At 43.8% G+C, this 261,448-nt stretch overlaps 2 protein-coding genes across 7 annotated transcripts; one reads left to right on the top strand and one right to left on the bottom strand.

The window, feature by feature from the left end:
- The first annotated feature begins 21,056 nt into the window (after positions 1–21,056).
- On the top strand, positions 21,057–225,455 carry PDZD2 (PDZ domain containing 2). Of its 6 annotated transcripts, none has more exons than XM_032675773.1 (25): positions 21,057–21,137; positions 86,484–87,311; positions 155,763–156,165; positions 169,062–169,204; positions 169,868–170,000; positions 171,972–172,139; positions 184,796–184,907; positions 186,886–187,034; positions 187,811–187,930; positions 190,455–190,569; positions 192,268–192,341; positions 192,507–192,732; positions 193,785–193,902; positions 196,412–196,544; positions 199,378–199,459; positions 200,414–200,517; positions 201,270–201,420; positions 202,566–203,356; positions 204,515–204,659; positions 206,734–210,301; positions 210,952–211,069; positions 215,150–215,251; positions 217,591–217,861; positions 219,751–219,885; positions 221,341–225,455. In XM_032675773.1, exons 2-25 carry the CDS (start codon positions 86,833–86,835, stop codon positions 221,505–221,507), a joined length of 8,007 nt encoding a protein of 2,668 aa, XP_032531664.1. In that variant the 5' UTR covers positions 21,057–21,137; positions 86,484–86,832; the 3' UTR covers positions 221,508–225,455. The 6 variants fall into 6 exon arrangements, with proteins under 6 accessions (XP_032531664.1, XP_032531661.1, XP_032531665.1 ...); XM_032675770.1 differs by having other exon boundaries at positions 201,267–201,420; XM_032675772.1 differs by lacking the exon at positions 21,057–21,137 and adding an exon at positions 24,639–24,690 and having other exon boundaries at positions 201,267–201,420.
- An 8,262-nt stretch (positions 225,456–233,717) lies between these two features.
- On the bottom strand, positions 233,718–234,223 carry PMAIP1 (phorbol-12-myristate-13-acetate-induced protein 1). The gene is given in 2 exon segments (XM_032675580.1): positions 233,718–233,864; positions 234,149–234,223. Coding segments are annotated over 2 exon segments (222 nt in total).
- Positions 234,224–261,448: the final 27,225 nt, after the last annotated feature.

Here is a 261,448-nt window from a genome sequence, read left to right as displayed (position 1 = left end):
ATGGGGCGGGGATGTTTCCAGTTTCAGAGAAGTATGAATTTCTTGAAAAAGGAACTTGTTTATTTTATAGCAATGCTTAATACATATAACAGCCTAATAACTTGTTGTGTAAGGAAAGACTGGATGTGGCACTTGATGCCGTGGACTAGTTGACAGGGTGTTGTTTGATCATAGGTTGGACTCGATGATCTAAGAGGTCTTTTCCAACCTAATTGATTATGTGATTCTGTAAAATGAGATGCTGCCAGGTGCTTTGTAAGTATCAAATATGAAGTAATTTCAGGTACGTGCAAGGGGCAGCTGCCTTGGATCGGAGTGAGAGAGGGTCTTTGGATGGGGAAGAAGCATGGTCAGAGCTGCTGCCCATGTTCATCTCTGAATAACATCTGGAGTTTCCTCTCAAAGGGTCTTGTTTTCTCCTGCTTACTGAGCAGCAGCATGAAGCCTGTGGAAAGTAAGAAATGCCTTCTGACCCAGGAGGAGAAACCTGTGGGAACACAGGAAAACCTGGCTCCTAGAAGAGCAGAAAATAATAGGAAAAGAAATGCTGATAAATAGTAGCCTTTGGGTCTCTCCCCTGCCCCCACATTTCTGTGCTTCCAAACAATTTGCTGCTTCAGCTGAGGGAGCTGGAGGTGTTTATCCTGGAGAAGAGAAGGCTCAGGGGAGACCTTATCATTCTCTACAACCACCTGAAATGAGTTTGCAGCCTTGTGGGCATCAGTCTCTTCTCCCAGGGAACTAGTGACGAGAGGAAATGGCCTTAAGCTGTGCCAGGGGAGGTTCAGGTGGGATATCAGGAAGAATTTCTTCACTGAAAGGATGATGAAGCATTGGAATGGATTGCCCAGGGATGTGATGGAGTCACCTCCTCTGGAAGTGTTCAAGAACCAACGGAATGTGGCACTTGGTGCTATGGCTTAGGTGACATGGTGATGTTCAGTCAAAGGTTGGACTTGATGAACTTGGAAGTCTTTTCCAACCTAAATGATTCTATGAGTCTGTAATTCTGGAATGTTCCCCCTCTTTTTTTTTATTAATTTATTTTTTTCTCTCAGTTTTACTGTCAATTCGAGCTTGACTCTCCATTGCCTTGTCCTCAGGGTCGCTTTCCCCTCTGGTTTGATTCCCTGACAGTGCCTCAAGGAACCTCCCCTTTGTCAGCAAACGGGTTTGTCAATACAACCTGCCTTGATGGCTGGACTGAAGCAGCTGGCTGCCTCCTGCAGCTCACAACACGTGATTTGTTAAGGTCAACAAAACCTGTTCATTTACCTTGAAATGAAACTGCTCTTTGCCTACTTCAAAAGCAAGTTATTGTCCATACAGTGGGGAGAACTTGCAGCTGAAGATCGTGATTTTTCCAGTTCTCTAAGTACATCTTATGCCTGAGCCAGTGCTTCAAGGACTTGCTTTCTCTCAAGCTTTTCCTACAGTGAGAGCTTTATAAAGAAGAGTAATTTTCCCTTTTGGGCTCTCTGCTTGTTGAAAGAGTTGAGTTTGTGTTGCAGGTCAAAAAAGCATCTTCTCTATTTGGTTATTATTTTTACAGAGCTGTAGACACACAAATTATTTGGCAGGTTTCTTGTATTGAATTTGATTAAAAAGGACAAGTGGGAGAAGAAAGAGGCATCGATACACTTACAATGTGATCACATAAGCCATTTTCCTATCAAAATGGACCAAAATATTTTTGTCTTTCTATTTGCTTGACTACCAATACATTATTCAATTCATTCACATCTAGCACATCTGATGTTGGCTCAGAAAGGATTTGCCATCATCTGATGCTCTAGTCCTTCAGGACTATGTGGAGTCACATGGCACATACAGGATGGACAGGGGGATCAGTCCCAGTCAGCATGGATTTAGGAGGAGTGGGTCCTGCCTGACCAACCTGATCTTCTCTAGAGTGACCAGGTGACCCGCCTCGTGGATGAGGGGGGGCTGTGGATGTGTCCACTTGGACTTCAGCAAAGCCTTTGACACCGTCTCCCACAGCATACTCCTGGAAAAGCTGCAGCCCACGGCTTGGACAGGGGCACTCTGTGCTGGGTTAGGAACTGGCTGGAGGGCTGTGCCCAGAGAGTGGTGGGGAATGGTGCTGCATCCAGTTGGGATCTGGTCACTGGTGGTGTCCCCCAGGGATCAGTGTTGGACCCAGTCCTGTTTAACATCTTTATTGATGATCTGGATGAGGGGGTTGAGTCCACCATTAGCAAATTTGTGGATGACACCAAACTGGGGTGGGGGGGGGAGAATGTCAATTTGCTGGAGGGTAGGAGGGCTCTGCAGAGCTGGATAGATGGGCTAAATCCAACAGTAGGAGGTTCAACAAGGCCAAGGGCCAGGTCCTGCAGTTTGGCCACGACAACCCCCTGCAGCGCTACAGGCTGGGGACAGAGTGGCTGGAGAGCAGCCAGGCAGAAAGGGATGTGGGGGTTTTGGTTGACAGGAAGCTGAACATGAGCCAGAGTGTGCCCAGGTGGACAAGAAGGCCAATGGCATCCTGGCCTGGATCAGGAACAGTGTGGCCAACAGGACCAGGGAAGTGATTCTTCCCCTGTATCAGCACTGGTGAGGCCACACCTCGAGTGCTGTGTCCAGCTCTGGGACCCTCAATTTAGGAAGGATGTTGAGGTGCTGGAGCGCATCCAAAGAAGGGTAATGAGACTGGTGAAGGGACTGGAGCACAAGTCCTATGAGGAGAGGCTGAGGGAGCTGGGGTTGTTCAGCCTGGAGAAAAGGAGGCTCAGGAGGGACCTTATCACTCTCTACGACTACCTGAAAGGAGGTTGTAGTCAAGTGGGGGTCGGTCTCTACTCCCAGGCAACCAGCAGGAGGACAAGAAGCCATAGTGTTAAGCTGTTTCAAAGGAGGTTCAGATTGGACATTAGGAAGAAGTTCTACATAGAAAGAGTGATTGGGCATTGGAATGGGCTGGCCAGGGAAGTGTTAAGAGTCACCATTGCTGGAGGTGATGGTGATTTAAGGAAAGACTGGATGTGGCACTTAATGCTCTGGTCCAGCTGACAAGGTGGTGTGCAGTCATAGGTTGGATTTGATGATCTCAGAAGTCTTTTCCACCCTAGTTGATTCTGTGATTCTGTGATTTATATTCTGTTGCCCCTTCCTTTTTCACATTTATTCAAATCTTGGATTTTTTTTTTCTCCCTTTGAAGTTAGGTGTTAGGAGAAGACTTTGGTGGTTGTAAAGTGCAATGACAGGCAGTTTATAAGCTTTCTTTGCCATGTCAGGGCGTCTTTATAGGTTCTCTTTCTTTTCTGACTGTTCAAATGAAGCCAAATCATGTCTCAACCAGCTTTTAAAAGGCTGCTCTGATTCCTTAAGCTCTTGAGGGCCTCGGACTTCTCAGACTTCTGAAAACAAGATTTAGCTAAAAAAGGGTTTACAGTGCTGAACAGACCACTAAAAATCTCAAACCTCATGTTTTCAGAGGACTTGCAGAAGAAATTTATCAAAGCCAGATCATTTCTCCAAACAGCAATCTCATGGTAACCCACCTCAGCAGGGGCAGTGAGCAGAGTCCTTTGCGGAGAAGTCACACTGGTGCCTGAACAAAAATTGGTACAAGGCAGCTTCCTGTCCTGGAAAGGTCTGGGATTCCTCAGGCCACTGTTTTCTCAATGAAGATCTTGTATGGATACAAGCTTCATTACTCTTCACCTACAGTGAAATCGAAGTTGGCCATGGACCAGAGGCCGGGGACATTTGGTGCCTCTCAGGTGATCTGGGAGCTGGTCTCTGTCCAGGCTGACCATGAGTCTCACAGACTGTGAGAGAGAGTCTGACAGACCTGAGCATCTTCCCCAAGAGGCCGTTCTCCCAGTGGTCGCCACTCTGTGTGTGCCAGGGAGACCTTTGGAGTCAAAGATTTTCCTCTGGGCACAGCAGAGGAGGTGGAGAAGCTGTGTAGTGAGAGGTCTGTGCCCACCAGTCAATATGCTGCAGATGTGTCTGGGGCTGTGCCTGTGCCTGCGTGGGAGGGGAATAGCAGCTGCTCACAGAGGTTCCAGTCATCCAGGAAAACACCACATCATGTGGGTGAGCGGTTGTGCCTGAAACGAGGGAGTGCGTGTGACCTTCCTTAAGCTGGAGTACGTACAAATAAAACAGGCCTGAAACAAAATGCAATTATAAACACATTTGGAATAACAACTGAAGTCTGTTTTTTGGATATGTTGCAAACAGGAAATGGAGCTTAAATTCACTGCATTAATAGGTGCCTTGCTGCAAGGATGTTGCCTGATGTTCGGCTCTAGCTATTGAGAGCTTCCTTCTGAGATCCAGCTGAAGATTTGCACACATTTTAATATACCCAAATCTGAGACGCTGAGCCAAAGACATCAGAATCCCTTCTGTACGAGCAGCACTGATATGCAGAGAAATGTGCACACAGCATTTAAAGACTTTTGAACCAACTTCTTACATTGTCTTTTAAGAGGAAACAAAGTTGCATTTTGATTGTACTGAAGCAACTTTTTTTTTTTTTTTTTTTTAGTTCTTTCTTCTGTGTGGAATGGACAGGACCTGCTCCCAGGATCACATATGGCTGACAGTCAGCACAAGGGTTAAGGATTTGTGAGCCATGAACAGCAGAAATGTCTGGCACATTTTCAATTTCTCTGCATGGCGATAGAAGAGGCAGCCTTAACTGAAGTGTAGCTTCAGAACGTAATTGCTTAGGAGAAAACTAGAGGTACGAGCAGGTTGGTGACTTCCTGCTCTTAGTGTGCTTTGCAGGTTATGTTCATCAGAACGGAGATCAGAAACCCTGTGGGGCTGCAGTAATGAATGAGGTTTGATTCTCCTTCGTCCTTAGTTCTTTGGTTGTACAGTCGAATGAGTCCCAGCTCTCCCATGTCAGTGTCTCTGAGCTTCTCAGGGCTTTGCAGATTTGCCACTTGCCTGTTTCAGATCTGCAGCCAATTGCCAAAGCTGCTGTGGGAGCTTCTCTGCTCCCAGGCTCTTCCCTTCTCCAAGGCTAGGAGCCTCATGCCCATAGGCTTCCCACACTCAGCACTGGAGATCCAGTGGGTTCACAACGCAGCGTCACGTATGTCGTTCCCAGATGATGCAGCACACAGTGAACACTGTGGGTCCACTAGGGAATGAGGAAGACAACCAAGTGAAATGAGAGATGAGAAAATGCTGATGTACTCTTCTATGTCTGAACCAGGGCTTGTTGTGTGCCCCAGCAGCGAGCTTCAGGGACTGCTCAGAGAGGCTGGATGTACATAGGTCCATATGGCTGGATGGGATTCACCCCAAGGAGCTGAGAGGGATATTCAGCTAGGAATAATCATGGTGACTCAGAGAAGTGCTTGGGAACTGGGCCAGTGTTGTGCCTGTCTTTGAGATGGAGAAGAGGGTACAGTCAGCCTTGTTTCAGGTCTTGGGGAGGTGCAGGAAGCACAGCCTCCTGATTCCACTCCAAACATGTAACAGGGCAGGAATGTACTAGGGAATGGTCAAAGATTCATCAAGTGCAAACTTGGCCAATAAAGTGACCAATAAAACTGCCTTCTCTGATGAAATGCCTGGCCATGGGGGTTGAAGGGGAGTAACAGTGCATGTATGTCTACTGGGCTTCAGGAAGGCTTTCAACACCGTGTCTACAGAATTTTTGGAAAGGAGCTGTGGGAGGTCTTATCAACATCAACAGTACCATGTCACATATAGTTTCAGGTCTCCTGGTTCAGAAAGGATGTTGAGGAAGTAGGGTCCAGCAAAGGGTGGTCAGGATTGTCCTGAGCCTGTGGGGCATGAGGTAGAAAAGTAGAAGAGGTAGAAAGAGCTGGGACTCTTTAATCTGGGGAAGACAAGGGCCTCAGGAAGAGAAAAAGGCTAATATCACTTCAGAAATGAACAGTCAGAGCACCTACCCTAACAACCCACAACTACGTGGTGGGGGAGTTACAAAAATAACAGGGACCAATTCATCTCAGTAGAAGCAGATAATATAGTAGTGAGTGATAGCATCAAACTGCACTTTTGAAGTTCCAATTTGAATGTCAGGAAAATTTCTTCACTAGGAGGGTGCTACAGCCCAGAACAGACTAACCAGAGACGTTGTGGTGTCTTCATCCTTGGAGGTCTTATACTCTGGTCTAGACAAAGCCACAGCTGACCGGATCCAGTGTTGGCAAAAGCCCCACTCCAAGTGGGAGGTTGGGCTGGATGACCTCCAAAGGTCCTTCTCAGCTAATATTCCTGTAATCCTGTGATCAGTTTCATTGCTCTGACTGTGACTGCTAAGTTGGATACTCCAAGCTTCCTGCACAACAGGCTGGTCAAATAGCAGAGGGAGGGACTGGGAAATGGAGGGTGGTCTGCTCTTGTTTTCTTTGAGCAGCAGAAATGCAGTCCTCACAATGTTATTTGGCTTTGTCCTGAGTGCCCCCAGTGCCCCAAAATTTTACATGTGCCAGAAACATTACTCAATTCTTTCATGGGACTGAATTTAAATGCAGATTTTTGATGTCTAATGTGACAGATAAACTGGAGGTATTGCCAACCAAACTGCCAGAATCAACACTTCTTTTGCAAGATGACTACAACGTCAGGCAGATAATGCACCAAGGAGTCTCATCCAGGCAGCAAACCCCAAGGAAGGCACTAGACCCACCTGTATCGTGGCATGAGGGATGTGTGGAGCAGGAGAAATTCTGCAGCTCTGCCTAGTACTGTCAGAGTAGCGTGAGCTGAGAAGTTTTTTGAGCTTTTTCAAAGTCCTGCAAGTCCATGGGTGTTATTTATAAAGTTATTTCCCTACTTCAAACATTAAGGAGAAGATCCTTATTGTGGATACTTCTGTTAAACAGAACCTGTCACATTTTTCAAAAACAGAGTAACATACCTGCACTAGTGAAATACCTGTTTTTCCTAATTAATGCACATCCATATTTATGAAGGAATGTCAAGGAACTTAGTGATGCAGCATGAACCTGTATTCCCTGCAGGGATCTCTCCTACTGTACTGGTCTGCACACAAAGAGACTCTCTCATTTACACCATAGTGTTCATCATAAGTTCTTCTTGTCTCCTGTTTTGCAATTCAAAATCATTTAAGTCCAATAAACAAATTGCCACCTTCGCCCAACTTGCCCTAGGAAGAGAAAAAGAGTAATATAACTTCAGAAATGAACAGCCAGAGCACCTACCCTGACAAACTGTCTTTTGTTATTTCGTCATAAGGAAAAACATCAGCCCGTATCCTTTACACAGAATCAACAACAACAAAAAAGACTTAAAAAGCTAGCTCAGCTGCAATTCCAGTTTGCTAAAGAGTTGTACTCATATCATAAATTGTGGTAATTGTTTTTTAATTAAATTAAGTGTGCACATATCTATATAATTAAAAAGCATGTAGGCGTTCCAGATTTCTTTAGACACTACCCACCACTTTGAGTTTTATTATCTGTCTGCTTTAAGGCACAGGGGACGTGAACCAACCTTTCTGAAGAGCATTAAAATCTTTGGAAAAAGAAAGGGGAAGTTTTAAAGCAGGTGTTCCGTGTTATCAGAAAGAATGGTTTACTGCTGCCAATCAAAACTGGGTCTCTGGGTACACAGTGGGATGCACCAGAGACAGGATGGAGCAGAAAGGAAGGGACAGAGCTGTGAACTGAACTCACTGAAAGCACAGCCTGACCCCAGTGCCCAGGGAAATCAATGGCCCTGCAAGCATTTGTTGCCTTTGGAAGACAGTTTGTTCTGTATAGGTGATTGTAAGAATGTTACATCAGTGCAATTCTTATTCTTGTTGCCTTTGTTTTTAAGCAATTGTAAAAATGTTATATTGGTTCAGTTCTTGTCCTTGTTGCATTTGTTTATGTGGATGCAAGGTCTCTAGCTTTTATCACAGGACAAACCATCTGTGTGTCAGTGAGCACCTCACATTTAAGTTGCTGAGTTCTGTAATGTATGAACTGGACTTCTTAAGTTTCTATGTAAAATGAGCCTTACTTAGGTACCTCTTACTTCTAGGACTGAAGGGACAATTCTTAGTCTCTCACTCATGTTTTATCTAAATGAGTCATTTTGCTTTCTTGTTAGTTTTCCTTCATGACCTCTTATATTGCATGGTTCCTAAAAAAAAAAAAAAAAAAAAAAAAACCAAAAAAACCCCAAAAAACCAGCAAAATGCATAGTATTCCATGCAAGTCAAGTATTCCAAGTTGCAAAGAGTCACTGAGATATTTCTATATATCTACGTCTTCACTTTGCTCGCTCTGAGGTGGCCAAGTTTCTCCTTGAAGCTGCAGGAACTTGTGCAGTGGTGACTTTGAAGGTAAGGAGAGATTGACAGTAAATCTAGTCCCATCTCCTGACCAAAAGCTGTATCTGTTTCCCACTGTGCATCATGGGTTTTGGCTAAGTCAGATTTTCTGGTAAGACATCATACCAAGGATAACAAGAGACTTACACTTCTTTTTCATGCTTCACTAACATGATTTGGATAAGGTTATCATGGTGCTGATACTGTGCAAATGCCCTAAATTTCTAAGTTTAGTATCCTGCTTGCAACTTCCAGACGTTATATTGTGATATTTCCCCTATGAAGATGCATTGACATTGTAATTAAGTCACCTCACAACTTCTTCAAAGACAGACTGAACTGCTTAAACTCCTTAAGGGCATGTCAGTACAGAAGAGCATGCACATTCTTCTGGCACAATTATACCAGTAAAATAAAGTGCTAGGCACCAACAGAACTCCTCACAAGGGCACTGTTGTTTTGAGGTAGAAGTAGGTTTTCTTTTTCTTTTCTTTTAAACTTCTTCCAAAGGGACCTTGGAAGCTCTCCCAGTACTCTCTCCTGCCTAGAGGAGGATTTGGATCTGGATGAGGAGCACCTGAGCCTTTGCAGTAGTTCACCCCAACTACCACATGTAAATCTGGAGATGCCCTGGGCCTGTGACCCTCTTGGATGTGGGACATGAGCTTTCACAAGGGCTAATGAGAGCCCATGAGAGTCCGTGTCACTTATCCTTCTAGAAGAGCCCAGCACCCTGGGCTCAGAGACCTGCTGAGAACCCACTTCGCCCTCATAGCTCATGAGACTCATGGGTTGAACTGACAGAACACTTTTACAATCACTTACACAGAAGAGTCATTTTTGTTTTAAAACTCAAGGATAGTTGCCTCAGAGGTTGGTTGATTTTTTTGGTAGGGTTTTTTTTTCATAAGTTAAGAGCAACCTGAATATAAAGGCATGAAAGTTCACTGGAGCCTGTTTCAGCCTGTAAGTGGGTCACAAGACACTGAAGCGTTGAGTGAAATAACACCCACACAAATCAAATAAAAGAGTAGCTAACCTGTATTTAAAAAGAATAATCTTTCTGAATGCCTTAGTCATAGATGTCTTAGCCATGAAATATTCAAGACACCAAGCACTTAGTGGAGAAACGGCCGCAGAGGATGCCTCCAAACCTAGGTACAAAATTATCAGGCTGACATTAGTAGTTAAATCACCTCTCCTCAATGCTCCAGGGACCTGGGATGCATGCGATTTCCATCAGAAATAATGAAATTCAGGAGTATGAACCTTGGAAGTGGTGTTTAGTGAGAGCTTTAGGGGAGAAAATCTTACCAAAATATCCCACACAGAAGTTGGCCTTAAAAAAAAAACCAACAGAAAACACAACAATCAACAAACAAAAAAGCCCAAACAAACCCGTACACAAACACAAAAAACCTGAAGAACAAGGGAGCAGGTAACACTGCGTGAAGCCCCACATGGTGACCAGCTGACATTGCTGAAAGACAGATGCTGCTGTGGGGAGCGCTGCTAAGCTGAGCAGAATTATGATCTAAATAGCTCTGAGAGCCTGCTCGGAGGTTTTATCTTTGCTGCTGGTAATTACAGCACAGGCCCAACCAGCACCACGGTTTGTCTGTAATTACCATGGAAGGTTTACGCATTCTGGTGGCTGGGTCTGACTGCTGGGAGGCTGCAGGCAGGCAGACAGCCGCGGGTGTGCGAGGCTGAGCAGCACTGGAAGGACAGGGATTTGTCTCTGGAGCATGTCTGAGTGCAGGAGTAGGGCATAAATGAGGAGGCTCGCTGGGAAGGAAGAGGCGGCAGGTGCTGAGCACCATCCAGAATGCCTGGAAGGATGAGCTAATACTCCTAACAGACCCTTCAGACTTCTCCCTGCTGGGAATGGCAACTGGGAAACTCTTGGGGTGTGTGGCCCAGCCTTTCACCCTTTTCTTATGCTGCTCCTCTCATGGGTGTGCCCTGCAGATGCCTGTGGTCTCCCCATCGGTATTTTCCCCAACCACGCAGCTGCTGGGTTGGGGCTTCCCTATGTTACTGCTCTTAGTTTTGACCAGCAGAGATCAAACTGTGCCGCAGAGGTCAATCTCTGCCTCTGGTGTGAGGTCCCCTGCCTGTGCAGCCTGGCTTTACCTTAGCAGACCTGCTGAGTCCCTGTTTACCCGTCCGGAGCGGGATGAAGGATAACAGCAAGTGGGATGTGAATCAGAGCAGTGAGTCACTCGGTTTTAACTTACCTCTGCTTCTCTGCTGGGAAACAGAGATAACTGGAGATAATGCAGTTACTCTCCAGCTCTGGGCTTGCCCTGTCATCATCCTATGCTTCCATGGTGAAAGAGAAGAGAGAAGAGCGCTGTACCTGGACATATCTACGGATCTCTGGGTGTTTGACAGAAGGCAATCATGTCCTCCCATTAGCATTACTTCTGATTTTTTATTTTTTTAATTGACAGTAAAAACCAGAATGGAATAACTTCATAGTGAAAATGGTAACAATTCATAAGGCAGCAGGAATATAAGGTTATTTGCACCTATCATAATGTTCTATGTGCAATGTCCTGGCAACAGAAGTGGACCTTCCTCAGAGAGATGGTTACCCACTAAATATTTGAGCCTAAGCTTCAATGTGCCCTCATGCAGCAGCCCATGAGCAAACCAAGGATAAGGGCCCCTCAGTTGCACCATCTAATACAACCCCCCCTCCCACTGATGGTATAAAGGGACAGGGTACAGACTGGCTAAAAAGGAGGATATATCCAAAATTTGGGACACCGAAGGGAAATCCAACACCACATCACAGAAATGTTTTCTGTATTTGTCAAATTAGCCTCATGTTTGGCATCAGATTATGGTCAATGCTTTCATGGTCCCGAAAAGGACAAAGGATGGGTGACTGTGGAAGTGCAATTAGGGGGGCTTTTCTCATCAAGCTGTGGTTCAGCTGGGTTTGAATGATGATGAGAGCACAAAATACCTTTATTGCCCATTAATACAGAGCCTGAAATCTGTGGGAAGTCCACTTTACCAGCTGAAAACCCACTTTATGAAGAAAACTAAAACTCTTGACCTTGAAATAGCTTCCAAATTCTAAAAGCAGCACATCTAGCTGCCTGTTACAGACATTAATCACTGCCGTATTTTTCACAGCATGTAAAATTTAAGTAATAGAATCACTGTCCCCATTGCCATACTTGCAACTAAAAGCTGATAAATAGAAGCACTGACCTCAGCTGGTCGATTTAACCCGATGAGTCATGGTCTTAGGGCCACATATGCTTCCTCTGCTAATATTCTTGTTCCTATTTATTTTTTTAAAGTGTGCTGGCATGCTGTGTACCACAGAATAGCTTCTCTAATGGGCAGTTCCAGAAATAGAAATATCCCACTGGTTTGCTCTCCTTTGTCAGGGTTTCACAGTCCCCACTTAGTCTACACAGAGCCACAGCAGCTCAAAGAGATGCCGGGAGAAATGGAGGATGAGTGAGGCTGTCGAACAGTGAATTCCCCTTGAAGTTCTCTGTCTGAGAAGCACCCTGCTATATTCTTGATTTTTGCATTACAGGGAGCTAAGCTGTAGAGAAAGATGAATCAGATGCAGGCTCCTCCACCTCACCTGCTCTGGGTAGACACGTACCTGCCACAACAGGGTCTGCCCACAGCAATAGCTTTGGTGTTGCTCTGAATGAGATTTTTCCTCTGAAAAAGGCTTGCTTTTCATCCCAGCTGAACAAGAGTACTGAATCACAGTTAGTTTGGTGTTTCAGTCGGGGGGGTGGTCCACAGCAGATTCCTTGCCTTGGACTGGGCTCTCACAGGGCTAGGCACTGTTCAGAAATACAGAGTGGAAAAGCTTCAATCTCCCAGGCAGACATTGTTTGTAACTTAATAACTTTGAAAATTAATATTCACGTGTATAATATTTAATGACAGGATGTGGCACTTATTCTAGAGTTCTGTTGGCATAGTGGTGTCTGTCAGAGGTTGGACTCGGTGATCTTGGAGGTCTTCTCCAACCTTAAAGATTCCATGATTCTATGAATGAATGCCAGCTGCCCTCACCACGATATTTGTGTTGATCTGAGCTGGTGAATCCTGGTCTTGGGGCCATGTGTGCTTTCTCCACCATCATTCAGATGGGTACAGGCAGGAGTGACTGTACAGGGAACGGATGAGATGAGACTGGGCAGAGATGTGTGCTCAGCAGCCCTGGTCACACAGATGTCCCACAGCAGACAGCATGGATGCCAGGGTAAGAAGGGATCTGAAGGAGGACTATGGCACTTTGCAGACTGGGCTGGGCTGTGGAGCATCATGGGAAGAAATACCAAAGTGATTAATGGAAGATGTCAGATGTAGGTCTACTGTAATCTGGCACTATCAGAAACAGCATTTGCCCAGTGACCTTCCACCAACCCTGTCATTACAACCTTAAAAAGATGGCAATTTTCAAAAGTTCTATCTGTACCCAGACATGGTCCACAGTCCAGTGGCTTCCATGCAGGCAGGAACCTGTCTGGCTTGGAAGATAAAGACTTGGCAGACTACAGGCTGTCACACAAGACCCCAGAAGCCGTGACTTTCACAGCCTGTAAGTGCTCCCGCGCAAACCTAGTCCCTTGCAATAAGGACGTGATGGGGACTCTCTGCTGGCCTCCAGGTGGGAGCCTGTGAGAGGCAGGTGCCTCCTGTGCCTCTGCCCCATCCCCCGCTTGTGGAGTGGGTACCTGGGATGTAATCTGGGAGGGTACATTGCTGTATTGCCTTTTCCTCTCCTGTGGGCAGATCTGTAGTGCTGCAGCTCCCTGAAGGAGTGGAGCAAGCAGTGGGCTTGCACCTGGGTGCCCCTGCAACACTTTGGCACTAGGTAATCGTTCAGATTGCAAATTGGCAATGAAACTTCAAAAAGAAAAAGAAATAAAGTGAGGCAAAAGCCTTTGGCTGCCTGGATAAAAGCCACTTGTACCACACAAGCGTCACTCAGATGCCCTTGTTGCTCAAGGTGTTTATGACACTTAGACTTTTTTGCTCCAAACAAATTAACTTAAAATAAGACTCGGCCATACATTAAACCTGACAGATTCGTGATAGGGAGAAGGCTTGTTTATTTCCCACTCTCAGAAAGAAGCAGCTATTGTGCTGATTCACTTCCATGTGTGAGTTCATCAGGCTGGAGAGCCTAATGGGCTGCAGATTCTGGCCCACAGCTGGACCTTTCTCTCTTCAGGCATGTCTCCACTTCTTCCCTCTTTAGATGGTAGTTCTCTGCCTTCAGTGACTCTTTAATGTCACTGAAATTGAATTTATATGGGGGATATTTAGCAATATTACATTAGTATTTGACATTTCATCTCTTGGAAATTTTCGATGATGTTATTTGCAAGGACATTTTTCATCGCTCTAAATTGCAATCCTTCAAGAGCAGTGTAGCAGTTTAATTTTCTAGGTCTGTCTCTTTGTCTCTCCCTTTTTATGAGGATTTCTGGTGATTTATTTGATTCACAGGTCCTTTGGATTTTTTATGCTTGTTACAACACACCTGTGTCTCAACGACACAGAAAAACGTTGATTTGAAGTAACAGCTCTGGCTTGCAGTGCTTTGGATATGATACAAAAATAGAACTGTGTAGAAAACCTATTTTATTAGCTTTCTCAGAATTCTAGACCTCAGGTAGTTCAAGCTGAATAACAACATGTTTTACCTAAAAAAGGAAACCAGATATTGGTTGCTTGAAATGGCCACTGAAGGAAGATCTGGGAGCACTTATGAGAGACTTATGGTGCTTCACAAGTCTTTATATCACATAAAGGACTATAAAATTCAAGCGTGCAGCTTTTTCCAGTAGTGAGTTTATACTTTGCAATTCTTGAATCTCTCCTTTCTTTTCTCTTTTTTTTTCTGTCTTTAATGATTAACTACAAGAAACACAAAAGGAAACATTACAGTGCAAAAGCCTCAATGAAAATATGTTCAGAAGAGGCTGCTATGGCTGTGCAATGGGAGTCTGATAAAGAAACTGCAGCTCAGGCAGTTAGTGGTAGGCTTGTGATTTTGGCTGGGGTTTTTTTATTTTCCCAGAAAACTCTTGTGATGAAGGATTTCTAACTGTAACAAAGTACAGTTTGGGGAGAAATCTGTAGGAACAAAAATAAAAAAGGATGCTGCATATACTACAGTGTTAAAAACTGACAGACTAAACTAAGAAGTCTCTCCTGAATATCAAATTTCTGTACACAAGATTACAGAGATCTTCATGATCCAAAAAGACATTCTGACAGTTCACTTAATTTCTACCTTGCCCTCATTGAACAAGATGATTTTGCCTTTCTTCAGCACTTCACATCTAAGATCCCAAATGCCACGGACAGCACCTGCCATATGGGCCCTGGATAGATGAAGATGTATTTTTTTGTCCTTATTTGACATGGTAGAATATGAAGACATTGAGTTATAGAGAACTCAAAAACCTGTCGAGAAAGAGCTGCCTTTGGAAATGGTACATCCCTTTCAGAGCTGCTTGAATTTCCAGAAAAATCACTGCTCTTATGAGAAAAAGGTTTAAAATATCTCTTCCTTTCTTATTTTTTCCAAGTTTAGAAATACAGTTACTGGCAGATGGTGCTCAGCATTCATTCAAACAGTACTGAAATATTAGGAATTTCTATCCATGTGTCCAGGCACACACAGACACAGATGCACACAGAGACAATTCTAGGCAGAGTTTTAACGTGATTTTCAAATCAAAGCATACTTCAAGGCAGATGTCAGACCAGATTCAAGCTAAATTTGTAGGCTGAGCTCATCAGATGGGTAGTACTGTCTGACTACAAAGGATTATAATGATGAACATGTGTGACAACCGTTTTATTGAACAACGAGTAGATTGTTTAAGGGATTTGTCTGCAGCAAGTACTTCCCAGTCCTGTGAGGAAAGGACATCAGGCTGGTTGTCTGTGTTATGAAATCAGGCTGATCCCCTTGGTTCTGGTGGACGGTGACGTGGCCATGTAGGGCAAAGCATGGTGCTTTGGGGGGAAAGCAGGAGCACTGCCAGTACCCAGGAGAAGGGTAGTGCTGGCAGCTGGCTAGCCTTGGGGCAGTGTGTCTCCAAAACTTGGCTAATCTCTTAAAACACTTCTGTTTGCACAGCCCCTGATTAATGTGATATTGACGAGGCACTGCCTCTGCTATTTGTGCATTAAGGATATGGACATTCCCTGGCAACAAATTGCTTTGGCAATGTTTAAGAAGAACTTGGTATCTATTGCACAGTTATTTGATAACTCCTGCGTGCTGGTTCTGTGCAAGGAAGGGCTCAATCAGTGCTTTTCTTATCATCCTGTCCAGGCAGCACACACTCAACTATTGTAAATAAAACATTCTGGTTTCTCCAATAGGTATGAGGAGATACGGATTTCTGTGCAAAGATGAAGTTCAAATTGAAGAAGGTGCTTTTGAAATGGTGGATGACTCTATATGCCACCACATATTTAACAATGAAATCTAATAAATTCTAAGACACACAGAGGCACTGCTGTAGACAAAGGGAGGAACTGATTACCAAATAATAGAAATCAAAGAAAAAAACCCATAGCATCAGAGCAGACTTGATAAACACTGCACCATAAAAAGAGGAGGATGACTAATTTGCTAAAGAAATTGGCAGAAAATCTTCTCTTGATGGGAAGCTCTAAGATGATAATTAGTGACTGATTTATTTTAACTTTAGATTTTTGTATCTATTTCTTTGGTCTCTGCAAACAATGTCTACAGTCAAGTTCTACGGGTGGGTGAATTTGTCCTCTGATATCTTATACCACTGAAATCAAAACAAGTGTTCATCTTAGAACTACATGGAAGAGTCTCTTTAGAGAGCTGTGTCTTGCGTATAGCAAAGTAATCTTAGCCTTTTACCCTCAGGAGCCTGGAAAATGAATATTTCTATGAAGATTTGTAGTTGAGTGTTTGAATCTGAGGCTGACTCTTACTACTGACTTTGGTTTGCTATAGTATTTATACAGAGTGCATGTCTGAGACTTTTTCAGCAAACGAATAATTCAACGTGTGGTATCCACAAACAATGTATAATAAATGTATCTAAGTGTATATTTTCTCACTTTAAAGTTTAGATCTTGTTGATAATGGCATTTTTGCTCCCTGCCTTTACCCCTCCACCGTGTATGTTGGAGGCAGTTATGCTTCCATGTTTCATGCTAATTTAAACTAAATACTTCTTAAGGGTTGCCCACTTTTGTGCTCTGGGGGAAACCCATTGCATCTGGGGAACTTTACATCCTAGTTATTCTTGCCGTTAGTCTATGAAAATTCAGGAGCAGAGACATAAATGGAGAGAAATCCCTGCTGATGGATTCACAGCTCTTAGCTTGCTTTCCCCCCCCTTGCTGCAAAGATGTTAGTAGGCTTTCAGAAAGGATTAAAAAAAATATTGTATCAGAATCATTGTTTTTTCATTATTGTTGCTCCCATTTGTAGCTGATGGTCCAAATTAAAGCTGGAACAAAGTGGAGTGTCACTATTACAAATGGCACAAGGCTTTGCAGAGCCAAACTGTGACGGTGGCTCTGAGCCTGGCGTGACTGTTCACTTTCCGTGCATGGCTCTATCCGACTTCCAAGATTTCTCTTTTTCAGCCCTTTTAGTCTCATATTTACTGCAGCACATTAATGGAGGAGACATATGTAATGTGTTCCCTCTCTTGGGCTTTGCTTATGCAAAGAAAATCACTGTCACTGCCACTGCAGTGGAAGCAGCATGGATGCACTCTTTCAAAGTAAGACAGCGTCCTGGAAAAATTGCTCTGCTTTTGAAGTAATTATTTCCAAATAAAATTGGAACACTGTGCCCACCTGAGGACCATGATAACTCTAGGTTATTACTGTAATCATGCCGGTTAATTTTTCCATGCAGAATAGTTCATTTTAGCCTCCTTGTGAATGGAATTTATAATAGCACAGCCAGTAGTAGCTTGTCCTTGGTCTATTTTATACCAGCCACGTTCATGGGGGAGCCTGTGTAAAGGACAGATATGTGAAGAGAGAGAAGATTATTATATAATAATAAAGATGAAGGGTCCCACTTTTGTTCCGTAAATACAGGAAAGCACAAGTCTTGCTAGTGGAGTTCACAATTTGTCAGGACTCACGCTGCGTTTTTTAAATCACAGCCTGAAATTTGGAAGCTGCTGGGGGGAAGTCATAATTCAGGTTAATCAGCCCCTGATACGTACTGCCCCACTTTTTGCTGTCAGTGGTGGCAGCATTATGTACACCCTACCTGGATATAAAGATGTTGTGCTTTTTCATTTATTCTTTCTTTTGTACCTACCACTAGACAGTCTGTCCCCTAAACTAGACCCAAGCACCATCAAATCAGCTACAGAAACACTTCAGAAAAATGTGAAACCCCCTCCATTTGGGAATTTCAGGGAGATCTGAGGGCAGGTCACAGCTCAGCAAATCTGCCTGGATTGCTGGATGCTGTCCAGCCATCCCCAGAGCTTGGCAGAAGATGAACACTGCCAGGGTGGCACGGGTCAGGGCAGAAAATCCTGCTTGTGCTTGGAAAATGTGACAAAATTACAGATTGTTGGAGATGGCATTGGGATAAAACATTGTTAGGGTGACAAAAAAATGCTGTGTAGCAACTCTGAAAGTACTCCATGTTTCTGAAAATATGCTACTGAAGTTCTGTCCCACTGGTACAGCCATACAAGGTTGTATGTTCTCGGGAGTATTTGAATCTCAAAAGCTGAATATTACTCCATTGGCCTAATCTGATTGTTCTTTCTGCTTCCTTGTTTCTCCCTTTTTCTTTGGGCTCCAGTACCTCTTCCAGGTTCCTCTGGGGTCCAAATAACTGCTTCAGTTTCAGCATCCTTCCCTTATCTAAAGCAAAATAAAATGATATTGTGGGCACTGTCTGGGAGGTGAAGTATGAAAGACACTAGGGGTTACATTTAATCTCAGCTCTCTGAGAAAAACATGGACTAGTACTGATGCTATCAATATCTGACCAGGTTGCAAAATACGAGTTCTGAAATTCCTATATATCAGTTTTGGAGAGATCCATACTCACGAAACCCCATTTAATTAGGATTTTGATGCTCATATTCAATAAGAGGTGCATAACCTTCAGGAAGAGCAGTAGAAAAATAGTATTTTTCAGATGTGTAAGAGGAGAATGTAAAATATTGCCAGCAGCTTTCAGAATTACTGATTCTGGTTGTAGATAAAGCTGACCTTTCCACAGACATCTGCAGAATAAACCCAACACGTATAGCACAGTATCTTTTCCACTTTTTGGCCTGAAATCAGAAGATATAAGCAGTGATTTATTTACATTACAAAACCGAATGCCAACAGCTGCCTATGAAAGCACTTAGTAAAAGACATTGTTTATGAGCATCAGCTTTGACTCCATTGCATAATCCTGCCAGAGGCCAAATGCTCTGCAGCAGGAGCACCCAGCCTTCAGCACTTTATATTGTTATCTTGCAATTGATGCAGAAAATGGGGAAAATGATCATGACTGACTTCAGAGAGATTTAAGTGATACTGTTATGTGAAAGGCAAGAAGGCTAAAGGAGTCCCTTTCTATGCTGCCTCTGTGTTGGTGTAACCCCTGAAATGAACAGAATTGCTCTGATTTGAATAAGAAGTAGTTCATGCATAATCTGCTCCCTTGCCTTAGCAATGAGCTGAACAAATAGGCTGGACTTATGGACCTTTTAAAATTAAGATAATGGATAATCAGAAGTTAGTGCATGTATATTTTGGTGATTCTGATAAGCTGCTGCTGCTGGGGTTAATCATCACATTTGCGTGGCTATTGTATATTATTTCCTGCCAGAACTGATCACAAGGGACAACCTGAAACAAGGACTCAGAACTCCAGGCTGCTATTCCGAGGTGCTGTGGGCCCTCTGAGGATTTTTCGTGCCCCACTGGGAGATAATCACAGTTTTGAACTGGGGAGTCAAAGGGTGTAATCCTCAGAGTTTCTTCTGCTTCACCCCATCATCCATCTTGCTGCTGTGAGCCAGCACCGTTTCCAGCGAGCTACCTGGGAGCACACAGAAATGATTTGCAAGCGTGGCTGTTCTCATGTGGATAAATAATGAACAGAGCATTGTTCAAAGACAGGTTTCTAGAAACAGGGGGAAAAAAAGTCATGGAGGGAGGCTGAGTGAGTCTGATATTGCAGTGCTTTTGGAGGGGTCTTGAGTGGTGGCAGAACTTCATGCACCTCGAAATCTTTTTTCACTGACATTTCATTGAATCATGTGCTGGATTAACCCTGCAGTGAACCACCTGAGGGGCTCACTCTTGTGTGAAGATGCAGGGGAAAACCAGGATGGGATTTGGTCCTCCTGGGTGGTGCAAGTTGACAGTGACCTGGCAAGGTGTCAACGTGTTTGCCAGCAGCATTGCTAGAAAAAAACTCAGCTAGCTGGGAGCTGCTCTCTCTGCTGTCCCAGTTGTTGTTACTTGCTCCATGTGCCTGGGATTTCCTCACTGGAACAAGGCCACTGTCAGGAATCACACACCTGTTTTTATGTACCTCACCCCAGAGTTCATCACTGTGAAAGGAGTTTTGTGTGGGTTTTTTTTCTTTTCCTCATTGCATGCTATGGCCTGGCCAAACACCACTGCAAACCTTCCTGCTCTGCATAGAGGGTGGTCCAGGGTGTGCTCTGCAGTGCTATTTTGTTTGTGTGGAAGTGTTCTGCATCCACAGAACAATTCAGCTTAGCTAACATCATCCTTCCCCTGCTGAAGAGTCCTAAGGCACTGCCTGGTACCTCGTGCCGAGCCTGTCACTACAACAAGTGCCTCTAGACAACCCTCGGCTCTAAACGCTGAGCTTGATTTAGTTATCAGCCCAGACATTGCCATCATGAGCAATCATCTTCAAAGGAGTGATAGGCAGAGCATCTGGGCCAAATTGTAACGTGATTACCTGACAGAGCTTTTAATAAAGACAATACTTTGGAGACACTTTGGTTGATCTGAATTCTTTTTTTTCTTTTTTTTTTTTTCTTTTTTTTTTTTTTTTTAGATTTAATTTTAGAACAGCACTGCTGGAAACACACTCCTTAAGCCTTGTGTAGGGGCATGAGTCAGGAAGGGGCTCTGGTTTGAAAGAAAACAGAGTCACTGATGATTCCCTTTTCCAGTGCCTGGGAAAAGTGAACCTGAAAAAGCAACTAAACATTTCTGAATGCACTTTCATTTTAATCATCTTAAGTTTCTCTTAAAAAAAAAAACTTCTAAAAAAAATTAGAAAGGATTGGTTTAGCTCTATTCAGAAAAAAAAAGGTAATTCACTGTTCGTTTAAATCATCTTTGGAACTAGCACTGCCTGCTGAGTGAGAACAGAAGATAAAAGCGATACAAACAAAACGTTTAAAGGACTTTAAATAAAACTCGATGTGCCCGAAAACATTAATACCCTGGCAGCGAACAACGCCTGCTCCTCGGGGGCTGCAGCTTTCAGGTAAACTCTTCCATCGCCGGCCGGCCCCCGCAGCACGGTCCCTGACCTCCCCCGGCTCTCCGCAGCCCCTGGAGCGCCGGGGCGCTGCCGGTGGGTCCCGCGGAGGGTGGGGAACCCCGCCCGGCACCGCCCCGCCGAGGGCCGCCCGCCCGCCCCTCGCGGGATCCCCGCGCCGCCCGCCCCGTCGGGGCCGCCCCCGCCGCTCCCGGGCCGGGCCGGGCGCACCAGGCGGCGGAGCAGCGGCGCGGGGCCGGGGCCGCCTGCCCCGGGGACGCCGAGCAGGTGTCGGGGCGCCGTGGCCCCCCGAGCCCGCCGAGGTGAGTGGGGAGCGCGGGGCTGCGGGCGGGGGCTGCGGGCGGCCGGGGCTGCCCCGCTGTGCGGCTCCGCTCCCGCGGGCACGGCGGGGCTGCGAGGGGCTGGGATCTGCGCTCGCCCCGCTGCGCTCTCCCCGCGCTGCCGCAGCGGGACGCGAGGGCTCCTTTTCCTGGCGGTCGGTGTGGTCATCCCCCCGACCCCGTCCACCGTCGGCTCCGGGGCTTCGTTCCCCGGCGGTCGGTGAGGTGCAGCCGCGTCCCCGTTGCCGGAGATGTGGCATCTCTCCCGGGGATCGTGGGTGCCTCCCCCAGTACGCTGCGGGCTCCATCTGCTGCGAGTGGGCAGAGTGCACCTCCCCACTCTGGTGCTGGGGCACTTCACCTCAACCAGAGTTGTTTGTGAGCGGCAACAATCCCCCCCCTCCATGTGTCGGTGGGGTGCCTCCACCGTGATCCCTGGGGCTCCATCCCTAGGGCGCCTGAGGGTGGCATTCCCTCTGCAGAGGGTCGGGGGGATGTGTACCCCATCATCGTGGGGGCTCCATTCCCAGGAGGCTGCTGAGTTGCAAGAGTCCCTGCCCAGGGGCCATTGGGGTCCATCCCTTTGTAGGTCAATGGGGCAAGTGTTGGTGGGGTCCATCCCGCAAAGGTTGGTGGGGTTTCATTCCTCTGGGGGTCAGTGGAGCATATCCCCTGATTTGGGGGTGCTTGTAGGGTGTCTGCCCAGCCCTTGCTCTGCTGATCCCAGTGTGCCTGCCTGCAGGGCAAGGGGCATGCTGTGACACTGCGTGCTATCACCCTGTCATGCCGTGACACTGCCTGTTACTGTCTTGCAGTGCAGCAGGGCCCGGGGATATGAGGAGAGGGGTTGCAGTTGCAGAAAAAACAGCAACCACCCCCCTTCGCTATATGCAGCGGTTTAATAAAATCAGACAGCATGAAGCATGTGACTGATTCCCCCCCTGATCATCAGAAGGTAGTTCTCTGTGTCATTAAATACTCCTGTCCGCACAAAGCAGGCTGTGATATATGCAGTGTTGTAAGCCCGGGAGCAGTTGTGGATGAGATGTGTAATTGGAAAACATCAGGAGCTGACCTCAAACTCCAAAATTAACTGTGCTGTCTCTCCTTCGGGTGGCCTGGGGTACTCTTTTAAACCTGTCTCGGTCTGTAACTATCTGTCCATTACACGTGGCTGCAGGAAGCTCTGATGCCCCTTTGAAGGTGCCATAAAGCTGTAAATGTGCCTAATATAACCCATCCCGTTAACCTCAGTGCTTTCCCTCAGTATCCTGTTAATGAAGGCTCGTGAATTTCTCTCAACGGGCTGTCAGATCTTCTCTGCTTCTGGCTGGAGAGAGCTTGGCGAGGCTGTGTGAGAGGAGACTTCCCAGAACTTCCCAGAAGGATCGACACAAGGGGTTGTTGTGCTCTGGCCAATGCAGTGGTAACGGGTTCAGGCACTGTCCCTGCATCAGCATCTTGATTTTAGGGCACTCCCAGGGCAGGGGAAACATCAAAGTCTTGGGCTTCACTTTGCTCCTGGCAAAGGGACAGCCGGAATGCTTGTGAGCAGGCCATCTTACCAGAATGCTCAACCACTTTGGTCTGTGTTCTTCTGCCTTCATCTTGAGGCAAACTGCAATACCTGTACACCCTCTGCAACTCTCAATTTCATGTCCAGGATGCATGTCCTTGCAAATATTGTGCTAATCCCTTGAGATGACTCACTAACTTTGCCTTTTTTAGAGTGTCTTCTACCTCTCTTGCATGGGTTTTTGCACTGGACAAATTATCTTCTGAGCAGCCAAAGCTCATAGTGCATGGAAGAATAGCCTGCAATATTACTGAGTTAATAATTTTCTGAAAAACAAAATGCCTGAATGCAAATAGAATGGAAAACATGTCTTTGAAGTATTTTTTTCTTTAAAATTATCCAGTGCCTAGCCTGGAGGAAACCTATTTTTTAAACTTTTATTAAACTCACTAGTATTTTACAGAAGTGGGAAGTTATTTTATTGTTTCTCCTTTTTGTTTAAAAGTCTTTCAGTTTTCATGACATGAGGTCTTTTCTGTGTTACCTTTTAAATGTTGACAGGGGATTGCTAGTCTAAGAAACTTTATGTGTGAGTAGATGTTTAGTCTGGTTTACCAGCTCCTGAGCTGACAAAGGCAGCTGCCAGCAGCTCTGCCCGGGGCACAGCAGAGCTGAGTCCAGCCAGGGATGCTCAGGAGTCCCAGGGCACTGATTATCTCAATTGAGTTGAAGTAGGGAGAGAAGGTCAAAATCCATGTGGTATTGTAATGGATTTCCTAGGCATGCAGAGAGCAGCAGCTATCTTGTATGGCAGGTATCTACTGCAGGGGCTGTTTGGCAATGCTGGTGACATCAAACCTCTGTGTTGTAAGAGCCAAATTTAAAAGGTGTTGCATGCCTTCATGATATTGCCGTAGGTGTTTTGCTAGCTTTTCAGTAGCTTTATGAAATAAGAAACATCTCTGGGCGGGAGTCTGTCTGGGTGCGAGAGCGCACACTGGGTGTTGGGACGTAGGAAAGGCTTTAATGTAAGGTCCACCTGCCTTAGCTCATCTGCACAAGGGTTGAGAAATGCTTCCTGCCTTTAAAATCCGAGCCATGACATCCAAGTCTGCAAAAAAACCCCTTTTTTTCTTTTGTTTGTTACTAACTATAGTTCTTGTACACAGCACACTTTGTCTCCTGAAAGGGCAGTTGAAATGCCCTAAATGAAAAGCTGTGGGTTTTGCCTGAGTAATACATGAGAAAGTCTTACAATGCAAGCACATTTCTTAATTGTGTCTGAATGTTGTTATTAAAATTAACTTCGCTGTATTTGTACATGTTTCTATACTAGGTAGATAATATTTCTGAATGCTATTATTGTCTTCAATATAGGACTTGTTCTCTTGCTGGGTTTCCTGCAGGTGTTAGTAGGTGCTCTGTGTAACATTCTTACCTTAAATGGGTTCAAACCATTAATAAAATCCATTAGACAAATGCAGAATTAAAAAAAAAAAAAAGTAAAAAATATGGTTTTACTGGGCAATGTTAAGTCAGGAAATACAGAGGCTGATGCTCCAACAGCAATATTAACTTGGCTGCAATACACATCCTGTAAGCTCTTTTATGACATACATCTCATAATGTAAACAGGAATAAGCATGTAGATTAATGTATGCAGAGAAGGAGTAGAAAAGAGTATTTTTCTGAGTCTGGCCCCCTTGTCCCTGTGTCAGCTGGCTCTTGCACAGAGCCTGGGAAAGCCTGGCACTGCCTTACACTGCTGGGCAGTGTGTCCAGCACTGACTCGGCTGCACCCGATTGCTGATGGAGTAAAAATAACTGCAGTGAATGAGTAATTTGGGTTTCGTTTCTGTCAAAACAATACCAGAGTAATGAAGTTTGTTTTGCTCCTTAAGGTCTGTGAGCTGTAGGATGTATGATCCTTAAGTGTTCCCTCTTGCATTATTCCCCACTGGCGTGCCTGGCCCTGCTGAGGCTGCTGTGGTTGTAATGAAGTGCAGTGGCTTTGCTTTGGTGAGTCTCAGCTTTCTACTTGTATTACCCACGTGTTACAGTAACAGCTCTCCCGGCTAATTTTAACTAGATCATGTACAAAAGTGATTACATGCTTATTGTATTTTAACACAGATCTGCAATGGACCAAGCACTATTGCTCTTTGTATTATGTTGTCTTAATTAAAAACTGTGTTATTAATATTTCAGTAAATTGATAAATTTCGCCTGAAGGTCTAATAGTCTAATCTGACCTTCGCCATGTCACAAGACATTATATCTCACCCAGTTACCACTGTTCTGAGCTGGAGATTTGCATGCGATGTGGTGTCGTCTAGGGCAGAGTCTGTGGTCCTTCAGCATCAGCTTCCAGCAATGACAAAGGTGGTCTGGGTGAATAAAATTAATTTATGGGTACTCTCCAGGAGAAAATAATTATCCTTTTCTGCCTAAAAAGGGCTCCTAATCTGGTATCAGCACACTGATATTGCTGCCTTGCTGTGACATTGTAAAGCTCTGCAAGGGAAGTGGGAGCAGCTCTAATTCTGCAACCTAATACTTCTCCTCTTATACCTGCCTAATTGCAATGGCTCCTCTTTGGTGCAGCCTCCCAAAGATGCTGCTAGAGCATTGTTGTAATCCACAGCATTGTGCTTTAATTTAATTACTGTTTGATTTGGCCAGCATTTTATTCACTTTCTCTGCAGTGTTAGTTTGCAGAGGGGTTTACTACCTGGCTGGGTTACAGCACTTATTGTGTGCACTTAACCTCAATTTCTCTTTAAGTGGAATTGTATTAAAATAATTTGACAAAACTTTGAAAAAACAATAGGGCTGCTTTTGATAATTGACTTACTCCCCCCTCCCCCTGTAAATAACTGTTTTTATTAAAATTATCATGATTCAGAGAGTCAGAATGGTTCAAATCAAACAGAGTGTCTGGATCCCACTGGGTTTTGGTTTTGGTCATTTTTGCTTTGTGAGAAGTGAAGGTAAGGCACCGCTTTGGGGTCCCACTACGGTGAGCGACCAGCTGTCCTCTGTCAGCTCTCAGAAGTGGAATGGTACCTGTCAGGATTTGTGCTGGGGGAGTTGTTAGAAAGAACAGCATTGAAAAATGAGAAAAGCATAGAAAATGGTCTCTAACTACATTAAAGACTTGTGAAACTTCTGCTGTTCTGCAAAAAAACCCTGTAATTTTGCACAGTGGAGCCATCCTCCCTGACTCAGACTGGGAGAAAGACCTATTCAATGTTACATTTTAATCATATACAACACAAAGACTTTTGCTGTGCTGTTTAAAATCCAGCTTTCTTTCAGGCTGTGTTCTGCCGGGATGTTTTCATCCAAAACGGACTGCTGAGGCTGACAGGAACAGTCTGAAAAAGCAGCTCTAACCTTCCTTCCTGACACTTCAATAGTGACACCCACTGTGGGAAACTAGGGCATAAATGCATTAACACTTGTCACTGGGAAGAAAATCCTCTCCATGATGGGCACCAGAAGAGAGTGATTCTTAGATTCATGATACAAATTGGTTCATTATTTATTTCAATCAAAGTCTGTAGGTGCTCCTACAATGAAAAATTAAAGTGCTCTTTGCAGAATACTTGTGAGCTGACACTCTGCCAACCCCAAAGTCTTCCTGACCTACAAAATGAAAGAGAGCTTTGATGCTCGCTGCACTCTTCACAAAGTCTCAGACAAACAGGCTTTGCCCAGAATTTTGACAGAGGCAGGACCTACTGAAACAGATGCCAAACCCACTTTGTTCACTGTCGCCTTCCAGGGGAAACATCCTGTTGTTGCCTCTTGGCGTTACAGATCTGTACGAGGGCAGCCCAGCTGCTTGGTCTTCTGTAAATACTTCGGACTTCAGTAGGTATCCCCTTACCAGTGCCACCATCCTGTTGCATGTTGTCTAAGTTTAGCAATGCTCTCATCTTCCCAGATGGGTAAAAGACAGCTTGTTCCCTGCTGGAGCAGGGTTTTCCCACTCCTCCAGCTGTATGCAAATGCAACACTTCTATAAATCAGTAATTGTGAAGGAACTAAAGGAACACACTGCTGCTTCTCTCTCTGCTCCCAAGGCAAAAGTGGTTGCCCAGCAGTGTGGGGAAAGTCTAGCTTTAAAACTGAGCAGTGTATTTTACTAAATGTGCTGGTCTTAGAATCATAGAATGGTCTGGGTTAGAAGGAACCTTAAAGACCATCTACTGCTGTGTACAGGGACATCTTTCACCAGACCAGGTTGCTCACAGCTCCATCCAACCTGGTCTTAAACATGGCTTCCCTGGGCAACCTGTTCCAGTGCCATGCCACCCTAATGGTAAATATTTTTTTCTAATATCTAATCTAAACCTACCCTCATTCAGTTTGAAGCCACTTCCCCATGTCCTGTCATTACATGCCCTTGTAGAAAGTCTCTCTCCATCTTTTTTGCAGGCTCCCTTCAGGTACTGAAAAGCTGAAAAAAAAGGTCAGCCTGAAGCCTTCTCTTCTCCAGGCTCAACAATCTCAATTCTGTCAGCCTTTCCTCATAGGAGAGGTTCTCCATTCCTCTAATCAACTTGGTGGCCTCCTCTCGACTTGCTCCAACAGGTCCATGTCCTCCCTGTGCTGGGAACCCCAGAGTTAGATGCAGTGGCCCAGGTGGGGTCTCACCAGAGTAGAGCTGAGAGGCAGAATCCCCTCCCTCACCTGCTGCCCACCCTGCTTTGGATGCAGCCAGGACAGGATTGGTTTCTGGGCTGTGAGTGCACATGGCTGGGTCATGTCCAGCCTCTCACCCACCAGCACACCCAAGTCCTTCTCAGCAGGGCTGCTCTTGATCTGTTCATCCCCCAGCCTGTGTTGGTACCAGGGGTTGCCCTGACCCAAGTGCAGCACCTTGCACTTGGTCTTGTTAAACCTCGTGAGATTCCCATGGGTCCACTTCCTGAGCTTGTCCAGGTCCCTTTGGATGGCATCCTGTCCTTCAGGTGTGTCAACAGCACCACTCAGCTTGGTGTCATCTGCAAATTTGCTGAGGCTGCACTCGATTCCTTTATCTGTGTCATTAATGAAGATATTAAATAACACTGATCCCAATATGGACACCACTTCTCACTGAGGTCCCTTGGGACTCTGAGCCGTTGACCACCCCCCTCTCAATGCAATCTTCCCACCAGTTTCTTGTCCATCTAACAGTCCACTCATCAAATCCATCTCCCTCCAGTCTAGAGAGGATGTTGTGGGATACCATGTCAAAGGCTTTACAGAAGTCCAGATAAATGACACCTGTAACCCTTCCCTTGTCCATTGATGCAGTCACCCCATTATAGAAGGCCACTGGGTTGGTCTGGCAGGTCTTGTCCCTGCTGAAGCCGTGCTGGTTCTCTCAAATCACCTCCCTGTTCTCTATGTGCCTTAGCACATCTTCTAGGCGGATCTGTTCCATGATCTTTCCAGGACCAGAGGTGATGCTGACAGGTCAGTAGTTCCCAGGGTCCTCCTTTCTTCTGGTCCCCTTTTGCACTCACCTGGGACTTCTCCTGCTGCCATGACTTTTCAAATACCGTGGAGAGTGACTTGGCAACTACATCAGCCAGGACTGTGCGATGCATCTCATGGGGTTCCATAGACTTATGTCTTTTTAAGTTCCTCAGGTGGTCATGAACCTGATCTTCTCTTACAGAGGGAAGGACTTTGCTCCTCCGGTTCCCATCCTGCTCTTCATTTACTTGAGAGGTGTGGGAAGAGAGGTTGCCATTGAAAACTGATGACCAAGATCTGTTGGGGTGTTTATTTCTCAGTACAACCGAAGATCAAAAAGAAACTTCAAAATGGCATGGGTTTTGAGAGAGCTTCTGTCCAAAGTCTGTACCAAAGCACAAGCCCCAAAGACTTTCCTTACTTGATGCCACTCTAACACTCTGATGCACGTGGTGCAGCTCCTTCATGTCCCCTGTGCTGGGGGAGGAGGGTGGGTGGGACCTGTGACAGCCGCCTCTGCTTGTTGTAGTGCCTGGCTCTCAACTCATCAGCTTTAATCAGGGCTGGCAGGAGCTCTGATGGCAACTGACCTCATGTCAAAGACTAAAGTCCCTGTCTCATCTGAACTCAGCTCCCTTCAGGAAGGATTTCAGATGACAAGTGGGACAGGTATTAAACATTAACCAGCTGTTCATCTTTAAAATACTAATCCTGGCTCTTAGCTGTTTTCCTAGGGTTTGAAGGACTTGAGACTTTCATGAGTGATGAATATCTCTCTCGTGGTCATCCCAGATCTGCAGTGCCAGTTTCCAGCTTTCAGGCCCTCCTCACAGGTGTCTCTGCTAGGAACATGCTCACTTTGTTTATCTGGGAATACAAATATGTGGGTGGGCTCACTTCAGGCCACTTTTCAGTTTGCCTCCCAGGCTGCCAGCAGCATAGATCATATTCCCCTTCCCTTAATAATCTTTATTCTTCTGTACCACTGAGCAATCTTCCTCCATATGGGTTGTATTTGGATCTGCCACTTCTTGGGATGAGGAGCTGAGTAGAGAAATGTCTTTGTTGCTATGATGGTGCTTGGGCTGTGAGGTGACATGTGGCACGTCATATTCTAGCAGGAATCCATCTCCCCTGTCTTACGGAGTAACAGGCATCGTCCTATTTCTCTTCTGAATAAAACTACAAGCGTTTCTGTATGGGAAATCTGTCCCATAGCTCAGCTGTAAAAAAATAAATGCAGCAAACAAACTGCACCAACAAAGTGGCACTATTCCAAAACGCAGTTATTGCGGCTGGTGCACGGTCACTGCTGTGAGGTGTGGGGCTGTGGGGAGCAGGGTGTGATGGGCTTGTCTTGGCCTGCAGCCTTGTCTTTCAGGCCATGTCCACGTGCTTATCAAAGGATTTAAACCTCTATGCAGTGAGTAGTCTGAAGTGGGGTGAATCACAGCTCCTGGATATGTAGGGGGGAAAGGGCCTGCTGGGTCACCTAGCCCTCTGCTTTGCTTTCAGAAGGATCCTTCCTAATTAAAGCACAACTGGTGATTGCAAAACGTCTTATTTGGGTGGTTTAATAAATTGCCATCCTCTCTGTGAGACATGAAAGTGTATCTACTAATGTGGCTGTAAATGTCTCAGCTGTGAGGTTGTTATTTACTGCACTATTGTAATGCAAATGTTTGTGGTTATGTTTGCATTGATCACACAGACAGTGCACACATTTTATTTCTTGGGGTATTTAGGCTTGCTTTTTTCTCCTTTCTGCTGTATCTGTTCTGTTACACACTATATAATAGAAATTGCTTGAAGTGTAATTGCCTGTCACTCAAGTGCCATTTTACAATATAGGGTTATATCAATCAGAAGATTCTTCCTCTTCCAATTAATTTTGATTTTTGGGGGTAGATAGCAGTGTTTGTCTGGAGAATATGCCACTAAATCATTTGGTATTTTATACATTTATTTACTTGTAAATGTATTTAATGTGAAAGGTAATGGCCTGTAGTTACAGCTGCAGAAGAGACCACTCACTGTCAGAGCCTTGTGGTTGGTCGTCATGCTCCCAGCATGGATGCAGCCTGAGTGCTCCAGTCTGATGGATGTGCAGTCACTGGTTGTATACTGCCAAGGAGGTGGCAACTGCCCTCTTTTTAGTGTGTGTCCTGGGGCATGAGGTAGGAAAAGGTTTAGTCATCACAGTTGCAAGTTTCCCAGATGAACTATTTTTTGAAGCTTATTTGTCAGTCTGAAGCCCTGTATGTCCTGCATGATTCTTTCACGGATGTGGGCAAGCATCAAAAATGGTAGCTGAGCTTTTAAACTGGAAAACTGTTTAGAATTGATATTTCTTGCTTTGAGTAGTCCTCTAATAGACTGACTTTTCAGTGTGTACAGAGACTGGAAAAATAGAGTCTGTGAATAGGAAGCCTTGCCTTGAAACAGACTGCTTTGTGATTAACGATTATGCCTGTAGCCTTTTAATACCTTGTATAGATGAGATGATAGCCCAGAGGTAATCTCTCTGATGGGATGCAGGGAGCATTGGTTGGAAGGTTTGATATGGCATCTTTTACTGTCTCTCTTCAGTGTTCATTGGTGATAATCCTACCTTGGGGCGGGGATGGCCTTGAATTTGATGGAGCTTGGATTAGATGCCAACTGATTTAGGCCTCTAATCTATAATGAGTAAGCTATTAGATTGAGTCCTTTAAGTACACAAAGAAATATATAAAAAAATTAGGAGACTTTTGAGCTTTGTGTACTATTAGTCAAGACAGTGGACATTACTTTAGCCATGGGCTCATACTCATAGAGATCTGCCTGGATCCATTGGTTTTTGTTGTGGGTAGGTAGGAGGGAGCTGTTTTAAAAACTACTTAAGTTGCTAAGACTGATTACTTTATTATTTTTTTATTTTTAATGACTGAGTCTGTCAAAATTGAACTTGAGCTCTTCTGTGAAAGACCTAATATTTGCCTTAAAACCACCTGGCTTCATTTTGGTCTGTAATTGCCTGGAGTTTGCCTGGCTGCATGGACTGCCAAAAGTGGTTGGTATGTCATTGTGTACAGCCTGGGTGTCAGTGTGTGCGCACAGTGTGTTAAGAGTCAACATCCCTTATTTGTTGGGGAAAAAAAAGAGAAGATCCACTGGGGCCCGTTTCTGCTAGAGCCAGAGAAAACCTGGAACAAAATCCCGTGTCTTTTATAGTTATCGTTTTCTTTCAGCTCCCACTTCCATTCATTTTATGAAGCTGCTGGCACTGCAGGGGCAGTTTGCTCTTCCTCCACTGCGCTCAGAAACTTTCTGTTTGCTGGGAGGTGCAGCTGTACCCTGCATTTGGCAGTTTGCATTGAGGAGCAAGCTACAATTTCAGTTTAAATGAACACTGTTTCTCTTAAATAAGAGCTTGTTTAAATAAAATCAGGTTAAAAACCAACTAAGAGTCTTTATGGAAGAGCTTACATGGCCTGGCAGGGCTGTGCATGAGCTTGGCAGCATTTCGGAGCAGTGACCCATTACAAGGGCATCCCTGTCTCCTTCTCGAAGCTGCCCAGAAAAGAACAGGTTCTCAGTTTCCCTTAAATCTGGCTGAATTTTGAAAGGAGAGTGAGAAAAGTGTTCTAGCTTGTGTTGATGCAAAATGAATGTAGATTTTTTCAGGGTCCTGTTTGTTTCAGTCGAGGGTGTGTAGGGATAGTCATATCTGGTGCGTTGGGAAAGACTTATAAAAACATTCAGGACAATAAAGAGCAGCTTATTCTGGCTGCTGGCATGCTTTCTTCTGTCTACCTGGTGGGTCAGGTACAAGCTGCAGCTCAATCCAGGCCAATGTCTGAAGTGATGTTCTAGGGGACTTGTGTATCCATGGGAAATGGGCACAAGCCTGGAAGAATGAACCCTCTCCCTATGCTAACAGTCCTCTTGCTGCTTATTGCTCTGCATTGCAGGAACCCAAATTACTATCCAAATATGTGTTCTACCTGCCTCTTAGTTTTCCTGATCACTTTAGTATTTGTAATCCTCCCTTTACATTCCTGTTGCTATGAAGAAAGGCAAAACAGGCAGGAGACACTGATTGTGTGCTTGAGAAACAATGAAATGTTGTTGGAAATGCTGCCAAAACTTGAAGAGGAAAGGGAAAGGATGAATCTGGGGGGTGAGGGGGAAATATTTTCTGTTATTTACATTGCGTGTATTAGCAATGGATGGAAAATTATTTCAGACAAAGCTGTGAATTTTGTTTGTCCTCCTAAAAACACTCCATTTTTTTTTTTTTAAAGCTTCCCTGTGAGTATTATGGCCAACCTCATTTCACAGCTTGATCTATTCATCTCAGTTAAATGCAATGGACAAAATCTACACAAAACAACTGCTTAACATTATAAGCAGCTTGCATAAACATCAATTATTAAGGTCACGAGAGCTCCCAGAAACCAGCTGAAATGAGTGCACTGTTGCATTTCTTTTTTCAAAACATCCATTAATTAATAAGGGGCTTAGTGCCCAGACTGTTTCTCCCTGCCTGCCTCCATCAGATTTTGCTTTCATCAAGTGGAGGGGAAAGTGTCACTTCTCTCTCTTCCTCCTCCCTTTTCTTTGGCTGGAGCACAGAAAGGTGCCAGACTTCATCCTTCATAAGCCCATCATTCACAGCTGTGATATCCTAAAATGCTCAGGCGGGTTGTGTTGGGGGTGTCACAACAGCAGCGCACCCTCTGGAAAGGCCAGGGGCTTCATTTCATGCCTGGACTGCCTGCGTGCCTGCCACAATAGGAGCAGGAGTCTGAAGTCAAGCTGCCAGGAGCTAGAGAGTAGTCACACTGACGTATTTGGGCAGTGCAGTGAGGGCAGGGTGCTCACAGGAGAAGCGTGGAAGACAAGAAGACAATGAGGGGAATGTAGTAGTGTCTAGAGGTCCCATCCGCCCTCTGGAAGCACCACAACCCCTCGGTTTGTGTGGGCGTGGGCATCATGTCAGACGTTGGTCCCCTCCACAAGACAGGGGTATAGGCAAGCACATGGTGGGCATGGAGGCCTCGGACATCAGAGCTGTAGGAGTGTTTGGTGGGAGCTCCTCTCTAGCCCTTTCCAGCACAGGAAGGAATTGCAGAGGTTTGATTGAGAAATGGGCTACTGTGATTGAGGGGCTGAGCCCTGCTTATATGCAAAGTGTAGGTGCGTATAAATATATGTCAAGGTTCACAGTGGGAAATGTTGCAGCAAGGAGTTGAAGAAGGAAAAAACAGGAATAGAACAATATTCATTTTTTAAGTGAATTAATTCAGTTGTGGTGCTAGATGTAGAGGGGCCAAATCAGACTAACTGTGAGGAGGGAGGAGGCCGTGGCAACCAAATAGGAGATGAGGAGAACTGTGATGGTGGGTGCTGCCAGTGTGGGTGGTGGGGGAAGGCTGAATCTCACTGAGCTTACACAGGACAAAGTAGCTCAGATGAGAGAGCTTGCTCATGGGACTCTATGTTTAGGAGAGAGGATACCTTCAGAGATGGTCCTAAAATGTCAAAAAGGCAAGAAGCAAACTCATGTAAAAGAGGATTGAGCCTTGGTATCCTGTAGATTGCAAATGGCCTGAGATTTTCTTGCCTGGTTTGTACTTGAAAGTAAACCCTCTAAGACAGACTTCTCTGTATTTGTCAGGAGTCAGTGTGGAGAAGATGGGCATGAAGGCTGATGGTTTGCAACTCTGTTGTCTGGGATCATGGCATCTGCAAAAGGAACTCAGATGGCTAGGATCTGGGTTATTGAGCCCCAGAAAAACAAACTCATCACTTTTGGCCTTGCTGGGTTTAAGCGAGCATCATCAGACGATTGAGGGAGGGGATTGTCCCGCTCTGCTCTGCACGGGGGCTGCCTCACCTTGAATATTGTGGCAGTTTTGGGCACCATAATATAAGAAAGATGTTAAACTCAGAGAGCATCCAAAGGAGGGCAGCAAAGATGGTGAAGGGCCTTGAGGGGAAGCTGTGTGAGGAGCGGCTGAGGGCACTTGATCTGTTCAGCCTGGAGAAGAGGAGACTGAAGGGAGACCTCATCCCACTCTACAATGTCCTCATGAGGGGAAGAGGAGGGGCAAGCACTGATCTCTTCTCTGTGGTGACCAGTGACAGCACTCAAGGGAATGGCCTGAGGTTGTGTCAGGGTAGGTTTAGGTTGGATATTAGGAAAAGATTCTTCATGCAGAGGATGGCTGGGCACTGGAACTGACTACCCAGGACAGTGGTCACAGCACCAAGCCTGACAGAGTTCAAGAAGTGTTTGGATGATACTCTCAGGCACATGATATGACTCTTGGGGATGGTGCACGGTTAAGGGCTGGACTTTGATGATCCTTGTGTGTCCCTTCCAACTCAGCATATTCTGTAATTCTGTGATTCTGTGACTGCATTTCTCTTAGTGCCTCTAGTGAAACATAACGCAAATACCAAGACATCAAATGTGGTCTTTTATTAAAAATCTTCCCAGGTACCAGACCTGCTCTTTATCTGTGGGGAATCTAATTTCTGCAGCCACTAGAGAAACAGTTCAAGGAGATACAAATGTTAAAGCCATTATTCAAATATTTCTGATCTGGGGCCAGTACCTACTTTTAACTTATCAACATCAAAGAGGTTCTTCAGGAGGAGTTTGGAGGGAGAACCTGCCTCCACCATGCTGCGAGTTAGGACACAAAGGCCAAGGTGTAAACCTTCACCCCATAGGATAATGCTTATGGGGGATGCCTTGCTAAAAAGCAAAAAAAAAGTTTGTCCCATGCTTTATTCCAGCATGGGTTTTTAAAATTACTCATCAGAGGTTGCTTTTGATATATAATAAAAAAACTCTAAGCAACAAAGGGGCTTTAAAAAAAGCAAAGACTTGACATATTTGTTAATACTCAGGGTAACAATGCATTAATTTTAAGGCATACTTTTTAGGTTTGGGGTTTTTTTTAAAATGAAATGAGGACACTAATTAAAATTAATCCATTTATAAATCTTTCCACATCCAATTTTAAAGTGTAAATAAAACATTTGCCTTGTCTGTCTCTTTTCTCATGATAAGATAATACAGACCATGTAACTTTTAACTCTTTCAGGTATTAAGCAGATAAAGCTATCTTAAGTTATTTACTAAAAGATACAAAAATTGGTTGCACAGTCGAGATAGCTTTTAAAGAGCAAGAAAGATGGCAGTGGGAATGTTGGGAGTGCCTCAAAATGGGCTTTAATGCTTGCCTTTGGGATCTGCAAACCTCAGGAGTTTCTCGACCCGGCTGCGTCCCTGTCCTCCATTCCCACCCCTTTCATGAAAATGAGCTGTCTGTTGGCTGCCTTCCTTGATATGCATTTTTCAGTGTGTGATAATTTGCACTATAAAATACACATGGATGAATTTACTTCAGTTTTGCTCCCACAGTCAGTCAGGATTTGAATTGATGAGTTTGGAAAAAGAGAGGTGGTAGACTACTCCACAAATATGACATATTTGATTAATTTATGTGATTGAAAAGAAAAAGAAAACAGGGGGGGCTTATGGCAAAGAAACTCTGCAGTTTTAGTTCTGTGACATGTGAGACTGCAGTGTTGTCAATGCTGAAGGTATTATTCTGTGCCTTGTTTAAGAAGGAAGCTAAACACGACCTTGGGTCTGTGATGGTTGGTAGCTCCTCAATGTATGCTAATTAGTAAAGACTGTGAGAAAAGTAGTACAGCTGCTGAGGGAACTATATATTCTGATTTTTTAATGTGTTCCAGATATCGTCAATTGTGCCTACAGACCTTTGGTGCAGTTATGGCTGTGTCAAGGGTGCCCGTGTCTGTGCAGTCATCTACCACAGCAAAGCACTTGCATGTAGAGTGCTGGCAAAACTGCTAAACCCACCCCCCAAACAGCCATGTGTAGGTGATATTTTAAACTCTGACGTAAGCTGTGTGTCTCTGCTCCATCTCAGGCCATGCCAAAGCAAAGAGATAGCACGGGGCAGGTCTGTTGTGTGTGAGGATGCTCCCCTCTGCTTTCATATGCAGATATTTAATAAAACAACTATGCATCCCTGCTTCTTGTCATTCCTATCCCTGGGAAGTTTCACGTCCGCTGCTATCTTCTATCAGTTTCCCGCGCTTTGGTCTTGATGTCTGTTCTTCATAAACCTTCCAGCCTGAAATCTGCCCAGCACTGACTCCACCCTGGTTCCCAGCCCTCTTTGCCAGGAGTAAAGCTCAGCTGCTGCAGACAAAGTGAGGGTAGGAGGAGAAAAATTGCCAATTCTCAGAACAAAATGTCCAAACCGAAGTTGTACTGGCTTGGAAAGGAGTGTCTTGCTATGGCTGTCCTGCAGATACAAATGGACAACAAGTAGCTATTTGGTGAATTAGCAGGTTGAGAGTCTAGATAGTTCTTTCCAGCAGTGTTTGTACTCTAAATATTTATCCACAGTGCACAGGAGCATTGTTCCACCTTTCCCAGAGAAGTCATGCCCAGGTAGGAGGTTTGATGCCTCTTTTATCCCAAGGCTAAATGGGATTTAGCTTCACGATAGCAAGTTTGCAGCTCTTAAACTGAGTTGCTGAGACCTACTGTTTTAAGCTGTGCTTCTGGTAATCAGTCTCCTTTTGTGAAAACATAAAGACACAGATGTTGCAATTGCAGGAGTTAAGGCTTTGTTTGGTGTTTGCTCGAGGTATTCTTTCTCCGTGGGTGCAACCATGGGAAGTGGGGGAGTGCAGGAGGACATGGCTGGGCACTCGCCCTCCACCTCCCGAGAAAATGAGGGGATTTCTCATTGCAGAAAGCAACTTTTGCATGGAGCTACGATGGGATTTTTGCCCTGTGTGCTCAGTTTTCTATTTTACAGTGCTGTGCAAAATGACTTCTTTGCTTCCAACTACAGATTCAGAACTGCTAACCACCCACTGTACAGCTGCTAATGCACAGATTATCTCCACAGCCAACAGCTTTAAGTAATCAAACAGAGATAATTTTACCTCTGTGACCCAACAAATAAACACCAGAATCAAGAAAAATCCTTTCACCACACAATCCTACCCAGGCTTTCAAGGACGGATTAAGGACTCTCATCAAAGCCTGCAAAGGTGTCAAGGTCACCAGGTTTGTCCCATCTTAGATCAATGGTGTGGGGTGCTCTCAGGAGGGTCATGATGCTCTGTAACCTGATGAGACCATCTCTTGCTGCTGCTGCTGCAAAAGAAATCAAGTGAGTAGAGTATACTCTGAAAGTTGTGTATGCAGTCCTGCTTGCACAGGAAAAATTGTGGCTTGGACTGGCGTTTGTTAATGACATCAGCCTTTAACTTTCTGTTCTTTGGAAGAACAGACATTTCTCACAGCTATCAGAGGTTTAGCACCATTAAGGAAACACAACTGTTACATATTGTAACATTGCATCTGTGGCTTCTTTCTCACTGATCTCCACCAGCGTTGAGAAAGAGAAAAAATTCTAGCCCTAAAGTCGTATCAGAAAACATTTTTATGCTTTAAAAGTCTGTTTCTCATTGCTTTTATTTCCCAGATCAGCTCATTGTGGCTGTGACTACTGTCTTAGAAATGAAGTCTCAGCTTGCTTTTTTTTTTTTTTTTTTTTTTTTTTGGTGTTAGTAAATTCTAGCTGCTCAGAGCTTCTCTCATTTTCCCTGCCCTTTCCCCCTTTGTTCTAGTCAACTCATTTCCTTATTCCTGCTATTAAGGATACTTAGCATGTTGTCATTGAGAAACAGCACTCATTTCTTCATGGAAAGAAGCTGCTTAATGTTTCATGTGTTACAGTGAATAATTAAATAAAGAAAAATATCTAAGCCTACAAAAACTAGCTGGCAGCTGAAAGGAAGAAAGCATTTGCAGTCTGCTGGGGAAAAGTAACACTCCTGGCCTGGTGTCTTAAAAGTACAAGGGGAAGGTTGAAAAATGAATATGTCTGACATGACATTCAAAAAATCTGGATTTTTCAACTTTCCGTGCATTTATAGCATTAATCTTTAATTGTCGTATTCTTGAGCGACTGGCTGTGAGATCAGAGCTGAAATTGGTGGGGCTGAGGAAAACCAGGCTGGTAAGTGGAATGAAATGTCTGCAGGGACCACGACCTTGTGAACTGTCAGGGATGGAAAGGCTGTCAGCACTCAGGGAGCTTGGCAGCCTGATGGCGTATGGCATGAGCGGTCTTCATGTAAATAAGGGGTTTTATTGGCCTTCATAGTGCTTTTCACCCTTTCTGGGCTGTATGGTCATTGCCCCTTTTCTTTTGATTTTATAATAAATCTTAAAACACAGCTGCTGGGCTCTGTGAAAGTGAGATGAAAAACTGGGGAAATGGGGCTTCTGTACTGAGAGGTGGGAGAGGGGTGACTGCTCCCAAATGATCTAAATGGACCATGGAATGTTCTACCTTTTCAAATAAAACCAGAACTGAGCTGTAATTTTGCAGTGACCTTTGCAGTTTTACAAAATGAGATCAGACACTTGCCATCCTCATGGCAGAGGGAGCATCGTTCAGGGCCGAGTTACAAATGGGGATCTGCACTGAGTATCTTTTTTTTTTCTTTCCTGCCCCCCATCTGCTTTTTCCCCTCACTGTACATATAATCTCAAAAGGATAACGTGCTTTAGCAGAATTTGCTGAGACCAGAGACCGATGGAAGCTTATGCAGAGCAGTAGCTCCCTGTGCCATTGCACATCCCTTTGAATTTGGTTAGTGTTAGTCCCATTAGGTGGGGTAGGATCCTTTGCATTCTCCTTTTTCTACCCTATATGCTGAGATGTGGAGGCTGGATCACATAATTTGTATTTGCATCTTCCAATTACCTTTTGCATTTTCCTTTCTGTCTGTGATCTGCAGCTCTGGCTGCAGTGGGGACACAGTGAGCAGGACTGCAGTGATGGCCTTGTACCACTGTGAGGACTGTTGATGTGGATCTGGCGTGCTTGACACACACCAGAGTGACTGATCTAACAACCAGAGAACACCTCACAGCCCTCCAGCCTTCACGTGCTCTGCTGCTCTGCCAGCGTGACTGGCCTGACCTCTGCTCAGAGTGAGAGATTGGGTCCAATTCAACTTGAAGCAAAGTGGCGTGAGGCTTAGGGAGCTATTGCAGCATCCCAGAGAGTATCCAAAATTAAGAGAAAGGGGACTTCTTTTGGTTCCAAAAAGACTGTTAGAAATTCCTGTTGAGGGTTGGGCTGCAACAGTGCTGTTAACTCTTCTGCTGGCTCATCTATGTACTGCTGAACTAGTGGACATTTAGATCATGTCCAAACATTCTTCCCTTTACGTTGACAGAATCTGCACTGAATGGCTCATATTTGATAAGACGAGAAACAGTTTGAGAGGAAACATGGTTTTTGATTACTGCCTCTTGCACCTCATCTGTGGTAGCTCACCAGTTTTGATTGGCTGTATGGCGGAAAGGATAGTGCCATTTTAAATGTACTGCTTATACCACTGGCTTAGACTTTTCCTGTAGACTTGATTCAGGTACATAACCACACACCTACTTTGAATTGCATGAATATTGCTGAAATTAGCGACACTTTTCCTGTGGTGGTTCATTTAGGATGCATGGTTGCAGCTGACCCAATTCCTGCTGAAGTAAGTGAAAGAATTTCCCAGTATTCTGATAAAGCCAGGTCAGGTCCTAAATCCAATTAACCCCTTGTGTTGTCTGCTTACCACAATACTATAGTTTGGGAGTGGTACAAATTCTGGTATGCACTGCACTGATCAGAATTCTTTCCATAGGTTGTACCAAAGGAGGAGCTCTCCTCAGTCCCAAATTCTCTGTAGTTTATCTTCTGATGTTCTCTGTTACTATCTGATTTCTCCCCTGCCTTGACCACTCTTGATATCATTTAGCAGAATCTGCATTTTCTCTGTGCATGAGTAACAAGTAAAAGGAGTCACTGCACTCAGTGAGAGGGCAACAGCAGCCAGACCTGGAAATCCAGTAACCCTGGTCCCACTGACCTGAGGATTAAACCCTGCTCACTGAAACATGAGCCCAGGCTGCCAAATTGCCCGTGATAAGCTTTAAGGGAATAAAACCATGCCTGCATCTATTTCTTTTGCAGCGACTTTTTAGCTGGAGGCTCATAAATAGCTGCAGCAATGTGAATAGAGAGCCCCCACAAGAGACCTGGAAGGCGCTCAGCTGTGTTACAGGGTCCTATTCTTGGGGTTTTGTTTGTTTGTCATCTGGATTAAAGGGATTAAAGACTTAACCTTTGTACAGCCTTTCAAATAATAACATGTTTGTGCTCATACTGCATGTCAGGGAAATGTTTCCCCCCACTCCTGATTTCATGATACAAGTGAAGATCTGACAGTGGTCAGGCTTATGTAAAGTTTTGTCTTGTGCTTTGAACACCAACAAATTTAGCTTAGTGCTCCTGTTCTTCTCCATCTTGTGGTGTTGGTGGGCCCAGGGCAGGGTACCTGCTTCAGACCTTCATCCCAAGGACTGGGAGCTGTCATGTTGGTGGGGGGCTGCAGTCTGAGCTGCCAGATCCTTGTCCAGCCGCCACCCCTCTGGGCTGTGTTTTTTGTAGTCAGAAATAAAATTTGTGCTGCCAGATGGGGCCCTGCTGCATGTCAGTCTGTCACATGCCAGCTGGCTGTGGCCGTTCCTCACCTCCTGCTCTGGAGTGGCTTTTTTGAGCAGGTTTCAGAGGTTTGTAGTTTATACTGTAGCCCTTTGCATGACTGGCAGTGGCTTTTTTGGGATTCTTTTGGGATTCTTTTGGGATTCTTCTGGGATCATGCCAACAGTGACTAAAATTTCCGAAAGCATCCAAGTGATCTGACAAATTTATTGACGTGTGCAAAAACAAACTAAGCAGGACTCAAGAACTGTCTTTACTTTTGAAAATTTTTTTATCTAACCCCTTTGCATATTCCACATGTTATTAAGGGAAGACCCAAGGCCTCCTTTGGGACCAGCTGGTCCCAGCTGCAGGTATATCATGTGTAAGCATGGCCAGGACTTGCTCTCCTCAGCGTGGTGCAACACCTGCATGGTCTGGGGGATGCCCAAGAGACAGTCAGGTGGGTGTAGAGGTGTGGGTGGCCCAGCCTTGAAGACTTTGTCCTTGGAGTTGTTCCCTATAAATAGTGCTGAACCAGGAGACCTTGTATGTGGGGATGGGAGGTTTTGGGGTTATATTTCTTGGGACTGGGATTTCCTGGGGATGAGAGTTCGTGGGGATGGGAGTTCTTGGGGTTGAAGTGTGCGAGGAAAAGGCTCACCTCTGGCAGTTTGATCTCTGGCAGGGAAGATGACCCCCATGATTGCCTACCTGGCTAAAAGCAGTCCACCAAAGGATGCACATTTTTGTGAGCATTGTTTTCAGAGCGTCAGCAGTGCCATAGGACTCTAGTGGATGCAAGTGTTGGCATGGCACTTTGTAAAGAGTTGGTGGAAAAAATAAATAAAAATCATTTTGGTTCTTTCTGTTCACAATGGACTGGATATAACAAAGATAATATGATTTTATCATTTGGATCAGGTAATAGCTTTACCATCTGTACTATCATCACATTCAGTAACTTGCCCCCTCCTTCAAACTACAGCTCTTTTCTAGGTAGAGCAGCCAATGTAAGTAGTAGTTTTAAATCTACAAGACACAGAAAACCCATGGACCTACAAATCTATAACCAAGAGGCTGTAAGATCCATGCTCAGGACCTGAGTAACAACTGCTTTCCCTCCAAAGACAGCACATGCAGTGTCAGCCTCTAACAAAGGTTATTACCATCAAGGACTTTCCTCTGGGGAAATAGTTTAAAAAGAGCTGCCTGAATATTGCCTAAAAATGTACTTGAAAGAGAATACTGAATCAAAGTGATGTAACAACAGGAGTATTTACTTTTCTGCTTGACCCCAGAATAGAGAAGTCACAAAGAGTTAACCATTCTCTGCATTTTAGAGGGGATTTTATCTTGCAAGAAATTTACCCTACCCTACTTAAATTTAGAAGATGTCAGTCCCCTTGTATCTCCTGCACACCAAAGGGAATGCAGACTGAGCTTGAGCAATAATATCTTAAATTTGCCAACAGTTTTCCGCTGCAATAAATATCTCTTGCAACATAACACTGAAATCTGTGGATTGCAAGCCTGTGCTTTCTGGCGTATAATATACTTCATCCACTCCACCAAATGCCCATAAGGAAATTGTAAGTGAAATCAAACCACAATATATGAGAGTGAACTTGCACAGACAGTTGATTTAGGACACAAGCACCTCATTCTGGCTCTTTACTCTACAATTTTCAAAAGCAATTCACAGCAAGTACGTAATAGTCAAACAAGTTGGGTTGGACATTAGGCTTTGTGGTGGGTGATACGAAGAAATAAATGGAAATGTGGTTACAAATTTGAAACTTTATCTTTGGAAACTCTGTATAGCATTTCTGAGAGCTCCACTTGACCTACAATTGCTGGGTAGAGGCAGTAAAAATGATGTAAAGGCAGTCAAAGTGAATTAATTTAAAAAGTCTAAGTGAATATTAATAGGACCTGCTATATCCAACAATTTACAAGCGTGTCTGGCATTTATAGATGAACTCTGCTGTTTGTTACATATTACATTAAAGAAGAATCCTGAACCAACATATCAAAATGTCAAACTAACACAACATTTTCCTTTGATCTCCTTTTTTGTTAAAATGAATTATTGATAGCCTTTTTCATGGCTGGCAGGAGAGATTTCTGATTTTTATTTGCGTACTAGATCAAATCTCCTGTTCCTTCTGCAGGCAGAGCTCTTTACAACAATATCTAGATATAATATGTGCAATTACAGAGCTCAGATTCTTTCTCGCAGGGAATGTTCTCCCCACCCATCCTGTGCTGCTGTGATTTCTTAAGCTGATATTTTCATTGGAAGTCTTTAAACAAATGTATAGCCCACCCTGGAGCCAGTGGTCAGGACAAGAGAGCAATGGTTTTGTGTGGGCCCACAGACCACACTGGTGGGTGTGCAGCTCTGTAGAGGGATCTGAGCTGTTTTACCCCAGATCTGTGGAGAAAAACCTGCCTGTCTGTTCAGTGATGTGGCTTGGGAGGGTGTTTTCCAGAGCAAGGTCATATTTATGCTAGGTTTCAGAAAGCCCAGGTGGGGAGGCGGGGTGGATAGTTCTTGAAGTTTTGGTAGCATGGGGGGATAATGAGGTCTCTATTATCCATCATCACCCGGTTTAGACACCAGCAAAGCCTTGGTCCCAGTAAGAGCTCTCAGCTGCTCCAAGTTTCATGGTTTGCAAAACTTTCTTTTCAAACGTCATCCCAGTTATGGTTCTGGCACTCATGTTTCCTAAGGGTCCACCTCACTCCTGGAACTTGGCAGCCCCCAAATCCATTTGCTATGCTCTACCTACCAACATAGAAGTGGTTTTGGCTTGTTTTATTTTAAGGTCAGAAGTCTCTGTCAGAGAAATGAAGAAAACAAACCTTCCTCCTTGTGGTGTCCATTTTATTGTGTTTAGCATTTTTAATTGCATCCAAAAGATGCTGCTTGAATTTGGCAACCCTTGGGACTCTTCCTCCAGTGTCTCTGGGTTTACTAAGGCACAAAGAAGGATGGTGCAAACCATAGCCACAAGGCTCATGAAGGGTTTTAGATTTGCATGGGTTTAAATTGTTTTGCTCGATTTAAATGAGAATAAATCGACTGGAAGCGTGGAACGGAGGACAGAGGGACACACTTATCTTCTTATACTCCCCTATCCCCAAATGTGTTTCTGTTGCTTGTATCCCATTACAGATTTGAGAAAACCAGCTCCCGCCCTGCGATTGTGGAAGGGGGGACCAGCAGTCCTTGTCTTTCTGTGCCTCTGAGGAGATGTGGAGCCTCTGAGTGCCTTTCCCTGCCTTCTGCTGTCTCTCAGCCAGCAGGTCTGCTCTCTTCCTTCATGCTTTAATCAGGTTTTTTCTCTCCGTTCTGCTGACCCACTTTAGGCTCTTTGAAGGCACGGCGGAGCTCCCCGGCGGCTGCAGCTCTGCCTTCGGGGGACGTGGACGGGCGGAGGAGCTGAGCAGGCGAAACGGCAGCAGCACTCGACCCATGGGAGAAGGGTGGTTTTGGAGGCACAGGTCCCCTTGGTTTGCTCCCCTGGGCACCTCTGGGGACATGTTTTTCTCTCTTAACTGCTGCGTAGGGTGTGTTGTTGTTTTTGGTCTTCTGTTTTTAAAGTCCTTTTTTTTTAAAGGAGGTTTCATTTCAAGGCTGCTGGAGCAGTCTGCAGTGGGGTTGCAGACACGCGTGCTCACGCTTCGTGCCTTAATAGCACCTGACATAACCTGGTCATAGGCACAAGGAAGGCACAGATCATCCATCCCCCACTGCTCCTCTGTCCCCGCTCTCATCCCCTGTATGTAGGGCATCTTATATCTCAGCAGCATCCCCTGCCTGAATCACTTCAGGAGCCTGTGGAGAGCTCTCTCCACCTTCCCATCTCATCCTGGAGTCTCAGTTTCATGTTCAGATGCTGAATTTGGGGTGAGCATGCCCCTTCCTCTGTGTATGGGCAGGGATGCCGGCTTTGCTCTGGCTGCACAGGGATGATTGCAGCTCTGCAGTAATAATTATGTGAGCCTGGCTGAGGAATGATGGTAGGGGAGAGGATCCGCGTGGTGGGATGACTCACGGGTGGGATGACGCAAGTCTGGGGCCTGACTTTCTCTTTGCAGGCTGCAGAAACTTCTCTCCAAAAGGCTAGGTCAGGGAATGATTTACCACTGGGTGCCAGTCTCCATTCTCTCTGCTTGGCACTGGCCCCACTTCTCACTGCAAAGGTCTCCAGAAAAAGCATGAGACCACTTGTTTTCACTGGTTTTGTTGGTATTTGGTGGTTTCCTGCCTGGCTGAAGGATCTCAGGTAATGTAGGAGGAAACTAAGGGCCTGTCCTCATGAGATGCTGTTCATGGTGAATTCCTTGACAGGTGGCCTTTGGGAACTTTTATTACAAATTGATTTTATTTCCCTCTGTGTCCCAATAACCAGGAAGAGTAATTTCAGTTTACATTCAAATTTACTTTAACCTGGATGAATCTTCCTGTGTAGACATGCTATGGAGTGTCAGAGGATCTGCTTCTGTATAAAGCTGGTCTGCTGCTGCGGCAGCAAAGCTGCCTTTGACTGACCCTTGCTAACCCTTCAGCACAGGAGAGAGCAGCTTATGTTTCATGGCCATACTTATGACTTTTATATGGTTGGTAAATTCAATCATGTGGGCAGGAGGTCACCCATATGGGGACTCTCTGCAGCTGCCCTTCTGATAGCACTCGTGGTCTTAGCGTTCTGATGCTGTTGCTTGATTTGTGGTCATGATGCAGAGACTGTTCAAAGCCCATCCCCCTTTCTCCTAGCACTCAACCCTGTAAGGAAGGGCACAGAAAGATGGAATTATGGATCTGCCTGATGGTTGGCAGGTAGAAACCAGCTTGTTCCAACCTGGGGCATTTCCCATATATGTGCTTTGCTGTTCAGGCTCTGTGTATGGACATCTGCATGCAGGTTCTGCTGTGTAGGAGATGCCATCCCTGTGTATTAAAGCAAAAAGTGCTTCAGTATCTGTTCTACAAATGATATAATTTTTATGTCATAAATAGCCTCTATTTTTGCCTATCCCTTGTCTCCTCGTACTTCTTCATGAGAGTGTATTCTTAGCACTGAACCTCCTTCTTCTAAATCCCATTGCTGGTTTCCTCATGTAGATTTGTTATTTACTGAACAAAACAGGGAACTTCTGAAGATTAGTGTTAATTGTATTTAGAGTGAAAGTAGGTAATGGCTCTGGAAGTTTTCCCACAGGGTTATTTTGGTCCTGGCTCTTTGGAGCAGAGCTGCTGATGGGGCTGGGCTGTGCTAGGGTGCCTGGTGGTTTGTGATGCACACACAGGCTCTGCAGCAGACCCCTGGCTTCATCTTTCTCTTGAGATCATGCCAGGATTTAAGCTCTGCAATGAAAGAAAGTGTAAAAACCCTTCTCCCACACACATGGTAGTAATACTTTATGTATATTTATAGAAAGGGCTGGTATTTTTTCTTGTTGGTATTAAATTATTGTAAGAAGGATAGAAGTGTTACTAAAATGCAGTTCTTCGTCTCCTCAGAGCATTTCTTCTCTGCTGTCTAATAACTCTGTGTGATGCTGGTGTTGGATGGTCATTTTTGGATCATCGTATTCCTGTGGGCTAGGCACAGGTCTTGGAAACCCCTCTGCATCATCATGCTGCTCCACTCAAGGGATTCTCAGTGGTATTTGTGTGTTTCTCGGGCACCAGTTTGAGAGTCGTGTGGGGCTAAGATGGACATCAGAGGTAAGACATTACATTGCTTTTGGACTGATCCTGGTTGGACTCCAGCAGAGCCAAGCCCTGAGACTAGGTGTTTTGCACTGCCTCCACAGCAGGAAGAAAATAGTAGGAGCAGCTCAGCACTTACACCAGTAATATAGTGCTTTAATCTTCAGTAATTTCTCCAGGAATTAGCTGTGTATATTTTTTTTTTCCCTGTGCAGTAGCTGACTTCTTGGAGGCAGGTGCTAGATTTCTTGCAGGGCGTGTTTTCTGTGGTTTGAATAATTTAATCAGTATACAAGTGTATAGGCTTGGGATCGTCTGACCAAAAATAAATGCTGTCAGAGCTTGTGCTCTTGCATTCAGTGCATAAAACCTGGCAGTGTTTCAGGGAGTTCAGGTAGCCTTCAAATTTATGTCTAGAAAAATCTGATCAATTGTTCCTTGAAAAAGGCATCTTTTTCTCTAGTGGCTCAAATATATGCATTCATACATTTAATATAGGCACCAGAACTGAAATTAATCCAGTTTGCAGTTCCTACAGTGACAGAATATCTGGATTACTTGGTACCAGGTTGCCCCAAGATGGCACTCTGCGTGCATGTCATGCTAAAATAATAGTATGGTTCCAAAGGACCGTCTTTAGTATCTAAACACTGCATACTTCTCCTTGTGGGGAGGTAGAGAAGCTGTAAGCCTGACAGGTGTGCAGCAAGTACTGTCACACTGCCTTTGAGTGATGGTCTGTGAGGGCATCAGGTGACATCAGAGGTGACACAGGCAGGAGGCTCATTGCTGAAATGATTGGTGACCAAAACACGACCTGATATGTTTTTATCCTTTTACATGCTTTTTCTGTATTGATAAGGTGGTATAATTGCCAGATAGTCATAATATGTCACATAATTGTTTTGCTATTCCTTTATCTCCTCACATGCAGGGTATCCTCCTTTGACAGGGAAGGGAGTTTCACCCTAAGCAAAATCTAACTGCTGAGGAAGCAGCGTTTCCAAGGGGTAGGTCCAAAATAATAAAATAACTTCCTGTGTTAGTGGAAAAAAATGCAGAAATACTCAAAACAAAAGTGATAGGATAGAAGGGTAAAGATGGTACCTTAATTTTATGTTACAGATCATAGAATCATAGATTGGGTTGTAAGAGACCTTAAAGATCATCTTATTCCAACCCATGGGCAGGGACACCTTTTCCTAGACCAGGTTGCTCAGAGCCCCATCCAACCTAACCTTGAACACTTCCAGGGAGGGGGCACCCACAACCTCTTTGGGCAACCTGTACCAGTGACACAGCACCCTCACAGTCAAGAATTTTTCCCTATTATCTAATCCAAACCTACTCTCTTTCAGTTTGAAGCCATTCCCCCTTGTCCTGTCACTCCACGCCCTTGAAAAATCTGATCTTTCAATCTTTCTTGTAGGTTCCCTTCAGGTACTGAAAGGCCTCAATTACTCACTCCAAAGCTTCTCTTCTCCAGGCTGAACAATCTCAATTGTCTTAGACTTTCCTCGTAGGAGAGGTGCTCTATCCCTCTAATCAATTTGGTGGCTTCTTCTGAACTCACTCCAATGGGTCCATGTCCTTCCTGTGCCGATGACTCCAGAGCTGGATACAGTGCTACAGGTGGGGTCTTACCAGAGTAGAGTAGAGGGGCAGAATCCCCTCCCTTGACCTGCTGCTGACCCTGCTTTGGATGCAGCCCAGGATGCCTTCAGCTACATTTTGGAAATTTTTAAGCTTAAGGGAATTAGCCAAATGTATATTTTAATGATTAGAAGATTGTCAAATACGTGTTTAACTTCATTCCGTGTCTAAGTTGCATGTGAGGGGCTTTTTTTTTCTTCTTGCAGAGTAATCCTTATGATTCTGCTTTAATGGTTTTTCTTGTCTATCTGAAAAACTGGGAAAGAAAATTTTAAAAAAATTAAAGTTTTCTCCTTATTTACTTCCTCTGTAACTGTCATTTATAAATCTTTAATGATGTACATGCTTTGAATGAACCCTATATTTTTAAATGATTTGTAAAAAGAAAAAAGCCTTTCACATTCTTGCGTTGTATTTTTGTAATAACTTTTCTCAGCCTATGACTGAAAATTTGTCTCCATTTTGGAACTTTCTGTAATGGAATGAGATAAAATCTAATTCTGCACTTCACATACTCCATGGGCCAAATAGATCCTTCACTTAGTTCCATTAAGTGGGTTTTGCAGAGAAAGGAGTAATTTACAGGCAGCACTTGGCCCCAAACCCTCTTTGAAGTGACTGGCAAATTAGATAGACACGGGCACGTGGAACTAGGTCCTATGGCAGCCTCCTTCATATGGGTGGAAGATGAAACCCTGAATGGCAGGATGTTTTCTGGAGAAGGAGGGATGTTAGTCAGAGGTGCTGCTGCCCTGCTGGATTCTCTCAGGGTGCTCACCCACCTCTGCCTTTGCGTGTCACCCGGAGGACGCTGGCTGCGCTGATGCAGACACTGATTGCACTGTTCCACATCTTTGACAGCATGCATTAACCTGGAATCTGATGTGGCATGACAAGACACCAAGTTCTGCTCTGGCAGTGGGACTGTTCATGTGCAGTGCAGTCTGCTGGAGTCTCCCAGGACGTTTGAGTCGTATCCGTGTGTAATGGCCTTGTGCAGTTAAGTAGAGCACACTGTCTGAGATGAAAATCAAGTCCAAGAACAGGCTTGTTTTCCTCCCTTCCCTTTCCCTCCACCACTGCCGCTTGCACCACTGCAGTGGAATGTCTTCCTGCTTCTCCATGGCTCCCCAAAACACACAAGCCCTCCTTCCTGTGTGGTGTAACTAATCTGGCTTGCTGACTGGGATCTGCCGGGGCCTTTAAAGTGATGCCAGCTACTATGTACTAAATGTAGCATGGCAGCGTTTCAGAGTGAAGCTAAAAATCCAAATCCAATAAGCAAAGAAATAACCATAAAGATGAAGCCCTGGTTTCTATTCTGCCCATCAGCTTGCTGCCTGATGGGACAGCTTTGGACTAAAAGTTGGCGGTGGACTATATGTTAGAAGTACGAAGACCTCTTTTTTTCCCCTTTAAGCTCAAATCTATGAATAGATGCATTTTTTTTTTAATCTTATAGGAAAATCACATTATTTTCAGGGATGAGCTTTCAGGCAGTTTGGATTCCTTTTTCTCTCTGTTGGGATTAGCAAACAGCAGCAAAACTCACACTTCTCTTCCTAAATCCCCATTCAAAACAGAAGGGAAGTTACCCAAGCTCAGGTTTTGTTCTTTTGGGATTTAACTGAAAGAGAGTTTCAGTGTGGGGGTTGTGATCCTGTAAGGTGCTGGCTTTCATGAAAATTAGCAGAACGATTTTGTGAAAAATATTTGCATTTCAAGCGAATGTAGATTAGTAAGACTTTTATGGTGAAAAAGACTGTTATGGTTTTGTGAGGAAAACAGGTTAAATGATTTCTCGTTTAGTTTGTGGAGAGAAGAGGACTTTTCAAAAAAAAGCAAAAGAACCCCCAAAACACAGCTACTGAACATCATGTGGGGGAACATGATGTGCCAAAAAAAAAAAAGATATGGGGTAAACCATCCACAGTGCTGGAATGGGTACCATAAGTAGTGAAATGCTTGCTTTTGTGGAAGAATGGAATGGGTGCTGGAAGCTCTGTAGTTTCTGAAATGACAGAGTGATGTTTTCTTCTGCCAGGGCATCCCGAGGGGAAACTGTTATTACAAGGTTTCACCAGGCCAATTTTCATTTTATTTTATTTTTATTGAACAAAAAAAAATAAGGAAATTCACCAGTGTAAGGAGGATTAAGAGTGGATAATCCATTTTTGTGACTCATTCTGATAAGAAAAAAGCTCATCAACTCCCTGTAGCCTTGCATCTGAAGACAGTTGCTGACAGATTGCACAAAATATGTCCCTGCATTTTTAGGACCTCAAGACAGCATCTTGCAAGCAGATAAAACCAAATAAAACCTGACAAACCGTCTTTGTACCGGAGAGATGAGAAGAAAAATGTGGATAGTTTCTGTTGGAGGATTTGAATGTGAAGCTATGGGGAAGGACATTGAGTTATAACTTTAACTCCTTAAATGTTCTCTTAAGCATGAAGGATCTCAGTTAATCAAAGCTATTGCATAACTGCTGCTGGGGAGTGAGAAGTTTATTTTTAATTACACTGCCTTACATAATTGTTACATGATGACAGAGGCAGCATGATGAAATGATAGAGATTTAAGTATACTTTTTAATACAGTGAAATTAAAAAGTGAAGTGTTGATGCATTTATTCATCCCTACCTTGTACCTGGGTCTGTTTCATGGTTTCTGCTTCAGCACGGAGTTTTTTAGGATAGTATCATTTTATTCTGTACTTGTACAGCCCACAGCTGTGACAATGACTTCTTGAATGTGGTGTTCATCAAGATAATAAATAGACTTGTTCATTTTCAGCTTCTCCTTTGATCTTGGAATGTTTTGGCCAGCAGACCGCTACACGTGCAGCTATAATTTATCATAGTTGTGGAAAAACCATTTAAGCTGGATGATTTCTTAAGTAATTTATTTAACTATGGTTATAAAACTGTATTTTCTGCCTTAATACAATGAAATGCTTGCTTTAAAAGCTGAGCATGCAACAGAACAATTAAGTATGTTGTTTTAAATTTGAGAGAGCATCTACAGAAATGTTGCTAACAAAAAAGAGAAAGTGAAATGGATGTGAACTAAATTTTCGCTTTAATGTACATAAAAGAGAAACTTCTTTTCTGTCTCACTTAAAATATCTCTTGTGAAATACTCCCTTCTCTCCTTACTTTGAAGTCTCTGTGTGTCTACTCGGTGTTTGCCAGCACTGGAGTGGTGTCAGGATGGGGCCATTACTTGCCCCACTGCTGCACACTCGGGGCCGGGGGCTGCTGGTGGTGGCTGGGCTTCGCTCCAGTCCTCAGCTCCATCACTCAGCCCCTGGAGGGGGACACACTGGGCCTCTGATGGCTGAAATGGTGTGTCCTAAAGTGTGATGTTCAATTTACCTAACAAAAATACTCGTTGGGGGAAGCCGCCACCAGCTGATCAGGCCTAACAGAAAACCAGATAGGAAAACAGCAGCTCATATAGAGGTCCTAGTTTGACCCTTGTTAGACTGAAAAGGCTTGTTTCTAGCCACGAGCAAACTACTGCCCCTTTACTTTTGCTTTGACAAGCACCTTTTCTACGAAAGGACTGATGATGATTGTTGTTGAGGTGGCCTATACTGTGAAGGGTTTTAAGCTAAATGATGCTGGACACTGTAATAGCTCCAAGGAAATCTGGTGTGAGACTCCTCCGCCTTGTGGCATCAGTCTGCCCTTCCTCCTCTCCAAATTCTGTAATTTCTGGAAGCATCCGAGTTACAGAGGAAAAGCTGGAATTCATTTACAAGTTGACTTAATGTGGCTTTCATCAGAAACTTACAGCTATTGAGTATTTCTGACAAAGTCTTGTTAGAGGTTTAGAGCTTGCTTTGTGAGTGTGTTTATTAATTAAAGTCTGCCTCTCTTTCATGGCTTTGACTATTACTTTTTAACTGGAAGCCATCACAAAGGATTTAATTGTAGTGATTTTTTAATTATTTTGTCTTATAAGTATTAGCAAATGCCTATGAAATTGAATGAATGTAAAAATTAACATCAGATCCTCTCAATAAGAGGGAATTAATGCAATGAAGATCTGCAATATCAGGTTGTATCTGTGAAGTCAGATATGCAGAGATTCCTGTCTGAGGTACATAAAATCATGAATTTTTAGAGAACGACAAGATTGTCTGTTGGTGATGTTACATATGAACATGCTTTTGTCCTGTTTTTTGATGGGGTGGTTAACACTCAGTGGTACCGTGTGCCTGGTGTTAACATGTCTGTATGGACAGCAGACTTGTGCACCGACCTTCCTTTTCATGCTTGTCCATGTGTTTTCAACTGCAATCTAAGTAATAAGAAGAAAAAATCCAGTAATTTGAATGTTCATTTGTGAGCTTCTTATGTAAGTCTGTGCTTCTTATATCCTTTTGAAGGACTTAATTAAATCCTTTTCAGATAGCCAGAAAAAGTAGGACAGGAAGGTAGGGTGTCAGGTAACCCTCCAAACCACCAGCCTCATTTCCCACATCCAGGGTAGGTACTGGGAACCCTTGATTGGGATTAAGATGACGTTATGACTTTGAATGCTACAATCCTGCGTCTTTGTTTTGTAAAGGAGTGTACTGTAGTAACAAGGCTGTCTTGTGTACTGCTTATCTTCATTTTTTTAAAATGTATTACAGGGAAGTTTGTGTCAATTGTAAAATTGAAAGAGGAGACTTAATGGAGAGGCACTGGGGCCAGCAAGAGTGTTGGTGTTGAGAGTAGGACTTGATGGGTGAAACGGTTCAGCTCCGCATCCTCAAACTTTGGAAACAGGCAACAAGAGGAAGGGGCACAGAGGAGCTGCAGCAGGTGGCAAATAACCCCGTCCAGCGGCCCACCCCAGGAATATGTAACAGTGTGCATCAGATATATGATGTTAGATGCAGCATTTAGGCATTACAGGATAGGGATGCAATAAAAGACTGCAAAGAGCAAATAGCCCTGACAAACCTTGTTAGTTGGCCAGTGCACCAGAACCATCGCCTCCTCAAAGGCACTTTAGCTTTCTTTTCCTCTTTGTGAATTAGTAGACTTTTCCCAGAAGCAAAAAAAGAATAGGTCTCTATTTTAAACACCAGCTTACTGGGCTCAGCCCTGAAAATTAAAATCTGTCTGCGACTGGGACTTGTTGGCTTCTGCTCTGCAGTTCTCTGGGGGAGAACTGCTCACTCTCACAGCTGGTTTCCCTGGGGTTTAGCTGAAAATCCACTGCTGCTGTAGCCTTGAGTCTGTGTGCATCCCACGGGTGGGTAGCATTTGGTGTCCTGCTTTGTGCTTTGCCTTGCTGGCATTTCACATGGGAGGTTTGCAAGTTTTAGATCAATTAGAAACCAAGACAAAGTAGAACTCAGGTTCATTTGAGAGTCTTTTTGGGTTTTTTGAGAGTGATCATTTGTTTTTCTAACTCAGGAGTTTCCTCCCCCCATAAATGTAACCAGAAAGGAGGCGGCATCACTTGGCAAAGGAACATTTAGGTTAAGTTTCGTTTTGCCGGAAGTGTTTTTCCTTAGTTGTTAAAAACATATTGAGGTTTTTGACAGCACAATGTGGTGTCCAGCCCTTGTGTGGGTGGCAGGGAACACTTTGTAGGGGGGGTACCAGATGTTTTCATCTGCCTTAGGGAATATCTTAGAAAATACTCAATGTTTTGTTGTGATCTGCTGCTGTACAATCTGCAGAAACTTAAGTGGATCCCAAACATACATTCTGCCTGTGGACAGAGCCAGTGCTCTTGTACATCAGGAGCTCAGTAGGAAGCCAGAAGATCTGTCTTTATTTGGAGATCCAGCTGAGTCTCTGAATCATCATCTCCAGTTTATCGATACTGCAAGTTATTTGAATTTGATGTGGGTCTGTAACCAGGGTAATTGCACTTGTGGTCACTGGTGGGGCTGGCTGTCATGTTTCACTCAGGGATTTTTTTGCCTCTGATGGCATTATGGGAATGGTTGTCTCTGGATGAAAGATATGATCCCTGCTTGCTGGGTGATTGGAAGTGTCTGCTTTGCAGAGCACAAACTTTTCTTCCACTGATGTTTGTTTTACCCATGCCTAGCATAGTATAGACGGGTATTGAGTGGAACTCCATGAATATCTGTTTTCCTGCACTGTGCTTAGAGGTCAGTATAGAAAAAAATATGTCTGTGTTCTTAATGAGGACACAGCATTCCATAGGAGCACTCTCAGCTGTTGTGGGGATTTGTGTCTGTTTTCTGCTGGGTATCTGTTTTTGCTCCACAGAGATGTGTGGACCAGAAAGTCAACAAAATGTTGGTCCAGAGGGATACTGGGAGTTGTGAAATCCAACAGTCCATCCTGGATATTTAGACCATCCCTGATGGATGGATCCTAGCTTACTTAGCCTGTTCTTTCCAAAACCTGAGGTGAGAACCTCTTTTGCTAGCTTGTTCCACTGTCCTGTCCTTGCAGCTTTTTTCTAATGTGTAGCCTAAATATTCCTTGCTGGCAATTAAGCTGATTAATTTTTGGGTTACTCTCAGTGGACATGTAGTACAATTGACTGCTGTCCTTTTTATAACCTTACATGGCTTTGAAGAGCGTTACTGTGTTCAGACCTCTCTTTCTGAGAATATTTTTATTTGAGTCTTTCCTCAGAGGGACACCCACCCTTGCAGTAAAATATCCAAAGTCTGGAATCGCCTAGTAGGTTGTCTGGGAAGCTTTCTTACTGTATACAGTGGAGGTGATTCATGGAAAAATGCTGGTTATAATCTGTGATGGCTATCTTTATTTCTAAGAAATTTCTTTCTGAACCTCTTTATAGAGATGACTTTACCAGATATGAGTACACATGTAAGCAAAAAAAAAGTCTTCTCTGAGACAAAACATTGCTGAAGATCCTTTCCATACAACAGCAATTTAAGTTCTTCTTTCTTCCTGTCAAAATATAAAATGGAAAGATTCAGAGAATCATGGACATTTTTTCTCCCTTCTTACATTAAAAACCTACTGTAAAAATTGTGTATCTTCCAGAATACCACAAGGCAACTTTGTAAATGTGGGGGCAACCAGAGCTGGAGTTGCTCTGTGGATTTGAATGACTCCAGACTATTTCCTTGCAGCTGAATATTTGACTGTGTAGGAGGGTTTTCTAGTTACTCTCTCTTAAAAGCAATGAAAAAACAGTGGGGAAGAAAACACAAAGTAAATTACACTTCCAAATTTATTCAACAGATCACAGCTTCCATACCATGCATACAGATTATATCACTAATATTTCCCACAAAGAAAGGAGGTAGTGCCGCAGACCTGCAATTAATACTTCACTTCAGCAAAATATTATGATGTAGCTGTCCCGATTCTCCATATGTACAAATTCAGCATATTCCAGGCATTATTTTGCACTCTGCCTTAGTTTCTTGGGAGAAGTGTTGCAGAGGAAACTGGTACTTAGTTTATAAAAAGCGCAGTCGGTGCCACATGGAGGGATTTTTGTGCTGTGTGATGTGGTGTGGCATGTCCTCTCTTCAGATTATAGACAGTCAAAGTTAATTGCAAGTGTGATGCCAGCTTGGTGGCTGCCTGGCCTGGCTTTTTGATCAGTTTCCCATGCTACACTCTCCAAAGTTTGGGCTGCTGGTGTATAAAACATGGGATGGGCATCTGCCCTCCTGGGCTGCTGTTCTTGCTTCCCATGGAGGGAGCCTGGACACTGGTGTGGAAGGATGTTCCAGTCCCTCGTGGGTGCCTCGACATCACACAAGGGTACAGCCTGGATTTACTCCTCCAGCCAAGACAGATATAAGTGTTTCGGGTATAACAAAGCGAAGCCTAACCTAAGGATGTGCATCTGCAGAAGGCAGAAAATTGTTTGGGTTTTTTTTTTTTTTTCAATCACTTTTCTGCAAAATATTTTTAAGTGCTTTGTTTCAGACAATAAATAAATTGTTGACAAAAAGCTAATAGGCACTGCCTGGGCTTGGTACTGCCTGGGCTTGACACAAGTGCCTGGGAGAGCAACACAGTTGGTATAATAGCTTATATGCAGAAAATAATATATCTGCATCCGAGACAAAGTGCTTTGTATATTAGGATCTCAGTGCTTTGTATATTAGGATTTCTGCTGCACAGAGATGCTGAGAGAAAGCTTCATAACAGCTGGGGCGCTCACAGAAAGCGTCTGTTAAATATAAGGGCTGATCTCGGGATAATAAAACCAGAAAACCCTCAATATCTACCAAGGGGCACTTAGTGCATCTGCTTGGCTTGGCATTCCCCCTTCTTTAGAAATGTGAAATTGTACTTTAAAAATCAGGGTTTTGTTTGGTCTTTTTTTTTCCTTTTTACCTCTACCTGTTAGCATTACCATCATATTAGGGATGCCACCAAGTGCAGATGGTCATCAAACAACCATCACGTTCCTTTCTGTGCAGCAGTGCACCTTCCTGTGTGTCGGACCCCAAGGGGGATGTTTCATATTCGTGCAGCTCATTTAGGAAAGTATTTGGAATTTGCAGACCTACTGGGTCTCTTTTCTCTCCCATAGTAACCACCAGTTTTTGCTTGGCGCAAATGACTGACTTTCATAAGAAGACACATTTTTTATGGAGAAATAACTGGTAAAAAACCCCAGAGCTGCTGTGCATTTAGAGACAAGATGTGCCTTAACTAAATCATTACTTCTAGAAAAGTTGTTCAGTCAAGCTGGCACCCAGCTGCCTTTACCCTGGCCAGCAATAGTCTCCTACCAAACCACAGGACTCTGTCTGGAATTTGTTTTCTTAAGAAGTAATCCTTGCAAATCCTCATCTCAAATTGCAATTTTCTCTTTCTCTAGTTTCTCTGATTTTGCTAAATCCAGGTATCCTTGATATCCCTTGCCTGTTATATCTTCCCTGTGCCTCAGCCAATTCCCTACGCTCTAATCTTTAATCCTGAGGTTTTTTTCTTTAGCCTGTGGTTTTGCATTAGTTAATCTGTGTTTTGCACATGCCTGGTTTATCTTGCAACAGAATTTTAATTTGGATCTAGAGTGAGCATATTGTTGCTTCTGCCGAATGAGCACAGATGCTCTGTAAGTTGGCAGTCTGAGAGAGGATAGCTCTTGTGTGCTCCTCTCTGGCACCCAGAGTGATCTGGGTTGCCCACTGATGGTCACTTTCACCACTAGTGCAGAGCCACCTCTGCAGCTCTTCTTGTTGGCACAGGGGACATGCTGTTAGAAATGCAGCAGTGACTATGGGGAATTACAGAATGGTGCAATTTGGGACAGTTCAGAAATTCTCCTAAAATTTTGCTGGGAAGTTGGATTGAACTTGGCACAGAAAAGCACCCGACAGGGGCTTTGCCCAGTGCAGCTGAGTAATCCTCAAGATGTTTCCTTCATTTGTGTGTTGATATATAGTATTTTCGGCCAGTGTCCAGGCAGCTCACCAAATTCTGTTAACAGTGTGATCCTAAGGGGATTAGCTAATGACTTTCCATACAGATTGGGTAATGACTTTTTGGAAAGTGAGAGCTCAGCAGAAAACAATCCTGGCAATTACTGTCTGCTCATGTCAATACTCCAAGTGCTGCAGAGCAGCTACATGAATAAAATGGCTTAACTTCTCAAATTAATTCTGTGTCTGTCTCACTAACCTCTCTACAGAGTCTCCTACTCTTGTCTGATTCAGGAATATCTTTTGCACTCCAGACTCTTTGGGGGTGAGAGTGGTTATAACCTCCCTGAACAGATTCTTGGTCTGTGTGCTGCGAGAGCCTGGGTCCTGTTGGCATTTCAGGTGCAGTCTCACAATGCAGCCCAGCCCTGCAGTGGCTGCTGACACATTTGTGTCCTGCCCAGGCTGGGCAGATCTGTCTGCTCCTTTGCACCAGGAGTGATACTCAGTATGCTACTGAAAACAGCCAAAAAGCTTTTCTGGCTTTGGAGGTCTGAGTTTCTGCCCTGTGCAGCTTGTCCTGGGGCTGGGCAGGCAGCACTACTGGCTGGGAGGTGGCTTGCCTGCTGGACAGGTGGAGGTGTATTCCCCAGCCATGCTCTTCACTCAGCTGAAGCCTCTCTGCCCTGCAGACATGGGCTGTGAGATGGAGGGTGATGCTGTCAGGCAGGTTAGGAAGGAGGAACAGAGATGGAAGGTTCAGGGGGCAAACTCAGCCTTGTTCTCCTGCCGCCTTCTAAACTCCTGCTATCAAGAGTGCAATCCAGTGCCCAGGATTGGTGGGATGCTGCTGGAGGGGGTGCAGAGCAACCCAGCTTTTGTGATGGGTGAGTGAGGATGCTGACATGATTAAATTCACCTTTTTTGGGCCTTTCATTTCTCTAAAGGAAAATCTCATAGTGCCCAAATCCAGGAAAACATGGGATTTTGGACACCCAGATATAGTATTACTGGTAATGCAAATGGTTTTAAAATGTATGATCAAGACAGGAAGTTTAAGCAGAGCCCTGAATGAAGGGCTGGAAACAAGGGGAGAAACAGTTGCATATGTAAACCCTTACAGTTCAGAACAGGTCAGCTAAAGGGCAAGTTTCCAACCAGGATTCTGATATCTCTTCCAAAAAGGTGGAGCATAACCTCACGTTGACCCTTAGGGGGTATGCAAAGGAGAGCACTTATGCTACAAGAACAACTCAAAAGAAAAACAAAAATATACCCAAGAAGAGACTTGAACCCTACCAACACAGGGCTTTGTACCCTTGTGGAGGCAAGAAAGGGTGTGCAGCACAAGCTTCCTGGCATTTGCAATAATTTTTACTTTTTCTAAGCATTCGCTTTGTCAACAAGACAATAGTTAAAAGATATGTTAGCAGCTGCATCTGCAACTGCATGCTTCAGCCATTGTTATGCATAATTACTCAGTGTTTTATCAATTCTGTTGTATTCCCAGTAGTCTGGTTTCAGAGCCAAAGCACATCATTGAGATGTCAGCTTGGGTCCCATCAGAGGCACTGAAACTTGGCTGACTAACTGCTTTGTGCTGTTTGTTTTACCCCCGTTGCCTGATGCTTGATGTAAAAACCAAGTAAACCCATCCAACCTGTAAATGAGATAGCAAAGTTCGTAACAATAGTGGCCTGCTTAAACAGTTTGCCTTCTGATGTACTGAGTTTATGACATACATCTTTAGCAAATAGTTAGGAAGAGGAAAAATTGCAGATATGCAGTGTATTGGAGCTAAATCTGGATGCTTCACTCTCTCCCCAGCTACTGTTAGACTTAGTCTTAAGCAGTGTTGGTAAGGTTGGTTATAAAGAGCAGCTGAATATTGAAAGTGTTGGGTACATCGTGATGGCGAGCTTAGAGAACCACGTGATTAAGAATAAACTCTTCTTATGCTTATTTTTACAGATCATTGCAGAGTTATTCATGCTATGTTCAGGTGTGTTCTTCAACTGGGAGTAAGCTCACCTCTCCCACAGCTGCTTGCATCCTCCTTCCCAGTGTCACTGACTCCCTTCCTTGCAGAGGATAACCCCTATCTCAGGTTTCAAGGGAAATTTGTTCAGTGAAATGCCACTATATTTCTTCTTTATTTTGGCAGCTATTTATCTTTCCACTCATCTTCACCTGCAGTACAGAAGTCAGGAGTTTTTTATGAAAACTATTTCTTTCTCCTCCTCCTCAAAAAAAAAAAAAGTGGCAGGTCTTTCTCTGGAGACCAAAATTGCATGTTTCGAGCATGCAAACCCGGGAGATTATAATGCAAGCTGATTTTCAACCTTTGAGTGTAACAGCCAGCTGTTGGTCACAATAAAGTGCTATTGTGTCCCCTCATTGTCACCGTCATCTCCAGTGATGGTGCCAAGTGCATCCCCTCACACCCTGCCTCGGAGTGGGGGGACACCCCTTCCGACTGCCTCCAGAAGCAAGTCCCCACCACTGTCACTTGTCTTCCCGTGGCCCTGGCTGAGCAGAGATGCCTCACAGGCTGCCCCTTTCACTGTGCTCCTTGTCAATCAGCTGCTTTTGTCCTCTGCTGGTCAGTGTTGTGTGTGTGACTCCAGCTGTTTGAGTTTCATGCCTCTCACATTTTTTCACAGGCTGAATCATCACCACTGCTCCCGAGCACTCCTGCACCTTCAGCATCTTGAATCTTCGTCTAAATCTTGCTACTTGGGCCAATTTCTGCTGTTTTCCTTAGTTGTCCTGATTTTGCAGATTATAAATTTAAATGAAGAGGGCTCTGATTTTCTACTCTCCGCTGCTCCCGGGCCCTTGTTGCATAGTAAGCGACCAGCTGACAAACACTGCGTGTAACATCATGCATATTCCTGCTGACATTGCTGACAGCAGAGCTCATGCATAAAGAAAATTATGCCATAAAGCATAGGTAACTCTGCGGACTTCTGCTCTATTTAATGCCCAAGTCAGAATATTGGTCAAAGCTTCTCTAAGAACGAGAGATGACATTTCCCCATCTGCTCATGCGAGGGGAGGAGTTTGTTCTTTAAAAAGCAGAATAATTGTTAGAAGACAAATGAGCAGGCCAAAAGGCAATATGCTCCACAAGTAATTGCTCCTGAGTTGCAAATGTGTTCAGTGAATAGGGGCTGTGTAGCAACGCTGTTGGGAACATGTGTGAAAGCTTTTTAATGCTGCTGGCAAAGCAGAATGGTGCGTCTTTCTGACCACAAAGTAAAACAAGAGAAGGATTTCATAATAATCTTAAAATAAGGAGTAACAATAAAGCATTTTTCCTTCTTTTCTAGCCTATATTCTTCTGAACCATTCCCCTTTGTTAAACCAGAGACCCAAGGATGTGATCTACAGGTATCTTGGTCTTGTTCTATGTAGCTACCTTTCTGCTGTTCTTTGGCAAATCATACAATTGTAGAACAGTTTGAGTTGGAAGAGATCTTTAAAGGTCATCTAGTTCCAACCTCCCTGCCATGGGCAGGGACATTTTCAACTAGATAACGTTGCTCAGAGCCCCCATCTGACCTTGAATGTTTCCAGGGATGGGGCCTCTACCACCTCCCTGGACAACCTGTGCCAGCGTTTCACCACTCTCATCATAAAAAATTTATTTCTTATATCTGGTCTGTATCTACACACTTTTAGTTTAAAATCTCTACTGCTCATCCTATCACAACAGGCCCTACTAAAAAGTCTGCCCCCATCTTTCCTACAAGTCCCCCTTTACTGAAAGGCCACACAATTAGTTCTCCCTGGCGTCCTGTCTTCTTCAGGCTGAACAATCTCAACCCTCTCAGCCTGTCCTCCATCCCTCTCATCATCTTCCTTGTCCTCCTCTGGATTCACTCCAACAGCTCCATGTCTTTCCTGTGTTGGGGAACTCCAGAGGTGGATGCAGTGCTCCAGGTGGGGTCTCTTGAGGGCGCAGTAGAGGGGCAGAATTACTTCCCTGGGCTTTCTGGCTACGCTGCTTTGGGTGCAGCCCAGGATGCAGTTGGCTTTCTGGGCTGTGAGTGCACATTGCCAAGTCCTCTCCAGTTTTTTGTCCACCAGCACCCCCAAGTCCTTCTCAGCAGGGCTGCTCTCAATTCGTTCATACCCCAGCCTGTGTTGGTACTGGAGGTTGCCCCTGTACTTCATCTTGCTAAACCTCATGATGATCCCAAGGGCCCACTTCTTGAGCTTGTCCAGGTCCCTCTGGATGGCATCCTGGCCCTCAGGTGTGGCAACCACACCTCTCAGTTTGGTGTCACCTGTAAACATGCTGAAGGGGCACTTGATCCCACTGTCCCTGTTGTTGATGAAGCTATTAAAAGGTGCTGGTCCCAGTACAGACCCCTGAAGGACTCCACTCATCACTGATCTCCATTTCAACATTGAGCTGTTTATCCATTGCAAGATGTGACTCTGTGGCAAGAGCTGACCCTCAGTTTGCTAAACCACCCTTCTGCATTCGGACTGGAGGATCTGCAGGCACATCATCAGTCAGTATCAGCACTTTCTGGCCACATGATAAGACTGTTTACCCTCCTTTCCATGTAAGGCCTCTCCCGCTTTGAGGACACGATCACCCAAGTGGACAGAATTATGATGGTTCTTTCAGTGTTGAAGGTTCTCTTTTATACTCTGCCTCAGTGTTTGGTGCAGCAGGGACCTGCAGCCCAGGTTTTGCCCTTACCTGCCTTGCAGAGCCATGCATGCCAAACATCAGAAGTGTCTGATATGAAGCAGAAGTTGTTAATGGGAACCATTGAAAAGGTAGGTGGCCAGGGTGTAATCCCCCTCCCTGTGAGGGCTTTGGCGTCAGTGTAGCAAATATGTCATATTGCCTCCTGATATGCCCTATTAACTATGTTTCTAGGAGAAACATGGGCAATTTTCTTGCTGACTTTGTTAACTAAGTCTAAACTAAGTTTCCCGTTGCTCAGCTTACACTAAAAGCATTTGAGATAGAACAATGTGGGGTGGTTGGGTCATATATTTACATATGAATGAAAAAACCACATGCACAAACATTTTTAGCATTTTACTTTAGCAAAGACAGACAAAACTCCTTATTTTTTTTAAATTCAAATCTGTGTTTGAGTTTTCGTGTGTTTGTTACACATTTCTGGGTTAGTGGTGTAAGTGAAAAATCCTTTGTTTCTCTACCTTTGCTGTCACTTGACTAGTTTGTTTAAATTTGGTAATGCATGATGATAACTCTGTGGCTAATCTGGGTGTTTCAGCTGCCTTAGACCACATACAGTGTCAAACCTACATTCCGAGCAATCTGCTGTGTCATCTGAAGAATCTTAATCTTTTTACCTGAAGGTGCTGAACGTGATTTAGTGGGATGATCTGGGCTGTGTGTCCTGTATCCCTGTCCACTTATGCAGGTTTGTGTGTTTCGTAACATCATGTGCCGCTGGTTATGCAAAGCAGTTGTCAGTCAACCATCTGTGACCACATCTTTCCATCGCTCAGCGCCCAAAGCAGATTCTTTCCAGAGGTTTGTTTGAAGAAGGACACATGTATGAAGATGGTGGTAACAGCAGTATTTAATATTTCCCAGTATGTAATGGCACTTTGTGCCAAGCTGTTTCAAATGCACTCACTAGTAGAACGGATTGCAACCTGTTAGATCTGCAGAAGGGTTATACTAGCGAGTGGGGATTATTAATGCAATGCACTGGGTCCTCCGGGTATGCAGGCACCTGGCAGCGGTGCCTTTTTCAGCAGCAAATGTTCAAAGCAGGAATTTAAAACATTCCAGCATGGTGCTTCCTTCTGGGCAGAAGATATCTGTACCGACCTGCCTCTGTGCATCTATTGACTGCTGTTTGTGCTGTCGAAATGCCAGCTGGCTCCGGGCACCCGCGCTCAGTCCCGCGCCGTGAATGAACAAGCACTGTTCGGTTGGATCCCATAAATAGCTTTTGTTCATTCATTGAAAATACAGTCATTATAAACACACTACTTTAATAACTGTATTTAATTAATGGTGGGTTAGTAAACGATGCGTGGAGAGGAGGTTAAAATGTACTAAAGGCTGTTGCTGTGTAGCTCTTAATTGAATTAAGTGTGTATTAAACTGGGCCTCTTCCCTGACCCTGGAGAAACAAGCTGGATGCACTGGAGCGTATGGATGCTATTGATTTCAGGAAGTTCTGGTTAAAGGCAGTACAAAAATGCTCTGTGGCCAAAGTCCAGATTCTTCTGCATATATAACAAGGCCAAGGCAGTGTTAGCACAAAAAGATAGGGAACATGGTGTTTACTTAAGGAATTCATATACCTGTAATTATTATCACAAGTCCTTTCCCAAGCAGTGCTACTAAAAAAAAAAAATTGTCCTACACTCACTTAGCCTTATTTTAGAATCATTGGCTTTTTTTATAGCTTTTGATAGGAGAATAGGTTGTCCTGTATCTGTATATATACATATATATATATATACACACACACACATATATGTATGTATGTATGTATATATACATATATATGTGTATGTACATGCTTAGACATAGTGTCAAAACTTTGTTTTTGAATTAGCTGCCTGAGGTTGTTTTTTCATACTACTTTTAGAATACAGACTAAAATCTTCCCATCCCCAAAATCCACCTATATACCGAAAGAAAGATGTTCTGAAGAAAAATCTGAAGGAAAATGTCAGCAGTCTGGGTTTTGGCTTTTTTTTCAGCAGTCTGTGTCCAGCAAGACCATTCATAGCAAAAAGGAAAAACAGTCTTCAGGGAAGGTTTGTAAGAGAGGAGAATGAAGGCAGGAGCTGCCATGTGCTAGGCATGGAATCCTCGTGGCCTGTTAGAAACTCATTTCATGTTTGAAATGAGTTTATGTAAAACTTGTGTTCTTAGCACAGGAAAGTCATGTGCACAGGTGGAGTGAAGGTTGTCTCTGCTTGCAAATGAGAAAATTAAGGAGAAGCTGCTATTGAGTTTGCTGGAAGCTTTGGATAAACACTACTGTTCAACGTAATGGAGTAATTTTTTTTTAAGCTTTTGGAATAAAAGCTTCTAATGGACTTTTTAAGGTATTTTGAAGGTCAGCATTAAATACTGCAAATGGACCTTCTCATGTTTTATGAGTATGGGTTCCCACTGTGTTCATGTGCTCTCTTCCTGCAGAGTCCTTCTAATGTTTTTTTATCTTTGCAGCTACAACCTTTACAAGTAGTTCCCTTCAGCTTGATTTTTATCCACATGGAAAACCAGGAGTTGGCTTTGGATTTTACTTTTTTTTCCTGAGGATGCACAACTTTTGTGCTCAGGAAAAAGCAGTTTGCATGAACTCCATGGGTAAACAGCCCAAACAAAAATTTTGCAGAGAAAGAACTTGCTGGTATTTGTTTTGTAGATGAGCAGCTTTGAGGCATGAAGTCTTATCAGAGATGTTGGATAACTGAATCCCAAAATGCAGACAGCTTGTACCTGAGAGTTTTTCTCCTATTGCATAGATTGCACAATCAAAAATAAGATGAGCATTACGAAAAAGCTGGGAAGCTCTTATTGACCATTTGACTAAGCCCTCAGTTATAGCATTTTGTCAAAAAAGCAGTGTTTTCCTTCAAGTTCTTAGAAAAATTCTGTTTGAACTTAAAAAGGCAGATAGTGTGGAGAATTTTTCTCCCGTGTTTGTTAAAAACATTTTTTCTAGTTTTACACAAAAGTAGGTCACACTAGGGTGCACTGTTTCTTTTTGTGTCTAACAGACAAAAATGTGATCACAGAAGTATGTTCTAATAAAGTAATTAACAGGGAGATTTGTAAAAATATTTGATGAATGTCAGGCTTCCAGGAAAACAGGCAGTTTTGGAAAGGACCAGACTTTTAAGAGATTCAGTTAACTGTAAGAATATTCGAAAATCTTGAAGTGAAAGAAAAAAGAAACCCAAAAAGTAGTTTACAAAAATATGTAAAGAAATTTAGTGGGTTTTGAGGTCTGACAAAATTCAGGAAGCAGTGGAAGAAGTGTTTAGTGACAACTTCTGAAAAAAGGTAAGGCAACAGGATATAAAGATCATTAGTCTTGGGGATGTTTGTGCCCTCTGGGTGCAAAGAGTCCTGATCGTGCTTGCACTGGGGTGAAGGGTGAAGTTTCAACCCATGTGAAGGCTCTGTGAGTTCTTGGAGCTTTGCATGCCTGGACCTTGGTATGACACCTGTGCAAGGAGATCTGTTGTTCTCTGCAAGCCTTTGTGCAGGACCCACGTACTGGTTTTGTGGACAAAACAGCTGCTTTAAATGTCAGTGCTAAGGCTTGTGACACTGTGGCACAGTAACACACTTCTGTTTGGTTTTGTGCTGTGAGTATTTTGCCTCTGGTGTTTTCCTGAGAGACATGTGCCTGGTGAGAACTAGAGCAAGCTAAAACTGCTAAATCTTGCCTGCACGGTAATGTTAATGTCTTTCATGGACTCTTGAATTAATACTATTGCTCTCCCACAACATAATTTAGTTGAATATAAGTTGCCTCAAAGAAATCCTGCTGGTGTTGCTGCTTGTTACCCTATGACATTTGGGTTAAAATAGCAGGAAAAAAAGGGTGGCTTAGCTTTGTTGTCTGATACTGTTAGGAGTGAGTTGCTCTTTCCTGCTTCAGAGAGCTTCTCACAGCTGTTGAGAGAAGTACTTAGCCCCAAAATGCAAGACTTGTATCCCCCAGGGCTGGTGGAGAAGAGGTTGTGAATAATTTCACTTGAAGTCAAGGTGGTGCTTGGTGGAGCAGGAAATTAGGAGTGCTATTTTTAAATGCTGAAGAACTTATTAAAAAGCAGTAATAGTTTTCATTAGACAAAGAGCTTTGAGTTTGGGAGGCTCGTAATTTGAGGTAGCATCATTCATTGAGTAAGTGTTTTTTGAAGAGTGCCAAGTAAATCTGCCTTTCTGGAAGGGTTGGTGACTATCAGGAGAATTAAGTAAGGGATGCAAAGCTTAGTGACATAAATCTTGGCTTGCCAAGTATGCCTCTCTAAATTGGCAGCTGGTGTTGCCACACATTAGCATTTAGAATAAAATAAAAATGACAAATTTGTCTAATGTGAGAATAAAACTAACACAGAAATTCTGCTCATTCTGTATCTTTTGGTCCTCTCTCTCCTTTGCTCTGTGCCTGTGATTTTCCCAGAATCTGAAAGAGGAGAAAGATCCTGTTCCCTTCCCTTCTAATGCCAAATGCAAAATGGCCCATGGACACAGGCTTGTAGCAAAGGAGGGATAATTCAGACACCAGAGAAGAAAACTCTGGATTCACTGGCTGAAGTGACCTAGAGGCTGGAGAATCCACACCAGTAGAGACTGTCTGTAGGAATCTGCAGGGATGTGCCATCTATGTTCAACCCTATTTCAAGCAGGGAGATTGAGCAGAGGCCCATTGAGGTACCTTCCAAACTAGGTTAGTATGCTTTCTGTGACAGAAAAAGGGCAGTCAGCCTTTGAAGATGGTCATACTAGGTTAAAATCAAGAAAGCAGAAGTCTTACCTTCCTTTGTCCTTGCCCAAGACAGAAAAGCATGTTAATGCAAAGAATATTTGACATTAAAAAATTATGTACAACCAGAGCAGAATAAGGTCCAGATCCCCATGGCTGCAAAAAGTCGCTTTGATTTTTTTCCAGACCTTTGGGTTTCTTAGCAGCAAGTTCTCTGCCTAAGGGCTCTTCAGAGAATGGGTAGTCTAAAGCTGGCAGGTCTTGAGATTTGTTTTGTATTTTTCTGCTGAATGTAAGTCCAAGAAGACATGTAGTAATCATGATAACACATTTACAGCTGTACTGGAACTCCCTGACCCCAAACAAGTCATAAGCCTCAAAAAGTAACTGTTTTCCATGATGTTAAAATAGCATTTATTCTTCAGGTTTGTAAGACGTTATAGTTCACTAACATGTGGACAAAAGCTCCCTATTTGGTCCTTCAGGAAGATTTTTCTATTTATTATTGCCCAAGATATCTCTCATCTCCAAAACAGAAATGACTTTTGAGTACTTATGCTCTTCAGCACCTGGTTGTGCATGTTTGCACAGAAATGAAAATGAGAGGTTTCCTTGCACTGTTCAGTTGCTCTCATTCAACAAGTGATATAAATGTAAGTAAAACTAAAGAAGATTTGATTTTTTTTTTTACTCGTTATTCAATGGAAAGCTGATTAGTGAGACCTTGAAACCTAATATCCCCAACAGACAGTTCACAGCACTGCTCGAAACCCGGTTTGTTGCAGGCAATAAAAATTAGAGGTGACTGGAGAGCAAGCCATTATATTATGTTTGGAGGGGAAATTCAGGCTCAGGCACACAGTGGAGTTTGTACTGGGTAACAGTTCACAGAGGTCAGCAGAGCTGTGATAGCTGGGGCTCAGTGATTACCTTTGACAACCAGCGAGGGGTCAAGACCAGGCTATTGAAGGGCTCCTGTCCTGCTCACTGCCAGGGAATAGTCCTGTGCCTTCCCTTTCTCAAGCAGTAATGCTTTCATGGCCGGCTCTCCAGCCTGGCTGTGTGCACCCACCAGCCCTCCATCCCCCAAAGCAGTGGAAAGGATCCCACCACAGATCAGTTACTGACTATATCCTTGGGATGAGAGAGCATGTGAGGACACCGTGCATTCCCAAAGATGCAGCAGGGAGCTTGCTCAGCCGTGATGACCTTCTTGGGCTCTGAATTTTTTTTGTAGCTAGACTGTCAGATTTTGAATTTCTACTTTCTCACCATTCTCATGATAATAAATGTTTTGTGTAGCTTCCAAGAAAAAAAAAATTGCTTTTCAGTGCCAGATGAGATTTGCTTCTACTCTAGTGACTTGCAAAGTAAGTCTGAAGTTTGCTGAGGCTGCCTATGGTTTTTAGAAACTTTTAACATGAGGGGTTTGGTTTCTAAATGCCCTTTGAGGGGGTTGAAAATCCTGCCTTCAGCCTCCAGAACCACTGCTGTGGCTCAGACTTGTGGAGCTCTTCAGGCATGGAAAGTGGAGCAGGATGAGTTTTGATTGCAGCCTCCCAAAGTAATGGTGGTAGGAAGAAAGGGTGGAAGAGAGGAGGGGTGGGGGAAGATATCTGGTTACTGTTAGGCAGGCTGGAGGAAGATAGCAAAACACATCTCTGTGCGCATGGTCCTGCTCTTGATTCACTGCATGCCAGCTGAAAAGGACAGACTGGCTGGATTTCTGTCTGCTCTCAAAGGAATCTCTGCTCTGCAAGGCCTTTACTACCCTGAATGTAAAGATTATCATTACAGCTCACACTCCCAAGGTGTCTGAGGCAGAGGCAGACTGGTGACCAGTCGCTTGATCTTCATTAAGGTGCATTTCAGTGATTCTGCCTGAACGTACTGAAGCTGCTTTGTAGTCCCTTGTTTGTTGTCCTGAGCACCCTAGTTGAGGACTGAGGGAAGGAGTTTGCACTCCTGTAACTCAGTGTTGCCCTGAGGGGCTGCCTTAGGGCCCAAGGGGGTGAGATGGTGTCCTAATGAGCTGCAACCACATGAATAATGAGGCAAAACCTAAATCTTGCTCATCTCCTTTCATCTTAAAAATAAGAACTGCAACATAATTTATCTGAGCATTTTATTTTTAGCATTTTTTTCAGCATTTTAATCCCTGTTCTTCTCCAGGTGTTGTACTACTGCTTTGGAAACTGCTCTGCTTTATTTTTATCCCTCTCATATGACAGTCCAGAAAGCTTGCTTGCATCCTCTTTTTTTTTTTCTTCTTAAATCAAATTAATTTTTAACTAAATATTAGCAGTTTCAAGATGCAAATGCAAAAATATGGTGTTCGAATGCAGGGGGAGAAGTTATGAGCAACTTGCCTATCCCAGGAGAACTGCAAGGTTGAAAACCTCAGGGATCAGTAGCTGAGATGGGTTAAACAAGCACTTAATTCTTTTCTTTAAAAACTACTGTTACCTAGTGTATCAAGCCTATTCAAAATAAAGTAATCTTGGTAGATTGTGATTTTAAGAAATCCCATTTTATTTCTGCTACTTTCCTTAATGTATTCCTGTTACAGTTTGCACTTGCAGGTTTTCTGTAGAAGCGGGGTAAAATTTCCATCTGTGTGTTTTGTCAGTGGAGGATAGAGAGTCTATAAATTAGATATTCCATGCGGGGAAGCCTGCAGTGGCAATTCCTGTGGGATATTGCTCCTCACAAGAGGCAACATCTCCTGTTCTGTCCTGGCTCCTGCAATGCAGGTTGAGCTTTTTCCACTGGAGCAAGGACTGGCAGGATGAGGATGTGTGGTCACCAGCCTCTTCTTCAAGAACAGTATCAGACATCCAGACTCTTAGGCTTTTTAAGGCTGAAGGGAGGAAAAAAAGCAAAAGAAAAGAAAATATTTGGAGTTTTCGTAGAAAAGTTCTCTGGAACTTTCAGAGCTCTACAGGGGTTTAAACATGGTTTTCCAGTGAATATATCTCTTTAAAATACTGGGTTTTCCCAGTGGATGAGAATTCAAATTTTTTACCAACTCCACTTTATTGTATTTTCAAGGTTTTCCATTTTGAGGCTGGGCATCTGGCTTCAGTTTTCCTTTCATGAAAAAAGCACTGGGACATTTAAATAATTCAAGGGAGAAATTATATGCGCTCAGCAAACAGATGTAAAAAAAAAAAAAAAGAAAGAAGCTTAAAATCTAGGCCTCCAAAGTCACTTCCATGTATTTCCTTTTTAAAGAATGTATTTTTAATCAGCTTTTAGAAACAAAGTGCCATGCTGACATATACGTACTTACCCAGTGTTTCATCATGGGACAGAACAAAGAAAGTGAAACCAAAGTTACAAACTATTGTGCTATAATATGTGAAATAAATGCTATGATACCAAATCGGTTCACCTGACAAAGCCCAGAGTTACAAGACTGTTGTTGTGTTATTTTTCAGATGATGTGAAGATAATTGAATGAGTTTCCATGCTTTTCAACAAAAGAAGTTCATACAAGGGCTCTGGTGGCTCCAGTAAAAAAGTAGAATTCCCTTCTCCAGGCAATAAGATAACTGTTCTAATTGTAATTTGTAATTATAATTTCTGATTTGTCTTTTTTAGTCTCATTCAGCACATTTTCCTGTGAAGTTGTTTCAGGGACTAAGTTTGGACTGTGGCGTGTCTCTGCCTCTCTCTGTGCAGCACAGCTGTAGGATGGCTCCTGCCCTGGGTATCCTCTAAGTTGTCAGACAAAATATGAAGTAACACAGTAATCTGAAGGGAGCCTTGAATGTTGTAGTAGAATTAGTGGAAGAAAAGTGGGTGAAGACAGACAGAAGAGAACCTTGCCCTCCTGAGGTTGGTGTTGTACAGGTCAGCCCAACCCATTTAGAGGCTGCTGATAAAGCTGCTGTTGCCACATGGTTTTGTGGTGCCGCCACGTCATTAGTTTGAGTTTGGGGTGTTTCAGTCCTGATCTAGTGCCTGGGTGGAGCTCTGAGATAGGCTGATCTCTGGCAGCTGCAGGTTTGCTTGAGGCACCTGGGAGAGCAGGGACGGTGGAGGGTCTTCAGGGTGCTCTCGCCTCTCCCCTTTGGGGAAATACCTCCATACACCACTAGGATTTGAGCCAGTTTAGGAAGATCTTTGAAGATGATCGAATAATTCAGTGAGGGTCAGAGGCTGCTACTTTCCAGTGGTACCTCTGAGGGTGGATCAGGTCTCGTGGAGCAAATCATCTTCTGCCACCCACTGCCATCAGTGTGATTGTTTCTGAGTTTGTCACCTGTCCTTTTAATTTTGGTGGAGAGGATGGCTTAGGGTTTATGGGGTCTTTTTAACGTTGTGTGTGACACTCTGTTCCTCCTCTACCCACCCTGCCCACAGTGGACCATGCTAGCAGCTATTGCAAAAGAGATGCTATTTAATCAGGTGCATGCTTGCTTGTTGCAGAACAGGGGAATGTGGGACTAGCAAAGCAGGGAGGGGTGGACCTGCTCTGTCTGGCGCTGGGTGGAAAGAACAACCCTTTGTCATGCTCTGGCTTTTCTGGGTTGTCAATGCTTACTCCTCTTGAGCTTTCCTACTTGTGAAGAGCGGTTCTTACTGCAATTTCAGAGTGTTTCCTTCTCTCTGTTGTTTTTCTTGTTGGCTCTGGGTCTTCCCTGCCTGTGGGTTGCTCACAGTAAAAGACTAGTCATCACTAAAACCATTTTTTTTTTGCTTATATACACAGAGCAGTGATATGGCTATCAAATCCCCCTCTTTGGCAGCATCTTAGAATCTCACTTGGGATGCTGTGGTGACTTTGAAGCTGAAAGTGTTTAAGAAAAGGGTTTTCAAATACTGAGAGGTGGGTTGAATTTTCTAGTGCCGAAATACATGTTGAATATTGGTCTTTGGGAATATTCTGGTGACAGCGTGCACATATTTCAGCTCCTGATCCCAAGAATGTTTCTAAGCACATGATAAAACAGATGCATCGTAAGTCTGTTGATATGAGCAATATTACATAATTGCTTAAGTGTTTGAAGGATTAGTATTTTAGGTTTCAATATTTGGATTTTTGCCTATGCTGCACTTGTTTTTTTCTTAAAAAAAAAAAAACACCAAAAAAAGTGTATTTAATTTATAATATTTGAGTCCAACATTGCAGTAGCACTATATTTAGCTTTAAAAAGTCTGTTTGGTTTAAATGAGGCTGATTTTGAAACTCGAGCTTCATGGTTGAAGATTAGGGGGAAAAACAGGGGTGTGTGGTTGCTCTGTTTTGTGTCTTTTTCTTTTAGTAATTGTATCCTGTTGAGAATGATTACGATGAGAGCTTATGTGGGAGAGTCGGCTTGTTGCATGTTCTTAAATCTTTGGCACGTCTGTGAAAGCCTGCCTGGCTTCTTTTAAATACAATCTGCAGTTGCACACATCTGAACAACATAATACATGAAAGTGCATATGATGTTTCTCCAAGTCCAGTGTGGGGTTAATATACCAATATTGCATGGAATGGTAAAGATTATTATGTGAGTTTGCTCTGAATGGACTTGCTCTTTGTTCTTCCAACCCAGTAAGAACATTGACTGAGAAACCTGAATATTTAAAATGCCTGAAGGCAAGACTTTGCTCTCCAGGCTTTGCTCCTTGTCTTTGCAGAGATGATAACTGCATAAAAGCAAATGATTAGGTAAAGCATCAAGTCATTATTTATAGACCATAACATTTATTTATGTATTTTTAATAGGGGCTCAATTCAACACTGAAGTCTTTTAAAGCACAAAAGAGATATGCAAGAATGACCATGACAGCAACCTCTGTGCTTCAAACCTTTTCCCCAGGGTGTATGAAATTTTAGTGAGATTGTATGTAGTGTGAGAGAGTAGAAAATGAGTCTCCTGACCAATACACAGTGGTAACAGGTCCCTAAAGAGGGAAGTCGATGTCTGCACTGTGTGTATCTGTTGCTGTATCTGGACTCTGCTAAAGCTTGTGTGGAGGCTTCCAGGAAGGCAAGCATCTCCTGAAGTTCCCCTGAGGGCACAGGCTCTACTGGTTGGATGTAGGTCCTACAGTTCTGGCAGAAAATACTTCATAATTACCAAAAACATGGAAAACCCCCTTACATTCTAAGAAGTTGAATTTGCTCTATCTCTAGCTGCACTCTCTCTTCCTTTTTCTTAACAGATAATTTTCAGTCAGTCAAAAAATACTTTTTGAGAGGAACTGGACTAAAGACTGCAGTGTTCAGTTATTTCTGGAACCAGAGGACCATCCTGGTCTTGATTGTGTGAAACCTCAGAAACAGCTGTAAAATTCAGCTGCCTCCAAAAGCACGATCACACGTTGCCTGAGGAAGTTCAGAAGAAGCTTGGGAGGCTTCCAAATCCATGCTCTGAAAGGTCTGGCTGCAGAAAGAAATTGTTCCTGTGGTCAGTATTAGGGCCAGTCGTGTTTAATATCTTTATTAATGATCTGGACAAGGGGATTGAGTGCACCCTCAGTAAGTTCACAGATGACACCCAGCTGGCTGGGAATATTGATCTGCTGGAGGTTCTGCAGAGGGATCTGGACAGGCTGGATCGATGGACTGAGGCCAACTCTGTCACATTCAACAGTGTGAAGTTCTGGGTCCTGCACTTGGGTCACAACAACCTGCAGCACTCTAGGCCTGGGGCAGAGTGGCTGGAAAGCTGCTCAGTGGCTGAACATGAGCCAGAATGTGCTCAGGTGGCCAATAAGGCCAATGGCATCCTGGCTTGTATCAGCAATGGTGTGGCCAGCAGAACCAGGGCAGTGACCATCCCCCTGTACCAGGCAATGGTGAGGCTGCACTTCGAGCCTTGTGTGCAGTTCTGGCCCCCTCACAAGGACACTGAGGTGCTGGAGTAAGTCCAGAGAAGGACAAAGGAGGTGGGAAATGGTCTGGAGAGCAAGACATATGAGGAGCAGTTGCAAGAGCTGGTATTGTTTAGCCTTGAGAAGAGAAGGCTCATGGGGGGGCCTTATCACTCTCTATAACCCCCGAAAGAAGATTGTAGTCAGTTAGGGGGTGGCCTCTTCTCTCACGTAACAAGCGACAGGACAAGAGGAAATAGCGTCAATATATGCCGGGGGAGGTCAGGTTGGTCATCAAGAAGAATTCTTCACTGAAGAGGTGGTTAAGCATTGGAATAGGCTGCTCAGGGAGGTGGTGGAGTCACCATCCCTGGAAGTGTTTAACAAATAACTGGACGTGGCATTTGGTGCTATGGTTTAGTTGACATGGTGGTGTTCGGTTAAAGGTTGGACTCTATGACCTTGGAGATCTTTTCCAACCTGAATGATTCTGTGATTCTATGATTCTATAAAAGAAATGGATGCTGTGGTCAGCATCAGCAGCATCTTGTCTCTGAGAGGTGACAGCTCATTGCTTCCAGCGAGTTTCTACCAACAGGGTTAACCTTCAATTTGGGAGAGAAAAATTCAGTCTGGCATGTGTGCTTTGGGAGGCTGCAGTAGTTCAGCTGGAGGTTAAGAGGACAGAGGCAGCAATGACAGGGTTATGGTTCAGTGGTTTGTGTCCTTCAGAGGTCACAGATGAGCCCTTTTTGCCACAAAAACCTCTGCATTGACTTGAGAGCAGGAATAGGAACTAAACTAAAACTGCAGAGTGCAGAGACTGACCCTCCATCTGTGGAAATCCCGCTATTGGGTGCAGTTGAAGCGATGTCCTGATTTCGGAGATGCACTCCCTAAGGAGATGATGAGAGCTGGCTTCATGTGTACTCTTGCCTGTCAGGGCTGTGTGTAGGAGAGCTGAGGTCTGCTGATGTGTCCAAGTGCTTCACACGGGTAGACTGATCCTTCATGGAGAAAGAGTGAGGTGTAACTATGCAGTATTGAAGGCAAACACAGTTATGGCCTCCAGGTAGATATTGGTGGTAGAGATGTAAACTGTTGTCTGAACATCCTTAAGTTTTTCTCCTCCCAGCTCACTGGGAGGTGAAAGAGAACATTGGTGATGATGAGTCAGTGAGCAGTGTTACGGGATCTGGCAAAGCTGAGACGGGAAGGATCTTCCTTGAAAGTCCCTTCCTAAGCTCTACTTGGCACAGTTGCTTGGGAGCACTAACAGTAGGCTGTTAATTATTTCCAATGCTCAGATCAGATTGGAGATGATTAATGGATTTTGGGAATAGTGATATGGAAATATGTTTTGTTAAATCTGGCAATAATAGTAATAATTTTGGTGGCCTTAATTCAAACTTAAGAGAAAATAGAAAACAGTTCTTTTTTTTTTTTAATTTTATTTTATTTTGGCCTTTCCAGTAACACAATGAAATCACATCAGTTCATCTTCCAAGTTTATTCAGTTTTAGGGTTTTAAGCTGTATGTTTTCTTGGTGCTTATCAAAACTTAATTTAAACAATTGGTTAGGGGCATTTGTTTGTTTAATATAGAGTCACAGTATTAGAACATCAGATGTTTGTGGTTTGCTTGTAATACTATATTCATGACTCCTGCAGACAATGCAGTCCAAATTTAACACGTTATTTACATTTTCTTGGTTTATGAATAATTATTGCAGAGATCTTTCCCACAGGAAGATCTTGAGAAGAGTGGAAGCATTTAAAAATAATTGCAGATCTACAAAGCCTTTTTTTGTCCCTAATTTTATATAAGTTGTTTTCAGAAAGAACTGGAGTGTGGAGTCATTTTCTATAGGAGTGTTCAAAATGTTACATGAAAACTCATTGCTTCAGGAAGCCTTGCAATCAAGAAATTTGGGTTGTGGCTACAAAGGTCTAGGTAAATGAGTACTTATTTCAAGGTCATACAGAAGTAGGTGACATTAGTGAGGATTGGATTACTTTTTATGTGCCTAAATGTAAGTTTGAACTCACTTATATGTCTGTAGTTTTGACTAGTTTTCTGTGTGCATATATGTGTGAGAGAGAGCTGTGCTATTTTCAAACATGGAAAAGGGATGTTTCTTGGAATCTGCATACTTAAAATTAGATTTCCGTTGTGGTTACACAACTGTAAAGTAAATCCAGAAAAGCATTACTGACTTTAATTATGTTACTCCAGATTTTTGCTCCCATAAATTATGCCAGAAATAAATTCTGAATACTCTGAAAATTCACAATGGTGCTTCCCAGCACCGGCTCTGAACTGTTCAGCAACTGGAAGAGATCCAAAGGATGATTAGGCATGGTGGTGTACAGAGGATGCTGAATAATTGCAGAATTGGACAGGCACCATTCTTCAAGAAACTCTTTAAATACAGTTCTTCCATTGTTGAACAAGCTTGCAATAACTCAGTTCTTGAAGCAAGCATTTTCTGCTCTGCTATTAAATTAAATAGTCTTGAAGGGCTTATAGGTAGATACGTATTTTTGACTATCTGACAGCTATAGAACTTTGCTTTTGTACAGTCTGGGACACTACATCATGTGAGAATTGGGTGATTTTAAGTCTTGTCTGAAATAAGTTGCTTCATTCTGGTTTGAATGAATGCAAAAGGGCAAGGCTAACTTCCTTCAATATGTAAAGTACATTCAGCACAAGAGACTATAGGAAAGATTTAAAAATTAATTTAGAAATTACAAAGCCTTCCCATTTTCCCACCTGACCTGGACCTGGAGAAGAGGCTGGCTGCTGGAGAGAGTTTGTGTAAAAAGAGGGTGACGACGAAAGAGAATAATTTGATCATACTAAAGGGCTTCTGTATCAGTATCAGAAAGAGTTTTAGATTTGATCCTCTCATTAATAATGGATGGCCAGACGGATGCTTCTTCCCCTGCTGTCTCTCTTTAATTCATCTGAATGATGGTAGAAAATACAGCCCAGCCGTTTGAGCCAGGCTGTCTCTCCAGTTTAAAAGCTCACTGTGTCTGTCCCTGAATGTCCTCTTGCAGCACAGCAGTTTTGGCAGGTTGAAAAGTGCACTTGGGAGGTTTCCTTACCAAGCTCAGCAGTTCAAACAACCTAGCTGTTGTTTAGTGCACAGAAGACCTAAACCCATAAAAGTTGCATCATCTCAGCCCTGGCTTGGAATTTTATTACCATCTGCAACACAACTGGCTTTGGCTTTCCCTGCTTTCAGACCAGGGCTGCCTGTATGATTGCTCGCCATCCCAAAACTACATCACACTTGCTGTCCCCAGAGGACACCAGCCTCTGGACAACACAGGCAAGACTGCAGTGACATGCAGTGAGGGACGGGCTTGTGCTGCCTGACCTGGGCGTGGTGGCTGAAGCCTTTGGTCAACACAATGCTTTGGAGTTTTACTGTTACATGCTGACATATAGCAAAATGTTTTTCCAGCTTTCACCCATTCATCTTTTTAGTAATATCATTAAAACTCCACCATGTTCCTGTCCAGTGTAACCACTTTCTCAGATATCACAATCCTTGATTTCTGGTATAATTTCACAAAATACATTTTGGAAATATGTCTCTTTATATGACCTTGCTTATGTTGTATGGACATAGAAATAAAGAGGAAGGAGGACGCGGATGGCTTCAGGGCTCTAGGAGTAATAAGCAGCTTCTACCAAGGGGCACTGGTTGTTTTTGTGAGAACTGAGGCTCCTTGCAACCAGTGCTGCTAACAAGGACACACCCTATGGCCTTGGAGGTAATACTGGTGCTGGAAGCCCCTGTAGACTTTACAGTGGTGTCAAAGCCGCTGAGTCTGGACTGACAGCAATCTGGTGTTGCAGTTCTTGTCACCTTGTGCTCAGATGATCTCGATCAAGGGTAGAAGGAATTAGGGGAGCCTTGCTCTCTTCCCATCCTTGGTTGGGACATGGATCCCTGTGTGGTGCCTGATAAGGGGGGCATGTATGGTGCTTAAAAAATTTTCCAGTGGTCTTGTGGCTACAGGAAAGCTTCACATGAGGCTGTATGGGATGCATACCTTTTGGTACTTCCATTCCCTCTGTATAAAAATGGGCACAATCCCATTTCCTTAATGCAAAATTTTGCTAATTACCAGCATTTTGGATACTATGAGAGCAGCTGGAAATAAATGACTCCTGTAGAGGGTAATTTGGTGGTAAGATTTTCAAAACAAATCCAAGTATATGGCTAGGTTTTTATCTAACTGTTCTGCCTCCTTTTATAGTGTAATGTTTCCTGCAAAAATTCTGTGTTTCTACATTTGGCTGTTTGAGTGTCCTCTTGGTGAACTGTTCTTTGTTCTCAGGACTTGTTGGCCTGATATTGCAAATGTCCTGGCAGTTACTAGGTTTGATTTAGGAAGTCTAGATGTTTCCACAGGTCTTTTGATCTTTAATATAGTCGACATAAATACTTCAAAATCAAAGCAGTTAAGAAAGCATTCCAGGGAACCCTTCTGCAAGACTTGATATAGAGTTTTTCTGTGCCCAGTTTGCCTGGTTAACTGGTTTAAATCAGATTCTATCTGATCAAATTCAGATACCTCTGTTCTACATAGCCACATATTTTTCAGGCAATGGAGCAGAAAGTGGACTTGAAAGATGTCATGCATCTAGTCTGAAAATAAAGATCTACAGCAGGTCAGATAACCATTTCCTCCTAAGAGTGACTATTCCTCTCCTTTGGCCAGAAATGGAGCCCATGGTGACAAGGTCAGGATCCTCATGATGAGGATTCAGCTGATGTTAAGTAACGGAAATCCCAGTTTTCATGTCCCTGTATTCTTGTTGGTTACTTATGTGGAGGTCAAACCTGAGGCTGTAGTTTGACTGTGCAGTAAATCCAGCTTTAGGGCTCCTATGGCTGGATGAAAAGCACTGAGGCCATGAAATGTAAAATGCTGACTGCTATAAAACTCACTGTCAATTCAAATTTGTTCAAAATCTTCCAAAGCCTCCCAGAGCCAGATTTAAATTTTTATTGCCAGGTCAAGTATCAGCAGTCTTCCTATGGCTGGCATAAAGCTGACCTGTAAATGTGCACTCTGGCTAATTCAGCAGAAGCATAACTGTGTGCCCAGAACTGATTTGTACCACTGGGTAATCCAGAATAAAACGGGTTTCCTACTTTCCTGAAGGATTTCAGACCTCGGAGCATTACAGCAAAACCATCTTTCAGCAATGGTGTGTCCTTTAATGAAAAAACTGCAATTCAGTTCCAAGGTGTATTTTTTCCCATTGTTACTTTTTTTGTTATTAGTTTCTGACTAAGAAGTAGAAGAAATGAAAGCTACACTTGAATAGCAATTAGTAAATGAATGTCTTTTGCTGGTGGTGCATTTATTTCTCTGGTGCTGAAATGCCCAGATGATGTTAGGAAAACAAGTACGATGCCTACATCTATATATAAAAAAGATTAACTGTATATGTCAAACATAACCTTTAAAGCAATTATAAAGTGATCTCACTCAGGGGATGAAAAGAATTTTTGAAATAACTGTATGTGTTTTTCTGGAGGTTTAGGCTAGGCTGAAAATGCCAAAGGCTTTATCCTGGAGGATTTTGTCTTGGCTGTTTGCACAAATCACCTTTTAAAAATCGGTAATGGGACATTTTAATAACCCTCTCTATTTCCTTTCCCCCCTATGAGAAAGTATTATTGAAGCTCTTTACATCATCCCTTTGAGGACAATATAGGAACAAAAAGCTCAGCTTGTCAGAAAAAAGAAAAAAAAGTTTATTGCTTATGCAGTGAATATCCAGATATGCTTTTTGACAGTTCCAGCCTAACTTATTGAAAGAAAATACTCTTATTCTTCCTTAAAGGGATAGCTCTATGAGGAGTGGTTGAGGTCTCTTGGTCTCCTCAGCCTACAGAAGAGGAGGCTGAGGGGAGACCTCATTGCAGTTACAACTTCCTTGTGAGGGGGAGAAGAGAAGCAGACACTGGTCTTTTCTCTGTGGTGACCAGTGACAGAATCCGAGGGAATGGCCTGAAGTTGTGTCAGGGGAGGTTTAGGTTGGATATTAGATTAGAAAAAGGTTCTTCCCCCAGAGGGTGGTTGGGCACTGGAAGAGGCTCCCCAGGGAAGTGATCACAGCACCAAGCCTGAGGTGTTTGGGTGATACTTTCAGGCACAGGATGTGACTCTTGGAGGTGGTCCTGCGCAGCACCAGGAGCTGGACTCGATGATTCTTGTGGATCCCTTCCAACTCAGCATATTCTGTGATTCTGTGATAAGCAATCATTTAAGACAGCTTTTTTGCTTCCTTAAGAAAACCTAAAAGAAGCAGCCTCTCTTTACCTACAGCACCTATGTTTAACTTGGTATTTTGAACTGAAAGGCTGGAGATGAAGACAGTAAGTGTGTTACTTTCTGAGCCATAACTAAAAACTTTCACTGAGGAAGGGAGAAGAAGATAGCCAGTTTATTTACGTGGGTGATATTTCAGTCTTTGAGCGAAAAAAGGGCAAGGTAAAAGCTGATTTTTCTGGCTGTAAATACTCCAGGGATGAAGGTAAGAAGAGCTGATAACCACCAAGAAGAGCAGAGAGCTGTAGCAGTTACATGTCTGTGGGTATAAAATGATTTCAGGAATACATTTAAGCTGGAACACAGACCATTTCCAACTATGTGGTGTGCTGGGACAGCTTTCCAGCAGAGTAACAGAGATGTAAATCTTCCTTACTTCTAGTTAAAATTTGATGAGTTTTATTGAGTAGAGTGTGAAAAAGTTGCTGTGGTATCTGGGGTCCAGTTTTGATGGTGCCCAGCAGGATCTTTGGCTGGTAGCAGCTGCTCTGCTCAATGGGTGATGGTGGCACATCTTTGGACAGAGGCAGGCACCTGGGCTGGGCAGGCTGCAGCCGAGCAAAGTGGCTTGTTGTTTTGTGGTTGGACAGGAAGGAGTGGTAATTGGCTGTTGGCATTGATGGGTGAGAGGGGACCTAATTTTTTTTGAAGGTTTTTGCATCAGCTTCTTTTCAATCCTCCGAGAGCATCTGGCCCAAAAGCTTCACTTTGTGCAAAGGACAGTGCCTGTCTCGTGACGTGAGTCGGCTCTGGGTACAATCCAGGGCTCCTGCAGCAGTTGAGAGTAAACCTGAGCCCTTAAACCAATACTCAGCATTGTGAGAGTCTTTCTGAAGTGATATCCCATGAAGGGTGATCCCCTTTGTGGGTCCTCCTCAAACTGAGTGGTCACTCTGTCTCTGCACCATCATGACCCTACTACTTGAACAGGACTAATACTTTCTATATTGCACTCAGTATATTAATTGAGATTTCCCACCCCAGAATCTTCCCAGATGAGATGTTCAGTACCTGTAAACATGCTATCCACAGAATCTTAGTTCACTTACTTTATCCTTGAAAAAAAAATCTCAATGGACCACACTTACTGAGATATAGGTAATCTGGCAGATTTAATCACCAGAGAGTGTGAACCAGCAGTCTCAGAAGGATTCAGAGCAACCAGAACAAAATCTCTTTGGAGGAAAGTTGTCGCCAGGAACAGGGACTCCTGTTCCCAGGACAAGGGACTTTGGGCCTACTGGGCTACCTATTCCCAGTTCTACCTTGGTTTACTGCAGGCAATTCTAGGCAATGCCAGGGTGGGCATAAAGTTAGAGTATTTTGTACAGAGGTCTTGTACTTGATGCAAGGCAGTGAGGTGGTTTGGCAGGTCTGTCACCTACAGAAAGTAGCAAGGTGGTGATGACTCCGTTAAAATTTTCTCACCTGTGTCTTGAATCTATTTTGGTGGAAATCAAGAGTAAAAATAAATTTCTTCTTAGAGTTTTCCATTTTTATCAGGCAGATCTATTTTTTCCCTTGATGAACAGCTTGTCACCTTTCTATTTTCTGCTTCTGTTGGCACTGGACACCTGAGCTGCTCTTCTCACCAGTGCAGAGGTGTTCAGCTCAGCGCTGCGCTGTCTGTTTCTTCTGGGAGGAGTATTTCCTATTTATGCTTGTCTGGAGTCATTTTTCCAAAGCCAGAAGGTTTTGTTTGAGAAAATCAAATCCCTTGAAAGTACTGTATAATTATCTACATGATTAATTTAAGTGTCTGCCATGGCTCTGCAGTGAGCTCGGGGGCGTAGACAGGCAACCCGCGGCGTATCAACGCCTGCAGCTTTTCCTGTGGGGAGCAGGAATGTGGTTTTGAAGGCTGCCTGCCCCCGGCAGCGTGGAGGGGGCTGTCATCCGCTATCTCCAGAGGGATATGTGTGCGTGGAGGGGAAGAGCCCTCCAGCAATGTTGCTAAATGAATGATGGATGAGTTTTGCATGGAATGCAGATGCCTTTGAACGCTTCAACCAGCCAACTGCAGGATTGAAGCTGAAGTCAACATCAGGTTGTGCCCTTGGCCAATGTTGAGAGGAGATTTGGAGACTCTGGAGTTAGAGCTTTCAGCTGCTTTCAAGGAGCCCCAAGTTCTCCAGGCTGGAGACTGGGGCAGTGCTTTTGGTCTGGGGATAGTTTGAAAAGGACAGCCCGTAACACGTCCACCCAATATCAAAATTGATAACCAGCTGAGAGCAAAACTCCTTAAATTATTAGGTGAATAAAGGCCTCAAAAGATGATCTGGTCTGATCTTCTCTGGAGCTTAAATGGTTTTGAACCCTATGTGGTTACTGAGAACTATACTGATGTTTGCTGTTGAAGCAATGATAAGGATGTCATTGTCATAACTTAGTGGATGTTACCCATTAAATGACCACTCACTGTGCTCTTGCTAAGATGATGCTGAAGGAAAAAAGTAAGAGGGATTGAAATGGAGAGATCTACTCTCTCCCACAGCCCAAGAGAGATTGGCTCTAGTCATTGCTCGTGGCAGATATTTGTCACTACCATGAGTGATGGAGACTCCAGCCACTCTAGACAGTGTTCTGCAGTGCTTTGATATTCTTTATCCTTATGTTACCTAACCACTAACCTAAACCTATCTTGATATGGTTTGCACCCATTACTCCACCATGGGCAAGCGGAACAGACTGTTTTTCTCCTCCTGGTCACTGTAGGGCATTTTAAAGTACATGAGGACCTTTAACTTGTGCTCTCACCCCCCACCTGCAAAATGCCTTCTCTGTTTTGGACTAGCAGGCCCTAATTTCTTGAGTATTTCCTACTAAGTCACACTTTCAAGACTGGCAGTCATATCAGAGCTCTGCTCCAACTGGGCAGTTTTGCTGCTGAGACCTTCCCAGTCCTGCGTGAAGCTACAGAGATATTTCACATGCCTTGTAGACTTTGTCCCTGTTGATACATCCTTGGACAATGACCCTTTTATTTCCCCAACAGCAAGACTATTGATGGGAATGATTCCCTAGAAACTCTGGAAGTGTTCAAGGCCAGGCTGGATGGGACTCCTAGCAACCTGGTCTAGTGAAAGGTTTCCCTGCCCATGGCAGTGTGGTTGGAACTGGATTCCCTTCTAACCCAAGCCATTCTGTGATTCTATAGTTCTGTGAAACTCCACATCTTTCCCCAGAGACTTGCCACCTATCTAAGCCAACCTATCTAAGTGTGGTTTTCCTTTTGTAGTACTCTGCTTTTATCCTTGCTGAACTTTATCCTAATTTTTAGAGAATGTTTTTCTGATTTTTCCCAAGATATTTTAGATGCTAATCTCGTTCTCCAGTGTGTCTGCAGACACTCCCAGCTTCGTGTAATCTGCAGATTTAATACGTGTACTCTCTTTCCTTGTCCAGGTCACTAATGAATGTGCTGAGCAGAACTAGATCCAGCAGAGTTCCACTCACAGTGTCCTTCTGTTTTCACAGAATGTCATTAATAACTACTCCCTGGGTATGGATTTATGGTAGCCTCATTTAATCATGTTTCCTTAGTTTGTTTATGAGAAAGTTGTTTGAGACAGTGACAAAAGCTATAATAAAGCCCAGATAAATTACATCCAACAACTTTTCGATTATGAAATTAATTTGATTTTATATTACTTTTTTCTTGTCTCTCCTGTATCCACTTCTTTTATTTTTGTTCTCTTCTACATACATGCAGACTGTTTCTTTGTTTGACTTAGAGTTTTTAAAATGGTTGAAGATAGACTACTGAGTGATGTAGCATTCTTCTGCTGCTTCTCTTTCTACCCTTAAAGACAGACATTGCACTTGTCATTGTCCTTCCTTCTGGCACCTTACCTGCCTGAGTTCTCACAAGTGACCATCAGGGAGGTATCTGAGACGGTTTCAGCTGATTTTGTAGGGAATTTAAAAGGTGGTTTGTCCTACTCTGCTGGACAGAAAATACTTGACTTGGACAGAGGACGGATCTCACCCTGGATCAGGCCGAGAAAAGGATATTATACCTCTGTACTGATATTGTGTCGCATTGTATACTAATCCCCTGTACATAGGTGGCAATTTTAACAAGGACTGAAGCAAAAAGCGAACCAGTGTTGCCTTTTTCAGTGTCATTTTTCAATAACTTCCTCTCTGAGCAACACTTTTCCAGACTGTCTTTGTGGTATTAATATGCATATAAAGAGTAATTTTTTTTTCTTTTTTCATCTTCTGCAAGTTTCATTTCATTTTTATGCCCTGATGTTTCTATTATTTTTGCCTATGTGTTCACACTATGTTTTTTAACTCCTGCTCGGTAACCTTTTAGTGTTCTTTCTTCTTGTCTTTGAGGAAAATGAAAAGCTCGTGATGCTGCCAAGTCTTCTGATCCTTCTGCATTGAGATGCTATTGTGCCTGTGCCTTTTAAGCACAAAATATTGTTTCTTCGAGAAACTACAGCTCACCTTGATTTCTTTTTCCTTTAAACTCTTCTGCATGAATTCTTACCTAGTAGGGTTTTTTAATGAACTGAAGCCAATAATTTCTGTTTTGCTGTCCCTGATCTCTTGATTTTACAGGCATTCTTACATGAGTTTCTTTCCACCTTCTTGCCCCCAACATATCCCTGTCTGGAGGCACTTCCCTCCTTGACCTATCTGTTACGTGAGAATGTTGTTCTGAAGGCACCAGGAGCCTCTGTCTCATACTGCTCTCCCTTCCTAGCAGATATCTCATGATTGTACTCTCCCATTGCCATAGAGTCAGTTGTATCAGGCTCTTTGTTTAGGGTTTGTTTTGTTTGTGTTTTTTCACTTTTATTATTAACCAGATGATTTAGCAGTTCTTCCTCCCTCTGTGTTCTGGACCTCAGAGCAAGTATATAGATCATCCTCAGTATGTCAGGAGTGCCTCTGTGTTTTCTTTTTTGGTTCATATATAAGCCATGCATCTTTAGATCAGTATTCCAGATCGAGGTCTTACTGCAGCAAGTTCCAATTATGTCAGTTAAATCATCACTTTTGTCTTAAATTAAATCTGAGATCTTAAATAAGACCTAAGTTCTGTGTTAAAAAATATATTCACCAGTGTTGCATTAAATGTCTAAGATGCACAGAGGATTTAAAGCTATTTCATGGTCAGTCTGTGTCTCTATTATCACTTCTTCTTTTTAGACCTGTGCTAACTCAGAAGTGCCTCTCACTAGGCAGTGGGCCATTTCCTCCATTCCCAAGCTGATGCCCATCCTTTTTGAGCTGTTGGTGTAGCATCACCCTGCTGATGAAGATGATGGTGTCCTCCTAGGAGGACCAAATGTGGCCCTGATCTGTTGCCCTTCCCTGAGCTTTCTTGGGGTTACTCCTGTCCGTCTAAGTAGTGCCAGAAATTTGGATACAGTTTCTGGGCAGCAAAATTTTGCAAGAGTCTCCTTTTACACTCATGTTCTTGGGGTTACAAGCTCCTTCTACAGCTCTTCTGCCAGAGCCAAGCCTTGCGTACACATCTGCAAGAGCAGGCCTGAAGGCTGCAAGCTCAAAGCTGCTGCTTTCTCCTGCCTTCCTGGTACACAGCTCACTGAGCAGCGATCACTGCTAGAAAATAAATCCCTGAAAGAATCCAGTCAACCAGACTTGACTCGCGTCAGGGTTTTTTCTTGTTTCATAGATCCTAATGATCATGAAAAAAAACCCCTTTCTCACCCTCTTGCTTGCTAACCCCCAGCTCTCACTGCTTCCTGGTTGTTTGTGTGCCTCACTCTCAGAAGTGCAGGAAATTGGGGAGTTCACCTGCCCAACTCTTGTCCCAGGAGACTGGGTAGTCACCTCCCTTAGATGCTTTATGGGGTTGATTCAGTCTGCTGTAAGCCACTGCTGCCAGTAAGAGGAGGGAGCCCATTGATGTCCTCACCCTTCATGTGTGCTGCTGCCCATCCCTCCTGCAGCTTGGTGGGGAGGTAAGTCAGAGACTTGACCAGTTTAAGAGTATCTCAGTCCAAAATCACCGGCATGGAGGAGGCAGAGCTGCCTCCAGCAGGGGCATCAACCACGTTCAGTCACTGGTGAGACTGAAGTGTTGCACTTTGCCCTTTCAGCAGTCCTTGGAATGGGTTTGGCTGGAGTGTCTCCTCTGCTTCGTTAAGAGCCCTGGAGCTGTGGCAGGAGCGTCCGCTCGGCTCTCCAATTCCCATTTTACCGGGAAGGTCAGGAGCTAATGGTGACCTTTTATTCCCTTGTTGAGGAGAGCAGCTGGTGCCCTCAAGTGGCAAATCGCAGAAGGAGAGCGGCCCGGCCGGCGAGCCGGCGTTGGGGTGCTGGGCTGGGGCTGTTGAACGCCTGCAGTGGTTTTGGCACTTCTAACCATGCTGTTTTCCTCTTGCAGGACAAGACGGTGTGGTGATCGCGGCAGGAAGGACACTTTGTTCCCAGCGGAGTGGGGACCCCGACGGCAGGCATACCGGGACAGCCAGAGACACTCCCCATTGCTTCATCCACTAACAGCCAGTCTGTAGGGCTGGCTGTGCTGTGTACACCAAACATCCTGCCTTGACTGTGCTTTTGGTCAGTCAGAACCCCCTCTCCAAAAAATCTCCCTAAGATTAGATGGAGTTTGCTTTGGATCTGCAGCCCCACTCCAGCATGTCCCCAGGGGCTGCAGGGGGCCACGGCAGACGACCAGGGAGCCGACTGAGGCCGGAGCTGATGCCGTGAGGGGATGCACGGGGACAGCGATGCCCATCACACAGGACAACGCAGGGGTCTTCCTCCCCCTCCTGTGCCAGTGGCTGCAGAACAGCCGTCGGGAGGGGGCCGAGGGAGCCGAGCAGCAGCTCTGCCGCTCGGCTGTCCAGAAGCTGAGTGAGTACATCCAGCTCAACTTCTCTGTGGATGAGAGCACACTGCAGCCAGGGAGCTGTGGGACTCTGGATACAGAGATCTGCACCATGTACCTGGCCCAGGAGATGCGAAAAAACGAGGTTCTAGGTTTGAGCTTTGGGAACATCCCTGCTCTGGGGGACTACGGGGAGAAGCGTCGGGTAGGAAAGAAGAGGAAGGGGCACAAGGGGCCTGTGCTTGATGTTGGGTGCATCTGGGTGACGGACTTGAAGAAAAACAGCCCGGCCGGGAAGTGCGGGAGAGTGCGCCTGAAAGATGAGATCCTCTCTCTGAACGGCCAGCTGATGGTCGGTGTGGATGTCACTGGAGCAAGGTAAGGGAGGAAAAGCAGCCACCAGCAGCTGTCTCTTGTAGCACATGCTGCAAGTCATCAGCTGGTGCTGATGAAAGTCCAAGAGCAGATGTTTTGGCCTCTGCTTTCCAGCCCCTGAGAGAGCTCTGGGTTCATTCTTAAGGTCTGCAGAAAATAAGTAACGAGAGCAAATCGATAATTAGTTTACATGTGCTACTCACACTTCCACTGGAAAATTTTCAGAGGTCATTGTGTCAAAAAATAGTACGTCGTAAGCATCAGAGGGGCTCCACTAAAACAGGAGTCTTCCCGAGTTTGTATAAAACTGTTTCCTTAAGTAAAAATGAACACAGATGCAGCAGCTCTGAAAGATATTTTTACAGGTGCTTCTTATTTTTGTTGAAACATTTGAGTTGAGGGAAGCTTTTTTGACAGCTAAATGTTGTCTGAGACTTTTTCAAAGCAAGACATTTTTGTGTTTTCCACATTGGAACAACTTAATTTTAATAAATTCCCTTTGATTTTAATGCATTTGCTCTCTTCTGTTTCCTGTCCCAGAAAATTTGAAACCTTTAAGACTTCAAATCAGACATGAAGGTTTTTGCAATGATATAGATTACTTTTGTGGTGTTTTTTTAATTCAGCTACTCCATGCTGTAAATTTGTTATTGTCCCAGTCTTGCTCTTTGTGGGCTGGCAGACTTTCTCACATTTCTCTTTGCAAAGGCAAAACCCTTTCTCTGCTAATGATGTGGATGCAAATGTTCATTCATACCTGAGGTTGCAATATACCTGAGAGCATGAAATCTTCCCCCTCTTGCCAAAGTGGGTTTATCTTGGGAATGGACAGTTTTGGAAACCAAGTGCTAGTGGAGTGCTCCCAACAGGCAGTGGATGTGGCAGGAGTTAGGGGTAACTATCACTCCCAGTTCTGCCATGTGACTGAAGAAAAGCAGTGAGTCCTCAATCTGTGGGCACTAGGCAGCTCAACCCATCTGTGATTTTATAGGTGTGGAAAAAACCCCTCCGTAATTCCTGACCTGTCATTCAGTGAATGTATAAATATTGCTACTGGGGTGGTATCAGTCAGTGGGTGCCTCCAAATTCAAGAGGGTTTGTGGCAGAAAGCAGTTAGTTTGCTGTTTCCCCTTTGCCAAATGTCACTGTTCCTAAATCCAAGGAATCCAATACAGTGCATAAGAGCAGCACAACACGTGAAGGAGCGGGCTGTGGGTATTACTCATCTGTCTCTCCTTGCTAGGAAAGCTGGATCTGACTTCTTTAAAGACAAGTTATTTATTTAAATTCCACCTGATTTCCATGTAAACAGCAGAAACAGGTTGATTATTGCCGAACTTATTTATTTTTTTTTTTCTTTCTTTTGATTTAGAGAATCATTATGTGGTAATAAAATCATCAAAGCTCTTTGCTTAACAGGGTATTATTACATTAGAGAGGAATAATGTAGGTGGTGTCATTTTTTGTGATGTTAGTGATTTAGGGAAAATTACTGCTCTCTTCAGACTTAGAAAATTGTGTGTGTCTATCAAACACAATTGCAGGGAAATGAGCTGTATTGGAGTATGGAATAAAGGTTAGTCAAAACTCTGTCTATTTATTTATCTTCTGTCTATACAACTCTATCTCTAAACCACATGGGTTATGTTCCCCCAGACAACAACTTCCTATGTATATTGGAACTACTCTACTCTTTTTGGCTCTTACTCATTTACTGGAGGGAGACTCAGTATTTCCGCAGATGACAGATGAATCCTTCATTTCTTGAGCATAACTGAATGGGGCTACATTGAGCAAGTCCTGGGAGAATTGCAAAAGAATTATTTTGTCATGAATATCATTCAGTTTGAAATATTTCATTATGAATTTCATCAAGCATAGCTGCAGTGCTTGGACACAGCTACCATATACATCTGATCTTAAAAGTCAGCGCTAAATACGTTTCCAAAGTCAAACTATTTTTAAAGAAAGCAGAGTAAGATGCATTACCAGTGTTGACAGTGTGGTAGAAACATGAGATAGGATTATAATTTTGTCATTGAGAAAACCCAACCACTGCTTTAAAATACCATATTTCTCATTGCCAAAAATGACCAAACATTGCCATGTGTGGGAATACAGTCAGAGAACAGGAGGACTTCTTTTTAACCCACAAACTGGAGCTGCTTCCCAAAAATGAACTGAGAAATGTTTTGACAGCCGTACCTTTGCACAGTGTTTCTTAGTCTCTCCTCTTCAGCCAGTGTCCTGGGCAGAGTTGCTAGGACTCCTGAGCACAAGATATGGCATGCCAAATGTCAGGAAAACCAGTTTATTCTCAAAGATGCTGAGAAAGTCCTTCAGGAATCAGGTCTGCAATGGAGAGGGAGTTTCAACTGACACTGCTAAAGGTGAAGCTTTTACTTTACCTGAAGTTGATGGTTTTCAGCAGAGCCAAGGTCTTTCCTGAATGCTTCCTGCTACTGCATATTACATGTACATGCTCCAGGATAGCTGAAACTATGATGGTAATGTTCTGTTCCTCCTAACAGGTCAGTGGTATTAGTAGTTGTGTGGTATGTGGATGTTCTAAACACAGTACTGCTTCTCTGTATGTGCTCACAGCTGATTACAGAGCACAATTCTGAATGTCTAACAAAATCACAGGTGTCAAAATGTGCATAGCACTTTGTGCTGCTTTCTGTGGCAGTCAATAACAGTCCTGGGTTCTGCTAGATGAAATCTTGAGGTTCTTTGTCAGAAAAGTTCTTGCTGGTGCTGGAAACACAACATGCTGTCCCTGGCTGTAATTAGAGACAAATTCTGCTGTGAACAGCGGTCTTCAGGAGGATGATCTTCTTCTTTATCCACTTGGGAGCCCTGCACACAAGGAGCAGATCTGTGCCTGCAGAGCAGTACAACTGCTGTGGCAGTGGGAGCAGAGCACAGGGACCTTTCCTGTGTCTGAGAAGCACTGCTCAAAAATCTGACAGTGTGGTTGGAAAACTTGTTTCAGCAGAGCACTCCTTTCAAGGCACTTTTTTACTGAGATCCCCCTTCCTCAGAAGTTTGAATGGTAGGATTTTTTAAAATAGATTGCTTTGCTCCTCCAATAGAAGTGTTTTCTTGTTGGGAAGAACATTCTTCCTCTCCAGATGTTGTCACTATTTTATATTCAAGTGCAGTGCTCCAGTTTTGCATTTTCCATGGGACGCTGCTTCCTGCCCTGCTGTGGTGAGACACTGTCACTGCCTCAGGAGGCTGGATGTCCTTGCCATGGCTACTTTGTTCCTGCACTGGCAGCCGTGCTTGTCTCTGGAGCATTGACAAGATTTTGTTGCATCCTGTTATTCAGCAGCGTGTTCAAAATGCTTCCATGTGCCCTGAATGGCTTGTGGAGATAACATGTATGGGAACAAGGATCAGTGCATCAGCGGGGGCCCTCAGGTTAAGTTTTGGATAATGAACCCACTTTTTAGTAGGGTCAGGTCTTAAGGTGTGTTATGGTGGAAGGGGAGGATTTCAGGTTTCTGTGCCTCTGATGGGATTGTGTTTCTCTTGAAATTTTGGGGGATTTAATTTCTGCTTGGCGGTGCAATCTCCTTTATACATAATTTTTATTATGGAAAAATCACCCCAAGAAAACTATCTGGGGTCATCGCAGAAAGCTTTGTCTCACTGCACCCCACCTCTCAGGCATGTCAGGTTGCATGGATTGATTGCTCTGTTTTACTGTTTCCTCACCTCCTTCCTAAATTTAGCAAATGTGCTGCCAACACAAAGTGCTGCTCAGTGTAAGCAGCTGCCTTGCTTGGTGTTAGTAGGGCCTTGATTATGTTCATAAGAAAATATTTTTGTTTTATTAGGAAAACAAATGGAAATTTATCCTGTCCCTTTGCCCTTGGCCAAGGGGCAAACTTGCCTGTGGGAGCTCCTTGTTAAAATATTAACAGCACTGACTACACAGAGAAAAACAAATACAGTGGTCCTGGAGACTGTAGCCTCCAAACACGAGCTCAGGGAATAGATTTCTCATAACTGACCTAAAAAATGCCCCCAACCTGTTGTGGTATTGAATTAATTTCCTTTTTTATGTCATATTACCAATCTTCATGCTGCTAAGTGATGGATCAGGGCACAGAGGCTGAGACCTGGGGCTTGTTATCACGGGCAAGGATGAGAAGCCTATGCTGACGTGCCCTCCAAGCTGCCTGGTGTGTGAGTCCTGAGGATGGAAAACAAGCAGCACGCAGGGATTTTGGCAGAGGGTATTCTCCTCCAGTTGAGCTGCTGTGAGCTGGGATACAGCGAATGTGTGCTCAACCTGTGCAAAATGAGAGAAAGCCTATGGATGTCTAATGTTTCCCAGGCACAGCCCAAGTCTTTCTGTGCTTCTGAAATCTGGCTGCTGTATTTTACACTGATAATGGATATAAATACCTCTCCTTGATTTTGGATATAAATTCCTCTGCCTTTCCCCCTCCCCCACCCTCAAAATATTGCAGGACTAAGAAACTAAGAAGGAGTTGTTTTTCTTCCCTTCTTTTATGTCTCCCAGAAAGGTATGAGCAGACTTAGCCACACGTGTTGAGAAATAAATTGCTCTGAAGAAATGAGCTTTATTCCAAATCCTCTCTTAAGAGCCAAAGTCTTAAGCAGAAGGTCACTAATCCCAAGATTCAGCAGAGATCATTTAGCTTGTTTGTCCTCTTTGCTTTGCTAATCTGAGCGTGTGTTCGCTCGGTTTCCCCTCCTCACCCTCCTGTTCGTGCCGTTCCTCTCCATCTCTCCATGCCAAGCCCAGCACCTGCAGAAGCAAAACTCATTCCCTTGTAGCCAGTCATTTGCAGCATTCCACCACTACAGCTGCCTCCTCAACAGACTTCCCAAACCCCTCATCCCCCTCAGATTTGCATCTCATTTATCTTCTTGCTTAGCACAGTTTCATCTAACACCTAAATGATGGAAAGACTTCCACTAATTTAAACAGCTCATGTCCCATATGTGTTTGTGTGTTTGTGCCAAAATTTTGGGAATAATATGCTTGCCACTGCCTTGTGTGCACTACTGCCACTGAGCAACAGAGCTGTCCTCTCTTGGTAGGAAGCATGATCCCCAGGAGCATACATGTATAAGTAGGCAACATCCCCAGGGTCATCTGCTGAAATTGCTCCCAGTCCCGTCTCCGCACGCTTGCTTTTCAGAGGGATTGCATCAGGCTTGGGCAGAGAGGTTGGTGGTGTTGCCTTAGGAGATGTAAAATTTCCAGAGGGTATAAGAGAGTTGTCCTGCACTTTTTTTTTTTTTTGTGCTTTGGTTTTGTTCTATTGAGCTGTGAGTGCTCTGATTAGAAGGCTGTACCTTGCTGCTGAATGTGTGGCTGTGCATCTACATTTAATTTGCTGTTCTGACCACATGTAATTACAAGAGAACCAGCCCAGTGCTTGGGAGGGAGCTCTGCCCTCCCCACTCATCCACTGTGGGAACATCTTGTTTTGGTGAATCAGCCTTGTGACTTGTCATTTACCCTGATACCAAAGTGCCAGCAAGATCCCTTTTCCATCCTGAGTGGGATTTTCAGCCTCACACACAGCAAGCATCCCATGCTCTCAGGTCATCTGGAAGCACAGTCAGGATGCAGCAGAACATGGCTAATTGGCAAACTGCTGGAATGTGCAGAATAGATTCACTTTTTTCTATTGCCCAGCCAACGAACAGGTGAGGCCTTCAGCTACAGCAGCAATTTTCACCACCTCTCCAACATTGCATTTGCTAGCACAGAACAGTGTTTTAGCCATCAATAATTAAAAATACAGATGTTCAAAAACATAAGCAAGGAACATTTCATGCCCCTTATTCTTACTCCTTCTATAATGCTTGTGCCCTTACACACCAATTTGCAGTGTGCAGTCATTCACAGCATCTCTTCTAATCTGTAAATGTAAATTTCTCTTCATATTCTGGGAGTCCAAAGTTTTGCACAAAGAAAGCTGTGGGCTAAAGACTGATTTCTGTGAGATAGAAGCTCTGAGCGATGCAAGAGGAGGAGGCAACTGGAGCCAGGTTACTGAGAGGTTGTAACTTCCAGCCTGTACTGACTGATGTGCTATGAGTTCCAGAAAGGCACAGCTTCTCCAGTCCTTATTGAAATGGTTTTTTTTCTCATAGGATTGGGCTAAGCGAGCAGCATTCTTCCCCTTCTCAGATGGGTTTTGGGGCTGCTCTGCAAGCAGGCCTTGATCATATCTTCTTGCCACCTCATGTACCTTTGGGTGTGATGGTTGCTGTCCTGGACATGTACTAGAACTGAACTGTGACCCTCCAAAGCTAAAAGCATGAACAGTGATGGCAGCTTAAAACCCAGTTATCCTCTGTCACTGGAAATCAGGCCTGGATTGGGAAGGACAGGAGCAGGGAGGCTTGAAAGATGATGAACAGGAGACAGTTCCACAGGCAGAGGCTCACCAACAACCTCAGAGAGATGATTTGTCAGCATGAACCTGCCATCTACAGACATAAGTGACAGGATAAATATAAGAAATGTAGGTATGATCAGGAAAGAGGCAGGTGTGTAACTACAGAGACAGCTGCTGCAGTGGATGGCTTTGGGGATGGGCTTTTTTTTAACGTGGAAAACTCATTGCTTATTTTAGGTGATGTGACGCCTCCAACTCTAAGCAGTATCACATGCTCCTTGAAACATTTTTCTGTCTCCTTTTTATCAGATGTGGGCTAAGAGGGGAAGGGTGTATGTATCAATTGCAGACTGTGCAGCATCACTCACTGTTCTTGCTGCTTTCTCTGGGTAAAGTTTATGATGCTCAGTAAGATCAACTGGGCCTCAAATGGGAAACACTTTTAACAGACCAGTACCAGTGAAAAGATAAGTTGTCAGGCATTGCCACAAAGTTTGGGGCTGTTCAGGAAGACTGCTACCTGCCAAGGCAGGACAAGAGTAGGGCAAATGTGATTATTACCAGCAAACTTCACTCTAGAGCATCCAAGTTTCAGGAAGCCCAGCCACACTGAAGCCTCTTTAACAAGACTGTGAGAAACTAGAGGTGGAAAATGGATTCAGGCTTTTTCAAAATAAAACCAAATAGTTGGAATGTGACTGAAGGAGATTATTCTGTTGATGCCTAGGACTCTTTTCTGTTGTTTAAAAAGGTGGCAAGGTCTCTTTTTTCCCCTTCTCCATAGTAAGTATTATAGATAACCAGATGATCTTCTAAAAAAAACCAGCAACAACTGGCAAAACAAATAATTGATTAATAATGCAATTACTTTGACTGTGTTTCCTAGTCCATTACGTGATCACTAGAATGGGTTCAGGCTAGCAGAGTAACTATTTGATGTAACAAAAGTCAGTGAAGTCCTTCTTCTCATCCTCGTACATTTTGATCAGTGTCTCTTTGTGCTGCTCTAATTGAAGAATTACTAAGTGCTTGACAATTTTTCATAGCCTGGGTTATTTTTATTCCAGTAGTGAAGAGAAAAACATAGACATGGTAACCAGTAAACTTCGTGTTACCATATATCTGAATACAGAGCCCAGATGAGGAAAATAAACTGGAGGTTGGGGAGTTCCTTCTTGAAAACTTGTAGATGACAAATGGACCCAAACCAGTGCGTGATGTTCTCACTGAAAATCGTTTCTAACAAACACTAATTGTTCTGCTGAAAACAACATTCCATGTTTTCATCTGCAGTAGGGTTGTACTAAAACAGATTTTTCTCGGTTTCCTCTAGAGGGCAATGTCATATAAATATTTTAAGCAATTTTTGGGTTCTGTCAACCGGGAATTTAGCCTGTCTTATCTAAGAATTTTTAAGACAGCAGTGAAAAGTGTTTCTTTACGTGCTTTTAGAATGTGTATATACATAATATAGTCTGTTTCTTAGGCTTGTTCAGAGCAGTATCTAATCCCTTTAAGGAGAACAGAAATGAATTTTGGGCAGATTTGCCTATGCAGGAATGCAGAGAGGAAACTGCTGCTGAAGACCTGACTCCCTTCTCTACCTGTGCAACTTCAAGGACTTCCAGTGGCTACTCCTTATGTAACAATTGTAAAAAAGATATAATCCAGTCCTCTAAGAATGAAGTTACCATTTGATATAGTTTGTGTTGGTACCTGGAACTTCAGAGCAGAGGATAACTCTAAATACCAAGTCTGAGTGGTTCATAGGACCTAGGAAACAGAAGCATATGTGTTATTATTTATTTCCCTAAAAATTTATGTGTTCCCAAGTTTGTTAACCATATTGCTTGTTTGATGGCTGTTAGTAACAATGCAATTTTCAAATTAATTGTCCACATAAACAGCTGCTAAAATTATTATGAATCAAAGGTGGCCACTCTGGATCTTAATTTAACTTAAAGGATATTTTCAGTCACTGTAGTATAGAAATGGCAAATATAGACAAAGGCTGTTTTATTTTCCTTAAAGCTCAGGTGTGTAATTTGAAACATATTTCCATGGGCATAAACTTCTTTGTTTTTTGCTTGTATCATTACCTTCCTCCCTTCTCCCAAGCTGACATTACCAAAAGGGAAATTTGCTCTTGACATTCCAACATGAAAATGGCTTTAGGAAAATCCTTTTAGAATTTAGTCTCCTTTCCCCTCCTGGTGGTCACTAGTTCTTTGGAGAATCATTATAATGGCCTTATTGGATTAACTTCCAAATCTCATACATTTACTAAATTTGTGGGTTATAATTCTTTGTAAAATATTTTTTCCAAAGAAATAGTGGGCAATCTGCAGTTGCCAGGGTCTCTAAATGAATAAACCTGTTTGTTTGTTTTTCCCCAAACAGGAAAAGCAATTATTTTAAGTAAAACACTTATTCCCAAAAGTGCTCTATTTGAAAACAATGGCCTGTGAATAAAAAAGGCAATAGTTGCATTGGCTTCAAAGACAGCAGACATTAGGCAGCAAAGCAAGATTTACCCTCTTCTTTTGAGTAACAGCATCTCTAAGAAAAATCTGAGGACACAGCTTTTCTGCAGCTTTTACAAGCTTAAATAGGTGATAATTGCTTTTTAATTACTGCTGCTGGCCAGGAAGGACTTTTTCCTAAACTATGTCTTAACAGAAATATGATAAGCAGTTGGTACATTTTAAATTCCTGAGAAAAATTTTTAGAGAAACTAGTGGAAACTAATTATTCATAGTTTCATTTCTCATGCTGCATCAGAAGCTTCGTGCTTGAACCATATATTCATCACCGCCTTGGTTTAGGGCTTGTGTTTGGATCTCACTGTTTCTAAATTAGCTATCAGCTTAATGCTTAATCATGGGGATTATTCTTTGCCTTTGGCTGGAAGCAGCTATGTTTGGGGCTGTAGGTGTGTGGGGAGGTTGATTCACCCTGATCCAGGATCTCTGTACGTGGGTAGCCCAGGGAATCTCATGCTTGCCTGGCTGCAGGTCCTGAAGGAACCACCAAGGTTCACCATTTTGTCTCCTCCTGCTCGCTCTGTCTTCCTTCCTTGCTGGTGAGTGGTCTGCAGTGCAGCTTTCTTGCTGCTATGGCCAAGGCCTCTGACAATTCCATAACACTGTGGGTTTCGGTGGAATTGCTTCCCACTTCCCTGCAATTTGCCTTCCAAATTTCCTCCTGCCACTCCATATCTGTCCCAGCAATACACAAAATAGTCTTCTCTCTGATCTGTTTTTCTATCATGGCCTGCATTTGGAAAGTAAGCAGTATATACAGCAGAGCAGAAAATTATTTAGTAATCTAGCCAGTTTCATCAGGATGAACTGTGTGGTTAAAATAAATCGGATTTCAAGAATTCAGCAGTTATGCTGTGGAGAAAGAAATAATAGTTTAAAAAAGTGTACAGATGCCAAATGGATTAGAACTTAATGGCTGGTGTGTAGAATTCAAAATCAACAAGGATTTACTACAAGGCTCTGCTTTAAATATATAAATGGACTCTCAATAGTGGATGAGAAAGGCAGAATTTTAGTGCTTTATGAGAATGATTTTGTGACTCAAATGTGTTCTCCGATGACCTGAGATTCAAATTAGAAACCATGGAAATGAATTTAAGGGGCATCGTCATTAAAAAAAAAAAAAAAGTCATTCAAGTTAGTAGAGAAGTAAACATCTTTCTTGAGAGAGGTAGATTTAAGAGCTTCAAAACAAAAGAGGTGAACAACAAGAGGGTAGAAAAAATTTAAGATGGAAGAAGGACTTAGAAATTCATTAATTCTGGCTTGCTGAATAATAATAATCATAAATGTTTTGTCTAATATGTAATTAAATTAGATATCATTATCTGTTAAAACTGTTCAGCCTGCTCTAATAACCAAGGAAACCAATCCTGAGTCCAGGTGTTAGCTCCCACACTCCCTAAGGTTTTCCTGGCCTCGGGGATATTCTCTCATTTAATGACAGTATCAATAATAGTATTAAAGAATAGGAGAAGGCGTATTCTCCTCTTTTATATAATCTTCAACATGCACAGCAGCACACCTGGGACCCACTGCCCATGTCCTACATTAGAGGAGTCATGCGTGACTTGGCAAAGCCAAGATCTCTAGATTAAAAAATGTCAGGTACCATGCTATATACCGAGTCATAAGCTGCTGCAAGAATCTAGCATGAGCCCAATGTAAAGAACTAGTTTAAATTCCATGTAAAGTTTTGAGTCCCTCACATTTTAGTGGCATTTACTACTTCCTTGTAGCTCATGCTGTTCTCTGCAGCAAGCCCATGCTGGTTCCATCTTTACCTTCCATTTCTCTTCTGCATGCTTCTATTTTAAATCATTGATGTGTAAGTTATTTTTGCATAAACTGTGTATGACTTAGCGCTATGTGTCTGCCTCCTGTCAGGGTCTTACAGCCTAATGGATAGCACGTGTGGACTTAAAAAGTGTTGGGTCCTGGTCAAGCCTTTTCCCCACACTGTGAACAAGTCATGGCCCCGGTGACAGGGAGGTGATGACAGCAGCTCTCATTTCTGCAGGTGCTTGAGATCTCGGGGGGAAAAGCACTTTATTAAATGCTGTGTTTTATGGTGGAGTATTTCTTTCCAGGTACTTGCCTGTCTGTTGGAGGGTTATAAAGACAGAGCAGCTTCATAAGGGCTAAAATTCTTTGAAATACCTGTTTCTGCAGAAGTACATTTGAGCAATACAAATAAGCCCTAGCTTAGGAGATACCTGCTTGGTTATGAATTTAGCTATTATCCAGTCTTCCTAAGTGTCTCCAAGAGGCGTCAGTGTACACAAGTGAGACTTTACCTGTGGAGTTTTCCTAGAATAATGACGGAATGGAAAGATTGAATTCTGTTTTTCTGAGCCCTTGAAGCCAAAAGCCTGTCCTTTTCTGCGCCTAGTGCTAGCTTTGTGGAAAAAAAAAAAAAAGAAAAATAATACAGCCTTGTTTTTGTCATGGTGCTCTAGCCAACACACAGCTGAAGTCTGATGTCTGATTTCCAGATACAGTATTTGAGATTTGTTGTGAAGTGAGAAGATCCAAAGCCAAGCCTGCTGGAGCTGCCAGTTTTCTGGCCGGAGTGCTTGCTCTAGTTTATAAAGCTTTGCATATTATACCCTCACTGTGTTGTCTTTTAGAGCTGAAAGAATGCAAAAGTCTAGCAGGGCAGCTTTGGAGAAGGGAAAATGGGGCTTTATTGGGGAAAATGTGATGAAATGGCTTCCTATTCAACACAACTCTTATTTGGTGAGAACTTCCTTGCAAGTACAAACAGACTTATTGGGAAACTGAGGAGGAATCAGTATCAAAGATAAGCATGTGAGAAAAAGAAAAACAGGATGAAATATAACCATATAATTCATTTCATGGCTGCCTGGACACATATTGGGAACAGTCTGGTAATGCTGGGGGCATCCCCCTACCCCAGCCCCCAAACATTACCTTCTCTCATGCTCACTTCACACATGTCCCCCTTGTTCTATGGTCCCCAGTTTGCCAGTCATGGATCCCAGGGGCAGTGTGCAGGAGTGGTGTAGCAGTTCCAGGTGCACACACAGGGAGGAGGTTTGTGCTGCTGTTCATGATGTCCAGGGCATTCTGTTTCTGCAGCTCAGTTCCCGAGGAACTGAGGACTAACTTGGTGCAGGGAATGGGACCAAAAAGTGAACATGAGGTCGGGCTGAGAGTTTCCATCTTGGTCACATTTTGCTACCTGCTCTTTCAGTGGCATTCATCAAAGTCGCCTGAAAATTGCGTCCTGGAGAAATAGCTCGATTGAATATTTAAGTTTTAAACTTAGCATTGCTCTTATTTTTCCCCAGGTCACCTGCAGATTAGAACTTTTAACCTTTAGATTGTGCCAATTGATCAAATGTTCCTGTGTGGTCATTAAAGTTTGATTTTTTTTTCCCTTTCAATTGATAGCAAAATCTGCTCCTGACTTGTGAGGAAGGCTTGAGACCTTACCAAATGAAAGCGTGAAACCACGGAAGAGCATTTGCTGCCCACACAACATACTTCTCTTTAAGTACAATCTAAAGGCAAATTATTTTTCATCCCTTGTTAAATGGATATATAATCACTGAAAGGGAAGGAAGTGTCTCCCAAATGTTAGGAGATAGAGGAGCAGTTCCTCATTTTCATATGGGTAAGCATTATGGCAGGGCAAATTGATTAACTAAAAAGGTGACTCTAGGTTTATGTAAAAGGCGAAATGGGCCTGCAGGATGCTCAGATATGATCAGCTACCACAGACTGGTCCAAAAGAAAACATTACACCTCAAAGAAATTAACACTAAGCTAAGGAAAAATCATAAATCTTCAATCCAACAAGATAAAGAAATAGCCTAGGGAAAAAATTCAAACCAGATCAGAAATTCAAGAAAGATTCTGCCCATGGAGCTCATAGGCACTGTGTCTGAGATCTGCAATCAGTACCAGATGCTACTGATGTGGTGTGGAGCCTGTAACAAAGACATGCTGGACCCATTCAGCCCAAGCAGGAAGCCTTGCAGATTAAATTTGTATTAGTTGGAGCCTGTAGATTGCTTTAGCAAGCAAAATTGAGCCTGGGTGTTAAGATGATCTGGATCAAGAAATCCAAATTAGGTTTCCTCCTTAAAGAGGAACGAGCACATTTTGGCACCACTTTTTCATAACGGTTTCAGAAAGAAAATATTTGGAAACAGATGCAGAAAGTTTCTGTATATTAAATCCAGTCTGTGAAATAAAACTACTCTCTCTGACTGCACAAAACAGTCAGAAGATTCCTGGAACAAAATCCTGCCTAAATTTCATGTATGTTTTAAGGAAGACTCTTGAAACATTAATAAGTGGCGAGTGGATGGCACATTCTGACATGTGCTGGGAAGTATGCACAGCTGAAATGCAGGATGGTTTGCAATGTTTAAAAAGCAAACAAGATGTGGGCTTCCACTTTGAATATCATAAGGATCACAGCATATTACATTAATGGAGGCTATTCTAGCATGGAATGAGAGCCACATTTGGAACAATCTCTGTAGCTCTGGTTTAAGACACTGGGGAGAGTAATATAAAATGACTCCAGGGTGGAGCACAGGTTGCTGGAGGGAGCAGCCACTGTTGTAACCTACATTATTTTGTAGTTAAAGAGAAGGGAAAAATGTTGCTTTGGTAGGAAATCCTAGTGAGCAGGCACATATGGGCAGTGAATTTCCCAAGGGGGAGTTAACCCCTGAACTGAAAGCTTGTGTAGCCCTATGTGCTGTACAAGTCCCACTAGCTGGCAGTGCAAGTGGTGCCTCGGCATCCCACTGGGTGTTTGCAGAGGGGTAAAACACTCTGTTCCTTTGGCTGCTCTGAAAATGCACCACACCAGACCTCGTGTTACTCCCGGGGGGAGGTGTGTTTGAGTGTTGGTGTGCTCCCGGCAGCCTTCCTCAGCCAGAGGGGTGGGCCTTGCCAGCATCATTGTGCAGTTGAGGTCATGGTTGGGGCTACGAACTGGCACCAGCCTTCCTCTCCCTGGCCCTTCCATCTCTCATCTTTACCTTATGCTTAATCTCCCTTGTGCTTTTTCTGGGATGTGTGGTCACATTCCATTTTGCGTCCTGGCTAAATCACTTCCAAATACTGCAAGTGGGAGAAGGTAGGGAGAGCACCTGGAGGCACCATCCTGGAGTAGATTGACAGCAGCATCTTGATGGGTTCGCTGATCTCTTGTCCAAATTAATTTTCTCTGGTAGTTTTGGATATCCCAGCATGAGACCTGGACAGTCGCAGGTGTGCAGAACCCTCCCAACCTGCAGCAGTGCCTTGCCGCCTCCAGCTTGGGGTTGGCAGGTCTGATGTAGATTTTTCCCCTAACTTTTGACCCTTTGGGTTTGTAATGAGATGTACATCGTGTGCTGTGTGTACAGAGTCTTGCTGCTGGAAGATTCAGACTGCTGTTCTCGCGCAAAGAAAACAAGCCCCGCTGATAGCTGCATTCCCCTAGGCTGCTGAGCACCCCGTGCAACATTTTACACTCAGCAGAGCTTAGCGGAGTTAAAAATAGTTCTTGTTGTCAAAATATTTCTTGGTAGTAAAAATGTCCTTAGGATACTTTGTGAAATGGTAACCTTTGGACCAACCGGGGTAAGGAAAAATCAGAACATGGTTTTTAACGCCACAAAAAAAAAAAAAAGTTCGTCTTAATTGTGCAATATGGGAGAAAGGTTAAGAGCAGAGAAAACTGGCATCACCTTGGGGAGGGAAAGAATGGAATTTAAACAGAGATCTAAGGGTGAGTACATAATGTAAGATATTATATCTTCTTTAAGTATTTTTTCCTTCAGTGCTTGAAATTTTATCTGGGAGAAAATGTCTGACTCAGTGTAGTGCATGAAGGTCTTGCTGGGAGTCTTTGAATTCAAGGAAGGGTAAAACCTGGCCTTTCACTTTTAATTTGACTTTAAAGGGTAATTAAAATTCTAAATTTGGCTCCCAAGTTATAATTTCTAAAAACAAGCTTAGATAAGTGTTTCCACCCCAGGAAAAAAACACCCTCAGAGATAAAGGATTGCTTTGAGCAAACGCATGTTCCTGTGTGGAGTCTCAGACCTGGGTCATACACTGTAAATAAGTGAATGTATTAAGTGAACAGAAATTTAAGTTAACAGAGGGCATTACTGAGAGAAATGCATACAATAAATAGGGAGTGAGTTGTGAAAGATGGCTTGATGATTTTTTCATTTTAATAACTGTAGCTGGAGTTAAATGTATCAGATAAGGCAAATTGCTTTAAGGCTGTGTGATTTCTGGCTTATTACTCTCTGTTTTATTTCAGCAATACTAGTACATTTCCTTATACCTGTTTTCTACTCTTTAGTCTGGAGATACTGCTTTGTATTTTGAAGTTAAATACAATATACTTAATGCCATGTAAATCTCCGCTGTTGGGTACTATATGATATCATATTATTCTGGTACTACACACTTAACCTGAATTAGAGAACTGCTGGTGAGAAGGCTTTATCCCCTATAGATTTGTAGTAACCTCTAAATAAATTCTATGAGGACATAAAGAAAATAATTACAAAGTGAAGTCAAAGCTGTATAATGTAGATACATTGCATCATAGTTTGGAGTTTCATGGAATATTCTCTGAAAGTGAGTATTTTTTCACGTATTATAATTGACTTTTAAAATTATCAGCTTATAAATAAACTGTAATGCGTAAAATCAGCTCTAATATGATTGCTTACTAAATATAAATATTTCACAAACAGCTCTCTGCCCAAAGAGCTCAGCCTCTGGCTAATGGGCATATTTGGAAGATAGTATTCCAGAAAAGGGCTTGTGGGAGAGACTTATCAATACAATCAGTCTTACTTCACCCCTCTGAAAGGAAACCCCCAAGCAGAAGGAGAAGAAAAACAGTCTACTGGAGATTAGTGATCTTATACATTTTAAATAACAATTGGTCTTAATGTAGAAGTCTCAGTGTCAGCTCTCTGGGACAAAGCCCCTATGTCCCTGTTTTCATTAGAAACTACTGACTGTATTTTGAGTGCTATTTAAATAATAATTATCAATAAGGGAACAGAATAATAACATTGAGAGATTCAATTTCCCAACAGCTCTCTCAATACAGTCTTCCATGGATTGCTTTTCCTATTTTATCTACGAAATCCTGCCTTCTGTAGTAGAAAACATCTAAAAGCTTGCTGACACACAGAGACAAGACATCATAATACCTCCCAAAAATCATTGAAAAAACATCTCATTTCCTACTATTTGTATGATAAGAGGAGTAAGTGAGTGTTTACAAATAATTCTAGTAGAGGTCTCGTAAAGGCCTGTCTGCCTGCAATTTGCATATAAAACTCCACTAAAGATGAAGGACTGGGGTGTTTTCAGCCAAACTTGGGGCTGCTTGGAATTTTTTTGGTCGCTGGAATTTTTCTGTACACCCCATGAACTTGCAGTCAGCAGGAAAGGATGAGAGTGTAACTCCCAGCTGAGCCCTGGGTGGCTCTGGGGGCACGCTGGATGTGGGCTGTGGTATTCAGCTCTCCAGGGCTTTTTATGGTTGCTGTGTGTTGGAGCTATTAAACTGGCATTTTTTTTTAAACGGAACCCCTACATTTGTTATGCTTGTGTGCAGAAGAAATGGTAAGGGAAAGGTTTTCCCTGAGGCAGCCATCTCATAGTGTAAGAGCATATGGTGCAGAAATGGGGCTTTCTGGAGGAGGTGATTGTGGGGACTTGGGGAACTCAGTGGCCTGAATGCACCGAATCATCCGAGTGAACTGTGAGATCCTCGTGGAGGTCAGGGAAGGGATCTTTGTATTTTACACTGGCATGGCTGGGAGCAGAGTGTGGCCTTTGCAGTCCTTGGCTCTGCCTTGGCGCTCTGGACTCCTATGCAGTGTTAACCCTCTTTTGTGTCATTTCTGTGGTTTCTAGCTGAGTTCTGAACTTTGCTGTTTTCTTTTAGGAAATAAAAAGGGAACATTGTATTGTTGTCCTGGGTTATATGCGGTCCTGGATGCTTATTGTGTTTTTAGAAGAATTTCATTTAAAAGTGCATATTCATTTTGCTGCCCACCAGATCCACAAAAGCCTTGGGTCTTGGGAACATGTACCATATAATTGACTTTATCTGTGTGTTTTGTGTGTCAGGGATGTCAGGCATCCGGTGCCTGGGACACAGCAGTGTTGGGAGAATGTAAATGTCTGTGTCTGTTGTAAAGAACAAATGTTTCTGGTGCTTCCAGCTTCTGAAGGCAATGCTTGAGATAAGGCTTAAATATGGTGCAGTTTAAGGTACTTAGGAATAGACCTAACACTTTCTCAGTTGCTTCCTCAAAGTGTTAACTTCTAATAACTCACACATTAGTGAAACTGATTTCAGTGACATTTAGTTTGTATGAATGTGGCTCTGAGATGATTTGTATTAGTTGTTTTTCTGAGTGTGAATCAAGAACTTGTTTGTGCAAGACAATGATAAGGAAAGAACCAAAAATAATGGCAGTCCTAAAAATGCCATGTAGCACTGTCCCTGTGTCATGGCATGGGATCCAACAGCAACCTTCACTAGCTAAGCACTGAACTGGCTTTTTCTGCATCCTTCTTTTGACATTCTAATTTTCCTAATTTTTCATTTTGTACTCCTGAAATTCAAGCTAGAAAGGAACTTGATGCCCAACTCTGTGGGGCAGAAGAGGATGATCTGTGCTAAGCAGTTCTCCTTGCATATGTATGAAGCCAATTTTCTTTAGACAGATTTCTTTAGATAAATCAATGCTTTATCTTTAAAACCCTGTATGACTCAAATCCTGTTTTGGCTTATAGCACAACAGATTACTTTGAAATGCACAGCTGCATGTGTGTGCGTAAAATATGTAAATGCTACCAATATTTTTTAAAATAAAAAGCTAAAAAGATTTAGGGCCCAATCCCCCAAAATTTCAGTGGAATGTTGGCTCCAAAACAGACCTAGAAAAGCCCTGCAGAACTGTCACCAAGCTGGGAGGTACTTAACAGTTTTGGACTTTACTGATGCCCAAGAGCCTGTTCCTGTGCTCTCATCCAGGACACTTTGGTCTTGCCCGAGCCAGAGCAGCTCATCTGTCTCCTTGTCCCATGGGGACTCTGCATGCCATTTCCCTCTCTGCTGTGCCTCCTCAGGCCAGCTGGGAGGAGAAACCCTCTTCTCACTCCCTATTCTGCCAAGATTTTACCAGGCAGGATTTTGCATTTTACTTTGCATTTGGATAGGAAATTGGGTCATGTTTTGTGGCCTATAGGATAAACATTTCCTGGATCCTTCTGGACTTTTAGTATGATAGGAGATTGTGCAGAATAACTGCTGTGGTCTCTTTTCTGTTTATGAATGTAGTCTAAATAGTTAGGGAGACCAAAGGAGGCATCCCAGGGTGTGATTCCTGATCCAAAACTCTTTTGTATTATTATAATAACCAGGTCGCGGGCAAAACAAAACAGTTTTAGGGCAGGGACTCAGGAAAACCTCTCCTCCCACATGAGTATCCTGAAGTTTGGATTCTGATTTGCACAGAGGAATACATTTAAAGAAGAGGTATTGGAGAGGGCTGAGGCAGGAGTTGTCTGGAAGCTCCTTATTTTCCTAGGAAAATAATGCTGGTGCACATTTCCCTCTTCTTGAGCAGAAGCTGTGGAATTTGCTGTCTGTATGCTGGATGAACTTCCCGGCCCCTCTGCTGCTCAGAGGACGGATGCAGCCATCACACCCTCCTCTCACTGTGCTCAAAATCTGATCTCTGCTTTTTAAATGAAGGGGCTTATGAGTTTTTTTTCTCAGGAGATGTCAGGCCATGAATCATGGTGGGAAGGGAGGCATTTCCTGGTTAGCAGTGTTGAGCCCCAGAAAGAGGCACATCCCAAGGATTGAAAGCTTCCCTTTGGGGAAGCTCTAGGTATGTTAACTATTGGTGTGTTCCATTTTGGCACTTAATTAACTGCCTGTGCTCCCTGGGAGCTAAGGCACTGACATCAGGCTATGCATTTTGCTCTAAGGAACAAAGTTCAGAGACTCTTCTGTCTCCTTCTGAACTCGTGGAAGGCTAAAAATCACGTTGAAAGTCCTGAAAAACAGGAGGGACAGTTGTTTCTGTGCAGGATTGTACTACGTGTGGGAGCCGGGACTGCTGTGAGCAAACCTAAGCTGTTAAAAAGATGGCTTGAATACAGCATGGGACTCAGCAGAGGAATTTAATCCCTGTCCATCTTGATTACAGCCTGATCTGCTCACTCCTTGTCACTCCTTGGGCAAATATAGTTCTCTCTCTCTCTCTCTTTTTTTTTTTTTTTTTAACAGTTCCAGCAGTGGGTTTTCTCCTTCTATATGGCCAAAACTTCTGTCGCCAGAAGATGGCTGTGACCGCAGCTGTATAGTTTAGATGGCAGAATGCAATGTTGGATATAACCTGGCTGCTGTTAGGTCTGCTGGGAACCGGCTGCCACACACCTGGAAAATGGCCGTGGGATGTTAAATGACAGCCTGAGATAAAGACACTTGGCTTTGGCACATCAGGCCAGGCTCCGGAAAAGGGAAAAAGGGAACAAGCTCCTGGGAGTTGTTCGGAGGCAGCAGTTGGGGATTTCAATTTAGATGCCCCGAGTGGGAAACATTTTCACGTGCGAGGCGGGGGGGGGAGGGGGGACCATAAGGAGGACGGCTCTCAACAGGAGCCTGGTTTGGGTGGAGCAAGTGTGCCGAAGGGAAAAGCACCGTGTCCGGACCGGGTCCCGCTGGAAAGCGACCTGTGAAGGTGCCCGAAGGCAGCGCAAAGGCTGCCTAGCGCATCCCCCCGGTAGGGACGGCTCCGGGAAGGGTGGGCGCCGGGGACGCGGGGCCGGGTCTGGCACCTGGCAGCGGGCGGGAGGGGCATCCCTGTATCCCCCCCACGCCCGGCGGAGTGCGCCGGGGTCAGCGCTCCCACCTGCGCGGCGGGGCGGGCCGGGGCGGGGCGGCGTTCGGGCCCTGCGTGGCCGCTGCAGCCGCGCCCCGCGCCCGGGAGGCGGCGGCGCCGCCGCCGAAGGTGCCTCCCCGCCGGCAGCAGCGACAGCGGGAGCGGTGGCGGCGGCGGCAGCAGTGGCAGCAGCAGCCACAGCCACCGCCACAGCCACCGGCACAGGCACGGCCGCCGCCACAGCCACCGCCGCCGGCGCGCACCGGCTCCGCGGCACGGCGCCGGCAGGTGATGGAGCGGATGAGCGGGGAGCGGGCTGCGGGAAGCGGGCTGCGGGGGGCGGGCGGCGGGGATCAGCCGGCTGCTGCGGGGAGGCTGATCCGGCGGGAGACGAGGCGGAGAGATGCGCGGAGCCGCAAGTTGATTCGGGTGGGGGGGCACCGGGCGGGCGGCGGGAGCCCCGCGGGATCCGCGCTCGCCCGGTGCAGGACGTCCCCCAGCCCCGGGGCTAGGGTCTCCGGGCTCGCGGCTGGGCAGAAACTTCAGCCGGGGTCTGGCAGGAGGGTGCGCGTTCCCGTGGGGACGAGGCTCGGTTCAAAACCACTGAACAGTTCGTTTGGGGGAAACCTTTACAACTCCAGGCACAAAATGCTTTCCTGTAGGACACACGAGCACCAGATTTTTAAAATGAAAGCGCTGCCGAAAGGCTTGCAAGAGGAGCTTCGCTTGGCAAGCCTGCGTACGCTTTTAATAAGGAAAATATACTGTCTTCCAATTGGATGCAAAAAATAGAGCTGAATTATTACTTCCTAAATCTATCATGATTCCTGGCTTTCAGTTAGGAGAGCTTTCGGGGGCCATAGTGCCGCAGCCATCATGTTCCCTAAATATCTCCTAATCCCCAAGCAAACAAAAGTCTGTTGGTGTTTAGTGGGTTTGGTGCATGTAGGGCATAGCCGTACTTCATTCTTAATTCATAGCTACTTTATGTTGGTACAGATTCATTGCTTCTGCTCAGCCCAGCATTTTGGCAGAGTCCTCTCTTGCAGCGGAACTGGGGGACCTTCTGAATGAAGCTAACAAGTAAAATATGCTTTGAAATGGAGTGCAGATGGAAAGCCTCTTAAGTATTGTGTTGCACAGCAGTGCACTCTCTGTGTGTGCCATTCGGCTCACAAAACTTTGGGTTTTTTGAATGCGTTCACAATCTGAGCTGGACCCCGTGCTGTTCAGAAATATCATGCATTAATGTCTGGAAGAACAGCAGTTCTGATGATAAAGGTTAATTCATCTCTCTCCTGACAGTACTTTTGATGCCTGACACCTCTGGTCAGCGCATTGCTTAGAAATGTGTATGTGTCCTAAGTTTTTAATTTCAAGATATTAAATTGTTGAATAAGAAGAGTAACTGGTATTTGCTGGCTCAGGTGGGTGGTGTGTCAACTTTTCTAGAGCTGTTTTGTGAGTTATGCAGCTCTCCCCTGCATCCTACAGCATCACTGTGGATTGCTGTTTCATATTGACTGATAGTAACACCCTTGACAACCGAAAGTGAGGTTCTCTATCTGTGCATCTCACCTTTTCTTCACAGTAGGGAGTGTCCCTTTGGCTCCATCTCCTGGCTCAAAAAGAGGATCCCCCTTAATTGAGAAGGTATGGAGAGATGGGGAGCCTCTGGATGGTATTGGTAAAAAGTGGGTGGAAAGGGTAATGAAGGCTTTTTCTTCATCTTGAACTATGTGATCTTGGGATCTGTAACACCAGGGGTACCCTCACTCTAGTTGGAAGCTGGGAATTAGGTCCTCACTTTTATTTCATGTGAAGAAAGCAGGTCTCTTATGTTATTACTTCTTATATCTTGGAAGGATTTTTGACTTAGTGACTAAATATTATTGTGGTATTTAGAAAATAATAATTTAGTATTTCATTCCTCGCATGGATCTGCTGGAAGGGTTAGTCATCTCTCCTGATACATCTCTGTGTGTGATCTTTTGGTGGAAATGTGTTAATGATATATCCTTTATGTCATGATTTTTCTGCATGGTCAGGAAAGTGTGTTACCTGCAAATTATGAATCCACTTGAAATAGAAAACCTGTGGCACTGTGGAAGGATCTTGCTGTGATTTAGCAGATGTATGACTATGCATGGACTTTGGATGTGAGCAGAGGGAATCATACTCTGCAAGTGCAGTGGGATGGCAGGATCTTTCCTTTGTGGAGGATCTTTTGCGTGCCCTGTCTTTCCTGGAGAACAACTTTCTTCAAGTGTCAAAGACAGGAGGAAAAGAGCCTTAACCAGACTCTAGAATCAGGGTACGTGTCCTACCTGTCATGGGCAGACTTCTGTATCTACTCACTGTACCCCAAACTGAAAGGGGAAGGTGACAGGCTGTTCTGTCATTGATGTTTGGTCCCTGAGGGGTTGGTGGGGGTAGCAAAGCAATAAGCTACAACTCTGAAATTGTGAAGATCTGTTTTGTTTCTATATGGATGTCCTGTGTATTCCAGCAAGTGCCAGACAGTATGTCACTATGTGCCTACGTATATCAGTGCCGTTTAGTCCTTCACTGTTATTGCTTAAAGTATGATAAATTATGTGGTCTTGGGATAAGGACTGACAAAGATAGCATGATGTGGTGTGGGTGCTACCTATGTTTTTTTATTTGTGTGGCACTCTCAAAGTGTATATAACCCTACTTATGGACAGTTTTCTTCTGCCCTGGTGCATACCTCTGTTTGCATGCCGGGGCATTCTTCCTATCACATGCAGTCTAGCAGGCAGCAGAGGGAATCAGAGAAGGGGACTGGTGGGTTGTGGTGGCTCAGGGCTTCTCTCTGGTCGTCCAGAACCCCTGCCTTGAGGCTGAACATTGGCAACACTCTGAAATTATGTTTTGTCCACCAAGTGCACTGCAAGGGGAGAAAAAAAGATGTTTCTCAGATTTGCTCAGTATATCTTTTAAAGTCTGTGCCTAGCTTTTTACCATGCCTTGTGCCTGATAGGACTACAGAGCCACCACCACCAGCCTCCGAGGCTGAGCTGAATTATTTTCTGAATTATGTATCACCAAGAGACACATCAGCTCAAGAGATTCCAGCTGCAGAACGTGTGTGTGCAGAGTGTCTTGTTCAGATGTTATTTCCTTAATAAAATTGCTTGTTTGGCATGAAGAATTGTTGGCTGGTTTGGGCGTTAGGATTTTCCCCCTCCCTTCTTCTAGCCCTGGGATATGACAGTCAAGTTGCCTTCTCTCTGGCTGGTCTTGTAAGTTAATTTTAAGGTCCACAGTCCTGATAGAGCTGTGACTGCAGGGAACTTGAGGTGGTAGCCTGTTTGACATGTGTGGGTAGAAATGGATGCTGTTGTGGGTACTGTGTTTCCTGAAGGACTAAAGAAAGGCAGCAGCCCCTGAGGAATTCTTCAAGGGGGAGCTGCCTACAGCCAGCTTCATGAAAATACTGGCTATAAGGACCCAAGTGCAGTATGAGTTACCTGAATACGCCCTGACTTTACACACAAACTCAGACGTGCGCTTTCATTCCCTGTAGGCTGACACCCCTTTCTTCAGGCTTGTCACTTTTCTTCTTCCCTGTTCCTCCTTCTCCTCCTCCAGTCCTTGCCCTGTGGTAGCTGTAGCTCCAGTGGAGAGATTGGGTTTGCAGCAGAGCCTGCACTGCCTGTGAGAGGGTTCACAACTTGTGAAGCAGGATTTGGTACCTCTGCTCTACCTGATGAACAAGAAATGTTTTGCTTGGCATAGGAATGCTGTCACTCGTGGAGTAGTTGCACTCTCTGTTTTGCTAGGCTAAACATTTGTAACAGCCTGAGACTGCTAATGAGGAATAATACATTCAGCTAAAATACACAGTGGAATTCTGTTGTTGTAGGCCAAAATGTAGTAAACGAGTGAGAGCTTAGTCTAGGATTCAGGGAAAATGTTGCCTTTTCTGCAGAGTGCTCTGTGGATATTGATAGTGATCAGTGGTTGAAGTCACATGGGGCAAAACCTAGCACAGGTCCTCGCTCATTTTCCAGAGTTCTTGGGAGCTGAGGTGTTTAGAAATACTTTGATTTGAGGACAGAACCTCAGCCCACCCGATGTCTCAGAGGTCCATCTCCAGGACTTGTGGTTGTTGGGAAGGTGGTTGCAGCACTCTGTGTTGTCTCAGTGCAGGGCCAGCTCAGGTCAAGTAGATCCCTAAAGCATTAGGATAAAATGGCTCTGCTTCTTCTAGACCTGCATGGGATGCAGCATGGCTGTGTTTGCTTAGCCCTGTGCTGGAGTGACCTGGCCCAGGTGTGTTGGCTTTGGGGCGTGTCATACCCATGTCATGTTTTGTTATTTCATATACAGCTCTCCTCTTGAGAGTGGGTGATGGACTAAATCTAATGTTATGTAAATCTAATGTAAATCTGAAACACAAGTTGAACACTGCAAGGGGAAGGCTATTGGTGTAGCTGCCATCGTTGCTTTCTGGATGTTTAGATTCACATTGGCATAGTTCACTTGGTTTGTCCCACAGCATCTCCAGCACTTTCTACAGCATTGAGAAGCTCTTGGCTCCAGATGAATTCTGCCAAAGCTTAAGATTTGCAGTAATTTGCAGAATTTGACCTTTTGACTCAAGAAACGGGTGTGGCTTCCAAGTACTACTGTGAGTATGTACAAAATAGTCAGGGAATGTATTTGCAAATCTCTGCAGTTTCTGGTGAGCTGGGAGAGCAGCAAGGGCACTGTTGATGTTTTTGACGCAGGAGTTGCAGAAAGGAGCAGGAATCTCACCCTACTGAACAGGAAGGAAGCTAGTTTTCAAGTTCTTGCCTGTAATCCAGGATGGTCAAGAATGCCTTGGTGGGGTCAGACTTCTGTGCTGCTTGTTCACAGGTCATCTTGCAGTCCAGCTAACAATACCAGGCAAAAGACCTTTGTCCTGTGTCTTTGAACACTGACCTTCCTCTTTTGGGGCAGGATATTTTGTGATGTGGGTTGACCCACTTATAGCTGTGGTGCTCTTCTAGGTCAAAGCTGAAAGAGCAGAGAGGAGGAGGATGTAGCCACCAAAGCAAAAAGTTATTGAGATCCTTAAACACGCTGACATGTAGGAAACAGGTTTTAAAAGACCTGTTTAAAATATGAATGAGCGTGAGATGTAAATTACTTGCTAAGAGGCCAACTTCCAGAGACAGGATAACCATAGGGGACTGCTTGGCTTGTACTGTATATTCGTCTGATTGGCTGAACTTCCCTGGCTCTTCTCCAGATGTTTTAATGTGAAAATATTTATTGAAAGTGATGTCTTGATTCCGTGGGTCTTGACCAGTGACCTCAGGATAAGCGGGACATGCTGAGCTGATACTCAGGCCTTCTTCGGATTGAGTACAAAACAGATTTGTTTGTAGACTGCCTGGCATCTCCAGTGTAAATTCTCCATTGCTTGGTTGATGATGAGCCAACTGATAAGAAATTGGGGAAAGTTGCTTTCTTCAGCAAAGGGAAGTTACTTCCTGTGTATCTCCTGGGAAGAGGGCTGTGGAGGATGTAGAAATGCTTCCTGCATGAAGTCACCTCAGCTCTTCTATGTTGTTGATGAAATAAAGGTGAAAAATGTTAAATGCTTTTGATAGGCACCACTTGCCTAACAAGACCCAAAAGTGATGCAAGACTTAAAACTGTGCTGCCCTGCTGAATTCCCCATACTGGCACCTGAATAGCAGAGTAGGGAGTAAAGAGTGAGAAAGGGCTTGCGGATGGGATACTTCTCTGGGATGGTGGACACATCTGTGAGAGGACTCAAAGGAAAAACTCTGAAAAGTACCTACTAGCAGTGGAAGTAAGCTGAGGTATGTAGGTTGTGTCTTGCAGACAAAGCACGTGTGTGTCCGTGCAGCAGCATCTTCTGCCTGCTTGAGGTATTGCTGGGCTCTTCCAAGGGAGCTCAGAAGTTATGGGGCTTCAAAGGGAAACCTCCTTTCAGGGTCCTTACTCTCCAGCTGGACTTAAATGAAACTGTTTGTGGTTTACACCAATCTGTAAGAATGTGGCTGCTCTCTCCTAGCTGTGGGCTCAGTTTTAAACTTTGGATAGACAGTGTCTCATCTGTTCTCATGTCCAGCTGCTACAATCCTTTTAAAGTGTTGCTTTCATTTAAAAAGCATGAAGCGCCTTCCACTGCAGCTTTTAAAGCAGAAGTTTAGACCAGCCAAGATGGTTTCTGAAGTTACCCTCCAGGGAAGAAACTTCTAAAGAAGCCGCCACTCAGCCATGGCGCTTGAGCAGCCTTCTAGAAACAGCTGTTGGGAATGCAGAAAGCTGAACTTTTTATGGCTGAAAAGTTAGTTTTGCCATTAAAACTAACATTTAAGAGAGTCTATCTGCCTGCAAAGTGCAGCAGCTGCCTTGAGCAGCCAGGGCCCTTCTGGAGGAACAGGGAAAAATAATTTTATATTGTCTTCCATAAGCTCAGCTGCCCTTTAAAAACAACACAAAATTGGCCAAAGACAGTTGTTTGTGTTGCAGGTGAATTGCAAGAGAGCACTTGGGGGACGTGGGAACACACACTGAGAGTTTTAAGGAGACTTTGTAGAACTGCTTATAATTTAATTTGGATCTCAAAAACTTCAATATTAGAGCAGTTTCTACTCTGCAATCCTGTTGCTTAGCAAAGCCTCCTGATAGTGCTCAGTTAAGAGTAGGAAATTCTTGTCTTTGGTATTGCAATGACAACTTTCCAAATGCAACCTAATGAAGGAAATGTCTGATGTACCAGCCCCAAAGCTGCAGCACAGTGAAAGCAACAGATTGTGTCCAAGGAGTAGAGGGAAATTGGTAATTTCTGTTTCTATAAACTATGTCGTTGACTAATGACTCATTTTCTTCTCGTGGATAGAGAGTTTAAATCTTACCTCGTGACCTAAAAATACTGTATGTTTTGTTGTAAGGTTTGAAGATTGAGTGTAACAACCACAAAAAATGTACAAATGAAGCCCCTCTGTGGGCAAAATACTTGGTTGGACTTAAGAAAAGAAACCTGAAATGAGCTTGTAATTCTGTTTGTGGCTTTTCTAGATGTAAGGTGACAGTGGGATGGTAAATTCACAGAAGAAAAGCTCATGGGGGTAATTCTCCTTCTTTGCACACCTCCTGTGGCAGTAGCAGTAGTTTGTGGTACTTAATTTGGAGTCTAGTTTCTACCTATCCTGCTACACAGACATTTTAAGCCTTTGCTGTTGAGATGGTACAGAAAGCATAAACATCCACAGGTCTCTGCTGCAACATCTGGACATGGTATTTGTATATAAATATTTGAGCAAGATGTTTTTGTGTTGTGTGGATTTCAAGGCCCCTCCCGCCTAATCCTGTTTCTTATGCAGCACTCTGGCACTCCCCTCACGCTCACACAACCGTCTGCAGAAACACTGTCTGGAAGGGTCATGTCAAAAGCATCAGTCATGGGTTTTTATAGTGATTGACATTAATTAGCCTCTATGTTTTCCTTCCTTCACCCTCGTCCCCTTTTTAACTTCATGTTTTTCATTTGAAACAGAGATTAATTTGGACTAGCAAGATTGTCAACTGCCCTCGTTTGAACCTGCCTGCACTGTTAATTTTGTTGGGCGGCGTTGGGGAGTAGTGGGGGAGTTCAGCCATGACAGTGAATTGCTTGCTATCATAGTGATGGTTTCTAAAGCCTTCAGCCACAAACCTTCTCCTTTCCTTTAAAACTGTTTCTCTTCTAACCCCAGTTGTTTTGTGTGACCTGCCATGCTTTTCACCAGCTTCCTTTCATTGTCTTCCTTTGACTTGATTTGGGCATAACCTTAAGTTTTGTGGAAAAAGTCACGCCCTTTTCACTGTGTAGTGATTTAGGAAGCCAAAGTAGCTTTTACTGTGTCAGTAACGTGAGTCTGAACTCTCTATGCACTAAACCACCATGGCCTTCTGGTGACAGCAGACGACCTGGTGGCAGGTGAGGGAAAGTGTCGGGTTCTAGGGTAGCAGTGAAGCTCCTGCACCTTGGCTGGCAGGCTCATTGGGCTGTATATGGTGAGGAGGTATGTTATCAGGACCAACTTTGGATGTCCTGCATGGTTGGTCATGTTTTTGGCTGTCTCAGACAACTATGCTGTAGATTTTCATGTACTTAACAGTTGGCCTCCTGCCTAATTTTTTTTTTTTTTTTGAAGCTTTGCTCAAACAGTATTATGTTGGTGGATGTAAGTCTCCTTTCAAGTTCTAGCCTAAGCCTCTTTATAGGTGGTTTGTACTTCTCTGTCTTTCCTTTTTCCCTCCAAAGAGAGCCTTCGTTTTGCTCCAGTAGCAAAGCCAATGTCTCTTTGTCTCATGGGAGAGGTCATCCTGCTGACCTTTTCTTGCACTATTCCAGTGTCACTTAACCTTCTTGAACTCAATAACCTGAAATTGCACGTTGTTCCAGCTGAGACCTTACTACTGTCTTGCATATTTTCCCATTCCTCACTGAGACCTTGGGCAACATCAAGCTTTTTTACCCTCTTGCCATGAGCCACTAAACCACCAATGGCTTTCTCTTTCTGTATCACTTCCAACTGTTGAGCTACCAAGCTGCAGAACATATTTCTTAAATCCCAAAGTGCATGTCTGCACTTGGCTTTATGACAAGCTGAACCTCCTCTCAGTTGTTTTAGTCCCTGAATGTTCTGAGTACACTTCTGCCCATTCTCTGAGTTGACAGACTTTTCCCAGCTATCTGTTGTCTGCAGATTTCATTCGCAGTCCCCTATTTTCTCTATCAAGGGAATTAGTGGAATTGCTGGATAAGAGTGTCCCAAGGCAGCTCCTTTAGGAAATCTGTTTATAGTTTGTCTTTCTCACCAGAATTTCAACATCTGCACAAGCTGCTCTTCTTCTGGGTTTTGCGGGGTGGAGCTTGGTTTGGCTTTAACATCAACCCTAAACAGTAAACAGGATGGCTTGTGGAGCTGGGCTGGTGGGGGATCCACACGCAGGCAGGCACTGCATGTGCAGGGTGTTGGTGACAGGCATACTTGTGTCAGAGCCATGATGTTAAATGTTTCCTCTTGGACAGTGAAAAATGGCTTTGTGTTCTGGTCTGTTATTATCAACGCTTAACAGTTCCTGGAGAAGGTTTTTTTTAATCTGAGAAAAGAAAATTAGGGGAAAAATAATAAATACATGAAACTAATGATTTGAATGTATAGTGGGGATGGCATTTTTAATTTATACTCTTATTAACTGTAGGAATGACCAGAGCTGAAAATACCAATTGTGTCAGCTCTGAGCATTACTGAAATAGTATTGTCACTGTATCACTTGCTTATTTGATTGTGTTATCTGGCAGAAATCATCTTGAAAACCTTAATCTGTGTCTTCTTTTATGGCTAGTGCCAAAAGACCAGAATAGATCATCATCCAAGCCCAGTTCCAGTTGAGAGAGGATTACTGTGGTCTCCCAGAGCTTTGAGCGAGCAGCATAGCCCTTTCTAAAAACAGCAAATACACCAAGTGGGTCATTATAAAAGAAAAAAAGGGCTAGATTTTGAAACATACGTTGTATATACCTGAAATGGCCGATAATCTTAATTATTAATGAAGAACACGACAGAGCTAGGGTGTTAGCTTTATACATTTCATGAACATGTGTATCAGATAGAGAAGGCTGTACTGGCACAACATTCAAAAAAATCAGTATTTGTGGAAGGTAAAGTACTACAATTCCACTGTTAACTGCTGTATTTCCTTTGTTCAGTAGTTTTAAAGCTCACCTGGAGAATTCTAGCAGGTAGAAGGAGCAAACAAGCCATTCCTGATAGCTTGGAGGGAGATCTGAAACTCTGAGGCATCTGTGAGATGTTCAGCTGAGTCTGGACTATGCTAGTTTGAAAATAAACAGCATTTGCTGTCCAGCTACAAAAATCCACGTGTGACAAGTTGCTCTCTATGTTTGTACTTGAAGAGACAATTTAGAGTTTTGTCCTTGTATTAATATCTGAAGAAGGAGTCTGTACTCAACTCATCTTTTTCTATTAAAAGAATCATCTAAAGGTAGGATTTCTATTTTTTTTCAATACCTGACATCTGCTGCTGTTCTGCACATATTTGCTCATCAGAATGCCAGTGCTGGGTTCACAGAATCTTTGTTAAAGTCATGGAAAAGCCACATGATTAGGTCATTAGTATTTAGTCATTTGTGTATCAGTTGTTCAGTATATGGTTTTCTTTTTTTTTGGAGGTGGGGGGGCTCTTGAAGCCATAGAGGCTGATCCCTTTAAGTTGCATGGCAGAGGGTTTCTATCACTTAGTTAAAAAAAAATTTCTGCTTGAAGTGCAATTCTTTTCCAAAAAGGTATGGGAAGCCCCAGTTCTCAACAAGGGTTATTTAAGGGAATGTTTGTACTTTGGGTGGCCAGTGTAAAAGGCTTTGAGCCACAGCCTTAGATCTGCTGAACCATGAAACATGTGCTAAAAATCCTTCCCAAAGAGTCAGCCAGTTTTTGTTCTGCCACCTGGATGCAGCTGGAGTGTAAGTGGCAATGGGAAGAGGAAAGGCTGGGTGGGAGTGAATGCAGCCATCCGTGTGAGTCTTCTGGCGCTGTCCTCACATTTGGTTCTGGTGCTTTCTCCGATCTCTTGGAGCAGATTTTCGAGACCTCACTACCACAGCTGTGGTGTTGTGTGGGTTGCATAGTTGCATACCAGCCCAGGAATGTTAAACGGAGTTATAATGGATTCTTATTGTCACCTCATGATTTAAAACAAACTCTCTAACATGTGGTTGTGACTTGTGTGTTGTCACTTTACAGCACTTGCAATTTCAAAACAGATGACTGAAATCACAGTGGTTTTTAAGAGCACACTTGCTTTCTCCCTGAGGTCTTCCTCCCAGTGACATGGTTCCCTTCTTGGTACCTCCAGTCCAGTGGGGACCCAGCCAGCCTGTCTGGGCATGCAGTGCCTCTGTTCCCCAGAGTCTCTGCTACAGAGCTGCTGCTCAAGAATCAACTATTTCAAATATTTACAGTGCTGCAGATGAGTTTCCCGTGTCATCAGTCAGAGCTCAGTGAGGTTCCTGGTCTTGTTGCAGCACATGGGGAGGAGACAGCAAAGCTGAAGATGAGCAGCAGAAACGATGAGTTTGTCTTATTGTGCGAAGATTTATAGTGTTTGCTGTCTTGTATCTTAGACTCATTTAAAGTGTCCACTTAGGCACAGCTTGTTGATATAAAGCATGCCAAATCTCCATTGCTGAATCTACAGGCGAGACACAAGGCCAAAGTCCTGTCTTAGCTACCATATAGGATTTTCCTTTAATAAGCATAGTGAAGCAATGGTTTATTGGGACTTTGGGGCCAGATCCTCTCCTAGAATAAATAAAGCTAAGCTCATTTACAGCAATTGAGCATTAATCTCTATAAGGCTTTTCCAAAGATGTATTACAGTGAACATAACAAGGAAGAGAGCTCATTATTTTCCAGGAGAAGTGACAGATGAGAGTGCATTTCCACTCCACAATTATCATCATTTTCTTTTTAATCACATAACTGCAAACATCTAGTGGCCACCGCCATGGCAGTATTTGTGAATGGAAGCTGGATGCATTCAAAACAGCATGAGTCCGGCAGTTTTCCTTTCTTGCAGTATATCTTGCCAAATACCTAATTTTCAAAGATTAGAGTCTTGGAGCGCGGAGCTGAGGATATGATTGGCTGGAGGACATTCACGGCTCAGTAATGAAACACTGATGTATAAAATGGTAATTGATCCCTGGAGCACCACGAGCGCTGAGCCAGATCCCATTATGTGCGGGTTCCGGCGTGGCAACAGAAACTATACAAATGTTGGCACAGAGGGTTAAATGTGAGATTAACTAACCGTGCTCTGCAGAGATGGTACTAAAATGAAATACACCGTTCAAAACTTTGGGGGTGGTTCACTGCAGAAGTAGTTTTCCATGCAGTTCTAACCTCGACACGTTTGTTTCACAGATGAAGCTAGAGGTGCTTTCTTCAGAAAGGACTGCTGCAATTTGCTGCTAAGTTCGAGCCTGACCAGTCACAAAAAAGTCACTTTGGAAGCTAATGGAGTTTTTTATGCACCTATGGCTGTTATGTGTTATTTGTGCAGAGACCCTTTTAAGCATTTTGCTTTCTGAGGAAAACTTTTTTTTTCTGTGTCAAAAAGGCTGTTGCAGCACTTCAGTTCCAAAATAAAAATAATCCCCACCCTGCTGCTGTTTTTAGACATTTGCCTTTGTCCTGTTTGACTCGTCTCTCCATGAAGTTCTAACAGAACTGGTTCTGTGTGGGTAGTTAAGCAAGCAAGACATAGCAGTTGTGATGATGGATTTTGTGCCCCTGGGTACACTGGGAGGCTGTGCTGGAACTCTTCTGTGGTTCCTGATCTTCCTGGAATAATGGTGATTCTCTTGTCCCCATGGGCTGCTATAATTGCAGGTTTGGGGCTTCCCATGTTTGTTGCCTTGCTTGGAGACTATCCAGGATTCTTTCTGCTGCACCGAGGGTCTAAGGGTCACTTGAAAGACTCTTCTTTCTTTTGTGTCTGTGTAGGGATAGCACCTGTGTGATTTACATGGAGGCATCTCAACTCTGCATGTCTTACTCCTAGTGCAGACGCTGTATGAGAGAGTGCTTGCTGCAGGCTGGACCTTACCCTACCTCTGCCCTGTTCCCCATCTGGTGTGTGAGATCTGTTGGTGCGTACAGAATATTTCTTCAGCTCTTCCAAGGTAATAAAAATCACGAGGGTGGGTGGGACAAACATCTTTCCTCCATCAAAAGCTTGATGTTGAAGCTGAAGCTCTCGAAGTTGAAGCTAGGGTGATAGCCAGCCTCTGGTGCAGGAGGAAGCAGTGTGCCTGGGGCAATTACCTGATCTTTCCTGTGCTAATTCTCTGTGCTACTCTGGACAAAACAAAACAGAGCAAAACTCTCTTTGCCTGCAGCGTGTTTGATTGAAAGCAGTCTCCTTGTAATGGTAATTTTGGAAAATGTGCAGGTAAATTGTTCTCTGTTTAGGGGAGTAAAACTGTTCGATTTCCAGAGTCCTAGAGACATCAGTCCTGCTCCCTGCCAGCCAGGATCACATTATAGCCAGTTGGGTGGTAGAAATTCCTGATGGATGAAGTGACAGACCATTTTCCAAGTTGTTGGATAGCCTCCGAGATGGATTGCAGGATGATCTTTTCTTGATTTCTTTCAACAATTGCCTATTGTGACTGAAAACAATTGCTCAGTTCTTCATTTTAACCATGGCAGAACTGTAAATTAGGTTACTTGCTTGTTTTCTGTGGTTTGTGGTTTGTTTTTTTTTTGATTGGGTTTTGGTTTTGTTTTTGTTTTCCCCTGCATTGCTGAATCTTAAATCTGGTGGAAGTTGGTAATTCTGCCTCCTCTGTGGTTGATCTCTGCAACAGGCTCCCCAGGGGAAGTGGTCATGGTGCCATGCCTCTCAGAGTTCAAGGGGCAACTGGGCAATGCTCTTAGTCATATGGTTTAGTTAAAACTAAAGTAGTTCTGTGAGGAGCAGGACTCAATGATCCATACGGCTCCCTTCCAGCTTGAGGTGTTGTGTGATTCTTTGTGCACTTTAACTTGTGCTTCTAGGAGTTTGCACGTACTTGTAGATATCTTGTGAAATTAATTACAGGGTAGTGTTGCTGGGGACTGCCTGTCTGTGCAGCATTTAACACAACCCACAAGTACAGCATCTTGAGCTCAAACTGTTTCAGGGAGGAGCAGTTAAGTGCTGCTGCATGAGTTTCACAGTGGTCTTGAGTGTCACTTACATGGTTTTAGCCTAAACTTTCATGGAAGTGAGTGGTTTAATTATGCTGGAAGTACTGCTGGTGTCCTGCAAAGCTGTTCAGTCATTCCTGTGTATGAGTACAGTAAGAAGCACAATTGTTAGGGTGGGTGCAATGGATCTTCAGTTAACTGGTGTGCCTTCCGTGATCCTGAAAGCCCATGTGGAAAGCAGGTTACATGATGCCACAAGTTAAAATCCCAATTTTGCAGACTGGTGAAGATGCAGAAGGGCACCTGGGGGAGTTGGTAGAGCTCTCCCAGTTTTCCAGGCTGCCAGAGTTGAGAGAGCACTCTGTTAAAAAATGCAAGTGGCAAGAAATGTTTATTTCTGTTCAATTCTTAATCTGTGTTTTTCACTACAGCTGTTGACTGTGGGGTTTTGCATTACTTGATTTGGACCTGGGTTAGCCACAATGAGAGTCTCACTGGCTCTCCCTTTCCTGTTCTGCCTCACTGTGATGTGCTGTTGGCGTTATAAACATCCCAGGATGATGTTTAAATCCAAATAAACAGAGTTGCCATAGCAATTAAAAGAAAACTGGAGAAGCGCTTTTATTGTTCTTACACGATGCCATGTTCATAGAAACTTCAACTATGGGTGGGATAATATAATTTTTTTTTAGAAGAAACAATGAAATTAGAGTTTGGTGGATAACCACCTAGTGGTGATGAAGTGCAGTTGTTGCACCTCGTACTTGGACCCTTTTGGTACCTCGCAGCCTCCCAGAGCTCTGGGTGCACTGGGCACAGCAGGCTCAGAGGTTTCCTTGTGCATTTATTTTGGGTATTTTTTCCACTCCAGACTGTGCCACTCACTGCGATTTGTGGTGGGTCACTTTTAGTCTGCTCAGTAAAATGAGCAAAGGGTTGCTGTTTTCTTCTCCTGACAGCACCGTGGCCATCACCAGCTGACAGATGCTCATGAAGTTAGGTCAGTGGTGCTCCACTGCCAGATGATTGTAGTTAAAAAAATATTTATGACTGGCTAGAACTTTTTTTTTTTCATTCTTTGGGTATTGATTGATTGGCTTTTAGCTGAAGCCAGTACATATTTTTGACAGATGAAAACCAGATTTTTTTGAGCATTCTTCTTGTGTCTGTTTGCTTTAAGAATGCTTTTAATATTTGGCTCAAAGGAATTTAATTTTTTTTTTCCTTCAGAAGATGATCATTTTATAGCATGTTGAACATTAAAGTTAATACAGGTATTCAAAATGTATGAATGGTTTTTTGTATATACATTTTTTACACAAAAATACCTTGCATGCCAGCAATGCCATCAGCTCGTTCTCTCCCCTTACTTTGTTCTCAGGTCATTTCAGTTCTTTAATCTTTTACAGATGTACCTTCTTACAGGCAGGATTGTAAATCTGTTGTTTGTAATACAGTTCTATTTTCTTGAACATATCTCAGCAAAAGCACATTCAATATAAACTGTGAAAATGCAAAGTATAATAAGCAATTAATGTCAACTGTTTTAGTGAAGACATCATAGAAATAAGGTATGTGTATATTTTAGAATGTCTCTTAGAATTTGAACATGGGCTAACGGCTGAAAGTATTGGAAGGATTTAAATATGAAGGAGAGAAATATTGAATATGCAAAAAATTGGGGAAAGTGCAAAATAAAAAATGATATGGTGACCATCATCCCCATTAGTAGCGTATCTCTATAAGGACTATCAGGGGCCTAAAGCGGAAGTCACTTGATGAAATTTGTTGTGTGGTAGGCAAAAGGTCAGGCTAGATAATTGCAGTGATCTCTTCTGGCCTTAAAACCTTGAATTGAGTAGCACCAGTCATGTTTCCAGCCAGTATAGGATGCAAAATGTGGAAAGTCCTTATTCTGAAGAGTTTGCAATACAAACAAGATAGATATAGAATAAACAGGATGTGCCAGAGAACTCCAGAGAGGAAATGGCTAGGATGTCATTGTTTGTGAAAATGTCATCTGTGAGAAAGCACTGGAGATTTATAACTTCTGGGCATCATGCAAGAAATGAGTGGAGAGGAGGACTTTGAATGGGTGAAATAATGCATAGAAGGAAAAGTGAAGAAAAGCGTTTTATACACTGAGAGAAGAGGGGAATGGAAAAAGACCACAGGACTGGGCCAGTTGCTCCTGGCGGGTGGGAGAAAAATGAAAAAAAGCTACTTGAACCTTAAATAGGGTTGGCTCAATCTGGGCTTTCAGGACAAGGCTGCTGAGTGAGAGTTTTGCCTAAGAAGGTATCTGTGGTCCTGTGGTGTCTGGTAACCAGGCTGGTGATGATGCTGAGCTTTGATCTGCTCCTCCATTCAACACGAGTCCTGCAGGAGTGAGTACAGATCATGCAGGTACAGCTATCCTCTTATCTGTTAGTAAAGGGAAAAGATGGAAGGGCTGGCTGACTGTGTGCCCTGGAAGTGAAAGGGGGTTAGCGACTATGTTTTTTTTTATCTATTTTGAGCCTGAGCATCTGAGGTTGTGGCCTCAAACCTAGGCTGTGGCAACCAACTCTAGGAAATCCCCATTCAAAGCAGTTACATCTTAATCCATTTTAATATTAAGCATGTAAACTGAGGAAAATGCATGACCTCTTCTAAGTGATTAAAGGTCTGCTGTGACAGCAGCTGAGTACAAGCAGTGCATTTGCTGCAGCATGCCTTCTGTCTCTTGACAGCATGTGCTGTTACTGGTATGTGTGGATACATACCAGCTCTGAAGATGCAGTCACAGATTTGTGGGCAAAGATTAGACCCATGTGCATGACCAGGTGTGAACCTGACAGGGATCACCTGGAACCTCTGGACAGAATTATTGTCTGAATAATAAAGACCATTACAGTCTATGTTCTGTTTAATATATCTTCAGGGATTCTGCATGATAGATTCTTTTTTCTGTGTGCATTGAAAGCATTTTAAAAACCGTTTAAATATAATCCATATTAATTTCACTGTGTGGATGCCTTTTAAAAAAGCACTGAGAACAGAGAGAGGAGACTTTGGGAGCATGCCATTTGCTGCCTTCCATCAGATGCCAAAAATTTGCTAGCAGATGAGGCTTTTGGATATTTTCTTGTCTGTCAGGGGTTCAGAGCAGTTTTGGTGCAGGATGTGATATTCCTCTGGGTGCTGTAAATCCTTTACATTTGCAGGGGGGTGGATCACTTTAACTGGGAGAGATGAGTGGTAACACAGGCATGCCCCTCACTGCTTTCTGCTCTTGGAAGACATTGCATGCTGGGTGTGACTTGCAGGGATGGCCAGGATTGGGTACCTGTGAGCTCTGTGACCATGACAGGAGGCTGGTGAGAGCTCGGTGGGTGATGACCAGAGGAAAATTTTCAGGCAACATAAGAGCAAGGATGTTGGGCCACTTGGCAAATACTAATTAGAAAGCACTCAAAAAATGCGTGTGCGTGCGTGTGTGTGTGTGTGTGTGTGTGTGCGTGCATGCACGCACGCACAGGTGGTCAAGGTTTAGGTAAACAGCTCCTGAGGGTGGTCTGTGAGGTCTGCTTAGCAGTTGCTGATTGAGGTGAATCATTAGGATCAAAAATCATTTGATCTGTGCTGTAACATTTTGGCTGCTCTCCTTTCGTGCTGCAGCATGTCCGAAGAAGGACAGTGGAGCTCATGAAGGGTCTGCTGCACAAGTCCTGGGAGGAGCAGTTGAGGGAGATGGGGATGTTTAGCCTGGAAAAAATGAGGCTCTGAGGGGACCTTGTCTCTCCTTACAACAACCTGAAAGGAGGTTGTAACCAGGTGGGGACTAGTCTCTTCTCTCAAGTAATAGGTGATAGGACAAGAAGACACAGTCTCAAGCTGTGCCAGAGAAGGTATAGAGTGGGTATTAGGAAAACAATTCTTCTCTGAAAGGGTTGTCAAGTGTTGGAACAGGCTGCCCATGGATGTGGTGAACTCACCATCCTGGAGGTATTTAATAGACGTGTAGATGTGGCACTTGGGGATATGGTGTAGTGTTGGGCTTGGCAGCAGGGTTAATGGTTGGACTCCGTGATCTTAGAGGTCTTTTTCAACTTAATTGATTCTATATTGGCACCATGAGAGGAATGTTATCCACATAATATTTATTTGGTTCTTGGCCTGTACCAAAATTGATTGAAGTCCAGCCATTATTAATCATAAGTACTACATTATTATCCTAGATCTTTTTTTCATCCATTCAGAGAAATGGAATACTGCATTATTCATTTTTTCCCTGCATTACGTGGCTGTCTGGTATCTGCTGATCTTTTGAAGACCTGCACTCTGAAAGACCTCACGGCTGAAGTGCTAACTTGGCCTTAATCCATCATTTTGAATCAAAGTCCCATTATGTTGCTCACTTGTTTGAGGGATGGAACCTGTGTTTCTGTGAAACCTGGGCTAAGCACACTGTGTGGATGCTGCTGCCAGCAAAAGCGATGGGGGATCCCCTCATCCCCCAGCTGCCAGCTGCTTGGCAGAAGAAGCTGAAGTCAGGGAGTAAGCTAAAGTGGAGCCTAAATTGCCCTAAAAGCACTGGAGAGGACTGTTGGCCTGGTTATGGCTCCATAGCTAAAGGGAGAGTGTTTGTCTTTTTTTTGGCAAGGCAAAAGTGCCATGAAACAGGTCAGATCAATCCATCTGCTTTTGCTAGAAAAGCAAAATTAAAATGAAGCTCGTTATCTGCACGGTTTATATATTTAGGAGCTGCGTTAATTATCCTCATTAGCTTAGTTTCTTGGGAGAAATGCTCTTGATCTTACCCCAGTGTGCCAGAAATACAATCTGGAACGAGTCTGTGAAAATAAATAACACATTGATATGGTTCATGCATTGACTTCTGAGTACACTGCTTGGGCAGCGTCTGTCACTGTGCTCATTCCCGCCTTGCCTTGTTGGGACCCTTCAGATTATCTTTCTTGGACTTCAGCTGGTAGAAGCTGCCATTTATCAAGGCAGTCCACGTGGTTAAGAGGTATTGCTCTCTGATAATACTCGGTGCAGCTTACACTTGTCAGACACTGGAATCTATTTACTGAATTCTTTTCAGACAAGTCGTTTTTGGCACTTTGCAAAGTTTCCTTCCATGTGTCCTCACTGGCTGAATGCTAATTTATTCAGGAAGGCTCAGCTCCAAATGCACGAGACAGTATTTTCAATGTTTCCTACTGTCTGGACAGTATTGCGTTTGGAGAATTCATTACTCCTCTCTCCTTTGTGTCCTTAATTTCCTTTGCTAAATGTGTGATGATGGGACACAGACAGTTTATATACTTACATTAAATGACATTGTATTGTAATGGGAAAATGGATCTCCACTCATAGCCTCTCCATAGGGAAACACTCGATAAGCTCATTGTATCAATACAATAAATTCACTCAAAGTGCCTTTGACAAATGACATCTCTGAATTTTCTAGTCTTTAGTGATTCCTCTAGCCCGGAGGATACAATGAATTAGCTGATCTAAGCTGAATTGTCTTAAATATCCTGATTATTTCTGATGTCTGAACCAGTAGTGGAAAGCAGTGGAAAACTGTAAGGAGAAAGGGATAGAAATTACAGGGTATGCAAAAAGAGAGATTGTCAGGTCTGAAGGGCGGTTGTTTCCATTTAGCCTGACCTTGTGTATAAAAAGTAGCTGTAGACTTTCTTGAGTGATGTTTGAAATATTGTAATCGCTTAGTCCAAGCTCTGGGGTGGGATATTTCTCTCCCTTAGTTCAAATTCCATAAGCAGCTCACATATCCATCAGCACTGCAGTACTGAATTGTTCATGGCGGATTAACAAGCTGCAGAAATTAGACCAAGGAAATGCTTTTGATCTCCTTTACAATCTAGGAAATGAGGCATGGTGTCCCCTGCTCCCCTTCCCCTGGGAACTGCTTAGTTTGAGCAAGAGTCCCATTAAAACATGTGTAAGCACCAAAAAGTGCTTATGTGCTCCCCCAGCAGAGCTCTGTCCTGTCCTAGCACCAGGCACGCTCTACATTGTGACTTGCCCATATGGCCTGGATTCAGTCTGTGCTTTCCAGGGCTTCTCAACCACTTTGCAGCAGCACGTGCTTGATGCCAGTGCCCCCGTGGCTGGGTCAGGAAGCTTGGTGCTGATCTCATGCCTGGACATGCTGTAGTAATTCATGAACTGCATGTTCTTAGTCCTAATTCCCTGCAGGTCTGATCAGTGAGGTGATCTCTGGGTGTGCCGATCAGTCATGCATGTATGCACAACAGGGGCTGTGTACAGGTGAGCTCTTGTGGCCACTCTTTAATTATAAAAAAAAAAAAGAAAAGAAATCGTTAGAGGAGGTCACACCTGGCTTGCTTTGTTGGGGTTGGGGCTCTGGGATTGGGGCACTTGCTCATGGACAATTAAATGGGAGGATATTGTTAAAGCTTTAATCCAAATGTTTTTTGATTTTTTTTTTTTTTTTTTTTTTTTTTTTAATGAGAGGAAAACTAGTTGCATCCTATTAATTAGCTCTTGGTGGTTTTGTTGCATCATGCCTTGTCAGCCAACATTTGAGACCTTTGCAAAGACAAGATCTTATTTCTTGGGAATTGGATCATTGCGATCAGTTAGAGAAGGGAGCAAAACACAGCTTTTGAATTTAAGGAACTCATCCAGAGATGTCTTGTTTTTCACTGGGCAATGTCTTAGCAAAGTATTGTGTTACTAAATCTGTCTTTTGGGTTTGGTAATCCTTGTGAGATCCTACTAGTCAACCAGTTTTGAGTTTGAAGAAAAACAGGCAATTAAGTGGGGAGGCATCAGTTTCACCTGCCTACCACGAAGAGCCAGTTGATGTCCTCCCAGTAAATTACAGCTTTTGGGAGGCAGTGATTCATCTCTGCAAGCAGCACAACAAGTGGGAGAGCAGTTGTTTGGCAAAAGCAGTGTTCAGGCCTCTTAGCACACTTACTATTTTCCTGTAGAAACTTGGGAACGGATTAGCACATGGTGTTTTTTTCCTGAAGCCTCCAGAGAACGCTTTCAGAGGGAAACAGGAATGTCGTGTTTCTCCTCCCTTTCCCTTGGTTGTGGCCATGCTTTCTCACCCTGCCCTTGTGCTGATGCCAGTGTTGGTGTGGGCGTAAGGCCAAACAGGTCAAGGGAGCAGTGCCATTGAAAACAAACCCTTCATGCAACACTCCCATATTGGTTTTTCATACAATAGCCCAGACTGGAAGGGACTTTGAGAGGTCATCTGGTCCAGCCTTTCATGGGTATAGGAGTCTAGGTGAGCTTATCGAGAACCCTACCATGTTCACATGTTGAAAACCTCTAGCAATATGGACTCTCCCATATCTCAGTGGAGGCTGCAGTTTTTAATTGCATCACGTTCCTGGTTTGCTGATGGAGCAGCTATGTGTGCCCTGGTCATGGTGCGTGGATAGGAGTGCAAAAGCATTGATTCAGGTTGTCCTAATCTCACTTCTGCTCTCAGCTCTGCCACGGATTTGCCGTGTGGCCTCAAGCAGTCACTATAATCCCATCACAGGTTTCTCCATGGCACAACAGGGCTAATGCTAGTGACCTGTGTGGAGCACAGGGATGCATCCAGCTTTAGGTAATCCAGTTTAGCATGTGGACTAATAAGGGCTGAGAGCCAAGCCCAGTTTGTTGGTGAAATGTTTGTTTCTATCTCCTCATCACTCTGGGTCTGTGGAGGAGCCCACATCTGTATGGGGTGTACACTCATGTCACTTCCCAGTGCAGGAACTGATGAAACCTGGAGCAGCCTGAGCTGTCAGTTACATCCCTATAGGGAACCCAAGGCATGGGATTGTTTGAATGGTGTCCACTGATGAGAGGAACGTCATAGAAACCCTACATGACCGTGAAAGTGTGGCCATTGTGAAAATAGACACAACAAATTGGATTACACTTAAGAGGAAGGTACTCTTATTCACTGCTGGGTGATGACCAAAGAGAATTTTGGCCTGTGAATATCATGATGTGATTTATTAGTAATCACTTCCATAGTGTATTTCATCTATAGATCTAAAGTGGCAATTAGTATGAAGGCACGAAAGTAGTGTTCATATTTTATTGAGGCACAAAAACCTCAAATGACCTGCTGCAGGGCATTTCATGCGTCAGTGGTAGGGGCTGGGCATGGTGTCTGCTTTGAGGAGGATAGTTTTTCTATGATTGGTTTGTGATGCCAGTTCTGTATGTGATTTGGTTAATAATTGTAAATGTGACTTGAAATTTTACAGAGTTTTTCGGCGATGATGGGTCGGAGCGTTGCCAGGACTTGCTGACAGTAGAGGCTAATTCATACTAATCTGTAGTCTTGGTGTGGTTTAATTCAATTCATCTCGAGTAACATGTTTCTCCTTTTAAATTCCAGTGCTCCTTTCCATTGCTTTATTTAACAAATAGATACCCGTGTGTTTTAATGGGAAATACAAAAACCCCTTCAAGCCTTAAGAGCTCTGTAGGTGTCCTATCTGCTGCTAGTCTGCTGCTTTCTTAAAGCTGAAGCTGGTTTTCCTCCTTGTCCAATTAAGCCAGATAATTAAATCTCTCTTTTTTAGTCATAGCCTGCCTTTCTAATCCTGTAACTGAGCTTAGTCTGCCAGAGGAAGTCCTCTACATTTCTCAACGCAGCAGATCCCTAGTAAACATGGCATTAAATCCAATCCCATGCTGCTTCCCTGTATTCATCTGTCTTTTCTTGACCTGGTACTTTTATGCTGTGTGTTTCCTCTGCTAATGGTTATTTTATTTAAATGCCAGATGCACTGTGATTATACTCTTAGCTCAAAGTATAGGGAGGGTTTTTTTTAACTGTTAGATTTAGTTACATGTACTTGATATTTAGAGTACAAGCACAAAGGTGTTTTGACTGAAGCTGCCTAGACCCAATTTGACAATCAAATAAAAACCTGGAGGTTTCAGCACCATCTCTTCAGCAATACTAATTGCTTCCTCACTTCTGTATTCATTGCGTGTCCTTTGTTTGATGGTGGAAGCTTTTAAATCAGCCATTGCATCTTTACCTGAAGGACGCTTTGCAGTTGCTAAGTGTAGGTGTAGGAGATGACGTGACAAGGAGCCAAGTTAAAGAACTTGAAGTCCTCTGGGGCTTTACATGGTGATACTTAATGACTTTGATACACCAAACAAAATTTGAAAGCACTACAAATAATGCTTCACTTCACAGGAAAAGAAATGACAGACATCTCTTCCCATTGGAATGTTGGCCTTGAACTCTGACACAAAAATGGGGAAGAGTGAGGCCTTGTGAACTGTTTCTTTCACTGTACCTGTAGTATTTCCTTATGGAAGCTGCTTTTGGAACTACATTCTAATAGTTCTTTACTGGTTTAATTGTCAACTGATTTTACTCTGTGAGAGGGGCAAAGATGTACACAAGAGACTAGTTAAATGGAGATGTGCAAAAAACTCTCAATGCAATGTTTGAATTGCTTTCTGACACTTGAAAATGAAGACTCAGATTCTGTAATTTCCTCTCAGGTCAAACTGAGGCCATGTTGGTAGGATTTTTCCATATCTGTATGTACGACAGTGCTGTCAGGAGAGCATGTGTTTCGAGCAGCAGTGATTCTTTGTCTTGTGTTGCGTTGTTAGGTGTAACCTCAGGCATTTATGTTGTTCCCAGAGCATTTAGAGACCTCATCTGGAGCTGTTATTACCTGTGTTGGGAAGAGGCTGTGGTAGATGTATGAATCCTCACAGGGTTCTCCCTCACACAGGAGGACCTGTCTGTGGGCGGGTATTGCTCGTCAGTAATGCTGGATCTGTGCATGCCTTGATCACCTTGCACTTCATTTGATGCAGATCAGGCACAGACATCTGTTAGGCCAGCCAGTGTACTTGATTTGCACTGGATTCATACCTCGTGCAGAAGGACAGGTGATACCTGACATCATGACCATATGACTACCAGCCTATAGCTAACCCTTCAGATTTTGTGATTTTTCTTAGAGAGCAGGATATTAACCTGGCAGGAGCTGCAATAACTTGGCCCTTTGCATAGTGTGGTTGGCACAGTTTTATGCCCATTTTATGGGACCTAAGACTAGATTTCCTTTCTTACTAAACAGAGTAAGTTATGCTGTGGCCAAATCCATACACTTGTGTTTGGAGTGTACAAAGCCAGCTTGGACACTTCAGCCTGCAATACGTGTGCATCCAAGATCTCTGTATCGTAATGTTCCCAGCTCCCATTTGTGTCATTGGGAGCCTTTTTGCCACATCAGTGTGACAATGGCTGTGATGTACAGGGTTTGTGTAAGTCTATTAGGTCTCATTGATTACTGTCTCTTCTGAAGACAGATTATTAATTAGCACAGCAAATTGCTGGAGAAAGGGTGTGTGTAGGGAGTGGTGCTGGTGCTGTCTCTTCTGACGTCTGGAGGAGAGCCAACAGGGCATGCAGCTGTCTGCCATGTAGTTAAGAATGAGGTTGGATCAGCGGTGCAGAGAGAGACTCCCTGTCTAGCAAAGGAAAAAATTCAGAGTTTAGAACAAGAAGTACAAATAAAGCAGAAAAATACCCCAGTTTTTGGGTTGTTGTTCCAAATGGGCAGTGCTGTTAAAGTAAGATTTGGCTCCCACGTTATGTGTATTGGGAGAGAGCTTTCAAACAACTGCCTCAGTATCTCATGCCGTTCCTTTCCAGAATTTTATTTTTTTTTTTTCCAAAGGAATGCTTTCTTTTCCCTCTCTGCTTATTAACTGTTTTCTGTGAGGAAAAACCTCAGTGCAAATCAGTAGCTCAAAAAAAATCTTTGCCAAACTGTAATTTTAAGGGTTTGGATGCTGGGGATTAGTTTTTGCTTCCCACCTAAGGTGATTTCAGGGCTTTTGCAGGCTGGGGGTACAGGTTGGAAGTATTATGGTCCGGCAGTCAGGGTTAGGGTGATGCCTGGTTATTCAGGGATGCAGGGAAGAATGTATCTGGGAGAGTCTTGTCTGGATGTGTACCACTGCAGTTGTGCAGTACAGCTGTACCAGGTGCTGTCTAGAAATGACACTGCAGTGACGGGGGATTATTTGGGTTATAGAAGTGAAAATTTCTGGGGCTAGAATGTACCGTGAAGGAGGGAGTAGACAGGGAACTCCACGGAGGCTTTTTTCTTCCCTGTGTTTTCTGCAAGAAAAAAGCAGACCTGAAGCATAGCTGCGACTAATGGGATCCTGAGCTGAACTTTGCAGCTTTCCCCTGTGATCTCAGCAGACTGACCGAAGCTCTGCTCTCTGAGCTGCCTGATTTCAGGGTGTGTCATTGATTTGTTCTGGATGGTGGCAATTCTTCTGAATTCACTGCAGTTTTAAAAAAAGGAGGGGGTTTGTGTTTTTCATCCGTTGCAAAATTGTGTTAACTGCATTGTCACTGAATTAAAAATAATGCGTATCCCTGATTTTTGCTGAGGAGAAGACTAATCCAACTTTATTCAGGCACTGCTAACTTCCTCTGCTTTTATTCCCCCACAAAAAATCCTTGAGTTCTGATTTCACAGAATTAGAGGTAAAATTTAGTTCTAATTTTAGAGCTAAAGTTCTACCATTTTAGTTATACAGGCACCATTCATATCATGCTACAAAGAAAATGCAAGAATTTGAGTGTGCGGCTGGAGTTACTAAACGTTTGCCGTTGTGGATAAAATTGGAAGGAGGAGGAAAGCCTGGCTGAGCCAGAGGATGATCAAAACTCCAAAAGGTCTCAGAAGCCAGTGTGCCTGGGAGGGTTTAAAAATGGGACACTGATGTCAAGACACTTTGGTGCTTTCAGATGTGCCATCCCCTGAGTTCAGAAGACCCTGGAGCCACAGATGAGTGGTGTGGGTTGGGAGTAGTTTATAACTGCAAATTGTCACTTAATTTTTCTTGTTGTTATTGTCATGCAATTAAAGTCATAGCCATTGAGCTACAAGATGAGGGTTTTTGATTGGATTTTGGGGTCTGTAATCACTGCTGTGATGTTGCTGCCTGGAGGCAAGGACTTACAAACTGATCTTTCCAATAGCAGGATTATAGCTGAGGAGGGAGTGCTGGGTTTAAAGAAAGAAAAGTTTAAAGCTGTCATATAGTGGTTTCCACTCAGATGAAAAAGCAGAAGATTATAAAGCTTTTGTAAAAAAAAAGAAAAAAACCACTATTGTTAGAGGACTGACAATGGAAAAATCACTCTCAGGGAAAAAAAGCTCTTGGGACTTGCATTCTGAAAGAATGGTTCCCCACAAGTAGGGGGTGAAGTGAGCTCCTGAAAGGCATGGCAGGCAGCTCTCCAGGCTGTGCATCTCTGTAATTTTGCTCCTTAGAGAGGTTTTCTCTTAACTGGTGGCTGAGTTGCTGTGGTGTGGGGCTGCTTTCAGCCGTGTAGACCCTCTGGTCTGAGTCTGGGACTGGGGACTTCATACACTTTATGGGTTGTTTGTTTTGTCATTACTTGTATTTTGGACCCCCACACTTCAAGTAAAAAGGTCTCTCCTTCTAACCTTGTCAAGGCTTGCAGGTATTTTTTGCAGATGGAGGGGAGGTCAGGCTGCCTCTGGATGTGTGCTTGGGACAGGGGACTTGACTGGGATGGAGAAGTGAGAAAATGAGATGAAGAATATGGAAATTCAGAGGCATTTGAAGAATGAGGGGAAATAACTTCCTTCTTTCCATATTCCCTTGATGCTGCCTTAATCCATTGGGTCAGGAAGGAACTCAAATGTTCATTTCAGACCTTTCATGTGCTGTAAAGTTAGGCCAAGTAGCTAGGGCACTCAGGTAACTGAGATGTGGAAACCCAGATTTGTTTCCTTGCTCTTTGTGTGATTTACCCAGGATTATTTGGAGCCCAATTTTCAAAAGATCAATGGTACTGCAGTGTCTGAAGATTTTTCACTGTTTCCTCCCTTGGGTCTCTGTGCGGAGTAGCCTGTGTTTGACTTGGATCAAAACATGGAGCAGTGTCACAGACTTCAATACTCATTGATAATATCACTGATGTATTTAGTCATGGTAATTGTAAAACATCTCCATTTTGTGATTAAATTTGATTTCTGTACGTGGTAATATTTTAAAATACCACCTTCATGAAAACACCTTTCAGGAGCATGTGTGCCTCAACTGGAAAGGGTAATGACTATAAGTACTAATTGTTACAGAAGGAAATGTTTTTTCACTAATTAGCAGAAATGGGTTAAATGAGGTAAAGCTGGGTCACACTACTGCATAGCATGTGCAAGGCCAAGCTATAACCCTTGGCATAAAACACAGACATGTGCACATTTGGTTTTGAGATGCAAAACTAGAAGTTGAATGCTGATTGAATTACTGAAGCATTGTGAAAACCTATGGAAAGACTATGTGGAAGGAAGGCAGCATGGCTCAAGGACCAAAGCTGACTGGCATGGGTGGGTGTTGGTATTCCTTGAAAAAGCTGGAGTTGCCAAAAGTCTGCAGAGGCTGTGCTGAATGTGGCTGGGGGACCAGGTCATTGTGGGAGTCCTGCCCAGCTGACAGCCACAGGGACCTGCAGGATGCTCTTTGAGCTCATGTGGGCCAGGTAATTGTGCAGGCTGCTAAAATCCTTGAGGCTACAGGAATGGTTCAGCCGATACCTCCCTTCATGGTGTTGGCAAGGAAGCAGCAACACTGACCCAAGCAAACCCGAACACTGCCGTTTGCTTCTGACCAGGGATCACTGCTGCGCAGTTGCCTGTGGTTCTTTTCCTTTGTATTTGGCTTTTAAAATTCAAATGCTTTGGCCAGAAACGTTATAGCACAAGTCTGTGTCTCTGAGGACATTAGTCTCCTAGTGTTGAGACACTTGGCAGAAGCACAGAATATCTGAATGTGGAGTAACTTGCTTTTTCATTTTGTAAACCCTTATGTAAACACATTGTTTGGATCACTGGGAGTCGATTGTTTAACTTTTCTCTCTACAGTTTGAACAACAACAACAACAAAAGCCCAAAAGCAGAAAGAAACAAAACACTGCTTATTTTCTTGGTGTGCCTCTGTAACACTTTCCAAATGTAAAAGCCTCTTAAGATATGGAAAAGGAACAGTACTATTTATACTGCCTTTATGAAAAGACTGATCAAAGGAGCACAACTGTGCTTGGCTTTATTTAGCGTTGATGACTGCATTAAGGTCAGGGTGCTTATTATTTCAATGAATTCAAAAATTGTGGGCTCTGCAAAGCATAAAGCTGGCTAAGGCTCTGGTGTGTGCTCGATTTATATTGTATTATGTGCTGCGCTATCACAACATGTTTTGTACTCTGATGGCTGCATTTCTTTGTCAGTCATTTGGAAAGTCTACTTTGTGTTTGAGGCTTGGTTTGTTGTTTTTTTTTTTTAACCTTGCTGAAAGGTGTGGAGAATTGGGAAGGTTTAATCTTGCTGGGAATCCCTGAGTTTTGCTTCATGGGAGAGAGCTAACCCTAGCTGTGTTCAGCTGAGCAGCCAATACTCTGAGGGCACAGGTGGAAAGGGGTTAAAAGACATTCATGTGCCCTGACTCATCCTGCCCAGCTGCTGTGGTCAAGCAGCTTTTCTTGGCTGCAAGCAAGGCTGTGAGGAGGCCAAGCAGAAACAGGCATACAGAAGAGTCCCAACAGATGAGATGAGGGGAGTTTTGGCTGATGCCCATACAGGCATGATACCTCATACCAAAATGTTTTGATGTTCTGTACAGATATGGGATAGCGTGGGGTCAGTGCCCCCCCCCCCCCCCCCCCCCCCCCCCCCCCCCCTTTTTGGGAGAAGAGGAAGATGCAGCAAGAGTGCTCAGATGGATAATTTAAAGGGTTAATATTAAAATGGTGATATGCCAACAAACTGCACAGCTGATTAAAGCTTTAGGGGGTGGATCAGATCAGATCCCAGACCAGAAATCTCACTAAAAAGCTTTTCACAGCTTTTTATGAGAGCTATTGTCTCTTTTTCTGCATACACGGTAGGGACAAGGCTTTTGTTCTGTCCTGTGGGCAGAGGCTGTGGCTGTGAGCGGGCAGCACGGGCCGGCTCTGAATATCGCTGGCGTGGGACAGCAGCCTTTTGGCATGGCATAGTTCAGCATTTTGTTGTTGGGTTTTCTTTTGTAACTGCTGGTCACGTTGGTGGTGAAAGCAATTCAGCTTTTAATGCAGACAAAAGCAATTCTTATGTGCTAGGCAAGTTTGAAATAGTTGGGTTTTCCCACGTTCTCTGGACTTTAGAGGTTGGCTGTGATCCCCCTCTTCTTCCCCCCCATGGTCACATTTCTTACTTTATGAATCAGGTATTGTTTTTATTACCTTCATTTGGTTACCAGGGTGGGTCTCTCTCTTTTTTTTTTTCCTTTCCTTTAACTGTCTTTTGCCTAGTTGTAGTTTGACCTTACCACCTGCTTGGCAGTAAAGATGATGTGTGAGCCTGAAAATAAAAGGGGATTGATTCTTTCCTAGTCTGCTCTTGTACAGGCAGGTTTTAGGCAGCAGCAGGCATGGTGGGTCTCCTGCCTGCAGTCTGTGTTTGCTGCTTTGCAGAGCTCTCCTGCCATTGGATTTGGGGAGGTCAGAGCATGGTTGATCCACAGCCTACCTTCTGTAGCCCTGCTCAGAGATCTGGAGATGCTTAAGAGCTTCTCGTCCAAACACTGAGAACTTTGATCTGAGTAAAACTGGCAGATACTCCAGTAACAACACTTCATGTAGCATGTGGGATCTGGGGGTTTTCCCGGTGATCACTTGGGAGCAGAGCAGGTGGTCAGGACCCTGGCAGAAATGCAGATGTTCCTACATTTTTTGTGTCACATCTTTGCATCTGTCCATCTCTGCACATCTTTGAGGCCAGAGCTCTTCACAGTGCCATACTCAGACCTTGCCTGCCCTCCTGTGAGGGGACTAAAGGTCATCCTTGGGTGCTGGGAGGTGCAGGTTCTGCTCCAGGTGCTCCTCAGAGGGTGTTGAAGATGGAAGATGGAGCTGAATTTCAGGGGTGCAGGCTGTGCATGATCTTGGCTGCTGCAGAGTGGGGCTCATCCAGAAGCTGGGCTTGCCTTCAGTGTCTCTAGGGGGGCATTCACAGCAAGTGCCTGGAGAGGCTCTGGTTTTCCAGCTGTATACTTGCACTACTTTGGTGTAAGAGATTAATACACTATTGATCCTGTGAAGTCATGATTTATTTCACATTGAACTCATTAAGTGCTCTGTCATGCATGTTTTTGACCAGTAGTGAGCAAACTCTGCGATGTGGGTGCCAAGGATGTGTTAGCAGATGTTGAGTAGTGTGTAAAAGGGTACGGTGGGCTGAGTGAGGAGACACTTGCCAGCTCCTGACTTACACTCAGTTTCCACTGCAGGCTTCACTGCTTATTTGGGGATGAAATGCAGGGTTTCCTTGGCACATGAGTCTGCAGGGGTGGTTGACCCTTCTTGGAGGTGTCATTAATGATATAGAGCAAGTGTTCAACTGCAGTAATCATTTCCTTAGGTTAAGGACCTCATTTTTGAATCCTTTGTAACAGCATCAGTAAAGGTACAAAATAAAGTAATAAACTTGAGTATATCATAAAGTCAGTAAATCTAGTAGGGATTTAGGGTCTGCCCTCCTTTCATTGAGTTTGACTAATGATGATTATATATGAGTTTGAACTGCCAAGTCTGGACTTGTATCCAGACTGCTACTTCAAGCCTCATGTCCTGGCTTTTAGCTTCTGGTCCAGATCCAGTACATTAGGATTAATATATGTATATTGGCAAGGGTAAATAGACCTTAAAATATGGTAGATATTAGTGAGATATTGGTGTGCTCTCTTAACAGCTCTGTTTCATACATATGTACGGAGGTCTTGATTTTTAGATAAAATTTAATAAACTGGTGGAAGTAACAAGCTTTTATGTGCAGCAAAGGGCTTTTGTGACCCATTTTGGAGAGAGCTGGAAGTTTATATTGGGCAGTACTGCCTTCCTATCCAAAGAACTGACTTAGGAAGGTACAGAAGGAAGATAAGAAGAATGTATTAACTAAGTTAAAACATGAAAGTGAAATGGCACAAAATATATAAATAAGTTCGGTGTGATAGCTGTTTTCTCTGTAGGAGTTCAGCTATTAGGTAAGTCAGATGACTGTTGCTTTGCTGAAGGTAAATCTCTCTAGGTGGTAAATTGTCCTCAGTCACTCCAGGGTTTATGTCTTCTTTTTTTTATTTCTCAGATGGTGAAAGTAATCCCTCTTGCAAACTGAATTTTGCCTGTGGCAACTCCTCTAAGGCATCGGCTTTGAGCATGGTCCAAAGCTCATTAAATCAAACAGTATTGATCAAACAGTTGCCTTCATGCTTTGGCTTTGTGTTCTTCTTACTTGAACAAGGAGCTGCCTTGAACCCCGACATCTGCTGATGTATTTAGAATTAGAGAGGGAAAGAAGAACTTGTGCTTCTCTTCTCTTGCAAAAAAAGTGAAAATGTTGGGGGGATTGAGGAGAAAAACATCTGGAGAGGAGGGCTAACCTCTAAACTGGGAGGTAGGTTAGGATTTTCAAGGGCCAGGAACATCTGGAGAGCTGACAGCATCTTCCTCTGCTGTTTGCCAGCATATTTCTATAGGGTCCTTGCCAAAAATGTCCCCAAAGTGAGGGACTTCAGTCATAGTCACTACAAGAAGGACTTTGTGAGTACAGTGCTGCCCCTTGTCCCCTCTTGCTTTCTGGCGTCACAGGCAGCTTAGGTCAGCTCTGTTGTCAGGAACCTGTGGTGTCTTGCATGAAAAATGCAGTAACAGCAGTAGCAGGGTGATTCTGCTTGGTCAAACGAAACACGAGTTTGCAAACAGCATGATGAGATGGCAGATCCAGTACTGGCTCAGTCCCACCAAGATGGTAAAGGGCTTTGTGTTCTACTGCATGGAATATATGTGTTTTATGTATGTTAAAGATAGGTGCAAAATCCAATAGGATAAAACAGATTTAAGCAAACTTGTGGAGTCTGATAACCATTTTGATAACTATAATGGTTTGGATAACAATTTTATTGGGTTTTTAAGTATCCTATAACTTCTATTAATACATATATTGTTATTCTGCATTAAATGCCAAGTCCTCTAGTATTTATAGATTTAACAAGTATTTTGTTTAGCAACCAGACCCCAGACTTCAGCCTGGCACCCAAACTGATAGCTAACCAAAACCAGTTGCCCAGCATAAGGCAAAATTTTTGTATGTGTGTGTTTCTGTGTTCTATCAGTGTGAGAGCAAATATCCCAGCCAAAGAAAAATGTTTCATGGGAGAGCAACTGCTACAATATTTCAGAGTAGAGGCTGTAGCAGGCTAATTTTAAGATTTTGCATGTAAAAGATGAAGCTGTTAATAGTGCCTTGGCATCAAGATAGCACCAAAGAAAAAAGAAGATAGTCAACAGGTGCCCATCCTGTGGTTTTGGTATTTATTTGGTTTGGTTTTTAATACATCAGTCCTAATGCATAATGAGGGTGGTGTCATCATTGTCATGGAAACAGAGCATGATGGTGATTAAGATGGATTTGGGTCTTTTGTTTCTGGGGTGCATGTAGTTGCTGAAGTGTCTCTTCTTGTGCAGTTTGCTGAGATTCTCTGCTGTGTGTGACTTCCACGAGCAAAGCAAGTGAAGACCATGTGTTCTGGTGTTTCTCATCTGAGTAAATGTCAGCAAATAGCATCCACAAATTGACTTTATCATTGAACACAAGGGCCTCGGGGTGGTGGTGGTGATGTTGGATATTTCTGTCTTCAGAGAAGCTGATGTTATGCTGAATTGCTCTAATTTTGGCTGGGGTTGGGGAGAGGGGGCCAGTTCTGTGGTGGTGGACCCAAAACCTCCTTGCTGCAGTAGCTTGGTATTCGGTGAGAAGTAAATGGAAGCTGGAAGTCCCTGGGGCAGTTGTTCCTGTGCTGGGTGTCAGGGCTGGGGGATCCTGTCCTGGCTGGGGGGGAGGAGAATCTTGTGTCTCCTACTGAAATGTCTCTGAAAAAAAGACTCTGTGCACTTCTTGGCAAAGCTTTTCGAAGGGCTCTGAAGGAGCAGACGTGGCTCTGAGCCATCACTGTGCTTTGGGAAGGAAGTCCCAGTCTCAGGGCAGGCAGCAAAATGCCCATTGACTTTTGCGGAGGGTGACGGTTTGTCAGTAATTTACTGCTAGAGATGGGGGTGGATGAGGACAGCCTTAGGGCTGCTGTAGGGTTGCAGTGGCTTTTTTGGGAGGATTGAAAATAGCACTGCATTAAAGTGCCCGTGGCAGAGTTGCTTGGCATACACATGTACAGTCTCAGCTTTGCATGTGGGCTGTCTTAATGCCCTTCTGTCTTGCTAAAGGAGCAGAAATGTCCTGCCACAGCGATGTGATCCAGTCCCCTGCTTGTCCAACAAAGAAATTCTTGTTGCTAAACAAGAGGCTTTCTTAAGAAATATATAGATGCTGAGAGTCTGAATTTATGCTTCTCTCCATGGAATGAGTCACTGCACTAGTTTTTAATAGAACCCCTCTCTTTATGTGGCTGCTGCTCAGATTAAACTCTCATCGAGTGTGTGAAATGAAGTTCAGTAGTTGGTTGTGCTCTGCTGCTGTTCTGACACTTGCAGAGAGTTGCTGTTTAAAGTCTGCTTCTGGCTTTTTCTGTGCAGATAGTAAATACATTACGAGGCATCCTCCTTTTAGATTACGCTGATGGCCTGCGCATGTTGCTACTTGATATTTTTAAGCAAACATCGAATACCTGCTGTCTTGTTGGTTGTGTTTCATTTAATTGAATTCAGTCTTATGTGAGAACATGCTGACAAGTCCAATCAATACAGTCAGTGAAAGTGTAGCAAGAGGAGGGGAAGGAAATCAGCTATATGACGTTATAAGCTAATAACGAAGTAGTTGTAATGATTTGTAATGGTAATTTTTAGTTCCCCCTGTCCTCCTGTCAGGACTTGCTTGCCATCCCCCCCTCCCCCCCCATAGCTGCTGCCAGGTTCTGCCCTGAAAGTCAGAATTATGATTTGTAACACCTTTGGAGCAAGGGGTGGCAATTCCCTTGGGGAGGGAAGTGAGCTGGAACAGCTGGTGGAAGAGCCGAGTGCTGTGGGTGGGGCAGGTGGTGGAGGAGGAGGAGAGGAAGGGGGACTGGAGTTGTAGGGAGTGGTGGCGGTGGTGAGTCCTCAGATGCATACCTGCTGGTCTCTGCTGTAAGTAAACTTGCATGTAAAGCAGATAAATGGAAGTCAAAAGGGGAAAGGAAATTTCTTTTCCTGTGATGCTGTTGACTTTGACTTTTTTTTCTCTTTTAAGTAGCAAAGGCTTATCTGCCAAATAAACCCGCTCTGTAAGAAGCAGGGATGGGCAGGAACTCTTGGAATTAAAATTTGAGTCTTGCAGTCTGCTTCTCCGGGCTTTGCATATCTTGTGGGGTTTTGTAAACTTTGTTTTGCTTGACAGCCTGTCTGCATCTATGAGGAAGGGTTTGCCTCTGGCTAGTGTGCTCTTTGCATTAAATTGAGTAATCTCCACTCCTCTGTCCTGTAAAAGTTGAACTGGAACAACTCTATGCCTCGTCTGTAGTACAGCAACTATTTTTTTACCTTCTTTTTTTTTTTATTGCAGCTTTTGTTTTTGTTTTCAGTGTCTTTTCTTGTGTCTATCTTCCATCCCCTTGTGCTATCTGTTACTGTTGAATATTCAAAGTCTTGATCTGCACATGGGCTAAAAATCATTATTGCTTTGAACTTACAAATGAATTAAGTGAATTCCCACATCCACCGCAGGAAAGGAAAATATTCAGTTTGAAATATAATTTGGAACCTATAGGAAAATGCATCTGATGAAGTTTGTGCTAATTCTATAGCTTCAGTACCAAAGCACCAGCTCTGTTATCATCAAGAGTATTGAGTGTAAGCTCTATATTTTAATAGTAACTGTGTATGGCTAATTAGTTTGAAGGCTCTTTGAAGAAGCCGATGTATTGACTAAATAAGCTCTTATTTTTCAAAGCAACTAAAGGGACTCTTAATTTACAGAGCAGATAGTTGTAAAACTGCCTTCAGTTTGCATACTAGGAGCCAGTGTGAAGTCTGAGTGTGCTTGGAGTCAAGTTCACTCCAATGCCGTCTGCCAGGGTTGGTCTTAGTGTGCTTAAGGGAGGCTTCTGGGTCTTTGGCACAGTAGTGCAGCATAAATTTGTGCCACTGGGCTTGACGTGTCCAGGAGGAGGATGTCATGTAATGAATGCCTGTGCGCCATTGAAATCAGTGGCAGCATTACCAGTCTCCTCTCTGTTTGCAGGCGGGTTGAATCCAATAATGAAGAGCAGCTTTGAGTTTCTAACCAGATGACATGGCTAATCCTAAAGCATGTATAAAGCGGCCATAGTTATTAGGAGATTTGTGGCTTTGAAAGTTCGGATTCCCTTAGTGCAGTTTGTTAATGGCAAGGATTTGTGGTAAGTGAATAATAGATGAAAGTCATCAAAAGGCTTACAGGGGATTTCTTGTGACGTGTTGCTGGTCTGTCTCATGCCAGGACTGGAGATTTCTGTGTGGATTCTGAAGTCTAAAAAAGAAAAAAAAAAAAAGGAGGACAATCGTTCCCTGTTTTGCATCACTCTGGGAAATCAAGTTGATGGTGTGATGTATTGGGAATTACAGTGCAGAGTGATGTATGCTTAATTCCCCTGGCTCTGGCTTTCTCATGTGCTGGCAGCACCCTGACAGCAAACAGACTCTTCGTAGCACCAGGCTCTGGCAGCTGGAGGGGAAGGGATGCCCATGGCCATCGTTTCTTTTGCACTGTGCCAGGTGAGCAGGGCCAGTGCTGCACCTCCTCACCATCTGGCACAGCTCTTCATTTGGCTCCTAGGGGTATTTTCACCTGCAATGCTTCTGGTACCACAGCACCAAACAATTCCTGCAAGCCAGGAGCTGCCAGGCAGCAACTCCCGTGGGCTCTGCAGTTCTGAGTGACGCATCTCCTGTGGGACAGTCCCCTACTTAAGCAGGAGGGGGTCCCAGTGTTTGTGCCAGGGACTCCTCTCAAACAGGGTGGTGTGCAGTGATGTCTGCCCTTACCTGCTTCTGTGGTAATAGATTTGGTCCTGATTGGTCACTGGGCTGAAGTACCTGCGTCACCTTTTGGGTGGCAGCATCAGTCCCTGCTCAGAGGCAGGATCAAGGCTGCAATCAGCTCCTTCCTGAGTCCACAAGGAGCAGAAATTGATGAATGACCCTCCCTGTTGTCATGGTGTGATGGAGGTGTGAGGCTGAAAAAAGTTAGGCAGAAAAGTTGTGCGGTGATATCCTGATGTGGGATGGAGGGTGAGAGATCGTGATCTGCATTTTTTTTTTTTTAATTTAAAAGAAAAGTATATATTTAACTCTGCTGTTGTGTCCCAAGTTGGACTGCACCTGTGTTATGTTTGGCAACATCTAATGAAACTACAACTTGGGGCAAATACTGATGAATTTTGGCTGCAGCAGCAGCTGGGGGAGGATGATTTGGTTATGTGAATAGATGCAGAAGGCAGAATCCCGTCTGTTCTCCTGACGGTTAAAATAATGTTTGCTTTCAGGGATGCTGCTGGGAACTGTCCCAAGGCAGTTTCTGGGATTGCAGTCCCCATCGTGGCCTGTCAGAGGGGTGCTTGTGTGTTTTGTAGCTGGCAGAGTGGTTAAAACAGTCTGCAAAATCTGTATTAAATCCAGAATGTTCACTGTGTGCAAAGCATTTGTTGGGAAGTTGAAATCATCTGCAAGCTTTAATCCATGGGTCCTCCGAGGAGGGCATGTCTGTCTTGTTTGTGTTGCAAAACCGAGTGAAAGTTAGGAAATGTTTATGACTGCTGCCATGTGTGTTCCTTAATTCTTCTCCCTTTTGGCCTTATTCAAACTTACTGTGGTAAAAACAGAAAGTGAGGTTGTAATTAGAAGCTGGTTTATAATGTGAGCATCCACGGAAAGAGGCAAACTCACAACAGACAGACAGGCACATGTATATCTGGCATTGCCCAATTCCTGCCTTTGCAGGCTGTTTTGTTGCAGAGTCCTGGCTGTAGTTCCTGAAATTACTTGAGTGTTGGGTTCTGAGGGTGTACAGTGTCAGTAGAGGTGTCATCCTAGGGGCAGTTGTCACCCAAGCAGCAATGATTATCTTCACCTGGGTTGGTGACAGCCTCAGTGAGTTGCCCTTGTTTTGCTGGTGATCTGCTTCCTCCTGAGAATTGTGAGCATCCATCAGGGAAGTGCCTGAATTCAAGGCTCGCACTTGCCTGGGGAAGAGTAACTTCAGCCCATCACCAGGGAGCTCAGATGGGAAATGTTTGTTCTCATTGAGAATTGTAAAACTGAATGAGCACCAGCAGAGTTTGCTTGTTTTAGAGAGGATGAGTCCTTTGTTCTGGCCAAAACGACAGGAATATCAAAGATGTATTTAGACGCTGGGAGAGAGGAAGGTTTTGGTGTGACTGACGGAAACTGTTGAGCAAGAGATGGTGCTTTGTGCAGGGTTATTATGGTTAGAAACCTGTCACAGCATGCAAGGGAAGCATGGTTCAGCAAGCCCATAGTCAGAGCCGAAAGCAGTTCATCCCCGGGATTTACTGTATGCGCAGCCCGTCCTCACCGCAGAGAACAAAACAGCAATGTTAAATAGCTAAATAAACCTCCTGTCCCCGCGGGCCATGGCCTTCAAAAGGCAAAATTATCCTCTGTGAGAGTGGGTGCAAGTGAAAAGAGACGCTGATGGCCTCACAGGGAGGGCTGAGTCTGGGGCAGCCTGTGAGCAGAGTTTTGGGTGACGGTGTTGCCTGGGCCTGTTGAGGGTCTCATCACTTGTGGAAAATTCACTCCTTTTTCCTTCTTCCTCAGGCCTTCCAGCCTGGAATCCATCCTGAAGTCACAGAAAGTAATGTGGGGATGCATTTGTAGGAATTCAGGCTCTTTTTCCCCCTGTATTTAAGGTTTTTTGCAGTGTTGTCAGATCATGCTTTCAGACTTTTCTCCTGCTCTGACAGAGGGTTAGCTTTTCTATTCTGCTGTTAGCTGAGAGGTAAATTTCTCATCTCAAATACATGTTTCTGGTCTATTGAGCTTCATGGTCAAATCAGAAGATCTGAGGATGCTGAGTAATAAGCATTACTCCCCCCAGAAAGGAAGAAGCAGCTGGTGGAAGTAGCTGCCGTATTCAGTATTAGGAAGAATCCTGGAAAATGTTTAAAACTGAGCGGTCTTCTGAAGGCAAGTAGCCCTTGCTGCTGGAATTGGCCCTCTCAAATAAATCTGAGAGCCATGAATTTGTTCTTTCCCTATCTGCCCCCCAGCAGTTGCAGAGTTATTTGAAGCCTGGCCTCTCTCTGTTAATAGGGCTCCTCTCAGGAGCTCAAGTAAGCCTGCAAAAGCATTGGAAATAAGTCTCTTCTAACCCAGCATACTGCTTCCTGCTGTAAAATAGACTTGATTAAATTTTCTGGCTCTCATTTTCATCGCTTGCAGACATCCAAACCTTCACTTCTCAGTGGAAAGAGGTATATTGGGAATTGCAACTAATGTTAAAACGTAAAGAATGTGATTTGCCAAAACAATGTTGCAGAGATTATTATTTTGTTTTGTTTAGTGGTTGTTTTTTTTTAATTCCCCCCCATTTAAAATACAATAAATTGTAAAACTTTGCTGCTGGAGTAAGAGCTGTTTAAGTGAGATGTGTTCGTTCTCCTCCCGTTTGGGCATTTGTGATAATTTCTGCATAGGGAAAAATAAGCAGTTTTATCACCCAAAGGGGTGATCTTGCTGCCCAGGAACAGCCTGTACCTGCCACTAGCACTACCCTGTGCTGCTGTACCAGCACTGTCTAGGGGCAGATCCAGCCCCCGAGGGCTTGCAGCCCTCCTACCATTAAGCTTGGCATCAGGGGGTCATCACATTTACAAGGGCAATTTTTGTGGTACCTTCCATGGCTGCTGTGTCTGTCATTGAAAAATCCTGGATTATGGTAAAGAATATCTCCCATGCTGAACTTCTCGTTCAATTTTGAGTACAAACCATTTCTCTCCGGTTAAATCTACTCTTGGCTGTCACTGCTGCCTGGTGTGATATGAAACCAGGGGCAGAATTAGATAAAAGATTCGCAGGGAGGAAGAGGAAAGAATGTGAGCTGGATACTTAGAAAAAAGTTGTTTTAAAGGGGTGATCCTAAAATAGCCTAGAGGAAAGGCAGAGAGCCCTGGAAATAGGGTGGTGAGGTGTGAAACATGTGACGAGATTTGAGTACTCAGGGCAAAGTGGCAGCAGCATTACACATTGAATGTACTTTGTACATGGGTCACACACATGGATGTCCTTTGACCTTCTTCCTTCGTGCAAGGCGCATGTGCTTTCCAGTTAGGTGATATATTTTGGACAAACCTCTCAGGCACGTGGTGAAATTCTTGGGGTTGTCTCTGCAGGGCCAGGAGTTGCCCTCAGGGATCCTTGTTAGTCCCTTGCAGCTCAGGATGTTCTATTTCATGCTTTGCAAATGTGAACTCGTTTGAGCTTCCCAGTATGGAGTGAGTCTTGTACTTGGGAGGAACACTGTGGAGAAAAAAAGTTGCTACCATGCAAATCTGGAGACTTCGGAAAGATAGCACTCAATGCAAATCTGTAATAAACTAAAACCTTTATTTTGATTTATTCTCTCAGTTTGAAAGTCAAAGCTCCAGCCCCTCTTCGTTCAGATTTGAGATTTGTTGCCCAATCCTGAAGTGCCATTTTAAAAAAAGCCAAACATCTGAACTAATGATAACAAGCTGGATCTCTGCAATTACCAGCAGCAGTGAAAACACTTTGAGCACTGCTCTGTAACTTACAACAACTACTGCAAAAAGTAATCAGGAATTTATTTGTATTCCTCTGTGTGTGCTGGGCATGCCCATAAGCAAATCTTGTCTGGCTGAGTCCTTGTACTTCTTGTGAGGCAGAAAATCATGTGTGGATGAAACAGGTGATAGCACTGGTCTTTGCAAACTTGCTTCATATCAATACACTGGCAAATACTCTTTAAGGGCATGGGGCAGTTACCCCGTGTCTGCATTAGGAAGACATGCAAAGGGGAGGATGAAACTGTTGAGGCGAGACTTGACCTCCACACTGGTTATTTTGGGGTTTACTTTGGATTATCTCTAGTGCATTTCCAGGGACCAAATCTGATGGACATTCAGCTGGAGCATATGGCACAGCAACCAGAGTGCATTGTGTGTGCTCCTGGCACACACCTGCCATTTGATTGTCTTTAAGAAGAACCCAGTGGGAGCTTGGAGACTGCTAAAGCGTGCAAACCAAAACACCATAATAGGGAAAATGAAATGTGTTTCAGAGCTGTGCTCTTGATTTGTGTTACAGTGGTAACCTAGATCCTGTTGATGGCAGCCCTTCATCATGGGGGTGTTGGGAGGGATAGTGGCTAGCACGCTCCCTGGAGATTGAACATTCCTCTTCGTCTGCAGTTCTTGGGCATTTTTGCCCCTCTGTCCATCCTTCAGTAACAAGGCTGTAAGATAACTGCTCCATGCTGCGTCAGAGTCCAGTACATCCTTGCTTGAGGAGGGCAGGCAAACCCAATTCAAGATATTTTTCAAAATATATTTGCTAAAAATGCAGTAACGGGAAAGCTGCTCTGTTGTTCACCGTGGTGGTGTTCACAGATGGACATGTGTTACTCATTTGCCCCTGTGTGGCAGCTGAATTACTGTGAGGCATCAGCAACCGAGTCGTCTGAGGAAAGGCTTGTCCACCTCTGGGCTTCATGAGGAAGAGAAATCGACACCTTCTTTTGAAAAAGCTTAGAAGAAGTGTAAAACTTGACCTGCCTCTAAGTCCTCAGTAAGACAGCAATTGGGAATGAGGAGCAGTTGCATAGAGCAGCAAACAAAAGAGCTTCTGCTTGTATCACTTGGAGCTTCAGGAGAATGAGTGTCTTCTGAAGAGCAGGAGGTCATTGTGGTGGGAGAAACTGCATCTGAACAGCAGGAACACAGTATGGGTCAAGGGATATCTGCATGTGCTGATGCCCAGGTGTGACTTGATACCATTTTGGCCGGTTGCAGTAAAAATAGAAAGTGTTTATAATTTTGAAACTGGTAACTAGTAATTTGAAATTGTTTAGTTTTCTTGTAACTGGATATGATGTTTGTGAGCGTGGCCATGTTGCCAGCTGAATGTCCATTTGCAGCAGAGCTATGAACTAACAAATTGTAATATTCAGTGCTGGGATGGTTTGACTGGATTAGACCACTTCTGTTTGTGCACTCTACTGCTAACCAAGGAACGAATAGAATTTGTCTCCTTAACACCTGTCTGTCTCTAGGACCCAAACCCAAAAAGCACCATGTGCCTCTGCCTACTGGGACTTGCAGATGCAGTTGTGGGAGTTGCATGTTTAGTAAGATCAAGTCTATTGTAAAACTCAAGTCCAAGATCTCTGCAGTCAAAATGCAGCGTTACTGCTCTGTCCTCCTAGCACAGCCAATACATCAGCAAATCTCAAAGGATTTTATGATGACTGCAGTTGCAAAACCTGTTGGGTTTAGGATGTCTGTCAGAGTTTGGGGGGGTCCTTAGGTGTGGAGAAGCTGTGCAGCTCCTCAAGTCATCCTCTTCAGATGTTTGTTCTGGGAGGAGAGAGGAATCAGTGCGGCCACTCATATCCTTCATCCATGTGCAGTGTGTTTTGGAGGTCCCTGCTCTACTGGTTGCTCTGTCAAAGCCCTGGACATGTTTCTGAAGCATCTCAACAATACGCAGGGCAGAAATATGTGGGGTTTGTGCTGTGGCAGCATAATGGAAATGATCCAGCCTGTCTTCTTTCCACACCTGTGATGGGGATGTGATTCAGCTGGGCTTTGTTGTCTGCGGAAAGGGTGCCTATCCTTTGGGTTTTAGAAAGAGGGGATACGAATGCCATTCAGCCAAAACCAGACAGTACTTCTGTCTGCGCCATGTGTGCAACTCGCTTCCCTGAGGCTTCAGCCACACACGTCTCTCAGCCCTGCATAGGTGGGGACTGTTGGTGGGAATGGAAACATGGTGCCTTGCCTGCCATCAGTCTTCTCCTGTCCCTGCCTCTGCACTACTGTGACCAGATCAGAGCACTGGGCTGTGTTTAAAATACCCACCTTGAGGTCTGAGTTGTTGAAAGTTTGCTGTGGCTGGGTTAGTTTAAAGCTGGATCAGTTCCCTAACTGGGTTCGTTTGTACTGCTGTCCCTATGACTGTGCCAGCACCTGAGCAGGCAGGATATGGAGTGGGAGGAAAGCTGTGGTGATGTTTGGTGTAGGCCGATCCCAGGTGTAAGGTAATTGTGAAACTCCAATACTTAAAGCAAGTGGCTTCACCACCTCAGACCTTGCAGCAACTCTTTGGGATGCCATTTTGTTGGCCCTATTTTTTTAATGGAAAGACTTGCCTGGGGTGCTATCAGGGATTTGTAGCACAGGAAGGGGAAAGGAATTCAGTCTCCCCAAATTCAAAGCCACATCATTGCATTGACGCCAGGTAGAGTGAGGTGTCTCACCAGGCTTTGTCATGGTCCTGTGTTGAAAGGCTAAGCTGAATGCCATCTTAGAGCAAAAGCTGCAGGCAGGCCAGGGAGTCCATGAAAGCACAGCAGTAATCCTTCCTCTCCTCCCTTTTTGCCACTCCTAAAGAGTTCAGGATTTCACAGTTGGCAAAGAGGTCTTGCCCAAGGCCTCCTGCCAGGCTTCCTAAATATACCTTGAAATTCAACTTTCGGAGTTGTTTTTCCTTCAGAATTTCAGTAAGTCTAGTTGCATTCCTTGCTATAAATTTAATAGTGAAAAATATGCCGTGGTCAAAAATACAGGATTCAGAGTTTTCTTTTCCAGAAATCCACCAGTTTGGCTATCCCAAGAAAAACCTAGTATGGCATAGAGAGCCACAGCCCCTGTGAGACTTGTGGAGTTGCTGCTTAACCTTGGCTATGAGCTGAAGGCTGTCTCGTCCTCGAAAGGCGGATGGGAGCACCTCTTGTGTACCCTGGGCTGATTGAATGCACTCTCTGGGTGTTACTACCCTCTCAACATTGTGACTGACTTTTCCTTTGCCCTTTCTGCCTTTCCTCTTGTGTATTAAGGGAGTCACAGGACACTGTGTCCCTTGTGTGTGCCATTGCCTGCAGAGCCTGGGGCAGGAAGAGGCCTTGTTGGTGATGAGATATTGGATCAGGCTCATTCCTGGTGTGCTGCAGCTCTGTGCCCACAGAGTATGTTGAAGTAGCAGCCAGATTTACCGACACCATTGCTTTCTGCTAAGATAAATTTTGGCTGGAGAGTTTAGTCTGCTTGGAGGACTAGGATGAGAGTCCTCATCCTAGAGGAGGTCGATGAGAGAGCTGGTCATGGGTGTCCCTGCAGCCCTGAGGAAGTGGAACCTCTTGCAAGCTCAGATGGAGCTCCCCAGCTCGGTGTTTTCCTTTGCCTGCGTTGAGGCAGACTTGACTCCTGCCTGAAGACATGGCAATCTGTGGAAAGTACCCCTTGGTGCTTGCCAAAATCTGTGCTCAGTGGGGTGGGTGTTCTTGCACAGTGACGGCAGTGAGGTGAGGGTTTCATGAGGATCATTTGATCAGTCACGATCTCTTAGTCATTAATTTGCCCTGCCTTACCTGGGAAGCAAGTTAGCTCGTTTGCCAGTGTCATGGAGAAATGGTTTGTTAAGTTTAGCTTTTAAAATCCCCCTTGAGGCTGGAGGTTTCAGCTCTGCAAGGATCAGCACTGCCCTTCATCTTTCCAGCCTAAAGAAGATTGAGTTTCAAGACATTTTACCATGCCAAAGTCTTTCAGAGAAGAGCATGAAAATTAGTGGTCTGTCTATCCTATGAAGGACATTACAGGTCCCCGGGGGGAGGTAGGCGGGGGCTCTGAAAGTGGTCGTCTCGACTGAGGTTTCTACTCCGTGCCTTGGTGAGCTGCACCACTTGGCTGGCTGGCAAGATGTCAGTGATGCTCTGTGTGTATCATCCAAAGCACTTTCTGATCTATCAGGATGAAGGGTTCTGGAGAAATGCTAAATAGTGTTATTAGTGTAAAATGAACATACTTCGATATTTCTGACCCTAAAGTGGATCCAGATGCTTTCTTATGGCTGCTGGATCTGCTTTGGTTTTTCCATGGCTCAGTGTGGCTGTCTGCATTTGTTCAGCTGAGATAGGATGTCACAGAGAGCTTGTCACAGCATGCTCTTGTCAAGTCTGTAAACCTTTACCTTTATACATGCATACACTCAAATATATATATATATCTGTATAAGAATGAAAAAATTACTTAGTCTAAGACACCATTTCTGAGTCTGACACTTCACACACTTGCCAAGGAACTTGGAATAAACTCAGTGAATTTATCAGCTTTTATGATCACAGCAGTCAGTTCAGCTGTGTAGGGGAGAAATGGGATTTGGATGAATAACTCAAAATAGTCTCCGAAGGAAGTGAACGTGTCCCTCTCTTTATAGCTCTGATACAAAAAGGGTATTAAACACCCCTTGATATCAGCCACCAGTTGCATTTTTCAACCTGTGGTTGAGCTTTGCAAGAGGTAACTTTACGTCTCTGTTTCAAGTATAAAACAATTTCCCCCTGGTTTTAAGGATTATTAACATTTTCATGGTTTCTCTCCTACAGAGAAGAACAAGTCTTCCCCACTGCTTAAGGGTTACATTTTATATGGGCTGGGGTTTTACCAGCACTGGTGCCAGGGTGAGATCAAAGTAGTAGGAGCAGCCGGGTGGTCTTTCCTTCTGAGCACACCAGTGGGAAGTGTTTCCAAGCCAGTATTTCAGTGATTTTTTTTTTTTTTTAGACCCTGATTGGGGAGATGATGCCGTAGTGTCTGAAGGGACTCCTAGCTGTGCCACGGAGACTTGACATTACCTTACACTTTCTGGCAAATACAGAAAGTGTGGATGAGTGTTTTGCTGGTAAAATCTTTTGCTTTGGTAACTGATACTAATAGATGTATAATGAGCTGATAAAATCTCGTGCGTTCTTAAAATCGGTGATAATAGGATTTGTTATGTGTTGTGATTTGGTGGCAGTTGGAGTAGCTGCCCAAGGTTTCTTAGCTGGTGTGTGAGATCCAAGGCTTTCACCAAACCCTACTGCATACCCTGCAAACCAAAGTGGGAAATAGTGTGTTTTAGAGTTTTAGTTTTCAATAAATTTGGATCAGTCAAAGCTGAATTAGGGTTATATTTGCTCTAGGCACCTTCTCTGTCCAAGCTGAAGTCCACATTCAAACTAAAAGGTAGCCGGGAGGTTGGAGCTGATTCCCCACATCTGTGCTGAGAGCTGCTGCGTGTGCTCGTCAGCTCTGATCCTGCCCTGCCTGAGACACTGTTGGTGTATTGATTGCAAAAATCTCTGTGAGTGCTCTACAGGGACCAAGTCTAAAAAGAGACTTGTCTGCATTACACACATAAACCCCTTGAGAAGGGGGATTTGGGGTCTTGTCTATCTTTTTGCAGTTTTCTGCCGTCCAGAGACTGTATAATTACATTTTATCGAATCCATCCTACTGCTCCTTTCTGGCATGGGATACTCCCAAACTAATAGAAAGCAATAAAAAACTTGAAGGTTCTCACTCATTTAATACAACTTTACCTGTCTTTAGGCCAGTGTTGAGAGCTTGCTATGCTTCCCTGGGTTTTTTTGTCTGCTTACTTAAACAAGAAAGAAATGGCAAAGAAAAATGAAGCCAGCTAAGTAGGTGGCATGTACGTAGCTGGCTCAGGCTCCTTGGTTATCAGTCCTATCTTGGGAGGGCAATACAATAAATGACCACAGATTCTTGGTATATTATTTTCCTATCTTGTCTCCTATCTTGTCATATGACTGTAGTGTTGTATCAGTGCTGGTTTTCCTGGTCTTTGGTTCAAAACAGACTCTTGAGATAATGATGCCACGTACTGCATCGTTGGTCCCAGCAGGACTTACCCTGTCTGGAAATACCTGACATGATCTGGTGTATGCAATGACTTGCTGCCATGCGAAGGTAATCGCTCACTGACCCAGAGAGGACTTTTCCCCCCCCCCCCCCCCATGGAAACTTATTGTGTGCTTTGAACTGCTGAAAAATACTCAAGATGACATAAACCCATGAGTTACTACAGGCTGCATGCCTGGAACATGCAGGCCATCTCAACATATGGAGTAAATCAGCATGGCTTCGCTGACTTCAGCGCAGCTGCATCTATTTCTGCTCGCTGTAACCCTGCTCCAGACTGGAGGGATGGTTGTGTGTGAAGAGTTGATAGGAAAAAAACCCTTCCTTCTCTCTTCCCTTTTCATAGCTTTACACTTTATGATCGGAATAAATGTACCACAAGTGGATGTGATACAGTAAATTATTTTTGCCTCTCTAGGAGTACTTTATTTGGCCATACGGTAAGTTGCCTCTTGTTCCCCTTGCTTCCGAAATCAAGTAGTTGATTAATGCATGCACTTGGTTACTGGCAGTAAAAAATACGTCAGTGGTTAGTTCAGAGATTGGTGTTTCAAAAACCCCACATACGTGCACCTGCACAGAAACTAGTCAGGCAGACCTGACTCTGCATAAAGACAGAGTGGGCAGCACCCATGTAAGCCACAGGACTGGAGAAGAGGAGCTGCTTTCCTGTTTCCATGTGCCAGGAGAAGCAGTGCTATCAGGGCTTCTGTGTGATGGATCAGAGTGCAGTGGTATTGCTGCAAGCAAAAGTCATGAATTTTAATCAACTTTACTGGCTGCCCTGAAATTTGAGTTGAAAGATAAATGTGAAAAACAGGCAGCTCATATTGTTTCTGGAACAGAACTACCCCTTTTCCTGGTGATTAAAAGAATATTTCTTTTAACTTGATAATCAAAAATACTTCCGTCTTAGTTCTGGATTTTTTTTTTTTGGCTAACCCTTTAGGTCCTGCCAGCCTCATGTGTCTCTCTCCTGGAGCCAAGTGTCACCTCGTGGCCACCCAGACAGCTGACCTTGGCTGCCGAGACTTCTTAACTGGAGGGGCTTTTTGGCTGTCTGCTTTCAGCCATTTTGAAAAAGGTGGTTTTAGGGCTTTACTTAAGTAGTCTTAATGTCTGGGGGGAAAAAAAAAATAAAAAAAGAAGAATTGCCTGGTGAAAACTGAATGGACTGTCCAGAGAGCTGGAGTTCGGTTTATATTCATTGGGGAACTTCGGCACATGCTTGTCCTTCCCTTCTGTTGCTCCAGGGCTGCTTTTAAGGTTATTTAGTTGCAGTGTTCATTTGGACATCGGTCTGTTTAATTAAATGTAAGTGATTTGAGTGCTGATGTTGTCTGTAGGGGACATGGAAGCTTAGGGAAGAAGTGGAGTGAAAATATCAACTCTTGTCCCTGGACAGAACACACACCCATTGTTTTATTTCCAGCCACTGCCAGGCTGGTCTGAATTACTTTAGTAGTTGAGAGTGCTTTCCTTGCTCCTCCATGCAGGAGTTTGCTTCAGGGGTTATCATAGCTGCTTTTCCTGTTTTGCCATTAAGTCACCTCTGTGCAGGATTAAGTTTGAAAGGCTTTATTTGAGGCCAAACAACTTTTAAGAAAGGGAAGAGAAAAATTAGTCTACAAGCAGCAGGGAGGGGAAAATCTTGGTAGCAGACTCTTGAGTTGTTCCTCCTCTCTCAAGCACAAGTGCTGTGTTATTTTCTCTTAGAATCTTCTGTGGTGCAACTCCCCACCTAATTTCTCATCTCTGAAATCTGTAGGTTCAGCAACTGCTCTGTATCAGTGGAGAGTTCATTGCAACTGCAGCTTATTTGATGCAGAGGCTTATTTGATGCACTGGGAAATTCCTCCTGCCTTCACTAGTGAGAAAGGCAATATATTTTGGAGGCCTAAATTAGTGTGAAAGGGCACATACAAACCTGCTAAGTACAAATTCCAGCTTGTTTGTACTCTCAGTTGGTTACACCCTTGGCTCAGAACCCAAATATTTCAAGAATTTGGGTTGAGGTATATCCTTTCCCAAAAGAGGCATGAAGTTAGATTCCCCTTTTGCATCAATGGGTGCAGTTTCTGTAAGGTCACAAACGGTTTGCTTGAAGCAGAAATGTTAGTTCCTTCAAGGCACATCCAGAAACTTCAGGAGGGGAGATGATGCTTTGCTCTGGTGCCTGGGGGCTGCTCCTTGAACAGCTGAGATGATTTGGCCCTTGCTTTGACTGGAATATGCTTGCTATGAAGGAAACTCACCTGATTTCCTTTTTAGCAGCTGGGATGCCTTGTTACCATGTTTTGCTGTACTGGGGCCATTGGTGCTACGCCTGCTTACCCCAGTGGCTGATTTTTCATTTTCCCTGAAGCCTTCAAGCATTTATGTATGCTGAAGCAGATTAGTTTCACTAAGGAGGTTTATTTCAGATGCAAATGCTCTATGAGCTGCTGCACAAATGAAGCCTGCCTGATTTTCAGTTTTTTAAAAAATATTTATTTATTTTAATACTCCACTGGAAACCCTTTCAGTTTTGCTTACTTCACCTTTTCATGTTGCTGTGGTGCAGGTACGGAGGTCAAGGTGGTAGGAACATGTTTGGTGGCATTTACCAGCTGTCGTGTTATGCCACAGTGGGATCAGCCCAGGTGGCTGGTAGGGCTGTTGTTATTCCTGATAGTATTCCAGGAGTTCTCCTCCAGTACTGAAGAAAGAGAGCATTTGCCAATGTTTCAGGGTATGATATCCACACATCAGGCAGTCAGCTGCCTGAACATCCCAGGGTACGGAATGTTGGCGTGACAGGATGCGGGATGTGGGCACTGTGGGGCGAGTAGTTGGTAATCCTTGCACATCCCTTTCCTCGCAGTTACCTGGCTGAGCAGTGCTGGAATGGCGGCTTCGTCTACCTGATCATGTTGCGCCGCATCAAGCGCAAGGCCCCTCTTCCTCCCTCCAACGGCAACAACAGCAACAGCTGCGACCCCAAAGCCAAGCCCAGCCCTGAGCCCAGTGACAGAGCTGCTCAGAATGGGAAAAGGACCAGGAAGTTTGGGGTCATCACCAGAACGCCGGGCAGCAAGGAGAGCAAGGAGAAGCTGGGCTCGGAGCATGGGAACGGGCATTGCACCCCGATGGAGGTGGAGGTTGCTCAGCCAGAGACCTCTGAAGCAGAAAGCAATGGGGAAGAGCAGCTCCAAAGCACTGGGGCACCCTACCGGTGCCGGCTGTCGGATGGTGGCATGCCAGACATTGGAGACCAGTCTGCCCAGGTATGTTTGCATTGGTTTTTCTAGAGAAGGAAGAGCAGCAGGCATGCAAGTGAATTAAGTGGATTTCCCAGGCAATTTCCGTTGTTTCAGTGCTCTGTCCTTGGGCTGAGCCTCCAGGGGACAAGACAAGCTGTCATGGCACTAAGTTTTGGGATGTGGTCCAAAGCAGGGGGACAGGAGGATTGAAGAGTTAAATAGTAATTGTCGGAACCTCTGTCATACTCCATCTGTGATGGAGGGGAAGGTTCTTATATCTCTGACCTCTCATGGTTGGCCTCAGGATTTCTTTTGTTGAGACAACTGGTGACCCTATGACACTGGGGCAGGAGATGTCAGTGGAAGATGGTAATTTTGTCCTTTGGGGCTTCATGTTTAGCTCTGCCTGGACTTGATGTCACCTTATAGCTCATGTTAACACTGGAATTGAAGCTTCCCTTTTTGATGCACTAGACCACATTGCATGTATTTATGCTACGAAACTTGTTTGGCCAGTGTTTGGGAACCACATGGAACTACTTGCGGATTTTTCTCAGAGTTGATGAGATAGCTGATTTGTTAATGTTTGGGACAACAGTGGGATTGGGGCTTTCATTGCTTCTCTCTTTGTCCTAATGGAGATCTTAGGGTTTGTTGCCTGCCTAGAATTGCAGCGTTGCTGGATAAAGAAAAATAACCCAAGCCTTGATCGGGTTTCAGTATGCATCTATCACCAGAAGCGCCGTCTGCCAGTCTTTCCAGAGGCACTGATAGTATAAACAGATGAACGTTGCTTTGTTGGGCTTGGGGCTGGCTGCAGCAGCTGGTTTTGGTTTTAAGACTTCAAAGCTGGTAACAAAGCAGTATGAGTGGACATCTCATCACTAAATTCTGTTGAGAAAAGCTTGAGTTTAAACGTGTCCTCTGAATTAGTGCTCCTCAGCACTGCTGCAGGGTGGTGGTGATGGTGGTTGTGAACTCAGAGTAATTTAATTTGAAGTACGTTGTAGGAGCTAAAAGCAATTAAAAAAACCTCTGGTTTTAAAGAACCATAATTGGAAAAAGTTGCTCTTCACATCAGTGAGACACTTTGGATTTTATGGTGCAACAGAAAGGGTAGGGTGTTTGTGTACTGTTCTAGCAAGCTTTGTAATTGTAGTCTTTCTAAAAGAAAACATTAAGAGCTTAAAAATAAATAAATGAATCATTTGGTATTTTGAAAGCTCTGGTCCATATAAAAACTTCTTGAATCTGTTCTGAAGATGTCTAATTAGACACATGTTATAAATGAAGATGATCAGATTTTTTTTTGAAGTGGAAAGCCAAAAATATATATATGTAAAAAAAACCCTCTTGATCCAGAGCCATCTCATGCTAGTGTTACCTTGATGTTTTGAGTCATTTTGGTCTGAGAAGTAAATTGTTAAATTCAGAACATATATGTATCAATGTGCGCAATAAATACATTTTTAATGCAAAACATATACAAGAGGGCTTTGTAAAATGTAAAAACATAGTTGAGGCACTGGAAAAATTTAAAAGCTATAATCTATTCAGCTGTGGTGTATTGGTTATGGAGCCTGTTGGGAGGCACAGTCATTTAGTAAAATTGCTTCTGTCTTTTTTTAAATTCCCTCTCCCCCCCCTTTAATATTTTGCTTAGAAATATGACCTCTGTCTCTGTCAGTACTAATTACATTTTCCTGACATCTGAATAAGGAGAAATGTGAATAGCTGGAGCCTGAATAGCATGCCTTGATCATCCTTTGCTTTTTAAAGACCAGAGGGCCTTATAGAATCCTATCACTTTAGTATCTGTGGGGTTACTGCTATCAGAGTAATGAGTGGCTTAAATCAGTTTCTTAATAAGGATTCAATAGGGACAGTGAATAAAATTTTAAAAATTATTTGTGTCCTGTTTAAAAAAAAAAAAAAAAAAGGCAGGGAATAAAGACACTTGGGAGCCTCAAATCTCACTTCCAGCTCTATTTTCAAAGCGTGACCTGGCACTCAGGCACGTGAGATCCAGTCGTGTCAGGAGCCTTTTGAAAAAGGCATCCAGGATGTCGTGTCAGAAGTTGCAGCCTCCTTCCAGGCTTCAAAGCGTGAGCCAAAGCTCTCATAGCCGCAGGATGAGTTATCTCCTCCCGTGCGGGGACAGGGTGCATTGGCAGGGCACCCTCTCCGTGGGGAAGGCAGCTCCGTCCCCAATGCCTGCCCCACGCTCCCCATCTCCTCCACACATTGACTAATTGAATATCCAGGGCTGTCAGCCCTGTGCCTTTGGGGAGCACTATATTCACTTTGAGGGGAGGAGAGACAGCCTGTGGCAGACTGGAGGTCGGCTGCAGGTGGGAGGAAAGGTTTCAAGAAGCTGCTCAGTGACCAGTATGGATGTGGGAGGACCTGGCTGGTCCTTCCCACTGCTCATTTCCCCTTTCCCACCTCAGGAGGCAGATGGGAGCATTGCTGAAACCGGAATATGAAGTCCAGGAAAATACCTTTTCTTCTCCCTGTAGAAAGTTATTATGAAGTTGTTGTAACCAAAACAGGGGTGAAGAGGTTGAGTTGAATCTGCATGTCTTCAGCCACTGCTGTGCTGATCCCAGCAGGTAGCTCATGGCCAGTGCCTAGGGGATGTTGTGCTGGAAGTGCTTTTGAGGCATCCATGTGTCATTTCAGTGCCCTTCACTTTCAGGGTACCTCTCCCACAAGTGAAACACCTCCCACAAGTGTGGGGTTGTTCTCCCATTTTCTCCATACATGCTGCTCACAACAGCAATGCTGGATTGTGAAATGATAGGCAAGATGAATACTGTTTGTCAAGTGAGCCTGCCAGGAGATTCCTGTGTTACTGGTTTGTGTGCATGTGCCAGTCCCCTTCTTCAGGCTTGCTTTCATCTCTCAGATCTTGATCTGTCTCTCCTGTGCACTTGGCATTTGCTATCACTGTGTATAAACAAATCTGTCAGGCTGTTTGCTGGTATGTAACCTTCAGTAAATACTGTACCTGTCAATTAGCAGGCAGCATTTAATGTTTATAGTTGGTTTACTTATGCTGAAATATTTTTAGGATGAACCTAAATGCCTTTCAAAAATATGGGGATTCAAAGCAGCAAAGCTGTATCTGCCTGGCAGGAAGATCTCTGAAGTCTGGAAACCAGACTTTGGAGAGGACCCAGGCTGGCAGCAGTGAGAGTCAGGGGCAGTGATTTAAGATCAGGCAGTCTCTGAGCTGGAGTAATGATCCCTCACATTCTGGGAAGACTGGAGAGCTTAAACACAGAAATCAAAGTTTACTTCTTTTATTCAGTGGCCTGAGACAGGTCGTAGTTTTGCAGGCTGATAATTATATAGGCACATATGGAAGAGGAGTATGGGAAGAGACTGCTGGAGTCGACTAAAAAATGATAAATAAAAGGAAACTGTGAGTTTTCCTCACAATAGAGCAGTCCTGTGGTTTCACTGTGTTTACTGGTAGGACAGAATCCCTCAGTTTTGTTCTCAATTTCTCTGTCACGGTGTTTTTGGAAGATCTGTGGACTGCTTCTGTTGCTGTTCAGCCCAGAGGTGGCCAGATACAGCTGGTATGGACAGGGATCAGAAGTAGGACTGAGGTTTGCAAGGACCAGACTTAGGAGTGTGAAGGGCAGGAGTCTCGTTGTCAAAGGGGACTTGAACTGATCCAGGTCTGGCTGGCACTATGAGGGGCTTTCATTAATGAAGCCAGACACAGCTTGGCTGAAGATGAGATGTACCAGAGCAGATTGGCCCCCTTTGCTTCCTCCAGCCACCGCAGGATGCTCTGAAAGTTCTTGAAACACCAACTGTTAAAAGCAAAAATAAGACACTCCCAGAATGCCCTTGAATCCTCTTGCTTCTTTATAGACATCCAAATTAGTAAGGGCTTGAAATCCAGATCCAGATTTACCAGTGACCAGTGTAAAGGAGATTGGGCAGAGCAAAAGCGCTTTAATCGTGAAGGGAGGCAGTTGAGAGGGGCTGGGACTCTGCATCTGCCTTTGAGTATTTCTCCATTGTCAGGAATATGTGGCACGGGAGAAGTTCAGGGTGTGCACCAGGTGTCCTGGCTGCTGGTAGCACCATGGTATGGGGCTGAGGTGGGATGCTTTTCCAAGACGGAAACAAGTCAGCATCTGGTGTTCCTCCAAGCTGTGTCTGATGCTTTTCTGAAGTCACTGTCCATTAACAAAAGGAGGGAGGGGGAAGGGCAAGGGAATATTAATGCCTTGCCTCCTAGAGGTTTTTTGGGAGGTCTGGGCTAGAGGAGTGCTTCAAGGTCTTGCCTCCCTGTTGTTAACCTCATTACTCTGCAGCGTGTTGCAGCCAGTAGCGCAGTTTGCCAAGCCAGCTTTGCTCTTATAGCCCAGCTGAGCCCAGTTTGCATAGACCACAGCGCTCTTCAGACTCATCAGTGTGTACACAGGTGCACACAGACGTGCATGTGAGCAGGAGTCCATCCAGGTCTTTGCCAGCCAGCACTTGCTTTTGTATTGCTCCAACTGCACGGCACTTGCTCTCTTTTCATCAGCAGCTCTCTTCATTCCTCAAGCCCTTTATTGCTTCCTTATTGAGATGGCTTGTCTTGCAAGGGGATGAATGCTTTTGAATTGCATTTTACTTTGCAGCTAGGAAAGGCTGACAGCCTTTCTGTAGCAGTACTTGCCAATTAGTGTTGGTAAATGCCAGCCTTACCTTGAGTTTTGGTTAATGGAAAATGCTCCTTATCTTGCCAAGCAGAAGAGGAAGGCTAACAGGACATTACAGGAATCAAAACATGAGGCTTGAAATAATACAATGGCTTTAAGCATTTTACTATTTTGTTAAACTTGATGGGAAAAAAAAATTCTCATCCTTTTGCTGTACCAAAATGAAAAACTTGCTGTAAGCAAGGTACTCCGGTGAAGCTGCTGAAGCTAAGTTGCTTTACATCAATTTTTTTTTTTTTGGCAACCTAAGCAGTAATTACTGTTTCATCAAGGCTTTTACTGGACTCTTATATGATGCATTTTTTAGACATAAATAACACTGGTTTGAGGTGTTAATGTAGACACTTGTAGTAATGCAAAGGCCATCCTCAGAATCTGATTCTGTTCTTAACATCTTTTTATCTGTTGTGTTTTCTTCCAACTTTCATTAAGATGAATCCTGGGGCTGTCTGCTGTCTTGAAGTTTTAATGTGCACTGTGATAAGCATGCCTTCCGTCGTCTTTGCCTGTTTTGGGTTGTAAACTCTCTTAGGGACAAGGACTGTCTTTTAATTGTAGCTGTACAGCACTGACAGAACTTGGCCTTGCTTTCGCTTGGGGTTTTAGAAAGTGCTTTGATGTAGCTTGTAGTGAAATTACAGTTGATATTTTTTTGCTGCCAGTTATGTTCCACCTTGCCATAACAACAATCATCACAACTTTCTGGGGTTAAGTCACCTGCTGCCAATTTTTTTCGACTGACTTAAGGTTCTGCCTGCCTTTGCTGTGATTTAAGTGATAGCTACAGCTGTGGTAGCTGTATGCTTTAATTTTGAGTAGCAATCTGTCCTTTTATGCTGTTTTTGTAGTGAATTTTCTGAGAGTGTGATAGAGGGTTGGATGTAGAGATAGTTTGGTGATGGATAAGTTGTAATGTGTTAATGTGTTGCCTTTAAGCGAGGTCCTCACTCTTGGAAATGAGCTATCACCAAAGACAGCGCAGGTTGTGTTGCAGGAGATCTAAGCCATACTCAGCTATCACCAACCATAGGTGAGAGCACCAGTAGAGAAAGCGCTTCCCACCTACACAGAAAGTGGGTCAAGGTTTTTTTTTTTTATTTTGTGTGTTGTATTAAAGATACAGCAAACCCACAATTGGAATGCAAATGGCTAGCTTTGGCTGAAATGTAAGTTCACACCATTTTATGTTTTAATCATTAAGTGTGAATGCTTGAAACCAAGTGGACGTGCCTAAAAATAGAGCATGCTGTTTGCTTAGGTGCTGTAATGTTTCAGGCTTTTAGTTGGAATTATAAAGCTACAGACACTTAATTTTTGAGGCAGGGTGCTGAAAGCACTGAGCAAACCCAAAAGATTCCTGTTGCTGACAGATGTAATACCAGTCCCCACAAGTGACACCTCTTTAGCTGGCACTGGAGCGTCGTGACCTACTCTAGGCTGGGCTTTAATCTACTGCAAGCTGCAAGAGTGTTTTCTCAGAAACTTCAGACTAACCAACCAGCCATTCCCAATAGCCCAGCAAGAGAATGAGACTGGGTAAGGTACTCGAGGGAGTGCAAACACTTGTAACCCTTAAAAGCCTAAGCTTCCCAGGGGCAGTTGCCAGACTGAAACCCTCCAGGGTCGGAGACAGCTGAGAAACCATTTGTCTGATCTCTCAATAAAAGTTCAGTTGAAGGCAGGAGTGGAGCAGCTCAGAGAGGTGCTATCCAGATGGTGATGGCTCAGTATGACAAATGACTCCAGCAGATTTTTGTAAGGGGTGATGGTATAGTTCAGGTGCTTGCATTGGTTGATAAAATGTTTAAAAGGCCTTGCCAAGGAAATGATGTCAACATGCAGTCTGTCTCGGGAGATGGATCCCTGGGGGACAGTCTGCTTTAAGTCACGGAATTTTATCCACTGTTTCGATGGCTGTTTTGTGTATTTTAATTACGTGTTTGTGTTTGGGGGAAGGTATGTTTTTGCTTTTGACTCTTCCCCAGGCTTCATCCCCTAGGACACTTCTCTTTTCATGGGGAAAGTACTTACATTTCAGTGAAAGGATGCCAAGTATCTGGCGGCTGTTTGTCCAAACAAGGGGACTTGTGAGATCAGGAGTGGACACTTGAAAGCAATCACAGTTGTGTCTGTGCTGCTGGCTCCTACTTAGTTTGGATATGAGGATATGGAAAGTTCATATCCTCAGTGAAGTGTAATTCATATTAAGGGCTGCTTTGTTTTGGGGTTTTCCCCCGTATTTTAAGTAGTGTAGGAGACACCCACTGTATGGCTTGCATCATCCAGAGGCAGAAGCCAAAGGCTCCAGTGGTTCAGTGCTAAGAAACTTTCATAAGCAGTAGGGATGGACAAAAAACTCCTGTCTTGGAATAATTTATTGATAAAGGAATTTAGATTCCCCCTCCCCCTGCCTCCACCCTGTTTTTGATTATCTTGGAGTTGTTTAGCTTGCTTGTGCAACAATGAAAACAAAACCTAGGGTAGTACATGAAAGCAGGAGTCCTGCAGTCAGATCAGCCTTAAAAATAACCTGGCTAAGTTCAGACGAAAAATATACTCATTATCCACTAATGAAATAATTGCCCTGTTAAGAATCTGCAAAAATCAGATTTTGGCATGATTTTTTGGTACTGAGTCATTCACATTAATATCTATGATGTGAAGAGTGATGGCTTTTGACTGTATCTTGAGACTGACGCATTCAAGCTGCTCACCTGGTATGTGATCATGCAAGTTAATTCCCCAGCTACCGATCTGTCTTTCCCACCTGCCTGCTGGGGAGTAGGGATAGTGGAGGAGGCATGATGTGGCCTGAGATGGGGCAGGCAGCTGGGAGTAGTGCTTTTAATTTATCCCACATCAGTGAAGGATGCTGGCGAGTGGTATGTGCTAGTATGGCCGTCCCAGTGTTCTCCCTCTTCATGGAGAGAAGGATGCTGTGCTACTGGTAAAGTTGTGTGTTTCTGTTTGGGGGATTTTGTGCTGGTTTTCAGCTGTGTGTGATCAGCACGTTGGCTGCCAGCTGCTGTGAAGCCTATTGAAGTAATTTTTTGTAATGCGTGGAACTTAGGACTTTCTCTTAAGTGTCACGTTTCCAAAGCAGCTTCGTGGCTTGTGAGTAAGATCTCACTGTTTGCTTCTGCTGCTCCTAATGAGAAACCCTGTGAAGTCTGAAAGAGGGAACTGGTCCCTGCAGACAGACAGTAAAAATTCACGTTTAAATGTGGAGGGAGGGAGACATCCTGCGGGTTGCATTTGGGTCTGTGGCAGTCAGTCAGTGTGTGAATACAGACTCAGTACATGGTTATTGCTATTCTGATCAGGGCTTATCTCTGTTTTTATTTTAAAATTGTTACATGTTTACATCAGGTTCGTCTGAATTGCTGCTGTGACAGAAAGTGCTTTTTCATAGACAACTATTTTACATTTTCCATTTTACTGTCTGGCTTTTTAACTACTTACCGCGTTTCTGTTTTCCATTTGTTTACACCTTGCTCCTGCCAAGCTTGTCTTTAATAAAAGATTTCAAAGCAATTTTTTCTTTTGTATATATAGATTTTCAGCTTCTTGAACACGGCACAGTCAAAATCAGTCAACCCCCTTTAAGCTCCCCTGCAATTAGCTACAGAAGGAGCAGTGTTGGGGGAGAACGGCTCCGTTGTCTTTCATTCACTTATTTATTTATTTTCCTCAACAACTCGGAGGAAAAACGTTCCTTTTTGTTTTATTAATGATGTGCTTATGAAATGGAGCATTTGATGGTATGCACCCGGAGCAGGCAGAAGGCGAGCTTCCCCACGTCGCGCTGGCAGTGTGCTCGCTTTCTGATCTGCAGCACACTAGTTTATTCCAGATGTAGGCTCGCTCTGAACAGAGGCTGCCTGATGTACAATGGCTTCACCGTGGAGAGAAACGGCCTGCAGGGACCCACTAGAAGCTGCCAGCTGTATTCTCTATTCTCACTTGCAGTCAGTTACATAAGATGACCCTTTGTTTTTGGTTGTTTCCCCCCCCCCCACCGCAATTAGTCCAAATAGAATATTTATACCGTCTTTAAAAAAAAAAAGGTTTAATTATTTGTAACTTAGGCACTTTGAAGTTGATCAGTTTCAAGTGGAAAAATCTGGTCCAAAGGGCTGCCTGCTTGAAAGAGCCAAGTTGGGAGGAAAGTTGAGTCACCTAAAAGTGATGTAACTGCAGAGAACAAAAATTAGCCATTAGCCCAGCTGCAACCTGACTTGACCATTTGTGTTTCTCCTTGCTGTGTGAGGGAAGTCAAAAAATGCAGGTCTGGAAGGGATTTCAAGGGATGACCAAATTTCATCTCCTGCTCTGAGGCCAACTTTGACATATGTGGGTTCATTGTGCCCGTGAAATCCTTAGTTGGGAGGAATCCGCGGTCCCTCCATGTAGGCAGGTCTGCTGCTGCTCTGGGATTACAAGCAAAGTCAGTGGGGTGGATCTGAGCAGAATTAACATTTACTCTCAGGAGATGGGGAACTCTAAAGGGGCATTCTCGCTTCTTATTCCTTTGACACACTTCGGGCACACATGGGTGTCTTTCTGAGTGTCCATCTTGGCCAAATCTCAGGTGAATGAAATTTTCTGGATTGTCATATACAAGTATTCATTCCGTGATATGTAGTGAGCTCTTTCTCAAATGCTGCTGCTGCTGTGCTTATGATCTGCCTTTGGTTAGAGGGATATAATTTAAGTCTCCTTAAGAGTGACCAGGGCTGGATATTGCCTGTTCCCTGGCTGCAGCAGGAGCTGGTAGTGCCTCACTCCCTGTCCTTGGTGAGGATGTCTGGAGTTTGAGATACCTGGCTGGACTGGCATCAGCACATCTGTGCTTTGTGCATGAAGTGTTTTTGCACCAAAGGCCTGCATGTGCACATGTGCATATTTTTTGTGTCACTGGTGAACAAAGCTGGGGGGGAATGTTATTCTGAGTCATTTATAAATGAGGCTGTGAGAATTATTCTGAGAGGATGGGAAAATTCAGATGTTAATAGAAATATGGAACTTACAGCAGCCAAGCAGCAACCAGAATTGTGCAGCTGATCAAAGGAGACTGGTCAGCAGTTAAACTCGTCCTCTGGGCCCGGATTATGCAGGCTCCAAGGGCAGTGACATCATACCTGCAAACTGCCAAATCTCACTACACTTGGTGTTTCCTTTGGGTATTGTAAGTCTCTGGAGTGAGGTGAATGCACCAAAATCCTAGCTTTCATTTAAAGACTAAGTGAGCTTGTAGTCTTTTTGCTTATGAAGGCAAGTTTGAAAATATGATAATTCAAAAAAATTTCAAAATTAATCACATGCATCACTACTTTTTTTTTCCTTTTCTTCTTTTTTAAAGCATTTAGGCCTTGTGTTGTTGAACCTGGGAATCTCCAGTAGCTTAACAAAACTGGGTTTAAGTATAATTTAAATGCATTTACAAGTCCTTTGAATTGGCACAGAGCTTTACTATTAAGGCTTTCCTGTGATGAGCTAATAGAAGATGCTCATTCAAAGCAGCAGCATTTTTATCCAGCTGTGAAGTATCCTGTGCTCCTCTGTGCAGCTTCCTGGGGAGGGAAAGGGGGTTCTGATGGACACCCCCTATCTCCAGAGGCCTCAAGCAAAGGCTGGCAATCTGCTCTTTAATACTTAGCTTTCAAAATCTTGGAGTGACGTCCCTCAGAGGTACATGTGTATTGGTGGGGGGTGTTTGCTTTGCAGCGTGTGGTTAAATGAAGAGCTATGAATGTTTTATGAGGAAAAGGGAAAGAACAGTGAGGGTTTCTGATTTCCAGTTGATGCCGAGTTGTTTATTCCCAGTGAAATGCCTGCAGCTGACCGGCGGGGACTCAAGGGACAACCTTTTCTTTCACTGGAGCAGGTGACAGTGGCATACGAAAATGAGTGAAAGAAATACATGTTTGGGTACATGCCAGGTTTTTTTTATTGTGGATGTGTTCTTCTGTCCATGCTCAGACTGAGTAGTGTTTTACTTTCAAGTGCTTTTGATTTTAGTGGGCGTTCAAGGGGAATAAGGTGGTGCTTGCACAAGAGCAGCGAAGTCTTACGATTTGCTGTTAAGTGCTATGTAAACGAATATTCAAGAGTGGGCCAGTTAAGGGTAAATTTAGGATTTTTTTTTTTCGTGTAATAAAATGTGTGACAGTGAAGAGTGCTGAGGAGTGCAAGGCAGGCGCTGCACATAGTGGGCCTTGGTGTAACTCGCATTCCAAAAAGCTTTTGCAGATCATTAAAGGCAATTTTATGACTGCATTGTTAAACTTTATTGAAAGGTCTGCTTCCAAACTTGGTTTAACAACAGGACATTTGAAGTGGCATCTTGTGAGGAGAATAGATGGTCATCGTTTCAGGCTGGGCTTGGCTGGGGGAGGCAGAGGGATTGTATTTCTCTGTTATACTGTCTTCATTATTGGTGCAAGGTACTTTGTAGCGATAAAATATGTCTGGAGCATTTTCATGCTGTAGCTCTGTTCTGTTTTTAAAGAGGATAAATATAGTTGACTCTTGCCCCTGCATTTAACACGGTGTCTCATGTATCACTCTAATTTATTTTAAAGTATCCTCTGTCCTGACATGTCCTGTTATTCAGCAGGAGACTGGCCTTTTGTCAGGCATTGAAGATCCCAGTTAAACCTTGTTAGGATATTGCTCATGTTCAAGGCTTTCAAGTTAACAAATTACCCACAGGTGTATGTGTTTTCAGGCTCAAACTTTTGGGTAACCTCTTAAGAAAGCTGGTTTGTTTTTTATGTTTCTCCTACCTGTGGTTCAAGGGCTATGATAGATTAATATTAATGTTAACATTCCATTTAGTAATGTTAATATTGATAATTATTAATTATTCTTGTTAATTTTCACTTTGTTCCAGTATCTGAAAAACTCATACTGCATTTAAAAGTTTCGGTGATCAGGTGAAAAAAAAAAAAAACCAACAAAAATCCCACATTTTCCTCATTTAATAAAGGCTCTGATAAACAACATTGGCCTAAAATTTGCAGGTTACTGCCACAACCCTTGGGTTTGCTGTTATATTTAGCAGTTCTCCTTCTCAGAAACAAGCAGCAATTTGTGCATGCTCTTCACAGTTTGCCATGAAATTTTAATCATCTTTGCTACTTGGGCGTTTGCGTACTGCGAGAACGTTACTTGTGTGCATAACACACCCAGTCAGAAATAGCTGACCTGGTGCCTGGTGACTACAACACGTGGCTTAAAAATCCCCTCCAAATTGTGCATTTTGCTGTCTTGCAAGCTTGAAAACTTCCAAGGATTTTTCATAATTCTGTAATCCTGGTTCTTCCTCTCTCTGGGAGAGTCTTGCCAATTGCCTTACGTGTCTTGCTTGCTTGTTTTTCCCTTTCCTTTTTTTGCTCTTCTGCTATCCGTCACACTTGTGTTTCCTTGTGCCCAATCCTGCCAGTAGAACTCCTGGGAACTAGTTTGTGTTTTGCATTTTGTATTGCTCTGGAGTTTGTAAACCGCTTTTTGGATACATGTTTATAATAATTAAAAATAACCAAAACTAATAAAGGTGTCCTGACCATTGCTTATTACCTTGGTTATACTGAAAATTATTCTCTGCAGTGGGTAAATTTATTATTTACAATCTGTACAACAGCTGCCCAGTAAGAAATATTTGATTGGCAACTGATAATTTGAAGCCGCTGTTTTCTTTCCTGTGTCTCAAATCCTGCAAACCCCTCCGGAGAGGGAAACACTGCTATGTGATGCCGGTCTGGTCCCTGCTGCAACAGCAGCTGTGCTACCTGGTGTTCAAGGTCCCCCTTGGACCACGTCTTGCTCCTCTGCAGCCCTGCACGGCTCATCCTTGAGTTTTGGCGAAGGGGTTTGAGGCCATTGGTTGCTTCGGGAAGGACCAGGGCATTGAGAGCATCACCTCTGTGTGGCTCAGAAAAGCTGCAAACATCCCTGCAAGGAAACCTCTACATGTTGACCCTGCTCTGTGCTGCCTCCTCCTTTCTACCTCCTTCGCTTGGATTGCAGCTAATGTAGCAAAGCTCAGCAAAAACACCCGTATAACTTGAGCTATACAGGTGTGCGGTGATGGGCAGCACGGTGCTAAATAGCTCCCTCCTGTAGCCTCCCAGCCCTCTCTTGGTGTCCAAATCCAAATTCAAGGACTCTCTGCACATTTTCTCTCAGCGAGAAGGTTGCCGCATATGGAAGATGCACATCCTGAAGGGGACGGACGGGCTGGGAATCCAGATAACGGGAGGCAGAGGGTCAAAGAGGTCCCCTCACAGCATCATCGTCACCCACGTGGAGGAAGGCGGCTCCGCACACAGGTGAGGTGATGGTGTTACCTTCATGGGACTGGGTGTGATGGAGTAGCCATGGGCTATCCATGTTAGCCAGGTTCATGAGGCAAGTGTGGGTGTTTTGCCCTCCCCGTGTGTGAGGGTGAGAACATGGCATTTTTAGCGTAAAAAATTATTTTTGTGTTTGATCACTCAAGCTTCTTCTAGCATTGTTTAGTCCAAACTGTAGACAGATCAAACAGTTCCTTAGTGATTGAGTGAAAACCAAGGAGCCTGATGGCTTGTAGGGCTTTTTTCCCAAGTCCCTTTTTGGAAGATGGGTCTTTCCCATGGAATTGGCAATGTGTGAGAGCATGGGTTGTGCATCTCAGGTTGTGCTCACTTCCAATCCTGACCCTGTTCCCTGACGGAGTGGAGATGGAGCTGCTGCTCCCTGACCAACTCCATTGGGTCACGGAGAAGACTTGGGGGATCTCAGCCCTGCCAAGAGGGTGAGATGGCTCTGGCTGTAACAGTGGTTTCCTGGGGTTACCTTTCTGAGCCCCTTTTTATGGAGAACAACATACAATGCTAGCTTAGTGTCAGTGAGATCATGTGTTGTCCATGCCTCCACATCCCACCATGTGCCACCGGTGCCGGCACTGGGGGAGGACCACCCTGCAGCTCCATGTTCCCACTCTGTTTCTGCAGGGATGGCAGGCTGATGGCTGGTGATGAGCTCCTCATGATCAACGGGCAGTCGCTGGTGGGGCTGTCCCACCAGGAGGCTGTGGCTCTCCTCCGCTCGGCCGCTGGCCTGGTGCAGCTCGTGGTCTCTAGCAAGGTACAGACCTCTCCCAGATGCTCTCACAAATGTGCATCTGCAAATGTTTGTGCCAGTGCTTCGTGAAAAGGGCATATTTTTGATAGGCAATCACATGTGCACATTTGCTCCTCCAAATTTAATGTACAGCGAGACGTTACCTAAGTTTTGACCAAAACTCTTTTCTTAAAATACATGCTAAATAAAGCAGGCTGTTCTCAGCCTCTTCTGTGTAGCCTCAGTACCTCTCATCTCCATCCTGCGTGTGTGCCTGAGGTCTCCTGATGATGATCTCTTGTCTTGAGTTCCTTATTTTGTCCTTGTTAATAGTGTGGAGTGGAGCTCTTACAGATAAAGGAGCATGAAATTTCAGGGAAATGAGAGTAGAACTCATTTATCAGTTAGGCTCTTCATTCTGCTTTGATCGCAGAAGAGGTTGAGGGGATATTAAATAGTATTTTGTCCTTTGTTTAAGAAAATCCTGCCAACCCTTGTTTGCTCTTCTCTGTGGATCACATCCTGCCGCCCCCCTCGCTTGGGTTGCTGCAGGTGTTTGGTGGGTGGCCAGTGGGCTCCTGAAAGCGCCCAGGGGTCTCAAATAAGGACCTGCCTGCAGGGTGGGTTCGTCAGGGCCTTTGAGGGGGTGGCAGGAACATCTTGGTCCAAATGGACCACTCCTTTACCTGCATTTCCAGGGTGTCAGCAAGCCACTGTGTCAGTATTTTTATGTCTTTTCTTAGCTTCACCTTTAGGTTTCCTCAGCCATCCCAATGCCCGTTTTCTGTGGCTTTAGTGTCTGGATCCTCATTGGCTTCCTGGGATGCTTTATGCTCATATTTTTCAAGAAGAGGCTCTATTCTACCATACTGAAAGTGAAGAGCCTGTAACTTCTCTAATATTTCAGTTCAGTGAAGACAGTCAAGTTCATTGAATATCTTCTGTAGGATCACAGCTTGGTATTAACCCTACCAGTGTTTGTTCTGGAAACAACACACTTTGACATGAAGTAGCTACATTTTTTGTTTCTTTTAGACAATTGGACTCTGTCAAAACACAAGGCAGTAGACTGCATAGATTTCTCCTTAAGCTTAAAAGCTTGTTCACATGATGACCTCATCATGAAAAAGCTCATGGCATAAAACTTCATGTTCCTGGTCAGGCTGTGAATCTGTTTGTCCTGTGCTCTGTGCACTTGGGCAGTTTTCATGTCCCTGGAAGAAGGACTTGGAAAGGCAAGCAGTGGGGAATCTACCCTGTGCCATGTCTCAGGCAGCCTCAGAAAAGGTGTAAATGGGTGAAGTGTTCCCTAGCAGCTCCTTTGGGGCCTTATTTGTTGATATAGGAATGCAGCCTTGCCTTTTGGCCTGGTGAGTGCTCAGGAACATAGAATTTGTTCCGAAAGCAATAAAATGAGAGTCTGTCTGACCACTGCTTTCAGCTGATGCATGTGTTTGCCTGCAGAAGATATGCCAAAGACTGGAAACAGATCCTGAAGAATCAGGACTGAGTTGGTACAGGATTGGTGGTTCAGTTTTCATTTTGTTCTCCTGAGCAGTGTTGTCAGTGTATTATTCTTATGTGTGTAGGTAAATAGATGTGTGAAGGGAACATCCACAGGGAGGGAGCAGGAACGCAGGGTGTGATTTGGGAGGCAATGAAATGAGTAATGAGGTCTGTAAACTCTCAGTCTCCTCGCAGTAATGTTTAATAAACCCAAAGTGAGGAGGAACAGGCTGCTGGAGAAGTATTTATTTTCAATTCTCCTTTATGAAATCTAAATTTTTTAAACATATACTGGCCTGTGTTTATTATATATGCACTTTAAAACCAGGACTACTTTTTATAACCGGGCCTTTAAAGTCTGAGCACATGGAAGTGTGTAACAAGGGGAGGATTACCAGGGAGCTCACACTGGGCAGGTGAAATGGGTTTACTGTGACACTGGTGTTTTTTCTGCACGCGATGTAACGTATTTTGTTGTCTCTCGGGTAGGAATCTTCTGAAGGGGATTTTCTGAAGTGTCCATCTACCAGTTTGCCAGACTTGCTTAGCACTTGCTCAGTCCAAGACTCTGTCTCTTGCACTGACAATAAGGAAAACGAAGAGCCAGAAGAAGAACATGTGAAAGGAGTGAATGTGTCTTCTGAAAAACCGGTCGCTGTAAGTGTGGTTTTGGTGTGAAGTTTTCACTCTCTCCTCTGATGCCTGTTTGCATCTGTCACGTCTTTCTACAGCCTGACACTGAGCAGGTCCTGGGGACGGGGCCATGCCACCCAGCCCTTCTTTGCGTGGGATGTGGGTGAGAAGCTGCAGTGAGGATGGCAACTGCCACAGCACCTGCCATCTCTGCAGCAAGGCAGCAGCACAGGGAGCAGGAGCTCCAGTGTCCTCCAGCCTATGTCGCAATCACGGTTTTGTTTTTCTCTCTGCCCTTGGATTGTTTTCCACCCGCTTCCACTGCTTTTGTTGGATCTGATGCAAAGTCTCTCTCAGTGCTTACGCACTTACACGCTCTTCTTTCCCCTTCTTTTGTAACTAAAGCTCTTTAACAGTTTATGATCCAACTCTTGAAGTTTGTATTTGCTGTGTTGAAGCCAACAGACAGTTTTCAGTGGAGGGATAGGAAGTCCTGGCTGTGAACCGTAACTGAAGTTCTGCTGAATAAATGCTGCCAGTTGATAATCTCACTTGCATTCCCTTCAGGGCTGTATTAAGAAGAGATTAAGTGGGTTATTGTTATTTATTTGTAATGTAACAGCTCTCTGAAACTTCATTGGTCTTCTAGGCCTCTCTTGTGTTGTACAGACAAAGAATAAAGTGATGTTTCTAATCTAAAGAGCTTGCAGACTGATTTTCCAGCAAAGGAAAGCAGGTGGATTCACTCAAAGCTTGTATCTATTTATAATTTTCTCTTCTTGCCTTTTTTTTCCCCTTCTTTCTTCTGCTTCAGTTGTAATAAATATCCTAAACCTTTGGATGGCTCAGATATGATACTGGTTTGGTGATTTGTTTTGATTTTTATATTCTTACACTTGCCTGTTTCTGAGCAAAAGGCTACTCCCAGGATGAGTCTTGCACTGTAGTCAAACTGATGCTGGTATTCACTTCCTACCTGCCTGTCATCTCTGGCATACTTTGAGTCAGTGTTTATAACAGTTCTCACTCTCACACATCTCTTTACTCTGACAAGTTTTGTTATTTCTACACTGTCTTCTCATCTATGTGCCAGGGTACCTTTTTGGGGGGAGGAAGGGAAAAACACATAATCAGGGGATGCTTAGCAGTGATGACGGTGTAGTGTTTGTGTGCTAACTTGAGTGGGCACCTAAGCATTCTTTTGACTATCAAAATACTTCAAATTCTTCTACAAGCCATGGTTCAAATTCTGGTAATTTTTTCATAAGACTGTGGCTCAGCAACACTTCAAAATAAAAATCAGTTTTGTCAAAACCTAATTATATATGGCTTCATGATGCAGCTCCCTGGCATTCCAGCAACTCTTTCGGCACATGCTAGGAATTATTTGTCACTTGGTTTGCTCCTGTCTTTTCAGCAAGGCTCTGCCTGGTGGACGCCTTTTTTTAGTGTTTCCTTTCCAGATTAACATAATGCTCAGGGAAGCTCAAGGTAGCTGGGGTGCACATCACTGTTAAGACACAGCTACATGAGCATCCCAGAGCCCTTTGGCACCGACCTGAGTTTGGAGCCTTCCCCGATGTCCATCCCAGTGCCACTGCAGCTGGCTGTGGTGGTGGCCTAATTCAGAGCCAACTGGATTTGCCTGCCTATCTGGCACTCTCATGCCTGATGGCAATAACTGTATGCTTTTGTAATAAACCACTGGGATATGGAGGAGAAATCACAGAAATCTGGGTACAATAAACACATTAGGAGAGTAGCAGCAAGATTTTTTTCTTTTTCTTTCCTCTATTTCTATTATTAATTATTTTTTTTTTTATGAAAGGGTGTAATTTAGAGAGATGTAACAAGTTATTGGTGACTCTCGGGACCTCTTCTGTTTTTCCTTGATCCGCAGATGAAATAATTACTTTTCTGATCCGACGCACAGGGTGTCTTTGCATTCCCCTTGTAATTACTGTCTCAGCCTCAGAGTGCAGAGGGGCTCTCTACAGCCTGAGCTGGGCACTCTGTACAGTGTAGACCTCCCAGCTCTACCCTCGTCCTGATCCGTCCTCATCAGATCACAGCCTGAGCTGAGCTGGGCTGTGCAAATCCTGTGTGCCACTAGGCAGGACAGAGGAAGGTGAATGTATGGAAAAGATAAAATTCATGAGACTTTTTTTCACATGGCAACATGGTGGAGTTTTTTTGTAGCAAAGCTTAGAAGCTGATTTCAAGGCCAATATGAACTCAAAGCATCACATGATTTTATATTTTAAAATATATGTATAGTCACATAGATTATTGCAAAGTTGCTTTGGAAATCACTGTTCTTTGCTGCTCCCACACTCCTGATGATATTCACATGTCTTCTCTTTCTCTCATATATATTTAATTATATTTATACTGTAGATAAGGGATGACAGCGTGACTGATGATTAAAGAAGGAATTAAGCTGGACTGTTTTTGATCACTGCAAATGTAATTGTATTAGACTTCCAGGGTGGGTGGTACTGAAGGACTGGACCAGGTAACTGAGACTGTAGTCTAAGAGTCAGATGTCTTAGATTTGAAGCTGATTCTCCACCCAGCTCTGGCCAGGAGTTGTCTTCCTCACCTCTGACAAGAGATTAATGGATTTTCTTGTTTACTCTGTGGGGCTTTGTAAGGACTCCAAAGGGATGCTGTCAGGTGCTGGGTGGTTATGTAACAGTGAGTAATTCAGAGTGATTTATTGTCAGCTGAGGCTTCACTGTCCATTTTCTGACCCAAACAGTATATATCTAATTCTTAAACAAGTAAAGAAGATACTTCAAAACTTGCAGGTGCTCTTAGGGTTGTCCAAGGTATTCTTTCATTAACTTCTCTGTAAATACAGTTCATTGCTGAGTATTCAGAACCGTGATTTATAGACCTGATGGACTGTATAGTCTTGTTGTTAATGCTTTAGCACCTGGTTGCTTAAAGGCTGAACCAGGCAGAAAAAAACAATCACTTGGAATGAAGGTATGTATTCAAATCTTCATACTTGTAGTTACTTAAAACTCAGCTGGACCAGGCTCCGAGGAACCTGATCTAAGTTGAATCTGTTTTGAGATGGAGCCTGGACCAGGGATACCCCAAAGGTCCCTTCCAAACCTGGCTTACCCTACAATTCTATGAAAAAAAAAAACAATAAAAAATATTAAAATTATCTTTTCTAGTGGCTAAAGGTTGAAAATTTCCCTGTGAGCAAGTTCTTTGAAAGTCTTGAAGTTCTGCTCCAGTGTTTCCAGAAGGGAAATGGAGTCTGAGCTAGTCAGCTTCCCCAGGACACAGCAGAAGGGTCTAGTGACACTTGAAAACTGTAATTTAGGAGAAATATCACTTTCAGTCTTACTTGAAAGTCCACTTGTTAAGTTTCATTAATAAAAATTTCATAATACAATTAAATTGAAGCTCTGTTTTTACAGTCTCCTTATGTAAAGCCCTGTTAAACGTGAAATGACCCTTAAAGTTCTAACTTTAATAAAAGTTGTGCTGCCAGGCAGAAAAAGGTTACATTAATATCCTTTAAGTGCATTTCTTTCAGAGCTGGTTGGGCCAAAATATTCCTTAACTTCAGACACAAAATACTGGGCCAGAGAGTCACGTTGTTCTAAATGGTACTGAAGCACTTGGGGGATTTTAAACTCCTCCACCCCAATCCATATTTTGCTGTGTGCAGTTGACATTGCTATTTTAAAATATCAGTATTTATGTCCAAGTGAAATAGGATAATATGATAGTATTTGCCTTGGATGATTTATTTTTAATTCTAATTCACTTTTACTAGTATTTCTGTTCTTGAAATTGAATCTGTCACTTTACTGCTGGCTGATGGAGCAACCTGGGAAATGAACTCTAAAGAGAAAACTTATCTGCTAAGAGTTTGCAAAGTGTCTGGTGAATTTGGAGCATTTTTGGTCCCTGAACAGAAGCACGTGCCGTTCTTAGTTGCTCCAAAATTATTTACCTCTCTTTCTGGTAGTGCTGTGTTGTTCAATATATGATGGTCTGAGTACTTTTTAAATGTCCAGCATCAGTGACCAGCTTCACATTAACGGCTTGAAATTCCTGAAAGCTACTAAATAGAAGAAGAGGGCATCTGCCTTGGGAGGTTTGGATCCGTGGTTGCTGGAGGCAGGGATGGAAGGCTGGGGACTGTTCATCTGTACTTAAATCATGTGCTCTTCTCTTGGTATTTGCCATTTGCGATGCTGGAGGCATAGACCCTGAGCTGAGTCTATTCCATGCAGAGTAGAATTGTACAAAAGAGAAATTTCCTGTTTGGGAAAGGAGATCATTATTATCCCTACCTGTTGAGGGGGAGCTGGGAAGGGACACAGTTTGCTTCCCCATGCCCAAGCTGTCTGTGCAGGGAAGGCTGGGGACACAGCCTCTGGCAGCAACCTCAGCTGCGTGATCCTCTGATGTGGGGTGTCAGGCCCTTTTTACTGATGTTTAATCATTTTGAGTTGACCTGAAGTGTGTGATGTGTTGCCTTCACATCAGCTGTCAGCATGTTGCATGCAGAGATGACCGTGACCCAGCAAGGTTGTCATCCTCCTACCAGTAACAGAAACAGGATGTCTCCTGTTAAGGTTTCTTGCCTGATCTGCGTTACCTGATCCCTGCCAAAACTCTTTTTTCTTTTTTTTTTTTTTGGCTAGACATGTAACTGAAAGCATATAAGTAAACCTGTTTGTTGAATAGGAAGAAATGCATTTGTTTAACTCCTCTCCCTCTCCATTTATATTTTTTTTCCTGAGCTGTAGAACTGACCAGTTATTTTCTGCCATGAGCCTTTCTGTCCTACCAGGGAATCCATACATAATTACCTGTAGCCGTGCAAGCATAATAAAGACAAGGATAACAATGCCATAAGTTTAAAAACAGTCTTGGGGTCAAAAGTTCTTCTGGAAACACTTGGAGAGAATTTCAGAGAAAGCATTAGCATTGAGAAGGAACAGGAAGCATAACTCAACAATTAAATGTGTGCAGAGTGTGGGGAGGGGCCCTCGTTACTTGGAGGACTGGAGTGTTTGTTCCCATTAGGGCACTGCAGTCTCAACAGAACCTGCAGAAATACAGCTCACTCCTCAAAAAGCACTGCATGGCTGGGAAAAAAGCAAGAAAGGGCTTTTACTCTTTCAAGAACGAAATTTGCTTTGCAGTGAAGTGCTCTACTTGGGGTAGGGGAGAGGGAGAGAAATTGAAGAACCTGGTGTGGGGCTCAGCTGTGGCCAGCCCTTGTCCTGGGGCTGCACCTTGGCATGGCTCAGAGCTGTTGCCCTTCTCTCATGCTGTAGCTGCACAGACATGCTGGGTCCTACAGTGACTCTAGATGTGAGTTTTCAAAATAAGTACAGTTAGGAATTTGGGCAAGGGAAAATGATAAAATATTTGGAGGCCAAATCTGGTTCACAGGGTGTGTGTTGTTTCCAGAAGCCCTATCGTATTAAAATAAGCAATTGCAATTTGTCTTATTGAAGAGGAGTTGTTCAGTGATGGTGTGACACTGGTCAGGGCTGGGGGAAGGTGTTGGCACACATTGCATGAGTTTGGGGAGGAGGATGGGTGCTGAAAGGCCCCCAGGGGCACAATGTCACTGAATTACTGCTTTTCACACATCCTGGAATTCACTTGTCAAGGAGACATTAACATGAATGTGTTCTTCATGTCAGGAGGGAGGTCCTCAGAGTGCTCACATCCTTCCCTGAGCCTGGTTCCCAGCCTTTTAGGACCACTTTCTACTGCCTCCATCTTAAAGGCAAGACCAGAGAAAACTGTTTCACCCAGGGGCTATTACTCTGCAGGTTTCTCTGTAGACATGATGCAGTCTACAAAATGTGAAATATCTTTTGTTGCTTGGGCTGGTGGAAGATAACCTTTTTAACTTGTCCATAAATATCAATGTAGAAAATGCCCAGTTATAATTTTTGCTCTTCCTGTGTGATATGTTTGAAAGCTGAGTCAGCAGAGCAATAGAAACACAAGTTTATCTACAGTACAGGTTCTGCATGGTCTTTGTTTTTGTGAATGAGGGTTTTTCCCATAAAGCAACAGATACAGTACAGCCTGTCTCTCCTTTGGCTGTTTGGATAACTGCCCAGTTTTGAAGGAGATGAACTGCCTTTAACAAGCTAAAAATAACACCCTCATGGCACTGGAACAAGAGAGATGCTGTCACAGCCATGCGGTTCACATACATTAACAGAAGGATGATAAAGGCTCTAGGATTTGAGACTTAGTGTGAATATCACATCATCACATCTGCAAATTTTTGAGTGTGTACATTTACCCAGTCTTGGTTGGGCTTGGGTAAAACTCCTTTGAGATGTGCTGTGCTTGAATACATGCAGCCTGTATAATGCATGAGGCTTCAGATCCTTGATACAGGTATGAAAGACACTTAATGGTTGCATATTCTATATCCTCCTGTGTACTTAGGGTGGTATAAAATGTGGATTTGGAGCTGAAATGCAAACCCCCATGAGCTGTGTCATGGGAACACACTCTGCAGCTGGGGGTTGATGTTGTTAGGAAGGTCTTTCTTTATTCTCAGGAGAGTTGTTTATTTGGAGGACTGATTATTGCTTGCTTTGTCCCTCACTGTGAGTAGAAAGGTTGTCATTTAGGGAAAAAAGAAAAAAAAAAAGAGAAGCGATTTATTGTTTTTTGTGATGCAAAGGCTCCAGATTTGTGCTAAGCCACTAACTGAGTGTTTATTACAGAAAATAACAGAGGAGCTGAATGAACTTTCACGTGACTTGAGTTCCACGGGTGTCACAGAATTAAGGAATCCTTTAGGTTTTCACTGTTTACCAGGACCAGTCTTCTGGGACCTCTCTGCAGCGCATGGAGACATCTCGTGGACAGTGACTAAATTGCATGGAGATGTGTCCTACTTTTGATGTTCGAGGGGAAAAAAGGATAAAGCATAAAAAAGAGAACAGCAGGGATCTGTTTGTGTGCATTTGATTTCCTTTAGCTTAGAAGCTGTTTCTAGTGAAAATCGTAATATAATGCAGAAGTAGAGTAATCTGGTCCAAAAAGGATTGGGAACTGTTTAGCTGGGAGCATCTTACTGTTTCCAAGGCATATGCTGTCTGTGCTGTGTGTTTCTTGGAGAACTTAGCTGTGTTAGCCATTTCCTGCATTTCTTCCTATTTAAAATTATATTTTTAAAGTTTTTTCTCTTCAAAACATTATTAATAATTTTAGCGACTGTTTGGAAACCTGAAAGTGAAATCTGCTTTGCTTAACTGCAGCCCTGACCAGTGAGTCATGGGAGCCAGCACAGCTGGGATCCTGCTACATCAGGAACCTGCAAGTATCCTCTGGACAGTGGTCAACACGCTGAGGCTCTTGGTATCAAACACATCGAAGGAGGTTTTGGAGTGTCTTGTGCCAAATAAGTAGAGTGTTCTGGAAGATGAGAGTAACTTAGCTCTGCCATAGTTTCCAGTGTGTTTGCTGAGGCTGCATGGGCAGGTATCGCTGCTGGCTTTGTTCTGGTGAGTGCTAGGTTATGTTTCATGTGCAGGTTTGTGTGGGGCTACTCTGTGGACTTTGTAAAGAGCCATAAAAACAGCTGTTGGGGGTTTTATGCTTCCTGAAGCGAATGGTAATGCCCCTTCTAGCAACTACTGCTTTACACTGAAGGCTTAGAGTGGCTTTTGAATGCAGGCATTTGGTAAAGTGGCAGACTAGACATTCTTAGAGACCACTTTAAAGGCTTTTGTTTTGTTTATTTGACATTTCCACCTATTCAGAAATTAGGGCAGCTCCAGTTCTTGACTGTTTATCAAATTCCTTGACCTCCTACTGCACGTGGACCAGGAGTTCTCCAACGCTTCCTTTAAAATTCAGTAATGCAAGCCTTGGGTTCCCATCCCCTTTGGCTAGGCAGGAGGAAGTACAGGCTACACCTGGTGATATCAGCAAGTGTAATTCCCAGGGGAGCTGCTAGTGCTTTGTTTCACCAGCAGTGCTGAACAGAGCCCAAACCTGAGCCCTCCTGGAGGCTTTCTGGTGGAACCTGCCTTGGGCAACATGCAGAACTGCTCTCCACCCTGTTAGCCTTGCCCTGGTGGGAGAAACCAGGGCACAGGGTTTTTCTCAGGTGCCAGTTAAGGCACTGAATTAGTGCTGACATGGAGGTGATGTTCCTTCTCTTTTCCTCTGTCCATGGCTCAACGTGGTTCTCTGTGCTTGAGGGGTTTTCTCCCCTCATGACGGTGGGGAGCAGTGTTGCAGTGGAGTCCTCTAGCTTGCACCAAAAATTACTAAATCCGGGATTAAATTGGACTTCTCGTGAGTCCCATGGCTGAATTGATGGAGCTCCCTGGACATTGGGAGGTGCTGTGTTTTGGAAAAATGCCCCTGGGTGCTGCAGCCCCTGATGCAGTGTGTCCCAGCTCATCAGTCTCCTTCCAGGGTCTGGGAGGCTTTGTGCGTATCCTAAAACAGAACAGTAAGGCATGAAAAAGTCGGTGCCATCCAAGATTAGAAAATCCGTGTCCTCTGCATCAATTGCAGTGTTAATTCTCGTAAATTATAGTGCTGCAGTTTGTAATTTATCTGGGAGATGGATTCAATTAAATTGAAAAAGAGCTAATTTAAAAGTGAAGGTATTTTACTTTCCGTGCAAGGCAAAGGGGCATGTGGAGTTCCCTGCCTAGGAGATACATTTAAGGCTTAAAGCATGCTGTGCCCCATAAAGCAATAAATAATTGCACAAATAACTAGAACAGCTAGAATTATAACAGATCTTGGAAGAAAATCTCAAAAACTTTTGGAAAGGTTAAGGGCTCTAAGGCATCAGCCAGTCTCAAGAGGCTAGGAAGAAAGACTTTGTTCAGGAAGCAGGTGAAACCAGGTTTGCATTGGGTATTTTGTGTTTTTCTCTGGAGGGTCTGTGCTGGCATGTCATGTAGACCCGTTGGGTCCATCCTGATGGTTGCCCCACATACAGCAGTGTTGGGATGTTTCATGTTTAAGTGTTTGGAATAGTGTTGCTTAAGGAAAAACAGTCAGGACCAAAGAAGATGAGGAATTACCCCATGGAGCTTGTGCAGGGGCACAGCCATTCCTCTTCCACATTGCTGCTCTGAGGAAGGGCAGTGGTCTTGCTGGTGGACTTGCTGTGCCAGTGCAGGTGGAGCTGAATTTGGCATGCTGCAGAGTTCTCCGTCTGATCCTCGCTGTTTCACTCCCAAACTACCAGGTTAAACTGTCTCTGTGGTGCTCACGCTCTGCAGAGCAAGCCAGGCTGTGGCGTGGGGAGTCAGGTGGGCTTGCAGATGGGGAAGGCAGCAGCTGAGGAGCTCTGCAAGGGCAGCAGTAAAGCAGTTTGCTTATTAAATTGTATCATCCCCTGTGTGCCGTCTCGTTTTTGTAGATCGGCAGCAATTGCCAAGCTGTTTGCGGTTAAACAATGCAGACTGTCATAATCCTGCTCCTCATCTCGCCTCATTAAAGAACCTGGTCACGCTGGAGCTTTGCCCGGGCGAGGACTCCGAGGGCAGTTGTTCGTCCTGGTGCAGTGCCAGGACCGTGTGTCCCTGATAGCGCAGTTTCCTTTGAAATCAATTGAGATGTCACCGTCACTTGATCCCGGAGCTACTTAATGAACTGGCAAAATGGGCTCTATTTTTAGATCTCCCTTCAAACTACTGTGTGTGTTAAAGCTCCCCTTGTCCTTAAAGTCGGGACGGCATTGGGTAGGATTTATTGGTTTAGTTTAATACAAGACCTACAGAACTGGAATAATAAGCTTCATTTCCTTGAAAGTGAGGAAAATTAAAATGGCATGGTTAAACCTGGGCAGCCGCCTCGAGACAGTAAAGGAATATGTTCACGGCCAGAAGGATAAGGTGGAGCTGGGTTTTTCTTCTTGTCTAAGTTATAGGAGAACCAAATACGACAGACACATGCCTTTGGGGAGTTCTTGCAAGCTTTGTAGATCGGATTTCTAAGTGTTTTTTGAATAGGATAGAACTCCTGGTGGTTTACTAGGCAAGATCAACAACTTAAAAAGAATATCTGCTTCATTGCAAATGCTAGACCGTCTTTCCCTACATGTTTATAATTAATGTCAGAAAAATACTTTTGCTAAAACAAGAAAGGAATACAGACATAGGTAATTTAGTTTTTTTTACTCCTCATTGTAGTCTGAAGCCAAGTTAGACAAAATATAATTTCAGGAAGCTGCTGAGAATGTCTTGAGGCTTTGCCTAGCATCCATGTTTACACACACATGCCCTTCTGGGGATCATATGTGGGGTTTGGGGGTTTGATGTCTATAGGCTCACAGCCTCCTGGATTGTGCAGCGATGAGGGGAAGGAGCAGGGGGTACACAGTTTTAATGCAAGTGGCAATTGTCTCCTGGTTTTCCTCCCGTCCCACCAGATGGAAATCTGTGTAGCTGCAGAATGTATCTTTACTTTGCTTCTGTGGCACAGTCAAAGTACATGTAAGCAAAAAAAAACATCATTTAAGCAACAAATGAAACTCAAAGTCCATGTAGTAGAAACACAAGATGTACCAAACAGGTCACCCTTTAGCCTGGGCTCTGGGTGGAAATTGACCCTGGCAGAAATGATTTCACCATCTCTTTGTATACTCTATAAACTAAGTCATTTTTTCTACCATCCTCTGAGCTGGAGGAAGTGGTCCAGCTTTGGTCTGGGAGTTGTGTGGTCTTACCAAGTGTAACTGCCCATGTCCATACCCGTGGCAGAAACCAAACAGCTCTATAGCTCCAGACTTGAGCTGGGTTATGCTCAGCTCCAGAAAAATCAGGTTAGACTCATCCGTGTCTGTTAGGATAGTTGAACAGCATGCTGGCAAAATTGTCTGCTTTGGTGAGGCATCCCTCTCGTTTTTCTTCATCCCTGTGCTTCATATGTTTCTCCACCACAGAGTTAACATTGCCCTTCTGCACCAATTGTTTTGTAAACCTCCAGCTACATGATTTTTGTGTTTGTGCAAATGATTTCTACCTTTCTACAAGGGAGGCATTCTCACTTCATAAAGAGTGTTTTTACTGGTATGGTAAATTTCATTGTAACTTTGTGAGATCCATGAGGTCCCACCTCATTTTCACATGCTTATGCTGTCTTATAGGTACCCCAGAAGTCTCCTGTAGGGAGAGTTTGTGATGCTTTGGCTGTGGCCTGATTGCTGATGGGTGGGGTTTTGAATCTGATGTTTTACATCTTTTCTGGAATGAGTCCCTCATTAGGATGACCACATAATAAGTGCTGGGTTTTTTCAGACTGATGAATGAATCAGATGGATCTGATTGTACATGCAGCTGTGAGCTGCAAAGCATTTGATACTAGAAGTGGACTCTGGAGTAGTTGCTGCAATGCCTTGAAAAATCAACAAGAACTAGCTAGGGTGTCCAAACTTTGTGTAAACTACGTGTAGGTGTTCATGTTGAAGGGGGGGGAGGGGGAAGCAGTTTTCCAGCTTCCTGTTTTCTGCCAGTTTTGTGTTTTCCTGAAGTTTCTACCCTTTGAACCGAAATCATGAAGTCTAGACTGTACAAAAGATAAACTTTGAGTTTCTTGCCTTGGGGATAAGAAGGACTGGGGAATGGGAAGCAGGTTCTGGGAAAGACTGTCATTTTTAAGATTGACTAGTAGAAGTAGAAAGTATTTTTACAGTGAAGTGTTTCATCACTTGGGTGGGATTTTTTTGAAACTGACTTCCAGCAATTTAAATAGTACATTAAAGGTTTAATGCTACTAGTAAAGATTTTGTTGGCAGTTTTGTCATCCTTGCCATGAACGGTGTGAATAATCATGTAGAGGATACATAGTGGGTAATGGAGTGAGAGTGTAGAAGAATTGATGTGTGCATGGGGGAGTGTATTGAGGATCACGGTGAGATGGCACATCCTGGAAAACGTGACTGTTGTAGCTTGGTAAAGGGAGCAGAGAGTGGAGAAGGAGTTCACCAGCGTCTTCCAAAAACGCATGGGCTGGTGAGAGTCTTTGCCCATGGGCAGCTCTGCTCATCCCTGACCACACAGGAGCAGGAGGCAGGGGATATGTGACCTTGTCACCTGCATCTGGGCAAACGCAGCTGGTAAACAGAGGACTCCTGTCCTAGTGCCTTTACTCAGGGTGACGGGGTTATGATTACTCATGTAAATTTAAATTACGTATTTCTAGGCTTTTAAGTGCTTAGTGGTATAATCTTCTTAACTTTCTCTTAAATAAGCTTTTCATCCATTGCATTAGCATTCAGTCGCAGACAGTAACAATAAAATAACACTTTTAAAAGTGGTTTTCTCTATAAGTATATGATGTCTCTGGAAGCTTGCAATAAAAAACTACATTAGAATTTTGATAAAATGCATGCAGAAGCACCTGAATGACGTACCATGGGTGGTGGAGGCGTTCTGGGGGCATTAGTGTGGTGCCCTGCAGAGGATGCCTGGCTATACAGAGCTGTACCTTTGCCTGTTGGTAAGATGTGCAACAGTGTCCAAAGGCATTGCTGAAAATTGCTTACAGAAATGTGTGCTGGCTTAATACAATGATGTGTTTTGGAAGAAAAGATGATATGCAATGGAATTTTCTGTCCCTTAGTAAAAATGAGAGGAATTGCTCTAGTCAACAGCTCTAGTTAACAGGATTTTTTTTTTCTTTTTTTTTAGGTGATGGAAACTGAGAAGTCTCAAGATCCAGCCTGTGCAGAAGTGTCCAAAGGAAACAACCAGAGTCCAACTCTGGGAAGTGGCATACTGAAATACAGAAGTCGATCCCAAGGTGAAGCTGGGTTGATAAAAGATAGCAGTAGTAGAATTTTTCTGTTGTGTATTTATTTTAGCTCTCTAAAAGTGAGGTAGCATTTCTTTCCTTTGAAGATCACATTAGTTTATTTTGGAAGGAAAAACTCATCTGTAAGATGTTTGCATTCAGCCTCATGAGTTGAACTATTGTAGGGACAGAAATATTATGCAAAACTTTGGAAGCTTCTTTCTTTTTTTTTTTTCCTGTTCTTTTTTTTTTTTTTTGAACATTTGCATTCCCTGTATATTTCAGTGTGCTCTGTTACTGAGATGGAGGGACACATTTCAACATGCCATCACCAAAATGCCCATTATGATGAATAGTCCCCAAACTTTCTATTGCTTTGTCCCCAAGTCTTAACAGTAACCTGTGTGCAGAGCTTGATCATGTTCTCGTTCCTGATGCTTTCTGAGGCTCCCTGCCTCCTGTGTTCACCTTAATTTCCAATTTCTCATATATTTTTAGCGTCCTCCAGGGAGCTCCTCTGCCAGTAGCCCCTGTGGCTCTTGGTGGCTCACTGGGGATCCAGCCCCAGTTCCCTTGGGTGCTGATGCCCTTGGGCTGTGGGTGAGCCTGGAGCATCCAGCAGCCTGGACTGCAGCGTGGGAAGGGAAGCTGCATTGAGAGATGGGCAGTAAACACATAAATATAACTGTTATCCTTGAAGAAGTGAGGGATAGGTGATGGGAAACCATTAGCTTGTAGGTGCCAGGAGGGCTTGGGAGCTAAAGAAGTGCCAGAGTGCCGGGTCCTGCCGAGATAGCTATCCTATCTGTGTGCAGCAGCAGCAGCCTGTGTGCTGGGGGAAGAGGAGTTTAAAAGCAGAGGTAATTTTACACCTCGAACCAAGGATTGGATTTAAATTGTGCTCTGGGCGGTGGGTGTGAATTCTGCCTGTGGATGCGTCAGCAGAATTGATTTCATGCTGAGGGAAAACAAGCGGCTGCCCCAGCTTCATGCTCCGGCCCTACCCGGCACTGGCAGTGATGCTTGTGCAGCCTCCAGGCAAGGAGGAGGTGGCAGAAAACGTGTTTGGGGCTCTCCTGGGCAAATTTGCAGTGTTTCTGCCTCAGCCCATGACGTGTGAGCCCTGTTCCAAGGCACAGGCAGGGCAGTGAGGATGAAAGGAAATCAGAGCTTCTGCTTTCCATGTCAGCTCCAGATTCACATTACTTTAAACCAATCTTAAAATCTTGTCATGAAATCCAGATTGTGCGAATTTGGCGGGTGTTTTGGGTTTTCATCTGTAAAATAGGGGTTAATGGCCCTTCCCTGTGTGGTGGGGAAATGACAGGGATAAATCTGCAGGAACTTCTGTGACTGAGATTCCTGCGGAGACCTTAGAGAAAATGAGAATTGGAGGAGCCTTGGTGTGAAGAGTAGGATACTCTGGCTAATTACAGGATGTCCTTCAAAACAAATAATTCTGTTTCTTATGTGAACTCTGCATTCTTCTCTTCAAGAGAACTAGGATTGTTGCCGGAAGAAAAGAAAATAGCGTTTATTTGGCACATTTTTCCTTTTTCCATTCCAGTAAAAATGCTCAAAGTGACATGACACTTCCAGAAATGAATACTGCTACAGTGTGAGGTCTTTTAATTTTAAATAAATGAAGCTTGAGAGCTTAGTGCACTGGCAAATGCCATTGGGTATAAACAGCTGAATTTCTTTTCTGTCCCTGAGCTACGGCTCAATTATCTTCTTCTTTTCCTTACTATCACAAGTGACACTGCTGAGGAGTTCAGCATCACTGAAAGGTTGTAGAAAACCTATGATAGCAGGAAAAGTTCTTGTGTGATCAAAACTGGTTTCTAACTGCCCAGTTGGGAACTGCATAGCATTGTCTTAAGGCACTGTTTAAGTTGGGATTTGCAGGAGGTGATTATTGCTTGCTGGTGAGAGGTTAAAGCAGCTCTGAGATGTTTGCAGGATGTATTTCTGTCGTTTTCCCTAGGTGCCGGATCCCGCTTGGAGTCTGTGGGAGAAGACGATGAGCTGACAGTGGAAAATGGTGAATCTAATTATGAAATAGCAGTGAAATATTCCCGAGGTGGAAGAAAACACTCTCTACCCCAGCAGCTGGAGTCAGCAGGAGCCAGACAGGTGGGTGGAAAGGCGAGGCTGGCTGTGAGCACCTCACTGTGCTCAGTCCTTTGACATCTGTCTGGAGCTCATAGAAGGGAGTGAGGGTCACAAAACAAGACCATGTAGGTACGTCACAGGGACTGAAACCAGTAGGCTTCTCCCCTCTCCCCTCTCCCCTCTCCCCTCTCCCGTCTCCCCTCTCCCGTCTCCCCTCTCCCCTCTCCCCTCTCCCCTCTCTCTCCTCTCTCTCCTCTCTCTCCTCTCTCTCCTCTCTCTCCTCTCTCTCCTCTCTCTCCTCTCTCTCCTCTCTCTCCTCTCTCTCCTCTCTCTCCTCTCTCTCCTCTCTCTCCTCTCTCTCCTCTCTCTCCTCTCTCTCCTCTCTCTCCTCTCTCTCCTCTCTCTCCTCTCTCTCCTCTCTCTCCTCTCTCTTCATTTTTTCTTCACCTTTCCCCTTTCCCTCCTTATCCTCTTCTTTTTTTCTTTTCTGTTCTCTTTTTCCCTTCCTGGATAAGCACTTGAGTATATCGTGAGGTTACCTTTAATCTTTTTAATTGAAATTGTGACTGGTACATTACAAAATTATTCTACTGTGCAAAATGTGGGGAAATTACTGTGGCAAGTTTCACTTTGACTGAAGTGAGATGGAGTTTCATCCCTTGAACTTTTTTTTTCTGAATATATCTGTAAGATACTCCATCTCTCTCCCCGCACACATGCAATTTTCCCGGTATGACATCCCCAGTATCTGTGCCAAGCAATCAGAGCAACTTCCCTTGTTTGCCGATGTTTGTTAGGACTACCATATCGTGAAGAAATCTACCCGTTCCTTCAGTGCTGCCCAAGTGGAATCTCCATGGAGACTAACCCAGCCGTCCATAATTTCCAACATCGTCCTGATGAAAGGGCAAGGCAAGGTGAGGATTTCTGCATGTGGCTGGTTTCTCACGTGTAGCAAGAGCTGGCATTTGAGAGGTGTCTCCCATACCCAGGACTTCCAGCTGCTCTCAAGGTAGCCAGTAATAATACTAATGGTGAACAAATCCTGTGTTCAAGCATAAGTGCCAAAGTTACACCTGCAAAATACAGGGGAGCTACGCTCGTGTCACGCACTTGACACAGGGTGACTTTCATTCTGAGATGGTGCATCTTGTCATTACTGACATACCGAATATTAATCGTGGATCTTTAAATGCATATGTTTGTGCAAAGTTGATGCAGCTACAGAAGAGTACCTATTCACAGGCATATTTATGAACAAGCATATTTTCTTTCTGTGGAATCTGGATGTATTTTTTTAAAAAAAATTACTGCAAATTAAGCGTTAAACCCAAAGACAGGTTCCTGGTTTATTGCTTATCTGACAGCACTGAATTCCCTGGGTCAAAAAGTCCTCTTCTCTCCCCCCAGTAATGTGTTTACACACTTGCTAGATACCAGCTGGCTGAATGTTAAGGAAAAATAGACAAGCATTAACCTAGGTGTATATTGTTTTCCCTAATGCAATCCACACTAGTATTGTAGCTGTCATATAAATATGCTAAAAATACACATGTCTTTTCATTAAATACTCTTTAAAGTCATCAGATGGATATGTTTTGGACTACAGAAGACTTGTTTTGACTTTCAAGCTCAAATGCAAAACAAATTTCTTGTTGTGCTCTACGTTGAGCAAAGAGTTAGAAATAGTGATTTCTTTCGGTAGACTGACAGTTGTTTTAACTTCCTTTGGTTTAGGAGCTTCAACTCTTATAACATTTCCAAGCAAATATTTCTTAATTTTTCATGTACCTATTTTTTGACTCTGTTTTTCTCATCAGATGAGATTATTAATTCCTGTGGGGTGAGCCACCCTCTCCTATCTTTCTGCAGTTAGTTCCAAGGTTTTAGACGCAGCTGGAAGCATGCAGACTCTAGTGATCATGAACCATGTAAAACAGCTGCCATTGTGGGTGCCTTCCACCCACCTTTTGGGTGATCACCTCTGTTATTTAGGGATTGCACTGTGTACAGTTTGTGCAGTAGCATTGATTTATTATCTCTGTGCAGATTTGGGACTCGAAAAGTTTTTCCGCAGAGTTGCGGTGTCGGTGGCTGGGAGCCACATGTTTGCCTCCAGTTCTTCATCTGTAGGTAGATCTGCAAGAGGTGATTTTCTGCTATGCAGTGGCAGTGCTTCTCTGGGAAGGTGGGCAAATACAGGAGCCGCTGTACTTTGCAGATGTATTTCTACGAACACATCCCACAGAGCTGTGGGGAAAACTGCTCTGTCTGGGTGGGGGAGTGGCAGAAGCCTCCTGCTTTCTGTAGGTTGCTTTGCAGTTGATAATTGCGCAGGGAACAGTTAGTTGTTTTTGCTGCACACCTAAGGTGCTTCCTTTCTAGAAATCAGTAAGGTCTTACCAAATTACTAACTTACAAACTGTCGTGGTCTGCTTTATATTCACGGAATAAAACAAAAGAGCTGGTGGTTGTATTGGGTTGTCGACACAGTGCTTGCCGTGGCAGCATCCCTCAGCTGGAGAGCACTGCCCAAGGCACTAATAATGTCCGTAGCTTCATATTACTAAAGAACAACAGTTTTCCACTTCCCTTGTCCACCCGGTCAGTGACTTTTCCCTTTATTCTGTAAAATGCCTGTACAGCAGGGACAAGAGGGGAAATATGGGGAGGGGGAGTAAATCAAGGAAGTGATTTGTCTGCGAAATAACTCAGCAGAAGGGGGAGACGTTCATTCTGCTGTGCTCGTCTGTTCCCTGATCAGCTTTGAAGATAGTCCCATACCAACAGGGGCAGTGCAGGGGTAAGATCTAATGGATGGAGCCCTGGGGAATCTATTGATCTAGATTTATTTAAATACAACATGATACATGTCTCCAGAATAATTACAAATGTACATGTGAATGGCAGCCCCCACTTGCCATTCCCCTTTCAGCTACATTCCTGACATTGCAGCACTGACCTTATGTCATGTTCTTAAGCTCTTCTTCTTCCTGAGGAAATGTAGGATCTGTGACATAAGAGAAATCTACAGTTAATCTTGGATATAGATCTCAGGGGTGCGAATCTACTGTCTGTCAGTTTAAAAGCAGTGTGTTACTGTTTATAAAATGAGAATGGAATTAACATAGAGCCATTGACCTAGTGTTTTTAAAAAACCCAGAGTAATCTCGAAGTACAATTTTTGCGATTTCAGCTTAGGGTGAAATGCAGGCTTAAAGTGCCTGCTGCTACATTTTGGGCTGATAAGTGTGTTGATATTAGCGTGAAAGAAATTAGGAAATGCAAGGAGAGAGTCAGATGGCAGTACAATTCATCAGATGATTTTGGATTTTCATCTTTCATTTGTCTTGTATGTTACCAGCAGTCTTTCTTACACAGGTAAGAATAGAATAATAGAATAATATGCCAGCTGTGTGTCTTCTCCTGCCTTTTCTGTAGGGTCTTGGATTCAGCATTGTGGGAGGTCAGGATTCTGCTCGTGGACGCATGGGAATTTTTGTGAAGACTATATTCCCAAACGGAGCAGCGGCAGCTGATGGAAGGCTTAAAGAAGGTATGGCAGAGAGAATCCAACCACACAGCAAGGACCACAGTGGGATATTACTTCCATCCAGCAGGAAAATTCAAGTACGGCTTTATTTAGGCACCTTGCCATCAGCAAGAGGCTGTGGAGGATGTAACACACCCTGCTTGTTCATCCTGTGGAAGATCATTAATAGCAATTAACTTGATTATATTGCATATTGAGAAGGGGAAACTACAGCATAGTGGTGGTTGGTTTTTTCCCCTTCCTCTTCCATGAACTTTATTTGTCCAAACCATAAGCTGCAATTTTTCAGTTGGAAAGGGTGATTGACAGGAAAACATATATAGATAGCTAACCAACATCTGTCTTAAAGATGCTGGTCTGAGAAGGGGTTATATTGAGAGACATGTTTGGGAGAGGCTCTTTTGGGCCCTTGTGCTCTCTGGGCCTCTTGGTATGATTTCAACAAGAATCAACAAGTAAGAGTTCTAACCAGAGAAAGAGAAGAGGAAGGATGGGATTGGTAGTAAGATCACCCAACTGGTTAGAGAAGCAGATATATCCTGATTTTATTAGTGCTTTTCCAGTCTTGGTCTCTGAGCTGGATGTAGCCTGCTCTGTGTGTGTTACACCCTGGTCTGAGTACTGTGGCAGACAGACTCTTACACACTGTTGAAAATACAAAGTGACCATGAGTTCAGAGCGGTGATTTACAACTCTTCTGCAGGGGTTGTGTTACTTTGCTTCTCTCAAGCTGCTCTTGTGTTACTTCTCATATCATCATTCCTCTCTTTACATCTTATCACACTTGTTGTATTTGAGGCTGCTTTTGGTGCTAACTCTCACACTTGCTGCCAGAGGGAAGCTTGCATCACTGCATCATAGGTTGTGCACTTGCTGTGGGAAGCCAATAAGTAGCAGCTGTCCCATAAACCCAGCAAGCCTTTGCAGGCTATTCATAGCTTGCATACTCTCCTTTATTCTTTTTTTTTTTTTTACTGAGGCTACGGAAGGAGAGGAGGGGTAGACTTATCTGATGATATTGCCCCATCTAATTCTGCACAGATGCAAGTAAAATTGCAGAAAGTGGGTCTGGATCATGCTTACCCTTCTTTTAATAAAATGAAAGTAGATCAGCTCAGGTGGGTATAAGTAGTAAGACCCAGAGCCTGGAAGCTGGTAGAGGTCAAACAGGACATGTTCCTTGGGGTGAGAAGGACATATGCTATCACAGTGTGTGCACTACATGCTTCTCTGTTTGCAGGCGTTTAGTAAGAGAACACAGTTGCTTTCTGCATGTGGATGCAAGGTTAGTTTTCTCTGACCAGGCTTTGAAGTGATGTGCTGTAGTGTTTCACTTAGTTTCTCATTTCTTCTGTTATTGCTTACAAAAGAAAGGCAGTTTTATAGTCCCATTGGACTTCATGTCATAATAATCTATTTTCAGACTTTAGTTAAAATCCATAGTGTTTTCAGCTTGTTTGTTGGTATGAGAACACCAATTTAAGGATCTCTGCTGGAGAACAGTCTTTACTCTGCTAATTCATCACTATTAACTTGTAGAGGCATTAGTACAAGTGCAAATAAACTGAGAACAGTAAAAGGCTTTTTACTGAGTAGTTAGTTGGAATCCTCATGGTAGTGGATCACTTAATGTACAGGAAAGATGTTTTAAATCTTTATAGTCTTATATTGATGACTTCATATTTTGTATCTAATTACTAGGGGATGAAATCCTAGAAGTTAATGGAGAGTCTCTACAAGGACTGACCCATCAGGAGGCCATTCAGAGGTTTAAGGTAACATGGATGTAGTGCAGGAGAGATCCGTGCTCCTCTTCATTCATTGGCATCTCGTGCCCTCAGCTTTATATTCTTTTGCTGCCACAAATTACTATAGGCAAATTTACTGGCAAATGTTGGTATATTGTGTCGCTTTACTGGGGTTCTCTGCTGTCTCTGCAGCAACTCAAGAAAGGTGTGGTGACCCTGACGGTGCGCACGCGGCTGCGCAGCCCGAGCCTCACGCCCTGCGTGACTCCCACCTTGCTGAGCCGCTCCAGCTCCCCCAGCTCCAGTGCCAGCGGGGGCATCCCAGTCCCTGGCCTCGATGAGGCGGATGGTTCCTCCTCCAGCCGCAAAGGACCTGGCCCAAAGGACAGGATCGTCATGGATGTGACACTCAATAAAGGTCAGGGTCCATTGAAATGGTCTTCGAGAACAAATCCCTGCTTGTTAGGGGAGTTTTTGGGAGTAGACTAGAGACTCTTATATCCAGGTCACCTGCCTGTGTTCATCTGATCTTGAACCACAGGACGTGGGAGAAAAATATCCTCTAATGCAAAAGCTTCTGAGGAGTTCCCCTTTCCACATTTTGCTGCTCCAGAGCCAGCAGGCTCTTACAGGTAGCAGTCAGTGTCCATGCTGCTGAAATGGGGAGGCTGTGAGATACCAGACAAATGTGAATCATCTCAGATGGCCATCATCCCAAGTGGCTGTGCCCTTTTGCTAAGGGGCAGCTCCAGGGAAGACAAAGCTGCACAGTGTTGAAAAGTTCCCGGGTGACCTGTTTGAACTTCTCATTGAGGGTTGCTCTCATTATCACTAATTGCTCATGATAAACTTAAAGCACATGCTAGATGTGCTGGAACAAACATACCTATTTTTAAGACTTAAAATATGGTGATTTTAAGGGTTGGATTCAAAATTTGGAGACAGAATGTAATACGTACAGCAATTCCTACTTTCAGGATGTTGTTACCTGAAAGAAAGCAAAGGTGAAAGTGGACAGAGGTGATCACTGAACCAGAGATAATGCCTCACTTTCCTTTGTGCCTGTTTGCTGAGGAATACCATGCAGATATTTAACAAAAGAGAGCAATACATTTGGCAGTGTCTTCTGTGCTCGTGTTTTCTGCAATAATTTTAAGTGACATCTTTATTGGATTGCTGCCCCTACTCCTTTGTGCCTTGGACCAAATCAGACCTTGTGCGACATTTCCAGGAGGTTCCCACGGCACACAGAGTATTTTCTGAGAGTGATGGATCTTAGAAAACAGTCAGGATCAGCTATTTTCAATCCTGATTTCCACTTATCGGTCTTGGCTTCCTGCCTGACTGCACCTAAGGCCAGCCCTGAAACAATACATGAGTCCTGATCTCAGATGGGATGTGGGAACACAAACACTTGTGTGTCCTGTGTGATTGCAATCTGCCACATTTCTTTGTACTTCTTTTTCACAGAACCAGGGGTTGGGCTTGGCATTGGTGCCTGTTGCCTCACACTGGAAAACAGTTCTCCCGGAATATACATTCACAGTCTGGCCCCAGGATCAGTGGCTAAAATGGATGGCAGATTAAGGTTAGTTAAAGCAGAAACATACTAGAGTGATTTTACAATAAAATCGATTGAGACTTTGTTTTCGCCAATTGGTTGATGTAGCAGGGAGGAAATTTATACTTAAGAGTTCACCAAAAAGAAAACATTTGAATAAAGGCATTCCAAAGTGATATTAAATACCCAGGAAACATTATTCTGTGTGCTGGAAGCAGCTTGATTATTAAGGTTTGGGTTTGGTTTGTTTTTTTTTTTTTTAAATTCTCTATACAGAAAGCTGAGCCTAATAGCACCCTTTGAGAAAAGGGGGCAGCAAGAAGTGCAACCTCATGTCTTTTTCTGAGAGTTGCAGCTAGAGACCCCAGACTGGGAGGAAATTTGCAGAGCTTTGCTAAAAGCTCAGTCACCTGAAACTCACTTAAAAAGAGGTGGGGGAGATGTTCTTGCAGCTGCCTGTGCCCATGGCTACAGCAGCACTTTTCTGCCCTTACTGTCAGTCTGGCAGGATTGCTGCAGGCTGACCTGCCCCACTCATTTACTCTGCCCTGGAGTTTGGATGTCTTTAAGGAACCATAAAAGAGAAGCAATCATTCCTAGGGTTCCCTTGTGCTTTACACTGGATAAGTTATGGAGCCTTATTTGCTGTTCCTCTCCTGAAGGCTTTATTTTTGAAAACCATTGGAGGAAATCTTCCACCTTTCTGTGTTCCTGCATAAATGCTGTTGGGTACTGAGAGCATCGCTCCAGAGGGGAGGTTGTGCTGAAGACGTGCTGGGGCTGTGTGATCCACACTGAATGTGTGGTGTGAGCACTGGTACAGGGAGACTGAGCAAATCCCTTGCTTTCACATGACTAGAGAGTGTTTTCTGTTTCCTTGCTCATCAGGAAAACTGTAATAGAGCAATTCAATTTCTTGGAGAAAGGGAAGAAGATAATTTTATGGTGGCATTGCTGCCAAAACCCTTGAAAGTTTCTACTGTATAGAAATGTCTATAGGAAACAGTATTTAATGGTAACTTGCTTACTTGTAAGCCTCTTTGGAAAAGATTGCAGTACTGGTTACGTCTGTATGTAACAGCTGTATTGCTTATTAGGTTTACGTGATTGATTATATCCAGGCGTGCTTCCCAGATTTCTGGCTTGCTTCTCTGAGACGTTGCTTCTGTTGTCCCATCAGTGATTTATGGCTCCATAAGCCAAAACTTACAGGATGGTTTTGATTTTTGGAAAGCTTTGTTAATCAAATACTGGCTTGGCAATGCCAGGAGAGGTTTGAATCCAGCTCCTCTATATCTGAGCTCCCCCTCTCAGTCATGTGGTTGTGTAAGTGACTCCATTTGTGTACTTTCTAATAGCTGTGTAAGTGTGAAGGATGGGCAGAACAGCAGCGCAACTGCACAACTGATAGGTCACCCTTTGCTTTCCTGAGCCTGTACCAGAAGTGCAGGTTACCAAAGGCTACCGTGTGCAGTTGCCATTTTGCCTTTAGTGTGTGTATTCACAGTGCAAACACAATTTCATTGTCACAAGTAGCCCATCATAAATCAGCAGTAGTAGATTGAGAGTGTCTGTTCAAAGCAAATGCTTTAGCAATTGTGGAGATTGCTTTAATGATATCCTTAGTTGATGATATTTTCTTTTGAATAGCTCCAGATGTCTGAGCACCATAAACAAAAGTTAAGAAACTGGGAAAACAAAACTAAACAATCACAGAATCATGAAGTGGTTTGGGTTGGAAGGGATCTTAAAGATCATCTCGTTGCAAACCCTCTGCCATGGGCAGGGAATTTTCCACTGGACCAGGTTTCTCAAAGCTCCATCCAACCTGGCTTGAGCACTTTCAGGGATGGGGCATCCACAGCTTCTCTGGGCAACCTGTTCCAGTGCCTCACCACCCTCACAGTAAAGAATTTCTTCCTAATGTCTCATCTAGTCCTGCCCCCTTTCAGTTTAAAGCCATTCCCCCTTGTCCTATTACTACTTGCCCTTGTAAAATCACATATTGTGCTTTCCTTCAGGAGATTTTTGTGCTTTTTTTTTCTTTCTTTCTTTTCAATGGGTTCTATATGTTAATTTTTAGCAGATACAGGCTTATCAAGCTCAATTTTTTCCTGGAGTCTTTTAATAATCTCATATCTAAATCATGAATTTCTTATCAGTGTTTGTGTTAAATAATTCACTAGGATGCAAAGGAACAGCTCATTTGAATCTCATATTTCCTCTTCTGTGTTCAACAAGTGTCTGAATGCAGAAGGGGAACTGAAGTTTCACCCTGGTCCAAATGCAGCCAGTTTTCTCAGTTGATTTAATAAGAGTTTTTAGCACTGATGGTAAGTGCAGAAGGGAGCCTCTCTCATGAAGTCAACAGGACTTAAAGCATTCACACCACTGGGAGCAGGAGCAAGACTGGCTTCTTTGCGAGTCACATCTCTTCCAGACACTCGTATCTTTGAGAAAGCTTGGCCATCGGTTGAAAGTACAAGTTTTTGCGTGAAAGGTGGTTGTGATTAACCGGCTCCGTGTCTCTCTGCAGTCGGGGTGACCAGATCCTGGAGGCAGATTCTGTGAGTCTGCGTCACGCCGCATTAAGCGAAGCCTACGCAATCCTGAGTGAATGTGGACCAGGTCCGGTCAGCCTAATCATTAGTCGTCATCCTAACCCAAAGGTGAGGAAAAAAGCAATTAGTGTATCTGGGTTGCTTTCATTTGAAGCTGTAATCTGAGTCCCGCTGTCGGGAAAGCAGCAAATGAAGAATATTGGATTTTTCTCTCTAAGACGTGTGTTGTGCAAGATGTCAGGATTTTAATGATGCTTCCCAGTTTTGTAAGTTGTAGCAATGCTGGACTGTTCCTGCTGCTTTTTACTTAGTCACCCAGTGATCAAATGCAATTTTCCTGGAACTGCTTGAGTGAAGTGTTCCCATCTTTCTCGGTACTTGGATCGAGTAGCAGTGCAAAAATGGCACAAGAACTCTTCTTCCTAAAAGTTAGTTTGCAGTTTGTTTGTCTTTGAGTAGAATATTGTTTAGGGCCAGGAATATAAATATCAACAGAGTGAATTGATCAAGTAAAATCTGTCCAAAGATCAAAGCTTTCCTTCAGGAATTAAAACGTGAGAATTTGGAGTGTTCTGCTGCTGTGGAATCTGTGCAAGGTCAATTTGGAAATAAGGCTGTGTTTACAAAGTAAGTGTTTTCAAGCATTTTTTAAAAATTGATGATAGAAGATGAAAGCCTTTTAGCCAAGCTATAGGGAATAACAGCTTCTTTTATTTCAATATTTCAAAGAATTTCATGAGTCTATGAAACCTTCCTGTTTAAACAGGAATGAAGCTGTAAAAATATTTGCATTAGTGGGTCCAGAGAGCTCTGACTTTTGAACTCATAAGTGTAACTGGAGGCCTTAATAAAGCCGTATCTAGGAGAACTTGGGTTTCTTATTTTATAATTAATCGTGTGTTTTCTGCTTAATCATATATACGAACAATCAACAAATAGGGGTCTATTGCCCAGAGTTTGTTATCATTGCTGCAAGGCCTTGTGCTGCTCAAAAGAAAGAGGCTGTGGTTCTGTTAGTGAAAGGTAAGCACGGAATGCGTAAGAATTGGGCTTATAGCCCAAGATAACAGTATTTCAAGTGAGTCCGTGTGCTGTGCTAAACCAAACACGATGGTTCAATGTCATTGCATTATTCAGGCATATAGACTTTGTGGAGAATCTCTAAGTAGCATGAAATAAAAACTCCATGGAGCAGAGCCTGCCCTTTCTCCTCCATCCTTCATCTTGCTGTGGTGGGGTCTTGAAAGCTGATGAGGGACCTAACCTGGTATCTGCTGAAAGGATGAACTGAGTTAAGCTAATTGCCTGCTATTACTCAGTAACAGAGGGAAACTATTAAATGGCTCCTATTACAGTTTTCCATAAGTGATATTTAAGATGACAACAAATCCTTTGCCAAGAAATGCTAGGAAAAGTTGAGCTGGAGAGACCCTAGAGCATTTTTTCCTCCAGGCAGTATTGAATCCATAATCCCTCATAGCTGGATCTCTGGATGAGTGTCCATATGGGGACCCATATTTATTTTTGTGTTACTGTCACCTATTTCCTGAAAGCACTGGAGTATCTATAGATATGTCAAGTATTTTATTAAATTTTATTTTATTTTAACAGCTCTTAATAATACCTCAGCCTGCAGATTAGAATTAGAAATTAGCTTGTTCCTTTCCAGTTTCAACTGCCTGAGATACAGGATGCTAAAAAATCATAACTGGCAGAGCTTGCAGAAACATGTATTTTTGGTTAACTTTCAACAAATATTGCAGTGTACTCAGGACCTGGTTTTACTCCTGGGACATGTTGTACCAAAAGGTTTGTGTCAAGGCCCTGGATCATAGTCTCAGGACTTGGTCTGTGTCCTGTAGGAACTTCCTGTGCCCCAGGAGCCCAGGGGCTTTTGGTTTGCTATAAGGTCATACCGTGGGTTGGAAACAGAGATGTGTTTTTACAAATGTTCATGTTTTTCTCGGACATTTTTATACTTAATGTCTTATTTTATAACACAAAAGGTCCACAGTACATTTTGTTGCTGAATATGTTTCACTGCATTGTTTTCATGTACTTCCAAGAGAAATACCACAAAATTTTCTTTCTTCTTGTTTTTCTGAGTGAATATGGCATTTTTTACACTATGTTTAAACTGCTGAGTTTGCTTCAGAATCTTTCAGATCTTCATGGTTCAGGAAGATTCAAGTTTCTAGTCTCTATTTATGCTGAATTGTAATTCATGTAAAACAATGTGCATAGAAATTATTTTTGACAGAATTAATTTGCTTTCTGTTCTTAAGTATATATTCCTGCAGACTGGTTGTTCCTGTTACAAAATTATATGTTTTCCAGTAATAAGAATTAAGTGTATGCCAGTAATTAAGGCCTAGATTAGCAAATATGGTAAACCAGTATTTATTCCTGAACCAGAGAAACATTATTTACCAATTACTGATTTAGGGTTTTATTTAGAAGCAAGGAGAAATGAAAATTAAAAAGACAGCTGATATTATGGGAAGTCTGGTATTCTTCCTGTAGGTTAAATGTAGAATAACTTAAGTTTCTGATGTATGCTTGTGCAAAGCAGTCTTTGTCTATTTTAAAGTAATATTTTCTCAATAAATCAGTGTACAGCACTTAATTGAGTTAAAATTGTGCTGTAATGACTTAATTTGATTTCTTTAAGTCTGGTGCTGTTTTATTTGTTTATATGGTGTGGCACTTGGATGCAGTCTTCATGTAGCTGGCAGGCTTCTGCCTCCTTGTTTCTGGAGGAAAGTGGCATGGAGGGAGTCTGAGTCAGGGGATGAGGGCTTAGGAGCTCTCAACTCGGGCTTCTTCATTGCATCTTTGAAAGTGGTGGCATATATCAAGTGAATCATGTACTTGTACTAAGTGGTAAGACTTTCATCGTTTTACATACTCAGTTTGAGCTTTATCTTCCACTTAACTTCAGGTTTCAGAGCAGGAGATGGATGAAGCAATTGCGCGTACTACCCACCGAGAGAGCAAGGACGCCAGCTCCTCTCACGTCACAGGTAGCAACACGTTCTCTTCTAGTGTGTGTCCTTTTCCAGATGCGGGAACTTTTAAGAGCCTGCGCTGAAGTTCCCCAACGTCAATATTTTGAGAGCCCTCAAAGCAGCAAAACAGTGTAGGGAGTGTCATCACTCTGTCCGTTGCAGAAATTTTAGCTCAGACATCCAGTTCAGGTGGCTCATGTTACTGCCTTTGTTTCACTAGGCTCCCAGGATCTGAAAGTAGGGTTGCCAAGAGGTGGTTGCTCTGTCCTTTTTTCAAAATGAATGGGAAGCACAACATCCCAGTAGGGAAAGGACAGGAGGAATCTACTCCATCTGTGTACACCTGCCCATGTCAATGACAAACACCCCCCCCCCCCCGAAGTATTGTTGTGACCATTTGAAAAAGTCCAGATGTTGCATACTGGACTATATGTTTTAACTCCATTTAAATCTTTAAAGTCATGTCCATATGTGTGCTCTGGCATCTCTGTGATGTGTTTGAACTCTAAACTTAGCACTTTCTAAAATATGATAGATCAAAGCAAACTCTTGGCAATGGCAGAGTGGCCAGTAAAGGTGATGCTCAGACAGAAATGTTAGATTTGTAATTATCCCCTTTATATGTGTGTCAGCTAAGACCTATTTTGAAGTTGACCTTGGCAGTGGCTGCTAATTTGTCTTTTGAGGTTGCCCCTCAGGAGATACCCCAACAGATGAGGAAGACCATCTCCCACTCATCTCTTTTTTCATGGCACTGTGCTAGGCCTGGCTGGTGTAACGTGTCTGTGATAACATTCCATCTGATCTGAGGGAGAGGATGTGAAAGGGTTAATAAATCTCACCTTAGGAAAGCAATTCACATAATAAGTAAATGGGATTAAACACAGCTCAGAAGGTGAATGAGAAACTTTTTTGGATATATGGACCACAACTTTAATTTTTGGCATCTAACTAATCTGTGTTTAACAGGAGCTGTACAAAAGAGTCCATCTCCTAGTGTGAAGGCCAAGCAAGGAGAGACGTCGTCTCCCCTCAGCTGGACTATGAAACGCTTCCTGGAGCCAGCAAGCCGGGTAAAAGGATTAGGTGCAATAAAAACAGTGTCTGCCTCAAATTCAGCTTTTACTGAAGCTCTTACTTGGTCAAGGAGTTCAAACCCAAACCTGTATGCTACTTCCCTGTCACATAAGAGTGTTTGTTTCTTGCATCACACATTCAGACTGGGACAGCAGCAAGCTGCTGTTTGTCTGTGTGACTGTAGCCTTTGGGGGTGATATGCAGAGCATGGCAGATAAGGCTGTGGACTCCCACCTCCTGCCACCCCAAAGGCACCCCTGCTCTGTGAGACGCAGAGATGAAGTTAGCAGGAGAAACCTGAGCCTGTGGGCAGAAGGCTGGGAACTTAGTGTGTCTACGTAGCCGTTGCAGTGGAAAAGTCTGTTTTTCCTGGGAAGGCCAAGGAAGCCACAGACACTGTGTCCAGAGGTACAAGCCCTTCCCTTCTCCCAGTGTAGAAGGTGCTTAAAGGGAACTACAAAAGTGAATGGTTTCATCCCTTGTTTCTGCATTGAACCACACCTGCAAAGTAGTGGGATTTTGAATCCTTTTTTACTTATTACACTGTCTAAAAATGATGCGCAGCATTTCTGCCATCTAACTTTGACAGTTTGGCTCTCAATATACTGCCAAGTCTTCTGTTTTAAAAATTAGCTTCGAGTTTCCTTTATTGACACAGCAATGAGAGTGGAGTTTGTGGTGCTCACGTGCAAGAGGGGGCTTCAGGCATTGATGATGGCTGGTCACCAGGCTCCCTTCTTTCCAGCAGGGATCTGTCAGCTCCGAGGCAGAGCTCTCCCAGTACTTCTCGCATGACAGTACGAGCCATCTCCCAATTTCTGATGCAGTAACTGGCCCCTGTGATGAAGAGCAGCTCCGTCAGAAGAACAGAAACAGTTTGTTGGATGATGTCAACCTGAGTAAGTGCTGGAAACATGTCTGATCATTTGGCTGATGAGGGGAGAGTCACTCAGCACTGGGTGCTTTACAGGAGAGCAGTGGTAATCCTTGTGGTGGTATGAATTGCTGGGCACTGTAGTGCAGGCCGGTGCTGATCATACAAAATTCTGGGAAATTGAAGGGCTTTACAACAACACACATAAGTGCCCGTTTGCATGGCATTTTGTTCAAACTGCTGCTCTGATTATGTGAAAATGACTTTATTTTATTGGTTTGGCTGAAACTAGATTGACAGCACTGCAGGTTTGGTATTTTTTTAAGTGGCTGATGATTATCTGATTTATTATGTTTAAATGAAAGTGTTCATAGCTCTCTCAAAACCACAATTTTGAAATGTCACAGCAGTGTAAAAACAAATGTGCAATTTGGCATCAAATATTTTGTGTGTGTGTCTTTCTTCCCATAGTAATTGACTTAAAGATTCTTACGTGTCCTTATTGACATGCACCTGATCTAAGATTCAAAGGATATTGCATTTGTTCTCCCTTTCATGTGCTTCTCAGGTGATTTCTTTTGTCTAGAGCTTATTTTTCTCTGGAAAGTATTCAATGTTTAAAAGCATTTTTGCATTTCTTAGTAGCCACCAAACAAAGCAAAACAAAATAACTTTCTACAAATAAGATGCAGTTCTTTCTACGAAGTATGTGGAAAGAGTTCTTGGGTTTGTTAGTCTTTAGTTTGAAACTGATTGTTGTGTGCTTCAGTCTTTGTTCAGAAGAGCAATTTTCACTCTCTGTAAGTTAATGCAGGCAGTCCTGAGCTTAGATTTAAGCAAAATATGAAAGCAAATCTATTGTTTAAACTAAAATACACATTTGGATTTGCATGCCTTTCTTGTTTGAGCTGTAGTCATAATTTAGAAATAAACTGAAAATAGAACCAGATGTGCCATGAACTGATTTCAGGAGTTACCTGTAAATTGTAGTGCTATCTACAACCGGTCCTGTACTTAGCATGAGGGCATGAAAAACCTGCTTTTTGCTTTATGAAGAGAAGTTAAGCTTCCTTTGAAAACAGAGCTACATGTATTCTGCTGTGGTCAGAGGCATGGTATTACGAATCAGAGAGTAAGTACAATTAAAAGTATAACTTCTCTTTTCCCTAGTTGCTAGAGATGGGGGAGTGGCAAAAGCAAATGGTCTGGCTCCTCCAGCTAGTGGAAGACTGTCTGGCCATCACAACAAGCACGTGGAATCTGTCCGACCCGGCATCCTCAGTGACAGCCCCAAATCTGCCCGCAGCCCCTTTCACCGACAGAGGAGGGTTGTTTTCTATGATGGGGATGGCAGCGATGATGACGAAAGTTCCCACTTGCACAGAAGCCAGAGGACCAAAAGCCAAGAGGATGCTGGCATTGTCATTACAACCTCATCTGTAGAAATGGATGAGGAGAGCCAGGACAGTGAGTCATCCAGATACAGTGGCATGGAGACATCTTCCCCTGCCTTCAGCAACTCAGTGGAGTCTGCAGACAGCACGCTGGAGCAGATTGAATCTCCTTTCTTCCCCATCATAGCATTCGATTACTCAAGTGTGCCTGAAGTTCGTCTTGGCAGCCTGAGTTTGAGGGAGCTTCGGGAAGCACAACTTGAATCTAAGAGGTCACCAAAACTTGAGCACAGAGCAGTCACAAGAGTGAAAAGCATGATGAGCACAGAATGCCGAAGCCTGCAGAGACACAGGGCAGAGGAGCACAGCTCATACAACAAGCCTGTTGCGAGGATGCTCCCTCACAGCAAGAAGTGTGAAGCACCCGACGGGGCTGGGCAGGGCCAGGTTGAAGTTGTCACTCTGGTTCGCAATGAGCACGAGTCGTTCGGCCTGGATTTGGAAATCCAAGCCATGCCTTTAAAGGTTGTTGTCACAGGGATGCGGCCAGGTGGAGCAGCAGAAATGGTAATTTTTAAATTTGAGTTGCCTTGTTGTGATTTGCTTTCCCATTGCAGGGATGATGATGGTGATGATGATGATGATTATTAAGCAAGTGATCTGTTGAGAGTAAGTGGAAGTGAGGTTTTTGTCTTTGCTGGGCAAAGTGTCTCAACCCATACTGTTCTGAAGCTGGTGCTAAATGAGATGTTTCTGATTCAGAAGTGCATCCAGGCTGATCAAAACTAAGAGAGGCGGGATGCAGATCCATTGAGATGGACTTATCCCCGCTTGCAGTTGCCATTTTGAGGGAATGCAGTTTTTGTATTTGTTTTACCAGGGAAAAAGACAAAATAAGTATATCCTGGTGACAGAAGTGTTCATTTTGCTCTATTATCTTATATGCATGTTATCCTGTATTACACAGATCTGGAACTAAGAGGCTTTAAGTACTGGCCAGGTTTACCAAGAGCCATAGTAGTACTAGTAACACATCGCTCTTCTGCATCTCATACATGTCCATAGGGATACTTTCTTCATGCTGGATATAGAATTGCTGACCTAGGTGTAGAAGTGGAGAAGGAAGAAGGAGAAAACTTTGGTGTACAAACCTGGATGTACCATTTTTAATCTTGATAATGGCCACTAGAGTAAGAGGGGATATGGCATAGTTAGAACGGGACGATGAGATCTGGGGATTTGGGTTTTGTTCCTGCCTTTTTCTCTGACTTATTGTGCAGTGCGTAGAAACAGACTTTTTCCTCAAGACTTCAGTCCCTGTCCGGTTTAGTTGTTTAGGAGAGTTCCACCAGGAATATAGTTCATACATGACATTCAAAAATGATACACAGTGTACCAGTCCTGAAGAAGCTAGGGTTGATTCATCCCAATTAATTTAACTGAAGAGGGCTATGTGCTCCATCCTGATACTGATGTCTCAGAGAAACCAGCAGCTCTTTTGACCTTCCTGTTTTTGATTGATCTTTAATTCTCCTTCTGGCAGAAGCACAGTCTGCTCTTTATTTATGTGTTGGCAATCTGACAGCAGTGGTACCTGTGCTCTGCGGTGATGTGAAAATAGGGGATGTTACTCACAGGCTGTTAATTGCTTCCCTGAAATCTTTGCCCCTGTGGCAGGGCTTCTGGTGTGTATTTATAATTTCCTTGAATCTCTCATTGTGTCAGGGATCGATGGGCAAGATGGCTGTAGGAGATGAGATTACCACCATCAACAGTATCCCCGTCAGTAAGATGACGTACGAGGAAATCTGCTTGCTTATGCAGTGTCTTCCCACATCCGTAACCCTGGAGATCCAGAAAGCAGCATCAGGTGAGAAAGTGGTTTTGCTTTTGAACCATTTGTTCTGGGTACCAGTGACGAAAATGCCCTTAGATCATCTGAGTCTGACCTTCTGCTGCCACAGCTTCTCACATGGATCCAGTGAAAAAGGCAGGGGACATTGTGTCTGCACTGGTGAGCCAAGCAAAGCATTTCATCACCAAACCAGGCTTCAAGGGGCCTCCCTAGCACAAGATGAGGGGAGCAAGCCTGCTCCTGTGCAAAGCATTCAAAGCTCTCACACGGAGTATGTCCTTCCTGCCAGCATGTGCAGAGGTCTGAGTCGTTTCATGCAGACTGGGAGCTAAAACAGCAGTGACCCTTGTCCTGACAACCTGTTTTATTGCTGTGCCTGTTCATTAAATATATTGACCCTTTGTAATCAAATCTGTCTCTCTCTCTTAAATCTGAAGTTTAAGTAACATTTTTATGAATGAATAATAAGATACTAAAAGCCTCTTTTCTTTATTTATTTCTTTATTTCTTTCTTCCTTTCCCTTTCATGTAGCAGAATTCTCTGAAGTGCAGGAAGATGAAACAGAAAACCCAAGAAAACTAAGTTCTTATAAAAATGTTTATTTGCGTGTTTTTTTACAAAAAGGATTCTAGTGTGAATTGAAATATTTGATACCTCCTTACTTTCTGCTCAGGGCTGATTTATGCTGCTACAGCAGTATATGAATCCCCACAGACTGTACAAATTATGTGGTGTGGAAATGAGTGTTTGAAAAAGAAAAGCATACTTTTCAAATTCAGGAAGAATATAATATTTTGCTTTGTTCTAGCTTATGATCTTTGTGTACCTATTAATACCTGGGAACCTAAAGTACTTCCAGATGCATGACTTCCAGTCATTTTTTTAAGGAATTCCAAGCTTGGCAGAGTCTTGTTCTGTTTTTTTAGATTGCTGTGGCTTTCGCAAACCGCTAGCATTGGAGTAAGGACACATTGGCACTCCTTTATCAGGCATCTCTTCTGTTTTACCCTTCCCCTTGCCATACCCTACTGGCAGAAAAGAGAGTCTCTTCAGTGTGTGATCCAGCATGCTGAAGCAGGGCAGTACTTGAAATCCTAACACAGCTGCTTCAAATTGCTCTACTGAGGTGTCTTTCACTTTGTTGACTCCAGGGAGAATCAGCACTTCTTAACGTGGATACTTAAGTACAGTGATGTGGATAATCCTGCAGGTTTGTGCAAGAAGTACAGAGATGTGCAGGCACATTTGAATGAGCAGGAAAGGATACTGACACTGTAAATAACCTCTCCTTCTCCATGCACTTTCTGGGCCTCGTGTCATAGTAACTGACCTCTGGAAGGCAGCTTGAATGGGAATGCATGTCTCAGAAGCAATGGAGAGAGGTGGAATCTGGTGCTTAGCTTGAAGTGCTGAAAATTGAAGATAGGAGAAATGAGTGAGCAGGAATGTGTCAAAGTGCAGCAGTGATAGGGAGCTTGATGCGTTGCCCCAGAGTGGGTTAAACATGTACTGGAAGCAAGGAAAGGTCTGTGCGAGAAATGCTTTAAAGCCCGCATCCTTGATGTATGACATCACTCATGCGTGTCACATTAAACACCTGCAGAAGTGCCGAGAGGGTCAGAGTCAACTTCTCTATGCACAGATCGTCACTGTGTTATCTGTTCACCTTTGCTATGTCAGGGCTTTTTGTACTCTCTGGAGTCTCTGTTGGAGACTTCTTTGATCAAACAAGTGATGAGAAACAGTGCTGCTCAGCGTGACTTATTGCACGCTGACGCTTTGGTAGTTGGCTGTTTGACTGTTGCAGTTTCAAAGATGAGAATTAAACAGATCATGACTACTCACCTTGGATAAGTGGATTGCTCCCTTCTGTGTGCTTCTCAAATAGACAGGGTTATGATTAATTTGAATTGTTGTAAACATCATTAGAGAAGGGGAGGATTGCAGAGCAAAAGGAAAACATGTAACCTGACTACGTGGGTGTCTGTTTTTGTAATAAAACCTGGTGTTTTCTGTATCACTTATATCTGACAGGATTTTGCTTCTTCTTTTTTTTTTTTTTATTCTTTTTTTTTTATCATGATACAGCTGTCAGCAGATTTACAAACCTCATCCTGTCTCCAGGGGTAGACAGTCAAAATCAGGGCAATGTCAACAGCGTCCTTGCAAGTGAGGAAGAGCCGAGTGCTGGGAAGCGAGAAAGAGCAAGTTTGCAAAACGCTGGCGGCGGCTGCGCGGCGGAGAGAGCAACACTGCCGCCTGATGCCGCGAGCAAAGACGTGCACAGAGGTACCACGAAAGGCAGCCGCGAGGAGGACTGCGCTGCCATCCCTGTCACCGACATCGACGACTTGCTCAGCCAGATGGGCGCCCCCGAGAGCAGGGCCTCGCGCACCCCGTCGCGCGCAGAAAGCCCCCTCCGAGATGAGTACACCACGATGTGCTGCTGTGGCACCGACGAAGGCTGCCCCGGGTCCGAGCCACGAGCAGCCAAGGAGGAGCCGCTGGAAAAAACTGTGAATTGCGGAACGAATGCACAAGGAGTTTTGGGGCTGTCTGTGTTGGACTCCATTAACACAGGCAAACTTTTTACTGTGAATAAAAACTCTTTAAATAACTATTCTAGGAATTTTAGCAGTTTAAATGAGGACGAGTTGCCTGCAGCAAACTCTCTGGAAGGTAAGAGGAGTGACCCATTTCCAAAGTCTATGTATGGAGCTGCGGAGGATTCTCACTCGGACGCAGAGTCTGTCACAGAAACCTTTGATGGTGCTAGTGAGGTGTTGCTTGGGCAGTGTGCTGCTACGAGTGTCCCTGCAGCCTGCACTGTAGTGGAGTCAGATGAGGAGCAAATTGAGATTTGCTGCACGAACGATGAGCCGCAAAAGCCTGTGCAGGAGCAGCATCTCACAGCTGGAACAAGCTCGTCCTCACTGTCCCCACTGCACCCTTACGGCAGCAAAGTTTTGCAAACTGATGGCTGTGCAATGTGTGGGTCACTGGAGACAAGCATCAACAAACTAGGTTTGGAAGATCATAGTGGTCCCACTCCATGCCCTTCACATTGTTCAGATGTGTCCTCTACATCCTTGTGTGCTCCTTCCTCGGTTTTCCTGACAGAAAAAGACATCCTAAAGAATTCAGCCAATATCCCTGAAGTTTACTCTTTCTGTAACAATGGTGCCTTACGTACAGAAGACCAGATGGATTTGGGGAAGAGTAAGGGACATATGAAATGCTGTGAATCCACTGAAGAGGAAGGGTCTCTGCACTGCAAAAAGATAAGCTTTTGCTCTGCTAGAAATGTCAGTGTCTTGGAGAACAGCTTGCTTGAGAAAGAAGGATATCATGATGAGCAGAGATCCAAATCTGAAAGCGAAGAAGTGGTTGATGACTGTAATCATGCTGTTAGTTATTGCCTGGTGAAGAAAGAAACCAGCAGTTTGTCCAACTTGTCTAAAACAGACAGCAATCATATGAATGCATCGTCAACAAGAGGAATATCACTCAGGTCACCGTTTCCCACTAGATCTAAAGATCCAAAGGCTAATGCAACTCATGACTTGCCAGGGAAAATTGAGAAAATTAACTCTATGACTTCAGGAAGGACTTCAAATGGGAAAGTCCAAAACTCAGGCACAAATCATTGCAAAGGAGCTGCAGTACCGCACAGCCCATCCTCACAGAAAAAATCTTGTCAGGAGTCTAAGGGAATGGCACAAAAAAGTATAATGGACAGCCTTTTAAATAATCAGAAGACCAAAGCAGGACCAAAGCTAAAAGGGTTCACCATCAAAAGTAAAACGAAGACAAATTCAGATTCTTCTGGTATTAATCCTACCAAAGTGAATGGTGCTGATCAGAAAAGGGCTTCTATTTCTCCACAGCTGTCTCCCAAACTCCTGGGAAAGAAAACACCATTGTCCCGTAATTCACCTACAAATCCAGATCCTGGCAGGAACATTTCTGCAGCCTCAAGGACTCTGAAATCAGAGCTAGAAAATAAACCGTCTCTGGTCATTTCTGAAGATTCACTTTTGCCTCTCCTGAATGGCACTGGCAGCCCAACAACAAGTGGTGAAATGAAATGTGGCTGTGGGGAGCTAACATGGGGAAAGCCAAAAGAAAAGCAGGTTTCTACTGTGGGATGTCAGGGTAAGAGTGCTAAGGTAGATGATTTCAGAGCCAGGGACAGTCAATCCAAAGTCACTTCACCTCCTCAGGGGATACCAAAAGTTGAATATGTGAAAGAGAGGACTGATAACCCTGAAACAGGCCTGAACCCAATCAAGATCATTTATAGTGCAGATGACCTTAGGCAATTAGATCTGCAAAATGTAGTACCATCTGCTGGAGGCTGTTCTTCTTCATCAAGGTCTCCCTCAGTTCACCAGGAACAGCTGGAAGGGCAGGAGATCCAGCGCACTTTCATTGAGGTGAAACTTTCCTCTTCATCATCTCCTTCTTCCTCCTCGTCTGCCTCTTCCTCACCAGCATCATTTTTGCAGCTGCCATTGCTAGAGAAAACAGAAGAGGTGAACGCAGAAGTACCTCAGCTCACTGAGGAGATGGGGACCATGCAGTATTTCTCAAAAGCAGATGCTGCTGGAGACAGACATCTCTTGTCAAAACCTGTGACAAGGACCTACTCAATGCCAGCCCAGTTATCGGGTCACTTGAAGGAGGACTGCCATGTTACAGAGGGTCATCCTGTGCAAGGCCCCCAGGGCCACACTGTGGGCGAGAAACACCCCCAGGGGATGTTAAAGGTAGTTCACTTGAATCTGCCGAACAGCCAGAGTGGAAAGGAGCAGGCGTACACCTCCAAAAGTGCCCAGAAGGTCCATGACATGTCTCCCTCAACGAGTGACATCAGCTACCCCACTGCCGATAAGCTGAGGAGCTTCAGGAGGAATTACTACTACTATGAGCTGAACTGGCCGCATGACCCTATTTCATCCTTCTCTGTCAAACAGAGGATCAAATCCTTTGAAAACCTGGCAAATTTTGACCGGCCCTTCGTGAAGGCCATTGATATATGCTCGTCTGCAAGGTTGCCCCTCGCCAGGAGGTCGTGTGGTGGGTTGGCCGCCCCATCCAGCACTGCTGAGACTCCGTGGGCGCTGCGGCGCAGCTTGAGTTCCTATGGCGGCAGCCCCAGCCCGGCCAGCACCACGGCCAAGTCTCCCCCCAGTGCAGAGCCCGTGCGTGTGGCTGAGGGTGGCAAAGGGCACAGAAAGCCCCAGAGGAATGAAGAGGGCGGCACTGGGCCAGACGTGACCGCCTTCCCCCCCTCGGCCTCGCAGGTGCGCCGCAGCCGGGGCCTGGGGCGGCCACTGCTGTCCCGTTCCAGGCTGCGGGAGCTGAGAGCCCTCAGTATGCCCGACTTGGACAAGCTGTGTGGAGAGGGCTTCTCAGGCCCGCCACAGCCTGCCTGCTTCAAGACAGAGCTGGAAATCACACCCCGCAGAACCTTTGGCACACCTGGCCAGAACGGGGCAGCTCTGCCAGCCCACTGCGGCCCTGCGGAGGCAGCCGGGTTGGGAATGGGTGCCTGCAGCCCCCGGGACAGTGGGTCGGGAACGCCAGGTTCTGCCTCGGATGATGACGTGCCCCATGGCAGCTCTCTGGATGGGGAAAACAGCTGGTCCATCAGGTTGGTGTCAGCTTTCCTACCACTGTTTCATTTTCATCCCCACAAGCCCTTCCCAAGGCAGAGCTTCCACTTTGCCCCAGGTCTGGCCCAAAGCACATTTCAGCTGTGGCCCCAGCCCTCTGTCCCCTCACAATTCAGGGTGTCATTCATGCTCTTGATGCCTTGGAGCTGCCATGCTGCTGTCTGTTGGCAGCTGTGCTCCAGTACAGGATGAAACATTTTATCCTGGCTTAGATGTGCTCCTTTTCCTTATCCCCTCTAGCTGGTGTTGGTCATTTTTTGGCTCCATTACAGAACAGCAGCAGTGGTGGAGGGGAGGCTGCGCAGCACTGGCTGCCAGCACAGCCTGCGCTGACAAACAGGTCGTTGTCCTGCCAGAAGCAGTCTTCAGATGTAGCTCTTTTTTTTTTAATGTCTGTTGCTGAAACCATTGGAGAAGGATGAGGGGAACAGAACAGGGACTGATTTTCAGAGTTTTTCTTAAATAGTCTTCTCTGCCCCTTCCCATTCTCCCAGTTATCGCATTTCTTACCAGTTTTCAAGATTTCTGCTTTATCATTTATTCTCATGCAGCCTACACTGTATACCTGAAATGTATTTCTATATAGTCGAGAAATATAAAGCTCTTTTATCTTTTATGTTAATTTTAGCTTGGATCAGCTACTTGTCTCAAGCCTGGACCAGCAAAAACTGCAATCTGTTTTGTCAGCAGTAGTACCAAAATGTGATGTTGCTGCTGTGCTCCAAGAAGTCAAAGCACAAGTAAAGGTAAAAACGAGACGATAAAACTAGGTTATTGGCAGATATTTAAGGGTTTTCTTTATGGCAGATAAAATCTTTTCCAAACAGTTTCCAAGCTCCTCCAGTAGTCCTGTGGTAGCTTACTACTATCAACTGCAGATGATGTTAGCTTTACTAATGCTGGTTGTTGAATGCCTGCTATAAACCTATAATAATTTTGAATGGCTTTTTTTATATGAAAGTTCAAAGGCAGTTTTGAATCACAATAAATAGACCTACTTTAAGTGAAGTATGCCTCCATCTGGGTCTGTCAGTAATTGCACATCAGAATTTAACTTTCCACCAGCCATCTTGGTGAAACTCCTTTCCCCCACTGTGCAAGGGAAGGTCTGCTCCTCTCTGTGCCTGGAAGCACCAGCCTTTTGTTAGACGCTGCAGTCACAGAAATTGAATTTATTTTGTTTAATGCTGAATTGGTGACTTGGAACACTAGAAAGTGGTTGCTAGTGGGTTTTTTAAGAGATACCTGTGACCTTCTTGTTCTCTTTTGTGGGAACTGGCTATTGCATCAAGATAACCTGCTTCCTTATCTAGGTTTTTAAAGAAGGCCTCCAAAGTGAAATGACTGCCAGAACATTGCTTCACTGTTTTCAGTGTTTCTGTTTGTGGGATACATCCTTTTTAAATCAGAACAGAAGTTGATAAAATAATGACAGCACTGGAAGGGAAGCTGGTCTGCATAACTGCTGGGTGAGCTGCATCTAGAGCATTCTTGAGCCTTATTCTCAAAGACTGCTATTTCAAACGTAGAACAGGCTTGGAGGAAAAGGATCTCCCTAAAATATCCAGCTTTATCTCCTTCCAGAGGACAGCATACCTAAAGCATGCAAGTCTCCAAAGCTTGGTGAGCCAAGAGGGTTTTCTGGGTTTACTGATAAAATTAGGATTGGGTTGTACAACTGGCTGAAGGTAATTAAGCATTCTTTAAAGTATTTTGCGTGGAGTCTTGGAGAGATTATTTATTTATGCCACTTTTCAAAGCCTGAGAACTCAAATATTTATAAAGCTGAATGCTTTTTGGAATGCACTCCTAGTCTGCATAGTTTCTTATCCATATTTAAGACTAGTATGGCACATAGGCTGGAAAATGTTATGCTATTCAAATCGTGGATTTTGAATAGCATTTTTATGCTATTCAAATCTGTACAATAGAACAGTTCTTCATAGTTACGCAGTTGCTGAAAAATGAGATAGACTGCCTGATTTGGACTGAGAGCTCCCTCAGGAAGAGTTTGTCATCATCTTTTGCTCTGAACAGTGCTGAATTTATTGTTAACATTTAATAAGTGCTACTTATACAAAAAAAAAAAGACATTATATTTAGGTCTCTATGACTGGTATCTTTGGCTAACATTCTAAACAGAGGTGAACCCTGGAGGCCTGGTTTGCCCATTGTGTGTCCAAGTAAAAAAGTGAGCATCCATAGCCAGGTCTCTGTGCCCAATTGTATGTGTGCTGGCAAGGGGCAACTTTGAGTGCTGGGGAGGGAGGGAGGGAGGGAATGCATAACTTCAGCAATGGGAACCCAGCATCCAGACTGTCTTGTTGACTGGTCCAGGACATATGGTCTATGGATAATGTGGATAACTCCTTTAACATCTGAATCTCTGGCTTTCTTTTTTTTTTCCTTCTCCAAGTGTAAGCAAATTAAATTGAGGTATCAAGGGTTGGAAAGAACCTGACCTCTAGAATAAAAAGGGTTGCTAAAGTACTTAAGAGTCAAAGATATGTGTATGTTTCCATTGCCCTCACTGCACTTGGAAAGGGGCTAGCCTAGATACTTAACTGATTTTAGTATTTCTAGCCTGACATAATGGTGTTTTCACTTGAGCATAGGTGAGAAGGGTCTTAGCATATACGAAACACCATGGACAAAGATGTTCAGCCCTGACTGCTCTTCTCTTCCCAAGTGCTGATGGATCGGTGATGTGGAGCAGGGTGGCATCAGTTTCTGACATTAGCTCTGTGTATTGCAGAGATGCCTCTACTGGAGGAAATCTTCTACAGACACTATTTGGCAAAAAACATGCAATTAGAGCAAGAATTTGACTTACTAGTAATCTGTGGTTCCCTGTGCCTTTTGAAACAAAATTAAAAGGCAAATGCTGAGTCAATGTGTTGAGTTTAGTGGTCTAAATATGGCATTTAATGCTAAATAGATTAAGAGGTTGGTTTCTAATGATTTGCCATTAATTTTAGTGTTGGCAGTTTCTGGAAATTGCTAATGTTGAATGGGATCCTGGGAAAAGCTGAGAAACCTGCTCTCTGCTCCCTGTGTCTGATGCTCTGTGCACAGGTGGTTACTATCCTTTTGCTCCCAAATTCCTTCTTACAGTTCCCCCCACACCACAAAATCTGGTCTCTGTGACACAGTGCCAGACTTGCTGGATGGGACTGCTTTTCTCTCATGGCAAATTCAGGTGCTGTTCATTCTATAAAAGGCAGAGAGACCCTGCAGAGAGACCCTGACAAATTAGAGGGCTGGGCAGTCACCAACTGTATGAATTTTAACAAAGACGGGTGCCAGATTCTACACCTGGGATGGGGCAATGCTGGATGTACAGACAGACTGGGGAATGAGATCCTGGAAAGCAGTGCTGCGGAAAGGGACCTGGGGGTCCTGGTTGGTGGCGATGTCATCAATTCAATGCTGCATATCAGCCAGCAGTGCCCTGGCAGCCAAGAGGGCCAACCGTGTCCTGGGGGGCATCAGGCCCAGCATTGCCAGCTGGTCGAGGGAGGGGATTGTCCTGCTCTGCTCTGCACTGGGACAGCCTCCCCTGGAATATTGTGGCAGTTTTGGTAACCACAGTATAGGAGGGATATAAAGCTGTTAGAGAGCATCCAAAGGAGGGCAATGAAGATGGTGAAGGGCCTTGAGGGAAGCCTTATGAGGAGCAGCTGAGGTCCCTTGATCTGTTCAACCTGGAGAAGAGGAGATTGAGGGAATACCTCATTGCAGTTACAACTTCTTGTGAGAGGAAGAGGAGGGGCAAGCACTGATCTCTTCTCTGTGGTGACCAGTGACAGAACCCAAGGGCATGGCCTGAAGTTGTGTTAGGTGAGGTTTAGGTTGCGTATTAGAGAAAAGATTCTTCACCCAAGGGTGATTGGGCACTGGAACAGGCTCCCCAGGGCAGCGGTCACAGCACTAAGCCTGACAGAGTTCAAGAAGTACTTGGAAAATGCTCTCAGGCACATGGTGGAATTCTTGGGGTGATCCTGAGCAGGGCCAGGAGTTGGACTTTGAGGATCCTTGTGGGCCCCTTCCAACTCAGGGTATTCAGTGATTCTACAGTTCTGTATTTTGGCAGCAGGCCATCACTTTGAATAAATCAGCTTTACACCTTTGTTCTGGTCCAGAACCAAGTTCAGCCCTGGTATAATCCTGCACCAATCCTTTTTGTGCTAGATGCTCCCATTTTTACAACAGCACAGCTTAGTCCTGTCTAGATCACTAATAGGCTCCTTATTTTTATTTCCTAAGTGAAACAGTTTTTTCTGCTGTCCCATCTGACCCTCTCAAGCTTTTAGTATGTAGCCACCGCCCCTTGCAAGATTGTCCAGCTCTGCTGAGAAGAGGTTGATGCAAATGCCCTGCATTACATCTGGCTTTCCAGAGGAAGGAGAATTGGGATAAAAAAAATATTACTAATTCCCTGAAGAGAAAGGTCCAGAAAGGTGTATGGGAAGTATTGTCTTTTGACTGCAAAATATTGAGCAGTGCAAAATTGATTACAGCCTGTGAAAATTAGGCTGTCCAAGGTTTAATGCCATTTCACTACCCTAATTTTGACTTTGCCTTCTAGCCTTGCACTGACTGAAGGAACCTTTGCTGTCACCGGAGTTCTCCTAGATGACTGATAACTCATCTGTAGCATGAAGAGAAATACATTTAATATCTCTGTTTCAATACCTTGAGTTGTTTTTTTTTCACCTGCTGTAATCTGTGGATACTGGTAATGTGTCATTTGTGTAGGAACTTGGTCTTGATCTTGGTTTTGTGTTTCTTCTTTCCTTTCCCGTGCACCTCCATTTTTCTGCTAGAGCAAAGAAGACACGCACTTTGTAGTCTTGCACAAAGAAGAAGGAGCTGGTCTGGGATTTAGTGTTGCTGGAGGAATAGATTTGGAACAGAAATCAGTCACGGTAAGTGATGGCTGCAAGTCATCTTTTTACAAAGCTCACTTTAAAGCAGGCTGGTGATTAGATCAAATGCTCATTTGTCAAGTCTCACTGCAAGTCATTCACAGTCATAAAACAGTGTCTCTCAGAGGCGGCAGCATACCATCTGCCACTGAAATTAGTGTCTGGGAAGTGTAATTTTTATTATTGGGGATAGATACCAATTATGTTTACAATCTTTAAAAGTCTGTTACTGAATTGGATGGGCTCAATCTAAAACTTATGCATGTAAATAAAATTCTGCATTTCATGCAGTAGCAGAGCATGCAGTCTTTTAGGGGAGACTTTCATTCCCAGCTCTTGAAAGTAAATGCTGTGCAGCAGAGTTTTTGAACGATTTTTTACATCCTGAGACTGATCTTTTGAGACCTCAGCAATTCACATCACAAATTTGTTTTGTGTTATTAAGGCCTGTAGGTGGACCAAAAAGGAGGGTTGTGTTTCTTAGGGGTTTTTTAAAGTCTTATACAGCATTCTGAACCAGAGATACTGTGTGTCCCATTAAGTGATGTTGGTGTGTAAAAAGTGACATAGATACTGTTCAAAAACAGATCAGTGAGACAGAAAAATCCAAGAAAACTGGTGTCCTCCCATGTGACAGTTTCTTTACTCAAGATATGCATTTAAATTCTGCCCTGAAAGAGAGAGATCCGTTAAATCCTGAGATTAGAAGCAGGATATGTCCTCAGTTTTGGGGGCCTGCAGCAGCCTTTGTAGGAATCTTCTGGTTTTTGCTTTTAGACAAGACCAGTATAAGTAAATGTATTTTATATTAAGCTGTCATTAAGTTAGAACATGGTCACAGTCTAGAGAATGGAATCTACTTCTCTCATACAGTTGTTCTATGTCTCTGGCCCAAACAGTTGCAGTGGCAGCTGTGAGCAAGAGAAGGGCTCAACACTGTAGCACCCCACAGAGTTCCTCACCTGGAGACTGGGGCTCTGCCTAAAAAATAAGATCTTGAAGTCTCTCAGGTGGAGTAACTGATCAAGTCTTTTTCCTGCATTCTGTTATCTGTGAGACCAAGGAAGCATCAGCTCCTGCTCTTCACAGATCCTCTTTGTTCAGCATGTGTAAAGCATGCTCCTCAGAAGGGGAACATTTTAATGTTCTTGATCTACTGGGATTCTGGATCCCAGCTGGATTTAGGGTTGCCACTGGGTGCTGAGCTTCTTAGATGGACTGTTGTGCCCACACCTGCGTGAGCTTCAAGGTACTGAGGAGAACGTGAGGGAAAGCAGCAGATGTTTTGTATGTAACTCCTGTATTCCACTTTCTGTTTGCATTTGCATGTCTACATCTATTATTGAAGCTATTATGCCAGCTTTGAATGCCTGCTTAGATTGGCTGAAAATTTATCTTCTTGGATCTGTAAGGTTGTGGCAGGTGCCCCTCTCAGCATGGCCCTGCAATGAGAGGGAACAGGAGCCAAAAGGCTTCTGATGCCTCACTGTTGGTCGGGGTAGTAGGATAAATTCCTAGAGGAAAATGCAGGATTGTGACCACAGATTTGTGCCTCAAACCTTTGCCTGGAAGACGTAGAACTGTCTCCATGGGAAACCATATTCTGACTGCTAAAATTACAGTGCCTAGTAGGCAAGTCCTTAAATACCAAGTCTTGAGTCTTAGTCAGTTCCTTTCTGTAAATGACACACATCTAAACTTGCTAGAGTTTTACTCAAAGTTTAATCCACTCTGAATAGGGTGTTTTTTCCTCTGGAAGAATGCATTTCATGCCACTAAATCATCCCTCTGCATCTGTTTGCATGGTATTTGATCAGCCAAATTGAGGTGAACAATTGTACAGCTGCAGTAAGTCAGAGCCTTTCTGTGCACAGATGTCTGGAAGTGTGTGTTTGAAAACACCACAGGATGCTTGTCCTAGTCAGTGGGAATTGGGGGGGATTGGGTGTCACACCCCACAGTGTTAGTGGTTGCTGTAGCATGAATGTGGATTTAACCTGTGTGTCACTTGAAATATGTTAATTGAAGGCCTTTGAGGAGTTCAGTGAAAGCGTAAGTAATTTGTGATATTGCATATTCCCTTGCTGGGCTTGGTTATTTTTGGCTTAGAAATGATGATGCAATAATAGCATCTTTTCCTCTGAATTGCCCCATCCCTAATTGCAGTTCTGTCCAGTCACTTAGTCCTTGACATTTAAAGGATGTTCGCTGGAGCAAATGTTGTGCATTTGATATCCACTGACTGCAAACTTTGGTAGGGTGTCTGTGTTCACCTTGGCCTGTAGAATGCTACGTGGGGTCATGAGGTTAAAACGTACTTGTTAAAATCTTTCTTGTAGGTTCACAGAGTATTTTCAAAGGGAGTGGCATCTCAAGAAGGGACTATTCATCGAGGAGATCTTGTTCTGTCAATCAATGGCAAATCTCTTGCAAACTCAGTCCATGGAGATGTCCTGAATACTCTTCATCACGCAAGACTGTACAAATATGCAGTAATTGTCATCCAGAAGGAAAAAGACAAAGCAAACAATTCCTCCAGACTTGAGACATCAGCTACTGGTAGAAAATGTGTAGAGTCTGGAAAGGATGTTTCCATGGAAATAGGAACAGGTATGATCTTTGTCCAAGAACAGTTGGAAGGATTCCCTTGCAGAACAGACTGAAGGGAAAAATGTCCGTGTGTTTTAGATTAAAAGTGTCTGTGCGTTATGTGATTGAAGGGAACAAATGAAATTACCTTTAAATTTTATTTGTTCTCTTTGGAGCCTAAATTCAGTTTGGGTTTTGGGGTTTTTTTAATTATCATAACTAGGCACAAACTTAGAAGACCTAATTTAGGGCCTAATCCAATTTCTACTGAAGTAAGTGATTCCACATATTCTTCCAGTACAGGATAAATGCAAGAAAGCACACAACCAAAAATAATTTAAAAAATAAAAGGGCTCAAAGAAAACCTCATGCTCTGCAGTTTATTATGCATAGGGGCTGAACTTGTTTTTGTAATAGCAGATTTCATACTGTTTCCGCTAAAAACATAGAAAAAAATATTTTGATATTACAGTAAATGGAAGTTAGCCATATTGAAGTCAGACATCCCATAGGAAACTAGGGATAAATGGTTTAAGCAGAAATGTGTCAGTGGAATAGTAGATAAATGTTCAGGAACAAGACAGCATTTTAGTATGAAAGCAGTACCTAGGGTGTTACAAACAGATCTCTGAATTTTTTTTTGTAGATTTAAGACCCCAAAGCCCTTCAGTACCTGTCTGTATTCTGCTCCTTTGGGGCAGGGGATGACGTGCTTCAGTCCTGCACTGCTGCAGTGTCCACGGGAGGTGGCTTCCCCTGCCTTCAAGGGCAACTCAGCTCAGACCACTCCAAAAGCAGGACATGGAGCTGCCAATCCCTCATTTTTAGTCTGTTGGCTGTAATCATTACTGTTTGGAGGGTTCTTTTTCTGTAGCAGTTTCTATTGTTTTATGCTTACACAGAGTTTTATGATTACAACTTTGTAACAGAGCTTAAAAAAATAAAAAGCACTTTGTAAATGAATGGATCAGCCTTTCTGGAATTGTTCCCATGGATATAATATATGTAATTACTTCAGAATCACTTTCTACCCTAAACTCCCTATGTTCTGCACCCTGACAAATGCAGAATATCTGCTGGCTCCAGGCACTAGGGAGCGACATTATCTCATAAACAACATAGTGTTGGCTTATTGAGAACATATTTCCATCCTTTAAGGCAAAGCACATCTCCAGATGTTTTAGATAACATTTAAAGTTGTCTGAGATAACGATAGCAGTAATTTGTGATAATGCAGACTGCATAATTTTTACATTCACACAGGGCAAAGAGGGTCCTGTTTTCCAAAACTGCAGATTTATTTCGTCCTAAGCAAAGTCATATTTTATGTCAGCTACAGCAATATTGCTTTTCAAAAATATCTGCTATGTAGGAGACAGGGTGAAACTACAGTAAATGATGATTATATCCATAGATATGAGACCAGAAACACTTATTCACTCTAGTGAGTGATTACACATTTTTCCATATGAGGATGGAACATGTTTGCTTAATGTAACATTTCATTCATTACTGTTATTTAAAAAGAAATGGCTCATTTAATAAGCAGTTGGGAACAAATGAAAGAAGAAGATGTTCTCCACTCACTACTTCTGTACTTTTTCAGTTATTTTGTTGACATTTAGAGTATTTGCTAAATTTACTAGCTGTAATTTTTGCCAAAATAAGTTGCCTTGGCAGGTTTTTGTTGAACACGTAAAATGAAAATGTCACTGTGCACTTTGTACTGTCTCCCATTCACAGCTACAATAATATACATTCACTTCTGAGAAACAAGGTGACATGTCCTAGTCTGAATAGGAACTGAATGCTTAATTGCCTGCTCACTGCAGCAAAACTAAAACCAACCAAACACAACTTGCAGTTTACTGTTGTCTGCATAACAAAATGCTGTGTGTGTTCTATCGCAGATCCAAACCTGGATATGAATGATGTAATCTGCGTTGAGTTATTGAAAACCTCTGCTGGCTTGGGATTCAGTCTTGATGGTGGAAAAGCTTCCATTGCTGGAGATAGGCCCTTGCTTGTAAAAAGGATATTTAAAGGTACTACAAGCATGCAGTGGTTGTTATCCCAGTTTTCCGTTCGTGCATTGTACAGACATTTTAATTATTGCATTCAATGGTTTTTGAAGCAATGGTGTTTCTTGTGGCCCTCATTTCTTGCCACATTTTTTTAGAAAAAAAGCACTTCTGGGAATGGCTAGGGATTGCATCTGCTAGTAAATGTTTGTGGAGCAATCTGCTTTTCTAAATATGATACATTTCATTCCTGGGCTTGTCCACTATTTTAGACATTAGATTACAGCAGCATTAATCTGTATAATGGCCAATAATCTATATAATGGCCTGAGACATTCATGCCTTATCTAGTTCTATTTTGTAAGAAACACACAGTGCAGATAATCAGTGTGGTTCTGAAGCACCACCCTGCATTATAGAATCATAGAATCAGCTGGGTTGGAAAAGACCTCGGAGATCATCAAGTCCAACCCTTATGCCCAATTATTAATTTTACCATGTCTGTCTTTTTTTTTTTAATATATATATTACTACTAGCTTTTGCTAAGAATATGTGGTGTTTGTATTCAGAAACTGCTAATCTTGGATGCTTTGTTAGCATGTAGTTAAACTTATATGAACCATATGTAGAAAGGAAACCGATCCCAGAACTATGTTGTGACTTTCATAAGTCATATTTAGCAAAAAATAAAGCACTTTCTGAAGAAAGCTGAAACTCTCAATGAAACTGTATGTGGACAGCATTTTTACAGGATTACTCTTCAGTGATTTGTTCTCCCATCAGTGAAAAAAATCAAGCAGGTGTTTCCTGAACTGCTTATCTGTTTTTGTGTATGTGTGTTTGTTTTCCCCTCTTTAGAAAGTGATTCTTAGGGTAAAGGGCATGTTTAATTTTTGAGCTCATTCATTTACATCCTTACATACAGTCCTTTTCCCCTCCCTGTGATGGCTGATGTTAGTTTAATTATCATTACAGAAAACATACTTTCATCAACAGTGAAGGGCGTGTCTCTCTCTAGGAGCTTTCTGTGTCTGGTGTGTTTTTCCTAAGTTTGCTACTTGTGTTTGGTTTGTTCATCCCAGGTTTTACAATCTGTTGCATGATCTGCTTATTACCCTGTCAAAATTTCACTTGAGAAAATACATCCATGACACATAACAACCTTCATGATTGTTTTATCAACCAGGTTTTCTTAAAGCTATGGAGATGACATCCGGCATATTTCATGTACTTATGTTGTTTCCTTCAAAAACAGACAGCTTTTCTAAGAACAAGGATTTATCATGGTTAAAATAACCTTTTCTGTGAGGTGCAGCATGGAGTAGGTTGCTAGAGCTGAGCTGAATGTAAGTGATTTGTAGTGACATTGTTATGGTTGGAAAAATGGTTTATTTGTTGTTCAACACAGTGGAAAGCACATTTTTGGTGGGTTCACTTTTGTTTTTCCTAACGCTGACTTTTTCCCCCTTTGCTTCTAGGTGGTGCTGCGGAGCAATCTGGAAACATAGAAACTGGAGATGAAATTCTTGCTGTTAGTGGAAAGTCATTACTTGGCCTCATGCATTACGATGCCTGGAACATTATTAAATCTGTGCCTGAGGGCCCTGTTCAGTTACTAATCAGAAAACACAGAACTGCAGTATGATGGAAGCACTACATCTAATCACACTTGCTAAGACAAACCATTTAAAACTGTCTAAAAGCTATCTTTGTTTCTAAAGTCACACAGAAGTGTCTTAATGCTCTACAGAGAGGTGCTAAGAGCCTTGGAGAACCACTGAGCAAGCATGTGATGAGCTTCATAAAATCTCACCTAATTATTGGGGATGAAGGAAGCCAAATGTTACAGACAATTTTGTATTATGTGGCAGTTTTATTGGAACTTCAAGACCTCTCCTGGGCTTGATTTAAAGTATTTTGATTGAAGTAAATAACACTGTGCCTGTCCCTGATATTTTTAGTATCTGCAGAGTGTTGGTAGTAGAACTTGTTGGTTGCCATCCTATTGACAAGGATGGGTTTTAGACTGTACTATATCACTTAGCTGTAATAAGACTTCAGGACACTTACTTAGGGTCTGGTCCTTTTTTGTTGTTGTAATAAGAGAATGTCTGGAACAATCTCACTTTATTCTTCTAAGTGCGGTTTTGCTAAAAATGCATGACAAAAAGAGTATAATTTTGCACAACTTTTATGCCTAAAACATGAGCATTTTATTGCAAAGCTGAAAATTCCTCTTAAAATTGATGAACTAACACAGCATCCACCACAACTAAATCTGCTTTTAGATGCAACTTGTATCTGAAAGCAGTTGGCATTAATGAAGCAGAAATCAGTAAGAAAATCATGTGCAAATAATAGGTGATTGTCCACCAAGGTGTTAGTTGTGATTAAAATGGGGGCGATAAAAATTGGGGTCTGAATTTTCAAATTTAGGCTTCTAATGTTAGGCACCTTTAAAATATATATATTTTTAAAAGGGGGATAATTTCAAGTGCTGAGCACTTACAGATCCCACAGACTTCAGCGATTGCTAAGTACGTCTGAAAGCTGGGCTGCTTTTATTTGTCTACAAGAGGTCTAAGGCTGCCCAACTTGAAAGACTCAAGCTGAAAAGTGGTGATCTAAAAATGGGGATTATAACAGATTAAATCTGAGCTGGCCGTATATTGTGGTGGCTTTTAACTGGTCTTCTTTGTTTTCTCCTGTCCAGTATTTATTTTTCCTTGTGTGAGAGTGGGTGAGGATGTGTGTGGATGACACAAGTGCGCCTGACTGCGTCAGGACTGGGCTGATATTGAGGGTTCTGGGTGGCGAAACCAAACACTGTTTGTGTAGATGGGAGAAACCGTGGTGTTGGATGCAGCAAAAGAGAAAGGGTTGCAGTGCCCTGGGCGCTTAGTTTGGACTTTCTCACCTCTACACACACACAGTGGAGGTATCAGTAGCAGGCCATGCTGCTGAGTGTTACTTATAGTCTGCTGTCTGGGGAGGAGAATGTATGGGTGCAAAAGATTAGACTCTGTTATTTCTCTTCCTACATCTGGGATAGCTAAACAGCATAAAATACATACAGGAGGAAATGGGCCAGTGTCCTTATCAGCTGAGAACAAGTTGTTTGTTCCACAGTGCTCAGGTTGTTCATCACATTGGGCTGGAGACTCCTTGCAGCCAACATGCCCAGGGTGAAGAGCTCTCAGCCTGGAACCAGTCCAAGTCTGAAGTGCTGCCTACTTTTATAGTGAGCCAACACACTGGGTAGCTGTTACAAAAAGGTCTGGGCTTGTCATTTGGCCATACCCCAAGATCATACTATAGTTCAGTTTATTTATATTTATTCAACAATGCTTGGAGCAATTCCTTCCAGATTAGTGGAGCACTCGCTTGGGTTCATTTCTGTGACAGCTTCATGAGACTGCAACTTGTGATGCACAGAGGAAAATTCAGTTCTGTGAGGCAACCTGAGACCAGATGAACAGAAAAGCTGTGCAATGTTTGCCTAAAAATGAATAGATTTAACTCTTTTTCAGTGACATATTATCATGTGAATCCAGGGAGAGATGCAGCTTTTGGTTACAGGAAAGGCAATACTGTACATAGTCCTACAGCTCCATTGCCTGCAGGATTTCTGTTGAAATTAATTCAGGTTCAGTGCTGTGAGATGACTGTGGAGTTGGGTCCCCTGTGAACCCAAAGCTGAGCCGCTCTGTCAGGACTGATCCTGGCCTCCAGTCACCTCCGTGGTGGGAGGGGCTTCAGGAGGATGCAGACATGGGGCTGGAGGACCACACTGATGTTCTAGGCCTATGATGGCATAGAAGACGTTACCCCTGCAATATTCCGTATTTGATGAAAAACAGGGAGAAGACATTTGGCAATGACAGTTGAATGGTGAGGCCTTGTTCAGGAATGACCAAAATCCGACTGTAATAGCGTGTATAATAGATACATAAAATGCATGTGGAATTTAATGCAGCGTAGTGAATGCATACCTGTATACGTATAATACGTGCAAGTGCAGTACTGACTTTTTGCTACTTTAATGTGATAAATCACAATTGTGTTTTAGGAAGTGGCTTTTTTTTTTTTCAGTCCGCAGTCTAAAATTTTGGAGATTCCATCACAGGGAGACATCTGTTTCCCTCACTCCTAAACCAGTGTGAGCTCAAAGGTAAAGTCTTCATTTTGTAAATTGAAGTTAATTTGAGGTGTCTTAAGATGATACGTGGTGGATATTTTCAGATGCTTATTTGCAGGTACTGTTCATTGTGAGTGATTTAGAAGACTTTTGTTTTTCAGTAATCAGATACTGTTCAGTATTTTATTTTACATGCACGTAGATAAGTGTTGGCTGAGTAACAGCAAACAGAAATGGGGATTTTTTGTGTGTGATTCGGTAGTGGCTATAATTTAAAAGATAGGTTTAATGTTTTAAATCTGACAATAGTTACTATGGGTAGAATGATAACACTTCTCTACTAACATTAGAGCAAGAAAAAGAATAGTATTTAACCTTGATTGTTTCTGTTCCTGAAAATACCTTTTTTTTTTTATTTTGATTAAAGAACAAGAAGCATCTTTACAGAGGCTACCAGTGTTCATATGATTACAGTAGCATTTCCTGACATCTCATATGGAGTGACATTCCCCAAAAAGACCCCAGAATTTATGCACTGTGGGTGTCTGCTTTGTTGCAAACAAGATGGCTAGACCAAGCAGATGTAGTAAACCTTTGGTTACGCACCTGGCAAAGTAAATGCTATTTTTCTGAGAGCCTGATTGCAGTAAAATGACAAAGGACATTGCATTATTTCATCAGTATTCAGTAGGTTCACAACTATTTTCAGCCTTGCTGTTTGCATATCAGTCCCCGTGGTGATTCTTTGCCCTACCAGAGTGTTGGCCAAACTCCAGGAGAGCAGTGACTCCCCAGACACTTGCAGCTGCATCTTGGAAGACCAAAAAAATCGAGATGAAATTATGCACCACTTCTTCACCAGGGAGCTGAAGGCATACCAGACAAGGCAAATTTGCTCCTAGATAGAGAAGGTCTGGTAGAGGGCTTTGCTGCATCCAGGCGTGGGGCAGCTGAGGGTGCACATCCCGGTTATGAGAGCGGTGCGATACTGCCGTTGCATATTCTGCAGCTTTTTGTACCTTGAAGCTCTTTCCAGCTTCTGTAGGGACTGCATCTGCATTAAAAACTCTGAGATTAGGCCTAAACTGGGGGGAGGGAGGAACATTTGATCATTTTCTCACTAAAAAAATATTATGAGGACAGATAAGTATTAAGAAACTGTTAAGTGGATTGATATTTCCTAATGACCCTCACTTAAAATTAACCCTGGTTAATGTTCTGCAGTGGTTCTTGTCAAATTCTGAAGGAAGTGTTCCCAGATGGGAATGTTTACCTGTTTCTATGTTTAGGTTATGTAAATGTACAAGTGAAAATATTGATGAAGAGTAGACTAGCTCATGAGAGAAATGGGGATCCCACTGTAGGTAGATTTTGTGTGTTAGTCTGATACACTTATTGTATGATATTGTATATTTACACTTTTATTTATATAAATAAAACTTCTTTTAATGAAAACTGTTTAATATGCCTTGTATATTATAAAAGAGTTAGTGCAATAACATGAAATAGATTGTACATTTTTCGATATGCTGTCTCTTTTATGTAAATCTGTATCGCCATAAACTGTTTTGCTTGGGTTTTTTAGTGATTTTGAAAATAAATGGTATCCTTAGTACTCCGCTAGATATTTAATTCTGTTATGCCAAAGTTTGTCTGGTCTGGAGTTGGAACTGGCATTCCAGGGACAAAGATGTCAGGGAGAGCATAGTCAAAGACTTAAGTGTTAACACTGCCCAGATGTACATCTAAGCTAGAAGTAAAATACTACCCTCTTAAGAACCGCCATTCAGTGTGAAGAAGACTAAAGCTTTTAAGAAATGATAGAAGATGTTTTATAGAACCTGCTTCAATATCCTGGAAGCCATGCTTTTTTTTTTCCTGCCCCTGTTCAAGGAAGATGTGGAGTTTGAAGGTGAAATGTGGAGTTTTCATCAAGAGCAGCACTCCCTGGAGCACATCACCTATAAAGTGTACCTCCTGCCCAGACCCTGGGCTGTAAGGGAATGGAGCTGTGTGTGTAGATAATATTTTATGCAACTGGTCCTAGCCTGGTATATGTTCTTCTCTTCCACCTACCCTGGGGATAAGCTCCCTGTCAAAACCACAGTGAAATGGGCTGGTTGGGAAGCACTGTGGGGATGGAGTGGAGCTGAAGTGGAGCTTGTAGTGGGGAGTGTATGCCACAACCTCCAAAGGTTTGCATCAAGTGGGCCACTCTTTTAAACATACAGGTGACTTCACAGTAACTGCACAGCAGCTCGAAACAAGCCTTCCTTACAGGAACGTGAGTCAGCCCAGAAAGCTCAGCTGCTCGGACATGGGGAATGCCAGAGGCGCCCAAAATCCCATGGTGCCTGGCAGCACAGACACGTCAGCTAGTCCCTGTGGGGAAGGCTGAGCTGCAGGAAGGAGTTCGTGAGGTTGAGTGTTTATATCTACATTGCAGGCCTTTGTGCATTGCTCTGTGTTTGAATGCTGGGTTGGGCACTTGAGGCAGCAGCGCAGTTTGTGATTTCCATCCGGCGCATGGCACGGCACAGTCCTGACCTTTCCTTGATATACCCGGGGCACTTGCCTATGTCTTGTGCCGTGCCTGGCAAACCTCACTGTTTCCTCCTGTGCACAGTGCTGGCTTGGTGGGCCAGGGAGTTTTTGTGTGAGGGGAAGGATTTGCTTTCCTGTGCCAATGGTGCAGAGGGCATTTCAGTCATCCCCAGGCTTGTGCCCCAAAAGCTGTGTTTGCTTTCGGTTTCCCTCTCTGGATGCTGTGCTGTGAGGGTGCAAGCAAGAGCCACATGAGGAAGGATAAGCCCAGCATTTCTGCTGACTCATCCTGTGGGAAAGGCCAGTGCACTGGGCTCCCAGACTGCTCTGTGGGCATGGGGACGCTTTCCTGGGCTGGAGGGGAAAAGGAAGAGTTCTGTGGTGTCCTTGTCTTCCATCTGCATGGGGGCCCCTTTTTCCCCCCATCCTTCTCCCTTGCAAACAGCCATGATGAGGGATGCTGCAGAGCCTATGCTGTTGTGGAGCTGAGACTGTGCAAAGCATAAAATTGTTCATGTGGGAAGGGGAGGTGTGGGACAGTGCATGCAGCCCCTTGAGCTTGGTTCGACATGTCTTTCCCCAGCTGGAACCTGGCTTCTCCCCCAGGGTTGCATGGGAAAAAGGAAGAAACTATTGTGAGTCTTAAATATTTCCTCTGCCTTTTCCTCTGCCCTGCTGTCACCAGTTCTGGGCCGGCCCAGCTCCTCTCCCCTCTTTCACTGACTCCCCTGTACCCATCTTCCTGTTTGTCCTTCTGATTTCTCTTAACACATGGTGTGAGCTGGGGTCAACAGGGCTCAAGCCTCAGAGCAGCTTGGCTCTTGCAAGATGAGTCTTGAATGTCTTTAACTGAAATCTTAATTGCCCCAGTCAGTGGCTAATTAAAGAGGAATACAAAAGCAAGAAGACACAATGGACTTAAGCTGTAAGTGGATTAATATATGTGACTTCGTTTGTCCCCTGAGACATGTGAAGCAGCAGAAAATTTTTACCTCTCTCAGTTGTGAAGTCCTTGGGGTATGAGCAAATGGAGAATTTGAAATGTGATTCTATGGTCATTCTACCTGAAAAGTTCCAGTTTATTTCTCATTTTTTTACAGCTTTGCTGTTCTCCTGTTCCCTGTAAGCATCACTGGATGCTACTTATAACTGAATAGCATCTGTGTGTCTGGAGTGGCTTTTCCTTCCTCTCTATTTCCAGGATCAAAACTGCCACTTTACCACATTTGACAGACGATAATGGTCACTGTCACCATGCGGGGGTGGTGTGAAGGAGAGACCCTGGGGAGGAGGTTCCCACAGCCCACCCCAGAGTCAATGGCTGGGCAGGAGCAGGGCAGGTGGTGGCTGGGCATGATGCCCATAAATGCAGGGAAGTGATGCCACAGGGCAGCATGTGACTGTGATGACAGGGAGATGCAAAACCTTCCCAGGCCACAGCCCTGAGCTACACTTCCTGGTGCCCATGGCCATACAGGGTCAGCCCCAGAGCCAAGCATCACTGCAGGGGGGGCATGTCCACCCTACTGGCTCTGCACAGGCAAACCCATGCCCTTGCCTTGGCCTGCACTGGGAGATTTCTGGTCCAGCAGTTTGGTGCTTCTTTTTTTCTTTTCTATGGAATACTATATTGCATAAACACTTTTGCAGCACCTGTTCCCTGTGTCTAGCAGCCTCATATCAATAGATGCCTGGGGAGCAGGCGATCTACTTGCAGGTTATCTAGGCCTGGTCCTCCCTGCAAGGGAGGTTAAAGTGTTTCTCCTCATCATGACCATGGCTGAAACTGGACCATCTCCAGCAGCCCTTAGTAAAAGCCTGTGTCGGACTCTCCATTTATAGGAAAAGCCAGCCATGACTTGGCCTTGCCATGTAGTTGTGTTTATAAAGCACTTGACTTGGCTAAAAGACTTCACAAATTAATGCACAAATAATAAACTTTTTTCCTTCTAAAGAAATCCTTCTCTTTAAATGATCAAAAAAAAGAGAACACGATGCAAATAAACATCCTTCCGTAAAACAAAGAGTTACCCTTCCAATCCCATGGTGTGTAAAGCTGTGACTAGAAGGATATTTTCTGGCAGCCAGGGTATTTTCTGAAGTTAGTCAATACTAAAACTAGAACTTTCTGCCTTTCTGCTAATAGTCCCATGTGTGCTGGCCTCACCTCACTGTGCAGCTGAATCAGTCTGATACTATTGCACTGAGCAAACAAGTTACCTGATGCTGTAGTTCCTTGCATTTTCCCCTACCTATCAAAGCCATTTGCTGTCAACACCATGGTGGTGCTGGGGAAAGTCCAGCTGCTTTTGACAAAAGTTGCCTCTCTAATTACTGATCTGGGGCAGGGTGGACATGGATGTGACCTCCTGCCTTTGTCACAGTTTTTGTCACATCCCTCTCAGGAGCATGAAGCGGAAGGTGCAAGCAGAATTCTGCCCTTAGTTGCCCCCAGATAGTAGGGAACTGTGTTCCCAGCTAGGACCCAGGAGCTGAGGGAGAAGGTGTTGGCATCCTATTATTGGCCTTATTCAGTGCTGCTGAAAGTAAGTGGTTTTCTCGAGATTTGAAAGCTGGCCTGTCCACTCCAGAAAGTGACTTGTCCCTTCAAGCAGTGACAGTGGCACAGAGGAACCGAGCCTAGTGGTGCTCCTACCATCCTTTCACGGGCACGAGAGAGTGACACCAGAGCCCCTGTAAGATTAAGTGGCTGAAGCAGTTTTATTTGTGGTTCCTGCCATCTCATGGGATATCTCCTGTTGCTAAAGGAGTGACACCAGCCTTCACGCTTTGAGAGGGTTTGCGAAGTGGTGAGAATTGCATTGCAAAGAGACCATGCGTGAGAAGGCAGGGCAGCCTTGGTGTGGCCCGTTTCTTACACGGGCCAGACAATGTCCTGACGCACTTGGGTGAGGACCCTTGTTTACAGCTGTAACAGCTTTTGAAACTATTGCTCACTGACAGCCCCAGCATCAGACAGTCACCTGCTTCGTGGAAAACCCTGCCAGACTGAACGTCAGCACCTCACATCCCCAGCCCTTCCTGTCCAGCTTCCTTACGCCTCTATGGATGCACACCCTCTCGTGTCAACGGGAGGAAAGCGATAAAATATAGTCCCATCCAGCAGCATGTGCTAAAAATAATGAGCAGCACATGAGACATTGTTTTTCAGTTGATTTATAAAAACATCCCATGAGGGGAAGAAGGAGGTGTCTCCTTGTCTAGCAATTTGTTTAGGAAATACCACTTGTGCGTTCAGTCTCAGGTGTGAAGGCATGAGCTGGCCAAGGGCACTGGGATGGTTTTCACCCAGGGAAGCACAGTGCAAGTGTGGGGCTGCACTTGTTGCCTGGGCAGGTGCTGTGCCCAGTTGATGAAGAGCATTACAGGGTGGCAATTCTGTCAGTTTGCTTGGACAGGTGGGTTTGTTTTGGTTTTTTGATATCAGGTGCTTATGGGTGAGTCAAGTGCATTTAGAAGCCAATGTCATGCCCCAATGATAGGATTTTCCCCCCCCTGCCTTTTAGGGAGGAACAGTGCTCTGGAGGTGACTTGGCTGGAGGGGGCCCAGGCTCTAGCAGGCAGCAGGTGAAGGTGTCTGGATATTTTCACAAGTCTAATGAGTCATATGAGTCTAATTTGCTGGTGAAACTTTGCAAAACCAGACCTCTGTGCAGTACCTATGGTAGCCCTTTTTACCAGGTGGTCCTTCTCAAGACCACTTCACTGATGTCCCCCGAAGTAAAGCATTTCCAGGCCTCTGCTGGTGACTAACTGGGAAAGGACAGGGAATTGCTTCTCTTTATTTTTTTTTTCTGCTTATTAGAAAACAGAGCCTTTGGCCTGGAAGCTCTGAGTCCTACTTGCACTGGGAATACATGCCACAGGGATGATGCTCCCTGCCTGTGAAGCTGGGGGGCAGCAGCACAGTGAGTCACTGCATGGCATAGCAGGTGAGGATCTAAGGCTCTCCTGTCCACAGACACATCTTTGGGTCCCAGCTTTAGCAAAGAATTTTCTCTGCACTATCCTTTTGCTATTCCTTTGTGGTAAGCAGTGTTATTTCCCACTCTTCCAAAGCTCCAGCTTCAAACTTTGGAGAAAGTAAAAATCTGACCTTGACAAAATACCTTTCTGCCTGGATCTGAAACAAAACCCTTAACTTGGATGTCTATCCTTCACTGATCCTCAGGGACACTCTTTTTCAAAGCTGCAGCACCTCTGGTAGAAGTAATGGACTCCCTGACACCACCCAACTATTCTGCAGGCAGTAGTTACTAGAAAATATTATAATAGGTTTCTCTTTGAAGTTCAAGGTTATGGGTACACCTTTTCCTTCTTGAAGGCAGAAGTCAAAGCCTAATTTCCTAAAGCATACCTGCTGGCACTCTGCTTTTGCCCCAGTATGTGCCTGCTGACGTGGAAGTATGGAAGGAATTTGCATAATACAATCATGCATTCAAAACACACAAAAGAAAACCGGAGTTGTAACAACAGTGACTCATTTTTCTCGTAAACACTTCGTATTTATTATCTAAGCATGGATTCAAGACATACGTGTATGAGGCATACAGCAACACATCTGGCCCGCATCCAGAATAGGCTTTAAGAAAAACAAACTCATATTGATAAAAGTCATAAAGCAGATCCTTTGCAGAAGTAACAAAAAGAACCTAGGACAGACATCAACAAGTGCTTGGTCACATACTGGCACTGGTCTCTTGGATCTAGGTCTCCTTCTTGAGTTTCTGGTGAATGATAGCAGTCTTAGCCATGCTCAGAAAAATATAAAAAGTTTCAAAAAAAAGCAAATAGTCTTTGCATATCTAGACAGAAAAATAATGTGCCAATACTTAAATTGGATATCCCCATGACAATGCATTTATGAGTATACTTTTTTTCCATAGTATTTCACAGTTTTCAGGCTAGAGCCTGAAGGAATGGGTTGGCTGTATAAAACCCACACCTCATTTCCTATTGAATTTCAAAGCAGCATACATTGAGAACACTTTTATTCAAGTACATTTTAGCTAGTAATACAAATGCTAATGCTGAATTTTCCTGAGAGTTCCAGGCAGGCATGGTCATAGTTTAGTGTCCCTGACGAAGAGTCCAAGACTCCACCAAGTGTAAGACATACAACAGCAACCATATTTCTTGGTGTTGGAGCTGCCTTCGATGAACAGTTTGCCAAGCTGCGTGCAGTGCTAGGCTGGGAGCTGGTGTTCAGCTGAACTGAAACTCTTTGCATTTTCTTTTTAGTACCTGAAAAACTGACCTGGGTACGTGTATGCAAAACACACTACTTTGCAGTACTAAGATAAATAACAACTATTCCTGAAACATTCTGTTCTCACTCAAAAGGTGTTAGCTAGCTTAGAGGAGGAGGGAACCATGCACGTGGCTCAAGCCAACAGCAAGACTCCCGGTAACACCACTGGGACGGGGTTAAATTTTCCATGTGGAAAGTAGTCAAAGTCAGTCAGCTTCTGTTCAGTGACAGAAATCAGTGTCAATACATAGCACACATGGTTTGTTGTGAGAGTGACCAGAGATATGTAATGACAATTTTGGAAAGGCAGATTCAGAAAAGCTAACCGAAGAATAAATTATAAATACAAACAAAAATTCACTACAAGGCAGGAAAATACTTTGAATAGACACAAATATCAGAAAGTGCAATTATACAGCCTAATAACATGCAAATGTACTCACATACAAGGTTAGTTAAGGGAAGGAACTCTGACCATTGACCTTAGAGGTGGCTATGAAACAGGATCACTTCAGCCACGAAAACTCATGAAAAAAGTACTGTTTAGGATTGAGTTTGACAAGAATGGACTGGCACAGTTACTGTTTGCCTTGACAGGGATCAGCAGGTTTAATTCAGCTCCTCTGAAGCCAGCCAAGGGTAATAACACCTCAGTGAGATAGGCACAGTACATCACTATCCACTGGATGTTCCATTCTGGAACTGAAATGAGGTTGCCATGAAATGAAATGGAAATAAAGTACACAGGAAGAACTTTCGCTTATAAGTATATATAATTAAACATTCAAAAATCTAAGGTTACTGTACTGTCTATAACATTCAGTTATATTGATATTATTTCTTCAAAGAGAGGTAGTTACTTTCTTTGAATAAATAACATTCTCAAGAAAACTTGAGATTAGACTTTAAGATCTACTTCTATTGAAGTTATTTCATTACTTATAAAGACACAGCAGAATTGTACTGTTGTCAAGAAATTCTTTGTAATATTGAAAGAATTCTTCCACCACAATTACCTCAATACCTGTATTTTTGTAATATATATTCAGATATATCTCATATGATGCTAATGTGATTTATTTCCTTTATTGTCAAACTTTTTAGTTTATGTAATGTATTTTTATACCGAGTTTTATACCATGTATTGAACATTTTTTCAAACTGTGTTTGAGCCCAAACACCATTCAATTAATAGCTCCGTGAAATACCTGTTTCATACACTTGTGGTGCAGATATTTATATTTTACGTATACATACTATATATTTATAATATAGGCTAGAACTATGCAACATTGTGTTAATTCATAGAACTTTAACTCTTAGTCTGCAAAGCAAAATCCTGCGACAAAAAAACATTCAACAAAGATAGTGGTTTTCTTGAATGAATTATATAATCCCATCACCAGATCCCTGTCCAGCAGGATCCAGGCTTTAGAAAAGGACAGCAGTCAAAAACCCAGCAACTGGCTTTTGCTGTGGAATTCATGATCCCAAGTTCCAAGACACTGCCACTTTTTTTGGTTTCATCCTGAAGATGGTCCAAGCTCCTCGGTGAAACATGGCTGTGGGACATGAGGACCAGAGGGCAACTGGGGAAGCCGGGTTCCTGGAAGGCTCCTCAGACCATGGTGAAAGGCAAGTTCAGTCTTGCCCCAAGTCTCCCCACATCACCATCTTCCCCCAGTTCACCACTGCAAGGTGAGGGGCTCTGCCCATCACTATTTTTTTTCCCCACCCGGCATTCACACGCAAATATTGCTGTAACATTCTTCAGAGAAATCATGTGATAGCCATCCTCAGACGGCTACAGGCAGCTAAATACAATGCAACGAGATTTCCGAGGTTTCTTCATCTCCCAGTGTCTGTGAAGCCTCTTGTTCCAAACCATAAAGCCAAGGTCATCATCCCCTGCCGTTCCGCGCGCCATGTCCGCGGGCAGCCCAAATCTCCGGGCAGAACAGCTTGCTGAGCAGGTTCAGGATCCTCTGCCGCAGGTCCCACCTGTCGCCGATGCGGAGCAGCTCCTGGGCGCACTCGGCCGCCGCCTCCTCCCGCCCTGCGGACACACGCGGCTGTCAGACACCAAGCGTGGTTTCCGTTTTAAAGAAATCCCCACAAGTTTGTTCAATTTTTAACTTCTTTTCTCAACATGAAACACATCTCCCCTCCTTCCCCCCCCCCACACACACTGAGAGCAGTGGCTGTACCGCCCTCGCCTCCACACGAGCGACCGCAGTCGCTCCGGGCGCTGCCCCCGCTCCCGGTGCTGGAGTCGGGCGGGCAGCAGAACCGTGTCCCCCCGTTCTGTCCAGTCCCATCCTGTTCCCCCCACCCTCTCACTTCACACCCCGGTACCTGCAGGAGAGGCTGGTGGCGTGGCTTTCCGCAGAGTCTTGCCAGGCAGCATCGCGGCGGCGGGGCTCGGACCGTCCGGGCTCGGCTCGGCGGGGCACGGACTCTTCAGGCTCGGCTCGGCACGGACTGTCCGGGCTCGGATCGGCAGGACACTGACCGCCCAAGTTCGGCTCGGCTGGGCTCGGTGCGGAGCAGTTACGTCCCAGGTCCTCACGGCTCGACGGCGGCAGCGGACTGCGGGCACAGGGGCGGAGCGCGGTGCTTACAGCGCTGCTCGCCGGGGGTTTCCCCGAGTCCTGACGTGTGGAAAACGCGCGGGAATCCCGCCCCCCCGCGCCGGGCGGGCAGGAGGCGGCGTGCCCGGGCGGAGCGGGACCGGGCAGGGACAACGCCTCCGCTCCCGGTCACAAAAAGCCCGGCAGGATGCGGTGTGCCGGACGGAAGGAGGTGGGAGGATGGGGCGTGCGTTGGGGAGACGGGATGGAGGGATGGAGTGTGTTTAGTGAAGAGGGGATGGAGGCGTGGGTGGCCAGGGGAGGTGGAGTGGTGGGGTTTGCATCATCCGGCAAGAAGAGGCAGAGAGATGGGGTAGGCTTGTGCTAGGGAAAGAAAGATGGGAGGGTGGGCTGTGCTTGTGGTGATGGTCCAGGAGAGCTGGACAGGGTTGTGACCACGATGAGGAAAAAGGTGGAGGGATGGAGTGTGCTTTGACAAGTAGAAGCAAGGGATGTGGTCTGTTATTATCATAGAATCATAGAATAGTTTGAGTTGGAAGGGACCTTTTAAAAGTCAGCTAGTCCAACCTCCCTTCCAAGGACAGGAAGATCTCAACTAGGTCAGGTTACTCCGAGCCCCATCAGACCTGACCTTGGATGTTTCCAAGGATGGGACTTCGATCACCTCTCTTGGCAACCAGTGGCACTGTTTTACCACAGTCATTGTAAAAAACTTCTTCCTTATAGCTAATCTAAACTAAACGCTCCTTCAGTTTAAAACCTGTTTTAAAACCATTACCCTTTGTTCTATTGCAAAAGGCCTATCTTTCTTATAAGCCCCTTCCAAGTGCTGAAAGGCTGCAATAAAGTCTCCCCAGAGCCTTCTTTTCTCCAGGCTGAGCAATCCCAGTTGTCTAAACCTTCTTTCTATTCAAGGTGATGGTGACCTTGCCCTCAAACTAAACATAGAGAAACAAGCTGGCCCATATTCCTGTGCTACTTGCAACTAAGGGCCACCCTACCACTGCTCTACCCTGCATGGTGCTGGCTGACACATGCCAGGGCACACTTGCCTGTGCTTGCTATAATTTTAGATGCTGCTTTTTGCAAGAAACAAGAGCTGAAACAAAGTCACCCTTGTGTCTTTGTGATTCTTGCACAATGTTGGGAGAGTTGCCAGTGATATATGGATCACTCATGTGTCCAGGAGAGTTGATATTTGGTGCACTGACTTACGGGATGGACTTCTGTTTTTAGGGGAAAATGAAAATAGCTTGAGGTAAAGAAAGCACAGATGAGTCAGACATAACATAACTTTCATTTGTGGCTGAAAGTCAGTAAACTATTACCTCTCCCATCAAAATAAACTTCACAAAGGAAAAGATGGCACAGTGTAATACAGACTCTCAAGGGGATGTCGAGAATCTCCTTTCTATGGGACAGGAGCCTCTCAAGTTAAGTGTCTAGAAATACTGATGACTTTGAAGTCCATTAGAAGGGGAATCATTCACCAGCTCAGTTCAGATACCCTTTTCCCTGCCTATTTCCCAGAAATGATGACACATCTGAAATATGGCTGATTTCTCTCCCTGTGTAGAAAACCTCAGCCCTGTTGGTACCTGGCTGAAGGCAGCTGCATGGCTGGCATGTGGAAGAGGCAGTGGTGCCAGCTCACAGGGCAGTTTTCAGGGTGAGATGTCTAAAAGAAGGATACAGCTGGATGAGGCTTTTGCAAGGGCACTCCCAAGACGGTAGCTGGGCACTGTCAGCATCACGCAGTGCACTCTGTCTGGTGTCAGGGCATCTTAGGTTGGCCACTGAGGAATTTCTGATGTTTTTGAGAATGTATTGCCTTCACCTCTCATCTGGTATTTAACCTAAATGACATGTAGGCGTATCAGCTTGACTTAATGTGTTCAGGGTCTCTTTTCAGCTGCATGAACACCCCTGTTAGTAACCCGGCCACGTCATTCCTGTTACATAAGAAATTAGTTCTTCCAAAAATATTTGTTGGGTTTTAGATGATGGGAAGGCAGGTACACAGTTCAGGAGCACGTCTGCATGACGTGTCGTCCCTCGTGGTAGAAGTGTGTGTCTGCAGCACGTGATGCTCAGGGCTGCATCTCACAGCCACAGCCTGACGGCTGCTCCACAAATCACAGCAGCCCCTCTAAAATGTCAGCACATGGGACCAGGGCCCTTACCAAGACCCCACGTGCCCCTTCTTCTCTCAGTGCTCGGAAGTCCCCAATGCATGGAAGGTGCCACAAAGTCAAGTCATGGGGATACACTGGTCCTTTGCACTGCTGGCACCTGTGTTACTTTGCTCATTCATTTTGCTTGTTTAGACAGAGCCAGGTATGACCTGCAGCTTTTTCTTCTTTGTGAATTTGGAGACAGATCAAATATTTGGGCAAATTATTTAAATGACTCTTCCTCCAGTGAAGCCAAAACCAAATTAACCTCGATCCTGTGCTGCTCAGGAACACTTCCTCACCCTGAAGGCAGATGAGCTTTAGAGGCAACTTCTCTCTGTATTCCTGCAGTCACACAAAGAGATGGACCCTTCTTTTGGGCATATATGGGAGAGGAGATTCTTTCCTGTCAGGGCAGCTGATGGGATAGTGAAGTCACAGGCATCAATTTATTCTCTTTGTTTTATTTTGAAATAGTGCTAAGGGTAATAACAGCCCTTAAGGGGAAGAAGGGGAGGGGGAAAAGGACGTGGGAGAAAGGGTGTGGGGACAAAGGGAGAGATGAAACTTTAGTGTACAAAATGGGTTAATAGATCTACCTGTGAGCCAGAGTACCCGAAGTGCTCAGCTCCTGGGTTGCTGCAGGCAGAGCCATGTGTCTGAGTGCACTGGTGCAATGCGGGGAGACCCACCACTGTTGAGAGGGGAGCTTACTCCAGCTCCAGATCTGGCCCACATCCCTGCAGGGTTTTACTGGTGTGTGAGGGACTTACTGGTGTGTAATCACAGCCCGTTATGGCGGGAGCAGCACACCACGGGGCTGCTGCCAATTACAGGATTGCGCAATAGGGGTAAAGCGAAAATAAGTCCACTGCGGTTTCAAGCCACCAGCGAGCTCTGTCGTTTTCTTGTTTCGATTCCCCTAAATAAAGTGGTGTGTCTGTGGGAAGCATAGCCCTCTGGGAAGGTGCTCTGCCAGAGCAGCCACAAAACCTCTTTCTTGCCATGGCTGCACTGAGCAGGACCACAGGTCCCCAAGTGGGCACAGCCACGGCAGGGAGCAGAGCAGCAGCCCAAGGAGCACCGCCCACTTGGAGCAGCCTTCCAGGTTTTTTCTGTTTAACACCATTCACAGTTATTGCAATTGCACATCTGAGAAGAGAGAACCGTGTTGAGATAATGTGCCCAAGCTTCACCAGTGTCTGGGTGATGTGGTTGGGTGATGTGGTTTTACCAGGAACATGTCATTGAAAGCCAACATGTGACATATTCTCAGTACGCATAACACTAGCGGGCAGGCTTGTTGAAAGGAAATCAAAATCTGAAGAAATGAAATCAAGAGTGGGAGAAAAAGGAAACTAGCTGTTTTTTCTCTGAACTCAGTTATTTGTGCTGAATCATTTTCAAGCTGTTTCTGTGCCTCCCTGTAAGATCTTAAATAAATCTCTGGTACTGTTTCATCATTGGAGTTTATCTTCTCATCTTCCCAAGGCTGCCTGGTGTTGACAGCTCTTGTGTTAACTCAGAAGCTGTTTGTTTTTCTCCCGCTCTTTTCCTGTTTCTGCAGACCACAGAGTCGGCAGTTCTTGTTGATCTTTGCAGGTCTGCGCATCCGAGCAGGAAACTTGGCTCTATTGTCAGGACCAAAAAGCAAGGTCATTTCAGGAAAGTGCAGCAGGGTGCGGCCATGCTGAGAGAGTGTGATGATAGCCTTGGATAGGTTTTCTTGGTTTGGCTGGGGTTTTCTGTTTGGTCGGTTGTGTTTTGTTAGGTTTTATTTTATTTTATTGATTATCATTATTTTTCTTAAGGCACTCTAATTTTCTGGTTTTCTCTTCTCTGTCAGCTTCCCTCCAGGGATCTCTCTCACTGTTACGAGTAAAGCTTCCTTAATCCTACAGCCTGAAGCATTAATCTCAACCTTACTTTTCAAGGAAATGGCTTTGTTCTGTATTAGCAATATTCCGGTGGCAACTGCAGTAAAACTTCAGCTTCCAGCAGCTACTGCTGTGCTGCCAACACTCCACTATGGCAAGGGTAAAGGTTGATGCAGCTTTAAGCAGATAAGTGAAATATGCCAGCTAATTTGACTTCGATTTGATGATATGATTCGATTCAGCACTAAGGAAAAGAAACTAAGCAGAGCTTCCCGTCCACTGCTGGGATGTAACCACACTTGTACAGATCTCATCTGCTGTTTAAATATTACCTAATGCCTGTCATTAATTCTTTGACTCTTCCTCCTGTTCTGTTTTCTCTTGCCTGCTTTCCTTGAAAGCTTAAACAAATAACTTTCTTAGCGAAAGGTAAACTGCATGGTTGCTTATATATTACGTACTCTGTCACTGGCAAAGGGATTAACCCCCACTTTTTCCTCTGCGACCACCTCTGAGCTAAGCAGGCAGCACAAACTCATTACCTGCAAAATGCTACTGAAAGATGACTCACAGGAGTCTGATTTGTTGCCCACCAATACCAGTCTGGGCCAAGCAATTTTCCTGCCAAGAGCAAGAACATTTGTCTGAGGATGGGATTGAGTGGCAGAACCCCTCTTTGATATAGTTAGAGTGTAACAGAGTTTATATTGACTGTGTGCACTTTAATCAAGGAGTAACTGTGAGGAACCTTAAATTGACAGGATTTTCCTGGTCTTGGGTTTGTTATATGGTCAATTCAAAATTGGCTGGTACAAGTTGTTTGGTGAGCTGAATTTTCTGTGAAAGCAGAAAGCAGAGACCCTGCAGGTCATTCCCAATTCAGCCCTTTGGTAGTCACCAAAAACTTCCCAGAGAGATAAAGAGGTTGTAAGAAATGGAAAGATGTACTAGGTAGTTTGCTAAGTGGGTTTTGGCACCTGTGAAGGTGATGACATCCTTGTAAAGGCCAGTCTTTGCAACTGCTATCCAAAAGTAGGTATTAGTAAAGTAAATATTGGTGTTGATTGCTGTTTATCAGGCTGGTATTTGCTGAAGAGCACTCATGCATGTGAGTAGGTGTCTTTGCAAACGCCAAGCATAGTGTTAGCACAGCTGCACCATTACTGCAAGGTTCTTGCAGAGGTCCTCCCTTGAATGGTGACTATGGTTATTTTCTGTCTTGCTATCTTTGTTCAGAATGCGAATGTGCTCCATTTCTGGAATTCTTCACTGCTTGCTGGTCTGCCAGATCTTTTTCTGGTTCTGGCTCTCTTGTTTCCTGGTTCCCTTGTTTCCTGCACCTCCTCTGCACTTTGTCATAATTTTTGTGTATAGTCAATGCAGCAGGTGTGGGATTGAAAAAAAATGGGAAATCCCATGTGTGAGACAGTTGCTGCTTTCCTGGCACGCTGCTGCCTTGCAGCTGAGCCAGCAACCCGGTAACCCACACAGGGCTCATTATCAGTGACTTACTGTGAATCATTGAAGTCTACCAGAATTAGAGAATCCAATCAAACTTTTCTGGCATGGTGACCTGGAATTCCTAATCTGGCACTAAGCCAGTGACTCAGTGCTGCAGTGTCTCTCCTGTACCTTTCCAATGCTCTCCAGTTGTGGCAGGAACTATTTTGCATGGGAAGAGGATTTTCAGACTATTGTGAATAGTAATTTCTCTGAGTTGGGTTTTGGAAGTGCCTTGTTTGAACAACCTCTGTTTGGATAAAGAATTTAGTGCTCCTAAATCCCACAAAACAGAGTTAAAGACTAAAACATTTTAAATTGAACACCTCTCCTATGAGGAAAGGCTGAGGGATTGTTCAGTTTGGAAAAGAGAAGGCTTAAGGGTGACCTAATTGCAGCCTTGCAGTACCTGAAGGGAGCCTACAAAATACATGGAGAGAGAATATTTAGAAGGACATGTAGTGACAGGGCAAGGGTTAATGGCTTCAAACTGAAAGAAAGTAGGTTTAGATTAGATATTAGGGGAAAAAAATCTTTATTGTGGGGTTGGTGGGGCACAGGTTGCCCGGGGAAGCTGTGGATGCCCCATCCCTGGAGATGTTCAAGGCCAGGCTGGATGGGGTACTGAGCAACCTGGTCTAGTGGAAGGTCCCTTTCCATGGCAGGGGGATTGGAACAATACGATCTTTAAGGTCCCTTCCAACCCAAACCATTCTATGATTCTATGATTCCATGATTCTACGAACTTAGGGTGAAAGGTAGACAGATTTATTAAGAGAAAACAGGGACTGAAACGAGGTGGAATGCAGTATCTTCTGTGAAACCTTCTTCCTTGAAATTTTTAGGGTTTAAAAAAGTGTTTTAGTGTTTTATTCACTGTAAATATTAGAACTATATATTTGAAAAAGGCAGGTAGTATGTTCAATATTATAAGTATAGGATCTCCTCTACAATTTGAATTGCCAGTGATTTGTATGAATGAACAATTAGATGTGTTTGATTAGGGGTCTTCTTTGCTATTAAAAATAGAAATGAGAATATGATTTAGGTTTCATTTCAAAATGTCTGCTTAGGAAAAAAGGGGCACAAAAGTATGAGACTATATTGTGAGTAGATCATCACAGTCCAGACCTCAGGAGCTGGCAGGAGTATGGGAGCAGGATGTGCATACACACACACACTTCCAATTTAGGATCTGGTGAGTTCCAGCAGACTTGAACCACCAGAACATTGCTGGGGGAGGCTGGGCCATTTCCATTTCAGGATCTGCATGCTGCAAAGTGGCAGTGTGAAACCTGCAATATGTCCTTCCTCTCTACACAAAAGGTCCCTGTGTGGGCTTTGCTGTCTGAGAAGTAGGACAAGCTGAAATTGTGTCTGTGTGAAAGCTGTCAGGGTGGCATGGACTGTGAAGGCAGAGGGACCACTGGACTCATCACTTGTTTGACAACAGATTTAGTATCAGAGTGCTGACAACATCCCATGTTTTGAGGTAGTTTCACTTTAAGTCTTTGCATCTGATTGCACTGAAATGAGCTAATTTCCTTTTTTGTTTTATTTTTCAGTTGCAGAAACACACAGAGAGGGAGGAGGGTGTGACTTCTACTGCTTTTTCTAAATGGGAGACAAAAGCCTCCCTGGAAATGGAAAGTCCCCCACAGCTGCTCTGCAGATAAGCTGCAGGAGCTTCAGGCACGAAGGACTGCCAGAAAAAATGTGTTGGTGGCAATGACTTTGCACAGAAATGGAAGGAAGCTTGTCCCTTCTTGCAAAAAGGACTGTCTTTGGGGTCTTTTCTCCATGAATGTAAGCAGCTCATAGAGAAGAGGAGGGGATGATGAAAGTGGTTGTAAAGGATGGTCAGATGCAGACAGGAGTGCTGTCCTCCCTGAGTGCCTCTCTATTACCCTGCTGACCTGACGGCTGGATCCATCCACTTCTTGACTTCAGGAGGTCCCTACTATGGGGAGCAGCTCCACGTAGTATCACCACCAGCTGCAGCTCATAACCCCTCCCTTGCTAAGTGAACCTCACATTTGAGATCTTGCTTTGTTTGTTTCCAGGTAACTTCAGGGAATGCCGAACCAGCACAAAGCAGGTGTTTGGTGTCAACGCTGGCAAGCTTCTTCCATGCATCCATAATTATGTGTTGGGGTGTGTGTGTCTCTTTGCCCCCAGCACCCATACTTTTGGCTGTGGGTGTGCTGCTGGGGGTGTTGGTTGCTGATGTGTGAGGGAAAGCTCTGGCAGTGACCTTTGGCATTAAGAGCTCAAATAAAAAAGTGAAAAATAAGAATTCTCCTTTCAAGGATGAGGACACCTTGTTCTTCCTCACCAGTGACCTTTCTGCAGATGCACTGGCTGACTCCAAGGAGTATAAAGGAGAAGTAAATAAGGGAAACAAGAAAAAGGGGTTTGCACTTAACAACAAAGTGGTTTTGGCACTTTACAACCTATTTCTGTACTCTGGACTCTATGTGCTATGGGAAAGTCCGAGTGTCAGCTGCTCCATGCCTCCCTTGTCAGTCTGGTGTGTATGTGTGTCCTGTGCCTCTCAGCAAGGCTGTCACCATCCCTACCTGCTCCACTTGTGCAGGAGAGAAGTGGAGGAGCACAGATACCCAGAGGGAGGAAAGAGAGGGGGTCATGGTGAGGAAGGATGTGGGTTGTATCCCACAGGCACAGGTGTAGGAGCTGACTTCACGTGACAGCATCTTGATTTGCACCATATTTTGTGGTCATGATGCCATCCTCCCTGCCTGTTTCATCATCCTGTGGTGGGCAACGGTGTGGAACTGGGGGAAGGTGCACACAGCTGCTAGAATCTAGAAGAAGCTCTCAATCTGCAAAGACACGGGAAGTCGGGGTTGGTGGTTTTTTGTTTCTATTGTTTTTTGTTTGCTTCTTTGGTTTTTTTAGGGATTTTCTTGGGGTTTTTTGATTTGTTTCTAAATTTTGTCTTTTATTTTTGTTTTCACATAAGGCAAACTAATTGTCAGGTGCTGTCAGGAGTCTGGCAGGGGATGGCTGGACTGACCAGGCTGTGTCTGCAGTTATGACAGAGCATGGTGGTGGGCAGGGAATGGGGAGGGGAATGCTGTGTGATGACCTCCAACAGGGTTGGGGAAGGGATGAGAGGTGGAGAAGCCTACCTGGACAGTCATCAGCTGCTGACCACTTCCTTGCAGCTCTGAGGGAGGCTGGGGACAGTTTTGCAACATGGAGACAGCAGAACCCTGAGAAATTAGTCAAGATCCTGTGCAGTGATAAGCCTGTAATGTGTTATGGGTACTTTTCCTGTCTGAACCGCAGTGCTGCTGGCTGGGGTGTCAGACAAAGGTGCTCTGAAGTGCTCACCAGAATATCAGAGTGCCCTGAGGAACAGGTGACCCAGGATGTGCACCAGGGAGCAGATGCAGGATATGACGTCCCATGCCAATAGTGTTATAGGGTCCCACTGAGCGTGGCAGAGAGGACGAGAAAGCTATCAGCCCCCTCTGTGGGACACTGGGAGCAGAGTACCCCAGAAAACACCCCCCTCACACCCTGAAAGGACACCTCAGGAGCCAGTGTTTTGCACCCCACTGGTGGGGTTCCCCTCTTGCTTGGGGTAGAGTGGCTGTCTGGTTCTGCTACCCCAGGCATCCTTGTTTACCCGGTGGTTGCTGAGGTGTCCTTGCTGACTCCATGACGTGTGTTCCTCATGTGGTGAGAATGTGCTCTCTATGGTGTGTGACCTGGGAAGTCATGCAGGGGCACAGATTTTGGGACCAGCTGGCCTCAGGACTGTCAGTGCAATCATTGCACCCTGAGCTTCAGGTTCCCACTGTCCAGCAGAGACCACAGCCACATCAGGCAGAAGTCATGGTATATCCAGCCGTGGTGGCATCTGGGTCTCCAGCCCAGGAATTCAAAGTCTCACAGAACTGCACATTTGACCAATAAATTTGGCAGTGATTCTGTCAAGTCTAAAACCCCAGAAGGCTCTAGATCAGAGAAACTCACAGAAGTTTGGATGCTTAGTCAAAGACAATAACGTCATCTTTCAGTTTTGGCTCAGGGCTGAACCACTATGAAAACCACCTTTCTTTGTGGTATCTCAGCAATTGCCAAACTCAGAAAATTACATCATCTGCAAAAACAACAAGTAAAATACCTTGTCAGGCTTTTTAGAGCCTCAGTTAGAAAATTCTTTGTGTCATACGTGTGAAATCAGAGTCATGAGAGCTATCAATGACTCATTGCAGTTCTGGGTATGGTTGCAGTGGATGAGGGAGAATCTTTATGAATTTATGCCCCAAATGACAAATTATGTACAATAAGCAATGTACAGAATCTTGTATTGGCAACTCTATCCATGCTATTCTTTGTAATGCCTGTTTCTGATCTTCTTCCTGTCCCCAGTTTTCCCTTGTTTCTTTTTTTTTAAAGTTGTAATGCTTCTGGGTTTGAAACGAGTTTGTCCCTTCCTTCTAAATGATGTCCTACCAACCGACCACATCCCTAAATTAAAGAAAAAAATAACATTGAAGCAGACTTGGTAAACAGTAACCATACTGTTCTTTTTTTTTATTATTATTTTTTTAGCTATTTTTCGATCTAGTTATCCTAGGTTGTAAGATATTTGAGGTAAGGGTTATTGGTGCATGATACTGAATTGACAGTGTTATTGACTTCATTAATGTGTGATCAAATTACACTATTAATTTACAGATAACTTATAGAATGGTTGAAATTGTGAGAGAGACATGATTACAGCAAACACCAAAATTATGCATTTCATCTGATACTTATGAGAGTTTAAAGGAAAATCCCATTCTTTCACAGATGTATAGGCAAAGTGTACTGTAAACTGAAAACCTGTCACAGCTTCCCCTCTAGCACTGAAGCCACAGTATTACATCTCTTTTATTAGTATGTTTGCAGGGTTCATTACTAGAGAAAGACTGTAAATATCCTTAACCCTGATTTCCTATATTAAATCTAATGTGACCCCACCCGGAGTGCTGCATCCAGTTCTGGGGCCCCAGTCATAATAAGGGTATGGACCTGTTAGAACAAGCACAGAAGAAGTCACAAAACAATCACAGGGCTGCAACACCTCTCCTATGAGGACAGACTGAGAGAGCTGGGTTTCTTCTGCCTGGAGAAGAGAAGGCTCTGGGGAGACCTTATAGCTCCTTCTGATACCTAAAGGGGCTACAAGAAACATGGAGAGGGACTTTTTACAAAAGCATGTAATGGCAAGGGGGGATTGCTTTAAACTGACAGAGAAGAAGTCAGATTAGATTAGGTTTTAGGAACAAATTCTTTACTCTGACTGTGGTGAGGCACTGGAACAGGTTGCCCAGAGAAGCTGTGGGTGCCCTATCCCTGGAACTTTTCAAGGCCAGGTTGGATGGGGCTTTGAGTGACCTGGTTGAGTGAAAGTTGTCCCTGCCCAAGGCAAGAGATTTGGAACAAGGCGATCTTTAAGGTCCCTTCCAACCCAAACCATGCTATGATTCTATTTCATTTTTTTTCAGTTGTTTTTTTTTGTATCGACTCAACAGAACAAGATCCTACAAATCAAACAAGCTGTAAACCTGGTTTCTGTGTGAAAAGGGAAAAAAAATTGCAAACTAAGAAAGCGAGCTGTTGGCAGCCAGGAAATGGAGCCTGTTCAGTGACCTCCAATGATACAGAGACGTTGGTGGTTACAGACTTCTCTCAGGAGTGGAATATGGAGTATTGTTCGTGGAGTGAGGAAAAGGGCAGTTTTCATAAAAGCGGAACTTAGAGGCATTGCAGTTGTGGCATAAAAAGGTGGGGTTTACCTGTTATTAGTTTTTCACTATTTCCCTCTGCTTTGCACGCCAGGGGTTTGTTGCTAAGGCATGTTGGAGAGCAGAGCTTTTTGGCAGGAGTGCTCAAGGCAGCCTGCTGCTGAAGAAATGCTGTGCGCTCAGCCATGAAGAGAGAGACTTTTTTCGTGCTTGTTCTCTTAATAGCTAAGGTCATTCCAGCTGGATGCATCTGGCTGCTCTTCCATGCCCACCAACAACCAGTGGATGGTCACACCCAGAGTCAACCTTTGACATGATCTCTCACAGCGCCCTCATAGGCAAACTCAGGAAGTGGGGACTGGATGAGTGGACAGTGAGGTGGCTGAGTGCGGATATCAGAGGGTCATAGTCGGTGGCACAGGGTCTAGTTGTAGGCCTGTCACTAGTGGTGTTCCTCAAGGTTCAATACTGGGCCCGGTATTGTTTAGCTTACTGCTTAGCAACTTGGATGAAGGAGCAAATGCCCCCTCAGCAATTTCACTGATGACACAAAACTGGGAGGAGTGGCCAATACTCCAGAGGGCTGTGCAGCCCTTTGGAAGGACCTTGGAAGGCTGAAGAGATGGTTCTTCTTCCTGGGTAGTAAAGAATTGTCTGAAGTTCAACAAAGGCAAGTGCAGGATCCTGCACGTAGGGAAGAATAACCCCAAGAACCAGTACAGGCTGGGGGCTGACCTGCTGGAAAGCAGCTCTGCATAGAAGGACCTGGGGGTCCTGGTGGAAAACAAGTTGTCCCTGAGCCAGCGGCGTGCCGTTGTGGCCAAGAGGACCAATGGAATTCTGGGGTACATTAGAAAGAGCATTGCCAGCAGGTCGAGGGAGTTGATCCTGTCCCTGTGCTCAGCCCTGGTGAGGCCACATCTGAAGTGCTGTGTCCAGTTCTGGTCTCCTCAGTACAAGAGAGACATGGAGCTCCTGTAGTGGGTCCAGCGAAGGGCTGCAAAGATCATTAAGGGACTGGAGAACCTCTCTTATGAGGAAAGGCTGAGGGAGGTGGGCCTGTTGAACCTTGAGTAGAGATGACTGAGAGGGAACCTCATCCATGTCTGTAAGTATTTGAAGGGAGGACAAACCCAGGCTCTGCTCGGTGGTGCTGAGCAACAGGACAAGAGGCAATGGGCACAAACTGATGCACAGAAAGTTCCACCTGAAAGTAAGGAAGAGCTTCTTTTCTGTGTGGGTGACTCTGCACTGGAATAGATTGTCCAGAGAGGTTGTGGGGTCTCCCTCGCTGGAGATATTCAAGAACCATCTGGATGCAATCCTGTGCAATGTGCTCTAGGATGGCCCAGCTTGAGCAGAGAAGTTGCACCAGATCCACCCACTGTGGTCCCTTCCAACCTGACCCATTCTGTGATTCTGTGACAGTGACAGAAGAAAATTCTCAGTGTGAGTTGAGGAGTATTTGACAGAAATGTTACTGGAATGGCGGATCAAAGTCACTGTGTTCTCTGGGATAGCTGGATCATCACATTTTCCTGTGGTTGTAAATCAAGGACTCCTTGATTCAGATGACATATTTAAGAGCTACCTATTAAATACAAATAACTACATTAAATCCTACAAGAATAGGTTTTCTTCTGAACCCATTTCACTTTTGACAGGGACACTACTTTTTGGCAGTGTGGATAAATTCCACACAGGAGGTACCAACCTGCAGACTGGTTATCATAGCTCTAAATTGTCATCTAATTGTTTTTCTGCTAGCTCTGCCAGTATGACTCATTCCTAATTTGCATAATTTGCAAGACACTTGAACTGGATAACTGTAGTAAACTTCAGAAATCCAGAAATGATGACACATATTCACAAAAATAAACCTAGGCCAAGCCTGTTCTGTCTCTGAGGATGTCTGGTTAGTCTATTTAATGTATGTTGGCACAGAAAATCAGCTGATGAGAGAGTCTCTTCAAAAACAAAACTGAGGCAAACTTTTTGCAAAGGAGGAAGCAGTCATCAAAACTTGTCTATGTAATTATGGGCTATACAGATTCTTGTATTTACTGAAACAGAGGAAATGGAAAACTTTAAACTACATGTTTAAAATATACTTCAGCCAATCCCAGCACCATTAAAATCTATCTTCATGTCTCTTTGCTTTGGCCTTAAGTGATGTTTCCACGGCACAGTAATCTCTGGTAGAGAAAGGAGAACAAGAGATCTCTCTACAATCCATTTTTACAATGTTTTTCTGATTGTTTAACACTGAATTATGAGGAATTCTTGCCTCTACATATAGAGACGAGCATAAAATAATGTTAATGATGGGGAATAGGGGTCCTTTTAAAAGGATAATGTTTAGAAGTCTTAGATTGGTGACAGTCTTTATGTACTTCCAGCTAATGAAGCATATGTATGAACAGGACTGTGGAGAAAGCTGGGCTCAGTTAAGACCATTAAAGTTTGTTCTCTAAGAGTCTGAAAATGCAAAGCCTGGGAAAATGAAGGGAAAAGAAAAATAAAAGACTCCAAGGACTCCTTATGGGAATCAATATATTTGCCTCTCTCCCTCCTACAGAGATTAGAGAAGTAGCCACTTCTTGTTGTGAGGTCAGAAACTCTGCTCATGATTAAATTGCTAAATAGTGTGCTGAATGCTTAGTCTTTACTTAATGTTGATCCTTTCTAGTCTCCATTGTGTCATGGAGTTTTAGCCTAACCACAGCTTCTCAATGGAAATCCCCAATAGGTAATATTTTCTTTTTCCTTTATTCCTTTGATATTTATCGTACAAAAGCTACATGGAAGTTACTCCTTTTTTTCAAGCCATTGCAGCAGAGGACAAAGATTGAAGGAGAAGCCACCCAGGGAAGGACATAATCTTTAGATAAATACTTGTACCCCTTCCCTAAGTTCTTATCTCTGGCCCATAGAGCTGGGAACTGAGCCAGGCTCATGGCATTGCAGCAAGTGTACATGAGCAGGGGGTGGGATACACCATCTTCTCATTTGTTATCTCAGTGTAACAAACCCAATTACTCAATTTAACACTTTGATCAATTCAATGCTATCCTTTCCCCTTGACTTAAAATATTACTGCATATCCTCAAAAAGCTGCTCCAGTGGGTCACCCATATGACCACAGCAGCACAGATAGAAATGTACCCCTCTTGCAACATCTCCTCTGCTGTTAGCTTGGCTTGCAGAGCCCTCAAATCCCCATCCTGACTTCTGAGATAATGGGCATTGGATTGAAGATGCACTAAAAGGTGCCACCCCTCTTCTGCCCAGAGGGGTAGGTGCCCATCACTGCCACTTGCTCAGAGAAGTGGATTCCCCCTCTGCTGTGGCTTCTGCCACCCACTGTGTGTCAGTGTAAGTTTCTGGCCCACAGGAAAGCAAAATAATCACAGGAACTCTCAGTGGTGTCTGACTGTCTCCATTGCAGTTTCATGAGCTCCCAGTCAAGACTTCACTAGAGAGACTGATTTCTTCTTTTCTTTCCCCCCTTTTTTCTTCCTTCCTTCCTTCCTCCCTTTTCTCGTTCTCTCTTTTTATTTACTTTTTTTCCCTTTCTCTATTTTTCTCCTCTTTTGGGAGACAACATATTTGTATACTACCTCCTACCTTCTTAAAACTCAGCATTTTGCATTGCAGGATTGCTCAGATATCTGAAAAAAAAAAAAAAAATCTGTATTGTGCCCCAGGATGGGGGAACTGCAGATGACAGCTTTTGGCAGGATTTCATGTATTTGCTCACTGGGGTGGCCTGAAAAGCCTGATATTCAGGTTTCCTCAAAGAGGACCTGAAATCACACACAGTTCATATTTGACCCCATGTTTGAAGAAGATGACCTCATGACTGTGAACACCCTGTTTAACAGTTTGATCCGTGGCAGCAAAGGTGCTGTCAGAGTAAAAAGCACTTTGAAAACTACTTTAAAAGACTCTGTTTTTTCCTCTGCATGGTAAAATTAATTTAACCAATTTCCTTCCTTGTATTAGCCAGGTCATAATAATGATCAGTCATGCTTACATAAAAGGATTTATTTTAAAAAAGGGGAATGAACAAGGTACAGAAAACAGCTTGATTTTCATGGTAAGATGCCCAGACTTGGCACAGACAGATATAGTGGCTGTGCAACAAGTTTCCAAACACAGCCTTTATGTTTGTGACACCTTCATATAGTCTGTAAACGGAAGAAGGGAGACAAGAGGTTTCTTTTTTTTTGAAGCATAATCCTCCAAAACACCTTTCCAGCTTTCAAAAGGGATGGAGATTGGGTGCTCACTGAGGATCTTCTTCAGTTCAATCCTGAGAAACCCGTGGCTTTGCCATGCAGCATCTCCAGTGCTATGCTGCCCATACAGATATGCTGGGGACTTAGATGTGAAAGATGACATGGAAGAAGGGAAGGGTGAGGTGGGGGAAGTTTTGAAGTCTCCAGAGCCTTTTAGCAGTTTTGGGAAGAAGGAGGAAAGGACAAGGAGTGAAAGGAAGAATTCAGGAGATGACAAAGGGTAAAGGTGTGATGTTTACATATGCTGAGGTCAAGTGGCCATGGAAGCAGTAACAAAAACCTGAAAACCTGAATAGTATCTCACTGTTTTAAAGCTGATAAAGCAAAACCTATAGGAGATGCATGGACCTCAGTGCAGGAAGCTGTTACCAAAGATTTTCCCAGGCTAATTCTCAGGAAAGGGCTGTTTTGTGCTTTTGGAGTGGAAACGTAGAGCTGTTCTGCAGAGAGGAAAAGGAAACAAAAGCCTGAGCACTCAGAAAATTGTTTTAAAATTAAGGTTTTGCAGGAGATAATTCAGAGGGAGACTGCGAAACCTCCTAGAATACAGATATTGCATAATTTCAACAGAGGGTTAATTTATTATTCTTCATGACTGGGCACCTCTGGCCAGAAGTCACCCAGCAGAGCTGTGAGTCATCCCCTGAGGCAGCCCTCAAACCAGTAAAGTTCCCATCCATTTTCCAGCTTTGCTGGGGTTGTGTATCCAGTCATACCTCAAGTTACTGTTTCAAAAACCGCAAAAATATCACCCTTTCAAGTCTGGGAGAAAATAAATATTGAAATTCTTAGACTCTGTGACAAGCCTTTCAGACATTACTTGCTTGTTGAAAAGCTTAATCCTGAAAAAGTCCCTGCTTCGAAGCACAATGAAATCAGTCACCCTGGTTTTGTCCTGCTTCTGTAAATATATATATTGAAAGGTCCCCAAAGCCCAGTGCATTAATCTTTTCTATTTGTAACTTTATGAAAAACCTCAGACCTCACCTTCAAGTCTTCTCAGAGTATGTATGGTCTTGATTTAAATGTGATTATTGATGCTTGAGCTTTTCTTCACCTTGTAGTTCAGCCCTGTCTGACTGACGATAAAGCTATTTTCTCTGACCAGCTACAGTAACAGATCCCTTTGGGCACAGTGGGCTGAGCAGTTCCTTTCCACTGTTACTGTGTGGTGTAATCAAAGATCAGTGTTGTCTGATTAAGACCTTCGTCTGTGCAGCTGTCAGGAGTTTATCTGGCTGAATGAGGTGCTGAAACGAAGCACTGTAGTTTACCTGGACTTCTTCAAGTGCCTCTTATCTTGCTTTGCTGTTGCTGGCGGGTTGAAAAGGCAATGATCATCTGAAAGTGAGGTGATCCCATTTTCCTGACTCAGGGCCCATGCTTTCACTTAATGGCTGTTACTGAGAGAAAAAGTACTCTGAAAGAAAGGGCTACAAGCCACTTTTGAGAAAGTAGGTTCATTCAGAAACTGAGGATGTATCTTGGAGTCTGGGCAACACGACTTGAGGGTCTGGGAAGCTGAGTTCCGGTGTGACTGTGTGAGGCCTTCAGACACGGCTCACCCCTTCACAGAAGTATTTCCCGATAGATAATTTGATATTGCATTTTTGACATTCACACTGTAGCATAAATTCCTTCAGTTTGGAGGCAGGCTCAATACTGTGCTATTAGACAGGCGACCAAAAATTCCTGTCAGCTGTTTTCAAACAGCTGCAAGTTGTCTCTGCAAGAGAAGAAAGGAGCAACGACAGGCTCTAATTATTTGAAGTTGAAAAATCGTTTTGGGAATAGAACGTTGTGTTTAGGGATAGTTCTTGACCAGAGAAACTACCTAACTCTATCAAAATTATATTTGCTGATTAGCCTCCACTGATCACTTGTGGCTAGTGTGGGTTCATGGAAGAGAGAGTTAATTTTAGTCAAGTAGTCTTTAACAACAAAAATAATTTCAGGTTTTGGGGAATACCAAATGAAATTTTTGCTTCTGATGCCATATCTTTGTAGAGAAGCTGGGGACAGCTGTGGGGAGCTGGAGACAGCTGGTTTTGTTTCACATGAAAGCAACACTGCTGCTAGTTCTGCTTCAATGTCATGAAGGTGCGTGAGTGGAAATTTTAGATGTGTGGTTGTAGTTTGCAGCTCACTCGGTCAAGGATGAATTTTCTGCCTTCAACAGAAAGGATGGTAGAGGCAAAATGCCCTTTTTAGGGTCACTTGGCCTCATTTGTGCCATTCACAGCATCAAGGTGAAGTTTCCATAGCTGTTCAAAGCAGGCCAGGGACTGAGAGGACGAACATCCGTGGCACCTGTGCATGGGCACAGTCCACGTGTCAGCCAAGCCCACAGCTCTGGCCCCAGCCACCCACGAGAAGCAGATGGGTTCAGCTCCCCTGGCATCGCACAGGCAGCTGCAGCTCTGCGGCTGGTACCAATTTAATTTTGTATCTGGGCTTCGTGCCACCTGCGAGCCTCGTGGAAAACCTGTGAGAAGTTCTTCTGCGTGCGGGTGTTCATTAGCATGTCCACTTCTCCCTTGCGACCAGGGAGCAGCAAGCTTACAATCACATCTGCCAAACTGGCAAAGGTAGGCTCATGTCTGGCTGGAGCTCTGGCACCTCCAGCCAATGTGCAGTCTCTCAGTCTAGGAAGATTTTGAGGGCAGCTGATGCCAGATTTGGCTCTAAACTGTCCCTGGAGAAGTATGTGTTTCCTTCAAACTTGCTCTCCTGTCAAGTGGAAGTTCCCTGTACTGGGACAAAGGGGACAATTTTTATTAATTTTATTAACATAAAAGAATCAGAAAATCAATAAAATGTCTTACACTTTCCCACAGTAAGACATAATGTTGATTTGATGTTGGCTGGGGCTGGAGGTAGGTGCTTGAAGTCCTGCTCCAGAGGTTTGTGCAATGCAGAAATGGCATATTTGCCAGACAGGAAATCATCTTTGGCTGGTTTCACTCCAATGCCAGCAGCCATGGCTGCTAACTTCCCTCTGCAGAAGTTTATTTTTCAGTATTTTCTGGTTTGCTGTGTAGCAAGGGAATGAGGTAAGAAATTTTTCACCAGAAGTGTCCATGGGTGGTCTGTATGTCTCATATCTCAGCAGTGCAGGGGAAGGTACCAAGAGGGTTTGCTGAGACTTAATGTGGCTGAGGATATGTAGAAGTGGAAAGGACAGGGTCATAGAGGACAGCCCTTATTTCAGAGTGCCAAACCCTGTAGAACTGGACTTAAAGGAAAATCTGGACCTGCCTGTCCAGGTCTTTAGTTCAATCCAGAAATAATCAGGCATCAAACTAATTCTGAGCATTGATGTTCAGCCTAGAGGGATTGCTGGTCAAACACATTATTTCTGCCCATGCCATACTTTGCTCTCCAAAACAGGAAAGCAGTGATATCTCTGACTTTCCAAGGAAAATACCTTCTTACTATTCTCATTAACCTGTAGTGAAGAAAGTAAAGGTGGGCAAAAATGACACCTACTGGACACATTTGGGTACAATCTCTGAGAGCTGTCTAAATCTAAAAATATTGGTCTTTTAAAGCAGATGGCTACAATTACTGGGCTATTTTGGGGACTTGAGAGTCTAAATACTTCTGTCCTCTAATAGGATTGTTGGGCATTGTTGTTATATTTATAGCAAAGTGAGTTCAAATTCAGGACATCTAAGGGCAACACTAACGTTTATCAGGAAAATATTGCACTGTTTCTGTGATTCAGTTCCCTTGCCCATAAATTGTGGAAGTCCTGTAGTTTCTTCCCTGGTACATCAAGACCACATTGTTTACTCCCTGAATTGTATTTTAGAGCTGAAGAATGACTAAAACTCCTTATTGTTTAAAACTCTGTATTTCATGCTTATGGCAAGCATTTTAAGAAGGATAGAAAGGGATAGCTTGGGAGCTACCAACCTGCCAGCCTCTCCTCTGTGCCTGGAAGATCATGGTACAGGTCCCCTAGAAGCTCTGCTAAGGTACATGGAGAACTGGAAGGTGATTTGAGAAAACTAGCATGGCTTCACCAGGGGCAAGTTCTGCCAGACCAACCCAGTGGCCTTCTGTGATGAGGTGACTGCATCAGTGGACAAGGGAAGGGTTACGAATGTCATTTATCTGGACTTCTGTAAAGCCTCTGACATGCACCCTGACAATATCCTTCTCTCCAAATTCGAGAGAGAAGTATTTGATGGATGGGCTATTTGGTGGATAAGAAGTTGTCTGGTTGATTGCATCCAGAGCGTAATGGTCAATGGCTAAATGTCCGGATGAAGATCAGTGATGAGTGGTATCCCTTAGGGGTCTGTACTGAGACCAGGACTATTCATCAGTGACACAGACAGAAAAGTTTGCACCCTCAGAAAAGTTTGCAAATGACACCAAGCAGAGAGATGCTGTTGACACACCTGAAGGACAGGATGCCATCCAGAGGGACCTGGACAAGCCAAAGGAGTGGGCCTGTGGGAAAATCATAAGGTTCAGCAAGGCGAAGGGCAAGGTGCTCCACCTGGGTCAGGGCAACCCCCGGTACCAACACAGGCTGGGGGATGAACAGATCAAGACCAGCCCTGCTGAGAAGGACTTGGGTGTGCTGGTGGGTGAGAGGCTGGACATGACCCGGCCATGTGCACTCACAGCCCAGAAACCAATCCTGTCCTGAGCTGCATCCAAAGCAGGGTGGGCAGCAGGTGAGGAGGGGATTCTGCCCCTCTGTTCTGCTCTGGTGAGACTCTGGGAGCACTGCATCCAGCTCTGGGGTTCCCAGCACAGGAGGGTCCATACCTGTTAGAGCAAGTCCAGCAGAGGCCACAAAGATGATTAGGGGGCTGGAGCACCTCTCTTCTGAGAAAAGGCTGAGTGAGTTAGGGTTGTTCAGCCTGGAGAAGAGAAGGCTCCAGGAAGAACTTATTGTGGCCTTTCAATTATTAATATTTAATAAGAAACACAGGAACAGATTTTTTAACAGGATCTGTTGTGATAGGACAAGGTATGATGGTTTTAAACTAAAAGAGGGTAGATTCAGATTATTATAAGGAAGAAATTTTTTACTATGAGGGTGGTGAAACACCAAATGGAACAGGTTGCTCAGAGGTGGTAGATGCCCCATGAAGGTCATGATGGATGGGGCTCTGTTCGATGCAATGGAGTTGAAAACGGCCCTGATCATGACCTTTAAATGTTCCTTTCAACCTAAACTTTTCTATGGTGCCGTAATTCTATGATTCTCTGTGGACTCAAATCTAAGAGATGGAAGTGCAAAAGGCAGGATGTCTTTTCTCATACTAGCAAAAAAAAGTTCATCATCCCAAACTATTCTGATACAAACCCAATTTGATTTGACATAGAGTGAATAAATGTTATTTCTTTATGCTGAAAAATGTTGATTCTGAGGCCCCAAAGTAGCAAGTCACAAAGGTGATGTCCTGCTGTAGGGTGGCCTTTGGACTGGCAATTCTCGTACAGGATATTCAGCTGGGGAATAAGCTTGGCCATCTGAGGCAGAATTTTTTCTGATGGGATTTTTTCCCCACCATGTCTACTGCTTCATAGTTACCTATCTTTAATTAAATACGAATTCATTGTCCAGTTTTTCTCTGCTGCAAGATTATTCTGCAACTCAGTGCAGCAGTAGTAAGGCTGTTCTACAAATCATCTACAAATCATCTACAAATCAGCCCCATGAGTACTAATGCCTCATAGGTGGAAGCAATGTAGTTACTGTGAGAAGTAATTGTGGATTTCTGATGTGAAATTCTCTTCTCTGATTGGTTTGGCCAAGGCTAGGATAGGGTCAATGTCAGCACCAAGTGAGGACAGGTTCACAAGAGAGTTCCACAGCTTGCTGGCAGGTAACGGGAATTTGGAGCTGGATTAGAGCGAACGCAGAAAGAAAAAGTTTTGAATGTTTCTGCAGTGCCTTAAAATACCAGGATTTATATTCGACACATAGAACAAAACATGCCAGTAAAAGGAAAATTGTAGGGAGAAAGAATCCTTTAGAAAAAAGGCTCTGAAAAATGAAAGAGTCAGAGAGATGCAGTCAGAAGCACCGCATATGCACTGCTGATCATCAGCTGTGTATTCAGGAGGTGTTTGGGATGGAAGAGAGGACCTCACCTACTGAATTGAACTTCAGTAGTGAATAATAAGAGATTTAGGGCTGTGAATTGACTGTGTTATACCCAATTTCTCAGTTTTCTGGTGGCTTGGCTCCCTCTGCTGTGTGTGTGAGCTGGTCTGTGACGGGAGGATTTGGATGGGCTTTCAAGGGAAATCAAAGGAGTGGTTTTAAGAAAAAAAAAAAACATTAGAGGAAATGCTGTGTCAAAATGTGCCAAGCTGTTACTCACTCGCTGTATTTCTCCTGGTGGTGTCCAACCCCTCAGCAGCTTCACCAGAGCTAGCAGTGCTGGGGTAGGGGCCAGCCAGATCACTGTCAACATTCATAACCCAGTTTGTTTATTAGGAGACTCACACTTCCAGTGTCATATGGGAAGATCTTTTTTTTTTTTTCTTTCTCTACTGCTAAAACAACAGCTTAATATAAAATTAAAGAAGAATGTAAATTTACACTACTTATTGCTAAGGGAGTTCTCTGCTCCTCGTGGATCATTAGTCTACATATTAGCATTTTCATGCTGGTTTCCTTATTATCCTTGCTGGTTTTCAGTTTCCGTTTAGTGATCTCTTTCTTTTCTCATAGTCACGTTGCACTTCTCACTGCACTAGGTTGAGTATAAACTACTGATGACTGTGTGCTGGCGGGTGTCTTATCAAAGGTACCTCTAGGGCATTTGAAGTGGGTTGTTTTGTTAGCCTCACACCTACTGTGGGTGAATTAGAACAATCAGTATTTTAGGGCTGCTTTAAGTGAACTCTGTTCAATAAATTAAGAGGACAATATACATTAAACAGCTTTGGGGCTGGATGGTCTCTGCAAGCTCCAGCTGCAACAACTGAGAGGTCAGTCAGCACAAGAGATTATCAAGTGCGTTAAACGTGCCCCAGGAAAAGCCATCTGGTCTGAAGTCCAACAAAGCTTGTGTTTGTCAAGACAAACCTCAGTGAGGCTGTTTGTCAAGAAGTTGTGAATGCCCCATCCCTGGAAGTGTTCAAGGTCAGGTTGGATGGGGCTGTGATCAGCCTGGTCTAGTGGAAGGTGTCCCTGCCCATGTCAGGGAGGTTGGAACGAGATGATCTTTAGGGTCCCTTCCAGCCCAAACCATTCTGTGATTCTATGATCAAGACTCAAACACGTCATCAGGTGCCTAAATGAAGGACAAATTGCTTTACTCCTCTTTTTTGAGCCATTTGAAAACTAGGGCTTGCATCCATATGAAAGCCTAAAGCAGTCAATGAGACTCTTTCTGTGAGCTTGATGAGTTTGGATTCAGGCTGCAAATGAAGTAAAAGGAAAACTTTTGACTGCAGTTAGCAATGGCCTTTGCAAAAGCTCTGTTCATTTCTTCAGAAGCAGCTGTTGAGCAATGCTGGATATTTTGAAATGTCCTGTCTAGGTACAGCTATGTGTGGGCAGGAGAGACTGTAAAAAACTGCCTCAAAGCCTGTGTTCAACTTTATTGTGTATACCTGAACGCTTCGCTATTTCTTTCCCATGTTGTGCTCATCTAGATTGTTTTAACAGATAAACATTGTTCCAGACTTTGGATATTTGTTTTTCATTTGGATGCAGATTAGATACAGTGACAGGAAGGCTAATATGCTCATTTCAGCCAAGTTTTCATTCCAGAGATGGCTGCTGATTAGCCCAATTATGACCCTAAAAAACCCCTGAAGGACTGAACTGAGAAAGATAAAACTTTATGAGACATTTTGCCTACTTTTAAACCAGTTTTTTTGAGATTGACAGCATCTGAGTCCAGGTGAGGGAGACATCAATTTGTGATGGTGTCCGTGTCCCCTGGTGTTTTATCCTTAGTGTAACTCCAGTAGAGCTAGGTTTCTGGCCTTTGTAAGTAAAAAGTAACACACAATAATGGATATCAAGGTCATTTAGAGGTGGATGAGAAGTAGTTAAGGAAAGCTGCTGCCTAGTTATGCTTAGATTCTGAAAGGTGTTGCAAATGACTGTTAATTTGATTTAAAATGCTAGATGTAATTTCAAAGTTACTTGAACACCTTGTTAATCAGAAGGTAGGTACTTGTGGGTGCATCTTTAAGTATGCCTGACTAGTCCTTTTTCTACCGCTATAGAGGTCAAGACATACAGTCATATTTCAAGGAAGTATGAGTCAACCTGTAATTGTTTTTAACCTCAGACTTCAGGGACAGTAGTAATCTGCTCTGCATCTTCAGACATCTGCAGGTTCATTTATTTACTGACCTTTAAGAAGTTGTTTAGTTCTGGTGTTGCAGACGTTCTCGAAAGGGATTTACCAGGGATGGTAAAAGAAAGGTTAATCCCTCCCAAAAAATTAAATTCTGCTGAATTCTGAGCAAAACACTTTTCTTTCCAGAACTGGATTGAATTTGCACCAATAAAGAGATGCATCTGTTCTGCTTTGTCCCTGATTTGTAGAGCCTCACCTCTGCTGGTGTTACTAACCCCAGAGACAGGCAAAAGTATCAGAGTCAAGCTGGTGGGAATCAAATGAGTAAAGTCAGACTGATTTATCAGAACTGGAAGGGAAAGGCAAATATTGTGGGTTAATAAAGTCTGTTACAGTAGTTGCTCTAAACCATGTCTATTTTTGTGTTGCAGCTGTAGGACTGATGTCACCAATGAAGGAGGTGAACACCCAAGGTTTCAGGCCTTTTTCAAGCATGACTGAACATTGAGATAGAGCTTTTAAATATGTACGTGTTGTCATTTCTCTTCTCGTGTGTCAGATGCATACTGCCTTGCCCAAAAAAACTCCTCAGTTTCTGTTTTTCTCCTAGCTGCACCACCAGCCCCAGACAAATGACTGGGTCTTGATTGTTTCCAAGAGTTGGGTTTATGAGCACCGTTGTTTTGCATTTGATTACTTCATGTTTGGAGGCCAATTAGGGAAGGGTCAAAGGGTTGGTATGTTTATGCACGTTCAGAGCTGAAAATGACTGTGTGTTGTGAGCTATGCTACTACCTGCTTTGCTGAATGCTGAGTGCAGAGCTGGGTGGAGATGGAATTCTCTGCTAACCTTTATCTTATCTGAAAAGCCATTGAGTTAGGAGAAGAAATACTCAGGTGATGTGTGGTTGGGTGAGGGGATGACTTCTCACTTCAGTGGCTTGTGGGATCCTCTTTTCTCCAGGCAACAGTACTGCAAATGAAACACGAGCACAGTTAAGGCACAGAAGGTCTTGTTTGGGAATATGTCAACGCTCTGCAGAGACATGGCTCAGCTGCTGATGTGAAATCACAGCATTGTGCCGGGAGCCAAAAGGTGGTGCTGTTACCACAAGAAAGAGGAGAAAAAAAGTGGATCTCAATCTCTTCAGTGATGTGAATCAGCTAGGGAGCAGAGTGAGATCTTAGGGCCCTCTCTGCTTTTTCCAGGTAATGCAATGCTCCAGGGCTGTCTCAATTTACAGGACAACTGGTGCTGATGGGTAGGGTCCAGGAAAGAGATAAAACACAACACAAAAATATGCACCTGGAGGGAGGAGAAGGAAGAAAAAGAGGAAGGAAATCACCGGATTTCCTTACAAGGCATAGGACAGAAAGTGAGATTGGAGAGAGGTGGCAGCTGATGCTGGGCTGGGCTCTGCAGGGCATACAGCCCATCACGCGCTCTGTGAGGAGTCAGACACACAGCTGCTACCTCACTTAAATGTAAATAAGGAAATGGAAGCATTAAAGGTCCTCAAAAGTAAGTAGGAAAGCAGTGGGAGTTCAGTGTGAAGTTCAGTGCACAGCCTTGGCTTTAGGGAAGTTGCTGTATCAAGTCACTTGAGGAAACATCAAGACAGCCAAACTCTACCACCATTACTGTGGCCATGAGATGCTGCACTGACCATCTGAGGTATCGGGCATGGCGTTCTCTATCCTCTTCCTTCTCACTCTTCTAGGTCACAGGTACAGCCCCACTGTGAAAACCCACAAAGCAGAATCTGAACTGATGTTTCTCCGCTCTCCCTGTGACTACAAGCTGTACTGAATGACTGCAACAGGCAGTTTGTTAAATGAATTGGAAACATCGCTCAGGAATGAGCTAAACTGTGCAAGACACCACCTGCACCTAATTTTTGTGGTTGCAGATTAATGGCAGCAGGTGTAAGTGCCTGCTATGTTGTTCAACTCGGGCTCGTGCTTTTGAGCAGAAACATTGCTGATTCTTGCAGCTCACCCTTCAGGACCTTTTTCCCCCCCAAAGATAAGGAAAAATAAGTGTGTGAGGAGCAATGTATGACAAAGGACAAGCAGAAGGGTGAATGGTTAAAAACATACCATCAGGAGCCTGAATGGGGACTCCCTGCACCCAGGTTTCCCTGGAAATGCTCTACCTTAGCTCTGCCACTAGTTGTGGTTTGGTGGTCTTGTGTCCTGTTGCCTCTCTTGGCATTTAGAGCCTGAACCCCAGACACTGCTCAACATGATCTCAACTGTTAGACCTAGAAAGCAGATGCTATAAAAACTTGTGCTTCCTCAGGAGATAAGAATTGGAAATGAATTATATTTGGTCTCTACTTAAGGATCTACAGTTCTGATTAATACCAACATGAGTTAATCAGAGGCCTAGATTGGAGTGCAGCAGCGTAGGTCTGTAATCAAAATCTTTGTAATCAGAAACATGCCAAACACTAAATGAATGTGTCAGACTATCCCTGTGACATAAGTGTGTTGTACCTGAACAAGAGATAAGTGGGAATAAACAGCAAATATTTGGAAGAACAGTTGCTCTGTTTCTGTGTGCTGGGGAGTTGAATGCATGTAGCTCAGGGTTCTTGCTGTGCAGTGATATTCATGTTTGTACTGGATGTTTTCACTTCTTATCATCAATGTCTTAAAGCTTGTTTATTGAACTCTGGGTCAGTTTATTCAGGTTTAATGACTCTTCCACCACATGTTTTCATTTCAAGCACATTTTTGCGGGGGGAGCATTTTGTGTGCATTTGTGTGGCTCTTTCAGGAGGTTGATCTTGGGTCATTCGTTGAACTAGTAGATGGATGATATGAGTGACTGTGATGGTCTTCTTTCTTTCTTTCTTTCTTTTTTTTTTTTTAAACATACCTTCTGTTTCTGTAGAGTGTAGTTGATGAGGATGAAAAAGAATGTGGTTTCTAGAGGATAATATTAGCCTGCATCAGAGCTTGTCTCCCAGAAAGAGAGGGAGATGGTCTTGTAGGTTGTGCATAGATGTGTGGAATTTAATGATCCATGCTTTTTTCTTGGTGTTGCTGTAATTCTTTTGAGGAAATCATGACAGAGAATTCAACTAGAGATTGTATTTGTGGTAACACATATTGTGGCTTCAGT

This window comes from Chiroxiphia lanceolata, chromosome Z (genome assembly GCF_009829145.1).
Source record: "Chiroxiphia lanceolata isolate bChiLan1 chromosome Z, bChiLan1.pri, whole genome shotgun sequence".
NCBI lineage: Eukaryota > Metazoa > Chordata > Aves > Passeriformes > Pipridae > Chiroxiphia > Chiroxiphia lanceolata.
This window is presented reverse-complemented; position numbering and strand designations above follow the sequence as displayed.

What these genes read in the sequence shown, in the direction of transcription:
- PDZD2 (XM_032675770.1), top strand. Translation starts at nt 86,833, where the DNA reads ATGCCCATCACACAGGACAACGCAGGGGTCTTCCTCCCCCTCCTGTGC. An exon ending in AAGTCAAAGCACAAGTAAAG is followed by an intron (nt 211,070 to 215,149) that starts GTAAAAACGAGA and finishes TTTTTCTGCTAG; the next exon opens with AGCAAAGAAGACACGCACTT. An exon ending in TGGAACAGAAATCAGTCACG is followed by an intron (nt 215,252 to 217,590) that starts GTAAGTGATGGC and finishes TCTTTCTTGTAG; the next exon opens with GTTCACAGAGTATTTTCAAA.